At 50.7% G+C, this 268,088-nt stretch overlaps 2 protein-coding genes and 1 pseudogene across 12 annotated transcripts; 1 reads left to right on the top strand and 2 right to left on the bottom strand.

Annotated features, from left to right (window-relative positions):
• Nucleotides 1–987: 987 nt before the first annotated feature.
• Nucleotides 988–68,979, bottom strand: LOC111148600 (dynein cytoplasmic 1 heavy chain 1). Its single transcript, XM_022505303.1, has 78 exons — nt 68,638–68,979; nt 59,465–59,552; nt 57,390–57,563; nt 56,923–57,178; nt 56,382–56,568; nt 54,820–55,091; nt 54,501–54,728; nt 52,021–53,097; nt 51,163–51,342; nt 49,587–49,736; nt 47,251–47,397; nt 44,613–44,753; nt 44,084–44,260; nt 43,843–43,953; nt 43,640–43,759; nt 42,870–43,109; nt 40,511–40,666; nt 40,263–40,376; nt 39,715–39,825; nt 39,428–39,637; nt 39,108–39,254; nt 38,753–38,919; nt 38,481–38,654; nt 36,948–37,113; nt 36,679–36,867; nt 36,393–36,587; nt 35,340–35,622; nt 35,015–35,115; nt 34,141–34,300; nt 32,874–33,117; nt 32,538–32,721; nt 31,840–32,052; nt 30,885–31,123; nt 30,544–30,700; nt 27,897–28,124; nt 27,164–27,394; nt 26,756–26,896; nt 26,275–26,508; nt 25,977–26,183; nt 25,779–25,900; nt 25,164–25,329; nt 24,012–24,175; nt 21,004–21,133; nt 19,076–19,209; nt 18,487–18,601; nt 18,226–18,387; nt 17,928–18,142; nt 17,643–17,847; nt 16,453–16,626; nt 16,225–16,344; nt 15,911–16,031; nt 14,449–14,644; nt 13,889–14,006; nt 13,580–13,795; nt 12,750–12,962; nt 12,495–12,622; nt 10,876–11,029; nt 10,312–10,458; nt 10,067–10,217; nt 9,658–9,911; nt 9,441–9,575; nt 9,258–9,352; nt 8,942–9,116; nt 8,709–8,784; nt 7,929–8,089; nt 7,580–7,691; nt 7,419–7,479; nt 7,212–7,335; nt 7,004–7,117; nt 5,986–6,156; nt 5,589–5,806; nt 5,391–5,494; nt 3,235–3,446; nt 2,721–2,874; nt 2,118–2,260; nt 1,788–1,956; nt 1,440–1,567; nt 988–1,327 (listed from the first exon to the last, which is right to left on the bottom strand). Exons 1-78 carry the CDS (start codon nt 68,891–68,893, stop codon nt 1,199–1,201), a joined length of 13,941 nt encoding a protein of 4,646 aa, XP_022361011.1. The 5' UTR covers nt 68,894–68,979; the 3' UTR covers nt 988–1,198.
• A 25,423-nt stretch (nt 68,980–94,402) lies between these two features.
• Nucleotides 94,403–218,251, bottom strand: LOC111148624 (protein phosphatase 2 regulatory subunit B'gamma). Of its 10 annotated transcripts, none has more exons than XM_022505355.1 (17): nt 218,157–218,251; nt 217,238–217,303; nt 204,053–204,215; nt 143,537–143,736; nt 126,223–126,333; nt 125,128–125,220; nt 124,911–125,041; nt 119,512–119,571; nt 117,668–117,776; nt 116,114–116,167; nt 110,971–111,141; nt 109,810–109,937; nt 108,341–108,442; nt 106,858–106,930; nt 102,855–102,971; nt 99,421–99,480; nt 97,082–97,293 (listed from the first exon to the last, which is right to left on the bottom strand). In XM_022505355.1, exons 1-16 carry the CDS (start codon nt 218,181–218,183, stop codon nt 99,433–99,435), a joined length of 1,653 nt encoding a protein of 550 aa, XP_022361063.1. In that variant the 5' UTR covers nt 218,184–218,251; the 3' UTR covers nt 97,082–97,293; nt 99,421–99,432. The 10 variants fall into 10 exon arrangements, with proteins under 10 accessions (XP_022361061.1, XP_022361065.1, XP_022361071.1 ...); XM_022505356.1 differs by having other exon boundaries at nt 97,233–97,293; nt 99,408–99,480; XM_022505353.1 differs by lacking the exon at nt 99,421–99,480 and having other exon boundaries at nt 94,403–97,293.
• Nucleotides 218,252–241,772: 23,521 nt separating this feature from the next.
• LOC111148679 lies at nt 241,773–242,505 on the top strand (annotated as a pseudogene). The gene has a single exon (XR_002640709.1). The product of XR_002640709.1 is annotated as a spliceosome-associated protein CWC15 homolog pseudogene (transcript).
• The last annotated feature ends 25,583 nt before the right edge of the window (nt 242,506–268,088 follow it).

Here is a 268,088-nt window from a genome sequence, read left to right as displayed (position 1 = left end):
TGGCCACAGGGTGGCCCCAGTGGCAGGGATCCCTCAGGCCCCACGGGCTGAGCTTCGCGTGGGGGTGGGGCTCCAAGAGGCCCTGGAGGTGGGTGTTGAGTCACGTGGGGCTTTGGGAGGCAGCAAGTGGGAGCCTCGGGCACACCTGAGGCGCGTGGAAGCCTTTGACGGGAGGTTCCAGCCCAAACCTAGGGTGGCTGGCCCCTCCCTCAGCTGCCCCCGGCAAGGTGTTGGTGGTCTGGTCGCCGCAGCGGCTTCTGCTCACCCCCCGTTCAGGAACCTGCTCCGCATCCCCCTCCAGGGTGGTGGTGCTCCTCCTGTGCCCGGGACCCTCACCTGGGCGCGGTGGGCACGGGAGGTAGGCGGGACAGATGCCCATGGTGGCCTTTCTATGGGCTCTGCTTCCTCAGGCCTGGTCCCAGCTCTCACAGCCTACAGCCCCATTTAGGAGTCTTGCTGTAGAAAAGCTAAGAACCCTTCATGGTTCAGAGAAAAACACTTAGACTCCTGACAGAATAGTCCAAACTGGGTGGGGAGGCAGCGGTCTCTGTCCCCAGGGCCTGGGGACAGCCAGAGCCTGGCAGCTCCAGAGAAGTGGTGGGGGTGGGAGGCAGGGGCTTAGGCACTCCCTCAGCCCCGGATCGTCACTTGGCTGGTGGGCAAGCGTGGGTCATGGGGCAGCAGCAGCAGAACAGGTTTTCGCTGCAGGGGTCTGTGCTAAGGCCCGGTGGCCACCCCAGGATCTGGGGGAAGGCAGGCCTCCCCCCGGGGGACACAGGACGGGGGACCGGCCGGGTGAGGGCATCTGTGCCCTCACAGCCTGCTGCCAGGCTGTACCACGAGGGTAGGCGACAGGGTCCAGGCCCTTCCCGCGTGGGCGCCCACGTTGCCAGGCCAGGCCCCAGGGTTCGTTTCTGTCGGGGAAGGGCCCCCAGGCCGAGCTTCGGCGCCGCGAGGAGACGGGGACAGAAGAGGTGGGAGGCCGGGTCGTGCTTAGTGTTTTATTCCCCGAACAAGCCAAGCTACAGCGCCGCCCCAGGCACCTAATGGAGTCCCGCCGGCGGCCCGCGCTCCGCTTCCTGCGACGGCGACGGCGCACCAAGGACTTTCCTCCGACACGTCCACTTCCTCCCAGCAGTTGAACGATGAAGAGACATAAATAGTTACGACTACAGAAAGGGGGCGAGGGAGCCGAGCTTCACTCTGTGCAGAGGACGGCCACGCCGCGCTCGTAGAAGCTGCGAGGGTCCTCCTTGGTGGCGATCTCGAAGTCGACCGTGAAGATGAGGTCTGCCCGGGTGAAGTTCAGGTAGACGGGCAAGGTCACCTGGAGGAGAGGATGGGCTGAGCGCTGGCTCGGGCAGGCCCACGGCAGCCCCGGCGACTGGCTGCACGCGGGGAGGGGTGGGGACCCCAGATGGCTGGAAGGGGCCGCTCACCACGTTGGCCTTTCTCTCGGCATTGGTCTGCTTGACCCAGCGCAGCTGCGTCAGAGGGAGGGCCGTGGAGATGGCGCGGGACAGCGACAGCTTGCTGTTGCTGCACGTGGCCCCCTGAAGCTTCAGACCTGTGGGAGGCAGTCCGGCCCCGTCACCAGTGGTAACGGCTGTATGACTCTCGGTGACGCAGTGCACGGCTCTGGCGTGCTCCCGACCGCCCCTCAGACACGTCGGACTGGGAGCAGCCCTGGAAGGCCACCAGCCACTAGGACCACCTGTGAGGAGGCCCGGGTGCAGGGACGGGCTGCCACAGGGAGAAGCCCAGAGTGGCTGAGGACCCCAACTCACCCGTGACCCCAAAGCTGCAGGCATCCAGGGTGGCACTCTGGGAGGTGGTGACGTTGACTTCCAGGCAGAGCTCCTCCAGGGACCAGCTGTTGGCCTGGGCCACGTACTGCCTGGTGGCGGTGATGTACGCCTCGGGCACAAACAGGCCGCCCAGACACACGTGGATGTTCTGTAGGAAGCAAGAGCCCCCCCGTGAGCATCGAGCGCCACGCCTTCCCTCGGGTCATGCTGGGGTCTGTGCCTGCCCCCTGGGCTCCCGAGTGCCCGCCGCCCCCCCCGCCCAGGACAGCTCCCGCATCCCCCCATCCCCAGCGGGGCAGCCTTCACCACCTTCAGCTCCTTAGCGCCCCCGGACGCAGCTGCCTGGGAGATGTTCTGTAGCTGCTTGATCCTCTCGCTGAAGTCGGACACCCACTGGATGACGGTCATGCCCGCGGGCACGGTGTAGTGCGACCAGCTCCGAGGCAGGATCCCTGTACGCAAGGTGACCCCCGGCAGCGTCATTCGGACAGTCCCCAAGGCACACAGGGGTCACTCTGCGAGCAGTCAGCAGCTTCTCTGCTCTGCCCGCCTCCCTCCCCTGCCCACACCCCTGCATCTGCTTGTCCAGCCTGAGGGGGGTTGACTGGGGGGGCCACAATCAGCCCCCAAAGGCTGCCTTGGCGGCTAACTCCCCTCACGCAAGGCGCTGGGCTTCACCCCCCAGTTCAGGCTCTTGGGGTGGATGGGAGACCCCTGGGGGCTCCCTGTACCTTTAGACTCAAGCTCCCCACTTTTCAATGTGCTGGCCACCCCCCTAAAAACTGTAGATTTAATAAATGTTCAGGGAGCCAGCAAATAAGAAAAAAACCTCAGGCCCTCGTGAGCCCAACCCCCAGGGACGTGGGCACAGAAAGAGATGCGCCCGCGGCCCCCGCGCAGGGAGGGCCGCACCTTTCACCAGCTCGTTGATGAGGGTGCGCAGGTAGTTGGTCTGTTTCTTCTTCCCTTCGCACACTTGGACGACATCCGCGAGGTCCTGGCGGACGTCCTGCAACAGCTTGGCGCCCATCTTCACTTCCCTCTCAAAGAACCTGAACAGGGGATCCTGAGATTGTCAAAGAGAGAAGGCCTGGGTGAAGGGGAGAGTCTGGGAAGAGCCCGTCCTCCCGCAGGACCTCACAGCGCCGGCCCGAGGCTCGAGCCTCCTCCCGAGCTCGCTCCCGGACGAGACTTCAGACTGGATTTTGCACCAAGTGGGTGGGAACCTGGTCGTGCGCCCCGAAGAGGAGGAACGGTTCCTCCGCCGCTTCCTCCGGGACCCCCTCACCACGTTTGTGCACATGGGGCCCCGGCAAGAGATCAGCCCTCATGCCTGAGTCTGGGCGCAGCCGCCCACAGGCTCTGAGAGGAGCCCGAGCCCGCCCGCAGCGTGGACCCCCGAGGCGGCCCCGCCACGCCTGGCCACCTTGATGTTCTCCACCGTCCGCTTGAGGTGGCTCAGCGTCTGCGGGATGAGATGCAGCCAGTTGGAGGCGGTGGTGTGCAGGGTCCGCATCCAGGCCGGGCGCCCGTCGGACGTGGAGTCGGTCCTTGCCTTCTTCTCGGTCTCGGCGTAGGCCAGGTCGTCCTCGTCCTCCAGCATCTGCATCTTCAGCATCTTGCTGATCATGTCCACGCCTGGACCCGGCGGAGGCACGGGGCGGCGGGGAGGGCCGGGAGCAGAGGAGAGAGGACGTGAGCGTACGGGCCACATCATGCATCCCTGCACGGTTCCCCGTGGGGACACCAGGCCAGAGAGTAAAGTGGCACATACAGAGGAAGACGATGACCAGATCGAGTCGGCTGGACTGAGCCAGCGGCCCGAGTGCAAGACGACTGGGCCGCTCAGACACTCCGGGGTCGCATGCCTGGCGCTCCTAGAGGGCTGGGCTCTGGAGCAGGGGAGGCTCCGGCAGGGGAGGCCGCCGCGCCGTGGTTCTGGGCTGCCGGCGCCCCCGCGCCCACTGCTCTGCCTCAAACACCAACCCCTGCCTCGCATCATCCTGTCCCTCACCTGGTCCGGGAGGACTGGAAGTCCAGTCCCTGAACCACACTGGAGGCTGGAGCAGAGAGGACAGGCCCGTCCGGCTCAAATGTCAGGACCTCCTGAGGGGGACAGCCATCAGCCCAGGCCTTCAGGGATGCTTTAAGGGGGGACGCGATGTGACATCTGGGGGCTCGATTAATACTGAGCGGCCCTATCTAGGCATCCAGCTGGTGTTAAGACAGGGGGAGGGAGAAGTCCTACACACCATTCCCGTGTCATGGGGCTGAAGCAGGTGCCACCAGTGTTAAAACACTGTATGACCTCAGTATAGGCTTTTGGACAAGGGTGTACTTCCCACCCAGCCCCGGACCCACCAGAGCCTGCCCTGCACCTAGGCCTCAAATTCACAATGGCCGGCAGCCCAGCTTGTCTTGGTGGCCTAGGGGACCACGGCCACCTCACAGAGTGGGGAGTGGATTGGCACGGGGTCAAGGTGGTCCTCAGAGAGGAAGCACGGTAACTAGGGGTTCTTGTGCAGAGCGGAAGGGCTGCCTGACGAGAACTATCACGCAGCTGCGTGAGTTTGGGCGAATCTCAAAGTCTTTTCCGGGCCTGGTTCCCATAAAGACAAGTCTGGGTCAGATCAGTGGGAACAAGCTCGCGGACACAGCTGCCACCGGGAGTGCCTGCTGGAGCAGACGGGTGTGTGTGTGTGTGTGTGTGTGCGTGTGTGTGTGTGTGCGTGTGCGTGCGCGCGCGCCTGGGCTTCAGACTCAGGATGCCTGAAGCAGGCCCTGAGAATCTGCGTTTATACAAGTTGTGAGGAGGCTGCTGAGCTGGGCTGGAGACCACACTCTGAAAACCACTGCGTTAAATATTTCTTGAATAGTCTTAAAAAAAAAAAGACAGGGAAGGAAAAATTCTAAGAACTACTCTAATAAAAACGGATTTTAAAACCTCATGTAGGGGCACCTGGGTGGCTCAGTGGGTTGGGCCTCTGCCTTCGGCTCAGGTCATGGTCTCAGGAGCCTGGGATCGAGCCCCGCATCGGGCTCTCTGCTCGGTGGGGAACCTGCTTCCCCTTCTCTCTCTGCCTGCCTCTCTGCCTACTTGTGATCTCTCTCTCTGTCAAATAAATGAATAAAATCTTTAAAAAATAAAAAAAATAAAACCTCATGTAAGGGATGCCTGGGTGGCTCAGTGGGTTAAGCGTCTGCCTTTGGCTCAGGTCATGAGCTCAGGGTCCTGGGATCGAGCCCCACATCAGGCTCTCTGCTTGGCAGAGGGAGTCTGCTCCCTCCCATCCTGCTCTGCCTACTTGTGATTTCTCTGTCAAATAAATAAATCTTAAAAACAAACAAAAAAAACAGAACAAAAAACCCCCACGTAATACCAGGCACCTTTCAATTCTTTAAGGAAAAAGAAATGAGGTCTGCTGAAACCAACACGTAACTTCCAGACCTCAAGGACCTGAGCCTAGACCGGGAAGAGACGCCACCCGGAACCGGCTACTTTTGCCCCCTCTCCTCAGGGTGGAGGCAGGAGCAGGCAGGAGCAGAAGGGCCAGTGGGGGGCCAGGCGCGCGGGGTACCCACCCTGGGTGGTGAGCAGGACTCTCTCGGCGTTGTTGGGAAGGCCCAGCCAGGAGGGCGTCTGCGTGTCGGGGAGCAGCTCCACCCACTGGACAAACTCCTCTCGCCTGGAAAACCAGCACATTTGGAAATGCCCTTCTGCCAGACGCGGTCAAGTGGCTGGTGTGGCCAAGGTCAAGGTCACGGGAGGCAGGCTCGTACCTGATGCCATCCGGCATCTGAATGTCTTTGTGCCCGTCGACCTTGCAGGCCAGCTTAAATTCACTGTCGAAGCTTTTTGTGGTGAACAGACGCTCCAGGAAAGTGTTGAGCAGACGCTGATCGAACTCGTTGTCCACTCGTCCCCCGTAGATGGACTGGGCCATCAGGGTCTTCAGTGCGGACCAGGGGATCTTATCTGGCGAGATGTTCTGCCTCCCCTGCGTGAGGAAGGCTGGGGTTGTGGGGGCAGGTCGGAGGGGCACCAGCACAGCCTGGCTGTCTTGGGGGGCAGGTTTCTTCCTCACCCCTACGACAGACGGGACTCCTCACCGTCTGCCACACCCACAAGCAGTTCTGAGCGCCCCCTCCCGTCTGCGGCCAGGCAGCCTGCACTTGCCTTTGCTGTGTCGTCCAGCCACGTGTCCACCGTGTCGCAGGCCGAACGCAGGTCAGACTCCCCAAATTCATACTTCTTCGACCACCCCAGGGGTGCATAGCGCAAGCGTTCTTGGATGATCGCATGGAACCAGGCCAGCAAGAAGTACAGGCGAGCGCGCTCGTTGGGAGACTGGATGAGGAAGGTTAGCAATGACGGCGTCCCCACAAAGCAGCACTCTTTCTAGCTAAGACAATAGCGTGGCTCTTCTCTCAAAGTTTCAGAAAGACCCTTCCAGGGGCGCCTGGGTGGCTCAGTCAGTTAAGTACCTGCCTTCCGCTCAGGTCATGATCTCAGGGTCCTGGGATCGAGCCCCCTGTCAGGCTCCCTGCTCAGTGGGGAGCCTGCTTCTCCCTCTCCCTCCGACCCCCAGCCCTTGCTCGCGTGCATATGCTCTAATAAATAAAATCTTAAAAAAAAAAAAAAAAGAAAAAAAGCTTTCCACCTTGAGCCTCAAGCATTAGGACCTCCGATGAGGCACGTTAATACTGCCTGCAGTTATGCCAACTGTCCTATTAATAAGGACACATTCCGGTAACACCGTGTAGATCAATTATTCAGCCACAAAAACCGCTAACAGGTCTTCTGAAACTGTCAGCAAAACTGGATTCTGGCACGAAATAAAACTGCACTTAAGGAGCCCTCTCTCCCTGCTCATGAGCCTCAAGGGACCAGGCTTGGGAGCACAGGCTTGCCAGACACGTACCCTGGATACCGTCCGTGCTCGGCCGGGGGCTCCACGGGGGGTGTCTGCTCACCCGGGAGCCTGACCGCTACCGCCTCGGGACCCAACACCGAGCACGCGTATCTTTCAGCCTATCCTCAGGAAGGGACTCCGGACTATAGCTCAGGACATTCGCAGCGCAGTCGGCCATGACGGCGCTACTGGGAAGCGCGGAGACCTGCTCCCGAGTCTGGTGATGGGACGGGCGTCCCGGACTACGGCAGACACAGCGCGCCGCGGGAAAGCCACCTGTACCTTGCAGATCCGCGAGACGGGGATGCTGCTGAAGGTCCGCAGCATGTTGGCCTTCACCCCCGGGGGCGGCTCAAACACGAAGATGCGGCCCGCTCGCAGCAGATTCACGGGCACCTGAGGGGGACACGGCGCCCGTCACCGTCCCGTTCGCCGCTGGGACAGAAAGCGGCCGCGCGCACTCGGCACCCCCACGCGCGCCGGCACGCACCTTGGGGTTGATCTCCATGGTGAGGAAGAGCCGGAAGCAGGCGTGCGGCTGCAGGGAGTGCAGCTTCTTCTCCAGCTGCATCAGCCAGCCAGGGGCCAGGTGCACGTTCTTCAGCATCACCCACCTGCCGGGACAGCCGCAGCCACAGTTCAGGCTTCTGGGCGCAATTCTCGGGGACTGAGGCTTTCTGGAACAAAGCCAGCCTACCTGCCCGACTTCACGGCCGTATTGATCGCTTTGTCTGCTTGGTTGAAGCCTTCCGCAGAGCCTGATGCCAGAAAACTCAGTCAGCAAGGCAGGCCTGGGCCACAGGGCCCACCACGAATTCCGAGAGGCTTCAGCCCAGAACACTCATCGGGCGCCCTTACCGATCGCAATCGAAGTGATCTGTGTGTTCTGTTCGGCTGCAAGGTCTTCGACGTGCCCACTGGCGTCGTACCCAGGCACAGAGCACATCAGGACGGGAGTATTGGGCTTGACCTAGAGGTGAAGAGATCAGAACTAAGGCAGAGGGCTTCACACCAGATGGTGGATCTGTTGAGGGGAGAGCCCCACAGGCAGGCCTTGCGAAGGCTCCCCGGCCCGGGGCGGGGGGTGCCGTGGGACGGCCCAGGTTGGGGGTTAGCCTGGAGCAGGCGTGTGGCCTGACGAGGAGACAGTGACCGGCTACAGGAGGAGGTGAGGCGCACCTGGGCCTGTAGGGAGTCAGAGCCGTACCTCTGTGTCCACGATGTGGGTCAGGTCGAGCGGCTGCTCCATGATGGACATGAAGGACTCCCCCAGGTTTGTGGATACAAACATGTGGGCCATGGCCAGCAGGCGGTCGGGGCGGAAGGCCTGAATCAAGAGCAGGCGGTGGATGGCCTGCCCGATGGGTGCTGCGAGAGGCAAGTACAGGGCTGGGGGGCGGGCGCGGCACAGACTCCGAGCCGCCCCCGCTGGACCAGTCCCGCGGCAAGCCCCGGCCTGGTTACACTCAGTGTACAAGACTCAGCTCGAGTGACCCGAGACACCGTGCTGCCGCTCCTGGTCCCCTCTGCTCCTGAACCCTCAGGACATACACGTGACAGTGTCTGCTGCGTGGGCCCCTCTGTGGCTACTGTGGCAGTTACCGGTTTAAAGGACTCCACGGACACCCATGTGTTGCTGAGAACCTAGAAGTGCTGGCACTGTCTAGGACGCTGCCAGCGACCACCAGCCCCACCCCTGCTGGAGCTCATCCCCTCCCTGCCGCAGCCAGCCAGCACAGGGCCTCGGGCGACTACTCCAGAACAAGCCCTTGACGCTGGGTGAGGGCCTGCCTATCTAGGTCTCTCCCTGTCTTCAAGCGTGAGTGGAGCAGGACTTAGGACCTCAAGTTTTAACGGTGAGATAACTTATTTCAGGAACTGGTGACTTTCTTTTTTTTTTTTGGAAGTGTCCCTTCACTTAAGCAGCAAAGCCCGATTTTACATTTGGGTACAGAATGAAAACACAGGAAGCCTGACACGGGCTTACTGGACGGGGCTTCCTCACTCCAGAGGTACGGGACCGTCTGCTCCGGGGAGCTGCTGTCCAACCAGATGCCAAATTGCTGTGGAGACCAGAGAGAGAGAGTGTTGCCGTGGAGCAGAGCTCGTTTTATGGGCAGAGAAGTCGAGACGAACATATCAGACGGCCCACGTGAGTGCGACACATGCAATCCCTCACGGCCAGTTTCCTGGAAGAGGCCCGGAAGCCAGAACACTTACCTCGTCGGCTTGAACCTTTGCAATGAGGTCTTTGAACGCAGGGAGACAGCTCAACCTCACGACCGCCTCGGCCTGCTCCACGGTCAGGCCCTGGATCTTGGGCGTCGAGCCAGCACTCAGGACGATCTCCTTCCCTCTCAAGAAGTGCTGGAATTCGGCATCATAGGTGGGCTCCCTGGAGGGGGCAACAGGTTAGCAGGGATCTCCGGTTCACTTCTGCCACCCCTGAAGGAGCGGTCACAGGAAGGAATTTATTCCCTTTAAGGCCTCGTCCCATGCTCACCGGCGACCCCCAAAGCGGGGCGGCCGACCTTACCCGATGGCACCCTTCAGCTTGATCCTGGCCAGCAGCATGGCGAAGGTGATGTGGTCCTGGTGCAGCATGCCCCTGGCCACCCGGTTAAACGCCACCTGGGGACGAGAGCAGCCCACCCTGCGGTCCCTGAGCCATGACCTCCCGCCATCCCATCCCAACAGAGCCAAGCGCCGGGCGCTCTACCTGGAAGAGATCCTTCGTTATGATGGAGAGGCGCTGCGTGTGGTCGGTGATGCCCTTGAGGTTGGGGTTCTCGTACAGAACGTTGTGATAAATGTCCAGGAAGAACTGGAGGGAGTACTGGTACAGGAAGTGGATCTGGAAGGGGGAGATGATGGCCATTAGGCGGGAGCGTGTGGCACGCGGCGTGCTGCCAGCAGTGGGCGGCCCCCACGGTCACCTGCTTCAGGGACTCCATGGTGAAGTAGATGCTGCTGCAGGCGGTGGACAGAGGCAGGTACTGCTGGGACACCGTCTCCACCTCCTGCATGACGATGTCCGTCTCCTCCACCTTCCTCGTCACCTCGGCGGCCTCCCTCTTGAGGTTCTCCAGGGTCGTTATGATGGTGTCGTCGTCCAGGATGCGCCCCTTCACCTCGTTCAGGGCCTGCAGCAAGGACTTCTCCAGCTGCCGCAGCCGGAGCTGGAATTCCCCTGAAACGGTCGGAACACCCCGAGTTTGCCGGCACCCCTGCTCCTCCAGAAGGAACGCTCTCCCGAGGGTCTGAATAAACCTGACGTGTTCTAGTCCCTTCCAAGTTCACCCCAACCTGCTCAAGACTCCCGAAGCTCCAGACCCAGAAACACACCTTGAAGTTTAAGGAGGTCGGAGCGCTTTTCGTCTACGTCTGGCCTTTCTGCTTTCAGGACTTCATTCAGACACTGGCTCTGTAGACTGCTACGGGTGACCGTGAAGTTGACGAATGTGACCCGGGAACACAAGTCTGGTGGGAATTCCACCTGCCAAAGCGAGCAACAGAACCGCCTGCTTTGTCACCTGAGCCGTGACACCAAGTGCTGTCACCGCTGCGTATCTGAGGTGCTTGTTCCTTACAGTTGGATCTCGGGTGGACAGGAAGATGACAAACGATGGTGACAAGTCTATGTCCTGGTCGCCGAGGGTGATCAGCACTCTGCCCCCTGTTCGCCGCACTTCCCGGTTCAGTACTGGATTCAACACCGGATCGTAGCTCTCCACATCCTATAGACGTGCACACAGACGGTCAGGGCTCCACGGTATTTATTTTCACCCCAATAACGTGGCATTGACTCTGAGCTCCTGTTCCAAACACACCTCAGGAGCCACCGAGCCACGGAGACCTTCCCCGTCTGGTACGGTGGCCATGAGCCATCGGTGGCCGTGTCATTAAAGCATTCAGCTCCTCAGTCACCCCAGCCACACACACATCCACCACAGTGGGCAGCACAGATCGGAGAACATTACCATCAGTGCAGAAAGCTCCAGTAGACTGTGATGACTGAGACTAAACACTGTTCTGTTGGCCCAACTTTCCACAGAACAATCGCAAACCTTTATCCTCTGACATCAAATAAGTGCCGTCACTGTCACGGGCACAGACTCCGGTTTTGCACCCCGTCAAGTGTTTGCTGCACACACCTGCACCAGAAGTGGGTTCCCAAACCTCAGCGCGCTCTCCAGGTTCTTCCGGAAGGCGTCGTCTAGGAAGCTGGTGCGCGTGATCTTGCGGTCCTTGTACTCATTCATGATGAACTCTGTGGCCTGGCCAGAGGGGTCGATGATCAGCGGGTACCTGAGGGAGAGGTGATATTAGAGCAGGTTCAGGGAGCCTCGACGAAGACGACGGGAAGGCTGTCCCCACTGCTCCAGCGTGGTCTCCACAGAGTCCCGCGAAGACAAGCATCACAAAGGCTTGCCGCTAAAGCCATCTTTCTGAAGCGCTTCTGTAGGGACCTAACGAAGTCACGGATTCCCTGGAGCAGGGCAGGGCGGCTTTAACCCCCCCAGGAACCCTGACGAATGGCAGACACAGCTTAGTCCTCACAAGGAACCTGGGAGAAGGTACCATCAGCACGTCTCTTTTATGAATGAGGAAGACGGGGCGCTAAGAGTGATGGGTCCAGGGTCACGTGGCCAATTAAAACTTTTAAAAAAATGTACTGCACATACATGTGTTTGCACAAAATTCAGAAGCTATGAAAGGGCATACGGTGGGAAGACACCCCCTTCCCCTATTTTTGGTCACGGGTTTCTGGTTTTCTACTCAGAGAAGCTCCAGGCGTTTACAGACACACATGTGCGCGTGGGTATGTGTGTCCGTGGGAAGCACACCTGCCCTCTCACGGGGCACGTGTCCTCCTCGCTCGCCGCCTGCCGGAGCAGCCCTCTGAAGACACAGCGCATGTGTGGCCGGGTCTGCAACGACCCCAGCCGCCCACCATGGAGATGCACAGTGAGCTGCTAACTGGCTCCCTACGAGGGGCCCCTGAGGTGCTGTCCGTCTGCTGTCAGTCACACACCGTCCTTAGGTTTGTCCTTTGTCATGGGGGCCAGGCTAATGCCGGAGCAGCACAGAGGAGTGCCTGTGCACTCACTCAGAGGAACCCGCCCAGCGCAGACCGGACGGATCGACACTCCCACCAGTACCACGGGGCAAGATGCGGAGCCGCAGGTGGGGCCTGAGGGCTGTGAGTCTTCATCCTTTGTGTCCGTGGGACAGTGACATACTTCAAGGGCTCCAGGATTTCAAGATACTGAGACAAAGCCAGAAACACCCAGGGTGTCTGGGTAGGGAGCTGCCGCAGAGAGGGCCAGGGGCCCTGTATGGGGGTGGGGGTGCTGGGGAGCCCCCGGAGCCAGCATTGAGCCGCCCTGCCTGAGGTCGAGGGAACTTCACTTCTTACTTGGGCTTCTTAGGCCACGAACCAGGTACACCAGATTCCCCTCTTCTTAGCTAAGTATTTGCAGTTATTACGATATGCTGAGAGGGTCTGTTCTACTGTTGGCCCCAACACACAGCCCTGCCAATCTGCCCCGAACGCTCACATGAGAGAGGCTCATGGCAGGACGATTCAGACGGGCAGGAAGCGAGGACGAGGCCCGCGCGTACCCCGCCGGCAGAGATGGGCACGACACCTGCCGGCGCCGCTCGCCCACTGCCAAGTTCCTCCTACTCAGCTCCTCAGGGACGTTTTCAGAAAACAGCACCAGGCGCGCTGCACACAAGGACTCTCGCGTTGCTCTGCGCCGGCTCGTACCTGTTGAACCGCTTCAGCATGATGGCGTTCTCTGTGCAAAGGTCGTCCGCAGGTAGGGAGCTGGCCTGCCAGCGAAGGCGCTCGTCGGCGTTGGACAGGTACTCCGTCCGGGCGATGTCTGTGCGGAACTGAAAGGGGACGGCAGTCACTCCTCCTCCCCAAAACTACAGGTGCCTGGTTTACTGCCAGCACGGGACCGGCTGAACGGACAGCGGGTGGCTCCCGTGCTGCACACAGCGCTGCCCCGGCCGGTACCTGGATGTTGGCCTGCTGCAAGTGGTGGGACCAGGTGGTGAACAGGTTCTGGCGCATCTGCTGGTCAAAGTAACCCGCGTAGGCGATGAACGCGGCCGACAAGAGGCAGTCCCCGGCGATGGTGGACATCTGGTTTTTGAAAGTCTCACTTGTTTTTTCCCACCGTTCGCGTTCGGCAGACAAACTCTTCAGAAGGGCGGTGCTCCGGTTTACCTACCGGGAAGAGGAGCAGGATTTATGCTGAAAAGGGAAAACCTGTCCCCCCGCAGGGCTCTGGGTAGGCCGGAGGCGGAAACACACTCCAGCTGTTCAGTCTCGGGAGAGATCCAGCTCCCCCACGGCGGAGGACAACACAGGTCTCAGAATACGAGGGGGAGCGGAGAAGCAGGGGTCAACCCTGAGGCGTGGGTGGGAGCAGGGCCTGGGCCGGAAGAGCGCCCGGGGCGGAGGGCCGGCGGAGGGCCGGCCGGAGGAAGGCAGCGCTGCTGGTGGGGGAGGAGAGTATCCTGGGACCTCGGGGGGAGGATGGGTACTGCAAAGTACACAGCAGTGGACGTGAGACCTGGACAGACACCCAGCTGCGGGTGACCCCACTGAAATGGAGGTGGGCGAACGCACAGGTTGGGGGCTGGCGTGGGGAGAGGGCACCCTAGCTTCAGATCACCTCCTGGCATGATTAACGTCTCTCAGTGACCCCTCGGGGAAGTGGTAGGACGTCTCAGACACAAGAGCTGGGGAGACGAGGGCGGGCAGGCGCACGGTTGTTCCGCCCCAAGGCCAGAGCGAAGGGGAGCGGGCGGGAAGACGGCGCAGCCCACGGAGGGTCTCACTTTTGCTTCCACGGCGGCCAGGTCTGCTTTGATGGCCTGGGCCTCCGAGATGAGGACGGCGTACTCCTCCTTGTAGCGGGCGATGCTGGCCTCCAGGTCCCGGATCATCTGCTCCACCTCGTTGGCCTTCTGTTGGTTGTCCTTGGCGTCGTCCTCCAGCTTCTGCAGCTCGTTGCGCAGGGGCTCCACCCGCTTCAGCATGTCCGCGTAGTTAAGCTGAGGAGACACACGCTGGTTCTTTCTCAGGAGCCACTGGCCTGGGGTGGGGGGCGGCTCTTCCCACTAGGAGCTCCGGGCCGCGCCGCCTACCTGCGCAATCGCCCACTTCACCATAGGCCCGCAGGCCAGGGACGCCCGGTTCACGATCTCGTAGTTGTAGCTGGGGTTGGACATGTAGTTTTTCTTCATCTTCTCCCTGATGGCATCGCTGCAAGAGGACACAGAGTTCCGAGCGGGCATCAGCTGAATGTAGAGTGTCTAGGAAACCGCAGTGTAAAGGCCGGCTCCCACTGGCTGCCCCCGTGTTCCGCGGGACAGTGGCCCCACCGCGGGGAAGGCCTCTGAGCCCCTGCCCTGCCCTGCCCCCCCCCGACGGGAAGCAGTGTCCGCCAAGGGCTCTGGGGCAAGGTGCTCACAACTACTTGTGCTGACGGGCGTTCGGCTCATGGGTCAAGGAACTGGAGAGCTAGTGCCAGGAACGGGAGGGAGAAACCGGACAACCACTCTGCGGGAACTGGCCTGGGAGGCATGTGTGCTAACATAACAGACGCTGCCTTCTGGAATATATCCCTGGCCACAGCGACAGGACGTCACAGCAGGGAAACCTCCCAGCGTCTGGGCACTGTCCTTCGTTCCCAGGCAGCACTCACCTGATCTCCTCTGCAGAGAAGTTGACGATGGTGGGGATGAAGTTCTCCCTCATGATGATGGAGCGGATCTGCTTCCAGTCTGTGGTGCTCTCCCCCAGCAGCAGGCAGATGGACTCGAGTGCCAGCTTCACGGCCGCAGGGGGGTTGGCCATGGACCGCACCTCCACCAGGTGCTGCTTCTTGATCGACTTCACGGCTGAGCACAGTGGCAGCAGGAGAGGCGGGGCAGGAGGGCGACAGAGGGAGGGCGGTGAGGGGCCGCTGAGCAGCAGAGTCGTGGCTCCCGCCCAGAAGGTCTGAGCAAGCCAAGACTTTCCATCTTTAAACTTAAACTAGAATGGCAGGAGGGAACGACCTTTGAAATATGAGGTTCTCACTGTACTAGCAAACCCACAGCAATCGGTCCGTAAATAGCAGGCCACTGCCTTCAGGGAGGTCTCCCAGCCCCACTAGCTCCACCTCCAGAAAGACATTTTCATCACGTGTGTGTCTTCCACAACTTAAGCAGAGATGTTTTCAATCTGCCAGAATTTAGAAACCGCCGGCCTGGCTGGGTGAATACAGTTCTAAAAGGACAGTCGGTGCCTTCCACAAGCTGAAACAGTCGTCCAGCCTGAACTTTGATGAAAACACTTTCTCAGTGGTTACTTGGCAGTGAGAACCATATTAAGTTCTCATTTAATCCAACTCTCAAGGAAAATCTATAGTTTGGACACTGTCAATTCCTCCTGAGGTGTAAGAGGAAGCCCTTGCCTTTGGAGCAAACACCGTGGGGCCAGGAGGGAGCATGGGGCAGGGCGGCCGCAGGGATGGGCACAGCGTCCGCAGGTAGGCCCAGCTGGAGGCAGGTCGGAGAGCGGCCGCTAGGGCACCTAGGTAGGCAGTCGCTGGCCCAGCCGGAGCGCGCTCGGACAACCATGAGATGGCGACACTGCGAGCTTCACGGCATTTCTGTTGACGTTCAAGTCAGGGATTCGTAAAAGCATATTCACGTAATTATCACCAGATTTTTAAAAAAAACCCCATGTATTCACATAAACCTTATTTTGTCAACGATCTCTCATGAGAAGGGCTCCACTCTGGTGGAAGCAGTGTTACAAGAGCTTCGCTTTCTGGGGCGCCTGGGTGGCTCAGTGGGTTAAGCCTCTGCTTTCCATTCAGGTCATGATCTCAGGGTCCTGGGATCAAATCCCGCATCGGGTTCTCTGCTCAGCAGAGCTCTGCTCTCTCTCTCTGCCTGCCTCTCTGCCTACTTGTGATCTCTATCAAATAAATAAATAAAATCTTAAAAACCAACCAACCAACCAACCAACCAACAAACCAACCACCCAAACGAAAAACCATTGCTTCCCGAGATGAAGGCAGTCTCCAGCGTTTCGGGAAGCCATGAGATACCGACCAGGCTCAGTCCCCACACTCCACAGCACCACGGACGGAGCCAGACCCGTCCGCACAGACGTACCATTCTGGGCCTCGATGACAGCAGGCTCCACCTTGTCCAGGTCCTCCTTGACGCTCATTTGTTTGTCTGCAATCACTTCCTGCTGCTTATGCAGCTGCTCCTGGATTTCCTGGCTCATCACCTAGACAGCAAGGAAGGCTTGGCTATGGGTCCTGGCTACTTTGCTGAGTGACTCCTGAACACTCCCTGCCCCGCCCAGACACCCCCAACCCCAACCTGTCAGACCCCAAAGCCCACTCAGACCGGACTTGCTAGGCTCCCAGAGACGGCCGGCACGGGCCTGGCCAGCTGGGGCTCCTGAGGCAAACACACACCTTCTTTTTCTCCGCCTCCTGCTGGTCCTTCACCATCTTCTTCAGCTTGTCGTTGGCGGCCGCGTTCTTGACCTCCAGCTCTTGGCTCTTTATCCTCAAGTCGCGCCGCAGCTCCTCCACCTGAGGGACAGATGCCACGTGAGGAAAACGGAACGATGCAGAAATGACCGGGAAAGGGGCCTCATGCCAGCCCCCTGCCCGTAAGGGAGGCGAACCCCTAGGATGTACCTGGTCAACTGTCTCTTTGATTTTCCTGAGCCCGACGTTCAAGTGCATCTGCTGCTCCTCCAGCTCGCTCCGCTTCTCGTGGAACAGGTTGGCGTAGTGGTTGATGAAGTCCAGGTAGTGGCGAGGTGTGATGGCCATCGTTCTGCCCCCGCGCTTTGCCAGCCGAGCGTTAGCCTTTTAGAAAACAGTTCGATCTTACCGCTCTTCAGGACATTCTCGGTGATTTCACCTCAGAAAGCTAATTGCTCTGCCAGGTGATGTGGTGGCACGGACTTGGCCCTCAGGAGTCACGCTTGAGCTGGGGTCTCAGCTCAGCCTCCTGGGAGATCCCAGGGAGCCCCTCGGACCCCTAAGTTCTCTCCTCAAACGTCTCTACAACCCAGAGGTGACCTTGGTGACCCAGACATGTACTCCATATGAACAGGTTCTATGACTGGAGTACTGTGCGCTCTGCCCCCTCTGATTTCTGCCGATTTTCCATGGACACCAAAGTAAGAGATGGCAGCAGGAAGAGGGCAAGAGGGCACAGCTATGTGTGACCAGCTGCTCTGGCCCCTCAGGCTAGTGCAGGGCAACAGAACATGAGACCAGCAAGGGAAGCCAGGGCCAGGCCACATCCCAGAGGCAGTGGGGGTGGCCTGTAGGTGTAGCAGAGCAGCGGTCCTCAGGACACCCGCAGGCTTAGAGTGGTTTTTACAAAGCCTTACAGGGGGGGAGCGAATGGGACCCTTCCATGATAAGGAGTGAGCAAACCCCAGCCAGTGGGCCAAATCCCGCCACTGCCTGTTTCTGCAAACACAGCGCTGGAGGACACGGCCCTACCCACCTGCTCACACGTGGGCCTGTGGAGGCTGCGTACTGAGGCAGGGCCGAGTAGCTTAAAAACCTCCTAGTCCACAAAGCCCAAGACATTCACTATCTGGCCTTTTACAGGGAAAGCATGCTGACCCCTGGTTGGGAATGGACAGCTAGGACACACACACACACACACAGGCAGTGAGACAAGCAAAGCAGAGAAGAACGCTTCACAGAGGCCGCGGCCAGAGGGCAGCGAAGGTCAGTGACCCCCGGGGGTGCAGCCTGGTAATGAGGAGGAGGAAGTGTTCCTGAGAGAGGCACCAACAGGCCATGGTGTTGTGTCTACTACCGGGGAGCCTCCGCGCTCCTCTCTGTCCGGACATGGAGCTCACCTGGTGCAGAGTCTGGTGAACAAATACGCAACTGTTCACGATAGCTTCGCGGTGTGACGGCGGCTGCGGCAGTTTGTCATACACGACCGGCATGTAATCGGGCACGATGTAATTCGGCTTCTCCAGGTCCATTTTGCTTGTGAATTCCTTGCCCACTTGATACAGGGCTTCCGTGGACCAGTCCCCAAACCAGTTCAACACACACCTGAAAGAGACGGCCACGTCTCCCACAGCTCCCCAGACCGGGGCTGCCCGTGACCCAGAGCCAGGCAGACACCAGCGTACCTGTTGAAAAGCGCCGGGGAGGTGGCCGCGCGGTCCTTGAGCCCCTCTGAGGATGGGTTCATGGTGAAGACAACATGGAGGTTGCGGATGACCTGGCTGGTGAACCACTTGTATAGCTCCTCGTGCGAGTCCAGCATCAAGCCCTCCTTCTGGGCCCCCTCTTTGCACTGGGTCATCAGGGTGGCATACTCGTCCCCTTCGAACAGGCCGGGAACCTGGCAAACCAGAGAGCACGACTACCAACCAGTCCTGGTGTCCCGGAACGGCGCACAGGCAGCACCACGCAAGGGGCGCTCACCTCCCCGTTGGCCAGCAGCGTGTTCATGCGCTCCAGGAACCCGGAATCTAACACATTGGACTCATCCATGATGAATGCGATCTTTTCATTCTTACAGCCAGAACGTCTCAACACGGTCCGAAGATCCTCATCGAAGTCTTCCCCCGTGTACTTCCTATGCACCTGCGGACACAGTGGCCAGGTTAGGTCTGTTTTCGTTCGAGGAGCCTTGTGCGTGCATCAGGAATCCGTTGTTGGGGCTCACAAGTGTCGCAGACCTACCTTAATCTGGTACACGCTCAAACCATTCATCCAGGCCACGAAACGGGACAGGGTGGTTTTTCCCGCTCCGCTGACACCAATTAGAAGCAAGTGGCCTTGAGGCTGGCGGAATATTCTGAAACATTATCAGAAAAAGATAAAATTTGAGGCTTTTATGATCTGGTCCCCTTTCAACGCTTAGGTCCTAAACTTTCTCAGGAGTTAATGTACAACAGTTTTAATGTGTTTCAACTTAAATCTGTATGTTGAACAGTTGTTAAGCAATTGCTATCTGCCAGGACTGGGGGGTGCAAAGACCCACAGGACATGGTCCTGTCCTCAGATACTCAGATGGCAGGAGGCAGACAGACCCGATTCTAGCGGAGCTTTCAGTCACGGTTGGCACAGACCGCTAGCAGGAGCCGAGTTAAGTGCTGAGCAGCAGGCAAGTATGTGACAGAGAAGCTGGACTGAGAAGGGCAGGGGAAGGGGGACAAGAGGAGGGTAGAGGCGAAGTGGGGGAAGGTCAGTTGGGAGGCCTGGCAGGATCTCCCAACACTATGTTAACAGCAGCAAGGCCAGGGGTGACCTGTCACAACAGAAAGCCCACCGGTCGATCCTGAGCACGTGGTCTAACACTTCATTAAACAGGACCAGAGGGACATCAAGTTCTTCTTCATAGAAGACTTTCAGCCGAGCTTTGACGTAGTCTCTCAATTCTTCCTGGTCGACTGGGATGTAATCCTGTAGGAGAATAGGTAAGACCCAAATTACTAAGAAATCATCTTCATTATTAGCCAATTGTATTTCCATATACTTAGGGGCGCCTGGCTGGCTCGGTTGGTACAGCATGAGATTCTTGACCTTAGGGTTTTCGGTTCAAGCCCCACATTGTGTGTACACATTGTTTAAAAATAAAATCTTTGGGGCGCCTGGGTGGCTCAGTGGGCTAAAGTCTCTGCCTTTGGCTCAGGTCATGATCCCAGTGTCCCGGGATCCAGTCCCGCATCGGGCTCTCTGCTCTGCGGAGAGGCTGCTTCCTCCTCTCTCTGCCTGCCTCCCTGCCTGCTTGTGATCTCTCTCTCTCTCTCTCTGTCAAATAAATAAATAAATAAAATCTTAAAAAAAAAAAAATTAAAAAAAAAATAAAATCTTTAAAAAAATGCAAAAAAGGTATCATTTACAGCATAACAACAAAAGTGTAAGTTAACTAGGACTGGATCTAATGGAGAATTTTTGTAGAGAAAATGGACCTTCACTAAAAAAGACCTCACAGAAGGACCTAAATAAATGAAGACCGAGACCACGACCACGCAGGGAAAAGCACACTACGGTAAGAACGTCAGTTCCATCCAAACTGACAGAGAGTCAATGTGGTCCCGGCCTCAATCCCAAGGGTGGGCAGCACTGGTGGTTTGAGCACAAACTGACAAGCTAGTTCTAAATTTCATTTGGAAGAGGAATGGTCAAGAGGTCCCTAAAGATGAACCAAGTGTGAAGGCCTCTGCCACCGGACTTCACCGCCTTCCTGAGCGCAGGAAGCAACTGAGCAGCAGAGCAGGCCTGAGCCTCTGAAACAGACCCCTGCACACGGGGGGCCCGCGGGGGGCCGCGGCGGGAGAGATGCTGTCAAGTGAGGGATTATCCAGCCAACAGTGCTGGGTCCGTGTGGGGACAATGGACACTCCTCAGGAAGAAACAAAACAGACCTGGAGCTACACACGCACGCACGCATGCACATACGCACACAATTATAGATGAGTTATGGGTTAAATGACGGAGCTTTAACAACATTTGCTCTTTAAAAGACACCATAGAAATGGCGACGGATGAACCACTGGGAGAAGATGGTGCCTATAAATGAGCAGGGTTAGGATCTAGAGTCCAGAAATAAGCAGAAAATTCTAGCAACACCAAACAAACCTATCTTGCTATCTCTCGCTTCTGTGTGGCCCTCTTTAAGACCCAGCGCCAGGGTCCGCTCTACCGAGATCTCTCCCCAGACAGAGCCATTTCTACCATGTTGGACTGGGAGCTCCCGACAGGAAGCTCTGGCTCATCCCTGCGTCTGTCTGCCCTTCCTACTGAGTGAAATGCGTACTGAAACTACAACTTACTAGAACATCCTACTCCTCTGGAAAAAGGACAGCTCATAGCTATTCTGGGAACGTCAACTTTGTTTAGTACAAAGTATATGAAATATTTTCACCCAACTTATTCACAAGTAGCTCATTTTTATAGTGTGAGGAAAGAGAAAGCAAAGGGAAAGCCCCCTTTTGCTGCAAATACGTGGAAGCTGTGACCCCTGCTGGCTGGAGTGGCGCCACTCTCGTAGTGGTCGCCTCACGGGAAGAGGACACACACAGCAGGCCAGCTGGCCCCAGCCACACTCCTGGATTATCGGCCCCACGCTATCAGCAAATACATAGTGCACCGAGCCTACACCCAGTGCTCACGGGTTCTTCAGGAAAAAGGTATTTTTGGTTAGAAGATGACTCTAAGAAGACAGAAGTATTTCTGAAATGACAGATCTGTTACCTTTGACAACCAGTTGCTGTACAGGATGGGCCGGCTCATCGCCTTCTCTTTGTCTATGTTGGGGAAGTGCTTCAGAGCAACCATGTCAATGTTCTCATCTGTCCAGCGCCTCTCCTCGTCTTCCACGAGCCTGTTGGAAGCAGAGGGAATGCCTTTCAGTCCAAACAGAGGCCATGCTGAGAAAACACCAGGTTTGCTGAGGGCGACTGCAAAGAGCCAGAATTAGGCTTTACGGAAATCTTCATTTTCCACAAATGGAAAAACCTAAGAATCTGAATTCCAGACAGCTTAAACAATAAAAAATTTTGACATTAAATGTAAAACCCCTCAAAGCTATGGAATCACTACATCTAAAAAAATTCCTTTGGGGCACCAGGCCCGCTTAGCTGGCAGAGCGTGACACTCTTGATCTTGGGGTCATGAGTGCAAGCCCCATGTTGGGTGTAGAGATTATTTATTTATTCATTTAGATTTTATTTATTTATTTGACAGACAGAGATCACAAGTAGGCAGAGAGGCAGGCATAGAAAGAGGAGGAAGCAGGCTCCCTGCAGAGCAGAGAGCCCGATGTGGGGCTTGATCCCAGGACCCTGGGATCATGACCTGAGCTGAAGGCAGAGGCTTAACCCACTGAGCCACCCAGGCGCCCCAGGTGTAGAGATTATTTAAAAAACAAAAGCAAAAATAAAAGTCAGAAAACCTCCTTTAATAATGTCTAATCACACTGATTTTTTTTAAAACAGCAACAGGAGGGGCGCCTGGGTGGCTGGTTGGTTGAGCGTTTTTGCCTTTGGCTCAGGTCATGATCCCAGAGTCCTTGGGATCGAGCCCCACTTCAGGCTCCTTGCTCAGCAGGGAGTCTGTGTTTCCCTCGGCCTCTGCCCCCACTCATGCTCTGTTTCCCTCCCTCTCTCTCAAATAAGTAAAATCTTAAAAAAAATAAGATAAAATGACAATATGACTCTAACTTCTAAGCTTGCCTAATATAAAGTTCCCGATATCACGGGGGCAATAAGAGAACAGGAACAGGGGACTGACCTGCACACCGCTGGAGACACAGGGCTTAACCACAGAGCAAGCAGGTGAGAGCAGACCTGTCCTTGTGGAGGGGATGGGGGCAGACCCCTTCCGAGAAGCTGACTCTGTGATTCGCTTAGTGGGCCACCAGGGGCGGGTCTAGTGGAGGCAGGGCCTGTGGTTACTGCAGCCAATCGGAATTTACAAGCACCACTGCCAGTGCTACATTTTAATAAAAACAAAATTTTGTCTCTGGTATTTTGGGAAATTTGGTAAAATTGTATTATAGCTCAAATTTTTTCTATTTTTCATTAAAAAAGAGTGCTAGAGAGTTTTGTTTTTTAATTTAAAAAAAAAAAAAAAAAAAAAAAAGCTAGGGGCGCCTGGGTGGCTCAGTGGGTTAAAGCCTCTGCCTTCGGCTCAGGTCGTGATCCCAGGGTCCTGGAATCGAGCCCCGCATCCGGCTCTCTGCTCGGCGGGGGGCCTGCTTCCCCCTCTCTCTCTGCCTGCCTCTCTGCTTACTTGTGATCTCTGTCTGTCAAATAAAAATAAATAAAATCTTAAAAAAAAAAAAAAAAGCTAGCATGTTCCTTGCTCCCCCTTACTTCGCCCATCTGGGACGCTGGGCTCTTGGTCAGGGCAGCTGTGTGGAACTCAAGGACTCCAAGGAGCCTGATTTGAAAGCCGGAAATCTATAATAAAGCAACATTCTGGGACTCCTTGAAAGCACAGATGAGAGAAGCCGCCCGGAGTCCTGCCTCCTGGTCTAGCGGTGCAATTGCCAAATGGATAGGTACTTCTCAGTCTGGAGGGAGCCATCCACCTTGGGTTCTCCCAGGGAAGAACCACTAACTGCTACCAAGCATGTACACCTGGGATGGTGAGTGGTCAGAGGGACTGGCTGTCTCACACTCACCCCTGGAGTAAGGGGACCTGGACTGCCATTGGAGGCTTGCCCTCCTACACTGTTCTGAGTAACCCAGTTCACAGGCAGAACATTTCCCCAAATAATTTGGGCAGGAAACCGTGGTGCCACATTAAATAGAAAATCAATTAAGATCTACTGCTTAGAAATTTGGAGTCAAAGCAACACAAGTTTAACTTTTCCTCACCAGCCTAAACTGAGCCTGTAAGTCCATGTAGACTAACATTATATAAAATTAAAAATACAAGAAAAAGAAGAGAAAAAAAATGACAAGACAGGACTAGGAAAATTAAGAATTTATTGTCAAAGATCTTACTCAAGTATAAAGAATGTAAGAATTTGGTTCTGGCTAAAGAAAAATAATTGACAAGATTCCTCAAGAGGTAAAAATTCAACTTTTCACTCTGGCGTTTCCTGCGACTCAAACCACAAGTTTCCGTGATCCACTAAGTACTGGTGACGTCCCTAGAAAAACTCAGAAGCTGCAAGGCAACTCCTGAGGCAAGCAACTGACAGGAAGAGAAAACTGAAGTCCCAGGGACAGAGCTGCAAACCCTCTGATAAAAGGATGGAGGGTGAGGAGTTGGTGGTCATGGAAACCCTATGCCAGGTAGTCGTTAGAAGGCATTCAATTGTGGGTTTCTGGTTTTGTTTTTAAGTAATCTCTACATCCAATGTGGGACTTGAACTCATGACCCCAAGGTCAAGAGCCAGGTGCCCCTGGAAGGCATTCGAATTCTCGAGACCTCTAGCTTTGACCAGATTAGGCGGTGCCCACTTGACGGCTGCAGAGGTTAATGGAAGTGCCTCGCCCCATGCCATTCAGTAAGCAGCCCAGGGCAGTCCCCGCTCCCTGAGACCGATCAACGGCGGGGGGGGGGGGGGGGGGGGGGGGGTGGCGGCTGTGCTCAGCGCCCAGACACAAGGCCGACTTTGTCTGCTTCCTTCCACCATCAGCAGAGCCTGGCTCAAATCTGGCCAGCCCAGCCTTGCACAGACCCTACCTTGGAGGGTGGTTAAGAGAGGGAGCAGGGAAGCATGGAGCTAACCGCATCCTCGGCTTTACCTGTCTTGGAAGAGACGCAGGGCTTCGTGTGCCCAAATCCGGATGAGGCCTTCCACGGGCAGAGTCTCCAGAGGTCTCAGGGCCTCGAAGATCCCTCGCACCCACCTCGTCATCTCACGGGGGGAGTAGATATAGTGGGGCTGTGTGTCCTGAGTGAATCTCTCCTGCAGTTTAGAAAAGTGGAGGTACGTGTAAATATCTTAAGACGTGAAAAATGAATAAAAGAGCAAATGCTGTATAACATTTTTATATTGAAAATGAACCACTTAAGCCCTGGAATACTGAAGGATGAATTAGTAATGTTGGAACAACTGGACAACTAGCCAGAACAAAATTCGATGCGAGCTACTCACTCTGATACTGAAATTATCTTTGAAAGAAACTACAAAAAATTCTTCCAAAAACACCTTAAAAAAGGTAATTCCTTGGGGCACCTGGGTGGCTCAGTGGGTTAAGCCTCTGCCTTTGGCTCGGGTCCTGATCTCAGGGTCCTGGGATGGAGCCCGGCATCAGGCTCTCTGCTCAGCAGGGAGCCTGCTTCCCGCCCCCTCTGCCTGCCTCTCTGCCTACTTGTGATCTCTCTCTGTCAAATAAATAAAATCTAAAAAAAAAAAAATAAAAATGTAATCCCTAAGTTCAGGGAAAGCATGATTTGAAAAGCAGAAATAAAGACAAAAAATGACATTAAAATTTCTGCAGAGAAAGTTGCAGTTCTAAAAAATTAAAAGCAAACTAAACACCAGGAAACATTTGCAACACGGAACAGGAGGTGTTCATAAAGCACTAGGAGTGCAACACTGTCCCCATGGGCAGACGGGCAGCACTCGAAGTGCTCTTGGAAGTCTTCCCCGAAACAGGCAAGTCACAAGAACCGTCTCTTTTTCACTAAAGCCCACTTTTTTTTTTTTTTAAGATTTTATTTATTTATTTGACACAAAGAGACACACAGTGAGAGAGGGAACACAAGCAGGGGAGTGGGAGAGAGGGAAGCAGGATTCCTACCATGCAGAGAGCCTGATGTGGGGGCTTGATCCCAGGACCCTAAGATCATGACCTGAGGCAAAGGCAGATGTCACCCAGGCACCCCTCACTAAAGCCCAAACTTATAACAGCGTTCTTTAGTTCCCAGAGGAGCAGAGAAGCCCCGAGTACCTGAGACATGGTATAGAACTCCACCATGGCGGCCGTGAGTGGCTCGGCGTATGTGCGCAGGGACGGGATGAGCCTGAGCATGGCCCGGTTGAAGGTGCCGTAGATCTGTGTCAGGGAGGCGGGTCCCGGGTAATCCACATACACAACAGGCACGTGCCGCAAGAATCTGTGAGGACAGCCGGCTCAGCCACTCCAGTGACGAGCAGTGCGCCTGAATCGCCCAGCCCCAAGTGCCTTCCTAATCGACCCACACAGGCTTCATGTCACAGTTCACACAGCGACGCACACAAACCTCTCATGCCCGGGCCGGACACATAGATGCAAAAAACTTGCAAGAGCCAAGCAAAGATGGGAAAGGGATTCCGGCTTCGGCCCCACTTTGGCCCCACAGGTCTGCGGCAGTTACCCCATTACCCCCCCAGAGAGTCGGAGCTTTTGTTTTCAAGTCTGTTTTCCTGGGATCGCAGCACAGCGAAAGGAGCCCAGGGGCCACCCTATGATAAGCAGTATTTTGTTTCCTTTTTATAATTGAAACCAGATTTTCATTGTGCTACATCTAAAGCAATCGTGGAATAGGATGTTGTGAGGTAAGGGAGGTCTACAGAGCGGTGTTACCTGTGAGACAGGGGCTTTCTTCCAGGATCGGTGGGTGGATTACAAGCCCCGACAAACTGGATTCTCTCCAGCTTCACCCACGTTTGGTCTGAGGTTCGGTAAAAGCCTCCGTGCTCCACCATCTGAGGGCAAGCGGGAGTGTTAGCTCGGCAGGAGCAAACGCGAGCAAGGGCAGCGGGGACTCGGGGATGTACACACCTGTCTGATGAAGGATATGACCCTCTGGGTCCCGTATTTATCCATGTCCGGCAAGTTGATCTCATCACAGAATAGGACCAGCCACTTCCCAAGTTGAACAGGAGCCAGGACGACCCCGTTCGGTGTGCGTCTGTACTCACAGTAGTGGTCGAACGTCTTCAGCAGCAGCTCTGGGGTGGTCGCACTCGAGAAGTTAAGACCCACAACCTTCGGATGGGAAGAACCAAACGAAGGCCCGTAAGCCCCATCCCGCATTTGAGGACCAGAAGGCTTGCTGCCCACGTCCCAGCCTCTTTACCTCCATGTCAGGCAAGGCCCGGAGGGCGCTAAAGAGCGTCATGGTTTTGCCAGAGCCCGGGGGGCCACACAGGACCAGTGGCTTGTGCTCAGCCAGCCAGGTGTACAAGAGGGCTTCGTGGCGGACAGTGTCCAGAGTCGGCACGACGACGTCAGGGGCCGCCACCTTGTGCGTCTCCACTTCAATCTGAGGCACCTTGGCCTGCCAGGGTGACCACTCTCCGCTGATGGACACCTACACCCAGAGAAGGGGCGCGGGTCACTCTGGGAGCCACACACTACCTCACTTACAGACTCGCTTGTTTTCACACAGAACAACCTGCATATCCATCTGCTTTCCTTTTGTACCGCATAAAACAAAGATCGGAACCTTTTTATGAAATGGAAAGAGTAAGCCAAGCCCACGGTGAGGTGGCTCTGGGAGGAATTAAGCCAACGTGGCAAGATCAAGGGGAAGAAGGCCACGCCCTCTGAGCCCCTACCTCGTAATCGATGATTGGTATGTTGGGCGCGGCGGGCAGCGGCACTGTCGTGATTCTCCGGATGTATTCACCCAGCTCTGCTCTCATTTTCAGCCGACTGTCTCCAGACAAGGACCAGAGTATGGCATAAACCAGATACCGCTATTGAAAGAAAAAACAAAACCCATTTTTAAATACAGTTACAACAATAAAGACACTTTCAGCAACAATAACCTTGAAGAAAGAGGTTCCCAGCATTCTTGGCTCATGGACACAGAGGCACCTTTCTTGGCCCCCATGAAAGCCTGACCCTGTGCCCAGGAGAGAGAACACCTCCCAGCGGGCACCTAGTTTCGGGAGGCGCACAGAGCTCGTGCATGCCCGGCCCCGGTGGAGCCCTGCTCCCCCTCCACGCACGTGCCCCCCGACCTGAATGTAGCGCTCCAGCTGCTCGATCTGCATGGGGAAGTCGGGGTGGTTGGCGTTGTACTGGGCCACGTTCCGGCAGGCCTGGTGCAGCATGGAGAAGAGCGAGCCCAGGCAGCGGAGGCGTGTCAGGTCCATGATGTGCTCCAGCTTGAAGGCGTGCTCCAGGGCCTTGGTGACCAGGCCATTGGAGGTGAAATACGGCTGCATGATTGTGGCTGCGTCCCTTTGGATCTGCAAGAGGCAGTAAACGATACGGAACTAGTATTTCAGAAAGCCCAGAGGCTTTCATATATATTCTCACTTAAGCCCAGGAGAGGGTCATGTGACCTACAATTTTTTTTTGGATAACCTTCAATGACCAACCCTTACTCGTTTTCCTTTATGTTGGTAGTCCTCGACCACATTTCCTAGAAACACGGGCTTTCACCATTGAAATGGGAAAACGCAGTGTTTCATCAATTTGCAAAGAAAAGTCAGATAACCAAAAGAATTCTTTAAATTTTCCCAAACACGTCTTCACTTCGGCAGAGGAGACTCCTTCCTTGGGAGCTGGTATAAGACGGCACTGACTATGCGAACCTCCCGCGAGAGCCCTTGTTCAACAGACGAGCAGAGACCACCCGCGAAGAGTACCACGGTTCCCTGGCTCCCCGGCCCTTGGGAGGTGGAACGTCCCTGCTCTCTCCGAGGCAGATCTGTGGCTGCACCGGGCAGAGCGCTGACGGCCTCGCACCTGCAGCATTGGGGAGGCGGCCTCCTCCCCCTCGTCCTCTTTGCCCTTGCGCCGGCGCTGGGCCTCGTCCTCCCCTTCATCCAGGGGGATGCTGCGCAGCCGGGCCAGGAAGTTGTTGAAGATCATATCCGTGCTGAGCACGTCCTCACTGAACCAGACCATGCCGCAGCGCGACACCGTGGCCAGCGTGGCGTACTTCAGGTCCTGCACTTCAAACATTATTCGCACCTGGAGAGAAAACAGCATATTAACAATGTGGGTCCGGTAGAAACTCAAGACGTTAAAATTCTTTTACCTACGCACACAGTGAAAGAACAATTATAATATTTTTGTACTTAGTTCACTTTGTTTGCAAGTGAAAACGTCTATGACTGCCACCACTATACCATCCACGAGCTGCTCTCCGCAAGAGTCTGGGAAGGGCGGGTGCCTGGGGGGTTCGGTCAGCCGAGTGTTCGACTCTTGGCCTCGGCTCAGGTCATGATCTCGGGGTTGTGGGATCCAGCGCCCTGCTGGACTCCACACTCAGCAGGGTCTGCTTGAGGATTCCATCCCCCCAGTCCCTGCCCCTCTTCTCTGCTTGCACACACGAGCACTTGTGCACTCTCTAAAATAAATACATAAATCTTTTTCCTCCCTAAGATTTATTTGGCAGATACAACTAGAGAGGGTACACCAGCACGGGGAGTGGGACAGGGAGGAGCAGACTCCCTGCTGAGCAGGGAGCCCGATGCAGGTACTTGAACCTAGGACCCTGAGATCATGACCTGAGCCGAAGGCAGACGCGTAACGACTGATGTATTTAGGGGTGCCTGGGTGGCTCAATCTTAAAGAAAAAAATAGAAGAATCTGGGTCAGAAGCGTGTGTGCTGGGAGAAGAGCAGGTGAGCCCTGGAGATGCACTCTTGGAGGAGAGAACAGCCCCCTTGGAGGGGGCACTGGCGGCAGAGGAGCACTAGCCTTACCCCAGGCCGGTATGGCTGCCACATTCCCCGCCTGAACCCAGCAACCTTCACCCTGATCCCTGAGGCAGGCAAGTCAGTCAGTGTCTCTGTTCCGCAGATGGGGAAGTGTACCCCCCCCCAGGTCTAGTGCTGAAAATGGGGCTGAGATTCAAACCAGATGGTCTGATTCCCGAGCCTTAACCTCGGGGCTAGCCCGCCCCACAGGAGAGCAATCTCCTCCCAGCAATGGTCAGGATCTACTGGACAACAAGCCACAACAGAAAGACCTGACAAGTCAATCAAGACAAAAGTCCAAGGGCGCCCGGGTGGCTCAGTGGTTGAGGCCTCTGCCTTCGGCTCAGGTCATGATCTCAGGGTCCCACATCGGGCTCTCTGCTCAGCAGGGAGCCTGCCTCCTCCTCCTGTCTCTCTCTGCCTGCCTCTCTGCCTACTTGTGATCTGTCAAATAAAAAAAACACAAAAACCAAACAAACAGACAAACAAACAAACAGACGAAAGTCCAAGCGCACTTTCCTGAGCGGCACCAGGCACCCCCGGCTCGGTTTCTGACATGATGACAACCACCAATGCTGGTCCAAAGGTTCACATGCACCAGCTGCTCTTCCAAAACGGTTCCTCCTTGTTCTCACGCCCATCTCTGGCCCCTCGGCCAGTCCCACCAGCAGGAACTTTAAATTACAGCAGAACTCAGCAGCTCCCGCACTGCCAACGCCTCCGGCCCACACCCATGGCCGTGCCTGGACGGTTGCCCAGCTCCTGGGCAGTCCCCTGGCCCCCACCCCACTCCCTGCAACTGCACTGCAGCCGGCAGCCGGAGGGATCCGACCCAGACTCTCCCGAGGCTCCTGACGCCCCCAGCAGGCACGTGACAGTCCTCACGGCGACCCCCCTGAACTTGATCCGGCGGCCCCCTTCCCCTGGTCTCACCCACCTCTCTCACCTTGGTCCTCGCATCTCTGACCGAGCCCCCTGCTCTCGGCCCCTTCAGCTGGAACCGGCACACCCGGAGGCCCACAGACTGGCTCTTCCACCTGCCTCGATCTCTACAGACACTTCCTGGGGATGCTTCCAGGTTGCCCTTCCCGACAGGGCACCCTCCAGATCTCGCCAACACCCACCACTCTCTTCCAGCTTGTTATCCCCTTACCACCTAACACTGTTTCCCTTGGTTTTCTATCATCACGTCAGACTGTGTGTCCCAGGACAGCAGGGGTTTGGTCTGGTTTTCTCCTGCTGGACCTTCAGTAGGATGCGAGTCCTTGCCAGGCCCACGAACGTTTCCTTACCTATCCGGTGGTGTGTCCAGGGCCTGGACCAAAAGCTCATTTCCGAGGGACAGCTTTGACAGCTTCCATATCTAAATTACTCCACTTTACCACTTCCCAGATGTAAGGTAACTTTACAGAAATCCTAACGACAAGCCCCTAATGTTCGGTTAGGAGTGTTAATCGGGAATTACGGAGTATGCTTAACATTTAGCTGACAGCAGAAAGGTATTGGTCCAATGGAACTATTTCTTGCCAGCCAAAGGACTGGAAAAATCTAGCACCAGGAGACTCCGTCAACCCTGAAAACTACTCACCTGGCTGACCGCTGCTACAGACCCTGGAGCCTCACCTCCAAAGCGGCACTCTGCTAGCACACAGGCCGCCTGGTCTGACGCCCCAAAGAAGGCCACTTACGTTGGGCGGAAGGCTGAGGCGCTCGCCATTTGGCAGAGTCAGGAGCTTGTTGTCATCCAGCACCGAGTTCAAGTTCTCCACCCACTCGGGGTCCACGTCGCCGTCGAAGACGATCCACTGGCGCTTCTGCAGCTCACCCCTCACGTTGTCTATGATCCTGGTTTGGAAAGGTTTTGAAACAGCTGTTGACCAACTTGAGATTCGGAGATCAGAGATGCTCACCTACATGGTTTCTGCAGTGACGACTTAACTCATTCAGTTTTGGTTAGAAAAGTAATACCTGCCGCTAATGTAAGGACAGAGCACCCAGGTCCCACTTGCGGGGATCGTGGCAAACTCACTTTCTCAGGACATGTGTAAACAGCCCATCCGTCCACTCCCTGGTGTTGGGGTCCAGGGTTCCGTAAAGGTGGTCTTTGCTGATGGCCTTGGGGTCAATGATGTGGGCCACGCCCTCCACACCCTCGAGCCTCTCCAGAGCCTTGAGGAGCACGCGCCAAGCCATGCTCTTCCCACTTCCTGAAGGCCCCACCATCATCAGGCCATGGTTGATCTGTGTGATCTGATAGAGCTGGAGGACCTGCCGGGCCAAACAGACCACATCATAACCACTCCAGAGAAGAACAAGAAGGTTCTCCAGCCCCTCCTCGTGGCAGCAGACACGAGACATGTGCTCTGAATCCCTAAATGCAAGCACTATACCGGAACTTTTAAAGTTAACGGTTCATGAGCCACATCTGCAAAAAATATTTCAATAGGGCTTTTCACTAAACTAGGGGCGCTCTTCGGCTGGGAGCCAGAGGAACAGGGGACGCCGACCCAGCTGCCTCAAAAGATCCCCTTTAGAGAGGGTGGAGGCTCCCTGGCTGAGCCACCTGCGCGACCCCGTCCGGCGCTGGTCCGGTCAGCATGCAGCCGTGTAACCGTATGCTGCTCAGTCTCCCAGAGCAAGGAGAGAAAAGAAGCCCACACAGACCATCCACCCACACGGGTTAGCAGGTTTATGCTGTTAACCCTACGATGTTGGCGAGTCTAGTGGTAAAACTTACACTGGAGTAAATACTTTCCATAAGTATTTCCGTAAGTGTCAGTGTTTCTAGAGAATGAACTCCACCACATACGTGAAATTTTCACGGAAACCATTAGGTTTATGTTTATGAAAAAAGCCTTGGGTCCCATCTTGATAAAGCAGCAGCCCCCTGGCCCTCACGGTCCATTCTCTCGAACGTGGCTCTTTCCTGGGGCCCGGGGCTGCCGTGACTGCGCAGTGCAGCCAGCGGGGTCAACCCCCTTTACCTTCTCAACCCACATCCCGCCGACTTCTTCTCCGTCTCCGTACGTCAGGTACATCTCCTGGCACACCTTCTTCAGCTCCTCTCGCAGCGCAGTCATCTCGCCCCGGTGGTACTGTACCCCGGGGAACACGTCCGACAGGAGGCTGAAGAGCAGCGGGATATCTTCTGCCACCAGCTTGGGCACCATAGTCTCACAGACGCTCTGGATCAGAATCTAATGGCGAGAAGACAAACGAGCTCTGAGCAGGGGTGTTGGGGCCTGGGGGGGAGCCCGGCTTGAACGGCCACTGCCATGTCCCCAGAAGGTACGTCAGAAAGATGTGGCTGCTAGCAACTCAGTTCACTGTGCAAATACAGGTTCTTCTACCCATCCTTCCCAGGCCGGGGGATCACCATGGGGCCTCTCAAGCCATGGCTTAGATGTTGAAAAGGCAAATTTAAATATTAGTGTCTGGGGTGCCTAGGTGGCTCAGTCAGTTAAAGCCTCTGACTCTTGGTTTTCGCTCAGGTCATGATCTTGGGACCCTGGGATGGAGCCCCAAGTCAGGCTCGGCACTCAGTGGCAAGTCTGCTTCTATGCCCACCCCTTCCCCCCACCCCTCCCCCTGCTCACACACACTCTCTCTCAAATAAATAAATCTTTTTTAAAAAAAAATTAGTGTTTAAGGTGTGAGTGATTAGAAGAACATACGTACGAACCTCTTGTTCAGGTAGATTTTCTGCAATTTCTCCTTCATCAACTGCTTCCCCGCGTTCTTCTTTCTCCCTCTTTATCTTCTGGATTCTCTCTCTCTTCACGTTTCCTGCACTTACCAGCACACTCTTCAAAGCTCGAAGACCAAAGTCATAATGGCTTTGGGAAGAGAGCTGCTCATCACACAGTCTGAAAGAGAAAACGTACAGCACACTCTAAGCAGCCACAGAGTCAAGAAACCAGACATGGACACTTGGAAAGCTGTGCCAGGGTCAGAGATGAACCGCAGCGGCACATCTCACACACGCTAGCACATGGTCGGGGTAACTCTGGGCACTCACTTGAAGAATGGGACGATTTTGTTGGCGAGGACCTCCGCGGTGCGGAAGCCCTGTGAGTACAGCATGACCTGGGCGATGAGCTGCCGGTCGGGCTTGGTCATGGCCAAGCTCCGGAACAGCTTCTTGAGGTTGTCGGGAAGGTTGGACCTGCCTGCATAGCCGGGGTTCATGGTGATGAAGATGGCCATGTCTGGGCTCACCTTCACTTGCTTGTTGAGCAGCTCACAAGTAATGGGGGCGGAGGCTGAAAATCAGAGAATGGCGTTAAGATCTGAAATGTTCAAAACCAGGCTAAAATCTCCCTGAAAGCACTCATCTCCCCATCAGCCTCTAAAGCTCAAAGCCCAGGCCTGCGGGGGAGCCGCTCTCTGGCGCTCCTCCAGGCACGTCACCCTACCTGGGCAGACATAGCTGTGCACACACCACCTACGTGAGAGCCGCCTGCACGTGGAACAAAGTCACCAAGGGCAGAAAACGCACACTCCGCTTCCGCATTGACGGGTGTCACAAGGTCAACGGAAGGACAGAAGCGCAACCCAACAGCAGTTGCAGAAATAAAAATCAATCCACGTGACACAACTGACTGGCTCAGATGCCAAGGACTGCCTTTTCCTGGGATCAACTGCCACCACCCACACCTGAACCCACACTTGAACCCCGAGCACTGCTCTAATACCCCTTTGTTTCACTGAGAGCTCCGCCAGTCCTCTGGTAAGACAGGTTCCTACTATTGCAGAACGCAAGTCGCCTGCATGGCGGCCGCCGCTGCCATTACCCCTCCAGCACCCACCCTGCCCCCACCGGTGTGCCTGGCTTTGTAGGAACGAGGCAGAGGACCAGAGCCTCTCAGCACAGGTCCTCCTACAGTGACAGAGGGCATGTCCCTAAGGCCCCCTGGAAGAACACTCTGCCAGCAGGCGGACAGGAAGGCTGGCTCCAGGGGCACGCAGGGAGGGGGAGGGGAGCTGGGAGGGCCCACACTGGCCCAACACGTGCTGCAGGCAGGTACTGTGGGAGGGAGCACGGGGATTCTTGTCCACCTGGGCAGGGCAGACAGGGTGTGGGCTGCTCTGGTCTGAGCAGTGTAGACTGCCCGTGCAGCAGACTGCCCATGCAGCATCATCTCAGGTCTTGCCACCCCGCCTGCAGCACTGAGTCCTGGAGGCGAAGTTCAATGCCACGTTAAGGTGGCGAAACGGAACCCAGCCCACATGGGCTTTCCCTCCACAGTCGCTAAGTAACTTGTAAAGAAAAAGGGAAGTCTCACTCTTGTCACAGTTGGGGTTGGAGTGCTCCCGCAGTGCCTCCTGAATACACTGCACCTGCTGCGACACGGCCGACAGCATCCGCTCCTCCAGGCGGTTGAACTCGTCAAAGCAGCCCCACGCGCCCACCTGGCACAGCCCCACGAAGATCCGTCCCATCGCCTGAAACCAGAGCGGAGAGAGGGTCTCGGTGCTGGATCGGTGGTCCCGGTGCTGGACTGGGCCCTCCATCTGCCGCCCTCCCAGCTGGCTGTGGAGGGGACGTAAGGCCGACAAGGGACGTGCGTGGTGCAGGGGCCGCACGGGGCAGGCCCGTTGCTGGCTGCAGTGACTGTCAGCGCGCGCTTCAGTGCGCCGCACCCTCCTCCGCCGGTGCCAGTGAAATCCTAATGAGAAAGCTCTTCTCTGTATTCTATCGCCTTTAGTTGGTTAAGAAAACTTATTCTCGGGGCACCTGGGTGGCTCAGTCATGAAGCATCTGCCTTCAGCTCAGGATGCATGATCCCGGCTCCTGGGATCGAGCCCCGCATCAGGCTCCCTGCTCAGCAGGAAGCCTGTTCCTCCCTCTCTCACTCCCCCTGCTTGTGTTCCCCTTCTCGCTGTGCCTCTGTCAAAAAAATAAAATCTTAAAAGAAAAAAGAAAATTTATTCCCAGACACAGGCACTAACGATTTCTTCCAAGAACATGCAGCTCAAGTCAGTGCCCGAGCACCTACACTGGAGCCCCACTCAGAGTCACGGCACCCCCAGTCCCCAGCAGTGCGGATGAGCCATGCCGAGCTGTGAGGCCAGCAGCCTGGAGAGGAGCCCAGGGTGGCACTCCCCAGCTGGCCTCTCAAGCCACTAGACTTTAGGTGGATTCAGAAAGCTTCTCACCTGGAAATCAAAGGTTTCATCGCAGTTGAAGACTAAAACAAAGCGTCCAAGCTGATGGCCAAGAGCTTTGACCGACTCGGTCTTCCCAGTCCCGGCCGGCCCTGTCATTTAAAGAGCAGGATGGAGCACATGAGTCCGTGGGGAGGGATCTTGGCTTTACACAATTCATTTACAAAACCAAAGATTTAATAACTACAAACAAATCTAAAATTCTAGAATGTTCCACCTACAAAATTAAGAAATAGGTTTAAAGTCACTGGTTTACTCTTTACAAAGTATGCTTACTCTTCACACTCCGTCCGTCCAGGTCTGTGGAGTAACTTACCGAACGGGGACCCTCCCAGCCTGGCCTCTAAGGCTTGAGTCATGGTCAAATAGCAGCGGTCGGTGAGTGGGGTCTGCACCAGCTTGTCCTGGACGCCGAGGTACTCAAAGCCATAGTTAAATTTGGCATTTGCCATTTGGATCGACAGCTGCTGGAGCACATCAGTTTGCTTAGGGTCAAAGTAAAAGCGCATCTGGCTAAGCCATTCGAATGATTTGGCGTTGTCAATCTTGCTTTTGATCAAGGACCGCGTCACATCCCTCTGGTGAACCAGCTCTGTAATCTGAGCAGAGAGTCAGTCTGAAAATTCATCAGGGACTGGAGAAGTACAGTGCCTTTCCTGGGGCTGCGATCCTTGAACACCTTCAACTTGAGATGTAAGATCCAGTTACAGTGGCTTTAGTAAATATTCCAAAATGTGAATTCATTCTTAAAACCAACAGAGTTGGGTGCCTGGGTGGCTCAGTGGGTTAAGCCTCTGCCTTCGGCTCAGGTCATGATCTCAGGGTCCTGGGATCGAGCCCCGCATGGGGCTCTCTGCTCAGCAGGGAGCCTGCTCCCCACCCCCGGCCCTTTGCCTGCCTCTCTGCCTATTTGTGATATCTGTCAAATAAATAAATAAAATCTTAAAAAAAAAAAAAACACAAAACCCAACAGAGCTGTTATTTACACACTGGAAATGGGCAGAATTGAGCTGCAGCAAAACCAAACAACCAACAAAACTACTTTAAGTGCAAACTCTGCAATGGGCAGGACATGCGTCTCCGACCTCATAGTCTAGCTGCAGCACGGGCGCCGGCCCCTGGGCGCTGCTCTGGGAAGGGATGCGGAGCAAGAGCAGAAAGCCCTGATCCAAGCTTATCACCTCCTGTTTACCAGGATGTGTACACAAAACTCCCCACTCTGGCTCGGTCACCTGCCGACAGGACCAGACAGTAAATACCCACACCAGACTCATAAACTCGCCACCTCCTTTTCTCCCTAACACCCATCAGAGGACTTTGCAGGCACAAGCACCTGACCGGTGAGGAACGAGTCAGACACGGGACTCACCAAGTGCTCCAGCTTCCGTCTCCGGAGTGGCGGCTGTTCCATGAGGACGGAGTCGGCCAACACGTTGAGAGTGACCTCCACGTTGCTCAGCACGGAGTGCAGGGGCGCCGCGTCCCCACTGCCCCCGATGCTGCTCAGCGCGGTCTCCACATTTTCAGACCAGGCGATCTGGGCTGACAGAACCACGAGCTGGGCCTGAGCGACACAAGACACAAGAACCAAAGGATCATTTCGGACACCAGCCCATGCACCCGCCTTTACGCTGACCCACTTCTGCTGCATTTACCTGGTACTTATCAATCCAAGTGATGTATGTATTCGGGTCAATCGAAGTTGCTTTACCAAAAATCTCAACTTCTGTAACAGACTCAGCAAGAAGTTTAGCCAGCGTGACTCTCATCTCCTTTTCCACCAGCGTGAGCCACTCGTTGATTTTGGGATGCTCGGTAATCGACACGGGAGTTTTAAACATGACCTGGAATAAACGCAGTTCAAGAATGAAGACTGCAGAGACAGGAGAGAGGCACTCTTAGCTACAATCACACATTCAACTACCTCCTCTCCTTCACGGGATGAAATGCCCAAGACGACAGAGTTATCCTCATTCAGGATGATGCTCGAAACTCCAGCAAACATTTTCTTGAAATGTTTCTGTAACTTAGCTACATTCTTACTGTTTCCAATAATTTCAAGCAAATCTTCATCACCCACGAAATAGAACCTAAAATTAAAATAGCATTCAAGTTGCTAAAATATTATACATAGGTAAGTAGTCGATCAATATGTAACTTCAAGGGATGCCTGGGTGGTTCAGTGGGTTAAGTCTCTGCCTTCGGCTCAAGTCATGATCTCAGGGTCCTGGGATCGAGCCCTGCGTTGGGTTCTCTGCTCAGCGTGGAGCCTACTTCCTCCTCTCTCTCTCTCTCTCTCTCTGCCTGCCTCTCTGCCTACTTATGATCTCTGTCAAATATATAAAATCTTAAAAAAATGTTTTTCAAAGATTTTATTTATTTATTCTAAGATTTTATTTATTTGACAGAGAGAGATCACAAGCAGGCAGAGAGGCAGGCAGAGAGAGAGAGAGGGGGGAAGCAGGCTCCCTGCTAAGCAGAGAGCCCAATGTGGGGCTCGATCTCAGGACCCTGGAATCATGACCTGAGCTGAAGGCAGAGGCTTAACCCACTGAGCCACCCAGGTGCCCCCACATTAAACTTTTTCCAGCCCTCAGCAGAAGATACTTTTTTAAAAGATTTTATTTATTTATTTGACAGAGAGAGAGAAAGAGAGATCACAAGTAGGCAGAGAGGCAGGCAGAGAGGCAGGCAGAGAGGGAGAGAGGGGTAGCAGGCTCCCTGCTGAGCAGAGAGCCTGATGTGGGCCTTGATCCCAGGACACTGAGATCACGACCTGGGCTGAAGACAGAGGCTTAGCCTACTGAGCCACCCAAGGGCCCCCATATTTTTTTTTTTTTAAGATTTTATTATTTATTTATTTATCTGACAGAAAGAGAAAGATCACAAGTAGGCAGAGAGGCAGGCAGAGAGAGAGGGGGAAGCAGGCTCTCTACTGAGCAGAGAGCCCGAGGACTCTGAGATCACAACCTGAGCTGAAGGCAGAGGCTGAACCCACTGAGCCACCCAGGCAACACATATTTATCTTAGAAATTACTGAAAAGGAATTCCACGGATTTCATGTCATTTGCCTTACATCATGGACTTTTTATTTACTTATTTTACCTTTTACATAGTCTTATTTCTTAAAAGCCTATTCAATTTATAGTAATCAAACTATGCAGAAAGGAAGAAATACCACTTGGAAAATAACCAGAGCTGAATTTTTAAGAGTTATGAGGTGCCTGGAAGGGTGGATAATAGTTTCAGTGAAGCTTCATAAACAAATGCAAGGGAAAAATGAGGGATTATCCACTATAATTAGGAATACGTGCACAAAAAGAGAGAAGTATTCATTGAACGGATTATTGGAAACACAACTCCTGGTGTGAAAACAGTCAACACACAGCCCCAAAGGGAGAGCAGATGGCTCTCGAAACTGAACTTCGCTTCTGCCAAGTCAGAGCAGGCATCTTACCTGGGGAAAGACGATCGCTCCCTTTCCAGGTACTCTCCCAATGCCTTCTGGATCTTTCCCAGCAGGTCTGCCAGCCTCTCCAGAGACCTCTGGACCCCCTGGATGTTCAGAACGTCCATAACAAGGGGGGACTTGGATACCTTTTTCATCAGAGCCAAAAACTCCGTGCTGATACTACAAATCCAATTGAAGCCATGGTTAGTTTTTACGTGAGAGCGGTCAGCAGGCGCGTCTACGACCCGGCTCTCTTGCTCCCTGGCCACAGGTCATACCTCTGGAACCGCTGTGTTTCCACCGGAAGCAGGTGCTTGATATCCGCACTGCCCGTGAAGATGCCTTCCAGATAGACCCACCGTCTCTGCACGTCGATCCACACGTCAAAGAGAGCCATGATCCGGTTCAGCTTGTCTTCCCAGCTCAGGGCATCTTCCTCAAAAACCTAGTGGACAGACGGAAAGCAGATCCCAGCTGCTAAACCTTTCACTCATAGATATGCCAAAGCTTACTAAAAAAAATGCAAATTAGGTCAACTTGTTTGACTTATACTTCAAAAACCAGTCAAACGATATTACAGAGAAAGTGCAGGAGGATGCTCAGTGAGAGGGAAGGCTTCCCCAGCAACGGTACCTTGTAATACGGAGACAGCTTCATGGCCGAGACGCTGTTGATGTGCTCTTTGACCTTGTTGAAGAGGTCATCCCAGCCTCGGATCAAGCGACACTTGTTCTGATAGTTAACCAAGTCTAGCTCGTAAGTATTCCATACCTCTCTTATCTGAATTAAAACCAAAAGAAGGGATGTTATCGATATGTGGGCATGCACCAGCTGCACAAGCAAGCAGGTGTCACGGGGACAAACGGACCGCAGAGGCAGCTGTTCTTACACAGCTCAAACCTACGTCACAGCTAGAAACGGGACATAAAAATGGCTACCGGTCTATTATTTACCTGCTTCAAAAATTCTTCCAAAGCCATCTCCCCTTGTGCCACAAGTAGCACGTCCTTGACAATAGCTTCATTTTTCTGCAAGTCAACATCCCAGATCTGGCCAAGGGTTAGCTCAGAAACAACCCAATTAACATGAAGCCTTTTCATCAGCTGCTTCCAATGGCGATCTTTGAGTGCCTCGGATTTCAGCTCAATCACCAGCATGTTTATCTGTGGAGAGAGTCAGTAGATCACCTGTGCAGCCGTGCTCCTAGCGGACGCCCGGGACCCCAGCCCTGACTCACTACCTTCAGGTAACCTTTCAGAAGCCTCTGGACAAACTCATAGGATGCGTACTGCCGTAATCGCGCGGGGAAGTTTTTCAGCTGGTTCAGGAGGCCATCTAAATTTTGTCGAAGCTGTGGAGAGAAAAGGTGGTATTTAGTTTGCCAACACGTTCTTTAAATGGCGAATATCTTATAAAATGCTTTTAAGGGGCGCTGGGTGCAGTAGTTGGTTAAGCGTCCAACTCTTGACTTCGGCTCAGGTCAATGTGTCAGGGTCAGGAGACTGAGCCCCGCGTCAGGCTCTGCACTGAGCAGGGAGTATGCTTCTCTCCTTCTCCCTTTCCCTCTGCCCCTCCCCTGCTCCATCTCATTCTCTCATCTCAAATAAAGTAAGTAATTTAAAAAAACCACCTGGTTTTGAAGCACATTTTTATATCAGTCCAGACGAAATCCGTAAACGACCACCCTGTGACACTTGGTAAACTCACGCCAGGTGGACAAAGCTTCTAAGCGAAACCTACAACTCCCCACACGTGAGGGCACACAACAGCCGCTGGGACTAGGTATACCTTCCGAGGCTGGACGGAGACCCATGGCTGCTCCTTCATCTGATCAATCTGCTCCCAGACCTTGGAAAGTTCTGACCAAACGCCTTTGAGATCCTGTAGTTCCTCTAAGGCCACCTGTGACGGCGACAGCGCAGCAGTGAGCCTCTGGACGCAGGAACCACTGCAGGTCTGGCAGGGCCCTTGAGAAGGCCCTGGTCAAGGGCAGATCGAGGATGAGGAGCCCTACCCCTACCGCCCGCGGTCCGTACCTGGACACGCTCTTCACTGCCGCTGAGAAGTCCTGTATCTGTCAGTTCCAGCGCCTCCTTGGCCTTTGCGCACTTCTCCCGGTCATCCTTCAGCCTGCCGAACTTACCTTCATATATGGTAAGAGCCTGAAGCGCCTCCTCCGGGCGAAGATTGCCCTGCAAGGAAAGTGTGGAATTGCAGAGCTAAGTCTCAGGAGATGCCTGCTTGGGCTCTGAAACGGTGGGGAGAGCCTGCGGTGAGTCTGGAAATTTGTGGTTCCTTAAACATGTCTCTGTTTAAGTACCTCTTCAGCAAGATGTATGCTTATGATCTATGTTAACGAATGTAACTTTTACTCCTGTATCTGACATAAACAAAGCGTGAATAAGAAAGGTAGAGAGCACTGATGTGCCTCACTGGCTCAGTCGGAAGAGCGTGTGACACTTGATTTCTGGGTCGTGAGTTCAAGCCCTGTGATGGGTACAGAGATGACTTGAATCAACATGTATTTAAAAATAAGAAAAAAGGGGGCGCCTGGGTGACTCAGTGGGTTAAGCCACTGCCTTCAGCTTGAGTCATGGTCTCAGGGTCCTGGGATTGAGCCCCGAGTCAGGCTCTCTGCTCAGCAGGAACCCTGCTTCCCGCCCCCCTGCCTGCCTCTCTGCCTACTTGTGATCTCTCAGTCAAATAAGAAAAAAAAAAAAAAAATCTTACAAAAAGATAAACTAAAAGAAACAAGAAGGTGGAGTACCACTCCATTTAGCCACCATCTCACTAAGTGCCCGGGGAGACAGGAAGAGAAGAGTCAGGACAGACTGGGGCTGGGAGCAGGCCTCTCCCGATGAGGGCACGGGGCTCTCGGGGCGGGGTGGGGGGGGGGGCGGCTGCCAGCCATGCCCTCCCTGAGGCACACAGTCATTGCATCAGTTACTGAGAGAGGGACGGGAAATCAAGTGGTCCTCAGTGAAATGGCCTCTAGTTGAGAATTAAACTATGATTTGCTGACTCTTCAATAATTTGAAAATGACTAGATAAAATATAAAAAAATTAAACTGTAACATATTACTAGCAAAAAATGGCAATAAACAATATTCAAATTTTGGTGATCAGAATCTTGCCTACTGAGGAATACTCACTCCCCTGCTAGAGCCAGCATTCTGCAAAGCTACAGTCCTGGCACTTGTGAAAGCAAAGGGCTTCTTAAAACAGCAGCCTTCGAACCAGAATTAAACACAAAGTCGGACCTCTGGGTCCAAGAGCACAGGCAGGGTTGAGGCAGGACGGAGCTCTGCTGAGTAGGAGGGAGGCTAGATCTGTCACCAGGCCTCCTGTGGAACTCCTACACCCCAACCAGAACACCAGATTAACATTCGGAGTGTCATACCCATCTGCCCCCTCTTCTCCCCTGTCTATGCTCCTGTTTTCATGTCTAAACAAATCAGACTGAACTCCCCCAGGAAACCAGGTACACGGTTCTGTACTTGCTTGAGCCTTGCACACACTGTCGCCTCTAATGAACCCCCTCCCCGCCACTACGTGACTTGCCAGCTCCCCTTCCTCCCGCAGGTCTCCCCTCAGACGCCACCCTCCCTGTAAGGCAGCATACTACCAACACTCCTCGTCCGCCTGGGCCCTTCCCCATGGCACCGACCCCCATCTGACTCAAATACATGTCTTCCATGCTCGTTTTCACCTGCCTCTCCCACTGCAGTGTCCCTCCTGGTCATTGCTCTGTCCCCACTGCCTGGAACACAGTTGGTGCTCAGTAAATATTTGAATGAACCAAGAGGAATGAAGGGGCAGGTCCTGGGTACAGAAGCAATGATGACAACAAGGATGGCAGGACCTGCCTCCCACAGCACATGCCAACGTGAGGCTCGGCCTGTGTCTGCGAGAAATTGAATTCTAATTTTTGAGTATGCCTAAGTAAGAGACTAACTTAAGAACAGAAAACCTTAAATTTTTAAAACCACCTGCTGACTTAAATGATCGTCACGAGGGCTTCTACATAAAAAGAGCTCTAAGTTGGGGCACCTGGGTGGCTTAGTGGGTTAAAGCCTCTGCCTTCGGCCCAGGTCATGATCCCAGGGTCCTGGGATCGAGCCCCGCGTCGGGCTCTCTGCTCAGCAGGGAGCCTGCTTCCCTTCCTCTCTCTCTGCCTGCCTCTTTGCCTACTTGTGATCTCTGTCTGTCAAATAAATAAATAAAATCTTAAAAAAAAAAAAAAAGAGCTCTAAGTTGGTAAGTGCTGTTTAAGTTACAAAAAGGTAACTCCTCACACTGGAATATAAGTCAGAGCAAAGCCTTTAGCGTGGGAGAAAGGACATGGATTCGCAGTGGAGGTTGCCTCGGGGCTGGGGTGTGGCGGGCGGGGCTCACCGTGACAGGCTTGGTTTTCTCCCAGTCCGCCAGCAGGTCTGTGGTGCGGCTCTCCACAGCCCGGTCCTCCTGCACAATCTTCATCTGCAGGTTCGCCACCTGCTGCTGGATGGCAGAGTCCTTCCGCCGCATGATGTCGTTAAAGGCCCCCCACTCGCCCTCAATGTTGTCGATGTAGAGCCAGGAGGGCGGGAACTGGAACCTTTGCTTTTCCAGCAAGCGCTGGCCATTGCGGTAGAGCTTTGAGAGGTGAAAAACAGAGGGTTTTTTTTCTTTCACAATAGAAACTGTTGTCAGATTCCATGTAAAAGGAAGACACCCTGCGGCTCTAGAATACAGAACATCAGTATGTTTGCTCTTGTCCAGAAACCTGCCCAGGGAGTGCGTCACCCAGGAAGCAGCATGGCCCAAGCCTGTGGCAGCTGGTACACCCCACACCCGGCTGCGCCCGAGCGGCCCTGAGAGGACAGAAGGCGCGCTGCTGAGGCGCATCCCCTCCTCCTTCCAAGTTAGAAAAACCAATGCATGTGTGACTTAAAGATCAACAGCTAACGTCCAAGATTTAAAAGGCAAGACAGAGTGGTTCTCAAACCTCCACGTGCTTAGAAGTCACCTGCAGAGCTGTTTAAAATGCAGACCCTGGGACACCAGGATCCGCCTTTAAACCAGCTCAGCAGGTGGGTCAAGCTGGTGGCTTGCGGACTGTGCGGACCTAACTCGAAGCACCTCCCAGGCTGATCCTGAGACTCTGAACTGTTTCCGGAGCTCACCTCAACTTGTTTTTCAAACTGTTTGATCTTCCGTTTCAAAGACTGCACATAGGTGATGAAGGTCACTGCGTCAGAGGTGCTGGCCGTGTCCACCGAGTGCTGCTCCAGCTCCTGGCGTGACTGTTCGGAGAGAACACAGAAGGGTAACGCGGGGCCCAGGTCATCAGCAGACTCGTCCCACTGCCAGGATCCTGCTTCCTCACCTTGGAGATCTGGGAGTGGAATTCCGTCATGTTTGATCCGAGCATCTGCCCAAATTTGCTGAGAACCTCCTTATGCCAAGAGTCGTACTTCAAGTTCACCTTAGACTGAACCTGCAGGTGAACGAGCCCCCGACAACAGGCCGTCAGCTCCGTCGGGCTTCAGCTGCATCCCTGTCCCACACCAGACGCTGCCTCGAGAGCCAGCCACCTCCACCCCTTGTGACAAGACAGCAGAGCTCACCTTGCCGTAATCTATAACCACCGGCCCAAACTCTTTCTTGGTTTCTGCGTTGTCGAAAGTGCCTCTGGCCTTCCTTATCTGAACCAGGAGAGCCTGCCACTTGTTGAGATCTTCCCCCAGTCTGTTGTAGATGTTCTCAGCCTGCATGTCCCACAGGCACTGATACTGAAGCCAGACCTGCAGGCGAAGGGCACGGTCAAGCACACAGCCGGCTTCTCACTGTGCAGACCACTCGTGCATAGGACGTTCATATTTCATTAAAAAGACTCACTTTCAACACTGCCAGAAAAATTCACTTCAAACTCTCAGAATTTTCATATTAAAAGAAAAAAATACACTGTTCTCTGAAATGTGAGTTAATAGACTGTAAGATTTGCTCTACTGCTGACTGTTTAAAGTAAGCGTTATCTAGTGTATCACACGGTATACACAGTGCACAGATTTTAGCTCCCACCTTTATTAGACCGCATACGCACTACATTAAAATAGACTCTACAGCAATATTTGAACGACACTGCGAGTTTCTCACCTTGACGTACTGCTCGACCTCAGTCACGATGCCCATGACCGCAGAGTAGGACTCCTCTAGGGCAACGGGGCCATCAGGCATCCGCGTTAGAGCATTCCGGTAGAATTTCTCTTCTTCAGTCAGCTCATAATGTACGCCCACCTAAGGAAGCAGAGGTGGAAGGAGCACAAACAGCATATACAAAATGTTCATCTCAGAGCCCCTTTCACTGAATTCAAATGAACTGCAGGAATAGCTTGCTATAAAATTGGCATTTAATGTCCCCTTACCCCAGCCACGAGAAATCAGAGGCCTACTCGTACTTCACTCATCGGCCAATAAAGGGAACGTTAGACCAACCACAAGCTAGAGCATGCGGTGTCACTACGTAAAAGCAGTTACAGAGCTCTCCGAGCCCTGGGAGCAGAGCCTCTCCGTAGCAGTGGAACACCAAAGGTGAGGTCTAAAGGACTAAGATGACCGTGACTGCACAGTTACACCAGCCTGGATGATGGAAGTGATGACCAGCCATCGCGTCAATGAGCGGAGCACTGGCTATGTGCCAGGCACTGTTCTAGGCACGAGAAATAGCCAGACAAAAATCTCTGCTCACACAGACTTCTATTCCGTGGGAGGAAAGACAGGGAAAAGCAAACTACATAGAACATTAGCGGGTGAGCAGCGCTCTGGAGACAAAGCAGGAAGGAGGAAGGCTGGGAGTACGGGGTGGGGGAGGTCAGGGAAGGCCCCACTGAGCAGGACTGGGGGAGGGAGTATGCTATGTCAGCACGTTGCTACCACAGGTTCCGAGCAGAGGTCAGCAAGTGCGAAGGCCCAGGGGCAAGAGCTTGTCTGAGGAGAGTGAGAGGCCAGTGTGGCCGGGGCAGAGTCAGTGAGTGGGATGCAGGCGCTCAGGTCAGAGAGGCCACAAGCAGCATATTAGGTGGGGCCCAGGGCTCTGCCATGGGACGTGGCTTTCATGCAGGGTGGCGCAGGAAGCCATCAGTGGGCACTGGGAAGACCAGTGTCAGGACTGACATGAAATCTAAGTCTTACACTGCTGCTGTGTTGAAAATAGGTTTTAGGGCGGCAAAAGCAAACACAAAGATCTGTCAGGGGGACCCCAAAGAACCCCAGTGAGGGGTGACAGTACCTTGGATTGGTGGTATCAGTGGATGTGGGCAAAAAAGATCAAGGTTGATTTTGAAGACGGAGACAGTGGGAGGCCAGGGTGACACCTCGACTTAGGCCTGAGTGGGCTGAAGGTGGGGAAAGGAAAGACTGGGGGTGGGGGCAAGTCTGAGGGAGGGGTCAGAGGTGCGTTCAGTGCATGGCACCCATCAGTCTGGTGGAGACGCCCGGGAGCCAGTAGGAGAGATGGGTCTGGAGGTCAAGACAAAGGCTGGGCTAGAGATGTGAGAACGGAGTTGTTACACATGGCCAGCATTCAGTGAGTGGACTGTGTGGGACAGAGTTCTGGGGCGGGCAGCACACAGAGAGAGGTAGAGGCTGGAAGGAGGAGAGCCAAAGAGGAGCCAGCAGAGGAGACTGGCCAGTGAGTGGGAGGAAAAGCAGGACAGCCAAGAGGAACAAGCATATCCAGCAGGAGGGGGTGCGCACCTGTCACATCCTGCCACTGCCACTTCTCAGGCTGAGAAGGCTGCCACAGTGACAGGGAAAGGCCGGGGACCCTCACGTCTGAGCAGTAGGGACCTAGAGCAGATGTGTAGACAAGTCCTCTATGTTTTTACCAAGAGAACCAAGAAGTAAGATGGCTAGAGGGTGACAGGGGTCAGGCTTATTCACAGACAGGAGACTGAGCCACAGAGCAAGGGCATGGGACCCAGCAGAAGAGGGGCTGGCTTCATTTCCATCAGATGTGGAGATGAACAGAAACATGGCTGGTTAAAAAACAGGACATGACAAGAAATATCCTGCCGTCTGTACAAACTGCCCAGAGCGGAAGGAACCAGTATTCACAGTTGGTCCTGATTAGCTGGTCACTGCCAAGTTTGGGCTAATCACTGTCAGGACTGTGAGTCTATAGGTGGTTGCCACAGCAAAAAATTCTAAGGACTCAGCCCATGTTGCATCTGGTGCAAAGCTAACAGCTTCTAGAAGAGCTGGCCTAACAGGCTCTGGAGGTCTGCTTATGCGAAGTAATACTGCTTAGAGACCAAGGACTACCTAGTCTTTTGGGTTTTCCTTTTGCTCCAGAAGCACATTATTACTAGGATTTGTTTTGAAATAATCTGGTGGATGAAAAGGGATCAAAATTTAAATTGACCACATGATAATAAACAAAGCAGGCTGGTGTGAGTTCATGAGACTCCTAGTTTCACGCGTATCTGGAAACCTCTATAGTAAGTGGGGGTGGGGAGGAACCAGAATTAAAATTCCCAGAGAAGTTCATGGAGGGAACTTCTACGAAACTACCGAGATCGGAATTGTAGAGGCAACTATTCGGAAAGGCAGCCCAGGAGAACTGTCAGGTCACACAAGCCTCCTCTGCTTCCCCTTAGAGTGCTGGGCCCCAAGTGTACAGACTGAGAAGACAGACAACAGCAGAATTTAAAGAGGCATGACGGAGCAGTGGTGCCACAGAGCCCCGGGGGGGCCCGGTCCGAGGGGTCATGGTGAGGGTGCCGGGAAGGCTCACCTGGTACCTCTGACTCTGGATCCGGGGAAGAGACAGCACAACCATCTTCCAGGCAAACATTTCCTGATACAGCTTGTACCTGCACTCTTCGATCGGCGGATTCAAGTAGATGACCTGATTGGTTATTCTTAGCTCATGAACAACATTCTGTAAGACAAAGATTTCATTTCTTACTCAGCAATCAGTTTCAATAAACTGGCTTTTATGCATTTGTGATGTCAGAGTCAGTATTCGTGAGATATGTGATCGTTTCTTGGTTAAAAATCTATCACGCAGGTGTGATTCTAACATACTAATAGACTGGTGAATGTCTCCAGGAGCCATTTTCAATTAAATGGTACTGAACATTTATGTGTGTGACTGTCGCTCAGTAATCACCTCAAGGAAAATCAGGTGCTACGAATCCTGAAATTTGAAAGTGGGTATAAAGTATACAAATTATAGCTTTTTTTTTTTCTGATTGTAAAAAGCATTAGAATCATTTCAGAGAAATGTTCTTGATATAAATGCTTTTTAAGTAAAAAAAATGGTTTTGACACACAACACTTTCGCCCTCTAAATTTTATCAACCTACTCGAGTCTGAACCATGAGTGTGTTACCTGATTAGAGAACGTGGCCTTGTGTATTTCACGCCCCCTCTAGAGGACTGTAAGGAGTCAGGGGGCAGGCACTGCTGAGGCTCCTCCTGGGTCCCCTGTACCTCAGTGAATATGTAACACCGCGGAATGGAGCACCGTTTGACTGAATGTGCTGGCTGATCTCCGACACAGCGACCCCGGGATCCGAGAACCCTGTGCCACCGATGCAGGGATTGAGGCTGGCACGAGCTGTCAGACACGCACCGCACAGAGGAAGGTTTACAGGCCAAGGTGAGGCCATGCCGCCTACCAGTGTCTGCTTTAAGCTAAGCAAGAATTCCGACCCCATCTCCATGAGATAACTGCTTTAGCTTAGACATACTCATTTGCTTTTTTGCATCTCTGTATTTTAAAAAGTAGGCTCTGGGGATAAATATATGTAACATTCCACAGTGAAAACACTTTTCAAGCATTAAGAGGAAAAAAACGAGAAGGTAACACCTGGGGAAACAAAACCAGCCAATTGCTTCTCCTACATCAAAGTTTCTACCTTCTGTTCTTTTAGGCTTGTTTTCTGAGACTTTTTTTGGGGTAAATTTAACACAAACTGTGTAACGCAAATGCATGGCTTACTGAACTACCATGCGGCAGACACCTTTGTAACCCACGCCCACACCAGCAGACACGACCTTTTTGCACAGCCTGAACTAACAAAATTTTCTTCTAGAAGGCTTGCTGGGCCTCAGCTGGTCACTTCTTCACTCAAATGGGAAATCGGTGGCTTACAGACAAGGACTGCTGTCCAGAGTGGTGACCACTGTGCTAGTCATTCTTCCACGAGATGCTGAGATTTTGTGAAAAGTGACATTTTAGTGTCAGAGTCTAAACTTCTCCTTGTACAGATTACACTGGGTTCTTGAAATGATTTCTTGCACGTATGCTTAGAAAGCAGAGATTGTTTATCTCGTGTAGATTTTTTCTAAAATTTCCCACTCTTATGGGGTGCCTGGGTGGCTCAGTCAGTTAAGTGACTGCCTTCAGCTCAGGTCATGATCCCAGAGTCCTGGGATCAAGTCCAGCATCGGGCTCCCAGTTCCGTGGGGAGTCTGCTTCTTCCTCTGACCTTTCCCCTCTTGTTTTCTCTCTTTCTCCCTCTCTCAAATAAATAAAATAAAATAAAATCTAAATAAATAAAAACAAGATTTCCCACTTTTAAAAAACTTCCGATTTTGTAATTATTTTAGACTTACAGGAAAGTTGCAAAGAAAGTATGAAGAGATTTTACATACCCTTCACCAGCTCCCGTTAATGCTGCCATCTAACATGGTACAACTACCAAACGAAGAAGTCGACACTGACACAACACTACTAACTAAAATACTGACTTTGGTCCGATATCCCAGGCCCCCCACAGCACACACAGTAGTCACAGTTCCTTAATCCCTTCCAACCTCTCATATTTTCTCAGTTTTTCCTGGTCTTTCATGACCTTAACACTCTTTTCTCGTGGTCAGAATGAGTCTGGGAGCTGTGGGGACAAAGACCAAGGGGAAAGCGGCTGTGTCACCACATCGCACACATTGCCGGAGTAAAACAATGAGCACGAGACAGCACTGGTGTCGCTGACTTTGGTCCCCTGGGTGTGGGGCTGTCCGTTAGGTTTCTTCACTGTTAAGTGACTTTCTCATTGGTACTTTTCAAAGGAGGAACCCTTTGTTTGATTGACCAGCAAACTGGATGCTATGGAAAATACTCACTTTAATCTTTGGCTCTCCGCCAGGCTTGTGACTAACTTGAGGCGCGTCTGTGTCCATGTCAACTTCTGCCTTATCTTCAGCTTGTCCAAGCAGCACCTGGGTCCAAGCTCTCAGGCCAGCTTGTAGGCGCACGCCCAATATTCTTTCAATCTACAGAGAAAGCAGGATGAAAGACCAGTGTTCTTCCAAAAGGTAGCTTAATGAGCACATCAGGTAGGAAGCCAATGTTTCAGGTCAAGCACGACGGTTGCTACCCCACCCTTCATCTTACCCTGGATCCCCACCTCACTAGGTCTCTCTCCCAGCCTCAGAGAACGCGACCTCCATCTGGGGGCTAACCCAGTCACCAACCCTCTGACTTGTAAGGGACAAGGAGATGGACCCAGATACAGTCACGGTCTTGCTGTTTGCTCAACTCACTAGAAAATTTACAAAACAAAAGTGTTTTCCTGGTAGCCTCAGAGATAAAACTAATAATCTACAATTTGGAGAATAAGCCTGATGTATAAGTGACACACAACATTAGCTTGAGGTATGCGACATGATGGTTCCGTGTTTCTATGTACTGTAGAACCATGACAAGGTAAGACCAAGTAACATCTGTCAGCAGACACAGGCGCCCATTCTCTTTCAACAAGTAAAGAAGAAAGTCTTCTGATACGGAATGAGACAAGTGAACGTCCCATGAAAGGGACATCTGTGTGTCTTTGTGCAATCTGTCCCCCCTGGGAATGCTGTAAAGGCTGCAGTGGCAAAGCCCGAGACTTCCAGTAGATAAGGAAGAGTGGGCTTTGTGAAATTTCCCTGGGAGTGCTGTGTGGATACACTGTACCTTTGTGGGTCACAGGCTTTCTCTTCCTTTCTCCCTAAATGGATAACTAAGGTACTTTGGAGCTGCCCACCGAGCAGCTCTGCCATGAACTACCCTACTCCCTGGGGCTCTCTGCAGATGCTGACACCCGCCAACGAGAAAGCCACGTGGGTGGTAAGTATGTTTTAAACACATGCACAGCTGCACGCAAGTACTTCCCTCTCTCCACATACTTCTGTAGGGATGAGCCGCGCTCCTCTACACCAGGAGTAAGACCTATCTCGTTGCTAGGCATTTCTTTTCCTTTTTAATTAAGCTCTTGGCCCAACATGGGCCTTGAACTCACAACCCAGAGGTCTAAAGTCCCGTGGACTACCAACTGAGCCAGCCAGGCGCCCCTAGGCATTTCTTTTTTAAACTGCGTGGTGGAGAAGGGGCAGCATGTCAGAGAAGGATGCCTGGAAAGGAGGGCCAGGGAGAACCCCATATGTAACTGGGTGTGCAGGGAGGGCAGGAAGGAGGCTGTCACGTATTCAGAAGATGAAGAGACTCCCCCCACCTGACCATCTGCAACCTGGAACAGACAGGAGCGTTGCTAGTTCCATAGCTCAGCTCTACCGTTAGCTAAATGGGATTTCCTGAGAAGAAACGGGACTACTGCTGGTAACTTCTATGGGAAAATGCTTTTCAGTGACAAACTAGTAAGCTTATAAAATCGGGCTGACTGTAGACGACCAAAAAGCGCCATAACCAGCCATCCCTCACCTCCATGTCAAGCTTGTTGACCCAGATGGGCAAGTTGGAGTAGGAGTGCAGATTCAAGTCATCCACGGCCTTCTGGACTCTGTTCAAGATCTCGGAGAAGGTCTTGTGGTCGTATAGGCAAGTCTCCAGCGAGCGGACCTCCAGGTCTATTTTTTCTTCAATGATCAGCAGGTCATCCACCTAAGGGAAGGCGCATCGAATATTTAAAACTCCATTCACACGTCCCTTTACTTTTATGTGTATTTCTCAATTGACATATGTTTAAGGCAAAGGAGTTCTTCCAGGAATAGCCAATCCCATTTACTCGGGGGTCCCCACTCCTGTATTCTCACGGAGGGAAGGGGGACCTTTGAGCAGTCTGGGTGCAGGAATCTGACGTGCCTGCTCCGTGCCTCCTCTCGCTGAGCGCCGGCGTGAGCACTAGACGCATGCCCTGGCTCGGACCTGCCTCCCAGAAGCAGGCTCAGAGCCAGGAGGCTTACAACCGCCCAGGTGCACTAGGGTCTGGAAAGGGGCCTGGGGTGGACCGACAGCAAGCGCCACGACTGCAGAGCCCTGTCGTCCGTGCAGCTGCATCAGTAATAAAGCTCTCATGTCACTCGGTTGGACTCCCACGTCCTTCCCCTCTCCACTGGTTTCTAAACTCAGGCTGTTACTTAATGGTCTTCCCAGAACCCCACCACCATCACACAGCCCAGTGAGTAAAAGGGCTGCTTCTCCTCTTCAGCTCACATGGCCCGGTGCTCTACCCATGAGGAACGCTCCCATGTGAGGACTACCGCGTTCACGGGAGTGACATTACTGCATTTAGTTTATTCCCGGGACCCTGCGGGGTGGGGGCAGCAAATTACAACACACCTTTTCTTGGAAGTTGAAGACGGTCTCCGCCAAGCGCTGCACGTACGGGTCGAGTTTGTAGGATTCCCACAACAGTGCAATGCCCTCCGCGATCAGAGCCTGCACCTCCTTTTTCAAGCCAGCCACCAGGAGGGAAATGGTGTTCCGCTCCTCCACCTTCTCACAGGTCCGCTCATAGGTGCGCACGCTCTCGATCAGTGAGATGGCAAACGGGTACAGCTGGTTTGCTTGGTGAGCCTTGTTCACGATCGCCAGCGGGACTCGGAAACCAAGCCACTTGAGGTTTCGAACTTCTTTGGAAAGCGTGATGATCTCTGGAAGGAAGTTAACTTTCAGCTTCAGGACGTTTCCGGTTCGGCCCCGGACGCGAGTGCTCTCGATGGTGAAAATTCGCCCCGAGACGCCGAGGTTGCGCTGCTGCACCTTTCGGGCCCAGTCGTCGAAGATCTCCTGAGTGTTGAGCTTCATGCGGAAGCTGTCCCCATCTTGCTTCAGCTTCTGGCCCTCCACGTGGTTCTCCCAGCCCTTGCCCAGCACGTCCTCCACACGCTTCATGTAGGCACTCAGCTGGCGGTCGATCTGCTTGGCCCAGATGATGGAGCCCGACACGGGGGGCAGGTCGCGCACGTGGCTCATCTTACACGCCTGACTCTGTGGGTACTGGACCTTGAACTTGTCATGGAGTGACTCGATGTCATCTTTCACACGCTGGATGAGCTGGGTCTGGTACTCGCGGATGGCCCCACGGATATGAGGCCTGACGAAGAGTGCGTTGAACCTAGAGAAAATCCTGAACATCTCGTTCGCGTTCTTGGCTGTGCCGAGCTGATCCCTAAGGCGAGCAGTGATCCGGGTCTCTACCCTGTCGATTCGCTCATCGTATCTCTTCATGGCGGCCTCCCAAGCTTCCGTGCCTTCCTTGGAGACGTCCAGACCGTCCACTTCCTTGACGTTCTCATACGCAAGGTTGACCTCCTCAATCGCATTCGCGTCGGCCGCGTCGAAGAGAACCTCTGCTACTTTCATGTCCTGAGGCTCGGGGACTTCTCCCTGGTTCTGCTGGGCAACTGCTGTGACCTGAAAGAGGAGGATTTGTGACAAAGTTGATCACACGAAGACTGTTGTTGACTGGACACCAGGAGCACACACCACACAACACAGCTGGTCCTGGCTGTGTGTTCCTAACTTTTGGCCAAATGTTTTATAACCAGAGCACAACAGAGCTGTGAGGAGTACGACGCAGTATGTTCTAACTTCGCGTGTAAGCTCTTATGACATTGCAGTTTTAGTTTTTAAGCTAAAATAACATGTTAAAACCTGGGTTTTGGGTACTTGCCTCTTCAAAGTTTTGTCTACAACGAAAACGCATCGGAAAGCTCAGTAAGTCACAAGAGCGCCACATATAAACTCAGCACCCAATGTAAACAGCCTTCCTTTGCGACGTTTAAAACTTGAATTATAATCCATGGGTAAGTCCCACAGCGGAGGGACGGAGAAAGGCTACACCAACAGGGAAGAACTGCCCCCCTTCAGCTCCCTGAAGCACTGGGGAGCAGCGCAGGGCACGGGCGTTGCCTCAGGAAGTGTCAGACTTCCCCGTACGTCTCCTGCCCACACTCCCGCAGGATTACAAAGCTGGGCAGGCGCCTTGATCTGGGTTCCCAGATGTCTTAGGAACTTGTTTGGCAGAGATGATCATTATTATTTTCACTAACCCCTAACTAAAATCTAGCATTTCCTACAATTATCAACACACACAACAGTCACCCAGAGTTGGAGGTTCCACAGCCTTGTCACCAATAAATACTTCCTCATCACATTATAATTGTACGTTTAAAAAAATATATATTTATTTTATTTTATTTTAAAGATTTTATTTATTTATTTGACAGGCAGAGATCACAAGTAGGCAAAGCAGAAGGCAGAGAGGGAGGCGGAAGCAGGCTCCCCGCCGAGCAGAGAGCCCGATGCGGGGCTCGATCCCAGGACCCTGAGATCGTGACCTGAGCCGAAGGCAGAAGCTTAACCCACTGAGCCACCCAGGCGCCCCTGGACTGGATTTTTTAAAGGAAGAAAATCACTGATGAAGACAAAAGGTGAATTAAGAAGGAAAAAAAGCATGTACAAAGAAAAGGAGTCATTTAATTCTTTTATATAAATCTCACACATGCGATTATGAATGAGGCATCTGGGAAAAAGGTTAAGAAACACGTCCAAGTCACACAGCTCACTAAACAGTGGAATTTATCTTAACTTAAAACCCAGGGAGTCTGGCTCTAGGTTCCATGCATTTTTGGAGGAGGGAAGAATGGACGGAGAAGATTTGCTGTGAAAATACAGAGTCACTATACTGTCGAGGACAGTGAAAGGGTGCGAACAGAACTTGAGGGGCATCTGGTGCAGAACAGAAGTGTGCATCCTAAGAAAAAGAAGGCAGGTTATAAAACAACCCATGAGCGCACTTTACAGACGGGGCGCACCTGCGGCCTCAGGACCCTGACGATGACAGCTCTCAGCTGCTCGTGCTGGCGCCGGAACTTTCTCATCTGGTCAAGGCGGGCCTGGAGCTTCCTGTGGGCAGGGTTGATTCGCCAAACCATCTTCAGATTTTCTTCCCTTTTTCTTTTGACAATGTCTCTCAGTAACACCTGAAGCTTCTCATATTCATCATCCCAAGTCTGAAAGACTTCAAAGCATGCGACCATGACCTAGGACATAATTTACAAAAGGAAGCTTATTATTACAGCATGTTTTCATCTCCGTGCCCTGAGGTGGGTTTTCTGATATATTAAAACCTACTTTTTCAAATTCTTCATAAGCGACATGCATCAGTTTTCTGGTGCCCAGTACTTTGAGTAACTGAGAACTCAAGTCTCTTGAAATTGCCTCCACCAAACGCAGAGCCCTCTGAATGGGATATTTTGTGTTTCGGATCTTTCTCAAATGGGTGAAGATCGCAACGAGTGCCTGCCTTATTTTGTCCAGCTCAGTGGCAGACAGCAAATCATTCAGAGGAAAATCTTTCATCAGAGGATTGTAGTCATTCACTGTTTCCAAAGCCTGTTTTAGACCTAGGTTAACAGAGAAACGGTTAATGGTTTTCATATGAGGTAACACAGGTATAATGCTACAGGTCTAACGCACCTTCATTAGGAAAGCGGAATACAACGAAGAGGATACTGCTTGCGGCCTAACCCTGGGTCAGTAAACTGAAACACAGCCTCACCACGGAACACTCTGTTGTTGCAGAAGAGTCAGTGACACAGAAACTATCTACGATATTTGACAAAAAGGAACATGTCATGAACGGGATGATCCTCTGTTAATTAACGGACGGTCTTGTTGCTTTTTTAGAGTATCAGTCAACTCACACATACTCTAAAGGCTGTGGGTGATGGCCCCAAGGATTTCACTGCTTTCTCTATCATCTAAATGTTCTATAAGTAACATTAAGTTTAGAAAAACTACAACATTATCATCCTTAGGAACACTAAAATGTATGTGGTACACCCGTGGCTTGTGTGAGTGGAGTGTGTTATGGACAGAGAATCCCAGAAGCACCTGGGTCTTGTCTACCTTCTCACTCCTCCAGCAGAAGATTAAAAGAAAGAAAGAAAGGGTATTAGGAAAGAAATAGAAGTTTCAGAGGTATTTAGAAACAAAATTTCAAGGCATACCTTCCAGCATTAGTGAATGCCCAGGTAACAGATCACGTGATCCACACAACTAGAGGATTCCTACCCGGCACCTCCACTGACATTTAGGCACGCCTTTTTTGGAGGGGTAGGAAAAGAACATGACGAGTACTGCAGCCCTGGTTCCATGCTCTAACATGCTCTGGTGGGCAGAGCTGTAGAGAAATGCCTAACCATGCCTGGTCATCCAAACCCTGGAGTGCCCAGTGTGTGCTAATACAACATCGCTCACACTGCTGTGCATACAGAAAACTGAATCTATCTTGACCACTTTCAGCACAGGGAGGAAGGCAGAGAATGGGGAAAAGGGGGCAGGTGCAAGAGGAAGAGAAAGAAGAAGCTCTCCTTCTACAGTCCTGTGGGCAAATAACTTCTGCTTAATGTCAACGGTCTTCCTGTCTGGACTGTCAAAAGTACACTTGCCTTCTGATTAAGAAGTATGATCTACTCGAGGAGCCAAGGAACTGAGAAACAGGACGGACACTCCCGGGGCTCGCTACTCGGACCTAGAAATAGGCTTATGTTCTCAAAACTCCGGAAGGAGAAGAAAGGTATGTGGGAAAGTCATCTGATGGTCCATCTGTTGACTTTCACTGACATTGTCCATAAGAGCTCACGAAAGCCAGATCTGTAATTTACTAATCAATTACTACTTCCAGTTTTTACCTGTGTCTGTGTCAAAACTGACAGTGGCATGGAAACGCTTGCCGTGTTTCAAGATATCCAGAGTAAGGAGAACTTCTGGGCTCTCTCGTTTCTCCTGTATGCGGTACAACGCACGTTCCAAGTTTAACCAAAAGCTAATTTCCTGCAAGGCTGTTCCTGAGGCAGGGTCTCGATCAAGTTTGGTCACCTTTAAGGATAGATAATATTCAAGAGCATTCACTATTTAAATAAAGGTAGAAAAGTATCATTAACTAGACACATGCATTACAATGTAATCTTTATATTTCAAGTAGATTTCTTTCCCTGTCAATTGTAAGTGGTTGAATAAGTGAAAGCAGAGGTATGAGACAGCTGGGATCAACACTCTCTCAGGGTTAATATTTAAACATCTGCATGCTGTCCCGGGACCACGGAGAGCACTACTGAGAGCACTGCTAACATCACCGGACTCTTCCCCTCATTGATAAAAACTCAAACCGGTTTTCTAGAGACAGTAAAGAGCAAAGTACCTTATATAACACACTCAATACCACGCTCTTACTTTTTGAATTTCTCGGATCCAGCGGTTAACTCCCGATTGTAACTGATTGAGAAAAGTTGGGTCTTCAACTTTATCTCCAAAGTCTGTAACTTTTGGCTTTTCTCCACGTTCATAACACTGTTTTGCAACATTTGTAATAATGGGATGAATTGGAAGGCTGATCTCTGGAATTTCAATATTCTGCTGCAAGTGAAGGAGCCCCATTTCAAGTTCTGCGATCTTTTTTTCAACAGAAGGAGCCATTTTATCACCATCCCTAAAAACGTTAACAAACACTTCAAACTTTAGTGTGCTGCTGGTCTCCAAAAGATCCTCTTATTCTACGTCTGTCAAACGTTAGTAATATACATCTTATTAATGCAACAGATTTATATCCTCTTGGTTCACAAGCTTTGCCCTCCCAATTCCCAAATTTCACATTATCTTCCATGGTGTCTTCAAACCGACAAAGGAAAAATGGTGTTTACCTGTCTGCCTTGCCAGACTCTCTGATATAGGACTTAAAGAAAGGAGCCACCGCATTGCTGATGAACGAATGCAAGGTTTCGTATGGCGAGTCTTCACTGAGCGTGAGGACTCGGAGCTGAGAAGACACCGGTTTGTCTGCATCGATTACTGGAGTACGTTTAATGAATGCCAAGCTAGAAGAAAGCAAAAGAAGAAATTAGGACAAAGAGCCTCATTCCTAATCAGTTTTATTAACTGTCTCCCTCTGTGTGTTGCACACGAATTAAAAATTCATTTGCGTGTCATACTTTAAAAGTCATATCAAGAACATGTTTAAGAGTTGCTTTTCTAATAGGGAAATGCACTGCTTATCTTTCTTCACTCAGGTGAGAGCAACTGAATCAAGGTTAAGGTTTTGGCGTGTGACCACGAAACCAGGCAAAGTTAATTCGTCTAATATATAGGTTGAGTTCATAATCTCGGCCTCACTCAAATGAACCTCCCTAATAACTGCAAGTTACAAGGCATTATATACTTAAATCTGATCGTATGCTAGTTTGTACCATTTCTTTATGGCACTAAGTGACATATAGGCTTTAATAAACAACAGTCACCCACAGGTTAAAGTGGCAAGAGGGCACTCCAGGCCCCCCACAGCCTGGCCTAAATAAACTCTTCCAGTTTTACGTCCTGCTATGCACCCTCTTCCTCACCCAAGACAAAACTTAAAATGATATCCCATTCTCTAAACGTGACATGCCACTGTGTCTTTGTTTAAGAAATCTACATTCATCTGCTGAAATTTCAAATAACCTTCAAAACCCAATTCTGGCATAACCTCCTCCATGCGGCCTCCCCTGACCACTCTCTCCAATCTCTGTGCATCATGCCATTCTGCGCCCCTAAGATTCCACCAAGTGGTACAGTCAGTTGTGTATCTGCTGAGCTTTCTCTCCAAAGACCACAAGCTTCTTGGGAACCACGTTTTATTTCTCTGCATCTTACACATAACAGGTGCTCAAACGTGGTTAAATGAATAGTTTAAAAAAATTAGTATTTAAATTTTCCATTTCCAGGCCAGTACTTTACACATAATACTTTTTTATTCTAAAAAGTCATTGAAACCTCCTGACGTGACACACTGAGAAGGAAAAAGTCGTAACAGCATCCCTGCCAAAAATGCAGAAACAATCTAATCATCCCTGGTCTGCACTTCTCAAAAATGTCAGTATCATGAAAGACACAGAATGAGATTCTGGGTCAAGGGAGAATTACTGTCAGGGACATTACTGAAACAGTATGCGTGTGCACACGGTGCCTAGTACGATACCAGTATTTCCTGAACTTAAAAATTGTATCAAGGCTATGAATAGAAGTGTCCTTGTTCTTAGGAAATACACTGAAGTATGTAGGGGTAATGGGGCAGGTTGCCTATAACCAACTCTCAAATGGTTCAAGAAAAAGAGTGATGATGCAAATGTGGCTTTGTTAACAACAGACAGCTGATATCAACTGTAGAGAATTCATGCAACTTTTTAGTAGACTTGAAATTATTAAAAATAAAACATTTTAAAAAGCTGATGCAGTACAATTAAACATTTACATATTTAAATTTGGATCTGTCTACTGGAATGTAAATTGACACCAGTTTTCTAGAAGGTGGGAGAAATCTGGTCATGCATTAAAGACTTGAGTGACATACTGCATCTGAACCAGTAAAGCTTTCTTTAGGGATTTATACTAAAAAGAATGAGACCTCTACCTAACAACCTTTACTAGGTTTTTACTAGTTACTTACAAAAAAGAAAATTCAGATATAATCTGAGAATTATTATTACACATGTTAAGTACATTTTGGCTCAAACCTAAAATGGATGCCATGACATAGCAATTAAAATAAAAATATTTTAGAATTTATATTGACTTGGAAATCCTCTGAATTTCAGCACATGAAAATCAAAGGTGATTCAATACATGAATTTAAACAGCAGAAATCTTGAGTGTTTTCTTAATGTCTTCATCTGAGTCAATTAAGATCTACATTCAATTCTTACAAACTTACAATCCAAGGTAACGGTATATTCACACTACTCACCTATTGGACTTAACTCCATAATGAATATCTATGTTGATATTATAGGAAATGAATTCTTTTTCCTCTTCTCCTTCATCACCAACATCCTCTACAAATTGTAATAAATATGATATCAAATTTATGTCAGTATCAACTCCTCACCCTACCCCCAACATTTAAACCCCCATATGACTCGGCTCTACCTATTTTTCCCTTCCTACCCACTTTTCCCCCTGACTCCTGGCCCAGGCACTTTGCTGTGTGATCCTGGGCAAGGGAGTTAACTTCTCTGCACCTCCATTCCTTTTCCTGTAAGTCGAGAGCCACTGGCCTGCCAGGGGAGGGGGGTGTTGGAAGCACCCGAGCAGGGGCTGGCCCCATGGAGTGCGAGGTGGTGTTCCCTGTGCCATTGCTCACCACGCGCTCGGGGCAGTCTCATCCCTTGTGCTCCCAACACAGAAGGCACTTTCCACTTCCACTCCGGGTATGCTGGTCAGGTGTTTGCTCAACGCTCACTGGGGACAGGCACTTTATTTACTAAGTACTTTAGGTCTATCACACATGTAACGCTCATGACAGCACTGTGGGAGTTGGCATGACTCTTTCTACCCATGTTTTCCAAGTAAGAAATGTAAGTAAACTGCCCCCAAACACGTGTCTGGAAAAGGACAAAGTGAGAATTCAGAAGTCTGTGATTCCAAACCCAGGGTCCTCCCCAGCACAGCGCCCACCCCGGCCCTCGCCAAGCACCCCACAAAGTGCAAACAACCATCAAGAAAATCATCATCCACGGACGTCCCCAGGGCCACGGGGAGGCAGTCAACGAGCCTTCCCCCCGCTGCCACACCACTCTTCAGGCTTCAGGACCTGCTCTGGGGTCGATTTGTGAATGCATCTTCCTCCCCGAACGTGAGCTCCTGCAGGGCAGGGACCACGGTGGGATCCACGCAGGGAACAGCATGCACACTAGTCATTTTAAAAAGCTTACTTTTTAAGTAAGGGGGCGCCTGGGTGGCTCAGTCGTTAAGCATCTGCCTTCAGCTCAGGTCATGATCCCAGGATCCTGGGATCGAGCCCCGAGCCCCACATCGGGCTCCCTGTTTAGCAGGAAGCCTGCTTCTCCCTCTCCCACTCCCCCTGCTTGTGTCCCCTCTCTCACTGTGTCTCTCTCTGTCAAATAAAATCTTAGGGAAAAAAAAAAGGGCTTACTGGAATTCAATAGTAAGATAGCTCAAGATGCATGTGAACAAAATTTCTTTCTTTCTTTCTTCTTTTTTAAAGTAGGCTCCAGGCTAAGCATGGAACCCAATGCAGGGCTTGAAATCATGACCCTGAGATCAAGACCTGAGCTGAGATCAACAGTCAGACACTTAACTGACGGAGCCGCCTATATGCCCCTGAACATAATTTCTAAATAATTAAAAACCATAACTGAAAAATTAAAATCTGTCAGAATGGGAAGTAATCCGAACCTCCAGCTCTAGCACTGATGCCCCGGCTGAACCGTCTCTGCAATGACACTGCTATGCAATCATCTGCCTTGGCAAAAATTTCTACCCGAGGATCAACACGATACGTGTGCTTCACCTTCACTTTTACGTTATGATGTAAGAGCAAAGGCAGCAGACTTAGTGATCTTAGGAAAGTCATTTTTCTTCCTCTGGAAAATGGGCAGCAGAGTGGAGCGGGGGTGGTGGTGAAATAGGTGAAAGGTTAAGAATGCACTCACCATAAACACTGAGCAATGCACAGAAGTGACGACTCACTATACTGCATACCTGAAACTAGTCGTAACAGTGTATGTTAATTATACTAGGATTAACATTAAAAAAGTAAAAAGTGAATACAATGGGCAGCAGAGGAGGGGGCAGGATATTAAATTAAGTGGTCTATAAAGTTTCTTGAAGTACAAACAAATATGAAAATCTGGGTATACAGAGTCTGAGCAAAAGCTGTTCACTTCATTAGCTTTAAGATGAGACAAAGTTTACACTAAAAGATAAAAAATTAGGGACGCCTGGGTGGCTCAGTTGGTTGGACGACTGCCTTTGGCTCAGGTCATGATCCCGGAGTCCCGGGATCGAGTCCCGCATCAGGCTCCCAGCTCCATGGGGAGTCTGCTTCTCCCTCTGACCTTCTCCTCGCTCATGCTCTCTCCCACTGTCTCTCTCTCAAATAAATAAATAAAATCTTAAAAAAAAATAAAATAAAATAAAAGATAAAAAATTATTAGTATATCTTTTAAGACAATAACTCTTCCAGGGCACCTGGGTGGCTCAGCGGGTTAAGCCTCTGGCCTTTGGCTCAGATGATAGTCTCAGGGTCCTGGGATTGAGCCCCACATCGCATCGGGCTCTCTGCTCAGCAGGGAGCCTGCTTCCTCCTCTCTCTCTGCCTGCCTCTCTGCCTACTTGTGATCTCTGTCAAATAAATAAAATCTTAAAAAAGAAAAAGACAATAACTCTTCCAAAATACTGTTTCTAGTATAATTTTAGGAAGTAGAGGAGGTGGCCAACTATTCTAGTATGCCAGGTACTTCTTAGCTGTTCTTAAAAAATGACTAACTACAGGGGCACCTGGGTGGCTCAGTGGGTTAAGCCGCTGCCTTCGGCTCAGGTCATGATCTCAGAGTCCTGGGATCGAGCCCCGCATCGGGCTCTCTGCTCTCTAGGGGAGCCTGCTTCCTCCTCTCTCTCTGCCTGCCTCTCTGCCTGCTGATCTCTCTGTCAAATAAATAAATAAAATCTTTAAAAAAAAAAAAATGACTAACTACAAAAAACAAACAAACAAAAAACAACTAAACAAACCAATCGGGTTTTCTAACTACCAAAATATGGATATACCATAAGACAGATCACACTGCCTGTAGCCAACCACACATGATGACTGCAATCTCTAAAATGCAAGCACATGAACGGAGCATAAACACTCCCAAACTAAAACAGTTGTCAGGGTGGTAGGATTATGAAATACTTTCTCTCTCAATTTTCCACACCCTATTCTACGAATTATATAAAATATATGTCATCAAAATAGCATCCAAACAGTATCCAGCAAAGTAACATTTTATAATCATTAAAGGAAATTAACGACGTAACTTTGAATCATTTCTTCCTCCGAGACAAAATCCACCGTCTAAATCAATAAAACCACACAGAAAACATGCCAACTGGATGCAGCATCTAGCCCTGCAGCCCACTTTCTAATGCAAACAGGGTTAAAGGAACTGGGCGGCGGGCCAGGAGATGAGTCACCTCTGCTCCATTCGCAGGCTGGGAACGCCCAGCGCCCAGCTCCCAGCTCCGCGAGGGGAATACTGCAATGCAGCAGCACTCTGCCCGAGCTCGGGAGGGCACACCCAAACACAATCCTCAGACAAGGATATCCAACAGGGATCCTCTACTGCTTGGTTAAGACCCTAATTTCTTTTGATGATAATAATTTATGAAAGTCACAGAATATATTCTGCATTAGTTTTTTAATGCTTATTTTCCATAAAAAGAGATCGAGTATGTCTGATTCCTAGTAGGAAAAAACCTCATTGTTTTATAAACTGCCATCAAATAATTTAACCTTTTTGCCTCCCTATAAATTATTACATCTTCCAAATAATAATAGTGTAACATTCTACTTCTGCACAAACATTTTTTAACTGTTCAGAAGGGGAAAGACACATGATAGTTAATTCTTAGTAACAAAGAAGCTGCTAATCCTGCTATATTTAGAAGCTTATAGCTAACACAATCTGCATATTTCATCAGGCAATCCTGCTTTCAGTAAAGTCTGAATCTGTTCGCTACCGCTGCTAATGTTACTGGTCGATAGATCCCTAACGGCCCAGTAGAGTCCTGTCTGTGAGTGCATGCCGGCAATCAAAGTACTGGGACGCAAAGCGCGGAGCTGCCTCGCCAGGTCCTTTGCTGGGAGCCACACTAATACACATTTAGTGACCTGTGGACATTTCTTCAGTTAACTTCTGAGAGCTGTATTTCTAGAGATGTTCACAATGTCAGTTAGCATGAATCTGTGTAAATTTCTACTGAATGGTCAGTTTAATGAATGTATTTCAAACTAAGAGCGATTTGCATCATTACACTGTGAATTAGGCGAGCATTACGTCTTAGTGAAACATAAAAAGATGTGCATTCAGTTACCTGGAGACTGGACTTCCTCCCCGAGGCAGACAGGGCAGGTTTCACAAAATGTACTGAGCGCACAAGGGAAGAGGAGCCCAGCTCCCCGTCCTTGGTCATTCCCTCAACCTGCCCCCTCCTTTCTCCCAGCCTTGAGGCAAGTGTCTTCACCCAGCAAAGGCAGCCAGCCGCTCTCTTTGGCCCACACAAACTACCATATTCCTCGTTACACGTTCCTGGTTCTCCTTACCTTTCATCTTCTTTTCCTCTTAAAATCCAAAACCTACGAATACCACATTATTTTCGTTGATCGCTATCATAAATGTTCTCTCCCTTTTCTCTCACACGTTTGCGTTAGCTTCCCCCTTTCCTGCATCTGGTGCTTTTTCCTGTCACCTGGACACCCATCACTCCTTCGTCCTCCCTCTGAGGGGCTGTGACTTCTTTGCCACAACCACTCCCTGCTCTGGCACGAGGCTCAGGGCATGATGAGAAAGTCTGAGTTTTCTCTTCAACCTGAAGACTTCCATTCATAGCACCGTTAGCAAGGGGATCGGAGGGTTAAAGACCACATAATGCGCTACAACACTGGCAAACAGTTTCCTTCCAACTTTACTTTTCTAAAAGAAATGATGACGGTTTTCCCTTTCCTGCCCATAAATGCCATTTGTTATGCTACTCTACACATTCAAACCTAGTGAGCTACAGATTGGCTTGTCCTATGAAGGGTACAGGGCCCCCCGCCTGCGGTGTGACAGCACAGGACAGTAGGAACCCAGGCTCAGGGACTCCTGGCCTAGGGCTTCAAGGCAGTGTGGTGTCACAGAAAAATCTTCCTGCGAACTTGCTAACCATTTCACTAACCATTTTGGAGGACAAAGCAAAGGCCAGAAATGCATACTTTTTAGTCATCATTTCTTCATCCTTTAGGGAAAGCAAGTCCTCAGAAAAATAATTTTTAAAATCCACAAAAATATTCCTCATTAAATCTTCCACACTGCTGGATCTCTAAGAAGTTGAGGACTGTAAAAAGTTTTACCTTTCTTTCACATTCTAGTCCCTAGCCATCTCTGCACTACTGAAGAGGAGGTAAAACCCCCTGAATTATGTCTGTTAGGAAAAACTAGAATCCAAGCTTAGGATAAATATTGACTAAAGGCAGCCGTTATTTTCAGTCTTAAGGACAAAGCACCAAGCCTAAGACACCCAAATGTAAACAAAAACAAAAGCCCACAACCAGCTGGAGCCTCCTGGAACCTCCAGTTTCACCAGCCGCAAGTGCAGCATCTCTTACCTGCTCCTACCTTTACCACCCAACCGAAAATGCGCGCCAGCTAAAAACTGCTACAGAATGTCATTAAAATTTTAAGGTGCGTATTAAGTAATGAGCGTCTATCTGGTTGTAATTTTAGAAGTACACCATGAAAAAACAATTTTCTACAGGCCAGGAATTACAGGAAAAAGATTTTGCCTTTTCAAACCAGAGGAGCTATCATTTTTTTTTTTTTAATTCATTTATCTGACAGAGAGATCACAAGTAGGCAGAGAGGCAGGCAGAGGAAGTGGGGGGAAGCAGGCTCCCAGCTGAGCAGAGACCCCGATGCGGGGCTTGATCCCAGGACCCTGGGACCATGACCTGAGCTGAAGGCAGAGGCTCAATCCACTGAGCCACCCAGGCGCCCCAGAGGAGCTATCATTTAACACTCCCCTTCCCACCTACTCTCCAATCCTTTAGTATCAAAATAAACTTAAATTCGCAATCTTTATTCTACACTTTAAGAAATACTTACTGTACTTCAGGTGCCTGGGTGGCTCAGTGGGTTAAAGCCTCTGCCTTCGGCTCAGGTCATGATCTCAGAGTCCTGGGATCGAGCCCCACATCAGGCTCTCTGCTCAGCAGGGAGCCTGCTTCCTCCTCTCTCTCTGCCTGCCTCTCTGCCTACTTGTAATCTCTGTCTGTCAGATAAATAAATGAAATCTTAAAAAAAAAAAAAAAGAAATACTGTACTTCAACAGAAAAGTTTACAGTTAGCTGGAGTGGTTAAAAAAATATATATATATAGCTTCATGTAAAAATGCTTTATGTTCAATGACAAGTGTTCCGAAAATTCTTTCCATAAAAAGGATAGGGAGGATAAAATAAAAGCAATTTCCTCTGTTCACTAATTATGACTTCATTATTTTTTAAAAAAGATTTTGTTTATTTGACATGGGGCTCCATCCCAGGACCCCAGGATCATGACCTGAGCCGAAGGCAGATGCTTAACGACTGAGCCACCCAGGTGCCCCTTATGACTTCATTCTTTTTTTTTTTCTTAATATTTTTATTTTTATTTATTTGACAGACAGAGATCACAAGTAGGCAGACGGGCAGGCAGAGAGAGGGGAGGGGGATAAGCAGGCTCCCTGCTGAGCAGAGAGCCTGATGCAGGGGCTCGATCCCAGGACCCTGGGATCATGACCTGAGCCAAAGGCAGAGGCTTTAACCCACTGAGCCACCCAGGTGCCCCTTATGACTTCATTCTTGACAGTCTTTACTCAGTTTAAACAATTTAGATTTGTTTTCCACATTATAAAGCAAACATTTTTACTGTAACTAGCTACTGGCTGCTCACATTTGATTAAATGTGCAAAAGCCAATGCTAACTCAAAAACTACCCGGAGGAAAGCCCTCCCGTCAAGTGACCTGGGTCTGTACTTCTGTCTAAATCATGCTAGTTTATTCAGGATGCTAATAAGACTGATGCAACCATACAGTCTTTCCTTAAAGTTTTCAGGTGAAAAATAAATTACAGACAGGTTGAGTTACTAAAAATACTTCTTTTTATTTTTATAAATACAGGAATGAGGTAGGATTTCAATTTTCGACACTCTCATTCCTTATTCAATGTTCAAAAGTGCAAGTCACTATGGAGCCAAGATATGGATGGCTGGACATTTGCTTTGCTGAAATAAGAAAATGTACCATCAAGAAAACATGATTTGCACTGAAAAGCATACTACAGAAACAGGGCTTCCCCCCAATAATTTTAGCAAAGTTCAGTTCTAATGTTTGAGAAACGCCCATTACTGATGAGCAGTCCAGAAGCAAAAACAAAACTTACAATTTCTTCCATAAAAAGAAATTGAGTCCCACGGTAGAAATCACTGATTTTAACATATAAACTGTGCAATGAAAGCATGATCAAGAATTAGCCAAGGTCAAACTACTAAAAATACAGCAACTTCATAAAAATTAAGATGTATTTTAATAAAACAATGCATATTCATTGAAAAATAACCAGAAAGATTCCAAAATGCTGACACTGGTTATATCTGGGTCAAAGGATTCCAAGTGATTTTTCCTTTATCTACATACTTTAAATTTTCTGTCACGACTAAATACATACTCTTTCTGAAAGAGTAGGTGGGTTAAAAAAAAAAATTTTTTTTAACACTAGTGGTTTCCATGCTGGAAAACATGACCCCAAGCATAATCGAAAACCCTAAACAACATTATTAATGTAAATAGGTCTGAATGGCTCATCTGCTTTTAACATTCCATGTGAGTCTTTCAGACACTCTGACCTTCTCACCCTCTCAAAGAAACAAGAGGTTACAATGAAGCATCTCCTGAAATAGCCTTTAAAAGAAACAAACTATCAGAAAGAAATTAAGTGTGTGTGTGTGGGGGGGGTAAGACAGTATAAATCCCCTTATTGGCAGAACTTTACAGTTCTGTTTTGTTTTGAGATTATCAGAAGCTCAACGGCAAACATCTTCAGACAATGGCCAATCCCTTAGTTCTAAGGGTAAAATTTACTTGAACATCACCCCTGATTCTGGGGCCAGTGCCACACCCATTCTGCGCTGTCAAATACACTCATCATCAACTACCAAGTGGTACTACGGAGTCCAGGAACTCTCCCTGAAGACAAGCTCAATTCTCAAGACGGATCTAGCCTTGCTTTGGGAAGATCACTATTAGAGGAGACTGCTGGAATGTGCAAACCTTTAGCCCCCCTCCCCATGCAGGTGCCTAACCAGAGTCTCCCTCTTTAAAATATCTGTCAACTAGGGGTGTCTGGGTGGCTCAGTCGGCTAAGTGTCTGCCTTCTGTTCAGGTCATGATCCCAGGGTCCTGGGATCGAGCTCCGCATTGGGGTCCCTCCTCAGCGGGGAATCTGCTTCTCCTTCTGCCGGCTGCTCCCTCTGCTTGTGCATAAATAAAATCTAAATAATAATAGTAATGATAAAAACAATAAAAGCCGTATAAACTAAATTCAAATATCACAGGGTCACTATTAGGATCATCTACGCATTACACAAATGTAAAGGTATGGTTAGCGAAACCCATCAGTGTACTGGACACGGACATGCTGAATCCAGTCCAGGGAGCAGAATTAGCTGGTAACTTTGGGCGAGTCATCTCAGCTTAGCCTGTCTGCGACAGACTGAGAGATACACCCAGACAGCAAGGACGCCGTGAGGACCGAGAGGCAGACCTGAGAGCGCACATCCACCTGGAACCGGGATGCTCTGCTCGCGGTCCTGATCGGCCCTGTCCCTCCCTGGGCCTCCGCATCCGGGTCCGCACAGGGCAGGGCCAGGACGCTCAGGAGCCGGCCAGGGCTCCCGTCAGCTCCGACCCCCACATCCAGGCTGCGCACGGCTCCGCGGGTCTGCCCCTGACACATCCCTCGCGAGGACGGCCCGGCCTGGCCACAAATCGAAACCGAAAAGCTCATGTGACACTGGAGGCCGGCATGCGGCCTCCGCCCGCGCTCAGCCCAGGAGACGCTGTCTCCACCCAACTCGGCCATCTTGAGGCCCAAGCAGACAAAGCGATCCCATTGTTTTGCGTGACGGCAAAACAGGGGCACCCGCTCTTCGTTCCCCGCGACCCGGAAGGGGGCACCCCCGGGACTCCCGCCTGGCAGGGGGTGTGGCGCCGGCCTCGCCGGCGGCCGCGGGGACCCATCCCGCAGAGCGTCTGCAGCCCGGAGGCCGCTCCCGTCCCGGCGTCCCGGCGTCCCGTTCCCCCAATCCCCCGACCCCGGCCGCCCGGCCCCGGCCCCGCACCTTTGAGCGTGGAGCGCTCCACCAGGACCGTGTGGACCTGGGGGTCCGACAGGAACTTGCGCATCTGCTCCAGGGCGCTCTTCTCCTCCAGCGCCGCCTCGAGCGCAGCCGGCGCCTCGCCGCCATCCTCCAGCAGCAGCGGCACCAGCTTGCGCAGGTGCTTCTGCAGTACCGACACGTCGGCCACGTTCTGGACGGCCGACACCTCCAGGCCGGCCGAGCCGTCCTCGCCGCCGCCGCCGCCGGGCTCCGACATGGCGCCGCGCTCGGGACCCGCAGAGAGCGCTGGGCAGGCGGCCGCGGCTCCGCACGAGAGCGAGCGCCGAGCGGACGAAAGAGAGAAACGGGCGCCCGAAATCGACCGTCCGCTAACCGCGGCCGACTGAAGGGAGCGGGCGCCGGCTCCGCCCTAAAGGCCGCCACCCGCCGGCCCGCCCCGCCCGCTGCCCGCCGCCTCAGCCACTAGCGCCCGCTCGCTGCCGCGGCGTCACGACGTTGCGCATGCGCGCGTGCGGGCCCCCGGCGACGCCGCCGCGCAGCCTTCTGGGACCTGTAGTTCCGGCGCTGGGCGGGTCCCGCGTTTCCCCGCAGCGCAAACCCTAAAGGTGGGATCTCGACTTGGCGCGTGGGCGGTGTAGGGTGGTCGGGGACTACAGCTGCAACACAGAGCCCGAGACACTCCGTGAATATTGAATGAATGAACGGCGTTAGTGACGAGAGCTAACGTGTTTTTGGAGCAGTTAGCGTGTGACCGACATTGCTTTCAGCATTTAGCCTGTATTATTGCGTTGGACGAATGAATGACTGCAATGTGTCGAGTGCTAAAACATAGTCGTGACATATATGTTATTAGATATACACGTGAAAAGTGAGAACGTTTTTCAGAGGGATAGGACATGAGGGGCTTGCCGCATTGCTAGTTTGGAAAGAGGGGAAGTGGGGAAGGGGACAGTCCCAGCAGAGGAACTGGACTTTACAAAGACAGGTTGAAGGTTGGGGCTGGATCTCTGACTGCAGAGGCGGTGTCAGGTACAGCCAGGAGATGACACCCCCCTGAACGGTGGGATAAAGCCAAGATGTGGGTGCTGGCTGCTAATGATGAGATAATTCCCCCTGGGATGCCGTGATAACCAAGGGGGAGACCTCGGTGTGAGCATCTATCTAGAACAGTGATGCTCTCCTAGCAGCGAGGGCCGGCACTGTCATTCCATGGGCCTCCGCCTCTGGGGCTGCACAAGGCAGGGGCTGAGATACCTGCCAGCTAAAGCTCCCCCCACCTCCCATCCACCTGGATCTCCTCCCTTAGCCTGAGATGACATAAGGGTGGGAGTCCAGGCTGCCCACATTGTTGGTTTAGTGATGACAGTTTCTTTTAAGGAGCATTAATTGGCCTTTGAAAATTCAAACTCATAACTTGCTTCTTAAATTGGGTGGAGGAATGGAAGCCAAAGGCATTATTTTTGTAACAAAGTGCACAGTCACAGAGCTGAGTCCCGATTGGTAGGATGGTGATGGGATGATTTGATTCCCCCAAATCATCTTTGGAAAACTTGGAAACATACAATATGCTTATCCTTGCTCAATTACCCAATGCCAAGCCCCGGGGTGGGGGGTGCTGGAACACAGAAACTGATCAGATGATTCTTGTCTTTAAGGAGCTCATGGAGGAGGAGGCAGGTTAATACCCCGTCCTCCTGCCCTCCGTCAGTCCACCCTTGTGTGATATGCCCAAACAGAACTAAATGACCTTCCCTGAGAAAAAAACGTAAAGCAACTGCAATGAGTTTGTGCAGTGACATAATGGCCATGAACAATAACGGCGCCACCAGGAGCTGACACTGAATGCCCACTCAGTGCCAAGCACTCTGCTGAGCATCTCCCACCTTTGTGTCCTTTGGCTTAGGAACAGGGATGAAGAGGGAAATCTTTTAGGTGCAGGCTAGTGAGCTCTGCACTGACCACACACCATCCTAGTCCCAGAAGCCCAGCAGCAACCTGGCAGATGGAGAGAGACAGCCCGCAGTCTGCACCGTGAGTCAGCACCGTTCAGGAGACCCCAGGAGAGGCGGCCACCTGGGCATCTGAGACTCCGCAACCTGGCCCTGAGCCACAGCAGCTAAGTGGCAGGCTCGGCTTTTGCAGCTCTGTATGACAGGCTCAAAATTAAAAGTGTTATTTCTAAGAGAATGGAAATCGGAAAACTCTGAACAGTCTACAAGGATCCGTACGTTGACCCGCGCGGTGCCTGCATTTCTATCTTATAAAGATGTTTGCTGTGTTCAACACCCAAGAATGGCCAATTGACTGCTCACTGTTGATTGACTGCTCACCGTCCCCAGGTGCCAAGCACTCTAAATTCCCCCGGCTGGCTAGACTTCCCCAGGGCTGCAAAGCGAGATCTCTTGTGAGATGCCCCTTTGACCTCCTGGTGCAGGACTCTGGCCCCCGGCCCAAGTCCTCCAAGCTGCTGCCCCTGAGTGGGGCAGGGGGCCCTTTATCCAAACCAGGCCTCTCCCACCACTTGCTCAGGCATCTCAGCTTCCCCTTGTCCACAGTTGAAGCAGCTTCAGTTGGCCGTGGGCAGCATGGGATGGGGGGTGGTGCGTGTTGGAAAGTATTTGTTCCAGGTTGATGGGGGATGACAGTGGCTGCTAGGCGGGTTGTATTTTATCAGAAATCAGTGAACTGTCTACACAGAGGAGATCGCGTCCATTCCCCACGCTTCTTTTTAAGGTGCCACACTGGGGGCTATTCATGTCCGAGCTGGGGGCTCAGTGCCATCCCTGCCCTGCCTCTCAATCTCCCAAGCCCTGGGCAGGAGTCCTACTGGGCCTGCACCTTCTGGCTCTGCGCCTGGGATCTCCCCTCCTCTTCCTCCATACACCATACTTGGTATATGGGCTTGCCCATCCATTCATTCATTCATTCATTCACTCACTCATTCATTCCTAGGGCTCATTCCTTGAGGAACGCAGCAGGGCCCAGTCCAACGCGGGTGCTTGGTTAACGGCTGCGGAACTGACGCCAGGGAATCGTGTGCTGCGGCCGCGGGTCCACAGGGCACATTCCGGACTGTGACCTTCCAGCGTCTTTAAGCCAGGCGCGCTCTGCTGCCGGCGCGGACTGCACTTGCCCTCGGCTGACAGGGGAGGGGACACACCCCCTCTCCGCCTCGGTTCGGTTGGGGGCTCTGGGTGAGGATGGAGCCGGGTGGGGATCCTGGAGGCTGGGAGCCGCCCTGGGCGCGGCCTGTGGGCGGAGGGGCAGCACCCGGACCGAGCAGGACGGTCTTTTGGCGCCCCCTAGTGACACGGGGGAGGACGCGCGCGCGCCCCCGGACCTCGCGCGCCGGAAGGCCCCTCCCCAGCTCGCTGTGCCCCCGTCCCTAGGGCGCCACCATGCTCACGTTCCCAAGGTCACCGCGCCCTTGCCCATGGCCACAGAGCGAGTCATGGGAATGACCGGAGGGGAATGCCAGCCTGTGGCCCGGCCTGCATCCCACCCTCCTTGGGGAGGCTTAGAGAAGTTCGTGGCACAGACCATTACCCGTCACTCCTGCCCACAGGCCCTCGGAGGCCCCTGACGCTGTCCCAGGCGCTCCTCTCTGGAGGTACCCCGCCCCTTCTGTCACCTGAGAACAACCTGTGTCCCCACCGAGGCCACGGCTCCCTGCGTACACTGGACCCCATCCTTTCTCATGCACATCACCTGTGAATTCTCCCTTGGCTCCCAATTCTCCCTCTTCCTCCTGGATCCTTCCCTTTTGTGCCCAACATGCTGGAATGCATCCCTTCTTGAAAAGGAAAGGAAACCCTGCCATGTTGCCTATCCACACCTCTCCACCTCTTTGCTGCCTTTTCCAGCATAATGTCTTGAAAATGAGTGTGGGTGGGGACAGCCACTCCCCCTATCTTACGCATAACGCTCAGGCACTCCCCCACATCCCCAGGTAAATGCTCCTGTCCGGGTCACTGAGGGCCTCTGCAGTGATCAGTCCTCAGTTCTCATCTTGCTGGACTGCTGGGCAGCTCTGACACAGCAGGGCCCTAATCTCTTTAAATGTTTCCTTCACCCGGCCCTCCTCAAACTGCATCCTCCTCCACTTCCTTTGCTGGATCCTCCCCTTTCCTAACCCTAAAGGTTGGAGTGGCTCAATGCACAGTCTTCAGACAGTTTTTGTGGCTTTTGCGTTCTAACCATGCTCCCCAGGTGACCTCCCCCGGCCCCATGTCATTCAACACACATATATACACTGATACCTCCCAACCTTAGGGACCACATTCTGCTGCTGTTGGGTGGAGTGTTCTAGGAAATACCATTTAGGCCAAGCTGGTCGCAAGTGTGGTTCAGGTCTTCTCTATTTTCTACTAGTTCTATACATTTTTTTTCCTTTTTTTAAGATTTTATTTATTCATTTGACAGCACAAGCAGGGAGAACAGCAAGCAGAGACAGAGAGAGAGACAGAGTAGGAGGGAGAGGCAGGCAGAGGGAGAAGCAGGCTCCCCACTGAGCAGGGAGCCCGATGCAGGACTAGATCCCAGGACCTGAGATCATGACCCCAGAGGAAGACAGATGCTTAAGGACTGAGCCACCCAGGCACCCCTGTTTTATGAATTCTTGAGAGAGGTGTTGGCATGTCAGATTTAAGTGTGCATTTGTCTTGGTCCTTGCACTTCCTTCTGTTTTTGCTTCATGAATTTGAAGCTCCGTGATGACATGATAAACATATGGCATTACTGTATCCTTTTCATGAATTGACCCCTTTATCCCTTGTTCTTGGATGTTTTCCCTCCAGAGTCCTAAAGGGCTCACTAGTTCTCTTCATCAGCTCTCTGCTCAAGCGTGACCATCTAGAGGAGACCTTGACCACCTTCGCCACCATTCTCCCCTTTATCTATCGTTTTATTGTCTTTGGAACATGCTTCTCCGCAAAATACATATTGGAGTTTCTCACTCGTGGTCTGTGCCCCCAACTAGAATGTGAGCCCATGAGATCAAGGACTTTCTTTTGGTAACGGCAAACCTTAGTGTGTCTGTGCTTGGAACTGTATCTTGCTTGCTCTGTGTGTAGAATAAATCTTTGGGGCACGAGTAAGTAAACAGAATCCTTTTGTTCTCTCCAGGTAAATTACAAGGTGATTCTAAAAGAACAGAACTAAACAAAAAAAAAGTTACTTGGCAACTAAGTTATAGACGCATGAAACCGTAATTGTAACGAAACTGTCACGGCTTATTTCCGTAATATTACCAATGTGCACTAATTGCCCAGCGTCTCACACCCACATGTTAACCTACGGTCTAACTCAGGCCTTTGCTGTTGATCTCCGTTCATGATTGAAATGGCAGCTGTAATGCATCCCTTCGTTTCCTCGAGACTTTGAGAAGAGGGGACACAAATACAAAGCTTTTTTTAAAGGTTTATTTATTATTTTAGATAGGGTGCACTCGAGTCAGGGAGAGATGGGAAAGGGCAGAGGGAAGGGGAGAGGAAGAAGGAATCGGAAGCAGGGAACCAACACGGGGCTCGATCCCACAACTGCAAGATCAAGACCTGAACTGAAAGCAAGAGTGGGAGCTCCACCAACTGAGCCACCCCGGCGCCCCCATGCAAAGCAATCTTGATAGTTGCAGGACACTGCAAATACACTAGAAACCACTAAATCGGGCGCCTGGGTGGCTCAGTGGGTTGGGCCGCTGCCTTCGGCTCGGGTCATGATCTCAGAGTCGTGGGATCGAGCCCCGCGTCGGGCTCTCTGCTCAGCAGGGAGCCTGCTTCCTCCTCTCTCTCTGCCTGCCTCTCTGCCTGCTTGTGATCTCTCTGTCAAATAAATTAAAAAAAAAAAAAATCTTAAAAAAAAAAGAAACCACTAAATCATGCACTTTGAAATGGTTAAAGTGGTGAATTTTATGTTATGTGAATTTTATCTCAAAAAAAAAAAAGTTTTTAAATGGACATGTGGAGAGAGAAAAAAGATCCGTCAGACAAGTGTGATTGTCCTATGATCTCCCAGATGTTAAAAAATTCCTTACTGGAAAAAAAAAAAATTTCCTTACTGGTTATACATACATAGGCAAATAAAAATAGTAAAACTAGGGCACCTGGGTGGCTCAGTCATTAAGTGTCTGCCTTCGGCTCAGGTCATGATCCCAGCTTCCTGGATCGAGCCCCATGTGGGGCTCCCTGTTCAGTAGGGAGCCTGATGCTCCCTCTCCCTCTGCGCCTCCCTTGGCTTGTGCTCTCTCTCAAATAAGTAAATAAGATATTTTTTTAAAAATAGACTAATATTTATGTTGTACACTCTATCTTAAAATATGAGAAAACATTGAGAGTGATGGTGCTTGTTTCTTTGTTGGAAAGCGGCGCAGAGGCTAAAATTGGAATGACCAGAGATCAGCGTGTCTGCACCACACCGACGTACACGTTGGTGGAGCAGTCCATGTTTGTTCGACAGTGTGAATGCCCTCTATGCCACAGAACCGGCCACTTGGAAGTGGTTACAGGGGCGGATGCAGCCTCTGGGCGTCCACCTTCTGGACTTGGCCTTGCCAGGATCCTCTGGCTGCTCCCGTCCATGCCCCACTGCAGAGCTTTCCTCCAGGGCCAGCTGGTGCCTCCGCTGGTGCCTCGGAGTGTGACCTCTAGGGTTAGCACTTCCCGGCCTTGCTGCTCTCACCTTTGCTGGTCAAGTCTCAGCTTCACGGACGCACTTTTGTAAAACAGCAAGTCTATTCAGTATGGACGGCTGCTGGCTGTGCAGGGACTGAGGAATGCGTGCGCGGTGACCGGGACCCACGGACTTTGAAAGAAGCGCCAGATGGTCCCTGATGACGATGCACGGTGGTGATTTAAGTTGTGACCTGCAGGCTGGGGAGCTCACCGCAGTCTGTGCTCCGGTGCAGTTACTCAGGGCGACGAACACTTGAACTGTGCTGTTGGGGGACAGATGTTAACCTTACTAGACTGTGGTATTGAAAATTTGTGCCTGTTGGAACCGTGCAGAACAGGGACTGCCTATGTTGAAATCCCCCCTCCCCTCTGCATCTTGCTTTTCCTTCTCTGCATTCAAGGAGGGGCTGGCCCCCGGGTCGTTGCTTTGGGACTGAAGCAGAAGGTGCCTGTGGGTCTTTGGGACTTTTTCCCCAAAAGCCCAAGCCCTTAGGAGAACAAAGGGGAATGGAGAGGGGATGGCCAAACTGAGGTCCCCCTTGCAGGCAAGGTGTCCTGGAGAAGCAGGGTCGATGAAGCATCTTGGACCATAGGGAGATTCCTCTGGTCCACGGTGAGGAGAGGCAGGTGAGGGGGTTCTGGGCTTGCTACCTCCAGTCCCCAGAGCCATGCTAGAGAGGTGCGGCACCGTGAAAGGACCCCAGGCAGGCAGGGCAAGGAAGCCCTCAGGCGTCTGGGGGTCTGCCATGACCAGTGTGGACAGATAACCCATGGCAGGAGGCTCCCCCAAGGGCCCTATCCCTGCAGGAGTCCTGACTTAGGAAGGGGGCAGGACTGCGGAACTGGTGCTTATGGAACCAGGGAATGGGGGCTTGGGTCAGAAATGAAGCTGTTACCGAAGACGGAAGTCAGAGGGCTTGCCCGCACCCCTGAGTCTGTGGCTGGAGACTCATGCCTGGATGACTGGGGTGGTGGCACCACCACGAGGAGCTGGCCTGTCCGAATGGCTACATTCACAGCATTATTAAATGAGGGTGGCTATTCCCACTGCTGTCCAAGGATGTAGAGGTAGCGGGTTCAGAACGGACATACTTGCTTAAGGTATCAGGTAACAAGAGGTGGAGCGAGACTTCAAACTCAGATACTGCCTGTGCCTTGAGACCTTTACCCACCAGAAGGGCATGGGTCCTGTTCTGTCGTTTTTCCAGTCCCCAGTGTAGCACCAAGGATGCGGGAGCCACCAGGCCTCCCTCTTCTAAATGTTGACCAGCACCTTCTCTTGGAGCTTCCATTTTCCACCTGTAATTGGTGATCTTGGTGCAAACCGTGATGGCAGAGCGTGCTCAGAGATCCCTGAGAAACGGGGTGCTCTCAGTCTGCTGGAACCAAACACAAGCCAGAGGCGTCCTGACACCTAGTGGCTGGTCCAGGTAATTGCAGATCCCAGCCCCAGATGCTCCCCGAACGTGAAGGCTCTGGGTCCTGCTCCTTTCCACCCGGGGTTCTGCAGCTACCTGCTGCCCTAGCCGGCCTTCCCTCCCTGCCAGGCAGCGCAGTGCTGGGCCAGAAACTGAAGAGGCTCTGGTGGACGTTTATTCAATTTCATCTGATGCCATAAGACCTGGGGCCCTTGGGGGGCTCAGTTGTCTAAGTGTCTGCCTTTGGCTCAGATGATGGTCCCGCTGTCCTAGGATTGAGCCCCACATCAGGCTCTCTGCTCTCTCTCTCCTCTCAGATAAATAAAATCTTAAAAAAAAAAAAAAATCCCGTAAGATCATTCATTCCAGGACTGCAGGATGGACAGAGGCTGAATCTCCTTCCTTCTTGCGGAGGGAAGCCTACTGCTGGCCTGAAGCAACCGCACGTCCATCCAAAAACCTGCTCAGCTTAAGCATACAAGTGTTTACCTGGAAGAAAGAACCTCCTAGAATGTAAACATTTTACAGAGACAATCCAAAATTTCCAGCAGAATGTCCTGGGTCTGGTCAGGTGCAAAGCACAGGACACAGCGTCCTGCTAGGTTAGGACCTTGTTTGACTTCAGTGCAACGGTCACTTTCACCATGGGGGTAGGGGAACATGTCTAATTTTCTACTAACAAGACAAAGCTCTTCTTCAGCCTCAAAGAGGTAGGACATAAAATAAAATGGTTTATCAGAAAATGTTAGTTTTCGGGGCGCCTGGGTGGCTCAGTGGGTTAAAGCCTCTGCCTTTGGCTCGGGTCATGATCCCAGGGTCCTGGGATCGAGCCCCGCATCGGGCTCTCTGCTCAGCGGGGAGCCTGCTTTCCTTCCTCTCTCTCTGCCTGCCTCTTTGCCTACTTGTGATCTCTATCAAATAAATTAAAAAAAAAATGTTAGTTTTATCATGGTAGATGCTGGGATCTCCTGGCACTGCCAGTCAGCATTTTTAAAGTTTTTTATTTAATTAATTTTTAATTTATTTTTAAATTTTTTTAAAGACTTTGACAGATAGAAATCACAAGTAGGCAGAGAGGCAGGCAGAAAGAGAGAGGGGGAAGCAGGCTCCCTGCTGAGCAGAGAGCCCGACACGGGGCTTGATCCCAGGACCCTGAGATCATGGCCTCAGCTGAATGTAGAGGCTTAACCCACTGAGCCATCAAGGTGCCCCAATTAATTTAGTTTTTAAAAGATTTTGTTTATTTGCCAGAGAGTGAGAGAGAGCACATACAAGCAGGGGGAGTAGGAGGGGGAGAAGCAGGCTCCCCACTGAGCAGGAGCCCGACAGGGGCCTCCATCCCAGGACTGGGGGATCATGACACAAGCCAAAGGCAGATGCTTGACCAAGCCACCCAGATGCCCCCCAACCCTTTTTAAGTTTGACATCAGTTGGTGTTTCTCTATATTGAACACTCTGATATTTATTTTTTAAGATTTAATTTTTAGGTAATCTCTACACTCAATGTGGCGTTTGAACTCATGATCCTGACATCAAGAGTCACATGCTCTACTGACTGAGCCAGTCAGGGGCCCCTGGTATTTATTTTCTAAGTTGAGCAAGTAGAGGACCCGGCAAGTAAGACACTGAACCTCCCTGCACTTCCGTTCCTCACCTACGTGAAGACAAAAAAAAGCCAGACCCTGTGCTTAGAATCCTGTTGCCCAGCATAGCACAGGCAGCTGTGCACAGCCTGGGGCTGTCAGCGTTGTTGTGGTTTTAAAGATTTTATTTATTTATTTGACAGAGATCACAAGTAGGCAGAGAGGCAGGCAGAGAGAGAGGAGGAAGCAGGCTCCCCGCTGAGCAGAGAGCCCGATGTGAGGCTTGATCCCAGACCTTGGGATCATGACCTGAGCAGAAGGCAGAGGCTTAACCCATTGACCCACCCAGGCGCCCCATGTTGTTGTTTTGTTTTTGTTTTTTTTAGGCTCCGTGCCCAACATGGGACTTGAACTCATGACCATAAGATTGACTCACCTGCTCTAGTGGCTCAACAGGCCAGGGGCCCTTGTCAATGGGTCTTGTATTGAAAATGGGTGGCTGGGGTCAAATAAGTTCAGGAATCACTTGGCTAGACAAAGCTTAATCAGTTTCTTCATGACAGGACTTTTCAGAGCCTCTAAAACTTTCTTCAAATCTTTGGAGGCAGGGGAAGGTACAACATTTCCCAAGTCACCTGGCTATGGGGCTCTTTCTTGGGGGAACATCAAAGCCCAGCCCCTGTGGGGCCAGAGATCTATGGTGATACTTGGAGAACACTATCCCAGAACACCGAGCTGTGTGCTTAATAAACATGGCCATGATTACAGGGTTTTTTGCTTTTTGGTTTTGTTGTTGTTATTGTTTTTAAAGATTTTATTTATTTGAGAGAGAGACAGTGAGAGAGAGCATGAGCGAGGAGAAGGTCAGAGGGAGAAGCAGACTCCCATGGAGCTGGGAGTCCGATGCGGGACTCGATCCCGGGACTCTGGGATCATGACCTGAGCCCAACGCAGCGGCTTAACGACTGAATTACCCAGGCGCCCCTATTTCTTTGCTTTAAAAAAAAAACTGTGGGGATGCCTGGGTGGCTCAGTGGGTTAAGCCTCTGCCTTCGACTCAGGTCATGATCCCAGGGTACTGGGATCGAGCCCCACATGGGGCTCTCTGCTCAGCGGGGAGCCTGCTTCCCCCTCTCTGCCTGCCTCTCTGCCAGCTTGTGATCTGTCAAATAAAATAAATAAATAAATAATCACTTAAGAAAACTGTGGTGAAAAAATATGTAAAACTCATCATTTTTGCCATGTTGAAGTGTGCACTTGGGGCACTGGGGAGATCTGCAAGTGCATGCAGCCATCACCACCATCCGTGTCCAAGACGTCATCATCAATCAGAAAGAAATTTGTTACCCATTAAACTGTAACCTCCCTGCCATCCCCAACCCAAGGGGTGGTTCTGACAAGGGACACTCTGGAGGGTGAAGCTCCCATCTGTGCCCTGCCTCGTGGAAGGACCCAGCGCCCCACTCAGCTGTCACCCATCAGGCAAAAAGCCAAAACGCTGGTCCAAGTGGCAGCCCCACCCCCAGCGCTCACTCAGACTTAAAGCCAAGGTAAAGGGAAGCAGTTCTGTGCTGCTTTAACCTACTCTCTCAATACAGCACCTTCCGGAAAAAAGCGAGGTGGACGACTACACGCGATGTGGTGTCCTTGATGGGATCCTGGCCCAGGAAAATTAAGAAAAAAGTAAGAAAATCTAAACTATGGACTCTAGGTAATAACGCACCAAGGGGCATCTGGGTGGCTCAGTCGGTTGAGCGTCCAAGACTCTTGACTTCAGCTCAAGTCATGTTCTCAGGGTTGTGAGCCTGAGCCCTGTGTCGGGCTCTGTGCTCAGTGGGGAGTCTGCTTGGGGTTCTCTAAATAAATCTTTTTAAAAAATGTATCAAGGTGGGGGCACCTGGGTGGCTCAGTGGGTTAAGCCTCTGCCTTTGGCTCAGGTCATGATCTCAGGGTCCTGGGATTGAGTCCCGCATCGGGCTCTCTGCTCTGCAGGGAGCCTGCTTCCTCCTCTCTCTCTCTCTCTCTCTGCCTACTTGTGATCTGTCAAAAAAATAAATAAAATCTTAAAAAAAAAAATGTATCAAAGGGCACCTGGGTGGCTCAGTTGCTTAAGCATCTGCCTTCAGCTCAGGTCAGGATCCCAGGGTCCTGGGAGTGAGCCCCACGTTGGGCTCCTTACTCAGCAGGAGAGTCTGCTTCCCCCTCTACCTGCTTGTGCTCTATCATGAATTAAAAAAAAAAAAATTCCAAAAAATTTTAAAAACTTAAAAAAAAAAAGTATCAATATTGTTTCCCCAGTTGTAGCAAATGTACCAGACTAACGTTAAGGTGTGAATAGTAAGGCAAACTGTGTGCCTGTATGCGTGAAAGGGGGTATGTGAGTACTCCGTACTCTCAATTTTTCTGTAAATCTAACACTGTCCCCCCTCAAAAAAAAGTCTATGAAAGCAGAGAAAGTGAAGCAAAGGATGTCGTGATGACCCCCCTGCCAGTGAGCCCTGCCTCTTGAGGACCACATGTCCTGATGGGGCTGGTGGGCGATTTTGGGACTGGGGGAAAAGGCAGTGAAATGGGCATGCTCCGTCCGTACAGCCATAGGCCCCTCCCTGTGCGGTGAAAATCCATCTCTGGGCGCATGGTTCCAGCACCCTAATCATGCTTCCAGACCACAGACTTTTGAGACCTAGAGTGCCAGATTTTCCAGACACCGGGGTTGATAATGGAAATACAGTTCCATTTCAGGGCTGGGGACACGAGTGACATGTCAGGTGCCCAGGATGAGGCCTGAGGCCCTTCTCGAGGTGTAGCATAGGCCTCCTGCGACCTCTGGCCTGAACTGTCACCGGGGAGCCTCTGAGAGCACAGGTCTGGGCACTGTTAGGACACACTGCATGGAGAGTTCACTCCCACTGGCCATCTAAGCATGTGCACACCCTGAGTGGCAGCCTGGGAACTCAGAGACCCGGACCATAAACTATGCAGAGGAAGATGGGACCACTTGGCCAGGCTGTCCCCATGAAGATTCCACAGCCTAGAGTGGGAATCAGGGACAAGAGAAATCAAGCGGAAGGAAAATGCCCTATCTTGGGCAAAGAAGACTGAGATGCCAGCGTGGTTTTGGAACAGCAGACATACTGCATTCCAGCCTCTAGCACGGGGGTGTCCAGCTTGGTTAAGAACAGCAAAACAGCTCATGTGGGGGGCGATGGGGGCTGTCTTAAAACCCCGCAATAGCCTTATCTCGGTTAAAATTTCCGTCCCTGTTAAATTTTTTTTAAGTTTATTTATTTGACAGAGATCACAAGTAGACAGAGTCAGGCGGGGGGGGGGGGGAGCTGGCTCCCTGCGGAGCAGAGCACCCTATGTGGGGCTCGATCCCAGGACCCTGGGATCATGACCTGAGCCGAAGGCAGAGGCTTTAACCCACTGAGCCACCCAGGCGCCCCTAAATTCCAAGTCCTTTTTGTGGCCACCTGTTACCTCTCTATCACCTATCCTCAAACCCACACTCACTCCACTGCAGGCTCCCACCCACCTTAGGTCCCTTGCACGTGCTGTGCCCTCTGCTTGGATGCTCCTCCCTCACTTCCTTCCAAGTCCCTTTCTCAGTAAGGCCTTCCCTGCCCCTTATGTAAATTTGTTCTCACCTCCCAGACCCTTCCTCGGTTTTGTATTTTAGCCAGTAGGTCTCATCACTTCTAATACAGTATGAATGTTGTTTATCTTGTTTACTGGTCTCTTTCCTGCACTACAAGGCAAGTTCTGGGATGGCAAGGATTTCTACCTCTTTTGCTTAATGCTAGGTCTTTAGCGCCGAGAGTGCCTGGGAGCAGCAGGTGTTTGACAGATACTTGCTGAATTGAATCAGTTACGCTGCAGGGGTTCTCTTCAGGCCTTACATATTTCCCCCCCACCCCTCTCCACCCCCCTCCCCCCGGCCCCATTCAAATTCTGGCTTCAAGGTTCTTTATTCCCACTGCTTCTCCCCTTTTCCTGGCTCTGCCTGAGACCCTCCTATCTCTTGCATAAAGGGCTCCAGACACCAGTCAAAGGGGAGACTGGAAAGCAACTGGCTCCATCTTCCATGGTCACCAATACCTTGAGCAAAAATCAGTGAGGAAAGGGAGTGTCATTAGGGCTTGGGTGACTCTGAATGGCATGGAGAGGCGGTGCTTTTCTTGGTTCACCCACCCTTGCTTCTCAGGGTGGAAAACCACCTGGTCGAGGGTCCGCAGGCTGGTTAGGCTGATGCCTGGGTTCAACTCTGACTCCTCCACTTCCAGGCTGTGAAACCTCAGTAAAGTCTCTCCCTGTCTAGACGCCTCCAGTGCACTGCTGACCACTCACCGTTGCTGTAAAGATTCAGTAATGTTAAGGGGCGCCTGGGTGGCTCAGTTGGTTAAGCATCTGCCTTTGGCTCAGGTCATGATCCCAGGGTCCTGGGATGGAGCCCCGCGTGGGGCTCCCTGCTCAGCAGGGGAGTCTGCTTCTCCCTCTTCCATTCCCCCTGCTTGTGCTGTCAAATAAATGAAATCTTAAAAAAAAAAAAAAAAAAAAAAAAGACTTAGTAATGTTAAAAAAGAAACAGGCCCCAAAGAGTCACTTGTGCTAAGCCCCCAGTAAGCGACCCAAGGCGTACATCTAACCTAACTGGTTTCAAATATTTTTAAAGATTTTATTTATTTGACAGAGAGAGAGACAGAGAGAGATCACAAGTAGGCAGAGAGAGAGAGAGCGGGGGAAGCAGGCTCTCCGCTGAGCAGGGAGCCCAATGCGGGGCTCGATCCCAGGACCCTGGAATCACGACCTTAGCTGAAGGCAGCGGCTTAACAACTGAGCCACCCAGGGACCCCTAACCTAACTGTTCTCAGCCTCTCCAGGAACGTGACCTGACTGAACCCACCTAGACCTGGTCAGCATTTAGTGAAGCAACCTGTGACCCTGCCTGAAACAACCCGCTCTCTGCCAGGAACTTCCTTTTCTGGCCCACGTCAGTCTACACGGCCTTGCACCGTCTACAGCCCCCGGAGCTCCTCCCTCCTCGCCGACCGGCCGCTGCCCGGCTCAGGAATTGTGGAACAGAGCCAGCCCCGTCTTCAGGCTCACTCACATGGGTCCTACCCGTCCCAGAAGGAAAGCCACGCGGTCCGCCACACAACCTGGGCTGAAGCGGGCCACGGGCAGAGGCTCTGCTCTGCTCAACACCCCGAAGCACGGTCAGCCTTCCGAGACCGCCGGTCCGCCGTTCAGGCCGTGGGTCTGCTTCACACGGCGGCGCAGGTCCACGCCGCCTCCCGCAGGCCCAGGAGGCGGGCTCTTCACTTAGCAAGTGACCGACCGGCTCGCCTGGGCCCGGCGCAGTGGCCGGCTGCGGCGGGAAGCCCTCTAGCTCCGCGACCCCCAATTCCGGTGCCAGGTCTAGGTCTCCAGGACCCTCTCGCCACAGACAAACCGAGAACGCCGCCGCAGAGGTCACGTGTCCGAGAAGGGCGCGATCACGTGCTCCCGAAGCCCGCTCGGTCACATGATCTCTGAGACCAATCCCTGCGGCCGGACGGGCGGGGTGGGGGGGACTTGGGACTGGCCCATCCCAGCCAGGGGGCGGGACTTTGCGCGGAGGCGGGGAAGTCTTGGTAGTCCCTCCCCGCCCACCTGTTACCCGCGTGAATCTCGCTCTCCCGCGAGATTTGGCGTCGGGCTGCGGCCTGTAGTCTCGCGGTGCACGGCGCGGGAGTGGGGCTGTTGTGTGTGAGGGTGAACCCGGCGCGCCGCTTGCGTCATTTTTCTGAGCCGGGCCGTGAGGTCAGGCAGCCTCTCGCCCTGGAAGCTTTGCTGGCGTCCGTCCTTTTGTCTTGTTTCTGGAGAATGGGGCAAATGTCTTAGCGTGGACGCAGGGGCCTCCCACCGTCCCCTTCCCCTGCCTCTGACGCTTGTCCCCTCGGTAGGCGCGTCCTTGCCGCTCCTGTCGCGAAGCCGCTCTTCTTCCTCACGTTCGTCGTGGCCTGGCTTGTGCTCCTAGCTCTCACGTGTTTTTTATTGTTCCAGGCGGACTAGGGACACTTAGGCCGTGGTCCTTGGCTGGGCTTCTGGGGGCTGGGACCCCCTTAACAGTACATGCAGGGTGGGCTGTGGGTGCCCCTGTTGATGGTGGCGGGTGGCTTTCATCAGATTCCGACGCCGATCGGCACCGCGCGGCCCAGCGGCCTCTGCCGCGGACGCCCCGAGATGGCTGAGAGTGTCCTCGCCGCACTTGTCCCAGCAGCCCTGTGCACACATCCCCGTCTGGTCCCGCAGGAACGCGTGCGTCCCCTGCACCGTTTTGGTGGCACTCCTCCCCGCTGGGACCACGGATGTTTGTTCTTTCATCTTTCCGTCGGGCACCGACTGAGCCTGTGAATGGCTGGGGCAGGCCCGCTGAAGGATAAGGAGCTGATCGAGTCGGGGTCAGGTCCGCTCGTCACTGGAGGAAACTAGAGAAGTAGCAAAGCCCGCGTTTTGAGCCTGGGAGGGTTGTTGGGCAGAGGGGGGCGTTTTTGGAAGACGCCTCTGATTGCAGCTGGAGCCCGATGGCCCGATGGCCGTCCGCGTGAGGCGGGGGAGGACAGCAGGGAGTTGGGCAGGCGGGAAACAGCCGAGCAAAGTTCGGGAGCAGAAACCTGAACGCTTCCGGAGCCTTTCTGGGTCTAGGTTGGTCCCTCTGTGAAGTATGGAGGTTGGACTCCACCCCTTACTCAAGGTCAGCCTTCCAGGTGGATGAGAATTTGTACGTGATTACAGCAGGGAGAGGGATGGAAGAAAGGGAGGGCAAAGGGACAGAGGGAGGCAGAGAGAGCATACACAAAGGGGACTTGGAAGAGCAGGTTCAAGGGCAGAGCAGGACCCAGAGGCCTGCCCAGGTCAGAGAGCCGTCCCTGGATTCAGACCCTGAATTGTACTGCCGGCTGACCTTGGGCAGTTCACCCAGCAACTTAGGCCTCAGGTTCTGCCTGATAAAGAGATCCTAGTAATATTAATAATAGGTGACACTGTCTTTGGGTTTTAGGGGATACAATAGGATGCTGTAACTCAAAAAATACTCATTGACTTATATACATAGAAAATAACTTCTGGAAAGATACACAAGTTGGAGACACGGTTTGCCCCATGGAAGTTGAACTGGGTGGCTGTCTGGTGTTGTGGGGGAAGGGCACAGAGGATTGGAAACAGACTTTCTTTTATTGTTCTTTTTGAACTTTGAACAATATGGCAAGTCAGAGAGAGATGTCAGGTCTTCATGTCTCTGCACTGGTCATGGCTGGGTACACATCAGACCTGAAGGCAGAGGGAATATGAGAAGGGCATGTTCTGCATTCCTGGACACCTGAGTTCTAACTACCTCCAAAAGGCGCCCCTTGCGAGGCTCACTCCCAGGACCATGGGATCATGACCTGAGCTGAAGGCAGATGCTTAACCGAATGAGCCACCCAGACACCCCACTTTAAAATTTTTTAAAAGATTTATTTAAGGGACGCCTGGGTGGCTCAGTTGGTTGGACGACTGCCTTTGGCTCAGGTCATGATCCCGGAGTCCCAGGATTGAGTCCTGCATCGGGCTCCCGGCTCCATGGGGAGTCTGCTTCTCCCTCTGACCTTCTCCTTGCTCATGCTCTCTCTCACTGTCTCTCTCTCAAATAAATAAATAAAATCTTAAAAAAAAAAAGATTTATTTAAGAGAGACAGAGAGAACAGGGGGAGGGCAAGGGAGAGGGAGAGAAGAAAACTCCCCAATGAATGGAGAGCACGACATGGGGCTTGATCTCATGACCCTGAGATCGTGATCTGAGCTCTTATCAAAAGTTGAACACTTAACCAAATGAGCCACCCAGGTTCTCAGTTATGCAGCTTTTTATGTTGGAAATTTAAGTTACTTAAATATTTTTGATATGGATTTTGAATGCTATGAATTTACTTCTGAGTACAATGTTGGCTGCATCTAATAGATTCTGATATGTCATAGTTTTGTTACTATAATTTTTAGAAATGCTGCATCAAATTTACATTCTCTTGATCTTAGAGTTACTTAGTGGCTTAAAAATTTCTACGTGGAAAGACCTTTGAGGAAATTTTGTTCTTAATTTCCAGTTTTGTCACATGGTGATCAGGGTAATGTTGCATTATTCTGTTTGGAATTTCAGATTTTTGTGGCATAGTATATGATCAATTTTCATAAATGTTGCAGGTGAACTTGAAAAGCAGTGCTCTCTGGTTTAAAGACTAGAGTTTAGGGGTGCCTAAGCTTTTTTTTTTTTTTTTTTTTTCCTTTAAGATTTTATTTATTTATTTGACAGAGAGAGCAAGTGAGCACAAGCAGGGGGAGCCGCAGGCAGTGGGAGAGGGAGAAGCAGGCTTCCCATGGAGCAGGGAACCTGATGCAGGGCTTGATCCCATGACTCCAGAATCATGATCTGAGCCGGAGGCAGACACTAAACCAACTGAGCCACGCAGGTGCCCCTAAATACATAAAATCTTTTAAAAAAGTTAATAAAGACTAGAGTTTAATGTCCACCTGCACTATCCACCTTATTATTTTATTTAGATCTTCTTTCCTTTTTTTGCCTCACTTGGTCTTGGCAATGCTCGGTCCCAGCCTGGACACCCCAGTCCAAGCAGCAGCGGGGACTTCATACCCATGGGGGTTCTGTGCCTCTCAGCCACCCTCGTTCCCTTGCCTGTGACCCCCATCCTCAGCTTACATCCCACTTGAGGGGCTTAAGTGTCAGCTGCCACCTCTAATCTTATTGACCCCCTGTGCAGAATTCTTTCATACCTTCTTCCTGCCTCTAGGCTGAAGTCCAAATCCCTTAAAAGAATTGATGGGCTTCAGTGACCCAGCCCTAGAGAAGGCTGCAGCCTCATTTCATGGCCACTCTCCCTGGCCACTCTGGTGACAGCCTAGCTCCAGCAAAACTTCATGCCTCGGGGGCACCTGGGTGGCTCAGTGGGTTAAGGCCTCTGCCTTCGGCTCAGGTCGTGATCTCGGGGTCCTGGGATCGAGCCCCGCATCGGGCTCTCTGCTCAGTGGAGAGCCTGCTTCCTCCTCTCTCTCTCTCTCTCTCTCTCTGCCTGCCTCTCTGCCTACATGTGATCTCTGTCAAATAAATAAAATCTTTAAAAACAAACAAACAAACAAAAAAACTTCATGCCTCCCCCATCCATTGATCTCTGTGTGCGTCCCTTTGCTTGGAACATCCCTCACTCTCATGGGGGGAGCCCAGGGGAAGCCCTGCCCCCCATCACCCTGCCCACTCCCTGTTGTGATACAGCTGAGCTTGATTTGTTGGGCTGTTCTGGTTACACAGAAGCAAGGATGTCTGTGTTGCTTTTTAGCACCATCATGTTGAGCACGCAAATGTTGCAATGGGCAAGTATCCTCTCCCCTACGGCCCTTTCTGCTGTGGGCACACGGCCAGTCCCTGGTGTGTGTCCTAGCCCCGTGCACCCTCACCCACCTAACCAGTGAGCAAAGGACTCTGTTGTGTGGGGATGGAGCTGAGCACTGGGAACACAATGAAAAAGCAGCCGAGGTCCCTGTCTCCTGGCAGAGGCACTCAACTAAGGAGCAACTCGAATTACAGCTTGTATCAGGGCTCAGAAGGAAACGAGTTCCCAATTTTGACAGGGTGGTCAGAGAAGGCCTCTCTGAAGAGAAAACACTGACGTTTACATATGCAGGAGAGAAGAAAGTCAGCCATGCGACTCTGGGGATGGGGTGGGCAATGATGGCTGGTGCAAAGGCCCTGAGGTGGGAAAGAGGTGAGAGAGGGAGGCCAGTGACAGAACACGTGGGACATGGGCCAGAGGTGGCTGCAGATGTTGACAGGAGTCAGATCAGAGAGACCCTGGAGCCTCTGGGAAGGAGATCAGGCTTCATTTGAGTGCCAAGGGAAGCCATTCAAGGGGTTTAAACAAGAGGGTGATGAGATCACTGTTTTGAGATGCTCCTGGAGAGAGGGCTCTCATGCCATTAAGGGAAGTGCGGGAGCAAAGCTGGGGCGGGGCGGGTAGAGAGGTGTGTCCCGGTGTGGGGAAGACTCCAGGCTGGGTTTCTGGTGTGGCGGTGAGGGTGGGCTGTGCCCCACCAGATGGAGACAGCTGCAGGGCGGGGCTGGCAAGGCAGGCAGGAGTGGCCGGTCCTGCCCACCCTCATCCTGAGTGCCATGGGTGTCAGGGTCATCCCAGGCACCCTGATGCCCCCGTGCCCACAGGTCCAGACTTCTGTTCATTGGAATTCTTCTGTCCTCATTTAGGTCAGATCTTCACTCTGGGAGGCTGGGTTTCATTTTGATTTTTTTTTTTTTGTACCCAAGTTTTATAAGGTCAACTGGTGGAAAATATGGGCACTTTTCTTTTTTTAAAGATTTTGTTTATTTATTTGACAGAGAAATCACAAGTACGCAGAGAGGCAGACAGAGGGAGGGGGGGAAGCAGACTCCCTGCTGAGCAGAGAGCCCGATGCGGGGCTCGATCCCAGGACCCTGAGATCATGACTCGAGCCGAAGGCAAAGGCTTAACCCACTGAGCCACCCAGGTGCCCCCACTTTTTTTTTTTTTTTTAAGACAGAAAATGTGTGGCTATGGATGACGGAGCATTTCTGGTCCATCCTCTACAACAGACTGAAAATGATTCCAAAGGCTTTTTCCAAGTGTTCTGAGAAACTCAGGTTTTGATATGGGAAAATTTTTCTATTTGGGAAATATCTGAATTTTTACTTAGTAAAGTGAAAATGTTCCCATAAGAGGCTCACTATCTATCTCAAATAAATCTTTTGAATATGCAATTCCTAGAGACATTTAAAAAAATTCCACAACCTAGAAAGAATGCAGAAAGGACTGCCCCAAGTCCAGGACTCTGAGGTCTGATTAAACACGTCCAACCCGGGGCTCCTGGGCGGCTCAGTAGGTTGAGCATCAAACTCTTGATTTCACCTCAGGTCATGATCTCAGGGGCGTGAGACTGAGCCTGGTATCTGGCTCCATGTTCAGTGTGGAGTCTGCTTAAGATTCTCCCTCCCTCTTCCTGTGCCCCTCCCCTGCTCATGCTCTCACTCTCTCAAATAAATAAAATCTTGGGAAAAAAAAAACCCCAAAACCCATGTTCAACCAGCTGGGTTGTAGCACTCCCTAGTGAGGGGCTTTTTCCTCTGAGCTGACTTCATTTTCTGTAAAACAGGGCTTTGAGGTAGACCAAGGTTTCTAGAATTCTGGATTTCACAGGTCAGGAGGCCAATCACTATTGTATTATTAACACTTTCTGGGGGGGATGGGGGGGCACTGTATTACCAACTGTTTTCAAGTATGGAATTATAAAAGAAACCACTATGAACATTTACCGGTTTGGGAAGGTAGAGTTTAGAACCCAAAGAGGAGGGAAAGTACGTCCGATAAAGGATAAGGCTTTAACGCCATTCATTTTCTGAGGGACCGGCCTCCGTTGGCCGTTTGTCATGCCGTGACGAGGACGTGGAGGCACTGTCGTGCTCAGCACTAGTGTGCAGACTGGTGATGGGGGCCCGAGTCTGGTCAGCAGAGATCTGACACCGGGCCCAGCGTCACTTAGCTGGAGACCGGGTCTCACCTTGGGACCACGTTGGCCCCGGGGGCTGGGAGATGCGGGTTCCGTCCAGGCTCTGCTCTATGCTGCTGGAGCCTCTGGGGCCCTGGGTCTCCTCACCGATGCTGTGCCTGCTGGGACCTGAAGTCATGCCAGTGTCCAGGCTGGAGAAAATGCTAGTAGGAGAAGACGCCAGTGACTGTTAATTGACTCCATTCTAGTTTGGGGAGGGGGCCCATGGTATCCATTATGCTGTGAATGAATGAATGGGATTGAGATTCCTGCCTTCTAGAGACTTTGCCTGGGCCCTGACGTTGCTGGTACCCGGGGCCAGTGGAGCAGTGAACGTGCCTGATCGTGAGGTATGGCTCCCGTGTTTACTTCCCTTTGACGCTGAATACGAGTCACCTCTTAGCCACTTCAAGGTACTGAGTGGCTCCCCGCAGGGCTGCCGAGAGCAGCACATATGTTTTAGGGTCTGTTCTTTTTCCACAGCAGGTTGCTAGCCTTGTCTCCGAATCCTCTACCTTCTCAGTGGGTTAACGGGCCCCTCCACTGGCTGGCTGCCCATGGCTGCATGTGGCTGTGCCCTTGCCGGCTGTGACCTTGACTGTGAGTGAACCTCTCTGCACTTACAGCTCCCTGTCTGCAAGGATTGTGATGTGATGAAGGGATCCCCTTGCCCCAGGAGAGGGTTGGCCGTTGCCCCAGCTCCTGGCAGGCCGTCCCGAGCCCTGGGGAAGTCCTCCCAGATGGCGCTTTTTGTCTCCCTGGGGCCTTAAGGCCACGCCGGCCAGTCCACAGTAACATCGGGATCTGGGGTGTGGTTGTGGACTGCACTGTCTGCCCAGTCTGGGGTCCCCTGCAAGCGTGACTGGTCCCCCTGCAACCCCGGACACCCAGACTCTTCTCTGGGCTTTTCCCTGGTTGGCCCCATGCATGTGGAGCTGCTGGCAGGAGGAGTGACCTTAGGGAGAGGGCAAGTGGGCCCTGCCCGAGGCGGCCTTTCCTCTTGCTGACCTTAACCTGTGTCCCTGGCGGTCATAAAGGGCGACCAAGGGTACAGCAGTTTTGCTTCCTTCTGGGTCCTTCCAGGGAGTTACTGCACCCATGGTGGTCTTGGGGACATCCCCCACGTGAAAGCAGCCCTTCGGCCATCCCTGTTGGTGCCACCAGGCCGCCCGCAGGCTCTTGTAAGCCCATTCCTCTGTCTGTCGTGCTGGTTGACCCTGACCTGCTCTCGCACTGGGGCTTCACTCACGGGTCACTCCACGTGCCGGGCTTTTTATCCTGGTCTTTTTGAAACTTGTGAGGACATGATTCAGGAAGAAGCAACCTCTGGCTCTCCCAGCACAAACTCACGCCACAGAATCATCTGGATTTTGACAGCATCGAACAAAAGAAAACAATTCATGGAATGGTAAGAATTTTTTTTTTTTTTAAAGATTTTACTTATGTATTTAAAGAGATCACAAGTAGGCAGAGAGGCAGGCAGAGAGAGAGGAGGAAGCAGGCTCCCCGCTGAGCAGAGCGCCCAATGTGGGGCTGGATCCCAGGACCCTGAGATCATCACCTAAGCTGAAGGCAGAGGCTTTAACCCATGAGCCACCCAGGATCCCTATGGAATGGTAGGACTTCTTAGAGATGCCATTTGCTTTTCAGCTCGAGAACAGCTAGTGAATGTGGCCTTGGGAGTCGGCCTGAATTTTGTGCCTGGCATTCCGGCTTGCGAGAGGCCCAGCCTCAGGATCCCTTCTTGCTCAGGAGGCATCCCTGCTCTGGTGGCCGAGCCTCGGGTGGCATGCTCACCCTGGGCTGACTTCATGACCGAGGACCCGCTTTTCGTAAGGTCGAAACCCCTCTCCTTCGGCATGTGGGGAAGGTACACTCCTCCGCCGTGCGTTAGCGGCACGAAGGGCTCCAGGAGAAAACCCTGGAGGAAAGGGGCCTCGCTGGTTACCAGGTGCCCTTACATCCACATTCCACTGGAGGCCGAGTTCTCCAAGATGCATTTTGGAGACAGTAACAAAGGCGCTGATGAGGTGACCACACCTGAGCGAGGTGGACAGGGAACCTTAGGGCTGACCCCTCAGCATGACACTTTAAGTGCCCAGGCCCCCCAGTACGCCCAGGGACCCACAGCCCAACTCTGTGCGTGGTGCCGGCCTGAGCGGGTCGGGGTGCACATGTGGGAGAGACAGGGAGAGATCGAGCACCTCCATGAGACGCCTCCGGGACCAGACCGACTGCATAAAAGGGATTTCCTGAACGTGCCTGATTCCAGGGGTTCCTCGAAGCTCTGTGGGCGCCCTGCTCGCTGTTGCTCCCCAGACAATGGGGTGTTCACCTGAGTGTCTCTCACTGGCTGCTCTCACTACAGGAACCTGGGTGGCTTTCTTTGGGGTCACTAAGCCAGGAGGCAGGGGTTAACTAGACTTACTGTGGTCATTTCACAAGCCTGCGTGAGTCCGCTGCACCTGGGACTGACGCCCAGCTGAGGGCCTAGTGCAACTCAGGAAAACTGGGGAAAAAAAAGATGGGTCAGAAAATTCTTGTGACTGACTAGTAATCGGTTCTGTGTCAACCTATAAAATAAACCACGAAGCTGAGTTCAGCTCCAGCTGAAGTTTAGCGAGCTGTTTCTAACGGCCCACAGGAGGAAACCAGGCCGTGTTTCCCCTGATCAGAAGAAAGATCAATTCGGGGGGCACCTGGGTGGCTCAGGTCATGATGTCCGGGTCCTGGGACCGAGTCCCACATCGGGTTCCCTGCCCAGTGGGGAGTCTGCTTCTCTTTCACTCTCCCTCTGTCCGTCCTCACTGCTCGTCCTCTCTCTCAAATAAATAAAATCTTTAAAAAAAAGATGAATTAGAGATTCTTTCCTCCACTCCTGCAAAGTGCCGTGCGATTTTCGTCACGCTTTTGTAAAAAGCACAGAGACCGGAGCCTGCGGCCAGAGCGGGCTGCCGTCTGCCTCTCCTCCTCCCATCTTCTCTAAAAAAGTCAATCTTGGTGGATTTCAAACTTTTGGATCGTGGAGCCCACTTTTCCCCCGAAGTGAACTCTTGCGTAAAAGCACTTGTATTAACAAAGGGCAGCGGAGGTTCTGACACGTTTCCGGGTCCCCAAGCTGACTCGCGAGCCGGTGGTCTCCAAAGGGCTGAAGCTGGAGAACGCGTCGGAGTTTCCTGACTCGTGAAACCACGGCGAACCCTAAGCTTATGGAAGCAGCTTCTGCAGCGTGTGTGGGGCCGCGGGACGGGCTGGTCTGCAGGTTCCTCCAGTTCCAGAAGTGAAGGGCACGGTCAGAAGCCCTCCCGCGTGTGTTGGCGGCCCCCTCCCCCGCGCCCCCAGCTCCGCGGGACCCAGGTGTTCCTTCGGTGTGACAAGGGGAGGGGGGCGTGGGGATGACTCCGTGGCCACGCTGCATGGGCTGAAACCTGGCGCCACTCGGTACTTCTGTGACTTCGGGCAAGTGACTTGTCCTCTGCGTGCCCGTCCTCACCTGTCAAGGAGGGGACCCGTGGCAGAGGCTCCGGCGGGCGTGAGGACCGAGTGGGCCCGCACCGCCTCCAGCGGCCCCGGGGCAGGTGCTTCATAAAGGAGGCACAGAGCGGGGGTCCACCTGCCAGCCTGACACAGGAGCCGTGCGACACTGGGCTTGGGGCGTGCGTACACCTCCTGAGTTCCATCGGGGGTCCCCGACCCACAGATGCTACCAGACACAGCGCTTCCCCGATTCCAGGATGGGAGGCAAGGGATGCCTGGTCCGAGGTCACGGCCAGCTCCTAGTGGCGCCACATTTAGGGTGTCCTGCATGAAGTGGGGTACATGCGGCTCTCCGAACTGCCCCACGGAGTGACCATGGGCTCAGCCCTGCCACACGCCCCAGCTCCAGAGCCACGTGTCCCATACTCCCCACCAGGAGAAGGGCCTTGGGAGACCATGTGACGGAGACAGGTACGGAGGTGCATAGGTCACCTCTTGCCTGCTGGAATGTCGACCCAGCGTGGTGGCCAAGGACATGGGTGGCTTGTGGCAATGGCTCAAGGAGACACCTTGAGTCTTGGCCTCCTTTGTTGACTTTTCGCTCACAGCCTCAGCGAGACTGAGGTTCCCCATCAGGAAGGGGGTGAGTGAGCTGAGACCCTGGATTCGGATTCCCTGTGATTCTACTCTGTCTGCAAGACACCGGTTTCTTTTCAAGAATCATTTTAAGCATCATGATTCGGGCTCAGATAATTCCATTTCTATAAATTGTGCTCTGACTCACGTTTGCCTCCTCAAAGATGAGTGGGGGCGGAGAAAGGCACCTCTACTTTATTCCCCGAGGGAGGTGAGCCACGAACTCACGGAGCGAGCCGGGGACGCTGGGCTGGGGCCTCTGCTCCCCGTCTCCCGGTCGCCGGCCCCAGCGAGGATGTCTTCTTGCCCGAAGGGAGGCCTGCGAACCTGCCAGGCCCGGCTGGCCTGACAGCATGGCTAAATTTAGTTTCATGATGAGCAATAAAATTCACATGTTCTTTATTTAGTCCATATAATACACCATTTTTAGAGGTTTTTTTTTTTTAAATTGGATAAAAGAGCATATTAAATGGCACGTGTATGAAGTTTTCTCTTCATAAACAATGTCAGAACAAAAAGTCTTGAATTACAAAATGTTAAAAAATATGTAGGTACTTAACATTTCACCAGAGCGTAAAGTTACAGATATCCTCTAAAGAAAAATAATTGTGCCACTTACCTATTTTTGCTGTTTCTATGAACTTTTTTTATTCTGTACATAGGACATTTTGTACAAAATATGAAGTCTACATTTTTATTACTTGTTACCATAAAACAAAGATACAATGTATGTACAATATTAAAAGGAAGCCGTACTAAAGCCACACTAAAAAGACACTCGGAATAGTGACATTTCTGATGTACAGATACATTTTGGAAAGAGTGAAGATGCCGAACGCAGAACTTTATGAAGAAAAACAGTCACCGGTTTATTTTCAATGTAGTACTTTTTGAAATCAGTTTGGTACAGAATAAACAGTGTATCTATATAATAATATATAAGTTGAACAATTAGCACAGGGAATCTGAGTACTAACTAGGAAAACTTTAATAGGCCAAAATATTAAATAATAGTCTTGTCAAAGAAAATTAGTCTCTCTCAAAACTCCCCCCCCCCTTTTTGGTGAATGTTTGTCTTCAATAAAGAGCAGAAATAAAACCTAGACAGAAAGGTGTTCTTACAGGCTGAGCTTTATACAGTCACCCAAATTGTGGATATTTTGCTTTTTACCTAGGGCAGAAGAGAGTCTTCCTAGAACCCTCTCTCACACACATACTGAACATCCAAAATCAAGGATATTTGAGAATCTATCAGCTAAAGACGGAAGTTCAAACAATGGTATATCAAAATACAGAAGACGCTGCTTTATACAATAAAAAGCACCCTCTTTCCTTCAAAAGGAAAAGGCATCTAAACTTTTTTTAAATTATAGATTTCATAATGGTAAAATGGATAGATTACTTGTCAAGTTTCTCAGGAAGTGTTTCTTCTCGAAAAGTGGCCTTTCCCACTTTCAGCTGGGGCAATCTTTTTAGTTAGTACTTGACTTGGCTCCTAGCCCAGACCCCTCCACCCCCCATGACCTTCCTCCAGGGACACAAGGAAATCAACATCGTGTGTGGACGTAAGTGACACCAGGGGCAGCAGGCACCACGGCTGGGGAACCGTGTCTGCTTTCCACAACGTTTCTGTGGACACCCGAGACCTCGATTAAAATAAAAGAAGCCATGTTTTATCTTTTTATGCATCAAGACATTTAACATGAACTTAATCTCGTCTTATGCCAGAGACAAGAGAAACTAGAGTCATTTGTTCAGAATAGGGACGCGTCTCCAACAGCTCTCAAGCAGGATAAATAAGTCAAAACACGGGCCACCCTGAGAGAGCTACAGAGCAGATGAAGCACTAAGGGTAGAGGTTTTTCTCCTCGTGCTATTCCATTCCAAACGAAAAGCTAGACACATGCAAGGAAGTCCGTGAAATTTAATAGCAGCATTTGAAGACCAATGGGGACTTAGATGCTGTATTTCCCTCATGAGGTGTTTATAATGTGTGCTCTGTTCACCTGGACAGGGTCACAGTAAGCCCTCGCACTGCCGCCGCCGCCGCCGCCCAGGGGCGCCTGGGGACCACGTCCCGGCAGCCAGGGGACACCAGGGCGGCGCCCTGCATGGACCGGGGCACTCTTGTTACTTTCCACCCAGAGGCAGGCTGCGGCTCGTGATGGGCCAAGATCTGGCCCGACTCAAGATGATCTCGTTCTGACCTTTTATAAAATGTAGAAAATGGATTCTCAGAGATGATAACTTTATTAATTCTAGAGCCTTGTGAAAGGGCAACAATGTTTAGAGAAAATAAAAGTCTGCAAACAAACCAAAAAAAAAAAAGGGGGGGGGGACACATCATTTGAAAATTCCAATTCCAGTCAAGGTAGGCAGAGAAAGCTCTCTTTTAAGGTAAGTTTCTCCTGTGAGCTTAACTCCTGGGTTCCCTGGTGCTGGGCCCCAGGCTTGGAAATATGGCTTTAGCAGTACACGAAAGAAGTGACAGTGCACAGATGTCACCCATCAAAGGAAAGAGATACCATCTGAAAACACGGCGGCCGAGGATTGTCATGTCACTTTTCTCATAAGTCATGTGAGAACGAGGACAGCAAATAACCATCTCAGTGAGATAAAAAGAAAGAAGAAAAAGAAAGAGAGGAGGAGAGAAAGAAAGAGAGAGAGAGAAGCTACTGGCATAACAATCACGGAGAAACAACGGAAAAGGTTGGTAAAGTCTTCAGAAATAGGTAATACTTTTTTAAAGTGTTCCTTTGATTTGCAGAACAGTGATATTACCATAGAACCACTTGTATAAATGATCACGAATTCCGGTTGGGTAGAACGTGAAGAGGATGACCAGGGTGCTCTCCTTAGCTCTGATTTTGGGAAACAGTCTTACGGGGGCTGCGCCGGGGCTGGGCCCACTCGCGGGGGACGCGGCCGGCAGCCCTCGGCTCTGCCGACCCCTCCGAGAAGCCACCATTGTTTGAACTCCTAATCTCGAGCTGAGGCAGAAGTGCATTATTGCCTACAGAACGGGGTCGAAGAAAGCTCTGACTCTGAGTGTAACTGATTTGTATGGCACAAAAAGGATGTACTTTCTACAGAATCCGGGAGAGAACAGGCACCCCCAGGCCGCAGCGGTCCTCCGGGGGGCTAGCGCCCGTCCTGGGAGACCAGCTCATCAGCTCTGCAGTGAGCCTCCAAGGCGTTCTTGGTGTGGCGGTCCTGAGACGGCTCGGACTTGCGGCGCACGACAGGCCGGTCCTTCTTCAGATCTTTCTGTGCCTGGAATTACAAAGGCAGCGGCGTTGGCTACGAGTGAAGCCGTCGGAGGACGGAGCTCATGTCTGCGTGCTAAGTCAAAGGGCAGCCGTGAGCCGGGTGCCCAGCGCCCACATTCTAAGGCCGACAGAGGCACAAGCGCCCCAAACCGGGCGCGGCCACCAGCAGTGACCTAGCGGCTAGTGGGAAGGACGGTGTGCACAAAACACTGGCAGTTTGGGTTCCTAGAAAAGTGTAGTTCCGTACCGAGTACTCGGTACCTCTGTTTTTTTGCAATTCACCAGTTCTAGGAAATGTCCTCAATAGCAAAACCCCATTGCAGTGAATGCTACTGAAGGCATCTTTGTGGCCATGGCCATTACAGAAGCCGTTTGGAAAGTGGAAATTTCCTCTGGAGGGAAATAAAAACAATGAATGAAAACCACATTGAAACTGGATTTAAAGAAAAGGTCCAAAACGTCTATTCAATTTGAAAAAAAGGTCGAGTAAGAGGCATTATGTGGGTCACTTCGGGGAACAAACCCGCTAGAACTTCAAAAAAAATGGTACTTAATTATGCACATAAAATCTCCTAGTATTAAGAATAAGAAATAAAAGATTCCCTCCTCCACAACATTGTCTTCCTGAGGTTTAGGACATTGTGGTTTTACTTAAAAAAAAAAAAAAAAAAATCCTAGTTTTGCACAAGGATTTAGAGAACTGTGTCTGCTACAGAAGCGGGGTGGGGGGTGTTAATACAGGGTGTTTATACGAAGGCACCCGTTCCCGTAAGTAACAGGTGAACAAGTCCGTCGGTTTCGGGGCAGGGCCAGGGCATCCGTACCAGTATTTCTGAAACAAGACAAGCCACGGAAATCATCTGAACACAGCGTAGGCACCAGAGGACTGCCAATGAGCTCTCCACTTCAGCCAGAAGCAAGCGCTTCTGCTTGGCGTCTCCATTGACGAGACAGACTTTAGAGAACGGACTGACTTCCGTGGTAGTGAACAAAAGCCTTATCAGAGAAAATTCATTTCAAGTCAATCGTCTGACAACAAAAGGGACAAAACCACAGCCACCTCTCAGAGTCTGGGGATATCTAACCTCTGCGTAAAGTACACTTCTCCTGGCTTTTCGAAGCAATTCTAGAACCCACGGAAGCCAAACGTGGAAAGTTCACGTTTTTGCAAAGCTAAGTATTTCTCAGGGTTCTTTGCAGATTTACCTGTGGAAAAGGCAGGGACATCAAGGTTTAGAAAGAGCCTTGTGTGATGTTCTGGGAATATTTCTAGAAATGTGACGTGAATATTCACACTCATTTATGGGAGAGGCGGGAGTCTGGCTTTTTGCCCCTGGAGATTAGTGCCGGCGGCTTTGGGAGAAGCACCCCCATCAGGGGGCTGTGAGGGCACAGCGCCGGGCGTGTTTGCTTTCGGCCCACAAGGAACCCAAGAGGGAACAATTCTACTCTGAAAACAAAGCCAAGCCAAGCCAAGCCACACCCAGACTTTTACAGACTCGGTAGAGTTCACTCCCGCCGCAACAGGCCTTCCGAGGAGAAGAAACAGGTGAGCAGAAAAAGGCCGCGGTCGAAACTGGGGAACTGGAACCAGAAGTGCAAATGCAGAGAACACAGGGGACCTGGGAACATCTGCGAGGACAGCGGGCCGGACGCGCCGGGCTTCCTGCACGGGCATCTCGGACGGGGGTGTCAGGCAGAGCGTGACAGGAGGAGAAAGAAAGACAGCAGGCGGGGAAGGACGACAGGGCGTGCGCACGGTCACCCCGCAGGGGCAGGCTGGGGGGCGTGTGGGCCGTGGGCCGACGCGGAAGCAGGGGGAGCGCGAGGCGCGGCCTCCGTCTGCCGCGTGTGGGCGGATCTACGAGGCTCGAGTCTCCACACAGGAAGTGGGAGCAGGACACGAAGGGGGCGAACACAAGGCCGCACGTTTTTACTAGGCAGCTGAGGACACAGCTAACCCCCAAAATGTCTCAAGAGACCAGATTTGCCTTTACCATCAGCAGCTGGAGTGACAGGGCGGAAGGGGAAAATACTTCACGTACATAGCATTATTTGTCAAGTCTTGTCCTAAGCGTACAAGCCTTAAACACACTCTATGTATGGGGTAAGGAGTACCTTCACTGCCCACCTTTCCGTCTCTCTACACCTTCCTTATCTGCGTGCTTGACACTGCTTTTCTCCCGACCGACTGTTAAAAATGAGAATTGTTAACATTTTAAACGTCTCCGGTATAAATGTCATTCACATGAAATTTACTACTTCTCTTTGGATGTTTCATGGAGGGTTAGATAAGCTCCTCCCTACCCCCCTCCCCCAAAATAAAAATGCAAATTATGGTTCTGACAGATCAATACCTAATTTCTCCACAGAATTCCAACCAACCGCACCCCACTTCCTCCCCTCCTCTGCCATTTACCTCTCCCATGTGTCCCATCCTGGCCAACATTCAAGTAATTTTAAAGAAATATGGAATTATTTCTGGAAAATAAAATGAGCCAGAGATAAAATTGAAAGGGCCCTGAAAATACTCAGACTTTAATTTTTAGCTATAACTTTTTATGTGATTTGGTCTCCAAATTGTGCACATCAAGTTCTCCCGCATCGAGGTATTTTTCTCTTTGCTTTAACGATGGTGTTTTGAGATTTTCAGGATACAGGACTCCAACATTTTTCAAATTCAGGAGAGTCTATTATATCAAATATTATACCTATGAGACTGTACTAGAAATACCTTCACCTAGTTGGCTTGAAATGGGGCGGGATTCGATGGACTCACCAAAACCCGTAACAAGCCCTAAAATCAGATGGTATTAGTCTTCCAGTTCTTTCCTTTTTCAAAGTTGTTTGGCTATTCTGGGTCCTTTGTGTTGCCATGTGGATGTTAGAATCCGTATGTCATTAAAAAAAAAGTATGCTGGGGTTCTGATTGAGATCACATTAATTTGGGGAAAACGGGTGTTTTGTTTTTTTTTTTTTTGAAGATTTTTATTTATTTATTTGACAGAGAGAGAGATCACAAGTAAGCAGAGAGGCAGGCAGAGAGAGAGGGGGAAGCAGGCTCCCTGCTGAGCAGAGAGCGACTCGGGGCTCGATCCTAGGACCCTGGGATCATGACCTGAGCCGAAGGCAGAGGCTTAACCCACTGAGCCACCCAGGCGCCCCTGAGAACGGGTGTTTTAATGCCATTGAGTCTTCAACTCAGGAGCGTGACTGTAGAGATCTAAGAAATTATTATGCAGAAAAGTTAGTTACATCACCTCAAAAGAGTCACGGAAGCACACGCTACAGGAGTTCTCCAGGAACCACCTGTCTGCCTTGTGTCAGTCAGAACCAGGTGGGTGCGTGAGTATAGACTGAGCCTTTCGTGTTACGGGGAAAGACGCACACCGCCGAGGGCACGGGACGGATCAACCAGGGCCGCTTCCCACTCACGATGAGAATGCTATTTCGATTTGCCTTCTGGATCAAATACTTGATCCCTCATAGAGGAATCATAAATAAGACCATAATTTACGTGTTCTTTACATTTTGGACATAGGCCATTCTTTTCCTAGCATTAATTATGACCTTCAGTGGGTCAAGGATGGACTAAAACCCCCCCAAACTTTCAAACCCCAAATAATTAATGTGTCAGAACTGGCTTATGAACCATCAGTTTCCTGTCCATTGCTGAAAGGTCTACACGACTTAAAAACTAAGGTGGTGGCGCGCCTGGGTGGCTCAGTCGTTAAGCGTCTGCCTTCAGCTCAGGTCATGATCCAAGGGTCCCGCACTGGGCTCCCAGCTCTGGGGGGAGTCTGCTTCTCTCTCTGACCTTCTCCCCGCTCATGCCCTCTCCCTCTCTTAATAATAAATAAATAAATAAAATCTTAATAAATAAATAATAAAATCTTTAAACAAAACAAAACAAAACACACAACACAACAAAAAACCCCTCTAATGTTGTCCCAGATTCCGGGGCAGGGCTCCCGGTACGAGGGGTGCTGCTTGATATCTGTGTCTGTAAGCACTGGGCGAGCTCTCATGTCTTTAGTACACTTCAAGCCATAAAATCAAAATGGCAATTTAAAAAATGACCTCAAATTCCTCTTCCAGTTAAAAAAAAGTGAAGCAGAAAAATCAATGTCCTCATAGGTAGGACAGAGAAAAATGGGGATTTTTTAGTTTTTATTATATCTGTTCACTGCTAACAATTATGGACTCCAACTGAACTAAGTCAAAATAAGTCACTGACATCCACTAGGCGTTTACGGAGTTTCCCCACCGCATTTCTGGTATTGAAGTGTTGATCTTCTGCTAAGGCTGGGAGCTGGCTGGGCAAGAAGGGGCATGCACGTGGTGGTCACTGCAGCCGCCTCTCTGGGCAGCCCTGTGCAAAACAACTCTGGACCGATGCCATCCGGTTGGGAAAAACAAAACAAAACAAAACATGTTCCAAGTATGGAACTCCAAATTCCCTAGTAGCCACGTTAAAAAAGTAAAAAGCAATAGGTGAAATGAATTTTAACAGTGTTTCAAAATTTAACCCAATATATCCAAAATGTCATTTCAACATAAAGCAAGAGTAAAAAATTACAAATGAGATGCTTTTGTGTTTGCTTCTTCCTGTGCTCTGGGCTGTCAGCGCAGCTCGGTGCAGACGGCCACGCTGTGAGGGCTCAGCAGCCCCACGGGGCTCGTGGCCACGAGTCAGGACAGCGTGGTCTGGGCGGTGGCGGGCCTGTGCTCTCGCTGACACCCCGTCCCTTCTGATCAAGTGGGGAGTGAAATTTGCCCGAGTTAAAAACCTCTGCTCAAGCGAGTTGTGAACGACTTGAGCATCGGTACTCCGCCTGCGTCCAGCCACCCGACCTCGGCCCCTTCGGAATCTTAGCGCTGGGTGTCGTCAGGGATTCTCAAGGTTCCAGAGTCAGGAAGGCCCCCGCCCCCCAGAGAAACACGGCCAGGACAGGCTCCTCACGCACAGGCGGGACACCTGCCCTCTTTGAAGCCCCCACTGTCTGCGTGTTCCCAGCTCGGTAATGCAGTCGGTCTCTGGATGGGTGGGGGTCTGCACATGTACCCCCACCACGGTGGGGGACAAACCACCTGAGCACAGGAGTCACCCCGACAAGGCCCCCGGCTCTGGCCCCTTCCCGCCAGGCAGTGCCGTTCTGCTGTCGGGGAGGGAGACGGGGCTTGGCCCCAGGGCTGCCACGGGTGGCCGACCGGGGACATCCCTGGGCCAGAGCGCGAGCGGGAGGCTAACGGGGAAGACGGTGGAATGATGCCACTTCCCACTCTGCGAAGCCTTCGGCTTCACGCTCCAGAGACGGTCAGCGGCTGAGACCGTTACTGGTGGGAATGAAGACAAGACTCATATCTCAGGCGCAGCCTCGAGACTCAACGATTTCTAGTCGTTTGCTCCCTGAGGTGCAGACAAGGTACCTCCCGTGAGCTGACCTGGACCGGGGAGCCCGCCCAGAAGGCAGCGACGGAAAGCGCGTCCCTCCGGCCGGGCTCCAGTGCTCGGGCTCGGGCAAGCCCACCACGGGCGCCCCGGCTTCGCTCTGTGCGTGTTACCTGGCGAGCCTCTTCGTTCGCGGCCTTTCTCAGCATCTGCACATCTTCCAATAAAGGCCCGTCTGTCTCCATTGCAACCGGAATGGTCACGGCGCTCGCTTGGCTATACACTGCGTACTGCAATGCAAAGCGCGCAGTCACTCTCTGGGCGCGGGTCCCAGGCTGCAAGCTCGCGTCCTGGCGGGGGCAAGTCTTCCCTCCAGTGCCCCCCCACCCCGGGCCCTCTCCTGCAGCCCGTGGGGTGGCCGTTAAACCAGCCTGTGCCCGCGGGGCCTCGGAAACCAGCCCGCTTCTACTCTTCCAGGCCCAGTGGCAGCGGATGGGACTGGGACGTTGGCTGCGGCCTCCCCTCCGAGGCTCCCCTGGTCCCTGGGGCCCGAGGGATGGTGGGCGGCACCCTCCGGGCAGCCTCACTCAGCGCCTGGGTGCACGCACTCCCCTGACCTGCTCTTCATGCCCACAGCCTCCCTCCCCGCCCAGGCTGGCACCTGCCGACCTCACTCTCCTGCCCCACGCTCTAACTCCCTGGAGCTGTTATCCATCCGCCCCTTCGTCCACACGCCACGTGTCTCAGCCCTCTAGCCAAACTCCGTGACTCGCTTCTGCCCAACAGCTGGGCTTCACACTGGAAGCCCATGGCCGTGGAGCCTCGGCTTGGCCGGCTTCCTCCTTCCCATGCCACTGGCGTCCAGGCACCTGCCACTCCCATCCACGCCGCCACGGCCACACACGCGAGAGTGCCTGGGTGCCGCCCCTTCTAGGCACCAGACGTGTTGCTGCCAGAAAGAACTTTCTGAAATCCAAGTCTGATTAGGCCACTTTGCTCTTCAGGACTCTAAGACCTGCACCTGTTCTCGGGGCTAAACACCCACATTTGTCCCCTCTCCAGCTGCTCCCAAGCACAGACCACACCCAGCCCCCCTCCTTCTTCACCAACAGTCCACCTGTGCTCAACAACCCGGCTTCCGTCCTCTGCCCTCTCTGCCTTGAGAACCTCCCCTAGATCCAGACTGGGTGGCTGAGACTTCCCCTGTGAGGGGTTCAGCCCTCTTGCTGGGGACACCGTGACTGCGGCCACCCCAGTGTGGCTTTCTGTGTCCCAGGTGGAGGCAGGAAGCAGACCTCCTGTCTGCCTTCCTCTCCAGCATGTCCCCGTGTGTGTTACGATCTGGCCATCTGAATGCATTCTCTCTGCCTCCATCTGGCTCCCCTCATGGATCCCTGAGCCCCTCGGAGCGGTGTCCTGCTCTCATCTTTGTATCTCGGGAAGGTTCCACAATTCAGGACACCCAGCTGGGGCCCATCTGCCGAGGGAAGCGGCTGTCTCCTCGGTGCCGCGCCCCCAGGGGCTCCCAGAAGCACAACTAAGCACAGGACTCGTCGTGCCCGTGCTGAGAGCGGCACGCGGCCAGTCCTCACTGGGGCTCAGGGCGAAAAGAAGAACGAATGAGAATGTTACAAAATGGTCCCAGCCAAGGGAGGGCCACAGAGCAGGCCCCGGCAGGAGAGGATTCCTACTAGGGATAAAACTGTCTGTCGAGGCTGGAGTCCATGGCAGGGTCAAGGAACACACATGTCGCCCAGAGACGCCCACTGCTCAAGGGAAAGCGGCCAACCGGGCCCCAAGCCCCGAGCCCAAGGCTGCACCTGAGGTTCACAGAAGCGCCTGTCTTCACGTCACACAATTCCGACCAAAGTCAGGGAGAAGCAAGCACTAAGCTGCTCCCCGGCCTCTTGAGGGAGGGCTAGGAAAACACATTCATGGGAGAAAGCCTCAGTATTCCATGACTTGAACAAATTAAACCACGCATGGTATTCAACAACTTCAGCGGAACTGCCACAACGGCCACGACAAACGCGACCGAAAATTTGGGAGGCTCCGCCGACTCCCTGAGCCTCGCAGGACGGACGGCGCATGTCCTGAGCAGGGGAGCCTCGGGGAGACTTCCAGACACCGCTCAGGGGGCAGACTTGCAGAAGAAGCAATGAACTCATACCTCAAGAAGGCAGACCTGAGACAGGGAGCCAGGCTCGAAGACCCCACTGTTCCCATGACGGAAACAAGAAACACGCTGTAGTCCACACAGCTCTCTGCCTCCTGCGGTCGTTGTGACAAAGGGCACACAGTGACTGGAACTTGGAAAAGATTTCCTCTCTCAAGTGAAGACCAAGTCCCGAGGCCTTACTTCCAGCTCTGAGACATTACTAGCCCAGGAAGTATTTTCCTTGGGGGACGTGGCGCCGGGGACTGCGCGTGCAGATGGGATTCACGGGGGGTGACTCACACGGTTCAACAGGGAGACGGTCAGCCTGGCGCCCTGAACGTCACGGTCACCATGGCGCCTGGCAAGCACAGGCAGGGCCTGCCCGGGACGCCGCAGAGAGCAGCCCAGAGGAGTAAAAACGTCGTGTACGAGCAATTCAGGAGCAGCTCAGAAAGAGGGAGACGAGAACAGTGTCTATTTCAGAAGGGACACCTGTTACTGCACAGCAGCGAAAACCAGGCCACGCCGGTTACACAACCCACCAGCTCTTTCCCGTTTGTGGCAGGAAGGCTTCGTGCGGGTTTCCATGAGATCATTTCTCTATCTCAGTAAGATAAACAGAAGTGGGCTCTCTGACTTGTGCATGGTTCACGCGTCTTAGGGTGTCGAGGTGGCGGGTGCGGGGGGCGGGGTCCCGGCTGGCCCCCTGCACGCGGCTGTCAGGCAGGGCTGCCCGCCTCCACCTGCCCCAGATTCCCGCTTTTCCTGTGTCTTAAAAACAAATGTCAGTATTTTAACCACACACTCTGTTCCTTACAGCAGATGCCCGGAGCTGTGTGCCTGCACGGGTCACCTCACAACAGCGTTTCCGTGAAGAGCACAGAACAGAGGCTATAAAAGGGACGCTGCTGGGTTGTTCTACGTGGGGACTGGGACCTCACTTAAGAAAGTCATTCCAGTTTCCGAAGGCTTAAGTCTCCTGAATGTGGTTTTCTTGAGGGAAGTACAAGCGAGACGTCACACAGATCAAACACATACGTTTAATAAACCTCTGTTCATGCACCGCTTTTCAGGTGATGTCAGACTGAAAAACCGGCAGCACGGACTTAGCGAACGACCTGTGCACACCTCTCACCCAGGAAAAGCGGACTGCTTGGGATTCAGCCCACCTGCACGAACCCTTTAGGGCTCTAAAGGGAGCTGAATGGTTCTCCTAAAGTACCGTCTCGTCTTTTCTGGGAGGCGGAGGACAGCCTGGGGACCGTGCCTGCGGCGGGGACGCGCCCCCGTGATTTTCAGACTGGCCCCGAACCAGAAGGAGCACCTGCTGGACAGCGCTGCAGTCCATCGGGACCAGTGGACATGACGCCCAAGACCACACAGCTCAGAATCCCGCACGCCGGCCCACGGTGGGCACTCTGCAGGGCGCCGCTGCACCTGCTGGCAGCTCCATGGGACACACCACGTGCGCCCGCCTGCCAGAGCGCACTGCAGGCTTCTAGCTAGGTCAGGAGGAAGGGTTAGTGGCCGACATGATAGAAGTCAGGCAATTTTCAACAATTAAAGGCTCAGCCTCCAGGAACCTGGTTTTAGGAAAAAGGCCACCCAACTTTGTACTTCATCTATTTCAAATCTTTTTTTTCAAATGATTTTGATATTAAAAAGAAAGGACATACCACTTGAGTGACAGCGTCTATGACACTTGTGGGGAGAAAGCAAATTGCAATCTTGGCCCCCAAACAGAGGCTGTACCCTGGTTTCCTTTTTACCACAGTATATTGGTAAGATTTAGATCTTGTTGAAAAAGCGGAGGGAAAAAAAATCAATTCTGTGGTAAAAACCTTGTGGGGCAAAAATCAGTTACTTGTACAGAAGTCGAGAAGCATGTTTATCGCAGACATTCCCACATACAAGGTTGGTGAGACCGCCCCCCGCCCCTCGCGCGAGGACCCCACGTTCCCAGCTCATAAAAACATTCAGTAACACCCTGGAGGTTTTCACGTTACTCTTTTTAGTACCTGGGGGTTTGCTTTGGCTAGATTTTCTATTTTAACCCACGCTTCTTCTCGTTCCTTCATTTTTAGCTTCTCTCTGAAAAACAGCAAAATGTCATTGGTATTACAGACAGGGATCACGTCTAAGCGAAGGCGAGAGGCGACGCTGACATGACCAGCAGCGGTCACCTACTCTCCTCTGTCACTTCTGGTCTTACTCCCCGAGCTTCACCGTGGGGAGCACCGCGGGACGGGACGCGGCACACGCGATGCTGAAAACAAGCCAGACTCAGAGGCAGAGACTGAGCGAGTGAGCAGGCCGCAGGGAGAACACGCTGGAGACCGTGGGCCCCCAGGACATGCGTACGAGCCCCGCAGGCCTGCACCATCCTGCTCTCGCTGCTTGCTCGGGGGAACCTAGAGAACTCTGAAGACAAGCTTATGGGGCCGTGGAAAGCGAGATCGTTCCACAGCATACGGGAACTGAGGCTAAAGACTGACGTCCCGACAAGGACGGGTTTAAAAAGGAACCATCTTCGGACCCAGTTCTCGTCCACTCCCACCGCCAGAGGCCCACAACCTTCTGTAAATCCCTTCACCTCGACCCAACATTTCTTCTTCTTCTTTTTAATCTGGAGAATGTGCTGCGTGATCTTTAAGATCCTTTTCAGAAAGCTGAGAGACTCACCGCGTGAAAGGTGGAAGGCACGGGTGAACCCCGTGCTCGGCTCCGAGGGAGTCCGGGCCACAAAGCTGGAGGCCGGGAGGCTCCATGTGCACGAGCCCCTGCCTCCCTCCCAGCCCTGCAGACCACACCTCGCGCGGTGGGTCCCCCTCATGCCACGTTTTTGTCGTAGGCACTGCTGTGCTGTCAGAACCTGCGACAGGGCCTGACCGACTGGACAGCATGGACGTGCCATCTGTGAAGCGTGTGCGGGACCGCTGGTTACGTGTATCCCGTAGCCTGAATTATACTCGTGCAAAGTGTATCTTCCTGAGCTAGCTTCAAGGGACAAGCAAACAAGAAAACCTGCCCAGAGCCCAGACCCGACGGTGACGTCCTCCTCTGAGTGAGAGGCGGGCGTGGGTTTCGTGAAGGGCGCTGGCCAGGCTTCGGACGAGGCCTGTGCCACACGGGCCTGCAAAACCACGTCGGGACGAACATGCTTGCTCAGTCACGTAGACCTCAGGGGACAGAACTCAAATCTCGGCCTTATAGATCTGAAAAGCTCCTACGCCCCCAGCCCCTCCGTGCTCCTCGGCAAAGCTGAAGTCCGGGCTGCACGCACGTTTTTCAGAAGTGATTAAACTGGTGCTGTAACGGGGAGCACAGAGATATTCTCCGCCAACAAGTGAATGTAACAAGTGTTTGCGTTTCTGTTTCGAGGGTGACAGACCGTTTGCTTTAAAGTGAGGAGCGTTTTAGGACCCACCCACCCAAGAGCTTTATTCAGGCCTGAGGAAGAGAAAACCCTCGAAAGAGTAGCTTTTGCAAGGAGCAACTTACTTCAGTTTCTCTGCTTTGAACTGCTGGGTACAGTCGTCGAACAGCTTCTGGTTCATCTCCATGAAGAGTTTCAGCGCGTTGTAGATCAAGCCGTGTATTGTCCTGTAAGCAGACCCTGGTGTTTAGGCTCTGAGCCCTCCAATTTTCTACCCACCTCCCTGCCCTCCTCGGCCACAGCCCTTTGCCCCCTGACCCTCCAGCTGCTGCAGCGGCCTTGTCACACGCCCCTGGGCTCTCTAACCAAAGCCCCGTCACTCTCCCAAGCAGCCCGCGGAGCACTCTGGACCGGCCCCGGGGCCCCTCGCTTTCCGTCCGGGCTGACAGCAGCCGCCTGCCGTGGAAACGGAATAAAAAACACTTACACTTGAAGAAACAATGTGTAGGGGAAATAACGGAAACATTTCAGCATCAAGGACACGTCAGTTTCCTTTTCATCTTAATTAAGGGTAGAAAACTTTTTTAATAATGCCAAAACAGGGCTTTGGAAGACACAAAATAAAATGACCACGGAATGGCTTCACGAAGCTCAGCTTCCTGGCTCTGATGTCCAGGAGAAGGAGGAGGCACAGCTGCTTTGTGACCCAGTGGAGCCTGGAGAGGACGCCAGTCCCGCCTGCCCTCAGAGGATGGCCAAACCGGCAGCAAGACGGGCAGCAGGGCCCGCTGTGGAGCCCAGGAAGCCCACGGCCTTGTGAGTAGCCACAGAAAACCCCCCTCCCGCCCGCGACCGCCCTCCTTGCTGCCAGGCCCGCCGCTGTTTCTGCTGCTGTAGGTTCACGGGGACTTCGTAGCGCACTTCATAACAAAACCCCACTTGTATCTGGAAACATTTAAATAACACCGTTCTCCGTGCAACAGGCAGCAGCCACCACTGCCTCTTGCATTGTACTAAATGCACACGGGGACGGCGGCTGAGCTCCAAGGCCTTTGCTCCCACCTGCTGAGCGTAATAAAAAATGAATGTGGCAGAGTAAAGGCTGCTGAAAGTCGATACAATGACGAGGTCTGCGGGGCCGTGCCAGGAGTGCCCCAGTGAACCCCAGAGCCGCGCGCTGATGCCTCTTATGGGTCCGGGACTTTCGGTACGTTGACTTCACCTGCATTCACCTTCACGACAAGGTGAAGATCTCTGCAAAGTGCTTACGTGTGTCTCCTTTTTAAACCAGTATTTCGGACTTGGATTTCAATCCTAATTGAAGTTTCAGCGACATATGGGGAACTTTAAATGCCCCAGTGTACAGCCAGCTCTTTCCTGTTTTTCCTTTTAATTTTTAAAAAGATTCTATTTATTTATTACAGAGAGAGAGAGCGCACAAGCGGGGGAAACGGCAGGCAGAGGGAGAGAGAGAAGCAGACTCCCCACCAAGCAGGGAGCCCGGTGTGGACCTCAATCCCAGGACCCTGGGACCATGACCTGAGCTGAGGGCAGACGCTTCACAGATGGAGTCCCCCCCGCGCCCCCTTCTTACTTGTTCCAGTGGGTCTTGGAGTTGCGGTACAAGGAAGGAAACATGATGGGCAGGATCTTTGCCGCGTTGTCGCTAATCAGGCTCATGATGTACTCGTTGTTCCAGTAATACAGCGCTCGCTCTGCCACCTGCAAGATGGAGGGCACAACTGTGGTGACCGTGACGAGAAACACTCATTCAGCAGGACCCTCGCCACGACTGCATGGGGAGGTGATGAATCACACCCATCAATCAGCGCCACAGACTTGGCACACTCGAGACCGTCATCCAAGAGACCGCTGCAAAAGGCAGACGGTTTCCTGCCCACCGAGAACACACTCACTCACTTCTCCACTCTTTCAAGGAACATCTAGGCTGCGCCCCGGGCTCTACATGGAGGACACGGGCCAAATGCTCCCCTTCTACCCGCCTTCTGCCCACTCTCCTCCATCATGGGTCCGGGAAGAGCCAAGGCGTCAGAGTGGACAAGGTGAAGTGGGACTCCCGCCCTCGCAGAGCTTACGTTCCCACAGGGCAGACAGAGGATGGGAGAGTTAATTCCCCAGAGGTGACAGGCCCCGGGGCAGACAGCAGCATGGAAGGCGTCAGGAGGAGGGCCGCCTTGCTCAGGGTGAGCTCACAACACGTTCCAGCACGTGCAAGGGAGGCAGACAGGCTGAACAAAGGTCCTGGGGATGACCTCAGAATGAGGCCACAACGGCTGAATGAGGAACCCAGGAGGGGAGAGCAGCAGGTGACTGAGGCCCCCTCAAACAGGAACTGGGGGGTGAGGGGGGACAAAAGTCGGAATGTATATGTGTCAGAAACAAGTGCTTGTAGACGGGGAGTGTCAGGGCCAAACACTTTGTCCCCAAGTGTCCGTTGCTCGGCTGCAGGGAGCGAGCGTGATGCCGTTGGGGCACACGGAACAGAAAGACAAAGACAGCTTTCCTGAGGAGCCTTTCCTAATTACTCTTAGCGAGAAGCAGGGGTCAGTGATGCGGCCGAGGCGCTCAAGTGTGTTTTACAGAGTCAGCGCCTTAGCGTCCTACTTCAAAGCACGACTACACCGGCCGTCTTCCTTCGCCCACGTGACACGCACGGCGTGGCCGCGACGCACCAAAGCCGGTCACCTCTGCCAATGTGGACTCCCATCGAGGCCGCTCGGCCCGCCCTCCGTACCTGGAAGTGGGGGCTGGACACGCATTTGGCCAGCTGCCGGAAGAGCGGCTCCATGATCTTCACAAACTCCGACGGCTCGATCACGTCTAAGATCTCCTCTAATTCATTCAAGAACATGACTTCTTTTGGACTGTGAGTCTTTGGCCAGTATTTGAGAAGAGCCATCACCACCTGCCGGAGAAAACACACACGGTGTGACACCTGCCACCTCTGCTCCGTGGATGCGACCCCCTGAGCAGAGCCACAGAACCAGGCGACGCTTTCTTCTGCGGAGACAGAACGGCCGCACCATAACTCAGCACGTGGGCTTTTTATGATCAGAGAACCGGATCTCATCTGATTTACCTCAGAATCGCCACTTTAACACATGTGACCCGCTCCCTCTGCTTAACCCCACTGCAGTCAGTCCCTTCAAAAAAAAAAAAAAGAAAATAAAAAATGAGCAGTCAGGAGGGTTTAGAGAGAAAAAGAACGAAGGAGAGACACGGGAAGTAGGAATCTGTGTATCCGTTTCCATGCAGGAGCGGTCAGCGGGGAGGCTGCTGGTCACATGTACGCAAAATCTGTTTCTTTCTCAAACTGACCATTCCTGGGTATTTCTGCACACTGTGTGCCAACACGGTGTTTCCGACTGTGCTAAGATGAGTCAGAACAGAAGATGTGGAATAAGTTGATCCTGTTGTAGCTCAGGCTGCGTGGGGCTGCAGGGGGATCTGAGGTCCCACTGCCCTCTGTGCATGTGGCCTGTGACCCTGGGCTGGTAACCACCTCGGGGGCTGCGAGGACCTTGCACCGAGGCATGCTGGCCCATGGGGAACACGGCAGCGTGGCCTCAGCCGGGATCCACCCGACAGCATCTGTGCCGCTGGCCCCCGAGAGGCCTGTTCAGCCGGTGGCGGCGACAGCTCCCTCACCTGCGGGGACCGGACCTTACCTTCCTTGCCCCGGTCGGCAGGGAGAAGGAGTTTCTGTGGGGCAACCTTTCTCTATCTCACTCCTATAGTTCCCAAATTTCCTATCACAACCATACCAGTAAAGATTGTCCCCCCAGAGTGTCAGATTCAACTCGGTGAGGGTGAGTAACATTTCCAGAGTGCAGCTGTCTTCACTCTGAAAGAGCAAAAGGGCCCAGAACACAACCGCAGCCCATCACTACCATTTCAGGAACCAGTGTCCCAGCCCCCACTAGCGTCGGGACCGCCACGAAAATCACGGCAAGTGCCAGCTCCTTCCGGCTGGCGGGTGGGTGTTCTCCACCGGCCCATCCTCCGCAACCCTGCAGACGGCACCTGACGGCTGGGCAGGCCAGCGGTGACATCCTGACTGTGGCTAAAACACGATGGGCCTTTCAACAGCAGCCATTCCGAACAACTCCGCTTAACGCTTTTGGCCTTCAGGCTCCAAGATGGTCTTTCATGATGTTACACTTTATGAACTCCAACATTTATAAAAAAGACTGTGCTCCTCGTCTTGGAGTCTGATGTAAAACTTTACAACATGATTATCTCTGAAGGGATTTCCTTAAAAAATCTAGCGTTTAATGATTTTGGTCCTACTTTTTGCTCAAAACTGTTGGACATTTAGTTACCAGCTACTATTCCCCAGTGTGGGGACCACGATTAAGATTACGGCAGATGTCAGGGTGCCTGGGTGGCTCAGTCGGTTGAGCGGCTGCCTTTGGCTCGGGTCGGGATCCCGGGGTCCTCGGATCAAGCCCTGCATTGGGCTCCCTGCTCAGCGGAGAGCCTGCTTTTCCCTCTCCCTCTGCCTGCTGCTCTGCCTACTTGTGGTCTCTCTCCATCTTTCTAATAAATAATAAAATCTTTAAACAATCATTAAAAAAAAAAAAGGTTACAGCAGATGTCAGTCAGTTCCCAAACCCACTCTTCCTTGTCATTTGTCAAATGGTACTTTGTTAGGAAAAACACACTAGCGTGTGAGACGCAGAACACAATGGCATTAGCTATTCAATGTCTATAGAAGAGGTTTTATTTCTGGAATCGGAGCCCCATGCTGGACCAACTTATCACACCATCTGGAGTGACCGATGCTCGATACCATGGTTTCAGAAGGCAGCAGCACTTCGTAAAAGAGGGGCCTGTGTGGTGAAGCTCATCGAGGCAAAAGCGTCCGTCTGCTGCTGGGCGCAGGTCATGCACTGAGCTCTCCTTTGGAGACTCGACGGGGTGCTGCTCTCTGGACGGGGCTGGGGAGGGCACGCGAGCCCCTCCCCGACACACCAGGAAAAAGGGGGTTCCCACCAGATCCTGTAGCAGAAGTTAATTATCCTGAAGAAACAGGCGGAGGACAACGTAACGTGATCTTACTTCCACCTGTGATCGGATGAGCTTGTATTGTTCGTACAACAGTAGCATATGTGCTCAAGAGGGTTTCTGAGTGCTACACACAGTTCACAAATAAAATATTAATTGCAGACCTTGAACGGGAGTGATGCAGGTCTTTTAAATGGATCGTACTTTAAACATTCTTGACCTTGGCCACACTGGCTTCAGGAGAGCCTTGGGTGCGGACCCTGAGACCCCCCATGGGTGCTGTGTCCTCCTCAGCGCTGCCAAGTGGATGCACACCTTCACGAGACTTCATCCCGTTCATCTTCTTGTCGACAAGCTTTCAATGCTGAAGGAAGATGAGCAGTCTCTGTATTTCATAACATGGGAACTTCAAAGATAGGAGTTCCCTGAGGTGAAGGTCTGCACGGTTTTGATGTGCAGAAAACAAAGTCTGCTTTCTGCAGTCCACGGAGCACTGGTATGCAGTCTGTGTGGCAGGAGATCCGGGAACGGAGCGAATCTGGGTGGCAGTCCTGGGACCGGCTGTGCGGGGGCTTCTCCACGCCCGTGCCAACTCAGTCAAGACAGAAGGACCCAGCGGAGGCCAGCGGCTGCCTCTCTCCTTCCGTCATACAACTACGGCCAAGAGCTCCCGCTCCCGCCAACTGCTGTCAGCTTTCGCACTCGTCTCTGGGGAAGGAAGAACAGGGGCGTGCTGGGCAGGATTAGGACTCGGGCTGTGACAGACCTGGCCGGGGACCGGGGCACTAAGGTGGGGGCCTGGCCTGCAGCGAACGCGGCGCAGCGTCTGGTGAATTCTTCAGTCCCTGGAGCGTGTGAGAAATACACACAGAGAAAAATCAGGAAGTGCACGCTTTTTCTTTCCTTCCGTGTTTTTCCTTCCCTTATTTCTGAGGTAGAAAAGGCAGGGCGTGTGCCAGAATCTGTTTCCATACGTGTCTTCGGTAATGGTTCCAACCCGTTGGTGGGGAGCCACTGTCCAACACAGACACAGGCCCTGAGGACGTGGCCCCACTGGAGAAGAGACTTGATCACTGGGGCCACCTCAGCTGTCCTTCCCCACCGAGACACGTCTTCCGTTTAGTCAAGGGGGATAAAAATAACCTGACCCTGAAAGGGAGAAAACACTCTGGGTTTGACACTGAAGTCTGGTAAGTTTGGTGCCTCTCCGTGGGGGCTTCCAGAATCTTGGAGGCAGAGGTGTGCAGGATCCCGGGGCTGTGGTCGAGGGCTCTTCCGGAGTTGCCGGGTGACTCCGGGAGTCAGTGCATGGGGTTAAGAAAGCAGAGATTGGGAGCCAGTGTGGCCCAGAAACAGAGAAACTATGCATTTCTTGCGTGTTTCTACCGTAACACTCACAACCTCATGGGACCACTGTGGAGGCGGCCACAGGGAGGGAGAATGCTGGAATGACATTTGCCTTTTCTATCCCAACGGTTAGCTTCAGCAAGAGTACTCAAACGCTACAGCTGACACTCCGTCCTTCTCACTTGGTTACTCAACGGTAAGAAACTGCCTGGCGGATAAAACACAGGCAGTGGGTCTGAAGGGGTAGGTCCACACCAGGTGACCAACCAGTGCATGAAGAGATGCCCAACTTCTTCAGCCGGGAGGGACATGCCAATCAAAGAGCCCCCGAGAGACGCCACCACACGCTCACTAGATGGCCAGGATGAAAAAAGGGATGACCCCGAGTGCTGGGGGGGAGGGGGGGGGCGCAGAGCCCGTGTAGCTGCGGGGGGGGGGGCGGCGGGCAGTGGGGTAGCTCCTCCCAGAGCTAAGCACAGGAACACTAGCTGACCTAGCACTACCCCTCGAGCCGTACAACCGACAGGGCCGAGAGCGGGGACCTGCACAGACCCCTGGCACCCACGCTCACAGCGACCCCAGCGTCCGCCGGCAGGGGAGCAGACGAACAGAATTCAAGGGAGTCCATCCAGCCGCACCCAGGGACCGAGTTCGGACACAGGCAAGGCGGGTCTGAACCCTGACGACAACCTGCAGGAGTCCACCCGCGTCTGGACCAGGCCAATCGTGGACACGGAAAGCAGGTGAGAGGCCACCAGGGGTGCGCAGGGGTAAGCAGGAGGTGGCGTTCGGGGGGATCAGAGCTTCTGTCTGGGACGATAACCAAGTTCTGGGAACCGTGCTGACGGCTGGGCAGCACTGGGACGTAATTAATGCCCCACGCATGTACAGTGAAAATGGCACACTGCATTTTATGCTACATGTACTTTATCATAAAGAAAATAACGTAATATGCCAAAGAGCCACTGAATTGCACATTTCAAATGGGTGAGACGTATGGTATATGGATTATAGCTCAATAAAGCGACCAAAAAAAGCGTATTCAAAGGCTTACACCGGCCCCCCACACCTTCCACTTGGCTAATCTAGGATATGACAGCCTTCGTTTTTAGACACGGTAACAGGCCGAGAAATCTGGAAATCGACACGCTCAACAGCGGCCACCGGGCACTTGTGATGTGGTGATCACGGAGCAGCTACCCTTGGACCCGGGAGGAACACTGCCGCTCAGGGGTGCGCGATCCAGAGTTCAGAGGACTGTGGTCCAGCTCAGGGAAGAGGCAATCTGCTCACGTATGATCATCACCGCGGTAAAGGACCCTGCAATCCAAGTCGCCACACTCTGAACACACGACACGTGAAGGGAAGCAGTGTGTTTGTCAGCGCGACCGCAGGTGATGACGTGCTCCGAGCAGCTACTTGGCCAGTGGAGCCACGGTGATAGGACAACTGGGGACGCCCACAGGCCACATCACGGGTGCACTGGTGCCCGGACCAAGGTCCCAGCCAGAGCGCATACTTACTGGTTCAGTGAGGGTGCTGTCCTTTTCTAAAAACTGCACAACACAGTATGCCAGCTGCGAAGTACAGGAGAGGGGGCATTAGCATTTCCCTCCAAAACGGCAACGCTGCCCCCCACCCCTTAGTATGGCCTCCCCCACCCTGGGGCTGGCAGACACTGGTGCTCTGAGGGGGACTCTCAGGGACAAGACACAGCAGAAAGCTAAAAAAATCAGCCAACAGTTTTTCAGACGAATATAAAATATCGACGAGTCAGCCTTGGTTTGACGGGGATTTTCCTCACCCTCTTCTTAGAGATTGTAATTAACAAGTAATCTAACAGCTGGAAAAAGACAAATTAAAATCTGATTGTACCTTAAACCACTGAACTATTAAAATCTCTTCTGTAGAACAACAGGATAACAAGCTGGCTGGAAGTATAGTGACCATCACCCATTAACAGCAGAAGGGGGGAAAAAAAACCCACCACGAAGTAAAATACTTCCCAGGAAGCTGACATGCCAAGATTCCCGTAAAGAATACACTTCCTGGGGCGCCTGGGTGGCTCAGTGGGTTAAGGCCTCTGCCTTTGGGTCATGATCCCAGGGTGCTGGGATTGAGCACCGTGCCGGGCTCTCTGTTCAGCAGGGAGCCTCCTTCCCCTTCTCTCTCTGCCTGCCTCTCTGCCTACTTGTGATCTCTCTCTGTCAAATAAATAAATAAAATCTTAAAAAAAAAAAAAAAAAAAAAGAATACACTTCCCGTGACTGAGCCTGTGCCGACACACTGTGCCATCCAGCGTGAGGGCCTGCAGGACGGGGGAGCCCGCTGGCTGCCAGGCTTGTCCCCGACCCTCTGCACCTGTCCATGCAGGGCTCATGAGGGCGAGAGCGAAGGAGGGACCACGTCTCGTGGGTAAGTGCAGCCGCCTAACCGGGTAGGAACCACTTAGGGACCAGGTGTTCAGGGTAACTGTCATCAGATTTCTGCAAACTACAGAAAGCCCACAGCTTTGTCACTGGCCACAGACAGAGGCTTCTTCTTGAAGGAGCCAGATTTAAAATCTGACAGAAAACTTCCTCTGAGAAGTGCCCTTGACTCCTGTCATTGAGTGAGTCACCCCCTTCTCTGTGCTTAGAACGAATTCTGAAATTCTCTATTCTTGAGATGTTTCTGATTTTCTTTCTTTTTTTTTTTTAAGATTTTATTTATTTATTTGACAGATATCATAAGTAGGCAGAGAGGCAGGCAGAGACAGAGAGAGGAGGAAGCAGGCTACCCGCTGAGCAGAGAGCCCAATTCGGGGCTCGATCCCAGGACCCTGGGATCATGACCTGAGCTGAAGGCAGAGACTTCAACCCACTGAGCCACCCAGGCACCCCTGTTTCTGATTTTCTTAAGAGGGAATCTCTTGACCCTTGTATCCTTTCAATTACCTACATCGGCAATGGGACATAACAAAGAGGACACTCCCAGTAACAGGCTGGGATTCTGTGTCTCGGACTCATCAGTGCTCCTCTGGAGACCCTGTGCTAGCGAGTGTCCCCACCTGCGCATCACCGCTGGGCACCCCTTACCTGTGGATGGTAGACACTCAGAGATTTCACTTTGTGCAAAGGTAGCAACACCTTCAGTAAGAAAATCTTGTGCTCTTCTTTTAGTGGTAAGGCAAATCCATTAATTATACTGTGAAAACAGAATTTATTCAAAGTTTGAATATTTATAATTTCCAGATTAAAAAAAATCTTGGTTTTTCTTTTCTCGTTTTCATTATAAAAATTGGTAAGCAAAATGTACATTGCACAAAAGACGATATTAACAGAAATGAAAAAGAAAACTAAATACCTTCCAAGAAGCACGGTCATTTTTATCTTTGTTATGTGTAAGATAATTCTAAGATTTTGGATTTGTTCTGGGTTACCCAAAACAGCGCGAGTCCCTGGGGGCAAAGCCTCCTTCTTTAGACAGGCCGTGGAGGCCAGGCAGCTCCCGCGGGACCCCCGCTCTGGGTCTGCCCAACCCCGGCACCTTCCCTTTGCCTTCACCCATTTTTAGGGATTGGCACCTCTCTAGAGGAATTTGGGTTCGTTACTCTAATGCTGGCAGGACGGAATCTGAGTGTGCAGGATGGGATTTGGCGGCAAATCAGCCAGGAAGTCATTCCCTTCTACATAAAAACTCACTCCTGCCTCCATACTGAAGCTTTGTCTCTAACATTAAGTAGCGTACCCACTGGTTTCCAGCTGGGCGAGGGGGCTTCCTTTTTCTCTATTTGGTTTTATTATTTGGTAAGCACAGACACGTGTTGGAGCTACGGAGCAGTGACCGCGATTTCTAGACTGTTCTGCACCCTCTAGGGGTCCTGCACACGTGTGTGCCGCAGGCTGTCTGAAGTGGACATTAGGGATGACCTGCTCATTTGCATCTGGGAGACCCTCACGGTCAAACACCTCTTCTGGATCCCAGCAGCAGGAAGCAGAGTCCTCTTTGTGACACACCGGGCTGTGCAGACACTTAATGCCCTCCTTGCAACATGTTGGAGGTGAGTGGATTTCCCCACTTTACTAAGAAAACAGTGGCCAAGACTAGTTAAGGAAGGTAATACAACTAGTAAGGGGCCCTCAACCGCTCACCATACTCTACTGAGAGAGAGTAACCGGCCGACTGTGCTGAAACAGGTCAAAGTAGACTTCTGCACGAGGACTAAGGGTTCTTTCAGATTATATCTAAAATAGCAAGGACGGTTTTCTCAGCGTTGCTGGAGCGCAGATAGACCAGATGACACCGGTGTTCCCGGAGACAGGCTTCCTGTGTTCCCAAAGCTCGGGGGATGGACACAGCTTCCCTCCCTGCAGTGTCCCTCGGAACCTTTAGCTGCTGATGCAGCTGAATCCCTGAGGAATGTGCTGGGGGAGAGCACTTCCAAGCTTACTCAACTGGGGAACCCCGAGGAACTCTGGGAAACAGTGGGTTGGAGGTCTGATATAAAATCTATAGGTCATTGATTTAGCAAGCAAGAACTCCACTTGGCTTAAGATGGTAAAATTTTTAAAATGTTAATTACTTTTAAGAACATTTATAAAAAAGTTATAAAACCAAAGCAATTTGAAATATTAGCATTTACTCAACATCGCCCGTTTACAGTAAATGATCCATTCTTCCAGGTGTCACAGATAAACCTTAAGGTAACCGTCTTTGATGAGGGGTGTGAAACAGCACCTGCGTGCCGAGCCAGGCACCCAGTGGGGTTTCTCTTCGGTGGCTTCTAACCCCAGACCTCACTAACCCCTTCCATCAAGAGAGGTCTTAGTTCCTCTGGGAATGGTTTCAGTCGCCTCGCTCTGGGGAGGGCTGCTGGACTCAGTGGGCTGAATCATTCTGGAATCCATTCCACTCGCTGCCAGGAACAGAGACGACTCACCTCCCCAGGATTTCCAGTAACTCTGCTATGCCGTTGTGATGCTCTGTTTCATAAATAAACCTAGAAGAAGCAACATGCCACTTAGAATTCGACACTGAAGTAACAACTATAAAGACTAAAATCCTCTGAATAAGGAAACAAGGTGCTTTGGGGGGAGGGTGGTGTGCAAAGACCTGGAGGGCAGAGCGCATGGGTCTGCTCAAATGTTGGATTTCCAAAGATGAAGAAAGGCTGTAGGGTCTGTACTATGAGCTCCCCTACTTTAGCCGCCTAGAGGTGATGATGAGCAATTTGCCATCTGCCAACCTAACTCAACACCTTCCTCAGTTTTTTTTTTTTGAAGATTTTATTTATTTATTTGACAGAGATCACAAGTAGGCAGAGACGCAGGCAGAGAGAGAGAGAGAGAGAGAGAGAGAGAGAGAGAGAGAAGGAAGCAGCCTCCCCACCGAGCAGAGAGCCTGACGTGGAGATCAATCCCAAGATCCTGGGATCAGGACCTGAGCCGAGGGCAGAGGCTTTAACCCACTGAGCCACCCAGGTGCCCATACCTTCCTCAGTTTTAAAACCTCCAACAATTGGCTGGGTCTGTGCCAGGGCAGAAGTCCCTTCCTGCCCACTTGGGCTGTTTTGCCTGCTTCCTTATAGACACCTTGCATGGCCCCTCACGGATTCAAGCACCCCCTCCAGGAACCCCAGTACGAGCAGCTGATCTGCATAGTGAGAAGCCTCTCAAGCTGTGCCTGCCCAGTGGGCTCCCATGGCCCCTGTAACTTCTGTCCCATGCTTAGAACACGCTGACAGGCTGGGAACTATGAGAAAGAACAGGGACACTGAACAGGGCAACATCTCCCCAGCTCCCGAGGATTTCCTCAGAAGCCAGCAGCCCACTCCTGCCCACACCGTGCTCGCCTGGAGTCCACCTCAACCTCAACCAAGGCATGGGCGCCTGCCTGCCGGGAGTGAGGTCTGAAAAAGGATTCTGCCTCTCCGTTGACAAGAACAGTTTAGAGGCAGCGCTACGCCAAAAGTAAGAGTTTGTGATGATTTAAAAAAAAAAATACGACTCTGAAATTTCGTTGTTCTCATTTGCGATGAATGGACACGGGACCTCAAGGTAAAGAACAGGTCAAATATCCACAGCACATGAAATGCTCCTAAAGGGTGGGCCTTGACACTGCCACATTCTGGAATGGGCAGAATTCTTGGAAGGTCTGGTACTTGAACCAGGCCATGAAGGAGGGCTGATAGGTGTCTGGACGGGGTGAGCGGGAGGGAGAAGGCAGGGCTGGAGCGAAGGTCTGTGAAATGGAGCGGAGAGTGGGCCGTGGACAGGAGGCGGGCAAGGCATTCACGCAGGGCGGCCCCCCGAGTGCGTCACATGGGTCGGCTACAGCCACTGAACAGAGAACCACAGTGCCACAGAAATGAGTGTGGCCACAGCATGAACAGGTGGTGGGGAGTGACCCAGACAGCATGGGGCACCCGTCTAGTGAGAAGCAGGCAGTATGGTCCTACGGCAGGGGACACAGCCCTCAACTCCCCATTGGGCTCTGTGATGCACCTGCTTGGAGACTGGGCGCTGACCCCCTGGAGCCCCATCCTTCGTGCTGTGTCTGCGCTCGGACGTGCTCAGATTTATAAAACTCAACTTGAATGTTGCTTGTTTTCTCAGTTTCCACGTGCAAAGTTGGAGCTTTGTGCGAAGTGCAGCCATGCCAGCTGACTCTCTGCTCTGCTCGACGACCCGGGGGGCTGGGAAGGCAGCAGGACAGCACGAGGCACCCAGACCTCGGGGCTCGGCTCTGGGCCTCTGCTGGGCTCGGGCTCTACACGCTCCAGCTGTCACATGTGAACAAGGACGGCCTTCTGCTGTTGGACATTTTGTTTTCCTAAATCAGCATCACTATATTCTTCTTGATAAGTTCTTCGTTTCTTTTTTTCATCAGAGAGTTTTTTTTTTTAAATTTGAATTCAAGCTAGTTAACATACAGTGTAGCACTGGTTTCAGGGGCAACCCAGTGATTCATCAGTCGCATGTGGCACCCAGGGTTCATTCCATCACGTGACCTCCTTAATGCCCATCGCCCAGTTACCCCGTCCCCCTACCCCTCTCCCCTCCAGCAGCCCCGTTTGTTAAGAGTCTCTTATGGTTTGCCTCCCTCTCTGATTTCATCTTACTTGATTTTCCCTTCACCTATGTTCATCTGTTTTGTTTCTTAAATTCCACATTCGAGAGAAATCCTGTGACAACTGTCTTTCTCTTCTTTTGCTCAGCATAACACCCTCCAGTTCCATCCATGTCACTGCAAACAGCAAGCTCTCCTTTTTGATGGCTGAGTGATACTCCACTGCACGTATACACAGTATCTTCTTTACCCGTTCGTCTGTCCATGGACATCTGGGCTCTCTCCGCAATCTGGCTACTGTGGACATTGCTGCTCTAAACACTGGGGTGCACGTGCCTCTTTGAATCAGCTAACAAAATTCTTTGTTTCTATTTATTTGACCTGACTTGAAACAGATATAAAAAAGAGAAACTAGATCTCCTTTTAACTTTTCCTGAGAGGGACAAGAGAGGAAGGTGCAGAGTGGGGAGAAAGCCATAATGAAGACGTCTGCACGTGGAGTCGGACGGTGTTTCTCACTTTTCCGCAAAAAACAATCAGGACTCTCTAAAAACTGAGCCAGAACCTGTTTACTGGAGGTGGTCTCCAGAATGGACACCATCAGTATCTTTCCTCCCCGTGGGGTGTGCCCTGAGCCTCACATGAAGCGGCGGAATCTGTCTCCCTCCCCACCGATCTGTTGTCCCGTGAGTGGCTTGCATCAGCACAGAAGGGAGAAGGGAATCTGCTCCAGTTACCGGCCGGGCCTTGCGGAGGATGGGTGGCTCCCACTTCTTCCCTCCTGGAAGCCACCTGAGGTCCTGCCCGGAGCCATCCTGCACGTGTCAGCCCCCACAGACCGTGGGCGGCGGCGGAACTGCCCACGGAGCCCAGCTCTGATTCGGACCTTCGGGAAACTTACCAGCTGCTGCTGATTCCAGCCGCTGGGCTGTAACAGGCCCGGAGCCCTGGGCTGCCCCTGCTCACTCCAGGGTTCCAGCTCGCCGTGGCTGGGCCGTCAACAGTGCGGATCCCTGTAGCTCCCAGTTCCCACGCGCTCATCAGAAGGAGAAACTATCCAAACAGGGGCTTGACTCTAACACTCTCAGTGAGATAAACCAAACAGGCTGCAGAGATCTTTTCTTCCAAGATGGGGTCATGCCACAGACCTCTCTCACGATCCTTCTCCTTCCTTCCTTCCCGCAGGAAATCGGAGGTGTGGAAGGCAGAGACCAACTACGGAATCCACACAATGTGCCTGCTTTGGATGGCATCGGTCAGGAACGACGGTGACAGAAAAGATGGAAACTGAAGAGCACCACACGCCAGCCTGGGGCACTTGGTGAGAACGAAATCAAGCGCAGTGACTTCTGAATAATTTAAATGTTTTCGTTACTGTACTGAGAGTCTTCATGATTTGTGATTCTGCTCTCTGAACAAACCCCATTTTAATTAAAAAAAAAAAAACCCTCACTTTAAGTAGATCTTTAATTTTGGGCCTAAAAGATCAGAATTTATTTTATTTATTTATTTAAAAAAAATTTTTATTTATTTATTTGACAGATATCACAAGTAGGCAGAGAGGCAGGTGGGGGGGGCGGGGGAGCAGTCTCCCGCTGAGCAGAGAGCCGGATGCAGGACTCGATCCCAGGACCCTGAGATCATGACCTGAGCCGAAGGCAGCGGCTTAACCCACTGAGCCACCCAGGCGCCCCAAAAGATCAGAATTTAAATTGTACCTGTTCTTTGCTGTTTAAACAATGTATAAAACGTTTCAATAGAGAAGTACCTCTGCCGTGTAATGACCCCGTTCAGAAGGAAGCACGAGGCCAAGAAGGTGCGAGGAAGACAACACCCAGGAAACATCATGTCCTTCTCTGATCACAGAGGGACAGGTTCCAGAAGCCCCTGAGGCTGCTGTTCTCTGTGGTGGGCTCTCCATCTGTCTCTGCCCCCCTCTCCCTTGCTGGGTCACTGTGCCTAAGAAGGGACGCGCCTGGCCTCTGTGGCGCTCCTGGCGAGGGCCTGTACATCACCCTCACTGAGGCCCCATGGCCCGACAGTGTGAAACCTGTCCGCTTTATCTCACGGGGGTACCTACACACACAGCTGTCACCGCTGGGATCAGTCACTACCTTGAGCCAGCCTGGGGTCAGGGCCTTCAAGGCAAGCTGACCCGGGAGCCCAAATTGTCAGAATAAACTGCGCGCAGTGAGCTCTCCAGGGACGGCCAAGACATATTAAGTCTTTCACGCATCAGCCTTCATGGTGCCACCACAGGCGTGAAGCTGTTGCCGGACTCATGGTAAAGCAGCTAGAACAATGCCTGCGCCGCGGGGAGACCGGTCTGCCAAGCCAGGGGGGCTTTCTGGCGTGGGGCAGCGTCGGCAAACCTCTGAGGCTGTGGCCAAGGGCGGGTGGAAAGACTGTTCCGGGAGGCGCTTGTGTGGAAGGGGCCTGGAGGTGAGCAGAGACACAAGTGAGGGGGCCGGCCACGCCCAGGGCTTAGGCTCATCCAACCAAATGTGGACAGTCATCCACGTGACTCAGGTGGTGGCAGAACCGTGGGGACAGTGGCAGGCAGACTGAGGGGTATTCAGACTTTAAGAGTCAATGAGAAGCTGTGGCCAGGGTAAGGAGGAAGATGGGGCGGAGTAAAGGTGAATACCGCACTTGGAATGTCACGGAAAATTCTTTCATGAGCCATGGGGCTGTGCCCTCCTCTATGTAAACCCAGACAGGGCAACTTCTGCACCCAGCTCCCCAGACTGACCGGTCTCTGCAGTCCCACAGGCCTAGGGATGACCGTGCCACCTACACCTGCTGCTTCCAGCAGGCCCTCCTCTGCCCCGAGGTAGACAGGGTTTCCAGACCTCCGGTACAGTTCTCTAGCTTGGGAGAGCTGCTAAGGACCCCTGCTTACTCCTCCCTCCCGCCCGCTCTCTGAGATGCATCGGGGGCAGGGGGAATGAAGTAACGTGTTGGGGAAGGAGTGACAGCTGGCTTTGCACGGGTTCTAGGACCCCCCACCCTGGGCAGCTGGGTGAAAACGCAAACAGAGGAAGGCAGTGTGGTGAGATGGGGGTGGTGGGTGAGGGAGGGGAGCGGGCAGAGAGGGAGGGGCGGGGAGGCAGAAGGGGGTCACTGCCACCCCACACACCCCGGGCAGGCCGCTCCCACTTCCCAGTCACTTGCCGAAGGGAATGATGGGCTTGGGGTGGGGAGGAGCACCGACTGTGAACACGACCGTCATCATGGAAACAGGGACACGTCACCCACACGCCGACTTACCTATAAAATATATTATTTATCTGTTTCCTGATGTAAGCTCTTAAGCCTAAGAATTTTCCATAGATTCTGTGAAGGGTAGTTTTAAGAAAATCTCTCTCTCGAGGATCTTCACTGTCGAAGAGCTCTAAAAGCTTCAAGGAGAAAAAGACGCTCAGTGAACGGGCACTTCCCGCGCTGTAGTTTAGGGCTTTTGAACTTCCGCTAATCGATACCTTACCTGCAATACAAACTTCTGATCGATATATTTCTTCGCTATATTAGGTTGGAAATCTGGAGACTCTAAAAATCTTAAGAAAAATTCATAAACAAGCTAGGAGGAAAAAAACAACAATGAGTCAAACAACATGGTATTTTATTAGCTGGAGATTAAAGATACACCGTGAGTTGAATCTCTGTCTGAAAATATTAAGCCTTAATAAAAAGCCACGTATCTACAGAATTAAGTCCAAATACTATGGCTTCCTTTAATTACAACTGAAAACGGTATTGTTTTATTTAGCTCAGAACCACAGGCTACAGCCTTAAATAGCATTTAAACAAAATGATACCGCAGTGGGGGGTCACTGGTGCTCCGCTGAGGCTGCTGGGAGACCACAGTGCGCAGCAGCTACAGCGGGCTGGGACCTGCACCCGCCACGGGCATGTGTCCTGGCAGAGCCAGGCAGACAGGAAGCTGGGACGGCTCAGTGAGCGGGTCACGGACGCGGTCACCCAGGGCTGGGACACTCCTCCCCTTCACAAGTGGGTTGCATGCTGCCCCTGAGACAGCCCCCCTTTGTGATCTGTTCCCCATCTTGCTCGTTCCCAGCTTTCCCCTCTCTAGCTCCCCTCCTGTGGACGACCCGGGCCCTGGTGCGGCGCGTGGCTTGCACACACTCTGCTTGCGCTGGGCTCAGGGTCTTCTCAGGCATCCCGTCTGATCTTCGATCAACTTTTTGCCTTACAAATGCGCAAGTTAGCAGGGGAGCTTTGGGGCGCATCATATCTACATCCTGAAAATGGGGTGGGGGGGAGCATCTAGCTGCAAAAGGCCTTGATCTAACGGCTATCGGCGAGGAGGTCACTTTCATTACCAACATACTGGCAATTATGTATCTTTGTAGTTCGTCCCAAGGGGTCCAAACAAACCAGCCATTTGATGTTCTCACTTCCGCTAAAATACCTTTCTTAGACGCGCAGGTTTGCAAAGTCAGAGGTCTGCTTTCAATAAGCTGGAGGGCCTAGAAGCCGGCGCACGTGCTTTAGAGAAAACCCACTAATACACACAATCTATTCGTGCCCCTGTTTCTGGGGCATTCTCAGAGTTCAGTACCTGTAGATGAGGCCAGGCTGCTTCTAATGTGGGCTCGTCTTCCTCGGGGTCAAATTCTGCTCCCGTAGGATTGGAGGAAGGTGGTAATGTTCGAAACATGTTAACTGCAAACTAAAATCCACACATTCTTGAGTCATAACCAGGACATTCAAGGTATTTACAGAAAACATTTAAAAAAACATTTACAGGAAACCTTAATATTTACAGAAAACATTTTAATTGTAATGATAGCTGCTTCTAGCAGTTATCTGGCTCATCCTTATTCTTAAGATTACGGAAGCAGCGAGCATCCCCAGTGAGATCTGGGGTCAGGAGCGCAGCAGGAAATGTGGCCCATGGACGGCCGGCCACCGAGACTCCTGCTCGACTCTGAGCTGCCAGATTCACGGACAACTAGCACCAGCCAGTGCCAGCGGGCAGTGGGGAGCCCTCAGTCTCTTCCATGTCTAAGTGCCAAGCAAGGAGGCCGGTGTAGTGCTGGGAAGAAAAGGATGAGATCACGGAGGAAACAGCAGAAGACTGAAGAACTGACCGCCTGCCCCGGAGGTGCCTGCGATCGGCACCGAGAGACCAGACCCACCAACCGTGCCTGGGGCTGGACGGTCGCGGTCTTCGTCTATCTGGACTCAGGAAGAGATTTCTCTGGAGTGTGAGTGACCCCCTCGTACAATGTGCTGCCCATTTTTCTTTATATTGTCCTTCACTGCGGATGCCCACCCCGTTTATTATTATGGCTCCGTCTATTTCCAGCTTCACAGAAGTCAGGGTTTTACAGGTGTTTCTACATAAAATCTAGAATTCTCTAGAGCACAGGTACACTGGAATGCCCATTAATCTGTAAGTAACGCACAACATGTACTGATAAATTTGTGATATGTTTAGTTTTTCCATATCATCAATTTGTAACTACTTCTTTTTGTAGGAAGTTTAAATACGGTCAGTTCCCTCTCAGAGGCTCTGAACCACCGTATGTGGGTTGCAGGACTGGGCTCGAGCGATAGGCACTCACATGACCCCAGCAAGGCCTCTGTCTCCCCACTCCCCACAGCACACCATCCAAACACCTGCCACACAAGGTAAGACTCAGCTCCATGACAACGTGAGGGGAGGATCTGTGGATGGTCCTGGGCAGACCTGATGCAAGGGTGTCCAGTCTCATGGACACAGAGCTAAAGCTCGAGGCTAACAGTTGTGTTTCTTTTCTCATCTTTACTATTACTGACACTGAACTCCGAGCCCTACCATCGTGTTCTGTGAAGGAACATGCCCCCACTTCAAGCCATCAGCTACAGAAGCCCTGAGCCCCAAACATTTGTTGTCCGTGCTGTCTGAGAGGAGGAGCGGAGGCAAGGCATCGCAGCAACGGGGCTGAGATAACACAGGAACGGAAGAAACAAAAGATGGTTGGAAATGCAGACAAGGAAAAAAAAAAAAAAATCCTTTAGTAAAAATAAAATACCCCTAAAACCTAAGCAGAAAGTAAAAAATGGTCTGGAACCTGTGAAAAGGTCCTGGAGGAGGCCCCCTAGTAACAGGTGACTCACGGACGGAGGCTGTGACAGGTGCTGGCAGGTGCATGGGGCACATCCTGTCACTGGTGCCCAGGGAGGGACTCTCCTGGCACTCGGATCCCCAAGTCCACAGAAGAGAACAAGTAGACAGCAAGAGCCCCCACACCCCGGAAAGGCCACATTTGCCCGCCCCCCTCTCCGCACCACCCCCGGGCTTGCCGAGGAGCAGCAGATGAGCCGCGCCACCACGAGCCTTTGCCCCTTCCTTCCTGGGTTAGGAAAGTGTGGACAGTGGAGTCAGATGTAGTCTGAGGCCCGTATGGGCGTGCGGCATTCATGAGCCGGGTTTTCTTTCTACTCCTTCAAAGGCAGACGGCTGGGGGCTCTAAGACAGTCACCCAGAGATGGCAGGTGCCTGGAAAAGAGTGTAGCAGAGGAGAGCCACATGCCCAGCGCAGGAGGACAGAGCCCACATGGCGTCCCTGGGTGGTGGAGGTGCTCCAGACACACGCTAGGCCTGCTTCTCCTGGACACACTCACTACAGCCTGTGACATCTCAGTCCCACTCAGGAAGGGAGCATGCACGCGGCGGGGGCGGCTGCCCTCCTGCTCTGCTTGGGGCCAGCAGGTGCCCCCACAGGTCCCTCACTGGCCAGAGTGCCCATGAGGACTGGAGTGTGACAGCAGGTGGGGCAGCTGTCCCCAGAGAGACTAACCGGGGGCAGGAAAGTGAGATGGGACAGATCATGGCTTACTATTGGACACAAATGGGAGCGGCACCCGTGGAGATATCTGTAGCTAGGGTCGACATCTCAGTCAGCCGACCTGCAGCTCGAGAGATGAACCCTGAGGACGTGGGTGGGCCACAGCCACTTAGCTGCCAAGTCTGAAGAACAGAACCACAGTTTTCCCAGAGGAAGACAAAACCCTCCCTGTGGAGGCGGCCTCGGCTCCTACCGAAGGCGTTCCTGGGAAAGGATCTCCCGGGCTGTCTCTGTCTCTTACTGGTTGCTTCTCTGGTTGGACTCTGACCCACACACCTGCTTGGTGAAGACTCCTAGGAAGCTGGTTACCGCTTACCAGTGGAGAAGCTCATGACCCCAGTTTCAAGTTGAAGCCCGTGCGGGGTGTCTGGTCACCTACAGCCCGGACCCCAGAGGCGGGGTCGGGAGTCTGCAGGGCTGGCAGACCACCGGGCTTTTGTAGCCCAAATCCTCTTTTCAGTGTCCCCGAAGGTGACCAGCCCAGATCCAGGAAGTTTTCCTGCTGGCCGACTCTAACTGCCACGAAACTGCTTCTTCCCCAAGACACAGCCTTCCCACCACGGCCGGCGCAGGAGTTCAAGGCTCGGCTGCAGAAAAGGCTGTGCCAACCGCCAACATGTGGAGGACAAGGGCGGCGGGCAGGGGACGGGCCGCCTCAAGCGATCCTTGCATCTCAGGGATTCTGAGCACAAACGCTGCTGGGTCCGGCGAGCCAAGCGCCGGCAGGAGGGCGGGCCAAGCCGTCCAGCCACGCGGAGTCCAGGCTGGACACCACGGGGGGGCTGGTGTCCGTCCTCCTCACGCGCGGAAGTGGAAGGAATCCGGTTTGTTCTGGGGGCTGGACGGGGACCCGACGGATTCATTTTAACCGCTCAGCTCGCACGGAGTGACAGTGTCCCCAGGGCTGAGGTCCCAGCCGGGGTCAGGCCACATGGACAGGGCAGCAGGGCCCAGGGCTGGGGCGGGGGGGCGGCAGGCTTCCGGCCGTCTTCGACCCAGAGCCAGGGACTGTGCCCCGAAAATCCTGCCCACGCTCAGGTTTTCTCACGTGTACACAAGGTACGAACCTCCTAACTGCCCAGGGCCCGTGGGGAGCGGGCCGGGGCGCGCACGTGTGGCGGCCGTGCTCGTGGGCGCGCGCACGTAGGGGACGCGCACGGCGGCCGGTGGGACGCGCACGGCGGCCGGTGGGGCGCGCGGACTCTGCGTATTCGGCAGCACCTGCTTTCACAGCGGCCTCGACGCCCTGCTTTCCCGGCTTAAACCAGCTGCAGAGGCTCCGGCCCAGACCGCTGCACCTACTCAGTCAGGTGCGAGCAACCCTGCGGTGCAGCGGTGTCACGAAGCCTTTCTGTACCTGGGACAGTGGCCAGCGGCGGGTGAGTGCCAGGCTGCGCGCGTGCCGATCTAAGCGCAGCGCCGCGGACAGAGGGAACAGCCAGAGACGAGGATGAGTAAGGGCAGCGCAGTGGACCGGGGCGGGGGGCGGAGGGGACAGCCAGAGACGAGGACCACCCCGGTAAGCCACTTTCCTGGACAACGGGTCGGCGAGGCTGGATACTCAGTTCCTCGTCTAAACCACACGGGTTCCTCCACCCCTGCACGTACTCTACTGTATTCGCACAACTATGTGTAGAGGTGAGGCCGCTCAGGCCAGGTCTCAGCTCCTCCGGAGCTCATCCTCCCAGTCAGAAACACTAGGTTCTGAGAGTCCTAAAATGCATCGTGGGGGTGGGTAGGGTGGGAGGAATTGGGGAGGGAGCCTATCGACATTATTATTATTTTTTTTAATAGAAAATTGTATTTGTAAAAGTTACAGTGTATCTGGAAAAAACAGCAGAAACCATACAACAGACCATCTCGGCTGCGCTAGGATACAGAAACCAAAAATACAAGTACAAGACTAACAGCACACCCTCTCCGCTAACAGCAACGTGATTAGGGAACAGAATGAACAGGAGGCGCCCAGGAACACAGTTCCAGAAGTGACCAGGGCCTGGGAACTCACTGCCGGTTACAAGGCCCCAGTGGAGAGAGCATAAAAACCCTAATAAAGGGCACGTTAGAATATCTGAATGAAAGAGACAGCGAGAGGGAAAAGAAGCAGGGAGAGTGGGAGAGCGAGAAGCAGGCCTCCTGCCGAGTAGAGAGCCCCATGCAGGGCTCCATCCCAGGACCCTGGGATCATGACCTGAGCCGAATGCAGATGCTTAATGACTGAGCCACCCAGGCACCCCCCTAGTGGCAATCTTAAGAGAAAATCTACGCCTTTCCTCATTTGTGAGGTTAGTTCAAGCCTGCTTTCAATGGTAGAGTCCAGGTGTCGCCCTGGGGACTGCACAGGCACACAGCAGGACAGCGGACTTAAACTCAACAACACCAATACTCACATTGAAAGGAAGTAGTTTGCACACCCAACCAACCAACCAACCACCAGACACTGTCTGACTTAATAGAAAAATAACACTCAACTCCATGCTGTCTGCAACACGCTCTCTTTAAACATAAGGATACAAATTGATCAAAAAGTAAAGGAAGGAAAAAGACATACCAGGTTCACATTAGTAAGGAGAGAGCTGAAATGTCTATATCAACATCAGACAGAGTAGGTTTTGGAGCAAATAAGATTACTGGGGATAAAGAGGGCCACTCTGTAATGATAAAGGAGTCAACTAATAAACACTAGTATCTACTCTCTGAATAACATGATGTAAAACTTGACAGAACTGCTAGAAAAAAGAGGCAATAAACAATTAGAAAACAGAATATAAAGAGCCCTAATTACAATAGCACCAAAAGACAAAATATTTTATGAGCCTGAAAAAATACATGTAGGATCCGAATGCTGAAAGCCACAAAACAAATAATGCCAAAATGAAGACATACTATGTTCATGGACTAAAAGGTTCAACAGTGCTAAGGTATCCACTCTCCCCAAATCTACATAGTAATGCAATCCCATTAAACCCCCTGAAGGATATTTTGTAGGTAACAAACCGATTCTAAAATTTATATGGAAAGGTACAAAAACTAGATAGTCTAAGAACTTTAAGAAAGTAAAAACAAGATCAAAGCATTCACACTACTTGACCCCAGAATTTATGAAGTGATGGTAATGAAGACCCTATGAAGACATCCATATGCCAAAAAAAATGAACCTCAGCCAAAATGAATCACAGACCTAGATATGAGATGTAAAACTATAAAACCATAAAACTTTTAGGAAAAAAATCTTTTTAAGCTCAGGTCAGGCAAAGACTTCTCAATATGACACCAAAAAAAGCAGGGTCCATAAAAACAAATCATAAGGGGTGCCTGGGTGGCTCAGTGGGTTAAAGCCTCTACCTTCGGCTCAGGTCATGATCCCAGGGTCCTGGGATCGAGCCCCACATTGGGCTCTCTGCTCAGCGGGGAACCTGCTCTCCCCCTCCCCTCTCTCTGCCTGCCTCTCTGCCTACTTGTGATCTCTGTCTGTCAAATAAATAAAAATAAAAATATTAAAAAACAAACAATCATAAGTTAGACTTCACCTGATCTAAAACTCTGTAAAAGAAATTCTCAGAATAATAAGTCAATCAGAGAAAGACAATTATCATAGGATATCTAATGTGAGGAATTTGAGTGAGAGGGTGGGGGGCTGTGGCGGTTAGGGAGGGAAAAAATGAAACAAGATGGGACTGGGGAGGGAGACAAACCATAAGAGACTCTTAATCCCAGGAAACAGACTGAGGGTTGCTGGGGGGTAGGAGGGATGGGGTGGCAGGGTGATGGACACTGGGGGGAGTATGTGCTATGGTGAGTGCTGTGAAATGTGTAAATAAGACTGATGATTTACAGACCTGTACCCCTGGGGCAAATAATACATTATATGTCAATAAAAAAAAATTAAAAAAAAAAAAAAAGACCCTCTCAAAATAAAAAGACAAGCCGCAAATGGGGAGAAAACATTTACAAATCACCTAACTGGCAAAGGTTTGTATCTAGAACATGTAAAGAAGTCTCAAGTTCAATAATAAGAAAACAAAAAACCCAATGAAAACATGGGCAAGTGATTTGAATAGACACGCCACCAAGGAAGACCTACAAATGACAAGCACAGGAAAAAGTGCTCAGCATCATTAGTCATTAGGGAAATGCAAATCAGAACCAAAACGAGAGGGGCACCTGGCTGGCTCAGTCAGTGGAACATGAGACTCTTGATCCCAGGGTTGTGGGTTTGAGCCCTACACTGGGTACAGAGATAGTTAAAAATAAAATCATTTATTATTTTTAAAAAATTAAAAAAAAAAAGATTTTATTTATTTATTTGACAGAGAGATCACAAGCAGGCAGAGAGGCAGGCAGAGAGAGAGGGGAAGCAGGCTCCTTGCTGAGCAGAGAGCCCGGTGCGGGGCTTGATTCCAGGACCCTTCAATCACGACCTGAGCCGAAGGCAGAGGCCTTAACCCACTGAGCCACCCAGGAGCCCCCAAAATAAAATCATTTTTTTAAAAAAGATTTATTTATTTGGGTGGGGGAGAGAAAGAGAGCGAGAAGAGGGGGCAGGGGCAGAGGGAGAGGGAAAAAGAGTCTGAAGCAGACTCCATTCTGGGAGTCCAAAGCTGGGCTTGATCTCACGATCTGAGCCGAAACCAAGAGTTTGATGCTCAATCGACTATGCCACCCGGGCACCCCAAAAACAAAATCCTTAAAAGAAAAAAATGCCAAGCTGAGATAAAGGAGCTGACAACCCTAAATGCTGACAACGGTGCGTCACAGCCTGCTGGGGGTGCAGACAGCGCACAGCTGCTTCGGAAAGCAGTTCGAAGAGTTAAACATAAAAGACGTGACCCACAGGCACCTGGGTGGCTCAGTGGGTTAAGCCGCTGCCTTCGGCTCAGGTCATGATCCCAGGGTTCTGGGATCGAGTCCCGCGTCGGGCTCTCTGCTCAGCAGGGAGCCTGCTTCCCTTCCTCTCTCTCTGCCTGCCTCTCTGCCTACTTGTGATCTCTCTCTGTCAAATAAATAAAATCTTAAAAAAAAAAAAAAAAAAAAGACGTGACCCACGAGTCCTGCCTTCCCCAGGAAAATGAAAACCTTTGTCCAAAACTTGCACACGAAGATTTATAGCAGTTTTACTGCCCCAGATGGGAGCCCACCTTCAGCAGGGGATGGGCAAACTGGGGTACATCAACGTTGTGAGGCACTACTGGATGGTTACAAGGGACAGGCTACTGGTGGATCTCAAACCCACCATGCACAACGAAGGAAGCCGGACCCCAAAGGCTACATATCGCGTGAGCCCATCTACATGACTCTCTGGAGAAGGCAACATGATAGACTGGGACAGATCAGTGGTGGCCGGGGACGACGGGGGAGGAGGAGAAGCCTTGACTACAAGGGGGGAGCAAAAGTAGCTTTTTTGGAGAGGGACGGAACTGTTCTCTATTTTGATTATGGTGATGACTATATGATTACACATATTTACCAAATCTCAGAGAACCGTTCACTAAAAAGAATGAACTCTGCTGTATGTAAACTAAGAATTTTATTTTATTTTATTTTATTTTATTTTTTTAAAGATTTTATTTTATTTATTTGTCAGAGAGAGAGAGAGGGAGAGAGAGCAAGCACAGGCAGACAGAATGGCAGGCAGAGGCAGAGGGAGAAGCAGGCTCCCTGATGAGCAAGGAGCCCGATGTGGGACTCGATCCCAGGACGCTGGGATCATGACCTGAGCCGAAGGCAGCTGCTTAACCAACTGAGCCACCCAGGCGTCCCTAATTTTATTTTTTTAAAAGATTTTATTTACTTATTTGTCAGAGAGAGGGAGCACAAGAGGGGGAAGCAGCAGCCAGAGGGAGAAGCAGGCTCCTGGTTGAACAAGGAGCCCAATGTGGGACTCAATCCCAGGACTCTGGGATCATGACCTGAGCGCCCAGGTGTCTAGTCTCATAAATTAAGAATTAATTTTAAAACATCCTATGAAAGGGTAACTCTTGGCCGTAAGTTTGGTTCACAATGCCCTTTGTGTCTCAGTAATTTCTCCACTGTGCCCCTAGATGAAAGACAGACCCTTCCACTTGGGAGCTTTAAAAACGCCCAGGTTTTGCTGAGGTGTAACTGACATGCCGTGACTGTGTTTTGGGTGTGGGTGTTTCGTGTAGGGTCTGATACATGTCTGATGTGCATACATCTGTGGAACCATCACACAAGCAAGATAATGAACATATCATCGCCACCCCCTCAAAGTTCTTAGAAGCCTTTTGAAAAAATAATAAATCAGTTGGCTGCAAGTGGGGATGGGTACAGGCAGAACTGGGGAGGGGTGGAGGAAGGAGAAGAATTAACTTTCACTTCCTATGCTTTTGTATTTATCTCACTTACTGAAAACAAACATGCCTTTCTTCTATAATTTAAAAACATCCAACAAAACAAAAGGAAGTTCTCCCAAAATAATTGGAACAAATCTCCAAGAAATGACTTACTGATATATAAAGTAGAAAAATCATTCTCTGGGTTTCAAAAAGCACCATATGTTTTCAATCTCTTTCTAGCTCTCTGCTGATGTGCGTCTCTAACCCACGTGTCTGTGACTTTGGCTAAACAAAAACAACGAAACACAAGAGGAATGCATGATTTAAATCCTCAGTGGAGAGAAATCTGTATACCACTTGAAGCCTTACTGGTTAATACACTATCTCCTTTATTCACAACATGTTTTCCTCTTCCATTTCCAAAATATCTTCACCCTTACAGCAAGCAGTGCTTCCCAGAACACACTGTAAATATCAGATGTAAAAATAGACGAAGGAGAGCGTCCAACGTCAACTCTGAAGTGAGCACAAGACAATCACTCTGGGGCCGTGGGCTGGACACCTCTCCCAAGGACCCCAGAATCACTGCTCTGCCTTTCACAGAAAATGCTGACTTGAACCCTAAGCATAAAAGAACAAACTTGTAAGGCACTATCCGGTCACTTACAAGCAGTACAGGTGAAAACGGTGGGACGGACTTGTCTTCCCTGGAATCCCAGCATGCGTCCTGGTAGACCAGCATTACTGTTCACTTTATGTACAAGGCTCCGTGGGGGGGCGGTTTGAAGAAAACCTATTTACTGATTTTTGATGATAATGTGGTACATGATCATTATGAAAAGTTGTAAAAATCACAAGAAATATGGTAAAATGGAAAAATCTGCATAAGCCACAGCATCCCAAAGCAGCTGCTGTTAACAGCTCACACTGTATTCCTCTGGAATATACGTTGTCTCCTGGGTGAGTGTGGGTGACGGGGTCAGGGATGATACTGTGTCTCATTCTCGGTCGTCACCCCGAACCACAGATGCGGGCCATTCCAGAGCCATCCATTTGACATAAAGTGCCCGGAGCCTCCCAGCTCATCCTGCCTCTGATCTAACCAATACCTTCTTTGATCTTCAGTGGGCATCACTACTAAGCCTCGTTTTAATGTTTTTGTCTCTGCAGGAAGCTCTACACTGAATGGGCATCTACTGAGCTCATGGAAAGCACTGGCCAAACTCAGAAATGGGAAAGCAAAACCAGTCTATCCCTCCTGGGATCTACAGCCTAAGGGAGGTCAGAGCTGCCAGCGCGTTCAGTGGACAGCGCAGGAAGGCTGCTCGGAAGCTATTCTGAAACTTCTGCTGTGCTGAAGAATGACCTGGGGAACACGTGGGTACAGGGCTGGGAAGCAGCATTTCTAACAGGCACCCAGGGGGTGCCCATGCCGCAGCCTCTGAGAGGTGCTCTTCTGAAGAAGTGGTTCTCAAACTCGGGTCTTGGGGCCCTTTGAAACTTCTAAAAATTACTGAGAACCCCAAAGAGCTTTTGCTTATGAGTCATTCTGTTGATGTTGACTGTATTAGAAATTAAACTGGAAAAAAAACCCCATGAATCTATTAAAAAATAACAAGCCCACTGTCTCAATATAAATATACATTTATATAGATATAAATATATAATATATATTATATATAAATAGAAAATGATTTTCATAACAATTAGTTATTTCATTTTCTTTCTTTTTTTCTTTTAAAGATTTTATTTATTTATTTGACAGAGAGAGACAGTGAGAGGAGTGGGAAAGGGAGACTGACTGAGCCACCCAGGCACCCCGTGTCAGTTATTTTGCAAGATCTCCTATCACATAGGATAAAGGTGACTCTCCTGAACGCATGCGTTAGAGGGGTTGACTTCCTGCACAGGTCTTCTGACTCCCCCTAAACTTAATTACTGATTAAGCCAATTGTTGACTGGAAGCCTTACTGATAACATAAATAAATTTAACACTTACTTTGTGTGCTATATGTAGTATATATACTATATTCTTAAAATAAGGTAATCTGGAGAAAAGAAAATGCTAAGAAAATCTTGTGGAGGAGAAAATACATTTATGGTACAGTATTATGTGTATGTGTATATACACATACATATAAAATCTGGAATGCCTGCGTGGCTCAGTCAGTTAAGCGTCTGCCTTCGGCTCTGGTCATGACTCCAGGGTCCTGGGATTGAGCCCTGCATCAGGCTCCTTGCACAGCAGGAAGCCTGCTTCTCCCTCTAACACTCCCCCTGCTTCTGTTCCCTCTTTCACTGTCTCTCTCTCTGTCAAATAAATAAAAAATCTTGGGGTGCCTAGGTGGCTCAGTGGGTTAAGCCTCTGCCTTAGGCTCAGGTCATGATCTCAGGGTCCTGGGATCGAGCCCTGCATCGGGCTCCCTGCTCCGTGGGGAGCCTGCTCCCCCCTTCCTGCCTGGTTCTCTGCCTACTTGTGATGTCTGTCAAATAAATAAATAAAATCTTTTAAAAAAAATCTTAAGGAAAAAAATCCATGTATAGCTGGAACTTCTTGGTTCAAACCTGTGTAGTTCAGAGGTCAACTGCATTTCCTAAAACAAACAAAAATTAAGGGAGAAGAGTGGCATTTTTTCCATTTTTGCTAATCTCTTTACTATCTGGCTTAATAGAAAACAGCCGATTCCCATGTCTGCTTCTACATTCTGAGTGCTGGTTTGGTTGAAATACAGGAGGAAAACAACGTACTATATGGTGACTAACACAACATAATTAAAAAAAAAAAGATGACAGAAAAGAAAAGAAAAAATGTCTTTTAAAGTTTGTAGTTAGAAAAGGGAGGAGTAATCAACAGCCCGTTTGGATAACATGGGCTTCTGTGATACTACATCCAAACTTGACCAACAGTGGTCTTTCTTTCAAGGAGGCGTCTCTGTGTCAAAATCCAATGGGGTGTCTCGGGGTGCCTGGGTGGCTCAGTGGGTTAAGCCGCTGCCTTCGGCTCAGGTCATGATCTCAGGGTCCTGGGATCTAGCCCCACATCGGGCTCTCTGCTCAGCAGGGAGCCTGCTTCCTCCTCTCTCTCTGCCTGCCTCTCTGCCTGCTTGTGATCTCTCTCTGTCAAATAAATAAATAAAATCTTTAAAAAAAAAAATCCAATGGGGTGTCTTGTGTTCTGAATGGCTCTCGGGCCCACGAATGATCATGGAACGTTATTTATTGTGCACCTGGGAAACACTGGTTCCCTGGGTTATGCAGACTCCTGCTGGGGCCTCGTTTCGCCTGCTGGGTTCCTACCACCACTGACCTCAGCAGGAGAGCCTGTGGCCCTGGGAAGCTGATGGACACAAGTTCCAAAATTCAAATTTCCAAAATTCAAATTTTCACCCCAAAACTCAAACTCTGTCATGGACAACAAACACTGTCGGCTATTTCCCTTTAAGTGACCTTCTCTTTTTATTTTCGAGAAGATGCTCGCTAACATTCCTCTGAATAACCAGTCTGGCTTCGAGTGACGTCACGTCAACACGGTGTCTGTGGAAACAGTGGTTTTGCTACCAGCGTGCGGACTCTCAGAAAAATGCCAATGCCTGAAAAACAGATTAACTAGAGAACTGAATTGAAAAAACCAAACAGATGGCTGATTATATTTAAAAAATGACTGAAATGAAGAGATAATGGAGTTTATGTGATTCAGGCCTGAAACTCCCCATGCCCAGAGCTCCCCCGTGGCTACTGCTCCTTTTCATCCTTGTCTCTTGGAAGTTTTTTTTTTTTTTTTAACTTGAAAATAAATTGGGCGGGGGTGGCGCCTGGGTGACTCGGTTAAGCGTCTGCCTTTGGTTCACATCGTGATCTCAGGGTCCTGGGATCGAGCCCCGTATCGGGCTCCCTGCTGGGTGGGAGCCTGCTTCTCCTTCTCCCACTCCCCCTGCTAGTGCTCCCTCTCTCCCCCTGTCTTTCTCTGTCAAATAAATAAACACACACAGTGAAAACAGGGCCTGGCAGCCCCACTCTGGGTAAATACTCGAGAGATGTGCCCATGGCAGCTTGGACACCAATGCTCACAGCGGCGTTACTTATAACTGCCATGGAGCGGAAATGACCCAGATGCCACCCACAGATGAACGGGTCAATCAAAACATGGTGCGTGACATGCATGGAAATACTGCGGAGCAACAGAGAGAAGCAGTGACACAGGCTACGATTTGGATGAACCTTGGAAGCATTATGCTAAGTGCAGGAAGACCACATACCCCAGAATTCTAGTTACACGGTAAATCCGGTGAGACACATCTATAGAGACAGGAAGGCAGTAGGTGAGTGGTTGCCATAGGCTGGGGGTGACAGGTTAGGGAGCAACAGCAGTGACTATTCTTGGGTATGGGGCTTCTTTTTAGGGGGTGAACGTGTTCTGAAAAAATGAGATGTGGGGGCGCCTGGGTGGCTCAATGAGTTAAGGCCTCTGCTTTTGGCTCAGGTCATGATCCCAGGGTCCTGATATTGAGCCCCACATTAGGCCTACTTGAGATCTCTCTCTCTGTTAAATAAATAAATAAATAAAATCTTTAAAATCTTTAAAAAAAAATGAGATGTGATGATGGCTGCACAATTCTGTAAATATACTAAAAATCATGGGCTTGTATATTTTATTATTATTATTTTTTTAAGATTTTATTTATTTATTTGACAGACAGAAATCACAAGTAGGCAGAGAAGCAGGCAGAGAGAGATGGGGAAGCAGGCTCCTCACTGACCAGAGAGCCCGATGGGGGGCTCGATCCCAGAACCCTGGGATGACCAGAGCCGAAGGCAGAGGCTTTAACCCACTGAGCCACCCAGGTACCCCTATTATTATTATTTTTAAGATTTTATTTATTTATTTGACAGAGATTTCAAGTAGGCAAAGAGGCAGGCAGAGAGAGAGAGGAGGAAGCAGGCTCCCCACTGAGCAGAGAGCCCGATGCGGGGTTCGATCCCAGGATGCTGGGATCATGACCTGAGCCGAAGGCAGAGGCTTTAACCCATTGAGCCACCCAGGTGCCCCTATTATTATTATTTTTTAAAGATTTTATTTATTTATTTGAGAGAGAGAGAGAGAGGAGGAGAGGGGAGAAGGTCAGAGGGAGAAGCAGACTCCCCACAGAGCTGGGAGCCCCATGTGGGACTTGATTCCCGGACTCTGGGATCATGACAGTTGCTTAACCAACTGCGCTGCCCCTGGCGACCGACTCTACGAGATCTTTAACATCACTAAAAATATCAGAGAAACAAACAAGCAAATCAATGCATGTGGTATTTTTGCTGGTACCCCAACAGCTGATTCTGCACACTCTTCAGATTAAAAATGAGATCTGCTCTTTTCATTTAACTTGGGTCAACTTGGCCGCTGACTTACAAGTGGACCTCATATTCTGACCTCCATCATTCTTCCAGTATTTGTCATATTACAGTGTTCAGATGTGGGCCCTCCAGAGTCTTGGATCCCGGAATGCAGCCACTGTCCTGTCTGACCATCCATCACTACGCTGCTGCTGAAGCAACCACAACCTCTGTTCTGCGAAACATCGTTAGGTGAGCGGGACCCAGACAACAGTTAAGATCTGAATTCTACAGAATAATGTTCTATGGTTGAACTCCCCTGCCCTCAGCTAAGAAGAGTGAAAGAGTGAAAACCTTTGTGGGATAGAAAGAGTGAAAATGGGCTCAGAGCGAGAAAGAACATCTTTGCTATTAGCTGGGCTGGGGTGACGGCACAAAGACAAGTGCAAAGTTAACAGGAAGTACCGCTCCTCCCGAAGTCACAGAGCAGCTGTAAAATACCAAAAAGACACCATCTTCCCGTTACTACTGCTTTCTTCTCAATGGCCCCAGACCCACTTTGCTATGTACATCGATTACTGTTTTCATCTCTTACATCTAATTCATCCATTACTTCCAATTGCTAAGCGCCCCTGCCATTACATACATTGGGGTGCACCCATGTCCCCGTCCTGCACATACTCCAGCTTCTCTCCTGCCGTGGATCCCACCCGGGCACCCCACCTCTCCACCATCGCTTTCGGGACTGTGTATTTGAAATGGGTGACTTGCATGGTACCTGAATTCTCTCTCAGGACATTTTTTAAGATTTTATTCATTTATTTGACAGAGAGACACAGTGAGAGAGCAGGGGGAGTGGGAGACAGAGAAGCAGGCTTCCTGCCGAGTAGGGAGCCTGACGCGGGGCTCGATCCCAGGACCCTGGGATCATGACCTGAGCCGAAGGCAGACGCTTAATGACTGAGCCACCCTGGCACCCCATGGGCATTTGTTAAAAAGAAAAAACCATACAACAGCCCAGTCTGACAGGCAACATATTTAAAAGAAGTAGCAGGAGGAGTATAACATCTATAGAACTTTGGATTCTCCCAAGTAAGTGGAAATGCGTGTCCTTAAAAACGCGCTGATAGCACGCACACCGACCACGCAATGCTCGCGGGAGCTGGCTAAGTGCTGCCTCAAGGGTCAGCAAAGTGGGGGCATCCAGAGGGAACCGCAAAGGGGTCCCCATCTCTTCAACCTGCCGCACTGGGTCCAGGCACTGCTTGGGGTGAAGGCCTTCTACAGGGCGCTCGAGTTCTGCACACCTACACTCTACCTCTCCCAGGGCCAGAAACCACTGCCATCATCCCCACCATACTCTCTTCTTTTTGCCTGTCCCTGTGAAAAGGAAAGCTCTGGGAGGGCAGAAGTACCGTCCACTACTCTATTTCCTCCCCTAAAAAAGTTCCTGGCCCACAGTGGATGCTCACTCAATAAGGGTCTCTAAGTGTCTTAGGGGGTCCACTGTGCAACACTCCAAAGACCAACCTGAATTTTGGGGGAGGGGACAAAGTGAAGACAGCAGGAAGAGAACCCAGTTAGGACACAATTGTAACAGGGAGAAAAGTTAACGATTATTTAACCTAAAAAAAAGTTCCAGGGCTTTTAGCATCCTGAGGAGTTTAGGTAACATGTGCCTGCTGCGTCAGCTCGAGGGACGGTGATCCGAGCAGCAGGGCGGGCCCCGGTGCAGGGCTGGCGTCTGACCCAAACCAGGCCAACCACGGCCTCATGCTCTGCAGACTCTTCCCTCCTTAACAATGGAAAAACCTTCCAATCAAGTGATTTAATACATAACAAACTGATGTGCTTATAAATTAAAACATATTCATAAATGGGTCTAATTTAAAGATAAAATAAATTTAATATGTAATAAAGAAGCATTTAAAATAAGAGGGGAGGGGTGCCTGGGTGGCTCAGTTGTTAAGCGTCTGCCTTTGGCTCAAGTCATGATCTCAGGGTCCTGGGATCGAGCCCCAGTCAGGCTCCCTTTCCTCTCCCTCCCTCTGCCCCCGCACCTCATGCTCTCTCTCTCAAATAAGTAAATAAAATCTTAAAAAAAAAAAAAAAGGGAAAAGGGAATATATGACTCAGAGAGCAGTGATTTTTCAATCACTTTACAAGAAAATAAAGTTACATCCCTCCTCTGCACCATAAAAGAAAACAAAATTCCAGGAGGATTATAAAAGGTATTGTGAACAACAAAATCATGAAGGTGTCAGGAGAAGTATTAGATTGTTCTTTGAGATTCTGGCATTTGGGAGGCCTTCCAAAGTAAATGAGAGTTGAAATTAAGCAGTAAAAAAAGAGAGTCTCCCATTTTTCTTAGTCTGAACGGGAAGAGCGTCAGGACACTCATCACGTGGTCTGGGGAGGGGAACCACGTGGCCCTCGCAGCCTTGGCCTGGCCACACATTGGTAAATTCTCAACTCTTGAGTTAACAACAAATTAAAATAATCAAGTTGATCTCAACTTCTGACACAACAGATTGTGAAAACTACAAAAAGGTACATTACTTTCAAATTCTTTACCCAAAGCAACATATGAAAGTGAGAAATAAACGTATTTCAGGTCATGAGATTAGTCAATTCTGAAACATATAGCTGTGGAGGAAAAAATTCTGCAACTTAAGAAGGAGTTCAACGAAAATCAGGATATAAAATTTTATATTAAGTAGCAAGGACTCCCCTTATAACCAGGGAGTTCTCATTTCAAAGGTGGAAAAAACACCAACAATTCCAAAAACACTCAACAGAAAATGAATTCAAGGTCAAACAGTATGAGCTCCAAATGGGATCCCGCAGCGGGCCCGGAGACAGGCTGCGGAGTAGGAGCCGGCAGAGGACTGAGCTTCGGAGCTGAATGAAACCGACCTGGAACCAAGCACAGAATGACAGCGGCCGTCAGCCAATCAGGGCGGCCTGTCTCGACACTGCATTGACTGGAGGCCGCTGGCCAGTCAGGGCGCCCTGTCCCAACACAAGCTTGGTCCCATCACTATTTTAACTCTGCCCCATCATTACAATTTTCCTGCACATGTACAGGCAATATATGTTTACTTTTAAACTATAATCGGCACTGTTACACTAAGGAGGGTACAAAAATAACTGGGAATTCCAAGGTACCCAACCCTGGGTGTTCAGGGAGTTAAAGAAGTTAACGCACACACGGCACTCGGACTGGACCCTGAAGGTACCGGTTTCTCTCACTGTCACCGCTTGGACACCGGACACATCCCAAAGATTGTCATTCTTCCAGTACGAACTTCGCCACACGAGGACTGTTTTGAGGGGGTAGTTGTGTTAGGCCCCACCGGCTCAGCTGACGCTGAGGATACCGGGGCCCTGGTGGTGAGTCAGGGCTGGGACAAGCACTTACCATATGGACTACTTCTGGGTAAATGGGCTCTGTGATCACATTCCGATTATGGGTGATATATTCTACCATTTCACTTAAAGCAGCTCGTTTTACTTCCTTCCACTTTAGGTCACTTAGTGGATCGGAAACAAAGTCAAAGAGGACACAACACTGACGTAACTTCTGGATAAAAAGCTTCTCTTGATCAGCAGGAGGAACATCTGAAAAGCAGAAAGCAAAGGATATTGATCGCAAAGATGCTTAACCCCAAATTACTGTGAAACACTTTTAAGCCTTCTACTATTTTTATTTTGAATTAATAGAGATTCAAGATGAGAGACAGGGAAGGGACAGAGAGAGGTCGAACACTCCCCAAACAGAAAAACAACTAGCAGCTAGTCACTGCTCAGCTCATATGCGTTGTAGGATATAATTTTTATACTATTTACTCTCTAAACCACATTGAGAGGACGGTTCAAAATAAGCCCTCTCAATGCATTCGTTCACGCAACAAATATCATCTGAGCACCAGTTATCACACGCTAGTGCTGTGCTAGGCAAGGGAACGAGGGCCAAACCACAGGCCCCAGTCTGGGGTGGGCCAGACCTTCCCACCAGTGACACCTGCAGAACAGGCAAGGTGAGCTGAGTGACAGGGCAAGGGCACGTGGATGTCCCTTGGCTTGCTGGCAAACAGAGCTAGTGGCATCAGTCTGCAAACACATGGAGTCACCACCCCAGCGTGCCACGAAACACGTTTCATTCCTCATTCTGGGCCACAGTCAACACATACCACGTAGGATACCTGGTGATCTTCATGAGGACAACGGTATAAAAACAGCGCAGATAGTAAGTAACAACACTCATGTGACTCGGTGAGTGCTTGTCTGGGCCAGGGCCATACTATAAGCTTTCTCCACATTTACACATTTATTTTTCCCCCACGTAATCCTTACCACGACACAACAGAGATAAGAAACAAGTCTAGAGGGTCATCTTGGGGCTGGACAGGGAAGGAGCCCTGCACGATCTTCCAGTATTCTGGGAAGTGTGGAAAACCACCGGCCAGCGTGTGTCTGACAGCTGCTCTGGGGGGGAGGAGCGGGGCGGTGACGGGAACCCACAGGATTTAGCGATACATACACTAGAACGGGTCCAACACTGGCAAAATGTCTCCAAAGATTTGCAAACCCAGGGAACCAGTATTTTCAAAGTGATCAATAAATCGTGTTACAGTATCATTCAAGGGCAAGCGAACCACTCGGAGTGAAAGTCAGCCCACTGGATTTTAATGGAATAAAATGTATGGACAGCGGGTTCCATGGTTTCACAATCCACACTGCATGTTCCTTCAAGAAGCTGCCATTTAAGTTCTGGTGTCACATCGAGAAAATGTCCCTAACCATCTGAAAAGGCTGTAAGACACTCTCCTTTCCCCAAACATGTATCTTCGTACACGTGAACCCAAACATGCCGCAACAGAGCGAATGCAGCAGCAGGCGGGAGAACCCAGACACGGGAGAGATCTGCACCAACATAAAACAATGCCGCTAAGTTGGTCTTTGTTTCATAAAATATGGCTCTTTTCATAAAAAACATTATTTCTGTGAACATGTCATTGGCTTCTTTTTCTTTTTTTTTTTAACGATTAGAAGTGAATCTCTCTTTTTTTTAAAGATTTTATTTATATGTCCGAGAGAGAGAGCTCACAAGCAGGGGGAGCAGCAGGTAGAGAGAGAAGCAGACTCCCCGCTGAGCAAGAGCCCCATGCGGGACTCAATCCCTGGACCCTGGGATCATGACCTGAGCCAAAGGCAAACACTTAACCGACTGAACCACCCAGGCATCCCTTGGCTTATTATTCTCTATTTTAGCATATGTGCTGCCAAAGCGATAAATATAATAAAAATACACTTTATTTTTCTGCTTTAATTTGGAATAGGGTCAATACTGGTAGGTAAGCCCAAATACACGAAAGCTCCTACATAATTTTTAGGAGTATGAAGGGGTCCTGAGCCCAGAGACCTGCTGTGCCCCCATCCACCTGCACCCCAGTGAGCACCCCCGTGCCCTTGGGCTTTCCTGCCTTCAGTCACTCATGTCGTCACCCTCTTCACAGCGACGGTCCCTCCCTGCTCAGAGTCCTTCTCCAAGGCCTGTCCTTCTGTCCCGGCTGGATGAGGCGCCGCGTTCCGAGTCACCTGCTCAGCACCTGCTGTGGCTTGAAACACAGTCAGCGATCCTGTGTAGTATTTTTCTTGCTTCCCCACACCTGCTCCTTGAGGGCGGGGGCCAGGTGATTATGTTTTCCAGTTCTCCGCACCCCCCAACGCAAACAGCGGGCACGCAGACATTGCCACCTGAATGGACGTGTTTGGTGGGAAACTGCGGGTCCCCAGAAGCGGCACAGGGCAGGGCAAGGGAATCAGGAGACACTGCTGAAGGGACACTTAGGAAAGCGCAGGTTCGCACCTGATTTATCAACATTCCGAGTGCTCAGTGACCGCTCAATCATTTTATTTATTTATTTATTTTTTTAAAAAAAGATTTTATTTATTTATCCGACAGAGAGAGAGATCACAAGCAGACGGAGAGGCAGGCAGAGAAAGAGAGAGAGAGGGAAGCAGGCTCCCCGCTGAGCAGAGAGCCCGATGCGGGACTCGATCCCAGGACCCTGAGATCACGACCCGAGCCAAAGGCAGCGGCCCAACCCACTGAGCCACCCAGGCGCCCCTCGCTCAATCATTTTAAACGAGTGACCATCACGACTCTGTTTGGGTCCAACCTTTTCCAATGAAAAGGTTTCCTTTTCCTTTCCTTTTTTTTTTTTTTTAATATTTTTAAAATTTATTTGACAGACAGAGACCACAAGTAGGCAGAAAGACAGGCAGAGAGAGGGGAGAAAGCAGGCTCCCTGCTGAGCAGAGAGCCCGATGCGGGACTCAATCCCAGGACCCTGATCATGACCTGAGCAGAAGGCAGAGGCTTAACCCACTGAGCCACCCAGGTGCCCCAAGGCTTCCTTTTCTGAACTACTTCCTCGCTTGACTTCCATCCTCTCTCCACGCTACCCTTCATTCACCCTCCTGTTTGCCAGGATCACTTAATGTGCTCAGTCTGTCGTCATGGCTTGTATGTTTGGACCCTACCTGGCATTCTCGTGTTCTGGACCCTAGGAAGCAAAGAAGCCTGTGTTTGCCGCAAGAGACACCTGGTGAGGACCGAGAGAGATGCCGGGAGCTCAAACTGCGTGCCTGAGGCCACCATGCCATTAAGTGGCGGGGCACAGGTAGGACACTGTGCTCTACTCTAGAGCAAGGGATGCTGGGGTCACTCGGGGCGCTGCTACGTCCCACACACATCGAAGCTCCCAAAAGCGTGATTCACTTCTTTAACGCAGTGTAAGAACTGACATTCAGAATAAAGACAAAGCTGTCACCAAAAACACTAAAACAAGTCTGTTCCAATTAAGAGGGAAGAGCAGAGGGGGCCTGGGTGGCTCAGTCGTTAAGCCTCTGCCTTCGGCTCAGGTTTTGATCCTGGGATCCTGGGATCGAGCCCTGTGTTGGGCTTCCCGCTGAGTGGGGACTCTGCTTCCCCCTCTATGCCTGCCTCCTCCAGTGCCTGCTCTATCTCTGTTAAGTAAATAAAGGTAACAAAATTTCAACTTTTGGGAAATTGTGTCAATTCTTCCAGGGTACCAAACAGCTAAGGTGTTATGGTACTATTTTCATTTACAGTTTACCAAAAAAGTCTGTGACTATAATCTCATGAACTCTATTTTTTTTGAAAACTCATTTGTTTATTTTTATAACTTCACGGTTTAAAAGTTTTAAAAACCTTTTAAATTAGCACTGCTAATCTTGAAAGAAGAACGAGGTATGAGTGGCATGAGCTGGGCCGTACTTGACTCTCCTCCCCTGATTATCCATGTAACATGAGCCGAACGTTACAAAACCAACCAGACCCCGAGGTGCTGGTACATTACATTTCCGTATTCCAAACGCAAGACCGCCGCACTCTTAGTAAGCCACTGCCCTGCCTTTGACCCAAACCTTACAATTACTTTCATGAAGCAGAATAAAAAAAATGGGCTCTGAATTTTGCCCATGAGGGACAGTGGCTTACTTTCCTTTTAAATTGCAGACAGACTACTAACACGGACAGATGCGTTTCAGAACGCGTGGAAGAAGCCTTGATCCCAACAGAGACTAACAGCTAAGCTGTACCAGGAGATAAGACTCAGTGGCAGCCCGTGGGTGCTGCCAGGAACCCCGTGATGGGCTCTTCAACTGCGGGGGAGGGGGATTAAGAAGTCCACCTGCCAGGGACAAGCCCAGCCCTACACTGAAACTGCTAAGAGCAAGAGTGAAATTAAAGAGAAGATCACAGTTCTGGCGAGAGGACACTTTATTATTATTTCTTAAGTTAAGAGCTGTTACATTTTGCACACATAGTATCACAAACACCTTGGGTCTATATAAACCTTTCAGGTACCCCCGCCCCCCATCCTCATGACTCTGGTTATTGTGCACTTGGGACACTTCTCAATTATTTCACGGTAAATCTTGAAGGATACCCAGCAGCAAAATGTAGGGTCACACCCATGCCAAACTGGGAGAGAGGAGCAGGGAGGACACCAGCCCATGAGAAACAGCACAAACGGCACAGGGAGAAGACCGTGTCTTTTTTTTAAAAACATACTCAGTGAAAGGAAGCCAGTCATCTGTGACAGACAGAGCCGCTCCGTGAAGGTTGCCATCCGCGCAGAGCGAACGCACCCCATTTTAGTTTCACACGCACTCCTGGCCCCACCGTGACAGAGGGCAGCATGCCTCCACCTGCCCCACCAGAGTAGCCACAGAGAGGGGGCAGAACTCCTAGGTACCTCCACCTTCTTCTTGTAATCCACACGTAATCCACACGCAGTCTACAAGCCATACACCAGACACTGAGGCTGCTCTGGGTTGTCAGTCTGGAGACCACTGCAGGCTTTCCCCAGGGAGCCCTAAATGGCTAACCGCATCCCAGCCAGCTTCATCGGGGTGTGGCTTCGGTCCCAAGAGGGGCAGGGCCCCGACACTGAATTGTAGGCTGTGATCCTGCAAGGCTGAATTACTAAACTGGGGCCCTACGGGAGGAGGCACCATGCGAACTGTTTGTGGGTAGAAAAAGGATTCAAATAAAAAAGCCAACCGAGCCCACTTCCACCTGATGAGTCTTAGTGGTGAAAAGAAACACTGCAAGATACAGCAGAGACCCAGCTTTCAGTAGGAGAGCTGCGCGGAGACAGCAAACCGCACCCCACCTCCCCGCCGCCTGCCCTGGTGGGACAGAGGTGATGGCTCTGCCCCCATAACCCTGACCCCAGTGAAATAAAGGATGGAGCTGCCCCCAACCGAGAGCCTAGAGGACACCACCACAAGAGATGCTTCCCCCAAAGGCACCCACTGAGGACCTGTGAGCCCCTTCGAGGTCACTCACGGGATATTTGCTAAGCAGCTGACACAGCCTGATTTCCAAGGACAGTGGCCACTGTGTGAGCACGGCGGGGCTCTACGAGCTCATGCCGCGCTCTGAAAGGCCCAGTGGACGGTCACCCAACGGTCCGCGAACGCCTGCAGGCCACGGGCCCACGGACGGGAGACAGCTCCTAGAAAACGGAGACAAACAAGCAATCTCTCCCAAAGGAAGAGCCAGACCTCCAGCGACGGTGTCATCTCGTCTTTCCAATACATCTGTTCTTAGTCCCGGGTGAGGGGGATAAAGTTGGAGGCAGTGGCTAACAACACAGGTAAATCTGTGATTCTCTATGAATAACATGAATCCCACTGAGCTCTAGTTCTTTTATGAGGAAGCAAGGCAGATGGCAAGGTTCTCCCACTTTTAGAAAACAAAAGTTTAGCAATATCGTTTTGTTTTTGAAAGACGAAATTTTTTATGGACCATTTCTGAACCGACTCTTCTTACCCACTGCTGCCTGCGTCCCCTCTGTCTTATGTTGAGCACGTGCAGGCAAGGACTGCTGTACTGGTGTGCGAACGCCCCTCACAGGACCTACACCAGCCTTAGCTCCTAGAGCCATAGGACTCCGTATCTGTTGGACTAAGTTCTTTCACCTTGTTCTGTTTATGCCCTGATTATGCAAGGCCCTTTAAATTCCCTCTATCAATTTGGGAAGAATGGAGGCCTTTGCAATACTGAGTCTTACAATACATGGACATGGAATATTTCTCCTAAACTCAAGTTTTCCTTAAATGTCTGTCTTCCCCTTTCCTTCCCTTCCTTTTCCCATTTTTCCTTTCCTTTCTTTCTTTTTAAAGATTTTATTTATTTGAGAGAGAGAGAGAGAAAGAAAGCAGTGGGAGAGGCAGAGGGAGAAGCAGACTCCCCACTGAGCAGGGAGCCCGACTTGGGGCTCAATCCCAGGACCCGAGATCATGACCTGAGCTGAAGGCAGACACTTCACCAACTGAGCCACTCAGGTGCCCCCTTAAATGTCTTTCAATAAAGTTTTATAGTTTTCTCTTAAAATGTGCCATATATTTTTTAGATTTATTCTTAGGTGGTTGTTACGTTCTGATGTCACCGTGAACGGTATCTTTAAAAAGATTTAATAGCTGCTGCGACACACACAATGATTCTGGGAACTACTTCTGTATGTAGCTACCCCTGCTTACCTCTTATGAATCCTGACATGATTATCTGTGTATCTTTTCTGTGAATACCATCCTTTCCCTTGTAAAGACTGACGGTGTTCTTTCTCTTGCCTAAGCAAAGTGCCAGGATGTGGCGGGACCAGCTCCCTTTGCCTCTCCAAGCTCAGAGGGAAGCTCCCGCCGGATCCCATGGGGCTGGACGAGTGCCGGGTGTGCTGGGACTCTGTGGGTAACATCGACGTGATGAAGAACCTGGCCTGTAGATTCAGTGCTGTCTCATCCATACCCCATCAGAGACTTTTACAGAATGGGGCTGCGTGGATCTCAAATGCACAGGAAATATAAGACCCTCTTGGAGAAGAACGGGGCAGGGGCAACCTGCTGTTTCAGAAATAAGTAGACTTACTTAAACCTTTATTAACAAAAACAGCCAAGCCACAGCGAACAGAGGCCAAGAAACAGGCATGCACATATATGGAGCCTTGATTTATGACAGAACTGTATTCCAGAACAGCAAAGAAAAGTCAGCTTTTCCAATATAAGGCACTGGGACAACCAGGTACCCAGGGACAGAAAGGGAGGGAGGGAGGGAGGGAGGAAGAAAGAAACTGGATCCCATCATATAGAAAAATAAAACAGAAGCTCCTGGTGGGTTATGACTTAAGTTTGAAAGATAAAACTCTAATGCATTAAGAAAATAATACGGAAGAGTATCTTATGTCAAGAAAGTGGAGGGTTTTTTTGTTTTTTGTTTTTTTTTAATTTGAGTATAGCCTACACAATGTGGCATTAGTTTCAGGTGTACAACAGTGGTTCAACAACTTGATACTCTGTGCTGTGATCACAAGTGTGGTCACCATCTGTCACCACACGACACTACTTGACACTACTGATTATATTCCCTACACTCTATCTTTGTTTCTCTTGGCATGTTCATGCCATAACTGGGAGCCTTTATCTCTCATTCCCCTTCACCCATTTTTAAAAAGATTTTATTTTATTTCAGAGAGAGAGTGAGACAGAGAGCGAGCACGAGCGTGTACATGACCGGGGGGGCGGGCAGGAGAAGGGGAGAGAATCCCAAGCAGACTCCGTGCTGAGTGTGGAGCCTGACGCGGGGCTCGGTCTCACAACCCTGAGATCGTGATCTGAGCTGAAACCAAGAGTTGGAGCCGACCAGGCGCCCCATCCCTCCCACCACTTTGTCCATCTTCCCGCCCTCTCCCCTCTGGAAACCATCAGTTTGCTGTATTTACAGGTCTCAGTCTGCTTTTGGTTTTGTTCTTGAGATTCCACACGCGAGTGAAATCACACAGTATTTGTCTTTCTCAGACTGACTCATTTTACTTAGCACTACACCCTCTAGCTCCATCTGTGCTGCTGCAAATCGCAAGATCACAGCCTTTTTCCATCAGAGTAACGTTCCATTGTACATATATGTATACACACCACATCTCCTTTATCCATTCATCTATCAACGGATAATCCTGGTTACTGTAAGTAATGCTGCAATAAACACAGAAATGCATTTATATCTTTTTGAATTACTGTTTTCATTTTTTGGCGTAAATACTTACCAGTGGGATACCGGATCTTAACAGTGTTTCTTTGTCTTTTTCTTTCTTTTTTTTTTTTTTTTGAGGACGCTCCATACTGTTTTTCACAGTGACTACACCAATTTACATTTGCACCGGCAGTGCACGAGGGTTCCTTTTTATCCACATTTGCCACCACTTGTTATTTCTTGTCTTTTTGATTCTAGCTGTTCTGACAGGTGTAAGGTGGTATCTTATTGTGGTTTTCATTTGCATTTCCCTGATGATGAGTGATGTTGAGAGTCTTTCCATGTGTCTTCTGGCCATCTGTATGTCTTTGAAAAAATGTCCATTCAGGCCTTCTGCTTGTTTTGTAATCCGATTATTTGTGGCTTTTTTGATGTTGGGTTGTAAAGCTCTTTATATATTTCGTATATTAACCCCTTACAGGATATATTAATTTGCAAGTATCTTCTTCTATTCAGTGGGTTGCTGACTGTCCTTTGCTGGGCAAAACTTTTTAATTTTGATGAAGTCCCTACAGTTTATTTTTGCTTTTGTTTCCCTTGCTTTAGGAGACATATCTAGAAAAAAGTTGCTACAGCCAATAACAGAACTACTGGCTATTCTCTTCTAGGAGTTTTAAGGTTTCAGATCCTGCATTTAGGTCTTTAATCCATTTGAGTTTTATCTTTGTGTTTTTGCACATAGTTGAACTGCTTTCCCAGCACCACGTATCGGACAGACTGTCTTTTCCCCACGGTATATTCCTGCCTCATCAAAGACTGATCACATAAGCATGGGTTTGTTTCTGGGTGCTCCACTCTGTTCCACTGATCTATGGGTCTATGTTGGCTACACTGTTTTGATGACTATACCTTTGTACCATAACTTGAAATTTGGAATTGAGATGCCTCCAGCTTTGCTCTTCTTTCTCAAGACTGCTTTAGATATTCAGGGGTTTTTTTTGGTGATGCCCTACAAATTTTTGCAATGTTTGTTCTAGTTTTGTGAAAAATGCATTGATATTTTGATAGTGCACTGAATCTGTAGACTGCTTTGGGTAGTATAGACATTTTAACAATATTAATACTTCCAATCCATGAGTATGGTATATCTTTCCATTTATTTGGTCATCTTCAATTCACTTCATCAGTGTTTTACAGTTTTCAGAACACAGATCTTTCACGTCCTTGGTTAAGTTTATTCCTAGGTATTTTTATTCTTTTAGGTGCATTTTTGAATAGAATTTTTCTTAATTTCTCTTTCTGCTACTTCACTATTAGTGTATAGAAATATTACCAATTTCTGGGTATTAGTTTTGTGTCCTGCAACTTTACTGAATTCACTGATTACTTCTAATAGTTTTCTTGGTAAGCTCTTTACCACTTATAGTATCATGTCTTCTGCAAATGACATTTCATTTCTTCTAGAGGTGTCTGTCTGCTGCAGCTAGGACTTCTAGTACCATGTTGAATAAAAGTGGCAAGCGTGGTCATCCATGTCTTTTAGGGGAAAAGCTCCCAGTTTTTCACCATTGAGTATGATATTACCTGTGGGTTTTTTACATACGGCTTTTATTATGTTGAGGTATGTTCCTTCTAAACCCACCTTGTTGAGTTTTTATTGTGAACAGAGGCTGAATTTTGTCAAAGGCCTTTTCTGCAGCTACTTATGATTTTTATCCTTTTGTTGATGTGGTTGATCACACTGGTTTGGAGATGCTGAGACACGACTGCATCTGTGGAATAAATCCCACTTAATCATGGTAATTTTTTTTTTAACTTTCTAAATTAACATATGATATATTATTTGTTTCAGGGGTACAGGTCTGTGAATCATCAGTCTTACACAATTCATAGCACTCACCATAGCACATACCCTTCCCAATGTCCATCACCCAGCCTCTTTATTCCTCCCACCCACCTCCCTTCCAGCAACCCTCAGTTTGTTTCCTGAGATTAAGAGTCTCTTACAGTTTGTTTCCCTCTCTGGTTTCATCTTGTTTCATTTTGTCCTCTCTTCCCCTATAAAACTCTGTCTTGTTCCTCAAATTCCTCATATCAGTGAGACCATATGATAATTGTCTTTTTCTGACTGACTTATTTCACTTAGCATAATACCCTCTAGTTCCACCCATGTTGTTGCAAATGGCAGCATTTCATTTTTGATGGCTGCATAATATTCCACTGTCTATATGAACCACATCTTCTTTATCCATTCATCTCTTAATGGACATCTGGGCTCTTTCTATAGTTTGGCTATTGTGGACATTGCTGCTGTGAACACTGGGGTGCCTGTGCCCCTTCGGGTCACTACATTTGTATATTGGGGTAAATACCCAGTAGTGTGACTGCTGGGTCACAGGGTAGCTCTATTTTCAACTTTTTGAGGAATCTCCATACTGTTCGCCAGAATGGCTGTACCAGCCTGCATTCCCACCACATCCTCACCAACATGTCATTTTCTGACTGGTGAATTTCAGCCATTCTGACTGGTGTGAGGTGGTAGCTCACTGTGGTTTTGATTTCTATTTCCCTGATGGTGAGTGATGTTCAGCACTTTTTCAAGAGACTGTTGGCCATTTGGATGTCTTCTTTGCAGAAATGTCTGTTTGTGTCTTCTGCCCATTTTTTGACTGGATTATCTGTTCTTTGGATGTTGAGTTTGATAAGTTCTTTATAGATTTTGGATACCAGCCCTTTATCTGATATGTCATTTGCGAATATCTTCTCCCATTCTGTCAGTTGTCTTTTGGTTTTGTCAACTGTTTCCTTTGCTGTGCAGAAGGTTTTGATCTTGATGAAGTCCCAATAGTTCATTTTTGCCCTTGCTTCCCTTGCCTTTGGCGATGTTTCTAGGAAGAAGTTGTTGCGGCTGAGGTCGAAGAGGTTGCCGCCTATATTCTCCTCAAGGATTTTGATGGATTCCTGTCTCACACTGAGGTCTTTTACCCATTTTGAGACTATTTTTGCGTGTGGTATAAGGAAATGGTCCACTTTCATTCTTCTGCACGTGTTTGTCCAACTTTCGGTAATGATCATTTTAATGTGTTGTTGTATGTGGTTTGCTAATATTTTGCCAAAGATTTCTAAATCTATGTTCACCAGGGATATTGGCCCGTAGTTTTCTTATTTTGTGGTGTCCTTGTCTGGTTTTGGTATCAGGGTACTGCTGGCCTGGTAGAATATATTTGGAAGCTTTCTTCCTCCTTCTGTGTTTTGGAATAATTTGAGGCATTAACTCTTTAAATGTTTGGAAGTATTTACTTGTGAATCAATCTAGTTCTGGACTTTCATATTTTGGTAGGTTTTTTTTTTTTTTTGAGGCAGTTTTTTTGATTAGTGATTCACTTTTATTACTAGTAACTGGTCTGATCAGATTTTCTATTTCTTCTATATGCAGCTTTGGGAGACTGCGTGTTTTTAGGAATTTATTCATTTCTGCTAGGATGGCTAATTTGTTGGCGTAAAATTTTTCATAATAGTCTCTTTTATATTTCTGTGGTGCTGGTTGTTACCTCTCCTTTGTTTCTGATTTTATTTATTTGGTTCTAAGAAGAAATTCTTAACATATAAAAATAATAATCATTAAAAGACTGATAAATTGAATATATAAGTTAAACTATTTTTCTTCATCAGTACGCCACCAAGAATGCAAAGGCAGGCCACAGAGTACAGAACTGCCTGAATATATAAAGCCTAAAGACTCCAGTCCTGTGAGCCAGGAACCGCATTCCTGGGTATAACCTATGAGTCTCTCGCACATGCAGCACAACATAGGTAAGAGAATGCTCACACCAGCACTAAGAGTCCAAACTGGAAACAACCTGAACGTGCACCAGCACTGGATGTTCTAGAACATTCTGAAACTATGCGGATGAATGAGCCCTATACGATATGAATGAATCTTATGTTGAGTGAAGAAGCTGAGATAAAAAGGATTTATTCAGTATGATTTCATGTTTACAAAGAGGGTACAGACATAGGTGTCCCTCAACCCATTCTGGACCCACAGGCGGCTCCGGGGTGCCTGGTCTGGGTGGTGGTTATGTGAGTATTTGCTTATAATTATTCATTAAGCTTTGTTTTATGTGCTCTGTATATGAGCTGTATTTCAAACTAAAAAGGCTACAGAATAAGTGCATGTGGCAAAACCATAAAAACAGAACAACCCTCAAAGGCACGTAAGGACACAAAGAGATGACTCTCCTTCTTCTGTACCCATCCTCTGCCTCTATCTCCCCTCCCAAAGGCAGCCACTGTCCCCAGGGTGGGAGTCCTGCAGGGCCGCCCTGCATGGGGCCTCCCACAATGGCAATGAACCAATGAACCAACACTGACAACCTTGAAATTAACCTTGACCTACTTGGGACCAGAATACACACAGAGACGCACACAAAATCCCAACACATTCTCTATTGCACATAGAGCTTATGTTGGAGATCTTAAGCTCTGGGTATCTTTTTTTAAATTGAAAAAATTTCCTAATCAAAATGAAGTTCTAAGTGACCTCTATTTTTTTCCATTTACATAAAGTTTCCTTCCTTTCCTTCTCTCTTAAAGATCAGCAATTATAATCCCAAATGCATAACAGAAAAATGGTAGTATGACTTGTTATCAGATCTAAAACATCTGATACGAAACCATCCGGATGTGGAAACTAAGGTCTTAGGGTAGGCCCCAACCTTCACTATGCAGCCTGTACCATAAGGACTTCATTTTAAAAATTTATCCCACACATACCTGCCAGGCACCGTACTAAGCTTTGACAACTCAAAAGTGAATTAAAACATGATACTGACCTAAAAGGAAAATGACGAAAACATGTGAGAAGCGCCATGAGAGCGCTGTGTGAGGTGCGAGGGGACCCAGGGGAACGGATGGCAGGATGGGTCTTCGGGAAAGGTCTTCCTGGGGGGGAACCTGAGCTCGGTCTCAGGAGCAGAGCAGGAGCTCAGTGAGTTCCGCTGTGGAGGGCCTGGGACCACACTCGGTGGAGAAGAGTGTGTCTCCAGTGCTCTCTTCTCACACCACAGCGACCTGAAGTTACAGCACAAATTCAACAGGAAAATCAATCTTCCTCTGAAAGACAGAACCTTAAATGAGCAGAACACTGTTTACACTATACAAACCCCGAATTAATACACGGGATCCTTAATCCTTAATCACACTGGATTCTTAATCCTAAATTTGCATAGAGGAGGGACTCTGTCTCGTCACCTTGTTCTCCTCAGGATCTAAAACGGGACCAGCACATATGCGACCTCAAATACTTGTGGGACAAACAAAGCAGGGAAACACACTCGGGAAATGTAACAAGAAGTACCGTAATTCAAGTCTATTTATGTATCGGAACAGAAGGCAACGTCTGCGTAAACTCTTCAGGTAACAACCAGGTCTTCAGAGGCACTGCCTGCGCAGGCATCTGGGCACTCAGCTCTGAGGCACTCTGACAGGAGACCCTGACGGTACTGGGAGCAGACAGGCGTCAGTCACAGAAGGCTGTCACAGAGGAGAGACGCAGCCTGATTTGGGGATGCGAATACTCGCTCCAGAAGTGACAGAGGGACGGCAGTGAAAGTGCCAGAAGCAGGAAGACCGTGTCACGAGACAAGGGCTGAGTGCAGTCTAGAGCCCATCCGTCTCTCGGTGGGCCAACCCCTCTTCAGCGTGCCGGCCTGGCAGGGCCCTTTCTGGAAGCGGTTGGAGCTCTTACTCCAGGAAGCCCAAACTTTCACAACTTGAAAGCATGATAACCAAACACAGCTGGGTGAGACGTCCACTTCCACAGAGACCGACTTCAAACCCTGACTCTTGGGCACCCGCATGACCCCCAAACTGAGTCAATCCTCTCCACCTGCACCTAACTTGATTATTTTCAAAATTATAGTAAATCTTTCCCAATGTCAAAATGCAATTCTCACTGGTCTATCCATTCTTTTTTTTTTTTTTAATAGTATTTTATTTGTTTATTTGACAGAGAAATTGAGAGTGAGAGAGAGAGAGAGAGAGAGGGAGCGTGTGCGCGTGCACAAGCAGGGGGAGCAGCAGAGGGAGAGGGAGAAGCACGCTCCCACCGAGCAGGGAGCCCGATGCTGGGCTCGATCCCAGGACCCTGGGATCATGACCTGAGCCAAAGGCAGACGTTTAATGATGGAGTCACCTGGGTGTCCCAGTGTCTATCCATTCCAACGTATACATTTTCCACCTCAGTGTCCCTGAATCACACTCTCACTTCTTCTTCTCCTTCTTGGTAATCCTTCAGACACGCTGGGCCCACATCAATCAGCGGTGTCAGACTGCTGCCCGTGTGACCAGGCTTCTCGGTGGGTGTCACACATTCCATACAGCCCAGGTGCACCTGCCGGGTTCCGTCCACACCACCGAACGTGGGAAGCAGACAGGCCTGTGAAGAACCACGTCTTGACGCTGAGAGCGCGCGTGTGCTTGAGCGTGCCGAGTGCTCTCTGCCTGCACCTGTGCCGTGCTTGGTGGGGGTTCCAGGAGAACCCCCAAGAGGCACTGAGCATTCTTTCCTGGTGTGAGCATACTGAGGCCGTCCTTTCCCAGTCCCTCCGGGGGGAATTCCGGGGCTCAGACAGAAGGAAAGCACTGTCCGCCAAACTAATTTGGACAGAGATCTGGTGATGGAAGGCCGGCCAGCAGCTTCTGCCGTTACACTTTTGCTTTCAATGTGTTTTATTAGGGACAACCTGTGGCTCAAAATCCATCATGAATGTTCCCTTTCAAATCCCAGTTCTGCAGCTTTTTCGGCTTTCTTACATACACTCACCAAGTTTATATTCCTCCTTCCAGGAGGAACAGATCTGTTGACCCGAGGGTCACGTCTGGGGGTGGACGTCTGCTCAGGATGGCAGGTCTTAGGGAACCCCACAGCCCAGCATCTCCCCACAAACCCGACGGGCTCCTCCTCCGACACTTGAGATCCTCTCTCTCCTTTTGGTTTTTCTACATTTGTCGACAGAGAAAAGGGTTCCCCCACTGGCCCCCAGCCCGCCATTCCCTCTCATGAAATTACAGCACAACTTAATGAGGCAGATCTTTTCATTTCAAAAAGCAGCCGCTGGAGCGTGGGTGTAGTCCCTTCGTGTTCTAAGCCTCCCTGAGAACTGAGAACCGGCTGCCTCCTCCAGCGAGTGGGTGGGGAAGGCGCTGGGGTGAGGATGGCCCAAAGCCGTAGGTCAGGCTCAGATAAGACACAGGCCACGAGAGCCTGGTTTCCTCAGGAAAGCTGCTCATTAAGGCAAGAGAATCTTCCAGCGAAGGAAGTCACATGAGAGAAGCAAACTGACTTCTTGTCTAGACTTCACCACGGTAAGAACGTGGAGAAGTCATGACATTATTCTCAGCCTCGGGTTCCTGAAGCTATTAAAACCCCTTGTTGACACACCCGTGTCGTTAGGAGTGTGTCCCCACCTCCATACATATGAGGAATTCAAGAGATACCAGCCGAATTGGAGACCTTGTGTTTTAGTTCATTTTAATTGGGAAGGATGAAGACAGGTCAAACTTCTAGGGATAAAGATATGAACGGTCAATGGAGGACACACTCAGTAAGTCTGGGGGGCCTGTGAGCTGGGATCCGCAGAGAGCGAGCCCTGGGAAACCTGAAGTTGGGGACCATGTGTGTGCGCATGCGCACACGCCCGCCCTCCAGGGAGGTGACACAGATAAAAAGAGGTGCTGGACCCCTCCAGGGCCCCTCCCAGGAGCTGCTGACCTCTCTCAGCAGCATCCACTGCCCCACCCCTCCAGGGGTACATACTAATTAGCATTCATACCTTCCTGTTCTGGGTTCCAGTCTTTATCTTCCTAGGTCATCAACCAAAGCCTGCCAAGAGGCCAACAGTGTCAGGGCCACCCGCCAGCAAAGGTGGATGACAGCTCCTCCTGTCCCCAAGGGCCAGTGGCACCCTGATGGCGGGGCAGTGGCCGACACCCTCTTGGGGACCAGACAGGCCTTCCCTGGGGCCCTTCTGACTGGCCCCAGCCCAGAACTTGGCCTCCTCACTGGAGTCAGAAGGCTGTTTGGAGAGGAATGCAGAGGCACAGAGAGGCCCAGCCTCCCCCATCCCCACCCCGAACCCCCAGGAACGGGCGCACCACCAACAGGCCACAGAAGCTGTTGACGCTGATGGGACCAAATCCCAGCCGCTCCTAACCTGGGATCTGCACACTTCTGGGCAGGGAGAGCTGGGGCCAGGCAGGACGGGGCATCCGGTGTGGGGGGCCAGAGAGAGTCTGAGGCCGAATGGGAACCTACATCTCTTACACCTGTTGCATTACCGTCTTGAGTGATAACCACATTCTAAAGGATTTTCATGCAGAGACTGGAGACAACAGGACTGAAGAACGGGACGGCTGCTCGAGTGGGAAGGCAGGCCCCTGCCCCTGTGCCCGCTGGGCGTGACAGGCCCCAGATCCGTGACCCTGGAGGGCGATGTGGCCGACGCGCAGCGCCACATGTCCTCCCACGCCTGCGCCTCCTGGGACGGGGGCGCCCCTGATGACGAGGTGGCAGGAATAATTAGCAGCGACACACGGCTCCACAACACACCCTCCTCCTCCTCCCTGGCACCAGGGATGCCACGGCGGGGCCGGCAAGTCTACCTTGGTCCTTGGACAAAGCACACACAGCCTGAGGCCACAAGCCAGGCCCGCGGCTGCCCCACTTGTCCAGGAGACGCTCCAGCGGGGGCTCCCCAGCCACACAGGACAACTGTGAGGCAAGGCGACCCACCTGGAGGGCTTCATGCCCTCACTATTCTCCTTTGTTCTTTATTTGCTTCTCTTCTTAGCTCTACACCCGGCGTGGGGCTCGAGCTCACGGCCCTGAGATCAAGAGTCGCATGCTCTCCGGGCTGAGCCAGCCAGGTGTCCCCCACTCTCCCTCTCCAGGGGAGCACGTGTGTGCCGAGACGCGGCCGGGGACCGCACGCAGTGCCCTGCTGCTTCACCAAAGGGCTCGATTACATCGTGCCCCCTAAATCCCGCACACAACTGAACACATTATGAGCGCACAATGAGCACATCAGCCAAAGCGTCAACCAAAAGGCTCGTTTCTCCCTCCGAGAAGAAAAGGCCACCTAAATATCTGATGATTTGTTACTAGTTCAGACAGGAGACACTCCAGCATTCAGCACGTGCTGAAGACATTTAGCGGGTCCTTTTCTATCCATTTGATCCCACGCTGCATGTGAAGCTGAGCTGGGGCTTTGGGTCACGTGTTCAGGCTTCCATCCATGGGGCAAAACACACTGGGTAAAATCTGCCTGGTTCTTCCTGGGCCTGGGGGAAGGAGCCTTCTGTGCTGAGAAGAACCACACAGGAGAAGTCCAGCAGGGGAGCTCCAACCTCGTGGTCTCTGAGGCAGGATGCGCGGGATGTGATGGGATAGGACAGGCGGGGCGGGCTCCTCTGCTCGAGCCTGGGCAGTGGGAACTGCAGGACGCTGGGGTGATGCCCCCAGGCGGCCCCACGGGGCCCTGATTGGCAGGCCCTTCCCTCCCGTCTCCCAGGGACCGTGACTCTCAACCGCTGTTTGCAACTCCAAGATTTTACTACAAAGAGACCACCGCATGGGTGTGGCCACCCTTGGAAACGCTTGTCTGGACACCCAGAGTATGTGTGGACCCAGATCGGGCGTGACCCCTGAGTGAGCTGGGGCTGTGGGCAGACTTGGTGATCCGAGCGGGAGCCATCTGGGCAGACCTCCTCACCTAGTCCCTCAAAGTTGACGTTTCCGGACAAAGTGCTCTGGAGGACTTGTTCTTTATGGTCGCCATGTTACCACGAGATGGGGACAACGTAGGCTTGCGGCACTCTGAGGCCGTCACCGGGCACAGCTGCCCCTCGCTTCTCACTCCGAGTCCTTCACTTGGCAGAAAGCGAGCGGGGACGCCAGGCTGGAGTCCCAGCTCCACCCGCTCCTACCTCTGGAACTCTAGGGCCGAACACACCATCCCTCTGGGCCTCCGTTTCCTCGACTGTACCCGACTATGCAGGGGACGGCTGAGGACGAACCCACGTCATGTGCTAGGAGCCAGGGCGCGCCCCCATCAGTGCTCTTGGGTTTTGTTTTTGCTGATCGATGTGTTAGCTGCCGTCACTTAACTGTGTTTATGTTCTTCTCCTTAGAGAACGTCCGCGATGGAAGAACACTCCACATCCTCCCCGGGCACCTCCGAGCAGGCCACTACCGCACCTCGCTCGGAGCTGCATCTGTGCCGAACAAAAGGCGGACTCGGAACGCACTGGCGGCTGGCTGTGCGTAATTCAGTTACGCGGGCGTCCTGGCGAAATCTGAGCCCAGCGGCCGTGCTCTGCGGTGCTGGTTCTGAGAACAGAGCAGCTCCGGAGTGGCCACCTCAGTGTTGTCTGCAAGAGGCTGAGTGGACCCCAAACCCAATTACGACCCCTGCGCCTGCCAGGTCGCAGAGCAGCCAAGTTCTCGGGTGAGCGCGGGGACGTCCCAGTGCCACCAATCTGCGGCACAGTTCGGTGTGGGTGGAAAACTGTGCCTGGAGTCGGACAGACTCATACAGGATTATTGGTGGAACCAGCGTTTCGGGCAGTGGGCGCTGAATGCTCACATGGGAAAGAAGATATACAAGCGGGAGGCAGCAAGACGAGGGTGTCGGGAGGAACGGCTATGAGACAGCGGGGACACCGGCTTGGTATTGCTGGGCCCGGGGTCCACATCTGAATAACAAGGTTCTTTCTGGCTCTCCGAGACTCTCGAAGACTAGAGGGCCAGCAGCAGTTCCTAGAGACGGGACAAGGTCAAACAGGATGGGGTCTCTTGATACAAACAGGGTCTACACAGAATGGTCCAATTTTTTTTTTTTAAATCCAGGAGATAACTTGTAAGCAAGTACCACGAGAAGGAACATATAAAAAGCCAAGGGCTTGACCCCATGCGTGACATCGTTTTCTCTGCAAAAAAGCTGACCACGGGTCTTTAAATGAAATTTAAACTTAGTATTCAGTTGCTGCCATCTGATGTCATACATATTTTTAAAGGATTTGGTTTTCAGAAAAATGATGCTTACCATAAAATCGAACAAACAAACAAATCAACCCTCCAAACTCAAGAAGGGAAGATTCAGGGCTCAGCGCTGTTGGCGTTCTGATGCGCGTTCCCCCAGATGCGAGGACGGGCTGCACTCTGCGCACGCGCTATTGAGACCCATGCTTCATACACTCCTGGTTTTTCACTGCGCCCAACCCTGTGTCAAGCACGGCATGGAGATCAACAAATGGACCAAGATCATTTTTTACTTGTTTGGAAATTTCACTCATATGTGCCACAATTTCATAAACAGAGCCAGTCTTCTCATGGGTTTCTTTTTTTAAAAAACATTTTTTTTAAAGATTTTATTTATTTATTTGAGAGCGAGAGACAGAGACAGCACGAAGCAGGGGGAGCGGCAGGCAGAGGGAGAAGCAGGCCCTCCGCTGAGCAGGGAGCCCGACGCAGGGCTTGACCCAGGACCCCGGGATCATGACCTGAGCTGAAGGCAGACACTTAACCCACTGAGCCACCCAGGCGCCCCTCATGTGTTTCTTTTAAAAAAAGTATTACACATAACGCTTTGATTTATGATCACAGATGGAAGACGGAACGCCCTGATCTAGTTTTGTTCCCTTCTAAGATCTCACTAAAAAGATGGTAGATTCTGTGAAGGACTTACACCTTCAAGGCAACAGGACTGGCTGAGCTGGAGGGGGGGAGCTGGCCAGATGCCTGGGAGGAGAGGGATGGCAGGACAGTGGAGAGGCCATGGGACAGCGGGGGGCAAGCTGGCACATACTGGCAAAGCCCCTGGGGCCTCGGTAAGGATGGCCACGGGCACCATGAAGCTAGGGTGCGAATGGGCCTGAACCAGGAGGGCCGTAGAAAGATACGCGGCCGTCCTCCACAGACCCCTTTGTCTGCGACCAGGTCTCTCCTCTGGACAGTCCAATGCCAGCTCCTGTCCCATCAGGGACTTTGCTTCTGGGAACGGCAGAGTAGGTAACAAGCCGACCTCCCACAGCAGTGACAAGAAAAACTTGAGAGAAAAATATATACACAAAGAATCTGTTTAAAAGGCGACCATGAGCAGGGCAAATAGAAGTTGTAAGACTAAGAAGAAAAGATGACAGAGGCCCAAAGGGATGGCCTGGCACCTGGTCTGTCTCCCCACCATGAAGGCAGGACCAGCATCCGGGGGGAGGGGCAGAAAGGAGCCCCAACCTCGAACATAGCTACTGTGTGCATGTGGCACGCCCAGCATGGAGCCCAATGCGGGGCTTGAACTCATGACCCTGAGATCAAGACCTGAGCTGAAGTCAAGGGACTGAGTCCCCAGGAGCCCTGACGGAGGAAATTCTTTATACCATCCTTCAACTTGCTATACGTCAGGGATTATTTCAAAAAGTTTCAATGAACATGCCACCAGCATGGAAGTGGAGTCTCAGTGGAGGCCGCTTTCGAGCGCACGGCGACGGGCCCGCGTCCTCCCCCGCAGCCGGGCCCGCTGCGGACCCTGGCTCTGGTCTCTTTCTCACCAGGTGCGGCCCAGCCCTCCTGCACCCTCCTTTCCCTGAACGCGGCTGCCGCGCCCCAAACCCGCTGCCAGGGCAGGGTCTCGGATCATTCACTTCTGCTCTGGTGTCTAGGGAAGACAGGTCTTCTTTCATTCATCTGGGTTCCCTCCTCTGCTCGCCAGGGCTTCCACGTCTCCCCTCATGCTGGTGAACGAGCACATCTGCACCGGGACTCAGCACCCACCGGGGGTGGGTGCTGCCGCACATGAGCGCTCAGATCCACACTCCATCCCGGCTCGCCTTCGGCCAGTTCTGCACACAGTTGCTCGCCCGACAGCACGCCGGGGCCCACACCAGTCCCTTCCTCAGGGTGAGCGTCACGGCTAAGGGAGTGAACGGAGTAAGGTGCCGAGAACAGCCCTTGCGGCACGGTCACCGTGGTCGCTGGGCACGGTTCGTTGGATGGCCCCGCTCACAGTCTGCGTGCGAGCCGTGCTCCTGCCCCTTGCGCGGGGAGACAGCAAGGAAATCCCCAACTCCGAAAGCGAACGAGACAATCTTAGGAAACATGAAGCCCCAGGGGTGGGTTCGACGGGGCCGGGGAGGGGAGTTCCACGGAGGGAAGTGCGGGCTGAGACGTGAATGCTAAGGAGGAGGAACCGGGCGCGCCAAGACCTGTGCGACAGTGGCAGCTGGGCCCCCGCTAGGGATGACGTCCCCTCTGCCCCGAGGCCCTCCCAGGGACGACGACGGGTTTCCTCTGCATTTATTCCTGTTTTTATTGCATTATGATGACAGTCTATGGTTTCTACTTATTTCAATTTTAGGGAAACCGCAGAGGTTTTCTCTGGGAGCTACGATATGTTCAACTCAGCACTTTGTGTCCACCTACAACTCGCCCCGCTACAGCGCGTAGCCACCAGACCCTCGAGGGGCCACGGGGTCCGGGGGTGTCTCCCACCAGCCCTCACCCTACAGTCCCTCCAGCTCCTGAGGTGACGTCATCTAGGCCACATACGTCCACGGTGGTTCTGCCATCCCCGGGCCCCGAGCTCCAGCGTGGCATGGTGAAGCAATTCTGTCTCAGTGATGCTTTTCCGCCTTGAACTGAGCTTTTCCCGCTATTAACGACACGCTCCCAGCTTTCCTTCTGCATCCGCCTCACATATCCCTTGGCTCCTTTCTAACGCCCTGTTGTATTCTGTCCATCTCATTTCAGGATTTAAAGCCAAGTTAGAAGAACGCATTTGTTTAATTTGTTATATACAGTAACAGATATATATAATATGTATACATAATATATAACAACATAATAATACATGCGGCACATGTACTAATGCATGTAATGCAATACATAAAGATAAAAGTAACTTTTAAATTTATGCCAGTACAAAAAATTATGGAAATAATCTTTAAATATTGCCAACCTAGAAAAATATATGCCAGATTTTGGCCAGATGTTTAGCACTGAGATATAGTTCAATAAGTTTATCCAGTTTAAATAGCATTTTGGAAAAAAAAACCTGTCTTCAGGTACTCGAGACGAAAATTTCCAAAATAACAAAATGAGCCATTTGCAATAACAACTGAACACTGTCACAAACACTAGCTACGAGGGGGGTGTGTGATCCAAGGGGAAGACGGGGGCAGGGAAGCCCCGCCCACTGGCTAGGGACTCCCCACCCTCAGCTCTCCGTCCCTCTCCCCAACCCCATTCGGCTGACACCCTCTCCAGCTTGGTGGCCTCAAAAGGCACAGAGCATTTTAGTTGCTTTTTGCTGGAAGTCTCAGCTTCTTATTTTTGCTCTGGGATTGAAGAATTCCTTCCAACACTTCTGAAAATCTAATTCCCCAACTCTATTTTATCTTACTTTCGATACTATTTTCACTTTTAGTTGTTTCAAGGAACACTGACAACTCGCCACCAGTACTATGTGCTAGGAAACCTTCCATGGCACTGGCCTGTGGCACCACACCGAGAGGCCACTGTCCCCCACCACACAAACATCACATGAGATGACCTGCACGGAGGTTGGAGGGATGGGGCTGGTGTCTGAGCCAAGGTGGGTGGATTCAGAGCCTCTCGAAGTGTCTGGGAAACAAGCAGCACCCTGGTGAGGGACAGCTCCGGCCTACCCCATGGCACTGGGTGGCCTCCCACACATGCTTCCTGGGGTGGGGACCTGCACGTTCCTTCCTCCGTACCTGGAGCAGCGTGGTCTCACGGTCCCTGCTCCAGGTAAGGATTGTGTCTGTGCCCCAGGAGGCTTCAGAAACCTTCCCAAGAATAGCCCAAGGACTTAGAGCTCCTCGATGGGGAAAAATCTGTGAATTAAAATCACCAGGGCCGAGCAGATACAGAACTAGGATGTGGGCCAAGCTCCCCATTTGCCTGTAGCACAGATGAGAAGGCTGGGCATACAAAGGAGCCCTTTACACCAACTCAGAGTCTGGGATTTTGCTCCTTCTCCAAGTCTGACTTGGTAACATGCAACCTACCAAAATTCGAGTCAACAATTTTTCCTTCTCTTGAATACTCAGCGGACTGTAAAACGTGCCCAAAGCCGGAAGTCACTGTGGAGCTCAGACGTTCAGTTCTTGGTGTAATTCACCTACTAGCTCTCGGCCTGCGCCCAGACCTCGGGCTCTCCCCCGGCCTCCCCGGCCACAGCACAGGGGCGTCTGCTGCACCCTCCGGATAGTCTTCCTTGGAAGGCCTGGGCCCGGGGGCTGTGCTCTCTCTACCGTAAGGTACGGTTTCCGAGGCCACCACCCAGGCTGGAGTCAAAAGACAGGGGCTGTGTTTTTTCCTTACTGTGCACATGCTTTGAATACACGCCTAAACGTAAAATGCTTGTCCAGGGATCTGGCGAGAAGGGAAAGCAAAACAGAAGATCCTGCCAGACCTACCCATTCTCTGAAGCTTTCTCTGTCATGTGCTCGCAGGCGAGTTCAAGTGAAGAAAGGGAACATCCAGGACTTCAGAACTTTTTCTCTGAGCTTTTTGGCAGGCGTCTTGGGAGAGGAAAGGGTACTTGTAGTCGATTACGGGCTAATTTCTGGTTTTCCCAGCGTGTGATACAGATTCACTTCTCTAACCCTATCTAGATTCCCGACAGAAACACAGTCGTATCTTAAGGCGCACATTCCTTGCACAAACGCCCCAAGCACCCTGACAGTCCTTGAGCGCTAAGCACACATCAGGGAACCTCACACTCTGACGAGACTCGCACGCCAGGACTGCCGATGGGCCCTCACAGCTGGGAAGTGTTCTCTCCTGGAAAAGCCACCTGAGCTGGACAGGAAAACACCTCCCCAGACTCAGTGAGGGGTGGCCTGTGAGTGTCAGGGGCCACACTTAGAGGCCTAACCCGGAAGCTGCCTACTGGCGTTATCTTTCCTTACCTCCTCTGTTGGGGAAGACTTTTTGTCTCAAAAGACCACTTTGTCCTGGAACGGGCCTCCGTGCCGCTGTCCCAGCTTCTACCCTTACTACACCCTCGGCGGCCGGAGTGCACACGCCAGGCCCGGCCCAGGTGCCCCACGCAGCCCCCTGCTCGGACTCTCACTGGGACCCTTCCCGAGCGCTGGAACCACCCTGACTGGACCACAACTGCACAATCAGAGGAAGGGGCCATCTTTAAACTTGGGATGCAACGAAGACGGGAAGTCAAAGCCAAGGACTTCCAGCCATATTAGAGTGAAAGTTAAAACAAAAGCGTATTTATAGTACTTTGATGTTTTAAGACAGCGTATTTACACACATTATGCTGCCTGAATCCTAGAACAATCCCATGAGAAAATCCCATCTTGGAACAGTTAACGGACTTGACAATTCCTTGAGAGAGACGGAACTCGGACTCAGGTCCTCTTCCTTCCTCGCACCGTGTGCTCTCCAGGAGAAAGCAAAGAGGAGGGGCTCTTTGGGGCCAGTAACTGGAGCCAGGAATGGATGCAAAGTTCAGAAGAGCGAGCTACCCTGAGGCGGTTTCTGAAGAATGATCAAACCACGTAATTAAATTAATCCTTTTAGGTGACTCTGTCATCCCTACGCCGTCTAGAAATCCCCCAGCTGATCGGCTGTGACCCCATCTTCTCCCAACACCGGCTCCTGTCAGACAAGCTGGCCAGGACTGTGTACCGCCAGAGGGCTGAGAGCTGTTCTGGGGCGGAGCCCACCTCTTCGCTCACGCTGAGGAACGCCCCAACTCTGGCCAGAGTCAGTGGCACCTGCCGGCCCCTCTCAACCTCCTGACCCCAGGACTAAGTTAGGGCTTTCCTCCTAAACACTGAAGCCGCCGTCGCTCAGTTTTCACCAGCTAGAATCCGGGTTTGCAAACGTGGGGAGGAGCGGGCAGGTCTAGTCGCCATCCTCAGGAACCGCCTGATGTCACTTTGCTCCAGACTCCGTGCCAAGGACTCTCATCCCTCCCATCGCCGCGTGCCCACGAGGCTTCGCGAGGGAGATTTATTATTCCCATTTTGCAACTGAAGACACAGTTACTCAGCAGGTTATGTAACTTGCTGGAGCTGTACCACTGAGCCAAAGTTGAGACATGCAGAGCAATTACCCACAACTGAGGGCACCAGGGGCCATGACAGTGGAGGCTGGGAGGCTGGGGAAGACAAGAGGGAGGCCCAAGTTGGGATGGAGGCCACCCTTCGGCCCCCACAGTCCAGCTCCTCCATGGTCACTGTGCTGGGAACCAGACAGAAGAGACTGGTGGGCTCTGTGGAACTGTCCAATTGGAACCAACTCGGAGGGGGCCACGCAGGGTCTCCCCGGCTCTGGGCACTCACAGACATCTTCTTGATGTCACTGTATCTGCACCAAGTCGGGTTATAACCCTGTGTTTTTCTTCCAACAGACATAATTTTGACTAAGCTCTGTCCTGAGCAGTAAAAACCCAGGAAATCATGGATCTGACGTGCCAATTACATATCTTGATGCCTGTCAACACGTAATTATCAAAATGATGCCCAATGCTGCATCACTTGGAATCATCTCCTGGGCCGCCAGCGGGAACGACCTACCGCACTTGGGGGGATCGGGGCTGCCCCACAGCATAAAGGAAAGAACAGAACAAGAACTCACTCGTTTCGCCCTATTTATGGACTTCCAAGTTGACTCTTAATGCCCGACTAAGCACAGGCTTTGAGGCCCCCACCTTCTGTCCGGAGTCGGGGGTAAGAGGATCATTCCACCTGTTGTTGCAGCACAGACCGGACAGTCCGATGTACCCTGGCCTCTGCGGACCCCTGTTGGTCTCTGGTTCTAGGACCGGAAATGACTTAGCACCCCCTGTGAAGGCCTCTCCATCCACCCCAGCTCCCACGTAGTTAAAAAAAAAAATTCTTTTTAAAGATTTATTTAAAGGGAGAGAGAAAGCAAGCATGTGCCTGCGTGTGCGTGACTGCATCCACAGGGCTGGGGGAGTATGGGGAAGGGGGGCGAGGGGGAGAGAATCCTGAAGCAGTCTCCCCACTGAGTGTGAACCCCAATGTGGGGCTTGATCCCACAACCCGGCGATCATGACCTGAGCCAAAATCAAGAGTTGGACGCTCAACCGACTGAGCCCCCTGGGTGCCCCCCGAGTAGTTATTTCTTTTGAGATTTACCTTCAAATTTCTGTCATAATACTGCTGTGAAAATAAGTTTCGCTCTATTTTCACATAAGAAAATAGAGTTTAATTTAAACAAATTAAACTCTACTTTAGCCAGCGTAAATAGCTCATGTGCCACAGTCCAGGAGGCTTATCCTGTCTCACAAATGGTCAAGCAGGGAAGCACTTTCCTTGGTGCTCCTGCGATTACTTTGCAGCACAAATCAGAAGGAAGCTTAAAAAGAGGCTAAGCCCAGAGGTGCCTGGTGGCTCAGTGGGTTAGAGCCTCTGCCTTCGGCTCAGGTCATGATCTCAGGGTCCTGGGATCGAGCCCTGCATCGGGCTCTCTGCTCAGTGGGGAGCCTGCTTCCTCCTCTCTCTCTGCCTGCCTCTCTGCCTACTTATGACTCTGTGTGTCTGTCAAATTAAAAAAAAAAAAAAAAGAGGCTAAGCCCATATAGTCACAGAAAATTTTTCGGAAACCATGCTCCACAACGCCACTCAGAAGAGGACCCGACCCTCCAGAGTGCCTTCTAGTCCCTTTGTTTCCTTTAATAGGCTGCTGCGTATTTTCTAATACTTTAGGCCACATCACATTCTTTTTTGGAAGTAGCCAAGTAAAAATAACACCCTAAAAATATGCAAGCACATCTTACACGTTAAGAGATCATAGATACCAACAAAAGGACCCTATCTCATTAGTGGGGAAACGAATGAACACCACACCCCTCCTGTGCAGAGCGGAGCGGGGCACAGTCCCTGCGCGTGTGCACGGCACTGTTGTTTGCACATGGATCGCTGGCCTTTACGCCCTTCCAGTATGCAGCAGGTGTGGGCATGGAAGTGCTCAGAAGCGCATGCAGGAGGAACACATCAGAGTAAGTCAGCCGTGCACCCCACCGCGCCCCCATGACCGCCGCCCCTGTTGGCCCCTCAGCCCTGTGCAGTCTGCTCTGCAGGCCCCCCCACCCCCAAGCTCTCCCACATGACTCGCCTGCCCCCTCGGCTTGACTGCCACTTCCATGTGACTTTGCATCCCAGAGATTTATGTTCTGGTCCCACGTGCCTTCAGCGCACACTCCCCGAGGGCAGGCTTCTGCATCGGTGTGCCCTGCTCTATGGACCTGAATTCTCCACCTACACCTGCAAACACAAGCATCTGATCAGTTGCTGACACCCTGACCCAGCTTAGTCCAAACTGCGTTTCTAGAAGAACACGACGATGTCATATTTCAGCTACATACCTGAGCTAGGTGTTGGCCAGGACGCACACTCACCGCACAGACAAAGCCTGCTGCCTGTGTCCCTCTCGGACGCGTCCCCAAGGGAGCCCCAGCACGGGCAGATTTTCTGCTGCTCTGGGTTCATGCTGATCTGGGCCCGCCCTCCGCTATCGCTGGCCGCCGAGCAGGACCGAATCAAGTCAGAGCTTTCAAAGCCACTGTTGAGGCTCTGTGTACAGTTCTGGAGAGATCGTCCCTCATTAGGGTCACCTGTGGTCTCATGTCGAGAGAGCAGCGTGTGGCTCCTCAGTCCCACAGGTCCTGCCAGTGATAACAGGGGATTTCTTGGAACTTATACAGGATGGGGTCCCAAAATGTCAGCGGGTGGGTTTGGAAAGCCCCTCCCATGGCCTGAAGAAGGTGGGGAAGAACGGCTGGGCACGCACAAGGACAACACTACGGTTTTCTGAGTCAGAAAGCCAGAAAGGTGACCTTCAGCATCGAAGACATGCCAAAGTCAGGTGCCCTCCTGGCACACGGGGCATGCACGGCTTCTGAGGTCCCGACAGCAGCACACGTGGGTCCCCGTTTCAGTTCCAGTGACCCAGGAGGAGTGCCCGAGTTGCTGGCCCGGCTGGGGTTAAACCCCAACAGCCCCGAGAACTTTCCTCTTCGGTCACCATGGGCATGATGCCAGCAGTGGGCTTCTAGGAGCGCCCTGTCAACACCGTGAACAAGGACCCCGTGGAGAAATGCATTTTGAAGGCATCTCAATGGGTGCATGGGTGGGGGGGGGTGAGGAACCAGCACACGGGGCTGTGGTCCCTTCCTCCCCTGGCAGGACCCAAGGGGCCTGCCTGGCCCTTGGCCACCAGCGGTGATGAGCGGAAACCCATCGAAACGCCCACAAAGTGCAAACATACACAGACAAGGTGAAAGTTCAGTGGAAAAATCATCTTCCTTGAAAAGCTCCAACTTCATGGAATATTAAAATATTAATATTAATATTATAAGAGATCTGGTTACAAGTAAGGCACCACCCGTATTTTAACAGAGGTTAAGGCAACAAGCTTTCCTTTAGGAAACTAAGAAACCTGGACAGCAGCGAGTGAGTGGGTCGCCCCGGATCCCCAAAGGCAGGCAGGGCCTGGGCCCACCATCTCCCAGCTGTGGGTTTCCTTTTGGAAGTGGAAGAAGAGAAAGTCTTAAAAAAATTAAAAAAACTGCACTCAAAATTCCTAAGAATTCTTGCTCACTTAAAAATAATGTAGGACTTTTCCTTTTCTGTTCCTTTCTTTTTCGCGGTTGGGCGGGGGAGGGGAGGCCAGATCTCAGGCTCCCTCTTCCAGGGTTTATAGGACAGAAGTCAGCGGACTGCCTTCAGGGTTGGCGGCCAGCATCCCAGTGCATCCGGAGAACTCGGCCACTAGACAGAGCAACACGAGACACCTGATTTAGACTTCTCCTGAAGGTGATTTCAAAACCTGAACTTCCCCCTCTCACTGTATCTCTCTGTCAAATAAATAAAATCTTAAAAAAATAAAATAAAAATTGGAGGCGCAATCACATGATGTCCAGGGAGCCATTTTAACGTGTGTGACTGCACTTGGAGGCATGTGGTGTGCTCACGGAGAGCAGCACCCCTCCATTTCCACACGGTTTCACCCCTTCCCTGTAGTCACGCCTCACGCCCCTCCCAGTCCCGGGCAACCTCTAACCTCCTCTCTGTCTCTGTAGATTTGCCCAGTCTGGACATTTCATATAAAAGAAATAAAACAACGAGCATTTAAGTTACATGAACTGCCTAATATTATGTGGTAATTCCAAATGTAAACGAGGCAAAACCCCGAGATTTGTGGCTTAAAATGACGTTCTGGAGTTAGGATTTCACAAACCAGTAAAATTTTGTGAAGAATCTTGACCACGGATGTTGGATTACCACCCTAACCGACAAATAGGAACATTTAAAAAAAGGTCCACACCAGAAAAGATATTTTAATAGCCCAAAGGACAATCTTAGGATGGAGAGTCCTGTAAATCGAATAAATTTAGCTTTATACACATTACATCACTCTGATGTCTGTCCTTGGCACAGAGCAGCGCAGGCCTTTGGAAAGAACCAATCCTGGACCACCACCCTTGGTCCAGCTGAATGCAGTTCACTAAGTTCACGTGCCCCCGGCCAAAGGGGGCTCCCCACAAAGTCTAGGAATGAAGAGGAGTCCCTCCCATGAGAATGACGTCTTTTTTTTGTTTTTAAAGATTTTATTTATGTATTTGACAGACAGAGATCACAAGTAGGCAGGGAGGCAGGCAGAGAGAGAGGAGAAAGCGGCTCCCCGTGGAGCGGAGAGCCTGACGCGGGGCTCGATCCCAGGACCCTGGGATCATGACCTGAGCCGAAGGCAGAAGCTTAACCCACTGAGCCACCCAGGCGCCCCGAGAATGACATCTTTTTGATGGTTAGGGATGACAAGATCCAAATCTAAGCTCCAGAGTGAAAGAGACGCCGACACGCTGTAAGCCAGGGAACACCGCTTCACCCGGTGTGGACGGATGCCAGCCTTTGGTCTGGGGCGGTTACGCCGCACGCAGCCGAAGCAACAACCTTGACAAACAAACACAGAGCTCTGACACGGAGGAACTCCCAACCTGGCCTTTTACATGGGGGCAGGCATTCTGGGGGCACATGAAGCCACAGGATACACACGCACTTCCCGGAGCAGCGGTCTGACAATGCGGTGAAATCACGCTCAACACTTTTACATTAACCATAATAATTATGAAATAAAATATAAAACGCAAGTGGTTTTTTAGGACAAAACCTGCGACTTGAGGAATGTTAGCACCTTGTTGGGGGGGGGGTTCTTGGTGGACCAAGCTACGAGTCAGGACGACACCCCAGCTCCGACAAGCGTGGGCTCTCCCTGCTCAGAGTCGGATGAGCTGCCGGGGAGGGTCTGGACAGCAAGACCTTGGTCTAGGCTAGCTCTAGGGCTACAGAGAGGCCAGGAAGGTGAACAGACTGGTTCTAAAATTCACGTGGAAACAGAGGGGACCCTGACTACAGGACAATTCTGAAAAAGAACAACAAAGCCGGAGGATTCCCACTTCCTGATTTTACAAGGTCTGACAATGCTACCGCAGTCAGGCTACAGACCTGTAGACCAACGGAGGCTACAGACCTGTAGACCAACGGAGGCTACAGACCTGTAGACCAACGGAGGCTACAGACCTGTAGACCAACGGAACGGAACAGAGTCCCGAAATAAACCCACACGATATGGCCCACTGGTTTTTAACAAGCGTGCCAAGTCCACTCAGTGGGGGAAAGGAAAGTCTTTTCAGCAAAGGGCACTGGGAAAATTGGACGTCCGCTCACCTAATACAACACACAAAAATTAACTAGAAATGGATCAAAGACCGACTAAGATCACAAGACCCTTATAAGAAAACATAGGAGCAAATCTTGGAATTAGGCAGTGGTTTCTTAGATCTTAGCACGAAAACCACAAGCAGCAGAAGACAAATCAGATAACCCGGACTTTACCCGAATTAGAAACTCCTGAGCTGGGAATGAGATCATCAGGAAAGTGAAAAGACGCCCTACAGACTGGGAGAAAAAACTTGCAAAGCGCATCTGTGATGCGGAACTGCTGTCCAGATACTCAGACTCTATGGTGGCAAAGTCACGACTGTCCCCACTAGCCCGACTGTCCCCCTGGCCCGCACCCTTCAGGCCCCTCTCCGCATCCCCAGGGTTTGGTCCACTCCCCTTCATTCCTCACGCTTCCCTCCTCACTGGGAGGGAAAACTGGGAGGGAAAGCTCCCCCCTGGAGTTTTCGCAAAGGCCTCCCCTCTCCCCTCTGCGGCCACCAGGAAAACCAAAGCCATTGGGCCCTATCTTCCCCAGCTTCCCTCTCAAATTTCCCCACCCGCCCCAGAAACTGCTGAAAGCCCTGTGTGCTGAAGAGGACACTGCCCATCTGGTTTTAGCACATCTGGTTTTGACAGCTTTGCCATTTCACACGTAAGAAAGGAACAGGGCTGACCGCACGCTGACATGGTCTGAAACACAGCGAAACTGGTTCACTCACCTAACGAGATGTGATAACGAGCGGTCGGTCCAGCCAGCCCGACAGGACGTGAGTGAGGCCCTGGCAGGGAAGTCGAGGGGTGGCTGACCTGCCCCATCCACCCGCCCCCTCGTGCTCTGCCGCCTCACGGTCCAGGGGGTCCGCTCAGACAGGCCGGGCCGGGGCGGACAGTGTGCACATGGGAGGAGGCCCAGCAGAGCTCGATTCTGGTCAAGTCTCGACACAAATCCACGATCTCGGCTCTCCGGTGAACACACGGAGAGCCCGGCAGTAACTTCAAAGGCACAGGAAAGCAGGAGCCCCAGTTTCCGACTGTGGAGATCAGTAATTAGTATCCGGCTCCCACTTTGAAGACTATGCCTTCTCTTAACTTTCTGAATGGGTTATACCTTCGCACGGTTCAAATACACACACACACACACACGCGCGCGCGCGCTCCTGGTGAAAACCCTCATTTTCTCACCAAAGTATCACTCTTAGTTTGTCTACCCCTTGAGCTCTGCTGTGGAACCACAGGGATGTACCTGAGCCCCCTTCGTGGTGGGCCAGCGAGAGTGGCGGGCCACACCGCCCTGCCTTTCCCCTCAGTCACCCTGAGGCCTTCCGTCAACCAGTCCAGAAAGAGATGCTACTGGAGAGAAACCCCTTCCTTAGGTTTCTGTCATCTGGCACCACACCCCATCCCAACACGCTCTCCAGTCCGCGAAGTAATCCCCCCCTACCCGGGGTCCCCAGCAGCATCCACAGGGCCACCAAGGGGCTTACCGAGTGTCGCTTCTCCGGGGAGGCCCTGTCCTGCCCACAGGGCCTGCTCGCCCTCCTGGGCGCCTGGACACGCACCTCCGGCACCCAGCATACCGCTGAGCACCCGGGTTAGACACGGCTAAACATTTGCCAAAGAAACGAAACAAAGCTGTAGGTGGCCATGAAGCAGAAGGTCAAAAAATGACATTTTGTTCTTCTTTCGGTGTTAGGTAGAGTCCATCAAGGTTTCCTCCCTTTTGAAGTGAACTCCATTAACGAAACATTTTTAGTCTTAACTTGAACCTCATTCGGTACAACAAAGGACGCAGGGCTGAGCGCTACCGATACTTAAGTCAACAAGGGCACGCACATGGAGTACTTGAAAGCCAAGAATGAGGAAGGAAACATTTGCAGAGCTTGATGAAAATGAGGAACTCAAGTTCACACACTGTTTTTCTACTACAATGTAAACATCCCCTCAATTGTATACATCACCGAGAAATAGTGTCTTCACTACTGCTTCCCCTGGGACGAACGCCTATGCTAAGTTTTCAGCTACTTTTTGGCTACAAGATGCCTCTCCCCATCCAGACCTCCATGCTGTATTGCTACCCATAGAAGGATGTACCAAATTTCGCACTGAACTGAAGGAATTACTCAGGAGGCATCTTCATCAGCGGTGAGTTCATGTTCAGCTCGGAAGGTCCTCCCGTCAGCTCTGCTAAACTTGCAACATCACACGTGTCTCTGAGGAGGTCCAAGGTCCTTAAGCCAAGTGCACCCCGGTCCCAGGAGCTCCGGGCCAGGCTGAGGGGCGAGTGGGCAAGGGGACGTGAGCACCCCGGAGTGCCCCAGAGTTCAGTTTCACGCACACCTGCAGTCTCCCGAGGTACGGCCTTGCCTTCAGGACCCAGAATCCACGTCTCTTTTCTAGACGATGCCAGAAACACCAACCGAGATGGCTGCTGCGGCCTGCACGCTCCACCGTGATCCAAACCCGGGAGCAGAAAGTACCGTGCAGACGGCTCCCGGTGGCAGAGGAACCTGCGAGGGGAGCCCCGAGGCGCATCCGGAGGCGGGTGAGAGCCCAGGTCGGTGAGTCAGAGGACCCGAGAGCTCCTCCGGTCTGTCACCAGCTCCCCGTGGGACCTCAGGCAAGAAGGGGGGAGCCTTTCTACGCAGGTTTCTGGAGCTCTGAAGGGGGGACTAATAACACCCCTCGGCGGCCTCGTAGGAAAGAGGACAGTTAATGAACACATGCAAGGAGCTCTGAAGATTACAGTTTCCTGGGTGCTAATGACACACAGTGACAGTCTGCGTGTCCACCCACCCCACGGCTGCCCGCGGTCCGGAACTGCTCCTAGTAAACTCGTCTGCCCCCGCCATTTGCTCTCCCGGCTCCACATTCTGGAAGCCCCTGGAAGAAATGAATGACGATGCTCAGGGCCCTAGACGATACGCCAGGGAGCCCACACAGAGGGCGTGCTCTGACCCGCATCAGCTCTGGGGCCACCGCGCCTCGGCGGGGCACACTCCTGGCATAAACAGGGACCTGGGGAGCAGGTCCTGCCTTCCCTGGGTGCCGCAGTGAAGGCTGTCCGCTGGCAGAATCCCCGTCTTCTGCCAAACGATGCCTGAACATGCTTCTAAAACTTCCCTTTGTTGTCACTGTTTCTAATATTCAGAAGTGAAGCCTGGTGGGAAAAATTATCTGGGCGGGGGGGGGGGTCTGGGGCTTGCTTCTACTTCACTCAAAAGGAGGCTCTCCTTCTTTTCAAACAGACGAAAACCTCATGCAGGCAAATGATCAAGCCCTGTACTAAAGAAAGATCGAGACTACTGACTGCTCTGGTTTTTACAGGTTGATATTTGCTGTAAGTAAACATGCGTGTGCACACGGGCACTCCAACACACGTGACCCACCGAAAGCAGTTCTCTGACCTACGTAGGCGGGACAACTGACGATCAGTTAACTGGATACAGAGAATTACAACTCCGATCAAGATTAAATGCCAAAAAATGTTCAGGATGAGGATTCTGATATATGTTTACATGTAACCGACACACAACATTCAGAAGTAGCACACGATTCGAGCTACTGACATTGTGTTGTCTGAATTAGAAAAGTCCACCAGAAAGGAAGTGAGGCCTGAGGAGGTCAGTCTGTGAAGGCCTCATCTGGAAAATAAAGGACGCACAGGAGAAAGGAGTGCTTTAGGGGAGGAGGCAGGGGACTGGGACAAGGAGGTAAGGGTTTCCGAGCATCCTAAATGCGACTTGGCCTGAGATACAAACTCCAGGTAACCTTTAAGATTAGTCCCTTTTCAGTGTAATATCACTTGTGACTGACTTCACTGCAAAGAGGAAAAGTGTCTGGATTTATTAGAGTTCGAAAGAACCCTCCTCACTGGACAGCCACGTGAGTTTTCTAAGGCAAAGCATTTCTCCTAAGAACAAAGTGAAAGAAGGAACTTGCTCATTCTCGTGACATGCTTTTGTCCTCAGGGATCCTAGACGAACAGGAATCCGAGCACCTTCCTTTCAATTCCCTTGAAAATAAGAAATTCAATCAAACGCATACCTGCTGTTAAGTCATCTCTACACCCAGCATGGGGCTCGAACTCAGGGTCCCAAGATCAAGAGTCGCATGCCCTCCTGGGAGCCGGCCAGGTGCCCCCCAATGCATCTTTAAACTAAGGAATCTGTAGACTCAGGAAGGTGCGGAGGGCGAGGGCCTCAGCAAGCGGCTGTCATACCCTGACCATGGACCGAGAGCTCTGGGTTCTGGCAGGAACGGGAGGCCCAGTAAAATCACAAAACCTCCATGTTTCCAACTTCCACTGAAATATCTCAAGAGCGAGCACAGGAGGGTCAGCGATGCTTTCTAAAGTAAAACGTTTCCCTGGGACCAGGTCTCAAGTGTGAAGAAGCAGAAAGCCACGTTTCTGGCAGCCTGGCGTGGCAGGAGTGGCCTGGGCTCTAGGCAGACCGTGAGAGGTTTCTTTCGGCCTTGCACTCAGTCAGGTGCTCTCGGGAGATGGGTTCCGACGCCCGTAAAACAAGCAGAGTTTCTCTCCTGCCAGCCTGTGGGCGTCAAGGGCCTCTGACAGCCCCTGGGACGGTCCCAGGCATGCGGCAGGTGCTCCTGGAAGCAGAGAGGTGCGGGAGACCACACTTAGGAGTCTATGGCACGTACGTGTATCTGGTATAACATAATGATGTTAGCTCGGGACATCAGAGCACCGCAGAGAGCGATCAGATACTAAAGACCTGTAAAAAGTGTATGTTTCTAAAACTGCCCTCATGTCATTCTTTCTCTTAAGTAAATAAAAAATGCCTTACACTTGCCATGAATACGAACACACATTATGCACGTGAGTGTGCGCACACGTCTGGAACGGTACACGGTGAAGCCAACAGGGAAGCCGGGAGGCTGACTCGGGGGGCTCAGGCCAGGGAGAATTTTAGATTTGCAAGTAAAACAAATGTTTAAAGTGGCTATATTCACACATGGATTGTTTTGTTTTTGTTTTTCTTTAGATTTTTAAAAAAAGATACAAGAAAGCGGACCAAGGTGGGAAGGGAGGCTCCGTGTCCGGGAGTGACTTTACCACCTGTGGTGCAGGCATGGGACACAGACAGCACCCTGTCACCGTGGCCTGAGAGACACACTCACATTACCAGCTGGCTGACTTTAATTTGGACTTTTCTTTTTCTTGGGGTGGGGGGGGGAAAGAAAAAAATACAGAAGCTTGGTAAAAATAGGGCCAGGGTCACATCCAGCCCGAGGTAGAGAGATTTCCTCAGCCAGTGGCTTCTAAGTTTTTTGGTGTCAGGACCCACGTACACTCGGAAGTCCACCGGGCCTAGAGAGCTCGGATTATGTGGCTACAGCTGCTGACACTAACCAGATTAGAGAACGCTTACGAAATGTAAAAACATATAAAAATATATAAGTATATATTTTTTAAGAAAAAGAGGGAGAAAGAGACAGGAGGGGGCGGGGCAGAGGGAGAGGGCGATACGAATCCCAAGCAGGCTCTGCGTTCACCATGGCGTCCGAGGCGGGGCTCGATCTCACAACCCTGAGACCATGACCTGAGCTGAAATCAAGAGTTGGACGCTTAACTGACTGAGCCACCCAGGGACCCTCAGAACGTTTAAAATAGTCACTAATTCATGTAAAGCAGTACAAACAGGCTCATTTTATGTGAACCTAATTATTATGAAAACAATCCCTCCCCCAAATCAGCAAAAAGACAGCCCAGGGGCGCCTGGGTGGCTCAGTCGTTAAGGGTCTGCCTTCAGCTCAAGTCATGATTCCAGCGTCCTGGGATCGAGCCCCGCATCGGGCTTCCTGCTCCACAGGAAGCCTGCGTCTCCCTCTCCCGCTTCCCCTGCTTGTGTTCCCTCTCTCATGATTCTCTCTCTGCCAAATAAGTAATTAAAATCTTAAAAAAAAAAACAAAAACACAGCCCAGTTTTACATTCCTACATATCTCTTTCATACCCAACTTAACAGAGGACAGGGAGAGGTGCGTTTCGGCATTTGTTTGATATGCTGTTTTGGCAGAAGTTCATGAAGGAAGAAAAAAGCCCATCCCCACACAGACATGTTTATTTGAAGGGAGGCATCTTGGTGTGCTTTTTCAAAAAACTGTGGATACTTCTCTTTGATTCTATGCCTACATTCAACAAGTGGTAGTTTCTTGAGAATCAGCTGCAGGACAGGAGCTGAAGCTATGCTGACGGGTCTCTTACACCGGGCCCCGTGCTGTGTCCTCCGCTTTGCACGTCTCTTCCGCCTGCAACTGTTGCTGGCATCCCTTCCCGCGCACCGGGAACCCGGGTGGGGTCATGCAGACCTTCCACGGGACGCAGCGAGAAGCTCTACTTGTTAATATTACCAGGACTGTCAGCAGGAGCAGCCATTGAGCTCACGCTGGCAGGTACACGTTTTCCAAAATTCAAATTTTTGCCGGCAAGCTTAAATTTTATTGTGGGCAACAAACAGTGTCCCTGTTGTTTCCTTTGAACTCAGACTCAGTTCATTACTTTTCAAGACAGCGTGTCTGCCTTTTTGTTCTTGCAAGTAAGAACGTCGATCCGGAAAAAAGAGGCTAGTTCAGCTTGTAACTCACACAACTGTTCAGTTTTGGAGACAAGCCCCGTGGCTCCAGCATGCCAGAGGGCTCAGCTCTGGTCCTGACTGCAGGGTCCTGGGATCGAGCCTGGTGTCGGGCTCTCTGCTCAGCATGGTCTCCTTGTGGCTTCTCTCTCTGGCTCCCTCTGCCCCTCCCTCTTTCTCCCTCAAATAAATAAATCTAAAAAAAAAAAAAAAAAATCCCAACACAAAAGAGGAATTCAACATATTTGGGATTTGACAACCAGACAGTAAACTTTCGGAAGTCAAATTTCCAGAGCATCAGAAGCCACACCTGCATTTAAATACAATGACGGGGGCAGGGGTGCCCTGGTGGTTCGGTGGGTTAAGCCTCTCCCTTCAGCTCAGGTCATGATCTCAGGGTCCTGGGATCGAGTCCTGTATTGGGCTCTTTGCTCGGTGGGGAGTCTGCTTCTCCTTCTACCTCTCCTGCTTCCCCTGCTTTGCAAGCATGCGTGCACTCTCTCTCTCAAATAAATAAAATCTTTAGGAAAAAAATAAACACAACTACAGGGGAACGATAGGGAAGTCCCCCTGTTTGGGCCTCATCACAGATCATGTACCTCTGACTCTGAAAATAGCATTCTTCCTGAACGTTCTTGAAAGACCTTCTTCAAAAGCATTAACAACAGGGGGAGGGGAGGAACGTAAGCAAATGCCCTGTCTCTGCCTGCCACGGTCTTACTTCTACACCAGGGCTAAGTGGGACACAGTCCACACTCCAGAATTCCTGACGACGCTCCTTTCTTCACCGTGCTGAACCGGCAAAGCCAACTGTAGGAGGAGAAACGGCTTGCTGAGCGGGGGAGGGAGGGAGAAACGGGCTTCAAGATGAACCAACAGAGGTAACACAGAGGAAGGGAAAAAAAAGTGTGGTTAGATGCTGGGCTCTGAAGTCCACGTAACAAAGGGGTGACAAGTTGTGGGGAGCTTGCAAAGCTTCAGGCCCCATTTTAAGCACTTCTTATGCGTTTGCTCCTTTTACCCTCATAAAATCCGGAGAGGCAGGGCACCTGATTCCCATTTCCAGGCACAGACTGAGCCAACTCGCCCAGGATGGCTCCGCTGGCTCGGAGCACCCCCACCTCTCCCGTTCGGAAGGAACCCTGGTTTCATCTGCAAGTGTGCCCGAAAGGCTGTTCTGCTTTAAAAGACCAATAAAAATGCCAATAAACATCAAAAAAGGTGTACACCCCCAAAACACCGTTTGGGGAGACGGTGCTGCTGTCCGTGTGGCAACGTGAGGTCCCGGCTGTGCCCACTGCCGCCCTCCGCGCTGGCCCACACGGGGCGGCCGAACCCTCACCGGTTGTCTCACAACAGCCGCCCATGTGTCAAGAGTGTCAAAGGCAAAAAGAGGAAAAGCCAGAACTCGAACGCGAAGACCACTGCTCACTGTTCAGGAAGCAATTTCTGAATAACCGAATTTCCTTTGTACCTTTGTTCTGAAACACATCGCGCTCAGGGCACTTCCAACAGTCTGGAACAGCGGACACTGTTGCAGAAGTCGAAGGAACACTTGCACGCCCACTTCCCTACATCCCACAGTGCTTCTTCTTTTTTATTTATTTATTTATTTATCTGACAGGCAGAGATCACAAGTAGGCAGAGAGACAGGCAGAGAGAAAGAGAGGAGGAAGCAGGCTCCCACTGAGCAGAGAGCCTGATGCGGGGCTCGATCCCAGGACTCTGGGATCACGACCTGAGCCGAAGGCAGAGGCTTTAACCCACTGAGCCACCCAGATGCCCCACAGTGCTTCTTATTTTAGCGTATTTGCTTTACGGTAAATTTTTCTCTGTATTATCTCGAGAAAGTGGCAGAGCCCATCACACCGCACTAAGTCATCCATCTTTGGTCCCTAAGAAGGAGGACCGTGCCAACGATGTCCCCACACCTTCCCCGCACCCAGAAAACTGACAGGTGATTCCCCAGCACCCCATGTCCTTCTGCACTCAACTTTCTCCAACTGCCCCCAAGATGTCTTCCACAGGTTTTTGTTTTATTTTTTTAGAACAAAGACCTGATACAGATTCACTTACTGTATTTGTTATGTCTCTTTATTTATTTTTTTTTAAATAGAAGGGCTTTTAGTTTATGAACAATTCAAGGGCCAAAAGCAAAACCAGATGTCACAGTGCTCTAATTCTCTGTCCTCACAGACTCCAGTCCTTCCAAGCTGGGAAGAAATGACTTCCTCTCAGTGTATTAATGGGAGAAACTGATTACCCGGTTCTGGAGCTCTCCATGTCTCCACCTGCTTGGTGGTCCTGCTTCCGTCTGCTCGGGAGGCGGGTTCGTCTGAAGCCAGACCCAGCAGAGTGGTTCCCCGGGCCCACCTTTCTTTCTTTTTTTTTTTTTTTTTAAAGATTTTATTTATTTATTTGACAGACAGAGATCACAAGCAGGCAGAGAGGCAGGCAGAGAGAGAGGAGGAAGCAGGCTCCCTGCAGGGAGCCTGATGTGGGGCTCGATCCCAGGGCCCTGGGATCATAACCTGAGCCGAAGGCAGAGGCTTTAACCCACTGAGCCATCCAGGCACCCCCGGGCCCACCTTTCTAACCAGTTCCGCGGGACAGCCTCTCGTAAGCCTGCCAACTACTGTTTGACCGATCAAGTAATTAGCTAGAAAATACACCAAATCAACAGTAGCTGAACGGCCCCTTCAGAGAAACGGCTTCTTCTGTTCAATCCACCAACACTGACTGAATACTTATACTCTAGGGACGGTGCTAGAGGTCATGACCATGACCTTCCTCGGGACGCTTGCAATTGGTGGAGGCGGCCAGAAAAGGAGGCCATAATCAACACCTGGCAGATGAGGGGGTGAAACGGGGCGTGGGGAAGGGGAGGGTCGCGCCGAGAACGGACAAGTGCGGTGCAGCAAGCTCTCAGGGGGATGTGAGAGGAGTTCTGAACTCCAGCCTCGAACACATCACACTTGGGGAAAGAGAAGGTGCGTGGGATGTGGAGGCTTTACAAACACCCATTACCCTGACATGGGGGAGAGGGGAGTGCGCGATCTCAGACTCCGACTCCTTTGTTCTCTTTGGCCCTAGGCCAGGGGCTCCCCTGTTCTAGAACAGAGCGGGCAGGGATAACGCTTCACGATGCTGGACGGATTCAGTGAGGACACGGCCCTAACCTCACACGCTCCATGAGCGCTGCCTCTTCTCCCGAACGGCCACAGGCAGCAGCTGGGGGACGTGTAGCGGCACGAGGGGCAGGGGCCCTGGTGACCCTGGGGAGGGGAGATGCTGGCACGTGTCTGGATGCTGGCAGGAACCAGTCTGTGTTCTCGAAAGCTCCTTCCGCTCGGCAGAGTGCCTTCTGCTCAGAAGAGTGCCAGTTTGCAACAGTTTGTGACGTATGGAACCAGAAGCTAGATGAGAAGGACGATGCTCCCCAACCGCCTGGCCTGCGAGGAGTCCGTCCTCATCCAAGGTTTAAAACCACATGCCCTCTTCTTGGTTGTCAAGCTCGGGTCTTTATTTTTCTCCCATTCTTCATATTTTTGTGAAAAAGTTCTGGGAGTTTAGTTTTTGCTGCAAGGCCGGAGACCTGATGGGAAAGTCCTTGGAAGACATTACCCCCAAGTTCAAGGGAGACTGATGAACAAAAGCCTGCGGACTTGACGCGAACACGCCCCACCCCAAGGGAGCTCCGTTACTTCGTTACCTTCCACACACCCTCGGGAAGATGAAAGAAATGATGTCACGTCCAGCATCGCTCTTGGTAAGCTTCAGAGGCGGATTTCTGGAAAGTTGCCGCAGCGAGGAGGACAGGTGCACCACGCCAGATGCCAGTGGAGCAGAACTCCAGAGCTGATCCGAGGAGGTAGGCAGAGAGAGGCTTCCGGGTCTGGTCAACCCTGAAACGCTGGGGAAACGTGGATACCGCTGGGCACGGTCCTCACCGTGATCACATCAGGCAGGAGGGCGCGACATCTGGCAGGCCACCGGCCTCGCACAGGTGTGAGGAAACCAACTTCCGGAGTTGGACTCAACATCCCAGGAAAAAATGGGTTCCCACAAAAGGGATCATTTGCTCCTGAGCTCCCCACGGGGCCACGGCTACGTCTCAGTCCTTCAGAGACAGACTCCTCAGCGGAGCAAGTTTCTGAACAACTAGGACAAGATGCAAGCACTTAACATCTCTGGGGGCCAGAATCATGCTGCTGGAAAAGGGTCAAGAGCTCGCTCCTCTCCCGCCGTGAACATCTTTTTGGATTGGCTATTCCTGCCTTAAACCTGGCTCTGGAAGGAACACACATTTTACTACACGAACAAGCCGTTCAAAAACTCACAGAATGGTCTAGAACGGTCTAGAATGGTTGGCAGGCTGGGTCCCACAGGCCAGACCTGGCGTGCCGCTTGTTTTTGTAAATAATGCTTTACTGGGACACAGGCAGGCCTGCTCGTTCACTTACTGCCCATGACCGCTTTCACAGCCAAAAGGACTGATTTACAGGCACCCCTCGTTTTACTTGCCTCACAAATACTGTGTTTTTCACAAACTGAAGGTCTGTGGCGACCCTGCGTCAGGCGGGTCTGTGGCCGTCATTTTTCCAACAACATTTTGCTCACTTTGCATCTCTGGGTCGCGGCTGGGTCACCCTCGCGGCGTGACAAACTTGCTCGTCATTATTACGCTGTGACAGTGACGTCGGTGACGACGGCTTGCCGAGGGCTCAGGCCACGGTTAGCACTTTTCAGCAAAGAAGGATTTTTAAATGAAGGTATGTGCACTGTTTCTGTCTGACACTAAAGGGGCTGGAGCAGGGTGTGAACGTGACTTCTAGAGACACTGGGAAACCAGAACCTTCACTAGACTTGATTTATGGTGACGCGAGCTTTCCTGCGGACACCGTCTCCGAGGTATGCCAGCCCTTCTCTGAACAAGTGTTGACCCCCGCCTAGACCCACGCTGTCACGACAGTGGCCACAGACACAACTGTCTATTGAAATTGTAAATAACTCTCATGAAATAAAATCCAAAATCCAGTTTCTGAGTTGCACTGGCCACATTTTAAGGGCTCTGGGGTCAGATGTTGCCAGGGCCACCGCCGTGGCCAGCACAGAGAATGCTGCCACCAACACTGGCAGTTCTCTTGGACGGCGCTGGAAGATCAGGATTTAAGTCATGGAGCTAAATTTACAGCCGCCAAGTTCAGGTGACGCTCTCTCCTACTACAGACAGAAAAGTTTATGTAGATTTCAACAGTGTGTTCCTCGCATGCCGGAACTTTTTTAGGATATGCTAATTCACCATATGGATGGCAAACTCTAGATTATTTAATAGAAGAGAACCACCCCGCCCACTGGGACAACTGACCAGTTTAGTGATTGGATTGATTTGTTTACGTGGGCCACCCACCCCGCAGGGGGCTGTCAAGTCGGAACACCGGGCCACAGGGCTTGCTTCCCATTGTGAGTTAGGGACCTGCTGGCACTGCGTGGAAGGGGAACTGACAGATACACGTAAAATAAGTGGCACCCTGGGCACACAAATGTCATACACACGAGGGGCCACGCATAGTGGCAAAGGTTCTACAAACTGCCAAAATTCCTATTTTAACATAAGTTTTGTGTGTGTGTGTTTTGTTTTTGTTTTTTTAAACATGGCAAACAAAACAACTGGCTAGGTTTGGATTTTGGCTGACCACGTGCGGGCTGTGTGACCTTGGAAGGTCATTTTCCCTTCTGTGTGGAAGACCCTTCTCCTCCCTGAATGGGAACCCTGGCACCCTGGAGAGGGAGGCAGCACTCAGCGTCACCCCCTCCTGGCTCCCTCTCCCCAGCATCGTCACATCAGCCCCACATCCCTCGGGCATGGGTGGGGGGGGCGGGTGCCCACGTGGGTCTCTCCACAAAACCACTGGCTCTGGGGTGGCGCTGCACCCCTCAGTCCTGGTTACTGACCCTTGGCACTGGATGTACACAGGAGAGCGGCCGCCTGCATGTTCAACGCGTCAAGAATCTAAAAACCGATAGAAGTAAAACGAATCTTGCCAAACTGCACACTGACATGCTTCCTCCAAAAACTGCTTACGAGTAAACAGAGAGTTCTTCAAGTTTTGAAATTAGAAATTATTCCCGTTTCAATTAAAAGTTAGTTTTCAGTCCCTACAGGTTACCCGCTCTTAAAAACTTAAGTCTCTGGGGCGCCTGGGTGGCTCAGTTGGTTGAGCGACAGCCTTCAGCTCAGGTCATGATCCTGGAGTTCCAGGATCCAGTCCTGCATGGGGCTCCCTGCTCAGCAGGAGGTCTGCTTCTCCTTCTGCCCCTTCCCCCTCTCATGATCTCTCTCTCTCGTTTTCTCTTTCAAATAAATAAATAAAAATCTTAAAACAAAACTTAAGTCTCTTTCAGGTTAATACACTCCACTACTTAATCCCTCCATAGTTAGCAAACATTGACTCAACCAAAGGCAAAAAACCCAACCTGTGTATAATAAAGTCTTGGAATAAAAAAAAAAAAGTGTGCTATAATAGTCTCTAAAACCAAATGATTCCATTTCAGAAGATACTCAGTTCAAAAGATGACCAGTGCCTTAAGTGTCTACTAAAATCAGAAAAAAACCCTCATGAACCAGAATAAATACCTATTTATAAGGTATCTTAAAATTATAAAAATTTATTTTATATGTAATAAAATGATCTTATTGCTAACTGGTTGGTATTTAAGAACTAATTTAAACCTAAGCACAATTACATTTTGCTTTTACTCATTTGGTTCCTGACATTAAAGTACCTAAATGCTGTCTGTGTTCAACACCGGCTCTTCCCCGGGCACACACAGTAAAACAGCCAATGCATAGCCCGACCTACAAGTTGGTCACAGTGAGTATTAATTTTGACCAGCTTTCTTAAGAGGGTTTGGAGAGAAAAGCAACACCCATTTTATTCCAACAGATTGAGATTCGAGCGGTTTATCTTCCCTGGATACACCCTAGGACCTGAAAAATCTTGTCCGGCATTTTAGTCACAGGGACTATTAGTCACCTGGAAACGGCGCCCCCACCCTTCTTTAACCCCATCCGTAGAGGAGACTCCGACAGTGACAAATAGGTTGTCAGGGCGTAGCTGTGACATTGTACATTTTAAAGTGATCTGATAAAGCTTAACGTCCATTTTCTGTCTCTCCCAATGATGAACAGAAAAATGTATGTCACTACATGTGTTTTAAAATGCCAACGAAGTATACCTAGACACTTATATTTTAATACAATTATTATTAAAGACCACGGTCATTGTGTGCTTCAGCTCAATTCCGAACCCAAATTTTGTATGAACTACAAGAAGCAGCGAGACCTACGTACGCATTGAAAACTTGTTGCCATTTTAAATTTCAGAGTCCGGTGTCCATACAGAACCCATTTAAATGCCAAATACTTCCTACTCTTCCAGAACCCGCTCACATCGCAGACATTACGACCCACAATAGGTTTCCGAATCTCAAAGCTCAGGCATGTTTCTCTTTGAGGCTCCCCAGGCAGCATGAAAACAACCCCCTTTAAAGGAAGTTCTCTTCCCATCATTTCTGCCCATTTCCTGAAGGCAATCCTTCTTCCTTACGGAGCTGTGACCCCGGTGAGACGTTCGCCGCGCTGAGCGACCCAGATGTAACAGAAACTCCGCGGACGGACAACTTGGCCGGGCGCTGCCCGCCTGCCCGCCTCTCCTTCCCACCTCCACCCAATACCTTCCCCGGGCAGTGACTTCACATCCTTTGACATCAGCACGGCTCCGAAAGGGGGATGGGAGAGCGAGCAGAAAGCAGAAAAACCAGCTTTGAACTATGCGTGCAAGGCCTCTGTCCAGACTCCGATTCGGCGAGTCGTTCGTAAAATGCCAGCCCGCGGTGACACAGCCCACCTCCGCGGGCTCAGTGCGCAACACAGCCGCACGGCCCTGCCGGCCAGGACTTCCTGCTCCTCTTATCTGAAGCACAATAGCCATTTATTAACTAACCACAGAAGGTTCCGATTCGGCGAAACCCACAGGAACTCACCTCGAATGTGGAGAAGGGCCACGGGCTGGAAAGGCCCGTTGGAGTTGGCCGCGTCCACCACCATCCTGCTGCCCGCCTTATTACATGTCCACATCTAGACTCCAGCGGGAAAGGCAATGGACTCCTTAAGGCAAGAAACCAGCCTCCATTTTAGTTTAAAAAAAAAAGACAAACTGAAGCTCTGCAGCTGGAGGGAACCGGCCGCCCCGTGATGTCAGCGGGCACGGGGCTCTCTGATTGGCCAGAAGCTGCAACTTAAAATGACACTAAAAAAACTGCAAATGGAGAGAGAGCGCCCTGCTCGGCTGTCAGTGCGCGCGGCCGGCCGCCGGCTCCCGCAGGCTTTGCTCCCTGCTAACTTCCAGCCCGAGAGCCCCTCTCCAGTGGTGCAGGGCTGAGGCCGGGTACGTCCCCTCCCCCCCGGCCAGCCCTACCCCGGATGGGGAGCGGCCGCAGGGACTCCACCGGCGGCGCCCGGCCCCCCCAAACTCAGGGGCGCCCCGTTCCCGCCTGGCTGCTGGTGGCTCCAGGTTCCAGGTGCTCCAAGATCTGACCCGGAGTTAGCACGCGGGCAACCCAGGTTCGTGGTGTTTAGGCAAGCCCAAGTTGCTAGTGGGGACTCGGGCTCAGCCTCCCCTATTGCCCAGTTATGAGCTGATCCTGAAACGCTGCCCCCTCCCCTTGGGATCTAGTGTTTTTATTGGAAAAATTCAGTAAAAAGTTACACGGGAAATGAAAGCTTCCTTAAATCGAGGAGCTAGAAAGCGCTACAGATTAAAGGCAGTTAAAAGCAAGCTATAAAATGAAATGCAGTGTTTGTTTTTTATCTTAAAGATGGCAAGACATTAGATACTTTGAAGTTGATAGAAATTTCTTTAAGTTTAAAGTCTCTGAAACAGGATCTTTCCCTTCTTTTTTAATGGGGATAACTTTATTTTTTTAAGATTTTATTTATTTATTAGACACAGAGAGACACACAGTGAGAGAGGGAGCACAAGCAGGGGGAGTGGGAGAGGGAGAAGCAGGCTTCCCGCTGAGCAGGGAGCCGGATGTGGGGCTCGATCTCCTCACCTGAGCTGAAGGCAGAGGCTTAATGACTGAGCCACCCAGTTGTTGGGAGGCTAAAATTAGCCTATGGGTCTAAATTTAAAAGCTTTATTTAGATCTTTCTTATTCCAGAAGGAGTTAATGTAAAAAGCTGTGCCAAGGAGACAGCATTTTGGAGGATAAGGAGGGGATCAAAGAGATAACCCCCGACGAAAAGAAGTCTCCCTGCTAGTTAAAGCGAGCTTCAGAGAGAGCCTCTGGCAGGCACAGTGGGAAACGGATCCCTCACTTCTTGACACACACACACACACTGTGTCCAAACCACGTCTCTGCTCAGGCATTCTCCTACGGCTCCCTGACCTGAACGCCACTGCCAAAGCCCCCTGCTTCCCAGACCTCCTTCCCCGTAGTAAGAGACACCTGAGACGCGAGGGGGTTGGCGGTGACGCCTGCGGGCTGGCACGCCCCACATTTCCAGGAGGGTGTGAACCACTACAACGGCCCAGGGTGTTTAGTAAGGCCCCAGGGCCAGTGTGCTCAATACTGACCACGAAAACAAATTAGTAAGAGCGAACCAAATCCCACCCGGGCCTCCCTGTGTCCCAGGGCGGAAGGGTGCCGCTGTGTTCCAGAACTGGTCACACAGTTATTTCTAATAAGTAGTAGGGACCAGTCCTTCGCCACCTGCACATACTTGGCCTCACACCTCTGCAAGCGGAACACAAACCACCCGCGCTCTCAGGCGGGTCATGTGACTTTAAATTCTGGCTGCTGGGGGCACCTGGGTGGCTCAGTGGGTTAAAGCCTCTGCCTTCGGCCCAGGTCATGATCCCAGGGTCCTGGGATCGAGCCCCACGTCGGGCTCTCTGCTCAGCAGGGAGCCTGCTTCCCTTCCTCTCTCTCTGCCTGCCTCTTTGCCTACTTGTGATCTCTGTCTGTCAAATAAATAAATAAAATCTTTTAAAAAAAAAAAATAAAAAAATAAATTCTGGCTGCTGACCCACTGGGTCTGTCCGACAGCGGGAAGGACGGCGCTCCGGGGATCGCCACCACCTTCTCACCAAGGAGCGATGCCCAGTGAACTCAGACGTGTGTGTGACTGGAGGGGTGCACGGGGCGCTGAGGAAGGGGTCCAGGGCAGATGCTTCCTGCAGATCTGTACTTTAAACAGAGAGACCTGTCCTCAAATGATCTGGTATTTCACAGGCGATGAGAAGGGGGCTGTGCCTGTCCCAAGACAGTGCTGATTAGCTAAAATGAAGAGATGAGGGGGAAAGACTCCTAGGATCTTTACGTAAAATATACAGATTCGAAGTCAATGAACAAGTGAAGAGGTTTCTTGATGTATTTTTCCTAATGATCTCAGATCAAAGGATCTCAACTTTATTAGTGACCCCCCCCCCATGCTCTTTTGAAGCCTTGTGCACAGAAAGTAGTTCTTGAAAGAACTTAAGGACTAGGGGTGCCTGGGTGGCTCAATGGGTTAAGCCTCTGCCTTCAGCTCAGGTCATGGTCTCAGGGTTCTGGGATGGAGCCCCACATCGGGCTCTCTGCTCAGCAGAGAGCTTCCTCCTGTTCTGCTTCCTGCTCTCTCTCTCTGCCTGCCTCTCTGCCTACTTGTGATCTCTGTCTGTCAAGAAAAGAAATAAAATCTTTAAAAAAAGAAAAGAACTTAAGAACTGTGATCTAGGTATCACGATGAAATACACCCTGAACATAAATAAGCAAAGAAACAAATGAGTACTACGGAGCACAATGAAGTAATACAGAGTAATATGGAAAGAGGAAAAAACACTGGAACAGATACACAGAAGGCAGGCTCCTGGTCTGGAAGGGTAAATACTATGAATATATTGGTGTTCATTTTCCCCCAAACTGATTTCCAGGTTTAGAGCAACTGCAGTCAAAATTTGGTTGGGTCTCTTTTTCTTTTTTCTCGACAAAACAGTTCTAAAGTTCCCCTGGAAAAATAAAAAACAAGAGAATGAGATTACTTGTGGGTAAGGCTAGTCCTACCCACTGGGAAGCTTGTGAGTTCAGGCCGGTGTAATGAGAGGCTAGGAAGCAGGTCAGATCCGTGAGACGGAAGCTACAGCCCCCACGCCCCAGCAGGAAACGTATGTATCCAAGTGTATTATTACGACAAAGGATGACTCTCAAATCAGTGTAAAGGGGAAGATTAGTTAGATAACTGGTTGGAGATATGGGGATAAGCCAATTTAAGTCTTTGCACCAAAATAAAATCTGAGATGAGTTGAATAAAAACCCAAACCCAAGCACCCCCAACCCCCCAAATCCCTACAGCTTTGAGAAGGGAAGTGAGTATCAAGAGAATAGAACATTTAAAAACAACAGACAAACCCTTAATGGATATTGCTTACATTGAAGAAATGTACAAATTTCTGGATGTTCTTTCCCTCAAGACAGATGTTGCTTATAAAAAACAGGGCCTAGGAGTGCCTGGGTGGCTCAGTCAGTAAGCATCTAGCTTCAGCTCAGGTCATGATCCCAGGGTCCTGGAATAGAGCCCCATATCGGGCATCCTGCTTGGCAGGAGCCTGCTTCTCTCTCTCTCTCTGCTGCACCTCCTACTTGTGCTCTCTCAAATAAATAAAACCTATTAAAACAAACAAACAAACAAACAAACAACAGGGCCTCAATGTTGATTCAGTTCACGAAAGAGCTATAACTGATCAATACTTGCATAAAAAAGTATTTCTCTGCCTCTCAAATCAGCAATAATTTCAACAAATGACAGTTACCCCCGCTGTAAAGGTGTGCTATGACCCTGCCAACAAATCTGTACGTTGTCTGGATTCTTTTGGAATTAAAATTATCTGGCAAAGTGGATCAAGATTCTTTAAGTAATTTTACTCCTGGGAATCTATTCTAGAAATGTTTCTATTCTAGAAACATAGTAGTAGAATGTGCGTCACATTTTAATATTTTAAAAATTGTGCTAAAATACACACTATATAAAATTCACCATCTTAACCACTTTTAAGCATATAGCTCAGTGGTATTAAGTCCATTTATAATGTCGTGCAGCTGCTGCCACTGTCCATCCACAGAACTCTCTTCATCCTGTAAAACCAACACTCCATCACCGTGAAATACTAATGCCCCATCCCCCCTCCGGCCCCCCAGCCTCAGTCACCTCCTCCCCTCCCCCCTGAGCCCCTTTCTACATCTGTCTCTGTAGATCTGACCATTCCAGGGACCCCACCAAGGGGAATCAGGCAGTGTTTGTCCTGGGACTGGCTTACTTCCCTCGGTGAAACATCCTCGAGGTCTGTCCCTGTCCTAGCAGGGGTCAGTATCTCCTTCCTTCGTAAGGCTGAACAGACCATGTGCTGTCCCATTCATCCACAGATGGCCGTTCAGGCCGCCTCTGCCACCGGGCTACTGTGAATAACAGGGGTGTGCCGGTGTCTATTTTCAGCCCCTCCTTCCAACTCCTTGGGGTGTACCCCAGAAGCGGAATCGCTGGGACATATGGCATTTCTATGTTTAACTCTCGGAGGAGCTGCTGTGCTTTTCCCCACAGCAGCAGCAGCAGCAGCAGCATTTTCACTCCCACCAACAGTGCACAGGGCTCCAATTTCTCCACATCCTTACCAACACTAGTTGTTTTCTGTTTTTTTTTTCTTTCTTTCTTTCTTTTTCTTTGATAGTAGCCACACTAATGGATGTGAAGTAGAATCACTGTGATTTTGTTTTGCATTTTCCTAACAGTTAGTGATGTTGATCATGTTTTCCTGTGCTTACTGGCCGTGTGTATGTCTTCTTTGGAGAAGAGTCTCTTTGAGTCCTTTGCCTATTTCTGAATCTGGTTTTCTTGTCATTGAGTTGTAGGAGTTCTTTACAGATTCTGGATATTAATTCCTTCTCAGATAAACGACTCCTATTTCCCCCATTCTCTGGATTGCCTTTTTACCTTGTTGATTGTGTTTTTCAGGGACAGGAATTTTAAGTTTTCATGTCAACCAAATTAACTATTTTTGTTGCCTGTGGTTTTGGACTGTCATTTTGAAGAAATCAGTAGCCAATTCAGTGCCATGAAGCTTCTCCTCTGATGGCTTGTAATCTCAGCTTTTATATTTAAGTCGTTGATCTACACTGAATAACTTTTTTTAGAAAAAGATTTTATGTATTTGAGAGATTGCGAGTGGGGGGAGGGGCAGAGGGAGAGGGAGAGAGAATGTTAAGCAGACTGTGCTGAGCACAGACCCTGATGCGGGGCTCGATCCCATGACCCCGAGAGCATGACCTGAGCCGAAACCAAGAGTCCGATACTCACCCAGTTGAGCCACCCAGGCGCCCCCGAATTAGTCTCTGTGTATGGCGTGAGGCAGGGGTCCAACTTCATTCTTCTGCATGTGGACATCTGGTTCTACCTGGCCCATTTGCTCAAAAGACCATCCTTCCCCCACTGAGTGGGTGGCATCCTTGCTGAAAACCACGTGATGGGTTTATTTCCAGGCTCTCTGGTCTACTCTGTACTGGTGTATATGTCTGTCTTTATGTTGGTCTCACACAGTTCTGATTACTGTGGCTTTGCAGGAAGTTTTAATATCAGGAAATATAAGACCTCCAAGTGTGGTGTTCTTTTCCAAAACTGCTTTGGTCATCTGGGGTCCCTGGAGATTCCATGTGAATTTTAGGATGGATTTTTCTGTCTCTGGGAAAAAACACTGCTAGGATTTTGATAAGGGTCACACTGAATGTGTGGATCTCTTTAGGCAGTACTGACATCCTGGCAGTTTTGTCTTCCAGTCCATGAACACAGGTGTCTGTCCAGTGACACGCGTGGTCTTCAGTGTCTTGAAGCAGTGCTCCTAATTTCAGTGTACAAGTCTTCTACCTCCTTGGTTAATTCCCAGTATTTTTTTCCCTAGAGCAGCACATTTTTATTGATGATTGTAAAATACTAGACCACTTCAGTGTCAAAGGGATTATCCCACACAATGATATATTACACATCCATCAAAAATCTTTATAAGTATTTAAAATGAAAATAACTGGAAGGGGCAGCATGTAAATTTTCAGAAATAGTATGATCATAAAAAGAAACACTTCCCAAATATCAGCTGTGGAGTGTTATGGCAATGGGCAGTTTTTCTTCCTGAAACTTCTGTATATTTTTCAGTATTGCTAAAATAAGCCTATAATACTTGGACAAAAATGACAAGTAACAGCTTTTAAAAAGACGCACAGATGAAGTGAGCAGGGAGGAAGCCTCAGTGAACGCGGCCTCCTGGGCGCAGGCGAAGGACTGAGGATGGGCTGTGATAGGAAGTTTGACCCCCAAGGTGTGCTCACTGGGATGCGTCCCCAAGGTTACGTAGGTAAAAACACGCAAACAAAAATGGGCCTAAATCGGGGAAGACAAACTGAACCAAGACAGTAGAGGATGCGGACTCCCTGCCTCAAAGAATCAGTTACGGACTAGTTCGTTTTTACCACCGTATGTGCCCGCTTCGCTGTGAACCTGGACCCTCGCTGAAGCCACCAGGTTCCACTGGCTCCCAGAGCGGTGTCTTCACTGACGGCATAAGCCCTCCGTGGTGCTCCCAGAAGAGCCTCCCACCGCAGCCACTGTCGCCGGGCTGTGAGGTCCTGCCACCTGGAGTGACCCGGGATGGTTCTAGTCACCGGAGAAGCAGGAGGTACGTCATCTTCTAGCTCCTGGCTTAGAGGACGCAATGTTCCGTGTAACCCAACTGGGCTCCAGCCCTCCTGGGGCAGCCCTGCCCTTTGCCCTTCCCGCTGCGGCAGCTGTCCCACCAAGGGCCTGAGCCAATGCCGAGGGAGGAAAGGCACCTTGTGGGCTCATGGCGGTTTGCCTTCCAGAACAGAGGGTGGACACACAGGCCCCTTGTGCTCCATGTGCGCCCCCATCAAAGACGCACGTGCTGATGAGTACTGGGCATCCCCGTAACTAAGGAATCACTGAACATAACATCAAAAACTGATGGTGGACCACAAAGTGGCTAAATGAACTTCAGAAGAAAAAAAAAATGTAAATGCAGGCATCTTTGCGCTGTACCAAAGTACAGGCTTAAAAAGGAATTACTCAGGGTGCATGGGTGGCTCAGTGAGTTAAGCCTCTGCCTTCAGCTCAGGTCATGATCTCAGGGGCCTGGGATTGAGCCCCGCATCGGGATCTCTGCTCCCCCCTCTGTCTGCCTACTTGTGATCTCTCTCTCTGTCAAACAAATAAAAAATAAAATCTCAAAAAAAAAAAAAAGGGAATTACTCTTTATTCCCTGGTCCCTCTATCACTTTGATTTGGTCTTTATTTAAAAGGAAACTGGCTGTAAATACAGCTCACTGATTTGATTTCTGATTTAGCATTTCAGAATAAAACTGTACAGTTTTCATGTTTCAATTTAGCCCAAGGTTTTATTTTTCTTCTCCCAGGCAATTTCGTTGGCAAATTAAATGTGCTCATATCTTAGTGAAAAGTTTTGTAGTTCCTTTCTTTAAAAGAAAGTCATGTGTGAGCCCTGCGCATTGTGGTGTTGTCACAGCAAAGCATGGCCGTTGTGCGGGCTGGCACGATTTTTTAATTTATTTTTCTGAACTGGAAACTGTAGGAGCCTGGATGACGTCCTTTTGGTAGGGTGAGAGAGCTCACCTAAAACGTTTAGCTTCACTTAGAGTTTAAAATAGACTTTTTCCTGAGGCAGATCAAAGATATCTAGCGTTCAGGTTGCCAGGGAACGTCTGCTTGCCAAAAAGCAAGGACAAAAGGGACAGTGCTGGTTGCCCCATGGATCTGGGTGAGTCCCGTGAGTGGAAAGCATGGCCGGGCTGGCGCCCAGGGAAGGCCAGCAGGGGTAAGTGGAGGAGACCGGGCAGACCTTACCCCAAGGGCTTGCTGTCGTTCTCGCCACAGCTGGGCTGGAAAGCAGGGCAAGGGCTCCCGGCCCCTCCTGGTTCAGGGAAGGCATCGCACAAGGTGCACCTAGTCCACACCACCTACCAGCGGCTCGCACGCCAGGGGCCAGTAAGGAGCCTCCTCCCCGAGAAGGAGGGAGCGGTGAGCCCGGGCTGGTTCCGCACATGAGCGGATGCCAAGGCGGTTCTCTGGAGGCTGAAGGGAGTGTGGAAGGAGCAGGCAGAGGGACCGAAGAGCTTTCCAGTCCTCCCATAAAGTGTGTCTCCAGTGTCCTTGGCAGATGCTAGACGGGGCACCCAGACAGACACGCAGACAGCTCTGCCCTCGGGGACGCATCCCGCAAGAGTAAGGTGTGCGGAGCACTCTGCACCTGCGTGTCCGTGGACGGACGGATGGGCACACACCGTGGTCCAGCCACACCCCGGAGTAGTGCTAAGCCTTAAAAAGGAAGACGTCCTGTCACCGGCTACAACACAGGTGATCCTTGAGAACACAAAGCTAAGAGAGAGAGAAGCCAGAGCCAGCAGGACACATTCTGGATGATTCCCCCTCCTGGAGGAGTCGAAATCACAGAGACAGAAAGGAGAACGGCAGTTGCGGGGGAGGGGGAGGGCGAGGGGAGGCGCGTACAGACGGTGGTGATGGGCGCAGGGCACTGAGAATGTACTCGCTGTCGCTGAAACGGACACTGATGCGTGGTTAGAATGAAAAGTACTGCTCGATGTGTATTTTACCACATTATAAAAAAGATGAAGAAGAGCGGAGAGGAAAGCCAGGTGTCTAGGGCCACGAGGGGCTGGACAGAGGCTGGGACCATCCGAGACACAGCGCGTGTATGCAGTCGCGAGTGGGACGTGGGGTGTGGTGAGAAATCAAGGAGAGGTGTGCACAGGGCCTGAGCCCAACATCAAATGTGAGACTACAGCTAGTTGGAGGCAAACTCTCAAGTTCTGCCCTGAGGCGGCTGGCAGAGGCCAGAGACAGACTGTCCCTTGCAGTAAAAGCCACCTCTGTGGCTGCAGGAGAGCAGAGAGGATAGTGTCACAGAAGGGCCGGGCTGGCTGACACAGCACCAGCTCTCGCTCATGCACACGGAGGGCCCTGGCGGCGGCTCTGTTGCCCAGCTGCTGAGAACCGAGCCAAGAGGAGCCTGAGTTGGAAGAGCGTGGGGGATCTGGGTCTGGGGCCGCCTCTGGTCACTGTCATTGTCCTGACCGCCTCCCCCTGCTCTGGACAACCCAGACGATCAGTGAGTACTTGCTGTACCCCGGCACCTGCCTCACCACGCCCGGGGCCATCTCCTCTGTTGCCCTGGGCAGCCAGGAGCAGACACAGAGACCCAAGCACGGGGCAGAAGACAGGACTGCTGAGAGCAGTCTCTCGGCCTGCCGGAATTAGGACAGGCGCTCTAGAAACTTCTCACACTGCACCGTTACAATTCTGCAACTAAAGGCCAAGAGGCGAAGCTCCTTTAAACTCATGCACAGTTTGTCTCCAGGCAGGAAATGACCTGTGTGTGTGGCCAAACTTCCAACGGTATCAGAAAACAAATTGCTCTGAAAAAGGTTGAAGTCTTGTATTATCACAAAACCAGGGCCATGTAAATTCTCCCAACAATAACGCAGCAACTTCTTTCACAAAATCCCAAGTGCTTAGCAACTCCAACTTGCTGTCCCAAGGTCTCTGGTTCACTGCTGTTTGTCCTCATTGCTCCCTCATGACCTGACTTCTCCCGGGCTCTTCTTTCCCACAAGAACCGCAGACTAGCCGCAGGCCGCACGTCACCCAGGACATCTCCCTTCGTTTGGCATCGACCAAACATGGTGTGCACAGGGACTCATTCAGGGAATTCTCTGAGTGAAACGGGCCCAAAGACTATACTCAGCCTCCCTGCTAACTGGATGAAAATAGGAAATGCTACTTTGCACTTAACAGATGACTCAGATTTTAAATAACCCCAGTGTGGCAAAGGTGCGATGGGACAGGCATCTCATCCAGTCAGGGGGGCGTGTACAGTGCCACCTCCCGGGACAGCACCTGGGCAGTCTCTACAAAGGGATTTTGAAAACACACAGGCTCTGGCCCAGTACTTCCCTCCTCTGAGTCCAGCTTAAGGAACCGTTCAAAGACACGAACAAAGGCAAAATATTTACATTACAGCACGATCTATCACAGCTGAAAACCAAGGACCGTCACAGAACGGAGTGACACGGTTGTTTGAAAAACCCTGCTTCTGTTTCCACTCAAGTCAGAAACAACACACACACGCCTGCTTGTACCACTGCCTACGACATCTTACTGGAATTTTCACTCAATTCAGGGGGAAGACACTGGCAGGATTCTCAGAACGAGGGCATGAGGTTATCGTTACGTGCAGATCTCATTAGACACCTGCGACGTCCGAAAGAACCAACTGAAAACTACCGTCAACAGCAAGATAACTCAGTGGGAAAGCAGGATGCAAAAGCGAGACACAGAAATTAGCCGCCTTCGTATAAATGATCAGCTACTCAGAAGACACAAGAGCAACCACAGTAAGAGTATCAGGGCATAAAACTTAGTAAGAATTGTGCAAAACCCACATGATGGATACTTTAAGAACATCCTGAAGGAAACGAAGTGGACTTGGCACAGCCCACTCTTAGGCCAGAGGACACAAACAATTCTAAAGATGCCAACCGCCCCCCGCCCTGGACATTTAACACATGTGACGGATCCTGATAAAAACACTACGACTTTTCTGCAATGAAAGGAGTCACTTCAAAGTTCCTACTGTTTGTGATGGTATCAGTATTATTGCTGTGAATTATTTTAATAGGATATAGCAATGATTCTGTCAATGATCTTCAAAACCAAGATTTTCAGTGTAAAAGAGAAAAAACTGAAGACTCAAGAAACACGTGAAAACACCATGATGTTAAGGCTGAACTGAAAACGTCAATATGAACGTAGCATTCATACGTATATAGATTCATATCCCACCTCCCTCCGTCGACAACACCTAAAAGCATCATTGGTCCGATAGCAACAAGCACCCCTACTCCTCTCCCCAGATTTTGGTCTCTAAAGTCAGTCCTCACTGAAAGGAATCGGGGCTCTCTGAAAGTGGCCGATTCTAAGTCTGGGGCAAAGAAGGTACCAAATGAGACTGGGGAACATCTTACTGTGTCAGAAATCAAGGAATCAAAAATAAATGTGTCCCTGTCAAAAAATACACACGTGTCAACCCAAAGAATACCCAGTGGTTAAAATTTTGTATCCCTACATCATAAGAATAATGATTTTAGCAAGCTGAAGCACGCTGAAATCAAATAAAAATACCCAAGTCCATACCGCTATTCAAAAAAAAGAAAAGAAAAGAAAAGAAAATCAGAAAAACCTTTCGTTTCCACCATCTGAGGGAAAGTGTAAGTAAAAGGCAGAGCGTCAAGCCTATCCTGACGTTCAGGAGGAGCCGTATGTCAAGCCAAGTGTCCCCAGCCGGTGAGAAACAGCTCTGCTGTCGGAAGAACTCCAGCTTAACTGATGACTCTCTACAAGGCTGCTGAGTCAAGTGAAGGCTCCGCTGTGGGTACTCGGTGCTGGCGTGGAGCTGGTGGGGACAGGCCAGCAGGAGGCCGCAGCCTACCTTGCAGATCACTACCCGTGCTTTTAGCCAGCCCAGCTGCAGAGGGAAGGGTCAGGGTCTGATGGAGAGATCAATCCACCACCATCACCCTAAGAGTCCCTTCCACTGGATGAATATCCTGCACTAATGTCTCCTGGGTTCTACAGCACCATGTCTGATGTACTCCACCCAGAAAAGGTTTCTATTTTCTGGAACCACAGGGAATAAGCAGGACATTTTTTAAAAAAATATTTTATTTATTTATTTGACAGAGGTCACAAGTAGGCAGAGAGGGAGGCAGAGAGAGAGAGGGGGAAGGAGGCTCCCCACCGAGCAGAGAGCCTGATGCGGGGCTCGATCCCAGGACCCTGGGATCATGACCTGAGCTGAAGGTAGAGGCTTTAACCCACTGAGCCACCCAGATGCCCCTAAGCAGGATGTTTTATGGGACAACTGGCTTGACTAATTTAACAAGTTGTAAGAAACTCGTGCTGTGATTTACAACATGCCCAGACTGCCAATGGCATCTGGCAGAAACAGCAAAAATAAATCCCTGCAGAAAAAGATTCTTTCTTTCTTTTTTTTTTAAGATTTAATTTATTTATTTGAGAGACAGAGAGAGTGAGAGAGAGAGCATGAGAGAGGAGAGGGTCAGAGGGAGAAGCAGACTCCCCACTGAGCGGGGAGCCCGATGTGGGATCCGATTCCGGGACTTCGGGATTACGATCTGAGCCCAAGGCAGTTGCTTAACCAACTGAGCCACCCAGGCACCCAAAGATATTTTCGTTTTAGGTTTGGACTTATTTTAAATAGTTGACTACAATGACCAGCATACGGCAGAAAACAGGTACTCGAGGAAGGAAGACTGCATGAACAAAGTCTGGCAAGGATGATAACAACATTTGACGTAGACGGCGAAGCCGTGGTGTTTACGCCACCCACAGAGATGGAAGAACAGAAAAATAGGAAAAACTCATACTGCAGATGAAAAATGTAACTTCTGTAAATGAAAAAGGATGTCTGAGATGAAAAGCTCAACAAGGGGAGATCGGCCCATACAAGACAGACCTGCAGAGTCCCAGCAAGGTGACAGAAGTTAAGCGTGGTGTTCAGAGATTGTGAGAGCAACTCAGCAAGGTAATTTTATGTCCATTGGCTATAATAACACAAAACGATGAATTTTATATTTCATTGGTATAGTTATTTATTTTCACTGTATATTATGAAGGTATTCCTCCCATGAAGGGTTGAAAATTAAGAGAAAGAAAACTGGTCCTTCATCAGCCATAATGTAAGACCCTCTCATCGAAAATATAGCTTGGGAAGTCACAAAAAGCAGGAGAAACAGGGGAGGAATAAAAAGACAATAAATGGAAAAAGCCCAATACATGTTTGTTTAAAGCCAAAGGAAAAACAAGACGAATGCAGAAGCCATAAGGGCTGGGAGCCTTCCAGCCCCAAGGAAATAGAATTATCTGTGGGTGCACGATGAGTCCCGAAAAAGACGGACAATAAACAAAGCCACGTCTGGACACCCAGCAGGGGAGCAACGAAAGAGCAACGTTACAGACAAGAATCAAAACAGCGGTCAGAGTCACAGTCCCTTCAAACAATGACTTGGGTTTCTCGATGTGGAGGGAAGGCAAAGGCGATGAAATGGTCAGCTTCGGTGTTCTGAAGGAAAATAACGATTCAGGCCTCAGTGAACATCTCTCAGGAATGAGGGCAGAATAGAGATATTTTCTAGAGAAATAAAGAACGTGCCACCGCTAGACCCTCATTGAAGGAGATTCTACATGACGTCGTCGTCAGACAGAGGGAAAGTGGTCCCGGGAGGAGAGCCGGAGATGCAGGTGGGAATGACGAATGAACGGGTAAGCAGGGGTGAGTCCCCATCAGAGACTGACCGTGACCATGAGCCTGCGGCGCAGGAGTGTCAGGGGCTGGAGGGAAGACTCAGCAGAGGGTCTCAGAAGAGGGCAGTGCTAGCCTGTTCCGCGGTGGTGGTGGTGGTTGTTTGTAAGCGACCGGACTTCACGGCTTACAGAAGCGCTGGACGTGCAGTGCAGAGTTTCCCGGTCACCGGCCACCTGCTGCCCGTCATCAACTTTCTGCATTTGTTACAACTCATCAGCCAATACCGACACATCATTATAAATTAAATACCGCAGTTTCCGAGAGGTTGTGTTCGTGTGTACTCTACAGGTTTTGACAAATGCAAAATTCCACATATCTCCTAACCTGGTAGCATACAGAATGCGTCCACTGTCTTGAAAATCTCCTGTGCTCCGTCTACTCACCCCTCCCCAAGATGAGTTAGTATGCGTCTTATCAACTACGACACTCAATCCAACATAAGCCCGATTCATGCTCTGTAAACTGCAAGGACAGCGGGATTACCAGCAGGTGAGCGGCAGGAAATGCATCTGCGAATCCATCAACTGGTCCCTCCCCCTGCATTCTTTCCTCCGTCCTTCCCTTCATCCCTCCCCCTGCCTGGCTCGTCTGCACTGAACCCGCTACCTGGCCCTGGAAGGCACTGGAATACACCTGCATAGACGCACCTCCTGCTCTGGGTTCATACATCTTGCAAAAGACCCATTGTTAGTAACCGGAAGTATGCAAAATGTCTGGGGCTTCACTTATAAGGCTAGTCTTAATATCTTAGTCAACATAAAGGTTTTCAGAGGTTCGTGTTTGACTTTGGGGTCCTTACGCTATGTTCCTCGGTCTTACGTACTTCAACCTCCACATCTCCTGGGGAAGTACTTACAGGGACTGAACGCCCTCGGATGGAAAGAGGCAACGGTTCCATTTCAGGGGAAAGTCAAAGCAAAGGGCACCCTTTCCTGACTGATCTCAAATAGAAAACCCTTGGGCAATGTAAGCCCCAAATGAGTCATAAAGAGTAAGTCCACAAAAGACTATGGTTACAGTTCTCACTTCTCCAACCCCAGGAAAGCAGAGAGGCATTGCTATAGTTTCAAAACCTGTACCCTGGCAGTGGCTCCTTTCAGACTTGCTGGAGCTCACAGGTGACAAGTGCCATGGGGAGAATTACTTGAAGGGGACACCAGCCAGCCTGTGACGGTTCACATGGACAGATTTAAAGCCTCCCCTCTGCCTTTTCCAGGGTGTTACACATAGAACACAGTCGCGATTACATTTTTATCTCCGACGGCTCTGGAATCTGGAACATCAGTTGGGTCAATCAGGTTGTGGCATTTTAATTGAAAAAACAAAACAGAACAACACAAACCTCAATAAAGTGACCTGAACAGAAACTAAACACAGCCGAGGCAGGAGAAGCCAGTGAGCTACCCAGATATGACTCTGTCTCCCTACGTGGGCACGCTTGGACTTTTAAAAGACAAATAATAGAGATTACCTTTTAAAGACGGTAGTTTCTGAAGTTCTCTGTTATTGCTGGCGTTAAACCGGGAGGAATTTTGCCGCTTGTCTTTCTTCACTATGGGCTGAGGCACTGGTACTTTAATTTTACTAGACACTGTTGATGGGGTGGCCACAAGGCTGTTTTTCCTGCTGGAAATCTGTTTCCGAAATAAAAACAGAAACACATGCGTACCTCAAAGCGTTGTCTTTTACAGCACAGTTAAGAATCTGGAATATATATACGAGTCTTGCTCAGGGACGGTCCCTTCCACTCCACCGTAAACACCAGTCCTTAGAGTGGCTGGAGTCTGAGTGACCTCCCACTGCTAGTAATATTGGATTTCCAGGAATTCACAGACACACCTCATTTCTCACGTCTTCCTTCAAACTTTTTACTCTAAACATTTCCCATATAGGCTGACATATAGAGGCTGATGACTGTGACCCTCCAAAGACGTTCACGTCCAAATCCCTGGAACCTAAGAATACGCTTCCTTACTTGGCCAAAGGGACTCTGGAACGGTGATGAGGTAGGGATCCCGGACTGTCAGCATGGGCCCCGCGTCATCACACAGATCAAGACAAGACAAGACAAGGCAACACAAGCAGATGACAAAGCAGAGGTGAGAGCCTCAGAGAGACTGCTGGAAGCCAGGGCACTGGTTTGGAAGGCAGAGGAAGGGGTCATGAGCCAAGACGCGCAAGAGGCCTATGAAAGCTGGAAGAGGACCAGAAATGGATTCTCCTCCAGGGCTTCAAGGAAGAACTAGCCATGCTGCCATCCCGATTTTGGCCCCATTTTAGACGTCTGACCCCTGGGACTGTGAGATCATCAGTTTGTGGTCCTTTGCACAGCAGCCTGGGGATCTCACGGAGATACGTGTCTGAGGACACATGTCTGCCTCAGGAGGGGAGGGGAGCCTGCAAACACCGAAGCAGAGGTGGCGGGGGGCAGGGGGGCACGTGCAACAGACACCCGCACAGGCCCACGGGGCGAGGGCACCCAGGGAGCTCAGATGGGCCTGGCCCCTAGCGAGAGTCAACTGAGCGCTGACCGTCAAGATTCTCTGTGCAAACTGCTCACTCCTCCCACACTTCCAGTCCCCAAAAGAACGGAGTCTGTACATGCACATGTGCACTTCTGAAAAGCCTACCAAGTTCATCCTAGAAATACAAACCCGCCAAGCCCCTTCCAGTCACACTGAGCTAGGAGAGTAGACACGCCAGCTAAAGCCCCCAGCTATGTGCTCTCCTCCGGGAGTGGAATTTTTACTAAGAAGTCAGAAAAGCCTTATTTTTAAATAAGGTGCTTAGGACAACTTGGGAAGAGTTTTCCAAGATGCCAGACGCCCACATGCAGACAGGACTCTGAATCAGGAGCGAGGGCCTGGGCTCCCTCCCCTCCCACAGTCGGCAGCCTCTTCCTTGAAAGGGCTTTCCCGGATGTGGCCCTTGACACCTGTCTCTCCTTCCACCCGATTGGGAAAGCTGGGTCTTCTTCCTTAAAAACACTGTCCATTCCTTTCCTCCTCCCAGAATTCCCTAGAACCCCTAGTTTTCACTCCCCAGTCACAGATAGTGCCTCCTAGGCCAAGTCCCTGTTTTAAATGTTGTTACATGCACACGTCTACTAAAGTTGACATCTCCCTTCCACTTTCTACGACGCCAAACCCCGTGTACCACACATGCTGACCCCGAGGACAATGGGGCACGTGCGGCTCCCTCCCGGACAGGAGCGGAACCCCAGCTCCTGCAGCAAAGCTTGGAACACCAGCACCGGGCAACTGGCTAACTCATGAAATAAAGTTAACTCCACACGTATCCACAGCCCGTGTAGGACACACGCTGAGACGAGCCTTCGAACGTCTGACAGAGCAGAAAGTCATCCCCAAGACCTGCTGACTTGGAGCCCCTGGCCCCTCTGTGTGGGCCCTGCTGGCCTCCCTCCCCGAGAGCACTGTCCTTGGGGCAGGCAGAATGAGCTTCTAGAAAGAAGACCTGGTCCCATGACCCAGGCTAACCCACTGTAGCCACTTCTCAGGGCTCTCAGCCCACTGGCTTAATGGTGGTCTACAGAGCCCCATGCTCAGGTCACCAGCCCCTGCTCCGGTCACCAGCCCCTGCTCCAGCCGGGCCTGTGCCTTGGCCCCGCTTCCCCCCTGCCCACCCCGAGTGTGGCTTCCTGAGGCCTCTGTGTGGCGCATTCCACTCTGTGGACCGCTGCCTGACAGATGGGCTTGGCTACGAGGTGGCTGTCTCAACCTTCCCCCAAAGGGATGTCAGCTCCAGGAGGGCTTGGACACCCTGCTGGCATGTCCTGTGAGAGCGGGGGACTGCCCTGCACTGGGCAGGTCAGGGAGGCCCCTCTGAGGGCACACATGTGTGCTGGGGGAATAGCATTTGGGCAGGGCCACCGAGAGTGGGGGCTCGGCGTGACCACCCTCGCCGTAGACAGGCAGGCTCCAGGGGAGCCTGGGGGCCACAGGTGCTGGCAGAGCCCACCAGCCGGGTCAGAGTTTGACCTTGACCTGGCCAGCACCTGGAAGCCGTGCAGGGGGACCTGAGCAGGGTGAGGGTGCGAATCCATCCTCCTGTTCAAAAGGCGCCTCAGGCTGCAGTGCGGACTGCGGATGGCAGGGGAGGGGACGGTCTCCGCTGCCAGTCCGACCGCACACTGCACCAGCGGACGGCAGGTGCATGGGTGACAAGGAGCGCCGGTGGGGGGCACGGAGAACCAGCAGGCGGCAGCTGGCGGCCCCAGTCACTGTGGTGGGAAGGAGAAAGGGGCTGAGAAGCCGGGTCATGAGCACCCTGGGTCCGAGCGGAAGACATGGTGACGCCCTTCCTCACTCCTCCACGACGCTCTCTTCTTCCTGCGGACCAGGGCCTCAGTGCTGTCCTGGCCGCCGCCTGGCCGCCCTCAGCTGCCTTCTCTGCCCGCGCAGGGCCCGGTGGTGCGGCTGTGTGACTGGCTCTCAGACACCCCGTGTGAGCCGGACGTGAACTTGGAAGTTACCCGTCTACACAGTCACTGAAGTCACTGATGAGGGAGACCGCCCCGCGGGGAGCAGCGTGGCAGAGGTGGAGGAGGAGGGCGCCGAGGAGGAGGACGAGGCTGAGGGAAGAGTGTTTCAGGAAGCAGGTCAACCCATCCGACGGCCCTGAAAGCTCAAGTCTGTGGACCTGGACTCGTCATCCTGGGGCCGGCGGAGGCTGCTGAGGGCAGTGAGGCAGCAGCAGAGCCCACTGGGCTGAGGCCAATCTGGGGAGGCCTGGGGTGTCCATAACAGCTTTGGGAAGGTGGAGCGAAGAGCAGTGTCAGGGCAAACAGCAGTGCCATAGCAGGGACCTCGGGACTGTCTGGAAGGCGAGGGGCTTGATCGTGCCACGTGCCTACGGGGAGGGCACCGAGGGGAGGCGTGGCTGAGGGACAGATGCACCAGGAGCCGATCTGGGCTCCGGTGTGCAGTGACAACAGAATAGAGGGCAGACGGGACAGGACAGAATGGCTGTCCGTCTGACGCCCTCCCTGGGGTATGCAGACATACGCAGTCACCCACAAGACGCACTCGGAAGGGAGGCGAGGCCCAAGGAGATGAAGAGGCCCGAAGGGGTCCTGGAGCAGCAGAGCAAGACAGGGGCCTGGAGAAATGGAGACGCTCTGAACACCTCCTTCTCCTCAGGGCCAAGTACCAGCAGCCAATGGGCCATGAAGGGGTCGGCGCCCCGAGGGAGCACTGCCCACACAGAACTGCCCATGTTCCCCGACAGTCTCTGCGACCCCCCAGCCCAAGCGTGGCCAGCCGCTGTCCTGAGCCCGAACCAGGGCGGGCGCCTGGAGCAGCTGTCGCGCCGGCAGGGCCATCTCCCGGGCTCGTGCGGGGAGCCGTGTAGCCAGACTGGGACCTCGCTCAGTCCCTGGACTTCGGACACCACCTCCCTCGTGTCTGCCATCCAAGCAGCTATACCCTCCCAACATCTTCCAAAATTCTCCCCTTCTGCAGTCGTATGATGAGCACCGCCAGGGGCCAGAGACCACGAGACCCAGAGCCTGAGAAGCCGATGCGCATGCCTTGAGACAGCTTTTGAAAGAAAGTTCATCTGAAGAACACAATACTGGAATAAAGACAGCCCCAGAGTTACGAGCCAAGACTACTCCGTGGGGAACACTCTTCAGCAGGTGATGTCGGGACAAGCCTATGGCTGGGGACAGTCAGGCCGAGTGTACATGAGGGCGAAAAAGGTGGTCTCCCAAGAAACCAGGCTGTCTAGGAGACACTAAGGCTGCTATGTTGGGGCGGCCCCTCCGAGCAAAGCTCTCTGCACTGTGGCCCTTCTGGGCGCGAGGCTGCCTGAGCTCGGGGTATGCAGGCGCTGGGCAGCTGACGGGCTTGCTGCCAGGGCCCCCGGTTCCGATTCTCGCCCCTCTACTTCCTGCACAGCACCGCAGGGATCTTTTGTAGTACGTGGTCAGATCACCCCCTCTCCCTACTCAAACCAGCTCAATGGTTTCCCACCACCTTAAGAATGAAAACCCCAAATCCCGCCAAGGGCCGCTGACAAGATCCTACTGGACCTTCCCTGCCTGCACCCCGCCTCTCTGACTTTATCCCTTCCGCTCAAGCCACCCTCGTCCGTCTGCAGCCGGACTGGCCTTCCTTCCAGCACACACCCAAGCTCACTCCCGCCTTCGGGCCTCTGCACCGTCTGCTTCCTCTGGCTGGAATGCCCCCCTCCCCCAGATCTCGGCACCATAGCCTCCCACTTCCCGTTCGGGTGGCAACTTCAACATCCTCTCCTCGGTGAGACCAACCTGGGCCACCTGAAGCAGGCTCTGGAAACGTGTGAGCAGCTTCGACATCGCAGTGACCAGAGGGCGCTCCCGGTGTGGACAGCCCCAGGGCCACGGCTCTGCAGGGTGAGAAACCAAACTTCACACGCTACCAGCGCCCCTTGTACCCACCAGCACCCCTGGGCCCACCCACCAGCACCCCTGGCACTGTCTGAAAGCCAACAGGGCCCTGCTGTGTGTCCCGCGCTGCCCCCCTAGCACCCACGAGGGTCCTCAGTGCTTTGGACGGTCTCAGAGTGTGCCTGTGGGGGTGACCGTGAATGAGTCACTTGGGGAAAGCCCATGATGGGGAAAGCATGGCCTACAGGGAAGAAAATGACTTGGGGAGAAAGAAGGGTCACCCCTGTGATGGACAGGGCACCGCCCTCCAGGGCCTGACCTCTGCCACGCCAGACCTCTTCCTGTAAGAACTGGGCCACGGAGCTAGGCAGCAGAGCTGGGGAGACGACAGCTTCACTCCCAAGAGTGTGGGTCAGGGGCAGTGAGAACAGGGATTTTTGTACTGTTTTATTTTTTAACCACGTGTGTTTCGACCGCCAGAACAGATAAAGAGAAAACGTCTGAAAAGGAAGACAGGAGGGGCGTTGTGTCCCTGGGTCTCCCAGGGCCCACTCCCTCGGGAGACCCCGTGGCCTTGTCCGCACACTGGCGGCTGCTCCTCACAACAGAGGCCACTCCTGGTCTGGGGCGAGCAGGGCCTCCTCCTTCTAGCCCCTCACTTCCCTTCTCCTCCACTGTCCCCTTTTCCCCTAATTGCATCCACTTCCTTCTAAATTTGGTATTTTGTATTAAGAGCAATAGATGATGGAGTTAAAGGAAGGGACACACACCTGAACGGGCATTACTTTGGAAGCTACTGCCCGGGTCATAGGCCCCTCTGCCCCTCAGAGCGGTCTGTGAAATGGGAGGTGGTCTTCAGCTGCTGTCCGGTGGGGGGCTAGCCACCAGCCACATGCGGCTCCCAAGCCCTTGAAATGTGGCTTGCATAACTGAGGAGCTGAATTCTTAAATTTAATTTGATTTCCACGCATTTCAAGGGCCACAGGTGGCTCATGGCTAGCATCCTGCCGGCATTCCGGCATTCCCACTGGGCAAGAACAGCACGAGCTCAGACCTACTACCCCTTCAGAGCCATGCTGAATCTCGTCTTAATAAAATATTTAAGATGAAGGAAATCCGGTGTCCTCGAACTAATTACCCCCCACCCGCCCTCGCCCCTGCACCCCCACCCCCCATTTGGTTCTAGCCTTGTCCTCTCACTCCCCCAGGTGGAGAAAACGCAGATGAGAGCACGGCTCGGATTTGGATCTGGGCAGCAGGCTTCCCTGCAGTGGTCCTTCCCAAACCAGACCAGAAGCAGGGCCCCGCCAGGTCTTGGCTGAGCACAACATACGGACGGGAAGGTGTGAGATCATGACCTATAACGTCGTGCCAAACCAGACGCCAACGAGCCCTGACCTTGGCAGGCACCCGATGTTTTAAGGCAAAGCTGGAGCTTTTTTATAGCTGAAATCTTTCACATGAATCTTCCCTGTGACTTGGGGAAATATCACTGTGATTCATGCCGGTGGCAGACTGACTCACGCGGCAGAAGCAGGTGGAAAGCTCCCCACCCTGACACGGGAGGCTGAAGGCTTGCACTCACAGCGCGATTGCTCTAACGGCGGGGGGACTCTGGGCTTCTTCCGTGAACAAGAACACTAAATTATTTCATGTAATTCATTGAACTCTTTCTAGAATTATGGATCGTGTAACGGAGCTTTTCCTAAAGAGGGACGGAGTGCTGACTGCTCCCGTCTGTGACACACACCCTAGGTCTTTCTGGGGCTCCAATTTCATGGTGACCCTGTGTTTGCTTAGATGCTTTAAAGCACTATTTCCTCCGGTTGGGGTCTTCACGAGAAATGTGCTCCTTCTCGACCCTTGTCTTCAGCAGCTGCACGGTGTGATGGATGGGGGGGGCCAAGTTACTCCCAAGTCTACCGAACGCCCATGAACAACAGGTGGGACACTTTGTGAATAACAGAAATGGTCGACACTTCATTTCTTAAGACGTGAGGACCACATTCTTTTTATCTTCCCCAGTGCTTGTACAGAACAAGATGGTCAAAACAAAACTTTCTACTATGTATATAAAATTTATAAAATATTTAAAAAAATATACATCACCCTTAAACAACACGGGTTTGAACTGCGTGGGCCCAATTCTTTTTCAATAAATACACTACAGTAAAATGCATTTTGTGTTCTGATTTTCTTAGCATTTTCTTTTCTCTGGCTTGCCTTATCGTAAGAAGACCATGAACGGTAACTGTACCATACCGAGTATGCGTTAACAGGCTGTTTTTATGATCAGTAAGGCTACCCGCCAACAGAGGGCTACTAGGAGTTAAGTTTTGGGGGAGTCAATAGTTATACAACAGATTCTTCGCTCTGTGTGTGTGTGTTGGGAGGGACTGGCACCCCCAATCCCCATGTTGTCCAAGGGCCAACTGTATGTGTATGTTCTACCGAGAAAAACTCCCAAAATAAACTCAAAACGAAAAATATAAAGCACTGAAGATCATATTGGAAGCCTTATATTTAAAGGGAAATCCTGTTTTGAACTGCTTCCATTAAAATAAGATCTTACGACACTGTACATCTTACCACTGACCTCCGGCGCAAAGCAAAAGCAAAACCAAAACCCTCTTCTAAAACTTTCACAGGAGGGGCGCTTGGGTGGCTCAGTTTGGTTAAGCAACTGCCTTCAGCTTAGGTCATGATCCTGGAGTCCCAGGACTGAGTCCTGCATCAGGCTCCCTGCTCAGCAGAGAGTCTGCTTCTCCCTCTGACTTCTCCCCTCTCATGTGCTCGCTTGCTCTCAAATAAATAAAATTAAAAAAAAAAAAACAACTTTCATAGGCATTAGAAAAAGACCCAAGTACCATAATCTTCCGTTTTAGCCCACTGCTATTCATTTGACAAAAACCTCTGCATCAGAATTTCCTTAGAGGATCAAAAGATAAAGAAACAAGATTTTTCCCCCCTTCTAATTTAGCATATCAGAACCCCCAGCAAGCTAATTGATTTGAAGCTCCCCTTCCTCCTGAGCACTTTTAAAATCCACCAACAAACACTTCTGGCCTCCAGGTCCTCACATACGTGGCAAACGCCAAGAAGAATCAAGTTAAATTGTTGTCCTCAAGTACTTATCTAGTTAGGGAGGCGAATCAAGGTAAATAAAAGTCATCCAAGGCAGTATAAATGGTAAATAACCGATTGAGCCAATAACTGCTTTCAAATTTAAAAGACAGAAAAAATAGGGGCCAAAACGGTGAGAAAAGCTTCCCTTAAATTTCAGAGTAAGTGACCCTGACTTTGAGCTAAGGAGACGAAGGGACTAAGATGGGCGGTGAAGAGCACGGGGTAGGGCACGTCGCAAAGCGAGGTCTGGGGACCCCAAGAGGGGGGTTCCTGCAGGCACTTTCTGGGGTCCCTGCTTTTACGATAACACGAAACCATGATTCACCTTTATAATCATCATCAGGTCAATTTTTCACAGGCTACAAAGCACAGGGTATCAAAACAGACTGAACGCAGGAGCAGACTCAAGGAGCCAGCGAGCTTCTACTAATCCAGACATTAATTTGCAAAAACATGGTGCAATGCCATTTTTCTCAGTGCATTTCTGTGAATAGTTATTTCTTGTAAAAACATCCTACTTACGTTAACATGCATTGCGTGTGTTACTATAAGATGAATTAAGGAATGTTTAAAAAATTTGTTTTAATTTCTAGCAGGAAAATTATCAGCTAAAGCCGACCTAAATAAAAGCTCTTTGGGACCCTGATTTTTAAGAGCATGAAGGGGTGCTGAGGCTCCTTTGGTCTGAACCCTGCTAGGGGAGAAGTATGTATCAGGCATGATTTGCAAGTGGATGTACATACTTCGTGGAAGAGTCTTTCAAAGCAGGGGTCTCACCAGGGGCCGTTTTGCCCTGTAGGAGACATCTGGCAACGTCTGGAGACCCTGCTGGCTGTCAGAACAGGAGAGGGGTGCAGTCACTGCTGTCTAGTGGGGAGGGCCGGGTGCTGGCAAGCATCCCCCAGCACACAGGGCAGCACTGCGGGGAAGCATCTGGTCTACCCATCAATGGCACGGAAGGTGGGGCGCCTGCTCAGGGCAGTGGGTCTCACCTGGGAGGAGGCACTGGGGAGCTGCCAAGCACATGGTCACATGCAGGAGCAGTGAGCCCTGGGGAGAGACAGGAAGCTCTCAAAACCTGCTCCTAACTCATGCCCTCCCACCCACAGCTGGCTAGCCCCTCTGCAGAGCCCCCATCCTTCTGGAACACCAGGGTTCTAAGCAAAGATGATGCAGACTGGCTGGGAAAGTGGGCCAAGACATGGTGATCAAAAGCAGGGAATTCCACTTCTGTGTAACAGACACTTAGAAATTAAAAAAAAAAAAAATTATATATATATATATATATATATATATATATATATATATATATATATAAAGTGCTGGTCCTCTGGGTCCTCTCTGAGTGTCGCTGGGGTCCCGTTTAGGGTTGTGTGGGGGGGGAAAAAGTGGGGAGAGAATGATGGGCAGTGTGGCAGAGGCGGCCCCTAGTGACAGCATGAGCTCAGAATTCAGCCTGCAGACAGTGGCTTTGGTGTTTTGGGGGAGGGGAGTCGGGGACTCTCCCCTTAGGAGGTGATAATCACAGCTGTCTCCCTAGGAAACACACCTGCCAACAGACCACTTCCACTGTCCTCCAACACTCAGGTTAAAATTCCTGCTACACAGCCAAGTGACTAGAAAGTCAGATTTTCTTAAGAAGATACTTTCCACCAAAATGTTGTTTCTGTTACCAGATAATGGGGGTTATTATAAGATGAAATCATGTTTTTTGAAATTTCCAGTTTACTTTATCAAACAGGACTCCGCCAGCCATACCTGTGGGACCTCAGCAAGCCTGGCTCCCCATCTCTGCAACGCTGAGGTGGGTTGCCTGGGATGTAAAGGGACAGATTATAGAGACAAAAACATTATGGCTAAGGGCAGAAGATGTCAAACGAGCTAACGAGCTGGAGAGGACCCTTCAGCTTTCTTTCCAGGAAGAGGTATTACGTCAGAGTTGCCGTAGACACTTCCAGACCAAACTACGCTGAAGCGGGACAGGTAACATACGTGACCAGAGAACAGCGCTCAAAACAACCTTTAATGTGCTTGAAACAAATCACTTTACAGAGAGCATTAACACTTTTAAAAACATAACTTTGGATGCAATATACAAATTAAAACAGCTACTATAAAAAACACCACAGAATGGTCTCGTCTTCCAGAATGGACTTTAGAAATCTCTGAGCGATCGATGAAGATTCTAAATATTCTTCAAGGGGGCCTAGATATGTTTGCACAGCTTTGAACATGACACCAAGGACAGATGCTCAGCGCGGAGTTCCCTCTGTCAGTGTCCTGAGCACCCAGGAGCCCACCTGTGGCCTCACTCCTTAAGTGTGCCATGAAATAAACCTGTAAGTACTGGGCAGAAACTTTAGTTTTGAGTGTATAAATTAAAACATCCTATTTGAAAGAGAATAAAACACACAAAAATGTACCAATACACATCATTCGAGAAGAAATTTCTAGAAAAACGTGCCCAGCAGCAGTTATGACCTTTACTGCTATTTTGTTACTTGGAAGATGTATTTTGCCATACATCTCGCAGGGAAAACGTTTTTCAAGAGGGGTCATGTCTAATCTGTCCTATCGAGTTAAAAATGGCCAAATCTGAAACTCTCCATTGTTTTTAGAGGTGAGGAAACAGGGCCACGGAAGCTAGGTGACATCACTTAGGGCACTCAGGAGTCAGCATTTTTACTCCCCAGGTTAAAATATGTTCCCCTACACCACTCTATCCTTTACCACAGAACTTTGTCTTCCTAAACACCCCCGTACCATGAAATGTTCCTTTGTTCTAATGGAAAAGTGTTCTGCAGCATAAGCCACTTGGTGCCTCTGTTTTCCGTGAGGCTGGGTCACAGCCAGCCAGGATTTGAGTGTAAGGACCTTTTCCAGTCTTGAAGTGGTGTGTTAAGTCAACCAACCACGGGCCAAGTTCTTTTTAATGTGTTCTCTGTTGAGATGATTTCCCAAGCCTGGTTACTCTGCCCTGGGCGGACCCCTGTTCTGCACGTCCCTCAGGCTGGGACGGTCCCGGATGGGGGAAAAGCCCCCCCCCCCCACCAGGTGAGTTCACAGGCTGACCCGAGCGAGAACCGGCTGTGAAGGTGATGGGACACTGAACAGGTCTGAAAGCAGCACAAGAAAAGCAGTCCTATTTGAACGGTTCAGGTCAAAAACATTCAAGTTCAGAGGAACGTTGACAGGAGAGGGAAAAAGTGCGCAATGAGGGTCTTGTGCCCGCGAGCGGGTCAACCTTATTTGCAAGTGGGTGGAACCAGAGGTGAAGAAGCGAGATGAAGACTGAGAAGGGAACCGACATTGAACAAATTCAGGCTCAACCCAAAGTTCAAATGAACTGAAGTGCCTCAATTTGTACTCCTGCAAAAACAACGTACACAGTCATGTGCCCACTGTCCTGCTTAATGGGCCTTGTTGCCTCTGGTATCCTTATGAGGAAGCAGTGACGGGCCCACCATTTCAGTATTTTTCGGTGGTAATTTCAAGCTCTGTAGCTCCAGCTCTTAGACAGTAGCTCTAGAAAAAATACAAAAAGACAAGTGGGGCATCACACTCAGGCACTGGGGGGGGCACACCTCAAGAGTCTTAAGCAGCTGACAATCTAGGAACCCAAACCACCTTAAAGACACGCACTGTAGGTACTAGCGGGTTTGTGATCTTTAAGTGAACAGATGGACTTTCCAGGTTCAAATTTAATGTTATCCATCCTTCAAGTAAGGTTCTTTCTGCTAAAATGGGAATAAATGAACCAGACCACTGATATTCTTTGTCACACTAACGGTGAGAGGAGACAGGTGTGTGACCGAGGAAGGTTCGGGGGAGTACTGGAAGCCTTAGCAGCTTTAATGAAACACCTGTAAACAAAAGGAAAGAAAACGCATACTACCCTTGCAAAGGGACTAAATTTCACTTAAATTGATTTAGTCAAAAAACTGACTCGGAAGGAAGCAAGTCAAAAACAAGAATGTCACCGTAAAACGTGATTATCTGGTATAAAGACAGGGCAGAGAAGGACTGGCACCAATAATTCCCAACTACTGATATTTAAGGAACCTTTGGATCTCTTTTTGCTTCGGGGAGGGTGACAGATTTGCTGGAACCAACCACCTGCTAAAGAGAAGGGAGGCTTAGAATGCACCAAATGATAAGGAAAAGATACCACTCCCCAGGGCTTTAAAAAAAAAAAAAAAAAAAAGGCTACTGCCTATAATCACCAGTTAACTGTGTTTCCCCAGATGACATGGAACTCATTCTAATTCGACTTACAGGAAGGGGGTCTGACACTGGAAATTAATGTCATCTGTGATAAGCCCAGGGACCTGGGTGATCTAGCTCTGGAGAACGTGAAACTACAAGCAAAGCCGCTTCTTGGCTGCCAGTGATACGAAAGGGCTTCCTAGCTCAGCCTGGGTCCAGACAGCTCCTGGATCCCTGAGGGGCTCTAGTTCAACAACTGCTCCCAATGAAGAAGAGGCCAAGTGCTAGCACCTGTGTGCCCAGGAACGCCATCAACCCCACCAGGGAGACATCGTCCTCACTGAGTATTCCCGCTGCTCTTTGGTGAGTCCACAGTGGAGAAGCAAAAGGGAGGACTGGCCAATGCAGAGAGAGAGAACAAGTGACAGATGACAGATGATCGTATTCAAGTACCCAAACTAACTCAACTGAGAGGTACCAACCCATGCCACTAAGGAAAGAGGCTCTGGGCATCAGACATCAGCAGAGCACAAAGACCGCACCAGGGAATTAAAGGTGAGAGGAGGAGGAGCCAGAGGGACAGATCTGACCTGGTGGCTGACTTGCAAAGGAAGGAAGGGGAGGAGGATCTGAAAGCTACAAGCATGAACGATGGTTGGGAAACCAGTCTCTGCAGGAGGGCGGCTGCATCTGAGGTGGGGGGTCATAAACTTAAAAATACCAGTTGCACAGACACAACTTCCATAAACCCATCCGTATTTTTCCAGACTAAAATAACGAAAACCGAAAGAACTAAAATTTCAGTTTATAAAGGAGACTTGCAGACAATCTCGTGCAGGGAAACATTCTAGAAGAGCCTGGTTTTCACCACGCTGTGCTGCCCGTAGTTAAAAGGAGTTCATGAAAAAACGGAAAGGGAATATTTGAGAGCGTTACCTCTGAGTCTATTATGTCTTGTCCTTCTTTTGAACTTTTTCCACTTTTCCCTGCTTTTGGTGATTCCTGGGAAACATCAAGCAAATCAATTAGGCTTCTCAGTTTTTAGACGGCTAAGCATCAGATAAACCAAAATGCAGTCTTAAAACGGATTTACACAATTTACCCGGAACTTCGGATAATCTTAAGCAATACCATCAAGAAATTCTGCCTCCCGTTATATAGAGACCCAACACTGAGCTGCGACACCCCCGCCCCCAAATCCAGATCCTCCTTGTTTTCTGGATCTGTGTTTGGCGTTGAAAACTTGGAGAAGCAGATGAACCCACATTTACGGTGCTCGGGGCATTCTGATGGGTCCACATCACATCCCTTTCTGGCCTCCCACCGTAAACCCCGCGAGCCGGGATTTCTGGGGCGGCTTGGAGACGCTACGGAGCTCCACCTGGAGCAAAAACGTACCCCCCACCACCCCCAAATGCAACGCAGCACAGTCACAGCCAACACCGCCGCCACCTGGGATAAGAATAGTATTTCAGAGCCCCAGAGCGTACCCAGGAGAGCAGACAATCCTTCGCCAGCGTGAGGGGGGGTCCCTCCAGGTGGCTGCAGCCCCCCACCCCTCCAGCCCCTGCCCAGGTGTCTGCGAGGCCGGGTCAACCACCTCCGCCACCGCACCTGCCCCCTCACGCCCACCGCGCGCACCGCCCGGGGGCAGGCGCCCCCGCCGCCCCCACCGCGGCCGCGCCCCCGCACGCCGGCCTGGGCCCCGGCGCCCCCAGCCCCCGCCCGGCGCTCCTGCGCCCTCGGGATCCTGGAGCTCGCCGCTCCCCACTCCGGAGCAGTTCTCCGCCCGCCCTCCTCGCGGCCCCTTCCCTTCCCCGCCCCGGCCCGTCGGGCGGTTCGGACCCGGACTCACTTTCTCCTTCTTGTTTTTATTCGGCATGGCTGGTGCGGACAGCCACCGCCTGTCCCCCGGAGCAGCAGCAGGGCCCCGCCCCGGCCGTCGCGACCCCCGGCCGCCGCCGCCGCCGCCGCCGCCGCCCGGGGACTGAGTCGCTCGCTTGCTCGCACTTCCCCTTTTCCAGGCTCCCACAGGCTGCGGCAGCCGCGGCGGCGGCGGCGGCGGCGGCGGCGTCTCTCCGCCCCTCCCCCGGCCCGCCCCTCCCCGCCCCTCCCCCAGGCCCCCGGCCCCCGGCCCGCCCCGCCGCCTCCGCCCCGGCCCCGCCCCGCTGGCCTCCAGGCGCCCTGCCATTGGCCGAGGCGCCCTCACGTGCCCTAACGCTCTCCGCCGCGGCCCCGCCCCCGCGCGCGGTTCCGGTTCTCCCTTTTCCTCCACCCCCGCCCCCAAGCAGGGCTCCAGCTCCCGGGGCCTCCTCAGCTGGGCCTCCTGAGCGGCGCCGGTGCGCTGGCGGCAGCGAGGGCTGGCCGGGAGAGACGCGCCCAGTCTCGGAAGGGGGCGTGGGGCTGTAGTGACGGCTGCTGGCCGGCACACGCGGCGCAGGTGCGGGACGGAGAGAGCAGGGGACAAATCAGGCGTGGAAAAGGCAGGTCTGAAACGGATGGCAACAACTGCGGCAGCAGGCGGGACGTGGCCCAGCGCGACCCGCAGCCTCCCGGCGTCGCCTTGCCGCCGCCGCGCTCGCCAGGATGAAAGGCAGCCGCGCGCCGGCGCACAGGACCGGCTGAGGAGGCCGGGGGCCGCGCAAGCGGCCGTTTTGCCGGGCCCTAGTGGGCCCCGCCCCCGGAGCGCCGGTCCGCTCTGCCCCGCCCCGAGGCCCCGCCCCGCGGCTTCGCCTCTGCCGGAGGCCCCGCCCCCGAGGCCCCGCCCCGCGGGTCGGGCTCCAGCGACGCCAATGGGATTTTATTACATTCTTCAATTTGGCTTGATCGTAGACCACGTGAGGAAACCTCTGCATTGTGACCAGGGGGGGTCACGTGATTCCTTCCGCTCGCTCGGAGCGCGGGGGAGATGAGTTTTCAAGAAGAGGAGGAACTTTGATCCGCTCCTTCCGCAGTCTGTCGGACTGCAGAGGCCGCTCTCGACGGGCGTGGAGACTGCAGCGCCGTTGGGGACGGGCCTCGCGTGTGACCGCGTTGGGCGCCGGCGGGGTCGGATCCGAAGCGGGCGCTCCGAGGTGACCGCGCTCGGCTTCGCTGGTGGAAGTCGCTAGGCAGAGCGTTGTCGGCCGCTCTGCTTTGCGCCGGGAGCGCCGGCGGCGCCGGCGGCCGCGGCGCTAGCGTGAGGGCGGTCGTGGGAGGTCCTGGAAGTGAGCCCTGCCCGCGCGTGTGACGCCTCGACGGGTGTGCCCGCGGGCCGGCCGCTGTCGGTGCAGAGGACTCGGTTTTAAGGGGGTTAATGGTTTATCCAAAACACGTAGTTAAGAAACATGGGGGGGGTAGGGCAGTGCCCCCCCCACATTAATTACGTTTCATTTGTGAAATAAAATACACGCTCTCAGGAGTCGTTCTGGAACTATGAGTGTATGACCGTGAAGCTCTAAAGGGACTGAGGGACTTTTCCCAGACAAGTCTGTGCCGCTGATAGACTCGTACACAGCCCCGGCGCAGACCATGCACTCCCCGGACGTTCGTCTGATGTCCTCTGTGTGCCAGGCGCAGGGAGGGGATTCCACGGTGGACAAGGCACTGCCCTGGTCTGCCAGCATTCCACATCCTTGGGGTGGAAACAAGAAAGCCAGCGATCAGAGGGATGTGACACTCAGCAAGTCTATGGGGCGGGGGTGAGAGGGTCTGGTTCAGCAGCGCACAGGAGCCCTGCACGGGAGGTTTTGTTGTGGCTGGAGATGAGAGCCAATTCAGACTCTGACTGGCCTTGCCAAGGAATTGGACTTCTTTGTGAATGTGATTTGGGGTCACCGAAGAATATTAAGTGGGGATGACATGTGCATGTGGAAGACGTCTGTGGCATGAGTGTTGGGGGTGGGTTAAGGGTAGGAAGTCAGGAGAGCAACCGGGATGGAGTTACGATCCAAGTGTGTGCCAGGGAGTGGTCTCTGTGGCGGCGACAGGGAAAGGGTCACACATACCCCGGAGCTAGACTTGCTCAGGTAGGAGAGAGCCACAGTAAAGGCTAAGGCCAATGTGGGTAGCTTACGGAATACAGTGACAGAAAAGGGACACAGCAAAGAGCAAATTTTCCAGGGAACACGATTTCAGTTTTGGGGCACCTTGAGTTTCAGCTGTGTCTGCAACAGGTCGATAGTTGGCAAATGGAAATACAGATCTGACCTTCAGGATAGAGTGTCAATGTAGGTCAGATTAGGTGTTTTTCAGGTCAGTTTGAGTTTGATGGAAAGGATAGGGGTGAGATACCCAGGAAAGCTGCCTAGTGACCTTGAAGTCATGGTAACCAGCGGCACTGGGGTCAGCACCATTGCCTGACATGTGTGTTCTGCCCTGGCCATTGAGCTGGCTTTCATTTGCCCACGTTAGAGAGGGCCATCCCATAGCCAATATTAGCCAGGAGTGAGTTACAGAAGATTCACGGAGGGCCCTAGGTATGGTGCAGTGTCCTGGCTGATGGATGGAGCTCCTTCTTTCAAAAAAAGGGATTCAGAATAAGCTATCAGTGAGATAGAGAAATTTTTTATGTGTTCACACTTGTGTGTGTGCATGTATGGGTGTGTGTGTGTGTGTGTGTGTGCGCGTGCCTGGGGTTACCTCTTCTGAGATACCCCATCTTCTATGTTCATAAAGGCACTGCCCATATCACAGAGAAACCTTTTTCCTTCAGACCCCCACCTTTCTGGGACACTTTTCTGAGATGGAAATGCTCGCTCTTCCTTCCTTCATTTGTATTTTTTTTTTTTAAGATTTTGTATATTTATTTGACAGAGAGAGAGAGTGGGAGAGGGAACACAAGCACGGGGAGTGGGAGAGGGAGAAGCAGGCTTCCCACCATCAGGGAGCCCAATGTGGGGCTCCATCCCAGGGATCATGACCTGAGCTGAAGGCAGACGCTTAACCATCTGAGCCACCCAGGCGCCCCAGTGAAATGCTTTTTCCATGTCTGGCTTCTCTGTATGGTGAATTGCTTAAATTATGCCTCTGAGCTCTCTCTGGAGGAGCAGAGAGGTCCCCAGAGGATCTAGGCTTCTGCCTGCACTGCAGCCACCAGCCACAGACCGGCAGAGACTTGCTGCTTCACCCTGGGGAGCAGAAGAGGTGCATAAAAGCAGGGCAGAGAGAGGAAGTCCCTTGGTCCAGAATCAACTGAGCTGCCCCTTCCTGCATCTGCCCGTAGAAGCTCTTTCCACTGGCTTATCTTCAGGGATGCGTATGTCACAGTGGCCTGCCCTCCTATTCTTCTTTGAGGCCCATCCCAGCCTGGCCCCGTCTGCCTAGAAATCCCCTTCTCTTGGCTTGCTGGACACCATTCCCAGGAGCTTAGGCTTCTTCACGTTCTTCCTGCCCTGCCAGGCTGTCCGGACGTTAAGGTGATCTTGCATACTTGGATTGTCGGTTGTTTCCCATCTTCGGCATTCTGCCTTCCCCAGAATGTTGGCAGCTTCCACGGCTTCTGTGGTTTGGCCCAACCTCTCAGACTGTTGTTCTCTGTCCTCCTGCTGCCTCTTTTTGGCTATTGACTCCCCACAGAGCTTGGGATGTGCTGGCGTGCCAGCTGGTTCCATGTCACCAGCCCCAGCAAGGCTCCCAGCCCCTGCTCCTTACTCGTGCTGGTGGGGGGCTGCCCATAGCTAGGACTGGACATAACATCTTCAAGGCCATTGCTGATACCTTCCCCACTGTAGAAGTTCAACTCACCTACCCTCTCCCTCTTTTCCTCGCCTCACTTCCACTGAAATGTCATTAAACAGCTCATTTCTTATTGAAGTTGAATCTGTTTATTCTTGGGCTACGTGTTTGCCTGCAGATCTGGCATGGAGGTGTCGAGAGTAAATTTAAGCCAGCTTGTATTGAAATGAAATAGCCATGTAGGGTGCCGACCACAGTGCCTGGTACATGACAGGCCCTCAAGTTTATCTCCCACCAAGTGGACACTGATTTCATGAGAACTCGATGTGCTATCGAGTTCCAAAGACCCCAGGACACCACCGAAATCACCACTTCAAGGCCCAAGGGCACCCAGAGAACTCTGTTAGATGAAGAAAAACCTCTTGCTTGGCTCTTGAAGAGCTTTGGCAAATGCCATGAGCCAGTCGAGCCCACGAGCTGGGACTCAATGTCACCCCATTCTGGGGGACCACACCTGGAGTCCCTCCCCTAAGAAACTAAAAGGTGAGCAATCTGGAAAGTTTTGAAAACTTAAAGTTTCACAGGTTGTTCTAAAACAGTCTATGCGGGGAGCCTGGGTGACTCAGTCGGTTAAGCATCTGCCTTTGGCTCAGATTGTGATTTCAGGGTCCTGAGATTAAGCCCCACATCGGGCTCCTTGCTCAGTGGGGAACCTGCTTCTCCTTCTGCCTGCGACTCCCCCTGCTTGTGCCCTCTCTCTGACCAATAAATAAAATCTTTAAAATTAAAAAAAATCTATGGAAGCTCTAAAAAATGCTTTAAATAATATTTCGATACATTTCATATCCAAGCATTAAAAGGGAAACGATCCAGGGGCGCCTGGGTGGCTCAGTGGGTTAAGCCTCTGCCTTCGGCTCAGGTCATGATCCCAGGGTCCTGGGATCGAGCCCTGCTTCCCTTCCTCTCTCCCTGCCTACCTCTCTGCCTACTTGTGATCTCTGTCTGTCAAATAAATAAATAAAATCTTAAAAAAAAAAAAGACAATCCAAAATATAATTTCATTTTCGTGTAAATGGGGTGAAATCCAGTCACTTTCTTTTTCCCTCCCCAACCCCCAAGTCCAGTGGAAGCAAGACAGGATGGAAATAACCCGAGGTGGGGAGAGAATATCCTTAAAGCGTTAGAGACGCAGAATCGGGGGGTTCTAGAGAGAGGAGGGCATGTGCAGAGGCCGACAGGCAGGAGGAAGCCTGCTAGAAGGACGTTGTTGCTAAGTACCGCAATGTGCTCCAGTGTCCAGTTTGAGTTCTTGTCCCAAGTTTTGGGTTATTGACTTAAACAGGCAGGAAACAGGTGGCTCAGTCAAGAAGGTCTAAGTGGAAACAGATGGACGAGGGATCTCTGTATAGAGGCAGGTAGGACTCAAGCAAGTGGGAGACAGCAAAGCATTCTGGGAACTGTCCCCATTCCCACATCTCACTCAAACCCTCTAATCTGATGGTTCTTTTTTTTTTTTTAAGATTTTATTTGTTTATTTGACAGATCACAAGCAGGCAGAGAGGCAGGCGGAGGGAGAGGAGGAAGCAGGCTCCCCACGGAGCAGAGAGCCCGACATGGAGCTCGATCCTAGGACCCTGAGATCATGACCCAAGCCAAAGGCAGAGGCTTTAACCCGCTAAGCCACCCAGGTGCCCTAAACTTAAACAGGGGCGACTTTGTTCCCCGGGGGACACCTGGCAATGTCTATACATATTTTTGGTTGTCACAACTGGGTGGGGGATGCTACGAGCATCATGTGGTTAGAAGCCAGGGATAATGCTAGACATGTTAGAGTGCACAGGGCACCCCTCACAACAAAGAATCCTCTTGCCCCAAATGTCAACAGTGCCAAGGTGGAGAAACCCTGGTCTAAACCCACGTAAAATGGATATGATACAATCCACCCTTTCCCCTTTGTGGTTAGCGAGAGCCGCAGAAGATAATGGGTTTGAAAGCCAGAGCTGTGTCTACAGGCTTCATGTAAGAAGAAATTGTCCATCTGGTTGGAACTCTACAGTTTGCTGAATGCAACACACACACACACGCGCGCACACACACACACACACACACACACACACACACACACACACCCTATCGTTTTTCTGCCCTTCACAAAAAACCTGGAGAAAGAGAAAAGCTCAGCTGTTCTTAGAAAGATGAGAGCCACTATGGTCTGCTGTAGTGAGGAGAGTTCCCTTCCAGGTAATGACCCCATCCTGGGACAGCAGTGTGAACCACCATCAGTGTTAGAGCCGAACGGTGGTAAGACGACCTTTCCAAAAACAATTCTGAATTGTGGTAAAGTGCACATAATTTAAAATTTACCGTGTTAACCACTAAAATGTACAGTTCAATGCTGTTACATATATTCACATATTCACATCCAATTTTTTTTTTTTCATCTGGCAGAACTGAAACAACCCCTCATTCCCAGCTTCACCCAGCCTTGGAACCCACCCTTGTACTTTCCATCTCTATGGATGTGACAACTCTAAGTAACCCCCTCATATAAGTGGACTCACACAGTATTTGTCTTTCTGAGTCTGTCTTGTTTCCCTCAGCATAATGTCCTAAGGGTTCATCCACGTTGTAGCATGTGCCAACATTTCTTCCTTTTTAAGGCTGAATAATAGTCCGTGGTGTGGATAGAGCACATTTTTGTTTATCCCTCATCCTTTGATGGACACTTGGGTTGCTTTTACTTCTTGGCTATTGTGAATAATATTGTGGTGAAGATGGGTGTGCAAATACGTCTTTGAGATCCTGCTTTCAGTTTGTTGGTATAGAGTGAAAAGCAGAGTTGCTGGATCAGACGGTGATTCTATTTTTAATTTTTGAGTAACCATCATACTGTTCACCATAGTGGCTGCATCAGTTTACATTCCCACCAACAGTGCACAATTTCTCCAAATCCTCATCAACACTTTTTTTTTCTTTCTTGTCAGTGGTCAACCTAAGTGGTGGGAGGAGATATCTCATTGTGGTTTCGATTTGCATTTCACTAATTATTAGTGATATGGAGCATCTTTTTATATGCTTCTTGGCTATTTTTATACCTTCCCTGGAGAAATATCTAGTCATGTCCTTTGTCCATTTTTAAATTGGGTTGTTCGATATTTTTTGGTTCAATTTTGTTGAATTGTAGGTGTTCCTTATATATTCTGGATATGAGCCCCAATATGATTCATAAATATTTTCTCCCATTATGTAGGTTGCCTTTCTACTCTGTTGATTGTGTTCTTTGATGCACAGAAGTTACATATTTTGCTGTCATTCATTTTTTTCTTTCATTGCCTGTGTTTTTGGTGCTATGTCCAAGGAATCATTGACAATTTCAATGTCAGGAAACTTTTCTTCTAATTTTTTTTCTGAGAGTTTTATAGCTTTAACTCTAATGTTTAGAGACCATTTTGACTATCTATATGAGGGTTTATTTTAGGGCTTTTTCTTCTATTCCACTGTCCTCTTTGCCTGTTTTTATGCCAGCCTACTGTTTTGATTACAGCAGTTTTGCCTAATGTCTTGAAACCAGGAAGTGTGAGGTTTCCTACTTTGTTCTTCTTTTTCAAGGTCACTGGCTATTTAGGATCTCTTGAGCTTCCACATGAATTTTAAGATGGATTTTTCTATTTCTTCAAAAAATTCCATTGGGATTCCGCTAAGGATTGTATTAAATCTGTATATTGCTTTGGGTAGATTTGATAGCCTATGAACATTAAGCCTCCCAGTCCACGAATGCCAGATGTCTTTCAATTTATTTTTGTTGTCTTTAATTTCTTTCAGCAATGTTTTGCAGTTCCTAATGTACAAATCTTTTACCTCCTTGGTTAAGTTTATTCTGAAGTATTTTGTTCTTCTTGATGCTATTGTAAATAAAATTGTTTCCTTAATTTCCTTTTTGGATTGTTTGATTTTAGTCTGTGTAAACACAACTGATTTTTATATGTTGATTTTTATATCCTGCAACTTTGCTGAATTCATTGATTCATTTTAACACTTTTAAAAAATGGAATTGTTGGCATTTTCTGCATAGAAGATCATGTCTGCAGAGATAATTTTACTTTTTCCTTTCCAATTTGGATGCCCTGGTTTTCTTTTTCTTGCCAAGTTGTTCTGGTTGGAACAAGTGCTGTGTTGAATAGAAGTGGCAAAAGCCGTCATTCTTGTCTTCTTCCTGATCTTAGAGGGAATACTTCCAGTTGTTCACCATCGAGTATGAAGTGAAATATTGGCTTTTTACATACAACCATTATTATACTGAAGTAGTTTCCTTCTGAGTGTTTTTATCAAGGAATATTAAATTTTGTCAAATGATTTTTCTGTATCAGTTGAGATGATCATGTGCTTTTTTCCCTCTATATTCTGTTAACTGGTATATTCCATTGATTGATTTTCATACGTTGAAACATCTTTGCATTCCAGAAATAAATTTCCATTGGTCGTGGTGTATAGTCTCTTTAATGTGCTGCTGAAATCTTTTTGCTAGTATTTTGGTGAAAATTTTTGCATTGATATTCATCAGGGATATTGGTCTATAATTTTGTTTATTATAGCGAATTTGTCAGCTTTGGTGTCATGCCAGTTTCATAGGATGAGTTTGGAAGTGTTCTTACCTCTTCAAAAAAAAATTTTTTTTTTGAAGAGTTTGAGGTGGTGTTACTTCTTCTTCAAACCTCTGATAGGATTCACAGGTGAAGACCTCTGGTCCTGGGCTTTTCTTTGTTGAGACGTTTTTTGATTATTGACTCAATGAGACTGCTGTTCTAGATTGAATGTTTTACCTTTGCATCTAAACAAATTTCCCCTGCAGAGGACTAGTCTTTCGCTTTCAAAGATAATGTATCTTTTATAACCCTGCACTTTCTTCAGAAGATTGTTAGAACATGTTTTTGGAAGAGTAAACTCTGAAGTTATTACTTAATTGCCATATATGTTTTCTTCTTAAGCAGGAAAAAACAATTAAGCCTCAACAGTATTCTCAACTTAACCTGGCACACAGTGACTTTTGGATTTTCCCAATAGCAGATTTACTCCAAAGATAAAGAAGAATTGCCACCATTTCAGGTGCATAGTGTGATGTAGAACGGGCAGCAGGCTTATAAAACCATGAGTTCTGACTCAGTAGATGGAACTGGGACTAATGACACAGGGGTCTTTCATATGGGAAGTTCCTAGGTAGGGAGGTCTACAGGCCCTGGCAGCTGTGAATTTGTGGGAATGACAGAGAATTGGTACTGAGGATCCCAAGTCCTGCCACCTGCTGTTTGCACATCTCGTGCAAGTTTGCAGGGCTGAGTTTCTGGGGTTTCTTAGAGCGGTGATAATCTGCATATACAGCCAGGTCAGGAAAAAGCCGTCAGACCCAGGATTCCACTAACTGGGCCAGAGGAGCTCCTAGAGTCCTCAACGGTGTTCTTCAGTGAACCTGTGGTGTACCAAAACCGCCTTGAAGTCAGAGCCATCTGCCTCATCATTCAATCATTCATTCATTTATTCATTCTTTACGGAGCCCTACTAGCCATGTCTTGTCCACTTAACCACTGTGGGGCTCAGCTTCCTCATCAACTCAGTGGAGATTACAAATGCCTCCTTGACGGGTGGGGGTGGGGATGGCGGAAATAGGTGATAGGGATTAAGGCACGCACTTGTCTGGATGAGCACTGGGTCGTGTGTGGAAGTGCTGAATCCCTATATTGTACACTTGAAACTAATATAACACTGCATGTTAACTGACTGGAATTAAATAAAAAATTTTACAAAATGCCCCCTTGAAGATCTTTGTAAGAAATGAGAAAAAACTTATATAAAGTTCCCAGCACAGGGTCTGGGCAGAGCTGGCTTCATGGGTCTGTGACCTGTGTGGTCCCCCTGGGCCATGTGCAGAAAGCCGCACGCTTTGTTTAATGCTCAGACATTATCATCTGGAAATTATTTATATTTTTGGACAAGGGCCCCGCATGCCCATTTTGCACTAGGCTCCCCAAGTCATGTCCTAGCCCTGTGCCTGGTACGCAGTAGAAGCTGGGATGGTGGTAGGGACGCTGTCATTCCTGTCCTCTCTGTACCACCTCTGTACCACCTGGTACCTGCCTGTCCTTTCCCTCTCCCCACTCTGGGCCTTCTGAATGCTGGGAGGCTTCCTTGCAGGCACACAGGGAGGGCATTTCCAGACTGCCGTGGCCTACGGGACCACTTTGAGTCACAGCCCCACAGTCCCACACCCAGGTGTGGGACGCCGGCGGGGTCCCGAAGCCCCGCACCCTCCCCAACATGGGGAGGACCCTCTCTTGACGTTGATCTCCCTGCCACTTTCCGAGCAGGGCTGCCCCTGTCCTTGGAGCTCGTGGGGTCTCACGAAGATTTTAGGAAAGAGGAGTTTCTGATTGTGACTTTTCTTTGCCCGTGGGGATGTCTGTGGGAACACATCTGAACGGTTCTAGGACAGGGGTTTATACCAAAGGGGGCCTCCTGCTCTCAGGCAAACGGAAATACTCGCAGCCGCACCCCTCCAGGCTGTTGTCAGGCTCCGGTGATACGTGACTATGTCTGGCATGTATGTGGTTGGCAGGTGCTTGAAGAACACCGTGACCATGTCGATAGGATCGGCTGCCATGTAGCCAACTGCGTGTGTGTGTGCGTGCGCATGCGTGCCCTCCTTGACTTGCACTGAAAACACGGTGCAAACATCAATAGCTACGTACGTCTTACTCATCTGTTCTGCCACCAGCTCATCAGCTTTTTCCTCTTAAATGTGTATCAGGAAATTCCTTCCAGTTTACAAAAAGCTACAAAAACAAAATCGGTGTAGAGAAGGCTCATATACCCTTTACTCAGATTTACCATATTGTTAACGTTTTACCCCATGTGCTTGCTCTGTCTACGAACTTTTTTTTTTCCTGCTCCACTTGGGAATAAACCACTTGTATAATGGCCCTTTCTCCCCAAATACTTGCCTTTGTATTTCCTAAGAACAGGGACATTCTCTTCCGTGAGGGCAGTGCATGAATGTGTGTTGATACTCTAGTTCTGTCGGTGGACCAAGGTAGACTTTCCACCATGCTGCTTCCTTCCAGCATAGGATCCAAGCCTGGGTCAGGTGTGGCGCTGAATGGCCGCGTCTCTTTAGCTTCCTTCAGTCTGGAATTTTCCTACAGCCTTTCTTTGTCTTTACTGATATTGACATTTTAATTTATTTTTTATTTTAATAAAATAAACTATATATTAAAAATAAACATGATATATTAAAAATAAAAATAAATTTCATTTAATAAAAGAAAAATTAAATTCATTAAGATTTTAAAAGTAGGATCCATGCCCAGCATGGAGCCCAATACAGGGCTTGAACTCACTAGCCAGAGATAAAGACCTGAGCTGAGATCGAGAGTCAGACACTTAACTCACTGAGCCACCCAGGTGCCCCTTGGTATTGACATCTTCAAAGAGTACAGTTCTGGGCTCCTGGGTGGCTCAGTTGGTTAAGCGACTGTCTTCCGCTCAGGTCATGATCCCGGAGTCCTGGGATTGAGTCCTGCATCGGGCTCCCAGCTCCATGGAGAGTCTGCTTCTCCTTCTGACCTCCCATCTCAAGCTCTCTCTATCAAATAAATAAATAAATAAATAAAAATCTTAAAAAAAAAAAGAGTACAGCGCTTTCACCCATTTTAAAATTGAGCGTTCCTATTTTGTTGTCTGATGTTTCCTTTGATTTGTCTGAGGTTGTTGTGTCTTTCTCAAGGCCATGCTTCTGGAGACAGCTTTTAATGATGCCTCAGCTTTTAATGATGACTCTAGATGCTGGCCTGAGTCAAAATTTTGAAGCAAGAGCAAGTTCTCTTTGGGTGGCCCAAATGTCCCTTCGTGCCTTCCTTTCCTGCCTACATAGCCCTAATGCAAACCTGACCTCTGAGAAGAGTGTGTAAACTATTCACGCTGAGATAGGAAGATGACCGTTTAGGCCATCTTTCCACAGGTTAGCTCTCTTCATCTTAAATAAAAACTGGGGGGCGCCTGGGTAGCTCAGTCGGTTAAGTGTCCCACTCCATCTCGGCTCAGGTCTTGATCTCAGGATCATGAGTTCAAGCCCCGGGTTGGGCTCTACGCTGGGAGTGGAGCTTACTTAAAACACAAACAACTGGAGATATGTGGGCAGGGTCCTGAGGGAAGATAGGGGGATGAGGGGGCCAGGAAGCCAGGTGGAACAGGGACCGGAAACCCCCAGACATGTTGGAAACCGTCATGGCTGCCGAGGCCCCGGAGCTGGCTTAGAGATGCCCCCGGCTGCCAGCTCCTGTTTCTCAGAGGCCGGGCCTACCCCAGCCTCGGCACTCAGCCGGCTGTCGCTGTGAGTCCGTCCCTTGTATGTCCTCACAGCATCCCCTGATTCCTTGGGCTAGTCTGAGTGTCTGTCCTTGTGACCAAAACACCTCACAGCAGTGGTCTGGACTGAATGTGGGTGTTGCCTCCCGAATTCCTATGCTGAAACTCTAATCCCCAACCTAACGGTATCTGGAGGTGGGGCCTCTGAGGGGTCAGTGGGGCCATGAAGACAAAAGACAGAGAAAGCTGGCTTCTCCCACTGTCTCTGTCATGCTCTCTTCCCCTCTCTGCCCGCAAGGACATGGCAAGCCAGAGTGGACTCTGACCGGACACCAGATCTGCCGTGGCCTTGATCGTGGGCTTCCCGGCTTCCAGATCTGTGAAAACACGTGTTGCTGTTTCAGCCCCTCAGTGGCTGGTCCCGCGTGACGCCAGCCCCGGCTGCTGTGACAGTAACACGGGCAGATGATGTTAAGGCTCCAGGTCTTCCTCCTCCTGGGATCCACACGCTTCACCAAGCGCTTTTTCAGGGCACTGTCACTGCGGGCACAGCGGGCTTCCTTTCCGGTCCAGCATGGATTTGCACTGGCCGGTAGGATGCGGGAGAAGAGAAGGGGTTTCAGTCCCAGGCCCAAGCTTCATCGGGCCTTGCATGCTGCCCTTTGCTCCTCGTGTGTCTGCCACGGTCCTGGGAAGAACGTGCCCAGACCAGCCGCCGGGCATCGAGGGGTTTGCTTCTTGGAGCAGCACTGTCCCCGCCAATTCAGTGTACGTCCCCACCCCTGGGAAGCCACAGATGTGCGAGAGCTCTCCGCTGAGCCCAGCCTGGATCCGCTGACCATTCTGTAACCCACGGATCTGTGAGATGAAAGGGTGTTCAAGTCACTGAGTTTTGGGGTGTTTTGGCAATAGTTTTATGGTACAAGATGGAGCCAAGCCATCAAAATAAAGGCAATACCTTACAAAGTCTGCCTTTTCTCTTATTCTTTGCTCATCATTGGCTGTGCTACTGTGTGTTCCTGGGGTTGGACTATAGCGGTGAAGAAGAGAAGCCCTTTCCCTTGCAGAACCTACGTTCTCGTGGGGGAAGACAGACAATGACTTTGTAAGCAAATTCACGAGTGAGAGCATTTCAGAGGCTGACATGCTACCCAAAAAGCAAAAGCAAAACAAGGCGGGTAATGGGTTAGCGCAGGCTGTCACTCTCCACGTGGACAGTTAAGCTTAAATTCATCAAAGTGAAATAAAATTTAAAAGTCATGCTAGCCATACTTCTGGTAGTTAGGAGCCATTGTCTAGGGGCTACTGCATTGGACAGTGTTAGATATGGAATATACCATCATCACAGAAAGTTCTGTGACAGTGAGAGGTTAGACTGCATAGGGGGTTCTCCAGGGGATGGTGGTTATTTTACCTACAGTGATCAGGGGAGGCTTCTCTGAGAAGGTAGAGTTTGAACCAAGATCAGATGAGGGTATCAGCTATGTCAGCTATCAGGAGAGATCACTGCCGCCTAGGGACCAACCAGTGCAAAGGCCTTGAGGCATAAACTGACATCAGCAATGCGGTCTGACTTAGACCATGAAAGGGTCGCTCTGGCTGAAGAATGAGGGCTGATGTGTGCGAGGGTGGGTGCGGGAAGCTGGGATGCTAGTTGGCAACATTGACGGTGATCGGGCTGGACAGAAAGTTGACTCGGGCTATTTTTTCCATCACAAATTGCTGCTGGTACTGACTAGACAATTTCACGTCCTCAGCATTTTGGGCTCCTTCTGCTACTGAGATGACACTGACCAGCACGGTAACACTGTAACCATTTTACCGGCTGCGGCTTGAATTGCCTTTGACATGACGGGGGAGGGCCTGGTTACAGCTCCGTGCCTCTTCTTTTTTCGAAATCTAACTCACGCCAGAAGAAAAATACTAATTGCCCAGATTACGGATTTCGGCAAGCACAGGTGAACGAAAGAAAGAAAAGTTCGAGATGTTATGAACGTTTGACCCCATCTCCTAAAGACCTCTGTCCATGTTTTGGACATACGTTTCCAGGTTTTTCCCGGTGTGTATATGTGTATTTTTTTCCACTGGCACAAACTCAATCACTCGAAAGCTGTAACCCCACAGCTGGACTTCACTAGACGTGGTTCTGTGAGTGAGTCGTGGCACCCGGGACCTGCTGCTGTGGCTCTCTCTGTGGACCCTCTGACCCGGGAAACAGCCTTTTCTGCTTAATCTCCTGCCCCCCCACCATCATAGACAGAACCACCTTCTTCATCCCCCTTCCTTGTCCATGTCCTTATTCTCTCTTGCTCTGTTGTGCTCCAAAGAGGGCTCGTCCCTGAGACTGTGCATGTGGCTCACCCCACCCACCACCATGTTGCCGAGGCAAAGACCCTCCAGTGCCAGGTGGGGCTCCTGTCCAGGGTCGTCCTCCAGCTCTGCCATCTTCTGGCTCTGCCAGGGTCTCCTGTTTGCACCTTGGACTGGCGGACGTGGGTGTCTAGACTAGTTGTTGGCCACTGGGACCTTGCCTCAGACTCTCTCTCCAGATCTTTCCACCCCTGGCCACCTGGAGTGGAACGTCTGCCCTTGTTCTGGTTCCTGGGGCCCGGCCCGTGTCCTTGGTCAGCGTCCTGGTTTAGTCAGCTGCTCTGCGTGAGAAAGAGTCGGAGTATCAGGCATCTTTGCGATGGCCCACAGATGTCTATCAGTTTCTCACCTAATCCATTCCTCCAGCTGTTGTCAGTGACCTGCCTCCGACCTGGGCTGGATCTGGTCACGTCCCTCTTCAGAGTCTCCGACAGCACCAGCAAGACAAATCTAACCGTGCGGCATGCCGGCAGGGCCCGCTGCGCCCTGCCCCTGCCCGTACTCCATCCACGGCCCTCCTGGCTCCCCTTGCCTGCCCCCATCCCTACCCCACATGGTCTGCTCCTGCCTCCACCTGCCCTGTGCTCCCCTGGCCTCCGAACTTGTTGAAAATCCTCCATAACTCGACCCAGAAGCTCACTGTGTCCCTGTCACCCCTCCCCTTCTCCCCTGGGAGCCACTCGCTCCCCTGGGGTTTCAGCCCTCTCCTGCCTTCCTGTGGGCTGCTTGCCTGTCCCCCCTCATCTCTTGCTTGAGTTCTCTAACCTCTCGTATGCTGCGGCCGCCCCTTCAGCCTGGGGCACAGAGCCAGGCGAGGTCCACACGCCACCTCTCTTACTTCCCAGCCCCGATCACGGGCTGGACCTCTGTGCCACAGTCGCCACATCTGTAAAACGGGTGTAATTCTTGTGCCTCCCTCAGACAGCGCTATGAGAATGAAAAGGTAAGATGTGACTCTTCACAAATCTCTCTCCCTCATGGATCTATAACTCTACTAGGGCAGGAATCACAGCACATTCACATTCATCTTCCCCACTCCGTATATCCCCTGCCCCCCGGCACGAGCACCTTGCTTGGTAAGCAGAAGTCACTCAATAAATGATCTTGGAACTGGGCTGCCACGAGCTCCTTGCATGACGGACCCTCCCTCTATACCCATGGGACCTGGCATATTGTAGCCACTCGGTAAATGCGCTGTGGATTAAACACGGTGGCTCATTGCCCTGGAACTTGAAGACATGTCCTCACTTATATTTCATGTGTCGGCGTGCTGCGGCCAACTGCTGACTCACGCTGGCTTCCTTGCAGCCTGGGGGAGCAAAGAAAAGTGGCATGAAGGGAAAGGGGCCATATGCCCAGCAGATCTTCCCCGAGACACTCGGCATCTATAATTATTCATTGTTTGCAGGGAAAAGATGGCATTCTAATTTGTGTGCTTGGCATTCTCGTTCTTGTCATGCCCAAAGCCCTGCTGCCCAGAGTCACTCCATGTCCACATGCTTCAGGGGCTGCTTTTACCCCACGTTTTGCCCTTCCTGCCTTTCTTCCTCCCTTCCTCTCTCTCTCCTTTCTTCCTTCTTTCCTTCCTTCCTTCCTCTCTTCCTCCCCCCTCACTTCCTTTCTTCCTCCCTTCCTCCCTCCCTCCCTTCCTTTTTTTTCTTTCTTTCTTTCTTTCTTTCTTTCTTTCTTTCTTTCTTTCTTTCTTTCTTCCTCACTCCTTCTCTCTCTCTTTCTTTCTCCTCTTACTGAAGAATAAAGCAGAGCTCTCAAAAAGGCCATTTTAAAATGACTTCTGGGGTATTAGAATTATTAAGATTTTGCACAAAGCATCCCATGAAACGCCTTTTATCTACAGGCGGCTACACCAAGAAAATGTGACCTCGCTTCGAAACATTCTCCAAAGCCATGCTCTGCACCCCTGTAAGGTGGGGTGAGGCCATGAGAGCAAATGAGATGCTGTCACTCGGGCCCCAATATCCTATGCCCCACAAAACAAGCCTGGCCTGTCATGGCACAAAATAAATGAGGCTATATTGGACGTAAACTATGCTTAGATTTTCTGGATGTTGCTGAGGACTATAAAACACTCAGCACACCCACAGGCAGACTTGTCCGTTGAATAACCTGCAGCGATGACAAATCCATACAATTTTATTGGCTCAAATTTATTCCGTACCCATTCTGTACTTAATGATGAACCAGGAGCCGTGAGGACTGAGATGGGCTCTGACTTCATAGGGTACTGGGAGTGGGACTCATGTCAGGGGAGCAAACAGATGACATCATGAAGTCGGTCCTTCAGACCCAGGCACCCCGACTCTGGCCTGCACACAGTAGGTGCTCCATGGTTGCTCCTGGCGTGAATGGATTGACGGCACTCACCCTGCACAGCCCCTCCACACAGTTATCTCCTTCTGGGACGTCAACAGGTGCATTATTGTCCCGGAGCTGCCATTGCACAGTCCTGTAAAATGTGGTCCTTAAACGACAGGAATGTGTTGGCTCACAGTTCTGGAGCAGAGGGGTCTGAATTCGAGGTGTTGGCAGGCTTGCCTCCTTCTAAGGCCCTTGAGGGAAGGATCTGTCCCAGGCTTTTCCGGCTGGCTTGTAGGTGACCATCTTCTCCCTGTGTCTTCCCACTGTCTGTGGGTGTCTGTGTCCCAGCCTCTCCTTCGTGGGAGCACGCCAGTCCTATTGGAATAGGACCCGCCCAAATGCCCTCATTTTAACTTGATCATCTCCGTAAAGACCGTATCCCCACAGAAGATCATGTTCTGAGGTCCTGGGTGTCAAGACTCCGGCATGTCTTTTTTTTTGTTTGGCTGGGGCACACTTTGATCCATAACAGCAGATGAGGTGACTTGGTGGCCATGGGGTCAGAGAGAGTTAACAGCTTGTCTGGGTCCCATGACTAGGCTCAGTCCCCATCAGGGACCCCACCCTTTCCCACTGCCCATGAGGCCCCTCCCTGCAGATGAGGCTGAGGGACAGTCCGTGCTGTGGAAATGCAGAGCAGAGAGAATGCTGTGGCCTGAGGGAGCACGAGCCCTGTGGAGTGGAGGCCCCAGCAGTGGGGTCCAGAGGACATCCCCAACATTGCTTGCAGGTGAGCTCATGCTGCAGTAGAGATGGCAGGAATGGTTTCTTTCAGGTGTGAACTCCTCTGCAGTCAGGTTCTAAATTCTGGGTGGGGAAGAAGACCCAGGCACGTCACGTAAGTTGGGGGAAAGGTGCGGAGGGAATGACAAGGAGTCCAAAGGTGGAAGGGAGGGGTATAGTTTATGAGAAGATAGGTCACGCCCTGAACCTCAAGCAGGGCAAGAGTTCAAAGTCACAAATTGGGTGGAGAGAGGCATTCCGGAGCAGGTAAAGAAGAGGCAGAAGGACTTCTTTCTCTGTGTGATGGGCTCTGGGGAGGAAGGAATCAGGGGCCTTCCCTCTAAGAAGGGCATTGAAAGCTAAGAGAGAACTGGGCATGCCCAGTGTCATCTGGCCAAGCATCCAGAACAGGAGAGATCTCCTCCCCAGGAGCCCTATCTCCCCGTCTCTGCCCACCAGCAGGCAGGCACAGCAAACAGAAGATGACAGATTTCATCCTCTCTGCAAAGTGCTTGTGACCGATTAGGAAAGCCACCAGCGTGTAGAGGCAGACGGTGTTCCAAGCACCATTTGGTGAAATCCTAGTGTGGCTGGCTCAGATCCTGCTGCCAGCCTCCCTGGGATCACTGCATCAGCCTCCCAGCTGGTTTCCCAGCCAGGCCATTGCAATGTTAGGGACCAGGTGTTTCAGGGACCTCTGCAAAAGTTGGGGACCAATAAGGACCTACAGGCTTTGTGGATATCATGTCAATTTCATGAATGGATTATATTGAGGATTAACATAAAGCCTCGTTGAAAATTGTTACTGGGTTAGATTGTCCCACTTTGTAAGGGTTCCCCTGGATACACTACCACCCTGAAACCTGGGGGGCATCTGGGGGCCCCCGCTCAGGGCCCTGTGCTTTTGAGCAGAGCTGCTGGCTGGGAGGGCCAGGGGCACAATCCCACTGGGAGCCCCGTGCCCTTCTAGACCACACTTTGGGTATCTGGATGCTGCAATTTCTTGTCCTCAAACCCTACATCTCTTTCCAGGGTCCTCCTAAAGGCCATTGCACTGTAGGGTGCACAAGCCTAGGACAGAGGGTCAGGGGAGAGCTGTTTAAGAGGCAGTCAGAACCACCTAGCAAAAGCCCAAATATTTTTTTTCTTCTAAGATCTTATCTTATTTGTTTATTTGAGAGAAAGAGTGAGTGCACAGGTGCAAGAGCGAGCAAGAGAGAGCATGATCTGGGGGAGAGGCAGAGGGAGAAGCAGGCTCCCTGTTGAGCAGGGAGCCCGATGCGAGACTCGATCCCAGAACTCCAAGATCATGACCTGAGCCAAAGCAGACGCTTCACCTACTGAGCCGCCCAGGTGCTCCCAAAACCCAAATCTGATCGTGTCACTTCCCTACTAAAACCAGGTACCTTTAGGATGAAGTCAAACCCCGGGCTGGGCTTCTGAGACCCTTGGTCACCTGGCTTCTGCTGGTTTTTCAGCCTCATCTCTTACCCTCACCCTTCCCCGTGCTCCACTCCAGCCTTAATGAAACCAGAGGTGGTTTTCCCCTGGATGGGGTTCTATAAGTTCCTGCCTGTGCCAGGAGGCCATGCCTTCCCCACCAGGAGCACCCCCCCTCCCCCAGACCCCAGCTGACAGGTGGTACCAATGGGACCAGCTGCGTGAGTGAGGGAGGCTTCTGGAGGCTTTACTCCCAGCCCCAGACCTCAACTGCCCTGAGAGACTGCAGGGGAGCAAGAACCGCCCAGCTGAGCCCATTCGTCGCCCCCCCCCCCGGGGAGCTGGTAACACAATACTTATTGCAAGGTCTTATTGTTGTCTTCAGTGGCTAAGTTTCGAGGTTAGCCGTAGGTAATGGGAGTCACACATGATGCTGCACGTTAGATGCGTGATTGCCCCCACCCCAGGCCATTATCACGGGGCTCTGTGATGGGTGGGCGTGGGGTGCCACGGGGACGCATCACATGGTGGAGCCGGGGCCCCAGAGACAAGGTGGACGCAGCGTTCATTAGCTGGACAGGTATAATGAGGCACGTTTACCTGAGAGGAACCATCTGTGAAACAATAAATCTGCTGGTTTCTATTCTTCTCCCTTTGCAAACTGAGCCCAGCACCAGTCAGAAGACCGCAGCATCTCAATATTGAAATGCCTTGCCTCCCGGAGCTGCTGAGACACACTGGCAAAGGTAGCCCCGTGACATGATTTTCTCCCTGGAGCCCCAAGTTCTAGAGAGAAATCCAAATGTCCCGGGTACTCGTCATGGTCAAGGGCAGCACAGGGCTCTCCGGTGATGGCGCTGGCACCAGCACCAGCACCTGATGATTCCCTGGGACAACCCTCCAAGATGGTCACTATTAGCCCCATGCTGTGGACCTGGGCACCCCTGAGGGGTGGACCCAGATTTGTGGGTGCTAAAACTTTTTAGTTCGGGAGGGTCCTGGAAGGGAGAGAATGCATATGGCAAGGTGAGGGCCTTGGGCAGGTCGGTGGAGGGCAGAGGCTCCACGGTTGGCTTGTTTAGCTTCCGGGTAAAGGCACTTTTGAGCCTGTGAATGACAACCTGCATTCTGAGCCTGAGACCACCAGAGGCAAAGTCCAAGGTCTTCCTGCGACGCAAAGGTCTTCCTGTATGATGGGCAACAGTGTTGGGTCCAAACGGTGGAAGCATCACTTTCCGAGGAGGCGGGTGTGTGGGATGGGCGCTGCAGGGGGGCCCGGCTGCTGTGGGCCCTGCAGCATCTCTGGGGAACCTGCCCTGTGGTGAGAACCCACAGGTGGTCTGCGGCCACTCGGGGACGGCTCCATCCTCCTGCCTTCTTGTCTCTCCCAGGCTGACCCTCCTCTGCTTTCACAGGTGGGCAAAGTGTATGGTCCAGCCCGTAGTTCCCTCCCGCCACCTCTAAGAGCATTTAAAGGAGGAAGGCAGGGAGAATGAGGTTCTGCTCGTGACAAGTAGCCTTCTCCTCCATCTGAAAGGTAGGAGCGGGTTCCATCTGGCCAGGCCGAGGCTGTCGGGTCCCTGCGGGGCACCGAGGCGCCCGGAAGCCTGTCTCCCTCCTATGCCCTCTGCGCCCCTCGCCTGTGACTCATGCCTCAAATGCTTCCATTGAAGCAATTCTTCCTTTTATTGTTGGACATTGGTCTCCTCTCGCTCCTCCTCTGGGCCCTCACGCAGGGGAAAATTCAGGGAAACATAACCTGTTTCCACACGGTACTGAGGGACAAGGCTGTGATTGTTATTTTGGTCGACCAGGTCCCAAGCGAGGGGTTTGTAAACAGAATCTCTTGGGTGGGGGTCATGGGGGGGGACTTGTTCAAACACAAATTCCTGAGTCCACTTGAGAGCTTTTATTCCTCACCTGTCCCCCTGGCCCCCCGCCGATGCCAATGGGCACCCGAGGTTGACGAGCCCTGGTCCCAGTCATTGCTAAGAACATTGAAAACCAGGCGTGGGTTCTTTTGGAGACACACCAAAATCAGTGTCTCTGGGAGGAGGTGCAAAACCACCAGCAGTTCTAGAAGGAAAATGCATGAAGTGTAAGGAGAAAAGAGCTTGGCCCTAACCATGGGCAGCCCCAGACTTAGGGCCTCTTGGAAATAAGTAACTCTGGCTTTTTATTTATTTTTATCTTTTAAAAAAATTTCATTTATTTTGAGCGAGAGAGAAAGAGAAAGGGCATGGTAGGGGGAGGGGAAGAGGGAGAAGCAGAATCCCCGTTGAGCAGGGAGCCCAACATGGGACTCGATCCCAGAACCCAAGGTCATGAGCTGAGCCGAAGGTCGACGCTCAACTGACCACCCAGGCGCCTCTCTTTTGAAAAATTTTATTATTATTATTATTTAACTGTGGTTTTTTAAGCCAAATTGCAGCTGGGCCCCGAGCGCCCCCTACCCCATCCCAATCCCCTGAGAACTTGTGGAGGGCGGCATCTTGGGGTGGGGGTGCAGAGAGCATCCGCCTGCCCAGTGATTCAACATTCCAGAGCAGATAGCGGGGGAGGCAGGTTTTGGATGGGAGAAAGCGTTCTCACATGCGATTCTTCCTTTTATGGTTATATATAGCTTTATGGAGTTTGAATCCATTGATACACAAGAAGCTACACGTATTTAAAGTGCACAATTTACTGAGGGTTTTTTTTTTTTTTTTTAAGTAATCTCTACACCCAGAGTGGGGCTCGAACTCATGACCCTGAGATCGAATGTCACAGGCTCTGCTGACCGAGCCAGCCAGGTGCCCCGGATTCAGCGTTTTGACATCACACGTGCCTAGAAAGCCTTCGCCATTATCAAGATAACAACCCTATGTGGCTACCCAGGGGGTCTTCCCCTGTCCTCCTGGTACCCCTACCCCAGGCAACCATTGATCTTCTCTCTGTTCTCTACCTTCTGCAGAATTTCCTACAATTCTACATCCATGAAATGTGTACTCATTTTATGTCTGCTCCCTCTCCCGCAGCGTCAGGATTTTGAGACTCATTTCCATGGCCTCACTTATCAATAATGTAACCCATGTCCTGGGACGAGCCCCACCTGGCCATGACCGGCCGTCTTCTTCCGAAGGTGGTTGGACTCGATCTGCTACAATTGTAGTTGCGTGTTTGTGTCCATGTGCAGGAGGAATATTCGTCTCTCTACTTTTCTTTCTTTCTTTTTTGGGGGGGGTTAATCCCTTCGGTTTTAGTTCCAACATCATACTGGTTTCATACAAGTTGGGAAACACTCTTTTTCAGTTTTCTGGAGGAATTTTTGTAGAATAAATATTATCTCCTCCTTTGTAGAACTCACTGGTTTTCTCTGAGGGAAGATCTTTCACTGTCAATGCTATTTCCTTAATTGATAAAGACGGTGAATGGAGAGTAGGTAGATAAACAGAGGATAGAAGAAGCTATTCAGGCTCTTGATTCTTTTTTAGAGAACTTGGATGGTTCGTGTCAACGGAGGTGTTTGTGCATTTCATCTGAATTGTCTAATTTGCGGGCATAAAGTTGTTCATAATATTGCCTTACTATCTTTTTAATATTGCACACTCTTGTTCTTGAGTTTGGTAATTTGTGTCTTTTTTATCCCCCCTCCGGATCAGTCCAGTGAGAGGTTTATTCATTTCCCCAATCTTCTCAAAGAATCAACTTTTGATTTTAATGATTTTAATCTATTGTTTTTTCTGTTTCTATTTTGATGATTTCCACTTAAATCATGATTATTTCCTTTCTTCTGGGTTTAATTTGCTCTTCTTTCTTTGGTTTCTTAAAGTGGATGCTTAGGTCATCAATTTGAGATTGTTCTATTTTTTTCCAGTACAGGCGTTTAATGTTATAAGTTTCCCGCAGGTAGTTTTAATGGTATATTTGTCAGCTCCCTGTCATAACAAGATACCACAGACTGGGTGGCTTAAAAACAGAATTAATTTTCTCACAGTTCTGGAGGCTAGACAATGGAGATCGAGGTGATTTAGGGCTGATTTCTGAGGAGAGCTCTCTTCCTGGCTTGCAGGCGACCAGTGACCTGCTGGGTCCTCCCGTGACCGTTCCTCCACATGTGTGGAGAGACAGACCTGTGGCATTTCTCCCTCTTCTCAGAAGGACACCACCCTGTCAGGTTAGGGCTCCATACTTATGACCTTGTTTAACCTTGATCCCCTCCCTAAAGGCCCCATCTCCAAATACAGTCACTTTGGGGGTCAAGGCTTCAATCAATGAATTTTGGAGGAACACAATTCAGCGGGTAACGAAGGGCAACTCCCCCCCATTCCTAAACAGAATGTATTAATTTTCCTTCAGTTCAGAAAACTTTGTACTTTCCTCTTTGACATCTTCTTTGATCCACGAGAAGGATACTTAGTTTCCAATCTCCAAATAACAGGACATTTTCCAGATTGTCTTTCTGTTATTGACTTGTGATTTAATTCCACTGTAGCCAGAGAGCAGGCTCTGAATTACATGAATCCTTTAAAACTTATTGATAACTTGGCAGAGGCTTCTGGGAGCATAAAAGATGACAACAGCAGCTAAGCCAACTTTTGAACCTGCGAGAGGTGGGAGAGGAAAAGGAGAAGGTGATTTGAGCCAACTCTCAAAGCAATATTCGAGTAGAGACCTACCTTCTCATACAAAGATAAAATATAGACAAACTACTCAGGATGCCCCTGAAGAGGTTCACAACTGTGACTTCAGGAGAGAGCTGGAAGAGAGAGAGTGAGCTGCTGCAAGAGAAACAAATAGAGATCGCCCAACACGAGAACATACAACCTCCTCTTCAGTATCAAAGAAACCTCAGTTAGACCAGATTCCTGCTGTCAACCTTGATGCAGATGATCCTCTAACGGGTGAGGAAGATGAAGATGAAGACTTTGAAGAGGAGAGTGATGAGGATGATACTGCAGCTCTTCTTGCAGAAATAGAAAAAATTAAAAAAGAAAGAGCTGAAGAGCCGGCCAGGAAGGAACAAGAGCAGAAAGCTGAAGAAGAAAGAATACGTTTGGAAAACATTTTGAGTGGAAACCCTCTCCTTAATCTCACTGGCCCATCCCAGCCTCGGGCCAACTTCGAAGTTAAAAGAAGGTGGGATGATGATGTTTTCAAGAACTGTGCAAAAGGTGTAGATGATCAGAAGAAAGACAAAAGATTTGTAAATGATACGCTGCGATCTGAATTTCACAAAAAGTTCATGGGGAAATATATTAAATAGTACAGTTTTATGTGCTTAATTAAAGACTGTAAAACGTAAACGATCATTCTCACTTTTTTTTTTCTGTTTTTCTCTTTTCCCATCTAAATTGTGTATAGGCTTCCCTAATTTTAAGTTCCCTAATTTTAAGTTCTTTATTGATACCTTATTTGATGAGGATTTGGGAATTGGTTTAACCTAGTTTCCTCGGAATATCTCCAGTCATATGTTTTCCTTTTAATATGGGAAAGGGAATCTTGTAATAAATATTTTCAAAAATCGAAATAACTAAAAAAAAAACAAACAAACAACAACTTACTGATAACTTGTTTTCTGTCCAAGCATATGATTTATCTTGATGAATGTTCCATGTGCACTTGCAAAGAATGTGTGCTTTTCCGGCTGTTGGGTGAACTGTGCAGGAAGTGCCAGTCAGGTCAAATTGGTTGATAATGTTGCTCAAGTCTGATGTATTCTTGTTGATGTTCTGTCCACTTAGTCTATCAATTATTGAAAAAAAGTCTTTGAAATCTCCAACTCTAATTATGGATTTCTCTGTTTCTCCTTGCCATTCTAACAGTTTTTGCTTCTCGTATTTTCTGGTTCTGTTATTGAAGTGGGAGAGCTGGGTTCTCGTCTAATGGAGTCAAAGAATGAATCTTGAGGACAATGGAGAGTGAGTAAAGTAATAAAAATTTATTAAGTGAAGATACAGATAAAGCTCTCAAGAGTGAAAGGGGTCCTGAGAGGGTTGCCTATGAGGCCCTTTAGGGTTGGTCTTTTGTAGAAAGCTAAGCAGGGAACTTAAATCCTTTCAACATCTCTATTGCTAACACCTGCCACAGCTTACTGCCTTCTTGGTATCTGGTTATTCTTTGTTGGTCACAGGCTATTACCATAAAGACCCCCCCCCCCCGACACACACACAACCCACCCCACATGCCTAAGGTATGGTGGTCCAATTTGTCCCCTTATCTCTGGTTCTCCCACACCTCCACATTTTGGGGATTTCCATGAGCTGGATCACAAAGCCCCCTACCTATCTCTCCCTACCTAGCCCTTACTCATTATTAAGGTCAACAGTGCTTAGGATTCTTACGTCCTCTTAATGAATTAGCACCTTTATCATTACAAAATGATTTACTTCATCACTGGAAATATTTTTTTCTCTCAAATTTAGTTTGATATTAATATAGTCACTTGAGCTTTTTTTTGACCAGTGTTGGCATGGAAATGTACTTTTCCTTCCTGTTACCTTTAGTCTCTGAATTTCTCTGTATTTAAACTGCATTTCTTGCAGGCAACAAGTAGTTGGGTGTTGCTTTTTTTTTTTTAAGTTTTTTTTTAATTTATTTGACAGGCAGAGATCACAAGTAGGCAGAGAGGCAGGCAGAGAGAGAGGGGGAAGCAGGCTCTCTGCTGAGCAGAGAGCCCAATGCAGGGCTCAATCCCGGGACCCCAGGATCATGACCCGAGCCGAAGGCAGAGGCTTTAACCCATTGAGCCACCCAGGCACCCCTGGGTGTTGCATTTTAATCCAATCTGACCATCTCTGCCTTTAAATTTGGGTATTTAGACCACTTACATATAGTGTGATTATTGGTATGGTTTGGTTTAAGTCTATAATCTTGCTATGTTTTTCTTTTTTTTTTAATTTAAATTCAATTAGCCAACACATCGTACATCATGAGTTTCAGATGTAGTGTTCAACACTATCAGTTGTGTATAACACCCAGTGCTCTTGCTATGTTTTTCTATTTGTCTACCTATTCTTTGGGTTTTTTTCCTCCTCTTTTTCTGCCTTCTATTATATTAACTGAGTAACTTTTATGTTTCCATTTTAACTCCTTCAATGAATTTTTATTTATTTGTTTACTTATTTATTTATTTTTCAAGATGTCATTTATCTGAGAGAGAGTATGACTGGGGGGAGGGGCAGAGGAACAAGCGACTCGCTGCTGAGTGCAAGATCATGACCTCTGTCTACGAGGTCAGACGCTTCACAGACTGAGCCCCCAGGCACGCCTCCTTTGTTGGATTTTTAGCTATAAGCCTTTGTTATTTTAGTTTACTTAACCCTTAGTTACTTTAGGGTTTACAGTATACATATTTAACTTATCACACTTTACCTCCATGTGAAGTTATGTCATGTATATTCACATATAAGATAAGAACCTTATAATAATATACTGTCATAGCCCTCCTTGTGGACTTTATGTTGTTGTCATACATGTATTCATAGATGCATTATAAATCCCACAACACATCATTTTTTGTTTTGTTTAGATAATAAATTATTTTAAAGAATTGTAAACAGTAAGACAAAAATCTTAGCTATTAATTCATCTAGTTAACCTTTCCAGTGCTCTTCCTTCCTTTGTGTAGATCATGTTTTTACCTGAAATCATTTTCCTTCTATATAAATAACAGTTTTTAACATGTTTCATAGTGAGGATCTGCTAGTAAATTCCTTAAGCTTGTGTATGTCTGAAATTATCTTTTACTTTCATTAAGAAATTATTTTTGCTGGGCATAGACTTCTAGGTTGGCAGGTTTTTTCTTTCAGTAATTTAAAGATGTTGCTCTATTGCCTTCTTGCACACATTTGTTCTGGTGAGAAATCTGCTACCATTTTATCTTTGTCCCTCTGTGCATGATGTGTTTGTTTTCCTCCGGTTGCTTTTAAGATTTTTTCTTTATTAAAGGTTTTGTGCTATTAGCTTACAATATACCTTGATGGAGTTTTTATCCTGTTCTTTGGACTTTGAGTTTGGACTTTGGACCTAGATCTTTGGGTTTATAGTTATCATCAAATTGGCAGATTTGGGGCCATTATTTCTTTAAATTTTTCTGAACCCTTCTTTCCTCTCATTTGGGGATTCTAATTATATGTATGTTAGGCCACTCAAAGTTGCCCCACAGCTTACTGATGTTTTTTCATTAATGTATTTTTTTTCTTTGTGTTTTATTTTGGGCAGTTTCTGTTGCTATCTTTGAGTTAACTAATCTTTTTTCTTTAATGTCAATTTGCCATTAATTTCATCCAGTGTTCTTTTCATTTCATACATTTTAGTTTAGTTTTTTTTTTTTAAGATTTTTATTTATTTATTTGCCAGACAGAGATCACAAGTAGGCAGAGAGGTAGGTGGAGAGAGGGGGGAAGCAGGCTCCCCCTGAGCAGAGAGCCCGATGCGGGGCTCCATCCCAGGACCCTGGGATCATGACCGAGCCGAAGGCAGAGGCTTTAACCCACTGAGCCACCCAGGCACCCCTCAAACATTTTAGTTTTTATCTCTAACAAATTGATTTGAGTCTTTTTTATGTCTCTGTCTCTTTGTAACATTAGAACATATGAAATACAGTTTTAATAACTGTTTTAATATCTTTGTGTACTAATTCTCTTGTCGATCTCAGTTCTGAGTTGATTTTGATGGACTGAGTGGTCTCCTTCTTTTCTTTTTTGTTTTTTAAGAGAAGGAGAGAGGTGAGTGTGTGCAGAGGGAAAGGGAGAGAGAGAATCTCCAGCAGGCTCCATGCAGAGACTGAATGAGGCTCGATCTAACAATCCTGAGATCAGAACCTTCTCTGAAATCAGGAGTTGGGTTCTTCAGAGACTGAGCCACCCAGGTGCCCCAAGTATTCTCCTTCTTCTGTTTTCTGGCTTTTTTGCATGTCTGGAAATTTTTGATTGGATGCTTGATATTATCCTTTTTATTTGTTGGGTGCTAGATATTTTGTAGTTATAAATGTTCTTGAACTTTGTTTTGGAACACAGTTAAGTTTCTTAGACACAGTTTGATCCTCTCTGGGCTTGCTTTATGATATGTTAGGTGGACACATAATAGCTTCTATTCTAGGACTAATTATTTCCCACTATCGAGGCAAGGTCTTCTTGAATATTTTACCCAATGCCTTATGAGTTATGAGTTTTCCAAGATACTATTCCCAGCCCAATGTGAATAACTGGCATTGTCACCCTTAGTCCTTTCTGATGGTTCCCTCCACCCACTCTTTGGATTGTTTTCTCAGGGGCATCTGCTAATCAGTTTGCTGCTGAATGCTTGAGGGGGACTCCGCCGATCTCTGGGTTCTGTCTCTCTGCAGCTCTCTCTTCTTGGATATTCCATGCTGAGAGTTCTGGCTATATTCTTCTCCCTAGACTCTCTGCTCTGTCTTCTCAACTCGAGAAGTCTGCCAAATTCTGCTGGGTCCACCCTTCCTTGCTGTGGCTTGGAAGTCCTCTCATGAAAGTAAGATTAAGTAATTGTGGGGCTCATGTAGTTTACTCCCACATTCTCAAAGATTATTATGTTTTGTTGTCTGATACCCCATGAGTTGAGAACCTCGATTTCACATATTTGGTCCAGTTTATTTCGGTTGTTTCAGGAAGGAGAGTAAATCTAGTCTCTATTCATCTCATTTGTGAGTGAAAGTTTCTACCTTCTTTTAAAATTGAAAACACTCTTCTAATGATAAAATTAGCTCATACTCACTGTAAAAAAATCAGAAAATAACAAAAATATAAAGAAGAACATAAAATCCACTTATCTGTTTGGGTCTAATTTTTGTCACCTTTTTTTTTCTGTGCATATGTGTGCATTTGCAGGGTCACAAAGTCACTCACAATACATCAGATGTGCAAAGAAAACAGAGCTTTTTTATTTTCCTACTTCATCTGATCTTTCTTGAGAGGTACCATCTGCTGAGTAATAAGGAGGGGAGAAACAGAGAGTCCATTGTAGTGACCTTAGGCTAATACAATAATCCAAACAGTCCTTTGAGAAACTCCTAGTTCTTAGATCGAAATGCATGGTCAGTCAGATTTTTTACAGCCCCCCCCCCCAACCTCTGTTCCTCTGCTGGAGATAGTGGGGATGTATGGGGTGGGCTGTAGGATTTCTGAGTCCTCTTGGTAGCCAGAAAGAAGGGGTTCTTGGGTCCACACATGTTTTCCAGGTTCTCTCTCAGAAATTGGCTGCGGAATAGTTGGCTTAGGTCCTTCATATAGAATGGTGGCTGCTGAGGGATGATAATAATGGGAGACCAGATCATGTAGGTGTCATATAGGGCTTGTGGGCCATTGTAAGGGCTTTAGCTTTTGTCCCATGTGACACAGAGAAGCAATGAAGAGTTTCATTGCACTGGTAAGAGGCAGAAACCTGACTGAAATGTGTTCCAGAGAAAATGGGAAGAGAGGAATTGGAGAGGGTGAGAATTGACACTTTCAAAAACCCTTCCTGAAAAGAGGAGGGAAATGGAATGAAAAATCCAGAGTTTTTTTTTTTTTAATGGTAAATAATGGGATTTATCCAATAGAGAGGGAAGATGAGGGGTGACAGAAAGTTGCTGAAGAGGGGGGAGATAGTTCATAAATGGGGGTCGGTGTTTAACACACAACCAGGGTAAGATGGGTCAGGGTGGCTGGGCAGATGTGGTGGGGAGCCTGTCATTGTTCTCCTTGGCTCACTTCCCTTTCTCAGTGAAATCAGAAATAAGTCATCCGCTGGTATGATGTCTTGAAACGGGGAAGGAAATGCTGAGATTTTGAGGAGAAAGGCCTGGAAATATAATAGGATGGCCAGTCTGCACTATGGAAGTACTTGAGTTCAGCATAGGAGATTTAAAATGAGACCAGTCACCATGTTTGCAAGTTTCCTTGCAGTGTCCTTCAACTTAACACGTGCTGGCATGGTGTTGTAGTTAACCAGGTTAGAGGTTCTCCCAGGTGTATGCAGTGTAGTGAGAGAGAGATGGCACTAGTGGTGTGAGTTGGACAGATGAAGGGTGGTGGTCCAGAGGTGGCATGCTTGAAACTCAGGTTATGGAAGGAGCAACAGTTTGGGTAAATGGCAAGGTCCAGAGCAGTGTGGTCTGACAGAGATACTGTGTGGGAGGAGCAGAGGTGAGCCACACAGGCAGCTGGCAGTTCTCTAGTAGCCACACTAGAAAAGTAAAAAGAAATGGGCACAAATAATTTAAAAACACATTTTATTTGACTGCATACATCTCAGAGATAATCATTCCAACATTCATTTAAATTTTAGGAATTTTTAGTGAAGAAGACATAGGGGAAAAGCTTCTTGACATTGGTTTGGACAATGGTTCTTCTGGCCTTAAAAGCACAAACAACAAAAGCAAAAACAGAGAAATGGGATTGCATCAAACTAAAAGGCTTCTGCCCAGCAATGGAAGCCATCAATAGAATGCAGAGATAACCTACAGCATGGGAAGAAATATTTGCAAGCCATACATCCAGTAGGGGTTCATACCCAAAATGTATAAGGAACTTAAACAGATTATATATATGTATATATCTATATATATATCTATAATATCTATATATCTATATATATCTATATATCTATAATATATATCTATATATATCTATAATATCTATATATATATATCTATATATATATCTATAATATCTATAATATATATCTATATATCTATAATATATATCTATATATCTATAATATATATATCTATCTATATCTATATATATATATCTATATATATCTATATATATATCTAGATATATATATATCTATATATATCTATAATATCTATAAATATCTATAATCTATCTCTATAATCTATCTCTGTATCTCTATAATATCTATAATCTATTATATATATATATATTTGTATATATATATATATAAAATCTGTTTAAGTTTCTTGTGGGTTTGGGTATGAACCCCTACTGGAATATATGTATCTATCTATATATATATATATTTATATATCTCCCAAACAAACCAAATAACCTAATGAAAAAATGGGCAAAGGACCTGAATAGATAGTTCTCAAAGGAAGACATGAGAATGGCCAACAGGTGTTCAGGAAAATGCTCAACATCGTTCATCATCAGGGAACCACAAATAAAAACCATAATGAGAGCCCACCTCACCTAGTTAGAATTACCAAAAAGACAAAAGATTACCAGGGTTAGCAAGGATGTGGAGAAAAGGATTAATGGATAAAGAAAAGGGGATATATACACACAATGGAATATTATTCAGCCATAAAAAGAAGGATATTTGTCAAAGGGTACAAGTTTTGGTTACGTAGAATGACTACGTCCCGGAGCCCTGATGTACGACACGGTGACTTGACTATAGTTAAGACTCCTGTATTGTGTCCTTGAAATTTGCTAAAAGAGTTGATCTTTTTTTTTTTTTAGAGTGGGGGAGGGGCAGAGAGAGAGGGAAAGAGAGTCTTAAGCAGGCTCCCCTCTGTTTGTGGACAGATCTGGGGCTCAATCCCAGGATCCTGAGATAATGACCTGAGCCGCAACCAGGAGTTGGACACTTAACCAACTGAGCCACCCAGAGGCCCCTTAAAGAGTAGATCTTAAGTATTCTCATTCATCACACACACACATACACATACGCACACACATTGTGAGGTGATGGATATGTTAATTAGCTTGATTGTAGTAATTCCTTCACAATGTACATATATATTAAATATGTGTAAATTAAATGTACATACTGTGAATATATAAAATCTTACTTGTCAATTATACCTCAATAAAGTTGGAAAAAAGTTTAAAACATCCTAAGAGTAATGGAGACCTCAAAAAATGATTAATGAGGTATTTAAAAAATTTTTTCTATGACAAGTCTTTGAAATCTGTATTTTATACTGACAGCACATCTCATTTTGGACCAACGTCAGTCGGCTGTGGCCACTGTACTGGACAGCACACAGCTGGAGACTGATCATGGGGAGTGTGGCTGAGAAGGCATGGAGGACAAGACCTTTGGAGGTGCAGAGGTCGAAGAATGAAGAGGCCATCTCTGTGGATAGTCAAATCACCAAAATTCAGGACAGGAGTGGTTTAGGGTGAATGGCAATGAGCCAGGAGTGGAAATCTTCTAGGAACAAGTAAGAGGGATTAGAAGACAGTGGCAACCAGGAGCTGGAAGGTTTGGGGAAGGGGGGAGGGATGGTAGTCTGGAAATAAACCTAAGGAGCAGGTGGTGGTGGGTGGGGGTTGCCATGGAGGGCTAGGTTCCAGCCAGAGCAAGGTGGTGGAGAGGACTCGCAGGAGAGAGATGCTCTTGCTCATGGTGCATCTTAAGTCTTAAGTTCTAGAGTGCACAGTGAAGGCCTTTGGGAGTGGAGGAGGGATGGAGGATGGGGCTGGATTCAGGTCCCAAGGGATAGCCCAGGAACCCTGGCATCTTCAATCGATGAGAACATGGCTACAGAATTAATGACTCTCTTTTGGTCCTACCCATAGCATTTGCCCATTTCCATGGTATAAATACTCCTATGATGGTTCATTTTAAGCTACCAATGGATTAACAAACAGCTTGTAGAATGCCTGGAAATGGAACAATCAGCTGTTGCAACAGCACATGCTGTTCCCAAGGCGGAGCAATGGGTACAGGGCATCATGGGAGAGACTCCAGTGGTCCCCAGAGAAGATAAGGTGGCAAATGGGAGCAGGGGGTGGAGATGAGGGAGGGAGACATGCAGGTCTTACAGGAATGAGGAGTCTAGCTCCCTTTTAACTCTGTCATGGAGCACAGAGAAGTGGGTTGCATATTTAAAGGACTTCTAGTATGCATTTTTCTGTATCTTTGTGATGAGTCACCCGGATTCCTCTTCCAGGAAAGAAAGACCTGTCACCCCAGCTGCTGGGAGTGCCTTCGCAGTCAGCCCCTTCAGGGATCGCTCAGCTGCAAAGAGCCACCTCGCCCAAAGTCATGACCGCTCCTGGGGCAACCTCCTGGGTGACACATCAGCGTAGGGGTATAAAGATCAGCCAGCTCCACCAAAGTGAGGACAGCGCTCATGGGGTTATTCCAGCTCAGGGAGTGTCAAAGTCTTCCTTCTGCCTCTGACCTGCCCTTCCCTTCCTTCCCTTCCACAGGTATTGATCCAAAGGCCAGTCCTTAATCAATACCCCATTGCCACTAACCCCATTCCAGACTGTTTCTGAAAGAACCCAATGTGCAACGATGTCTGCCACAGAGACAAATTCTTTAGAATCTCATCCAGTTCGATAGAGTAGGAAGCTGCCTTGCTTAAATTTGCCTCTGTTTTGATAACTGGGGGGGGGGGTGTTGAATTTTATTTTATTATTTTTTTAAACAGATATTGACTGAATTACTTCCTGTGTGGATTGCCTTCTTATATTACTTCCTTTGCCTGTTTTTCTATTGAGGTGTTTGTCTCTTTCTTATTGGTAAGAGTGCGTATATGTATTACCGTCATGAAGATATTAATCTTTGCTTTGGGTGTAGGGTTCAAGAAACGTTCTCAGGTTTTCCAGTCTGTGGTATGTGTTTCTTTTGTGGTTGAGGGCTTACACGGTCACACTGCCCTGTCACTTCTTAACTCTGTGACTTTGGGCGCATCCCTTCACCTCCAAGAGCCTTTGTTTTTCATCTGTAATTGAAGGTCGTGTTCACACTTTGTAGGCTTTTTATGGGGATTGGATGATTTAATAACGTGCTTACCACAGTGCTTGGAGTACAGTGAATATGAGATAATTATCTACATTTAAAAAATGAGTGTCTGTATTATTTTTTCTCCTCGGCAATGCAGAGATTACATTTTAGGTACTCAAAGCCAGCTTTCGTGGGTTTTGCCTTTGGAGTGATATTCAGGAAAAACTTCTTTAAGATTATGTAAATATGTACCACCATTTTCATTTAGTACTTTCATGGTTTCATTAAAATATATATTTGAATCCTACATCTATCTAGAATCCAGAATTTATTTTGATGTGAGATTTACACCTTTCTTGAATGCCCAACATTACTTTTTTTTTTTTTTTTAAGATTTTATCTATTTATTTGACAGAGAGAGACACTGTGAGAGAGGGAACACAAACAGGGAGAGTGGGAGAGGGAGAAGCAGGCTTCCTGCTGAGCAGGGAGTTTGACACCGGGTTCAATCCCAGGACCCTGGGATCATGACCTGAGCTGCAGGCAGAAACTTAACAACTGAGCCAGCCAGGCGCCTCTGCCCAACATCACTTTTTTTTTTTTTAAAGATTTTATTTATTTATTTGACAGACAAAGATCACAAGCAGGCAAAGAGAGAGAGAGAGAGGAGGAGGAGGCAGGCTTCCCACTGAGCAGAGAGCCCGACATGGGGCTCGATCCCGGGACCTTGGGATCATGACCCGAGCCGAAGGCAGAGGCTTTAACCCACCGAGCCACCCAGGCGCCCCAGCCCAACATCACTTTAAGGAACTGTATCAGTCAGCGTTCTCCTGTGGAGTCGAACCAAATGGATACTTACGTATATAAAGGGAGATTTATTATGAAGAATTGGTTCACACGATTTTGGAGGCTGAGAATCCCATGGTCTTCTGTCTGCAAGCTGGAGACCCACAGGAGGGGATGGAGCAGTTCTGAAGCTCTGAGAACCAGGGACCCAGTGGTGTGAATCCCAGTCCGAGGGCAGGAGAAGATGAGGTGAGTCGTCCCAACTCAAAGAGGCAGGAGAAAGGGGAGAAATTCCTCTTTCTTCCACCTTTCATTCTATTCAGGCCCTCAACAGACTGGATGGTGGGCACCCACATAACGGAGAACAGTTTCCTCTCCTGTGTCCACCGATTCAATACTCATGTCACCCAGACACACTCTATCAGACACACTCAGAGATAATGTTTAATTGGGGTGCCTCATGGCCAGTCAAGGTGACACATAAGAATAACCTTCACTGGTCTACCCTTGGCACCCATCAGAGTCTCCTAAACCATACTTATCTCTGAACAAACACAAACAAGGTCATACTTCTGACGACACAACACAGCTAGCCTGTGTACAACAGAAAACACGCCCACTCCTTCCCCAGATGAGGAGGTAGTGTCCTTGAGTGATGTTTGCTCTTCCCCTTGATTTTCTGTAACATAAATGCCATGATGTAAAATTAACAATACTTAAAAAATATGATATAGAGTCAATACCTCTTATGTTACATGATAAAGGAGTAAGAGAGGAAAGAAAACACATACACACACACTCACAGCAGAATAAGGAGGAAATACTCATGACGATTACAGTCTTTTTCTCTGTAAGTGGTCATGTGGTCATGGCTGGCATTTATAACTCCTTGCTTCTACTGCCCATTCTTATTCCCTTTGCCTTAAGTAAGCATCTTGGCTGGTAGTGTTTCTTTATATGGTGGGGTGACCTAAACCTTCATTCCTGAATGGTCTGGGCCACTATTCGTCTTGCCTGGTTTGGCTTGTTGCAGTTTTCTTTGAACACTGGTTGCTGGACATGGTAAGACTACTCTTCCTTACCTCCATTCTGGAGGAGTAGCCCAATTTCCCCTTGAGGTCAGGGTCAGTCACCCCAGCCAACACCATAACTCCGTTCTTTGCCTGTTGTTTCAGGGGTCTGAGGAGCTCCAAGGGCCCGAGTAGCTGACCTAACTTCCAGTTCAAGGGAGTCTTCACTGTGACTCCTGGTGGAAACTTTCCTCCCTCTGGAAGTAAGACCTCGGGGCCAGTAGGAAGTAAAGTTGAGGGAACTGGAAGCAGACATTTGGCTCATGGGTCACTGGGGATGATAGTGAGTGGTGCCACTCCCATTTGCATACTACTATACCTGGACCTTCGAATCCTGGCTATTGGAAAAATAGCACCATATGCTGGATGTTGTCCAGAGTATAAAACTTTCTGGAGAACCTTGCTCCAGCCCCGCAAGGTACTGCCACAACTGTGCTGTGACTAAGGCTTCAGAGGGCTCCTTGACCCCATCCTCAGGCCAGCTGCTAGAGGACAGTGGGGAACATGGGATTCCATGGTGCAATTCCATGAACACATCCGCACTTCTTTTGCTATGAAGTGAGTTCCTTAACCAGAAGCAATGATGTGTGGAGTACCATGATCATGGATAAGGCATTTTGTAAGTCCGCAGATGGTAGTTTTAGTTTTGGCAGAAGCAGTGTGTGTGTGAAGAAGGAGAATCCATACCCAGAGTAAACGTCTTTTCCAGTAAGAATAAAACTCTGCTTCTTCCATGGTGAAAATGGTCCAATGTGATCAACCTGCACCCAGGAAGCAGCTGGCTGGTCATCCCAGAAAATGGTGCCATATCAGGGGTTCGGCGTTGGTCTCTGTTGCTGGCAGACCGGGCACTCTGCCAGACTGTAGCCAGATCAGCTTTGGTGAAAGGAAGTCTGTGCTGCTAACCCCATACATAAACTCTGTCCCTGTCACTGGGGCCACTTTGGTCATGAGTCTGTTGGGTGATGACGGGGTGGTTAGGGAATGCGGCCCCCACTTCATGACTAAAATCTGTCTCTTGATTATTTTTTTTTAAAGATTTTATTTATTTATTTGACAGAAAGAAATAACAAGAGAGGGAACACAAGCAGGAGGGAGAGGCAGAGAGAGAGAGCAGGCTTCCTGCTGAGCAGGGAGCCCTATGCGGGGCTCGATCCCAAGACCCTGACATCAGGACCTGAGCCGAAGGCAGACACCCAATGACTGAGCCACCCAGGTGCCCCATAAAATCTGTATCTTGATTATTAATATTCTCCTTTGCTGAGGCCATCCTTCAATGAGCCTTTATAGGAGACCCAAATATCCAAGTCCCTAACCCTCCAGCTAACCCATTGGCCACAGCCCATGTACTGGTATATAATCGTATGTCCGGACATTTCTACGTCCAGGCAAAGTGAACGATCAGCTGTACTGTTCCGGGTTCTGGCCCCTGGAGAATCTCCCTTCTCCACAGTGCTTCAGGGATGTCCCAGAGAGAGGCTGTAATTGTGTAGCTGATCACTTCCTGCGGTGTCTGCGTGCCTTGCAGACGTGTCTGTGCACCTCTCTTCCCTGAAAACTGATTGTCTGGGACTTTGAGGAAGGTCAGGGGTGCACGTTGCGAGGGAGACGACCATGTGGCAGGGTAGGGACCGTGGGCATTTGGCCATTCCCTCACGGAACTTACTTGTGTCTTCAGGCTCTGCTCTGACCCGCCCACAGGTGTATTGTTCCCATCCGAGGAGGGAGAGCTGCAGTGCGTGCCCAGTTCATGGCTCGATGGGTCAGATCCCAGCCCATTCCCAGGGGACGACTCAGGGTCCATGGCAACTTGGAGGCCCATGGCCAAGAGTTTGGTCTCAACTAAGACCCAATGGCTGGCCCAGAACTGTTGCTCAGAAGGAGGGTAGTTATCTGTGGGTGATCCTGAGCCTTGCCCCAAAGTCCTAAGGACCTGTGCTTCGAGTCTTCTATCGGGGCCCGCCGAGGGCTCCAGAGACTGTCCCTCTCTGTCACCGATGCATCAGGCGCCGTTGGATTTGCTGGATCATGTGGTCTAAATGGGCCCCTTGCAGATCCTTCTCTTGCTCTGGCACCCCTCAAAACTAGCCGCTTTTTGGGCAACTCTGAATGGGCCAGAGTATCACACCCACGTGAGGACTCTGCTGCCTCCCAAATTCAAAGCACGCACTGGGCATTGCGCCTCTTTCTTGGTTCTAGGAGGGGTAAGATGCAACAACTCGCCCTTCACCTGAGAAGGGACATCCCAACACGTTCTACAGTGCTGGGCCCCTCGAATTTCAGGTAGAAGCCCCTGCAGCTTAGTGGGATTGCCCACTCCCTGACATGCAAATATCTTACCCATAACTCTAGAGGACTTGCTGCTTTTTTGCTCAATAGCTCCAATCAGTAAATGTCGTCAGTGTAATGGAATAGTGTGATATCCCACGGAAGGGAAAAGTATCTGCGATCCTTGTGACTGATTTTAGGACATAGGGCAGTGGTGTCAACACACCCGTGAGGGGGATGCGGTCAAGGGACATTGTTGGCTTTGCTAGCCCAAAGCAACAGAGTTCGGCTGGATCTTATGCCCAGGGATGGAGAAAATGCCTTTGCCAGACCACTAGCTGTACGCCAGGTACCAGTGGATGTGTTCATCTGCTTGAGCCGATAAACGGCACCGGGTACAGCGGCCACAACAGGAGTCATGAACTGGTTAAGCAAATGATAATTCATGGTCATTCTCAAGACCCATCTGTCTTGGGGCACCTGGGTGGCTCAGTCGGCTAAGTGTCCGACTCTTGATTGAGGCTCAGGTCATGATCTCAGTGTCCAGGGATCAAGCCCCGTGTTGGCTCTCGCACTTAGTGGGGCATCTGCTTGAGAGTCTCTCTCTCTCCCTCTCCTGCTGCCATTCTCCCCCGCTCTCCCTCCCTCTCCCTCTCTCTCTTAAATAAGTAAATGAGTCTTGGAAAAAAAGATCCATCTGTCTTCACAACGGGCCAAATAGGTGAGCTGAATGGGGACGTGGTGGGAGTCACCACCCTGCAACTTTGAAGGCTTTGTTGGTGGCACTAGTCTCTACATCTCTCCGGAGATGGGATGCTACTCTTGGTGCAGTTCTGGTGGTTTCTACGTGGCCTTTCCCACCAAGCTCACCCTCATGGACAGATGAGGGGCCAATGGGGCGGTCCCGCCGGCTGCCAAGTATATCAGTTCCGATGGTGCCTCCTGGAAATGGGAAAAGAAACACAAGGTGGGCCCGGGGCCCCTGTGGACCCACTGTGGGACACATGTGAGCTAAAAGTGCGTGGACCGCCCGACCTACTCTGACTGGCGGCCACAGTGATGTTTTAGGTTGTCCCGGAATCAGTGTCAGTCCCGAGTCTCTGCCCAGCAGTCAAAGATCTGATTCTCCCCCAGCACCCCCCACCCCCTGCCTCCCCAGGGTAGAGTTACACTGAGAAAGGCTCCTTGGGGGCCCTCCTTTGGTCCCTTTGGGGAAGGCTTGGAGAAAGAATGACACTACACCTTTTCAGCAGGGTGCTGGGCTTTCCTCAAGGGGACCTGGCTCCCCGCTTCCTTCGGGGTGTCCTGCGTCTGTAAACTGGCTCAAGTCTGGGGCTTGTTGGAGGGGCTGTGACTGTCTGTTTCTGTGACGCAGGTCAGACATTTGTTCCCCCAGAGATTTTCTGCTAATGCGGACCCAGTGAGAATCTAGGGGCTCCCTATATCACTCCTAGGAACGCCCTGATCTTGTAGCCAACACCACAGGCCTGCGAGACTCAGACTTTCTCATTGCTGCTCTGTGGCCATGTCCGTTCTGGTAGGCTCGCTCACCTTGTCTCCAGCCGGGGACTCTGCCACGTGGTCCCCTCCAACCTGGGTTCCCATCGCTCACTCCCACTGTAGTTACGTTTCCTTAATCAGTGACTGAGTTCCCACTGGGAGGTCTGGCCCACAGGGAAGGACAATCACAGAGCTCTGTAAGGAGGCCGGGGCTCCCCGGACAAGGGGATTCCTCACAGTATTCGGGAAAAGGCATGACTTCTGGACCCTTCCGGTGTGGGGGAGTAGGTCTTTGGTGATGAATTCATTCCAACTGTCCAACCTCCCCAGGCCTTTGAACCCTTTCAGTGCATTAGAGCAAAGCAAAGTCTAGTTTGCCCTCACTGGGTCACCTTTCAGCATGTGTATCAGCCAATGAACCCACCAAACTGTGGAAGCCCTTTCCTGTATCCCCGGCTGTCCCAAGAAATGCAGAAACTCTGCTTCGTGAGCACATGTCAAAACATTTGGCTTGACCGGCTTTTTTTTTTTTTTTAAGATTTTATTTATTTATTTGACAGAGATCACAAATAGGCAGAGAGGCAGGCAGAGAGAGAGGAGAAAGCGGCTCCCCGCTGAGCAGAGAGCCCGATGTGGGGCTCGATCCCAGGACCCTGAGATCATGACCTGAGCCGAAGGCAGAGGCTTTAACCCACTGAGCCACCCAGGCACCCCTTGACCGGCTTTTTATTCCTTTCACTGTTTCCCACCCCCTTAGGGTCCATTCCCACACGTGTTCCCCAGATTTCCGTCTGTACAAATTAGAAAACTCAGGCGGTTCTCTCGGAATGTACCATGCCTCCTTGTGAATCACACCTGAGATCTCATCTGAGGGAACTGCTGGGACCGGAGCTTAGCTGAAGGTCAAGAAGCCAAGACTGGCATTGGGGGAGGGGGTCCCAAGGAGAATCAGCATCGTCCTGCCGGACACTTGCTTCGGGTCGATGGTTCCCGTATTCTCAGACAGTGCAGGGTTAATCCCCTCAGACAGATGTCGAGTCTGATACGTCTTCGGATGGAGAGGTGACATGCTGATGGGTGGGGAGACCCTTTCCCCTGGTAAAGAAAACTCATCCGAATCCAGGGGCTCAACGTGCCTGGCTCCGCCCGTGCCCATCCACACTGGGGAGACCGACCTGCTCTACTGAGTCCGCTGATTCAAGTGCTGATCTCACCCCAAACACCCTCATGGACCCACCCAGAAATGACAGCCAGTCAAGGTGACATGAAAGGAACCATCCCAGGACCTGGTCCCTATTTTAATTTAGTTCTGCATAAACCTTTTATTTGAGGACATGTTTACGGCTACAGAATCATGAAGAGAGCACAGGGGCTCCTCTATACTCCGCGTGGTGTCCCGGACTCTTACTAACATGGTACATTTGTCTCATTCATTGAACCTCGATTGCTCTATTATCATAACCAGATTCCGTACTTGACTCAGATTCCCTTAGTTGTCCGCTATTACCCTTTTCCTGCTCCAGGAGTCCCATTACATGTAGTCCTGACGTCTCCTCAGGCTCTTCTTGGCTGGGACAGTTTCTTTGACTGTCCTTGTTTTTCTGACCTTGACATTTTGAGAAGGACTGGTTGGAGGTTTTGTAAACCGTCCCTCAGCGGGGTTTTGTCTGATGTCTTTCTCGTGATTACGCTGGGGTTATGGGATTTGGGGAGGAGAGCACAGAAATCAAGTTTTATTTCCATCACATCATTTTGAGGGACGTCTTATCAACAGGATGCCTCCCTGTTGAGGCTGACCTTGAGCACTTGTATGAGATAACATGCATCAGGTTTCTCTGACAGGAACGACATTACTTCCCCGCCTCCACACTGTCATCTCTGGAAGGAAGTCACTTGATTGGGGACTTGTGCTCCATCTCCTGGGGGGGATGGTCTCTGCCTAAATTATTTGGAATTTTTCTGCATGGAATATTGGTGTCTTTCCCCACATTTATTTATTCAATTATCAAAATCAGTCATTGACCTAAGATGTGTTCTTTTTGTTCGAGGTGACTTAACTTGAGCTTCTGTCACTCGCAACAAATGAGTTGCTAGGTTAGTCTCCCTTATGGTTTAGGTTTTGATCTGCTCAGGTGGCCATAACGAAATACTCCAGACCAGCCGACTTCAACGACAGAGCTGGATTTTCTTATCGTCTGGAGGCCGCAGTGCGAGACTGAGGTGCTGTCAGGGAGGGTTTCCAGAGAGAAGGCTCTTCCCTGGCCCTAGACACTCTCCTCTTGCTGTGTCTTCACCTTCCTTTGAAAGAGGAAGAAAGAGATCTCTGGTGTCTCTTCTTTTTTCTTTAAAAGGACACCAGTCCTACAGGGTTAGGGCCCCACCCTTCTGACCTCATTTATCCCTAATTACCTCCCTAAAGGCCCTAACTCCAAATATAGTCATGTTGGGGGTTTGGGATCCAACATAGAAATTTTGGGGGACACCAGTTAATCCATAACAGGCTGAGTTGTTGGGATTCATGTGCTAAAATCCTAAAGCCCAGCACCTCAGGATGTGATCGCTTTGGAAATAAGGTCTTTACTGATATAATTAAGTTGCAATGAGGTCGTGATGGCGGTCCCCACTCCAGTAGGACTAGTGTCTTTATAAGAAGGGGGCATCTGAACACAGCCATGCACTCGGGGACATTGCCATATGTGGATTACAGGTGAGCTGCCATACACCAAGCACCAGAAGCTTGGAGAAGGTTCAGAACATGGCCCCACCGGCCCCTGGATTTAGGAGCTCCCACCTGCAGATCTGCGAGGCAATAACATCTTTATTTGAAGCCACTGTGCTACGTTGCTGGTGCCGCCATCACAAAATACCAGTGGCTTAAACAGCATTTATCCTCCTACAGTTCTGGAGGCTCACTGTCCGAGATCGAGGTGCTGGCTGGGTTGGTTCCCCCCAAGGCCTCTCTCCTTGGCTTCCAGACTGGCTGTGTCTGTGTGTCTGATCTCCTCTTCCTGAAAGGATACCATTCCCACGGGATTAGGGCTCAGCCACATGACCTCATTCAGCCTTGCCCTCTTTATAGGCTCTATCTCCAAAAACAGTCACCATCTGAGGCCCTGGGGGGCACTGTTCAGTCCACAACAGCAGTCCATTTGGGATGTTTGTCACAGCAGCGCTGGGAAACTAATCTAGTCTCTCACTTCTCTCTAAATGGCCTCTTGTCTCAGCTCCGCCCTGCTCTGGCAAAGTTGCCCAGGTCTTGCCTTCCACTCAGAGCCTCTCCCTCCACTGCTGGAGTCCCTTCCTTCCGTCCCAGCTCCTCTCTGCACCCCGACACACAGCAGCATCTCCCAGGCTGGCCCATCCAGGGGCTCCTGCGTCATCCCCTGGGCCCTCTCGTGAAAGGGGCATCGCTGAGTCCCTGCGGAGCCGGCGGTGAGCACAGCAGGCCCTCTCTGCCATGGCAGAGCCCACGGTCTGAAAGGGGAGTCAGACACGTGAAGAACAGATCACAAACAGTGCGGTGGGTTGTGTGTCGGTGGGTGCCGTGTGGGGCTGACCCCAGCCATGCTTCCTCTGCATCCGAGCCCTGCAACCATCCAGGGGGCCTCTTCTTAATTGACACAGGGACTCCTCGTAGGCCAGCTGAGGAGGGGTCAGCGGCGGGCATTCTGGAAGCTGAGAGAGGCTCCCCAGGAGTGGACGAAAGATGGGGAGGACCAAAATCTTACAGTAAATTTGCACGGAAAGGACAAATTATAGTCAGCGTGTGTGCGAAGGTGTGGAGCCCTTGGTTGTAGGGGTGACTTAGCCAGAGGGGATGGATTTGACCTTGGAGAGAGCTTGATTAACTTCCTGCCAGGGGAAGCCCTCTGCCCACACTGTCTCCCTGGACCCTGTCCCCAGCTAGCCTTGTTTTGCTGAGGTACCCCCAGGCACCCTGGTCCCCTGGCCCCCCAGCACGGGGGCAGCTGCACTTCTGAAAACCACTCTTGGGTTACTATGACCTGAGGCCACGTGTCCGTTAAGCTGAGCTACCAGCCTCCTTTGGGATGAATGAACCTTGGGGCTGAGAGGCCATGACCGCCAGCCCCCGTGAAGCTAGACAGGACACTGCTCTAGAATGCAGGGAAGGAAGTGACTTCCTCAGGAAAACCTCTCTGGAAGGTTAAACCATTGGACAACCCCCGCCCCAGCTGTGAGAAGAGTTGGGGGTGGTGGGGACCACAGACTCCCCAGAACCGGATGCTTCTCTCTGCTCCAGCCCTTAGGGGTATCCCCGGCTCCTTCCTTTGCTTTCCCAGAGAGCTCTGGAAGACCCCCCAAGAGGAAAAAGGCGACCCCTCTGGGCAAGATGCCCCTGAAGCTTCGTTCACTGTCCTGTTGCCCCCTGGGCTGCCGGGCCCGTCTCATGATACTGCACTTACTTAACTCCCAGACAACCAGCAAACGACACCAAGGTTCTCCTCGCTGCCGGCTGAGCAGAGAGCCCGATGTGGGGCTCGATCCCAGGACCCTGAGATCATGACCTGAGCCGAAGGCAGAGGCTTTAACCCACTGAGCCACCCAGGCACCCCTTGACCGGCTTTTTATTCCTTTCACTGTTTCCCACCCCCTTAGGGTCCATTCCCACACGTGTTCCCCAGATTTCCGTCTGTACAAATTAGAAAACTCAGGCGGTTCTCTCGGAATGTACCATGCCTCCTTGTGAATCACACCTGAGATCTCATCTGAGGGAACTGCTGGGACCGGAGCTTAGCTGAAGGTCAAGAAGCCAAGACTGGCATTGGGGGAGGGGGTCCCAAGGAGAATCAGCATCGTCCTGCCGGACACTTGCTTCGGGTCGATGGTTCCCGTATTCTCAGACAGTGCAGGGTTAATCCCCTCAGACAGATGTCGAGTCTGATACGTCTTCGGATGGAGAGGTGACATGCTGATGGGTGGGGAGACCCTTTCCCCTGGTAAAGAAAACTCATCCGAATCCAGGGGCTCAACGTGCCTGGCTCCGCCCGTGCCCATCCACACTGGGGAGACCGACCTGCTCTACTGAGTCCGCTGATTCAAGTGCTGATCTCACCCCAAACACCCTCATGGACCCACCCAGAAATGACAGCCAGTCAAGGTGACATGAAAGGAACCATCCCAGGACCTGGTCCCTATTTTAATTTAGTTCTGCATAAACCTTTTATTTGAGGACATGTTTACGGCTACAGAATCATGAAGAGAGCACAGGGGCTCCTCTATACTCCGCGTGGTGTCCCGGACTCTTACTAACATGGTACATTTGTCTCATTCATTGAACCTCGATTGCTCTATTATCATAACCAGATTCCGTACTTGACTCAGATTCCCTTAGTTGTCCGCTATTACCCTTTTCCTGCTCCAGGAGTCCCATTACATGTAGTCCTGACGTCTCCTCAGGCTCTTCTTGGCTGGGACAGTTTCTTTGACTGTCCTTGTTTTTCTGACCTTGACATTTTGAGAAGGACTGGTTGGAGGTTTTGTAAACCGTCCCTCAGCGGGGTTTTGTCTGATGTCTTTCTCGTGATTACGCTGGGGTTATGGGATTTGGGGAGGAGAGCACAGAAATCAAGTTTTATTTCCATCACATCATTTTGAGGGACGTCTTATCAACAGGATGCCTCCCTGTTGAGGCTGACCTTGAGCACTTGTATGAGATAACATGCATCAGGTTTCTCTGACAGGAACGACATTACTTCCCCGCCTCCACACTGTCATCTCTGGAAGGAAGTCACTTGATTGGGGACTTGTGCTCCATCTCCTGGGGGGGATGGTCTCTGCCTAAATTATTTGGAATTTTTCTGCATGGAATATTGGTGTCTTTCCCCACATTTATTTATTCAATTATCAAAATCAGTCATTGACCTAAGATGTGTTCTTTTTGTTCGAGGTGACTTAACTTGAGCTTCTGTCACTCGCAACAAATGAGTTGCTAGGTTAGTCTCCCTTATGGTTTAGGTTTTGATCTGCTCAGGTGGCCATAACGAAATACTCCAGACCAGCCGACTTCAACGACAGAGCTGGATTTTCTTATCGTCTGGAGGCCGCAGTGCGAGACTGAGGTGCTGTCAGGGAGGGTTTCCAGAGAGAAGGCTCTTCCCTGGCCCTAGACACTCTCCTCTTGCTGTGTCTTCACCTTCCTTTGAAAGAGGAAGAAAGAGATCTCTGGTGTCTCTTCTTTTTTCTTTAAAAGGACACCAGTCCTACAGGGTTAGGGCCCCACCCTTCTGACCTCATTTATCCCTAATTACCTCCCTAAAGGCCCTAACTCCAAATATAGTCATGTTGGGGGTTTGGGATCCAACATAGAAATTTTGGGGGACACCAGTTAATCCATAACAGGCTGAGTTGTTGGGATTCATGTGCTAAAATCCTAAAGCCCAGCACCTCAGGATGTGATCGCTTTGGAAATAAGGTCTTTACTGATATAATTAAGTTGCAATGAGGTCGTGATGGCGGTCCCCACTCCAGTAGGACTAGTGTCTTTATAAGAAGGGGGCATCTGAACACAGCCATGCACTCGGGGACATTGCCATATGTGGATTACAGGTGAGCTGCCATACACCAAGCACCAGAAGCTTGGAGAAGGTTCAGAACATGGCCCCACCGGCCCCTGGATTTAGGAGCTCCCACCTGCAGATCTGCGAGGCAATAACATCTTTATTTGAAGCCACTGTGCTACGTTGCTGGTGCCGCCATCACAAAATACCAGTGGCTTAAACAGCATTTATCCTCCTACAGTTCTGGAGGCTCACTGTCCGAGATCGAGGTGCTGGCTGGGTTGGTTCCCCCCAAGGCCTCTCTCCTTGGCTTCCAGACTGGCTGTGTCTGTGTGTCTGATCTCCTCTTCCTGAAAGGATACCATTCCCACGGGATTAGGGCTCAGCCACATGACCTCATTCAGCCTTGCCCTCTTTATAGGCTCTATCTCCAAAAACAGTCACCATCTGAGGCCCTGGGGGGCACTGTTCAGTCCACAACAGCAGTCCATTTGGGATGTTTGTCACAGCAGCGCTGGGAAACTAATCTAGTCTCTCACTTCTCTCTAAATGGCCTCTTGTCTCAGCTCCGCCCTGCTCTGGCAAAGTTGCCCAGGTCTTGCCTTCCACTCAGAGCCTCTCCCTCCACTGCTGGAGTCCCTTCCTTCCGTCCCAGCTCCTCTCTGCACCCCGACACACAGCAGCATCTCCCAGGCTGGCCCATCCAGGGGCTCCTGCGTCATCCCCTGGGCCCTCTCGTGAAAGGGGCATCGCTGAGTCCCTGCGGAGCCGGCGGTGAGCACAGCAGGCCCTCTCTGCCATGGCAGAGCCCACGGTCTGAAAGGGGAGTCAGACACGTGAAGAACAGATCACAAACAGTGCGGTGGGTTGTGTGTCGGTGGGTGCCGTGTGGGGCTGACCCCAGCCATGCTTCCTCTGCATCCGAGCCCTGCAACCATCCAGGGGGCCTCTTCTTAATTGACACAGGGACTCCTCGTAGGCCAGCTGAGGAGGGGTCAGCGGCGGGCATTCTGGAAGCTGAGAGAGGCTCCCCAGGAGTGGACGAAAGATGGGGAGGACCAAAATCTTACAGTAAATTTGCACGGAAAGGACAAATTATAGTCAGCGTGTGTGCGAAGGTGTGGAGCCCTTGGTTGTAGGGGTGACTTAGCCAGAGGGGATGGATTTGACCTTGGAGAGAGCTTGATTAACTTCCTGCCAGGGGAAGCCCTCTGCCCACACTGTCTCCCTGGACCCTGTCCCCAGCTAGCCTTGTTTTGCTGAGGTACCCCCAGGCACCCTGGTCCCCTGGCCCCCCAGCACGGGGGCAGCTGCACTTCTGAAAACCACTCTTGGGTTACTATGACCTGAGGCCACGTGTCCGTTAAGCTGAGCTACCAGCCTCCTTTGGGATGAATGAACCTTGGGGCTGAGAGGCCATGACCGCCAGCCCCCGTGAAGCTAGACAGGACACTGCTCTAGAATGCAGGGAAGGAAGTGACTTCCTCAGGAAAACCTCTCTGGAAGGTTAAACCATTGGACAACCCCCGCCCCAGCTGTGAGAAGAGTTGGGGGTGGTGGGGACCACAGACTCCCCAGAACCGGATGCTTCTCTCTGCTCCAGCCCTTAGGGGTATCCCCGGCTCCTTCCTTTGCTTTCCCAGAGAGCTCTGGAAGACCCCCCAAGAGGAAAAAGGCGACCCCTCTGGGCAAGATGCCCCTGAAGCTTCGTTCACTGTCCTGTTGCCCCCTGGGCTGCCGGGCCCGTCTCATGATACTGCACTTACTTAACTCCCAGACAACCAGCAAACGACACCAAGGTTCTCCTCGCTGCCGTGTGTGTGCGTGCACGCGCGTGTCTGTGGGAGCGCGCATGTGCATGTGTGTGTGCGTGCGCGCGCGTGTCTGTGGGAGTGCGCATGTGCATGTGTGTGCGTGCACGCGCGTGTCTGTGGGAGCGCGCATGTGCATGTGTGTGTGCGTGCGCGCGCGTGTCTGTGGGAGCGCGCATGTGCATGTGTGTGTGCGTGCACGTGCGCGCGCGTGTGTGGGAAGTGCCATGGCTTATACAGCACTCACGTCAAAAGGCCTTAGAGGGCACCTGGGTGGCTCAGTCAGTTAAGCGGCTGCCTTTGGCTCAGGTCATGATCCGGGGGTTCTGGGATCGAGTCCCGCATCAGGCTCCCTGCTCCGTGGAGAGCCTGCTTCTCCCTCTCCCTCTGCCTGCTGCTCTGCCTACTTGTGCTCTCTATCTCTCTGTCAAATAAATAAAATCTTAAAAAAAAAAAAGGCCTTAGAACTCTCTAGACTGGCACCATCAAACAGAAACAGAATCAGAGACACATCTGTAACTTAAAATGTAGCCACACTGAACAAGTAAGAAGAAACAGGTGACATTAATTTTAATATATCTTTGATTGAACCCAATACATCCCAAACATCATTTTGTTTTATTTATTTTTTTTTTTAAGATTTTATTTATTTCTTTGAGGGAGAGAAAGTGAGAGAGATCACAGAGGGAGAGGGAGAAGCAGACTCACTGCTGACTGAGCAGAGAGCCTGATGCGGGGCTTGATCCAAGGACCCTGAGATCCTGACCTGAGCCGAAGGCAGACGCTTAACCGACTGAAGCCCCCAGGGTCCCCCCAAACATCATCTATACATGCAATTGATTAAAATGTACTAAGATATTCTGCATTCATTTTTTTCCTGCTAAGTCTGTACATTCCGGGGTATATCTTGTGTTTACGATGCCGCTTAGCTCAGTCGGCTCAGCAGCAGCATGAGGACAGTGCAGCTCGGGGCGCCCTGGGAGAGGAAGGGGGTTGCTAACATCACCCAGGAGGCAGTGGGTGGCTAACCTGAAACCACAACCCACCTTCTCAGCCCCAGAAGTGGCGTCCGGGCAGCCCCGGCATCTTCTCACGGACTTGTTCAAAGAGGCGGGAAGGAAATGCGGTGGCGTGTGAGACTCCCGTGGGGCCACCTGGCTGAGCAGACTTGCGCCCTCGGCCCCTCCCCCGCCCCGCACCTCTGGGGGCCAGGGCAGGAGGGGCGGCCCGGACACAAGGGAAGCTTCTGGCAAACGTCTGCTGAGTGCCAGCTTCTGCTCCCCTGTGAGAGCCCCTGGCTTCCACGGCTCCTCGAACAGTGGAATGTCTCCCACCTCTGACCCTCTCCTCAGCAACATGCTCAGACTGGTTTTCCTTCTCCTTGGTTCCTTCCTCCATCTGCCCCTCCCTCTCCCGTCCTCCTTTCCTTTCTCTCCTCTGGAAATATTAAGTGAGGGCCCAGTGACAAGGCGGCGGAGGAGTGTAGAAGGTGCTCAGGAGGGCTCAGAATTGCCTGGAGCGGGGTGAAGGCCACGAGAAGAGAAAAGCGGTTTCATGTATCTGAGGGCAGTAAGGGGCAGCTGGGTGAGGCCTGGTGGGGGGAGTGGGGAGTTTTCAAGGGCAAGGCCAGGGGAGCCTCACGGGTAGGAACCTTGCCATCAAAGGCTCTTCCCCCACTCCGGCTGCCTCCCGGGTGAGCTGTCCCCAGGTGATCAGACTGGGCTCTGAGGCAGGCAGGGCTGGAGTAAGGGGACAGGGAGGGAAGGACTGCAGCCCTAGGGGGACATGGTCTTTGGGGTTCCAGGCCCATCAGTCAGGAGAAGGGATGCTGGGGAGGTTAGAGCCTCTGGATCCCCCTTTGAGGCCGCTAACGGAGACGTCAGCAAGAGCTAGCAGAGCATTTCCTGGGGGCCTGGAGTCTGCTCTTCCTCCCCTCGTCCGTGGGAATCCACAGCACCGGGCTGGCTGGCTTCTACCCGGCTTCCTGGGAGGTGTGAGAGCCCGGTTTCCTTTGAGCTGCTGGCGTCTTTGTGGTTGGGGACATACACGTTTTACTCGTTTTATTTTATGCTCAGTGTGGGAGCTTAAGGACAGGTCCTGATGATAGAAATCTGACGACTGGATGAGCTCTTGAGAAGCAGGCAGAGTTGACCCCCTGGGGGTCCTGTCCCAGGCTCACCCCTGGCCCCCAGCAGGGCAGTAATTGCTGGAAGGCAGGGAAGTGGCTCAGGTTCTAGGGGCTAAAGATAATACAACAGAAACAACAAAACATAGAATAGAATAA

This window comes from Enhydra lutris, unplaced genomic scaffold (genome assembly GCF_002288905.1).
Source record: "Enhydra lutris kenyoni isolate GAN:26980312 unplaced genomic scaffold, ASM228890v2 scaffoldscaffold20, whole genome shotgun sequence".
Classification (NCBI taxonomy): Eukaryota; Metazoa; Chordata; class Mammalia; order Carnivora; family Mustelidae; genus Enhydra; species Enhydra lutris.
Note: the sequence above shows the minus strand (reverse complement) of the source record. Positions and strands in the feature narration are given on the sequence as shown.

Bases quoted from the DNA above. Each gene is read 5' to 3' on its own strand.
- LOC111148600 (XM_022505303.1), bottom strand. From the start codon at position 68,893: ATGTCGGAGCCCGGCGGCGGCGGCGGCGAGGACGGCTCGGCCGGCCTG. The intron at 16,345-16,452 runs GTACATCCTAGG...TCTGTCCCTCAG, and splicing joins TCAAAGAGACAGTTGACCAG to GTGGAGGAGCTGCGGCGCGA. The intron at 7,118-7,211 runs GTGCGTGCCGGC...TGTCCCCCTCAG, and splicing joins CCATGGAGATCAACCCCAAG to GTGCCCGTGAATCTGCTGCG.
- LOC111148624 (XM_022505353.1), bottom strand. From the start codon at position 218,183: ATGCCGAATAAAAACAAGAAGGAGAAA. The intron at 204,216-217,237 runs GTAACGCTCTCA...TTTCGGAAACAG, and splicing joins AAGACATAATAGACTCAGAG to ATTTCCAGCAGGAAAAACAG. The intron at 125,221-126,222 runs GTACTGAACTCT...TTTTCCTCCTAG, and splicing joins CAGCCTGGCCTCATCTACAG to CTTGTTTATGAATTTTTCTT.